Here is a 288,358-nt window from a genome sequence, read left to right as displayed (position 1 = left end):
GATGTTTGGCACAAAAGCATTCCTAGGGCCAGGGGAGATGGTTCAGAGAGCAAAATATTTTCTGTGCAGTTGCTCTCTGACCTCCATACATGTGTGGTAGCATGCACGCAGAGCACGCAGCCCCTCTCCCACATACAGAGCACGCAGCCCCGCTCCCACATACAGAGCACGCAGCCCCGCTCCCACATACAGAGCACGCAGCCCCGCTCCCACATACAGAGCACGCAGCCCCGCTCCCAGGTACATAGCACGCCGCCCTGATCCCACATACAGAGCATGCAGCCTTGCCTGCTCCCACATACAGAGCATGCAGCCACGCTCCCACATACAGTGCACGCAGCCCCGCTCCCACATACAGAGCATGCAGCTCCTCTCCCACATACAGAGCATGCAGCCACGCTCCCACATACAGTGCACGCAGCCCCGCTCCCACATACAGAGCATGCAGCCCCTCTCCCACATACAGAGCATGCAGCCACGCTCCCACATACAGTGCACGCAGCCCCGCTCCCACATACAGAGCATGCTCACTCGCACAATAATAAAAAGGCAGTGGCACTTGAGGAATGACACCCACGGTTGGCCCCTGGGCTCCACATTCTTCTACACACATCAATTCATTGAAGTCACCTCTGGTCAGCTATTTCCCAGTGTCCCTCCTGACAACACAGTCCTTACAGGTCCCCTTCCCCGCGTTACACACTGCACATCTTAAGACCACTGGCAGTCACTTAGCTTGTCAGTGGGCATGAACTCTGCTTCACAGGCTTTTTTAACTTAAAAAAAATTGAAAACATAAGCAAGCAGTGTGAAGGAAGCTCACTGTCTGGAACCTGGAGAGCAGGTTTCTCTTACCCCGCCCCCAGCATGCAATTAGACCCTGAGGAAAATATTTAGCTGGAAAGAAAGATGAGAGCAGGAATAAACAAATTAGAAGACACAAAAAACAGAGGGATCAATAAATAAAACCCAGAGCTGGTTCTTTGTGCGCACGAATAAAAAAGACCAAGCTCTGGCAAATATAATCAAGAAAAGAAAAGAGCCCAAATGAAATCAGAAATGAGGAAGTGATTATAACAATGAATTAAAAAGATTGTAACTTATTGAGGGGGAGCACACATAATTCTATAACAAATTTATTTTAAAATTATCAATTAAACAGATTACAGTCTACAAAATTATAAAGCAACTCACCAGACACAAGAAGTGTGGGTGAGATGGGTACACAGTGAAGATGAGAGGGAACACCCATGAAAGAGCGAGCTTCTCCACTCCTGGGATGGACATTCTCATTCCCAACGTCTCTGGAGAAATCTATCCAAATTTTACAGAACGCTGCATTTCCATGTTACATAAATTATTCTTTAACACAGAGAAAGAATGGTGAAAAAAATCTGCTAATTCATTTTGCAAGGCAAATACAGTTCTGATTTTGAGCTCTGATACAGAACTGTTTTTCTAAAAAAAAAGAAACAGGATCTAATATCGCTTAGGAGTACAGTCCCAGAGACTGAGGTTCAGCAGCCTATTAAGAGAGTAAAACACCATGACCATGGAGGTCTCCAGCAATGCAAGGCAGGGGCAGCACAAGGGCTTCTATTAATACAACACAGCAGGTCAATAGATTCAATAATAGGAACCATACGATCATTCTAGTGTGTGCCAAAAATATGTTTCAATAGATGTCAAAACATTTTTTTTTTAGATAGGAACAGTACGACACTTCTTATCACAGTAAAGATCTATTTAAAATCAAGCTAGCAACTTTAATGGAAAAAGTTAGAGACTTTCCCATTAGGGAGTAGTGTGGGCAGGTGAGCAGGAGCTGCTATTGCTGTTTAATAGCACTGAGGCCTCGGGCTGATGTGATAAGACATGAAAAAGAAAACATAGGAGCATCCGAGAGGTAGGAAGAAAGCTTCCTCACAGAAACTGTGGTTACTCACCTTAAAATCTGACGTTCAGGCTGGAGAGATGGTTCAGAAGTTAAGAAAGCACGTTCTCTTGCAGGGGACCCGAGTTCAGGTCCCAACACCCACATGAGGCCCCTCACAACCACCAGTGTCTCCAGCTCCAGGGGTTCCCATATTCTCTTCTGGCCTCTGAGAGTTTCTGCACACATATGTACGCTCAGACTTACCTCATACACATTAACAAAAAATTGATATTTTCCTCAATGCAACAGTAGTGATAATATTGTAGTTTAATAACTAACATGTCAGGACTGTACGATAAATATTTTTAAATTAGTAACTTTCATAAGTAGATATAAGACAGAAAGCAAATTAAAATCAAGATCCACTTCACAATCAAATATAAACAGCAAAATACAAAGACAGAAGACACATAGAAACAACACAGTTTTTCATGAAAGCAAACAGAATATTGGAATAATGGGGGGAAATGTAACTTTTTCCCAGAAAATGATATAAATAGTATAGTTTTATGTTTTACTCTAAAAGAATTTCTTATAGAATTTGACGAAATACATTTTAAAATAATTTGGAGCAGAATTGGTAAAATAACAAGAGAAAGTCCTGGGAAGCATTGGTGATAACAACAGCATTTAAATAAGTCTGAAAACTAAGAACCAAGGTAAATACACTCCCACAAAAGAATTTAATAAGTAAGATGTGTGTCCCAAGGACTGAAGAGAGATGGCCCAGCAGTTTGCAGAGGACCAGCGTTGGGTTCCCAGTATCCACATAAGGACTAGAAATTCAGCTGTCGTTCCAATCCCAGGAGACTCGGCTCCCTTCTCAGGCCTCCATGGGTACCAGGCACACATGTGATACACAAATACATTCAGACAAAACATTTATACACATACAATAAAATCTTTTTAAAATCTTTCTAAAAATACTGTGTCACAAAAAGGCAAATGAAAGAAACATCCAATAGCAAAGGAAGCAGGGAAGCTAGGGAGTTGGTCTAAGTCTACACCTAAAAACACATTCTAGACTCACAAGTGGCCAATTCCAACACTGCTGTTGTCAAGCCAGCCTAAGTTAATGGTGCGTGTCTGCTTGCTCCTCACCTTGCAATGGGGCTGCAGTCATTTACACACCTACCTTACCAAGCACCCTTCATAGCTGATATATGCTGGGAATATGTTTTGTTACCATTGGTTCATAAAAACTGCTTGAACCTGTGACATGGCAGAATAGAGAAAGGCAGGAATTCCAAGCAGAGATAGAGGAGAAAAGAAGGTGGAGTCAGGGAGATGCCATGTAGCTGCAGAAGGAGACAGATACTCCAGAACTTTACCGGTAGGCCACAGCCATGTGGCAATACATAGAATAATAGCAATGGGTTGATTTAAGATGTAAAAGTTAGTTAATAAGAAGTCTAAGCTAATATCAATATAGTTTCTGTGTGATTATTTCAGGTCTGGGTGTCCGGGAAATGAACAAGCACCCTCTGCCCACACACAGCAACAGAGGACACTGTAAAGTATTAATTGTTTATATCGTCTGCAGCTGCCCAGGTCACCTCAGAGTTCCACACTGCACATCACCAGCCCAGGAAAGGACCAACACTCACAGTGAGAAGCATGGGTATCCAGAGTGAGTCTTACTGTACACAATGTGAAAAGTAGAAAGCCAGACCATTGTAAGTCAGGTGCTGTCTGTCTCTGCTCTATCTGAGGGGTTGTAGTTCAAGAATAAAGGACACAGGAAAAAAAACAAAGGGGAAAAACTTAGAGAGTAGATCATATTAACAAGTTGAATATATGCATATGTGAATGCAGAAAGTAGAAGGAAAAGGAAATAATATTTGGAATGATTTGCTGTAAATGGACTTTTAACTTCCTTTCCCTTCCTCTTCCCTCCTCTTACCCATTTGTCCTTTCCTCCCTGCCTCCTCTTCTCTTCCTGTTCTTTTCTTCTTCCTTTTCCTCCTCCCTTTTTCCTTCTGCCTCATCTTTTTCCTCCCCATCTCTCTTTATATTGCTATTCTTTGGGGGTGCTGTGGTTGAACCCAGGTCTCACGCATGCTTGGCATCTGCAGCCATGCTTTCAATTTTTCTTTGCTTTTATTCTTTTTGGTTTTAAAATTGGTGCATATTCACTGTATACGGTGCTTGGTTTAATAAATAAGACTCCTTTCAATTATATCGTGGGTTTTGACCATAATCACACACACACACACACACACACACACTCACACACACACACTCACACTCACACACACTCTCACACACACACTCTCTCACACACACTCTCACACACACACACTCTCACACACACACACTCTCACACACACACACTCACACACACACACTCACACACACACTCACACACACACACACACACTCTCACACACACACACACTCACACACACACTCACACACACAGTCACACACACACACTCTCACACACACACACTCACACACACTCACACACACACTCTCACACACACACTCACACACACACACACTCACACACACACACTCACACACACACTCACACACACACTCACACACACACACACACAGTCACACACACACACACACTCTCACACACACACACACACACCTTTTTCCTTTCATCTACTGATGGACATGAAGGCTGATTTCATAACTTGGTTATTGGTCATTGGTAGACTCCAATGTTCGTCTATATCTATGTTATGTTGATGTAGAGTTCTTCAGGCATATTCTTGGAAGTGGTTGGCTTGGTCATATGGTCTAGTTTTAGTTTTTTGAGGAACTTCATACTGATTTCCATAGTGGCTGAATTCATTCTCATTCCTAGCAACAGAGTAAAGCTTCGCTCCTCCTGGTGTCTTTACCAGCATTCACCGTTTGTTTTCTTATAAAGCCGTTCTGATGATGGTGAGATGGAATCATGGCGGGGTTTTTACTGTGTACTTCCCTGACTGCCAGTGATGGAACCATGGTGGGGTTTTTACTCTGTATTTCCCTGACTGCTAGGGATGGAATCACAGGGATTTTACTCTGTACTTCCCTGACTGCTAGGGAAGGAACCCTGACTGCTAGGGATATTGGCCATTTTTTGTGTGTGTGTTTGGCCATTTTCATTTTATTTTTGAGAGCTGCTTGATTCATCAGCCCATTTATCAGCTGGGTTGTTGTGGGGGGTGGTATTGTGGTCCGAGCTCTTCATGTATTCTGGATAGCAGTCCTCAGTCAGCTGTGTGTCTAGCAGATATTTTGCCCAATGTGTAGGCTGTTCTGTTGTTCTTTTCCTTTGCTGCACAGAAACTTTAATTTCATGTAACCCCAATGGCCAATTCTCAGGATTATTTCCCGAGCGATTACAGTCTCTTCCAGAAAGTCTTTGCCTGCACTTGTGTTTTGAAGTGTCTTCCTTGAGTTTTCTTTTAATGACTTCAAAGCTTCAGGCCTTTGAACTATTTTGAGTTGGTTTTTATAAAGGGGGAGAGATAAGGATCTAAGTTCATTCTTCTAGGTGAATATCTGCTTCTCTCAGCAGGATTTGTTGAAAAGTCTCCTTCTCCAGTGTATACTCTCGTCATCTTTGTCAGAATCGTGTGACTGCAGCTATGAGGTTTACTTCTGGGCATCTCCTCCATTCTGTAGACCTATGTGTCTATTTTTGAGCCAGTCCCATGCTCCCTTTGATACTACCGTTCTCTAGAACAACACAAAATCCGGTGGTGTCGAGAGACCTTCACCCTTGTTCTCTTTGTTCAGAATTGCTTCACTGTCCAGGGCCTTCTATTAATTTTAAGATTGTGGTTTTAATAATATGATGAATGTGATTAGAATTTTTCTGGGAGCTGCCCTGAGACTGTAGATTGCTTTTAGTAATTCATACACATTCCCTGTATCGCTTGTGGCAATTCATGAGCATGGGAATCTTTTCATCTTCTCAAGCCTTCAGTTTCTTTCTTCAGTGATTTACAATGGTCAGTGTAGAGGCTTCACATCCCTTGGTTAGGCTTATTATGCTATGTTTTTAAGTTGTTTTTTTGAAAGCATTTGTTTTCTTGATTTCTTTCTCAGTATTTCCACTATTGGCATAAAGAAAAGCTACTAATTGTAATTTCATATGTTGATTTTGTATCTTTCTCTCTACTGAAACTGTTTATTAGTACAAAGAGCTTTCTGGGACTCTAAGGTCTCTTACGTGCAGGATCATCTCATCCGCAAATAGGGGTAAGGTGACTTTTCCTTTACTATTTTAGTCCCATTCATTCCATTTTCTTGTCTTATGGGTGTAGTTAAGACTTCAAGGACCAACTGTGCTGAATCAGAGCACAGGGAGTGGACATCCTTCTCTTGCTCCTGATGTTGGTGGTAACTCCCGAGTCTTTCCTGGTTCACATAATGTTAACGCCAGGCTTTGTCATGTATGTGCTTTAGTATGCTGAAGCAAATCCTTTTGCTCCTCTTTAGGGCTTTTGTCATTAAGGGATGTTGGACTTTGTCAAAGATCTTTTCTGTAATAATTAAAATGATCATATAATTGATGGCATCTATTAGTATGATATGTTATATGCATTTATTTGCATGTGTTGAACTATCCTTGCATTCCTGGAAAGCAGTCTACTCGGTCACAAAGAATGGCCTATGAAACTGAACTTGGTTTGTAAATATTTTTATTGATAATTTTTCATCCATGATCATCAGGGAAGTCGGCCTATGATTTTATTTATTTGCTGTGTCTTTACCAGGTTTGGGAAATGGAATAGTACTGGCTTCATAAATATGTTTGGTAGCATTGACAGCGTTCCCTCCTGAGGGCACAGTAGTTCTTAGCAGTGAGTCTACCTGTGTGTGGACTTTGATTTGGCTGAGCGAGTTTTTATTGCTATTTCTATCTTGTTGCTTGTTATAGCTCTACCTGTTAATAGCCTCTTGGTTTGTTTGGTTACTTATTGATAATGTATCCTTTCTGCTGTATGTTCCAATTTATTAGACTCTAAGTTCCCAGTATGTGCTCCTGGGAGCCTCTGGATTCCACTGGTGTCTGTTGGAATGCTTGCCTCTTCATCTCAAATAGCAGTGTCTTCTCTCTCCTTTGATAAGTTTGACTACAGGTTTTCAATCTTGTTTAACTTTGCAAAGAATCATTGATTCTTTAATTGTTCTTTTCATTTACATTTTATTAATTTTTCTCTGGTCTTTATTATTTCTATCTACTGATTGTGGATTTGGCTTGTTCTTATTTTTTTTTAAGAACTTGAGGTGCACTATTAATTTCTTTGAGATTCCACCAATTTTTTTACCTATCTATCTGCCTATCTATCTATCTATCTATCTATCTATCTATCGTGTGGAGTGTGTGTGTGTGTGTGTGTGTGTGTGTGTGTGTGACTGATGTGCAGAGGTTAGAGATTAGCTTTGTGGGATCAGTTCATCCCTTCATTCTTTATGTGGATTCTAGGAATGGAATTCGGGCCACGAGGCTTGCATGGTGACTGCTTTACCCATTGAACCCTCTCAGTGGCTCCCCTATTATTTTCACACTTATTTGCCTGCGGCTCTAGCACACAAGTGAAGGGTGGATGACCAGTTTCTGGAGCCAGTTCTCTCCTTCCGCCACCCAACAGAGGTTGAGAGGAGAGAGCAAAGGTTTGAGTTCAGGTCCACCCCACACTGCGTCAGACCAGATATCCACTACGTGGAACTCTATGATTCTGACTCAGAGTTTAGGCCCTCCCTGAGACAAGTAGGCGGCCAGGGCTCAGAGTACAGTTCCATGGTGCTTTCTCCGAGCTCTCAGAATGGCACATGTGTTTGAGGGACATGGCTTCTTCCCACTGCTCTAGTGGGGTGCCGACACCACTCCTGCCTCTCTATTTTAATGGAAGTATGGTGTAACTGGCCTTGGTCTTCTCTGTATCCTAGCCCTCTGCTCATCCCTCTGCTGCGGCACTCACACTGTGAGTGAGCACAACTCCTCAGGCCAAGTCCTCCAGAACAGCCGCAGATCTCTCTCCCCTGTTCTCTCTCCCCTGTTTCTTCTCTGGTTTTGTTACAGACACTGGCACTTCAACCATCATCCACTTGATAGATGTCGTCCTCCAGCTGTGTCTGGTTTAGTCTTCAGATTGTCTAGCAGTCCTGTGCATGGTGTCCTGCCCTCTTCCTTCTTTCTACAACATTGTTTTCTCTTTTTTCTTTTTCACCCTCATTTTTATGGATCTGGTTGGTTGGTTGGTCTGCCCAGGCTGACATTAAACTCACAGTCCTTTTGCCTCCGCCTCTCAAGTGCTAGGACTGCAGTGTGTACCACCACACCTTTTGTGGATTAACCCTTTTTTTTTGTTTAAACTTTTTGAGAACCTAAGGAAAGTTAAGAAACCCTCCACAGTTACATATGGACATGTATGCCTGCGCGCATGCACACACACACCCACACTCACACTGATACAGATAAACATAGACGTAGACATAGACACATACATAGTACACATAGCTTCTAGGACTAGTAGACTCCCTACGCCTCTCCTTGGACCAAGGTTGTGATGGAGGTGGGTCTTGTATCTTATCTGTTGCTTTCATTGGTTAACTAATAAAGAAACTGCTTGGCCTCTGATAGGACAGAAAATTAGGTAGGCGGAGTAGACAAAACAGAATGCTGGGAGAAAGAAGCCAAGTCAGTCAGTCGCCATGATTCTCCCACCCGACACAGACGCAGGTTAAGATCTTCCCTGGTAAGTCACCTCGTGGGCTACACACATTATCAAAAATGGGTTAAAGCAAGATGTGAGAGTTAGCCAGTAAGAGGCTAAAACTAATGGGTCAAACCGTATTTAAAAGAATACAGTTTCCGTGTAATTATTTTGGGGCATAAGCTAGCCATGCGGAAGCCGGGGCGGCCGGGATGCAGCCCCGCTGCTCCTATTACTACAAGGTTGAAAATATTTCATCCAGAAGAAACAAATAATATCAAAAAAAATACTTCAGAAACCCCCTCCAATGTAGAAGGAGCTGCAGGCTGTGTTCCTGCCTAGCTCCCCGCACGGCTAGCTTTATACCCAAAATAACAACACACAAATTTTAAACGCTGCTTGGCCCATTAGCTCTAGCCTCTTACGGGCTAACTCTCACATCTTGATTTCTATTAATTCTATTAATGAGTGTAGCACCACGAGGTGGTGGCTTACCGGGAAGGATCTTAACCTGCATCCATCTTGGAGAGGAGAGCTATAGTGTCTGCCTCATTGCCTTCTTCCCAGCATTCTGTTCTGTCTATTCCGCCTACCTAATTTTCTGTCCTAACAAAGGGCCAAGGCAGTTTCTTTATTAATTAACCAATGAAAGCAACAGATAGACAGATGACCCTCCTTCATCCTTCCAAGGCCAAATAAATAAATGCACGAAAGGTAAGATGAGAAGATTCTCTGTGGAGGAAACCAGAGTGATCACAATGGCAGACCACCAGCAGGTGCCATCCATGCCCAGCCTTCTTCCTCTCACCAGCAGCTGACTTCAGAAAGCAAACCAAGGCTGATGAAGTTCCAGGAAAGTTGCCACATTGCTTGTCCCCTATTTGAAGTCACTTAAAACACCCAAGGTCTACCCAACAACATCAATACTTTTCAACCTAAAAGGCCTTTTTCTGGAAATTCACACTCATGGAATAAATTTGAAGATCTAAGCTCCTTCAAGACTTTCATGGCTTCACTTCGGGGCAGTGTGGTGCAATAGTGAAATTCTTCGTACCAAGGTTGAGGGAGGGAAACCATCAGGAATGGACAGAACAGAGTGCTCTGCTGACCTTAAAGGAAAAGGAGAATGTGATTGTGGCATGTCAAATCAGGGTGGAACAAATCTGTGTAGTTAATACAAAATGGCTGCGAGATATTTGGTTTTTCTGTATTCTACCCAAAGCATGAAGAAGACATTATGCTAACAAATATTACACTCAAAGCATGGAGAGTTCATTGTACTAACACAGACTCTGAGGAAGAGAAGAATGAGATTTGTGGGTGTGTGGTTCAAATTCGGGGAACCGGTGTTGATACAGGTCCTGCAAAGTGGCTGTGATGAGCTAACTCAGAATTTCCCCTCCTCTCTTTCCCTCTAACACCCTTTTCCCTCTGCAGTTGTCCCCTTCCCCCTCCCTTCCACTCTCTCCTCCCCTCCATTCTCTCCTCCACTCTCCCCTCCCCACCTCCTTCTATCCCCTATATTCTGGTCTCCTTTATTCCTCATTTTTTATTTTTTTGGAGGGACAACATCCTTCTTATATTAACGATCATGACTTGACGATCACTAATCCCATCATGAAGAAGTCAAAATTCCTATCAGTGCTGACCAATGAGGATCTATATTATAGAGTAACATGATGTGAATCAGCTCAGTTGAGGGAGAGAAATTCCTCTCCTGTGGGCCACAGCTCTCATCTAGATCGCAAGCTGCATGCCTCTCTCCTTCCACCATGGAGCTCCAACATCCAGAACAGTACTTGGCATGTGGTCATTACTCAGTAGGTAACACATGGGGCTTGGATGGGTGGAATGAAGAAGGCTCCCCTCAAGAAACAAAGAGACCCAAACTCTGATCTGAGTTCATTTGCAGAACATGAAAAGCAAATCAAAGATTTTGGAAATGCTTAAATGTAGTGATATTCCACTTGTATTTTAATGAGACAAGAGGCAGTGACTGGCTGTTTTGCTTTTCTGACCTTCAGATTGATTTTATTAATTAATATACAAATGAAATATCACTACACCTATACTTGGAGCACAGGACTGAGGCGGTTTCTCCATCTTCCCCAGAGATGTACTAAGGGCGGTACCTAAGCTGAGATGGATAACCAGACATGCTGAGAAGTGTAGTAAGAGGAACGGGCTGCATCCTACCCCCGAAATAACCACACAGAAATTGTGTTAGTTAAATTACTGCCTGGCCCATTATATCAAGTCTCTTCTTGGCCAACTCTCACATCCTGATTTAACCCATTGTAGAATCTATGTAACACCACACGGTCGTGGCTTACTGGGAAAGATTCTAACCAGTGTCGGTCTCAGACAGGAGCTTCATGGCGTCTACCACACTGCCTTCTTCCCAGCATCCTGTTCTCTTTTCCATGCCTGTCTAAGTTCTGCCCTTTCAAAAGGCCAAGGCACTTTCTTTATTCAACCAATATACCAGAAAAAGTTGACTGGACCTTGGGTGTCCTTGCTCTGTAGGATTTTGAATAACACAATGATCAGTATCCACTGGTTCAAGTCATGTAGAGCTCACCCTGGTGCCTGGGATCAGGAGTTGACATTGAGGATGAACTGAGCTGCCCAGGGCCTCACACAGGAGACTGAATGGTCCTGATCCATAGAGAGTGAAATCAGATGAATGACCAGAAAGCATACTCCCATGTAGAAGAAATATAAAGACAAGCTTTCCTATCAATCTCGTGTTTCCCATGAGATGAGAGAATACACAGTATTTTTCAGAGGGTGATTGTGTGAGTTTAAACCATTTTCCTTTAAAATGAAAAGCATGAGTGTTGGATGTGAAATGTAGAAGAGGCTACGAGAAGCAAATTAAAAATTGAACGAAGTGGAATAAATAATTTACATCATCTGTTCTGAAAAAGAAAATCTCCCAGAATTCAGAGAGAAGCATGGAGGGATGAAAGAAAAGCAAACATCAGAGTCAATCTGAAATTGGCAAAAACAAAACCAGTCTGAGGTAGGAAATACATACACAGAACAGCAAGACTAATGGAAATAACTCACGTCAGGACACACCCTAGGAAGGTTTTCAAATATCCTACATATGTTGGATGAGTCTAGAATTATTAAGGTTTCTATTTTAAAATAGGTTCAACCAAAATAAGAATACATGCAAATTATGAGGCTATTGAAAACTATGGAAAACCTGAACAGAAAAACCAGAGGGTGAGGAAGAAGGTAAAAATGACATGAAATAAGATGACAGTTTTACAGAGAGATTCCAATCATCACAACAAATATAAACAGATCAAACTCTTCTCTATGTGGACAGAGATTATCACAAAAGCAAACTTTACTTGGACTAGAATAATAATGTTTAAAATAAAAGAATGGGCAAAAGATATAAGATAATCATTAACATATAAAAGGAATATAGTGGCATTATTAACATAAAATCTTAATTAAAACCAGATATTTCAAGGGGAGAAAAAGGAAAAACCTTTTTTTTGTAGCCCTGGCTGTCCTGGAACTAGTTCTGTAGACCAGGCTGGCCTCAAACTCACAGAGATCTGCCTGCCTCTGCCTCCCGAGTGTTGGGATTAAAGGCATCTGCTATCATTGCCTTGCAGTGACAAATTATTTTCTTACATAAAAATAAAATTCTCATTATAAAGAATAGTAAACATTAGTCACTAAAATATCATGCAGTTATAACACACAAAGCAGTCACCTTGATGAGAGACTTGCGGCCACTATATCTGCCTATTTATTTCATGATGAATAAGTTAAAATGAAAGTCACATCTTCTCATAAATATCTAGGAAACTTGGCAGCACTGATTAACCAACTGTTGTTGTCAAACCAGTCTAACTTAACATCCAATAAAAACATATCAGTTTTATAAGGAAGTAGAAAAACACCAAATTATGAGGAAAAATTTATGCACTGAACCCCAGAAGTGACACTGGTGATGAGTGTAACTCCATTTCATACATCCGAGGAGCTAGAGGGTGGCTGAGCAAATTAAGTGCAGAAAATACAAAAAATGATTTAACACACAGAACATGAAAAACACACAGAATCTGGGATTATCCATGGGTTTCATATATGGAAAGATTAGAGAAATGGAGGTATACACTGAGAAGTTTTCAAAATGAAAGAGAAAAGAAGCTGAAAAACATTAGTTGATGATGTTTGAATCATGGGAAACTTGAATTAAATAGCATATAAGAGTCCAGGGAAAGAAATCATGTTCAAAGAAATATTGACAGCTTTCTAAGTTAGAAGGAAACTTCTACCAAAAGACAAGAAGCAAGTTAGCACTGCAACCACAATATGAAAAGAAAAGAGAGGGCTGGAGAGATGGCTCAGTGGTTAAGAGCATCGCCTGCTCTTCCAAAGGTCCTGAGTTCAATTCCTCACAACTATCTGTAATGAGGTCTGGTGCTCTCTTCTGGCCTGCAGACATATACACAGACAGAATATTGTATACATAATAAATAAATAAATAAATAAATAAATAAATAAATAAATATTTTATTTAAAAAAAAGAGAGCCACACTGAGATGCACCACGACCAAATTACTTACAGATAACCACAAAGAGACATTCTCTACAGCAGCCTGCAAAGACAGACATGTCAAGTACAGAGGAACCAGCTAAGACTGACATCAGAATTCTCGTCACAAACAACCCAAGATGGGCTATATTGCAGAAACACAGGCCTGAAAGAAAAGACCTTTCAGGATCCAATTCTACAGCCAACAACAGCTGAACAACAAAAGGCAAAATAATTTTCAGACACACAATCTTGAAGAATTCATCTAAAGAGCTTAAGAATGACAAATTAAAAATATCCTTCAGGGCCTAGAGGGATGGCTCATCATTTGAGAACCTTTGCTGTTCATAAGAAGACCAGAGTGTGGCTCCCAGCATCCACCTGAGTTACAAGCAGTTGTGAGGGGCTCACAACTGCTTGTAACTCCAGCTCCAGAGGATCTGATGCACTCTCCTGGACACCTCAGGTATCCACACTCACAAATCTCACACTTGTATGTGCACGCATGTGCGTGCTTGCGTGTGCACACGCGCGCACACACAACACACACAGGGACCCTTTAAAATAATTCCTTCAAAGAAACAATAATAATATACAGAGATGTGAATCTACAAAAGGAATGAAGAATCCCGAAAACAATAGCTTCTTAGTAAATCATTCCTTATTGGTTGCATCTCTCCATAGATTATTGATTATCTGAAGCAAACATAATAATGTGAGTTTACAACATATGTAAAAGTAAAATGCATGAGGAAGGAGCAGCTCAGTGCAGGAACTGAAACAGGGGAGAGGACCAGGGCAGAATGAGTCAGACAGAAGAATCATCAAAAAGCAGAGCTCAACAATGAACTTATTCAACCTGAAGAACAGAGAGAAAACAGGCACGGGGTGGAATGACCTCAGAAACACATGCCAAGTAAGACCATCAAAAAGCACCAGTAGGCTGGAGGGATAGATAGTGCAGTGGTTAAGAGCACTTTGGCTTCTCTTCCAGAGGACCCAAATCTCAGCGTCTGTGTGCAGTCTCACAACCTCGGTACCTCCACCTCCAGGGCATCTGATGCCCTCTTCTGGACTCCTCAAGCAGTGCACACACATGGTGCACAGATATACATGCAGGCAAAACATTGATACATATAAAATAAGAAAGAATAAATCTTAAAAATCTATGTTAAAAGTGAGTAAATAGATTTTTAAAGCACAAACTGCCTTGTAAGAACACTGACACGGAGGATTCGGTCACATGGGACTGAACTAACAATCAGTAAGAGACGTAAAGGAAAAATCCCCAATACCTGGAAACAGAACAGCACTTCACCTCTAAATGACCCACGGGACAGAGAGGAAGATCCAAGAGGAAGGAAAACAAACACACAGAACTGAAGAAAGTGGAAACACGGTGTCTCAAAATGTGTGGACACAGCCAGGGAATTGCTGAGGGAAATTTATTACACTGTGCGCATGCATAAACAGATGAACAGTTTCCAGTCAACAATCTGAACTCCCTCGGGAATCTTGAAAAACAAAAGCAGAATAGACACAAAGCAAGAAAGCAAAATAGAGAATAATAAATCTAAGATGGAAAAAAAATCAATGAAAATTTAAAAATAGAAAAAATAAATGAAACAAAGAACTCATTCTTTGCAAAGATCAATAAAGTTAAAAAACTGGCAATACTCACAGATGACAGATTTCCCAGTATCAGCAACAAAGAGAACCTCTACAGACTCTGTGGGTCACAAAAGGACATTAGGTGGGCTGGGGCCTGGGCGGGGCTCATAGTTAAGGGCTTGTTGTGCAAAGAGGAGGATATAAGTTCTCATCCCTAGCACTCATGTAAAAAGCTGGGTATTGCAGTGTGTGCCTGTGATCCTGGTACTGGGGAGGCAGCAACAGGTGGAGCCTAGGAACTCAAGGCAGTAAAAACCATAAGTGTTTCATAAGTGATTGAGCCTTTGATCTCCTCACCTGCACACACTCAGCACACAGACACACGTGCGTGCACGCACATTCACATCCACACACTCAGCACAGACACACGTGCGTGCACGCACATTCACATCCACACACTCAGCACAGACACACATGCGTGCACACACATTCACACCAACACACTCAGCACAGACACACGTGCATGCGTGCACATTCACACCAACACACTCAGCACACAGACACACGTGCGTGCATGCACATTCACATCCACACACTCAGCACAGACACACGTGCGTGCACACACATTCACATCCACACACTCAGCACAGACACACGTGCGTGCACACACATTCACATCCACACACTCAGCACAGACACACGTGCGTGCACACACATTCACATCCACACACTCAGCACAGACACACGTGCGTGCACACACATTCACACCAATACACTCAGCACAGACACACGTGCGTGCACGCACATTCACATCCACACACTCAGCACAGACACACGTGCGTGCACGCACATTCACATCCACACACTCAGCACACAGACACACGTGCGTGCATGCACATTCACACCAACACACTCAGCACAGACACACGTGCGTGCATGCACATTCACACCAACACACTCAGCACACAGACACACGTGCGTGCACGCACATTCACATCCACACACTCAGCACAGACACACGTGCGTGCACACACATTCACACCAACACACTCAGCACACAGACACACGTACGTCCACGCACATTCACATCCACACACTCAGCACAGACACACATGCGTGCACACACATTCACATCCACACACTCAGCACAGACACACGTGCGTGCATGCACATTCACACCAACACACTCAGCACACAGACACACGTGCGTGCATGCACATTCACATCCACACACTCAGCACAGACACATGTGCGTGCATGCACATTCACACCAACACACTCGGCACACAGACACACGTGCGTGCACGCACATTCACATCCACACACTCAGCACAGACACACATGCGTGCACACACATTCACACCAATACACTCAGCACAGACACACTTGCGTGCACGCACATTCACATCCACACACTCAGCACAGACACACGTGCGTGCACGCACATTCACATCCACACACTCAGCACACAGACACACGTGCGTGCATGCACATTCACACCAACACACTCAGCACAGACACACGTGCGTGCATGCACATTCACACCAACACACTCAGCACACAGACACACGTGCGTGCACGCACATTCACACCAACACACTCAGCACAGACACATGTACGTGCATACACATTCACACCCACACCAAGGACACTAGACAAATCCTTCAGACTATTCAAGGGAAACTTCAAAATTTAGATGAGATAGACCACAGCCTCTGAAAAGCATAGACTAATGCAACTGTCCAATATTAGACAGGTAATTGAATATCCCACAATTTGTAAGAAATTAAATTTATAATAAAAATCTGAGAGATTTCTCAGTTGGTAAGGACTGAAGAGAGGCAGTGGCTACTGATTATATTGCTATAGGGGAACATGAAACATTACAGGCAGCCTAAGAATGCATTTTTCTCAAATGTTCTTGGAATAGTTTTAAATTAATGATTTCCACAAACCAAAACAGTAGATCCAAAAGGGGAGGACTCCATTGATGCAATCAAATAAGGAACAGGCTGCAAAATAAATAAAAGTTACTTAGAAAATTAAAAATGCTGTCATAAATAAAAAATAGTATCATACCACAAGGCCTAGAAAATAATTACAAATGGTATCGTGTGCGGACTCAGGAGAGTCCAGGGCACTGTCCTCAGATTAACCCATGAAGTTAGTATTTCTTCTCACATAACAGAAAAGGATCAAAATGACCGAACTATGCTTTCATTTCAAGAAGTTTTAAGGCACAATAAGACGGACTGAACTAGGGATGAAGAGATCCGATGATGAGAAGCGTGAAGCCAGTGACTTGGAGGAGAAATTAAACTGAGCTGATGAATTTTAATTTTTTAAATGTGAACAAGGAAAGAAAATTCTGGCAAAATCAACCAGAAAGAACGAGAAAAGACTGAGGGGTGGGAGTGTGTTAACATCTGGACCCGCGTTCTTGAGCTCGCAAAGACTTCTACAAATTTTCTCCTCCGTGGGAGCAATGAAGGAGCTGGCAAACTGTGGAAGGGATTTTTCCACGACTGAGAAATAAAGCAAAGGCGGCGACCACAGAGAGTGTTTACTCTGTTAAAAGAGCTGAAGTTAGGGTTCGGTTAGGGTTAGTGCTGTGCTTAGGACAAGCTTAGGGTTATGCTTAGGACAGGGTTAGGGTTTGGAGTGTCAGTGTTTGTTAGGGTTGGGGTGGGCGGGGTTTTCACTCTTGTAACCTGATCTCCCTTTCTGCAGTCCTGCAGTAACCCCTGTGTTCCTTATCTCAGTACAAGCAATTACTTGGTTGCCACTAGGGTGAGCCAAACAGAGCAGCAGCCCCCAAAGCTTCGTTGCTGTTGAATTTCTGGTGGTTTATGGGATCTCCCCGATTTAGGATTATAGTTGTCTGATCTTACTCAGTTTTTACCCAATTCCAAAACACAGAGGTGTTTGTTAACTGAAATCGCAGGCAAGTGTTGTAACTTTCTGGCTTCCTTAGATGTCAAAGCCCGGAGGCTCAGGTGGGAGAAGTTGAAGGGAGTTTGCAGAGCTTCAATGTTGCATTCAGTTCCATCTGCCTTCCCCCCACACCTCAACCGCTGGCCCTAAAATTTATATGAAATTCAGAGAACTGAGAATATTCACAACATCTTTGACTGACGGAGTGACGTTGGAGGGCTGTAATTTCTAGGTTCAGATGAGATTACATGGCTGTTGTAACCAGGACAGCACGTTGGTAGTGTAAGGGTAACCATACAGATTTGAAGATTGAGTCTTCAGAAATGACCTCATGTAGTTCCAGGCACCCTATCGCTAACCAGAAAGTTCACAAAAGTGGCTCGGCAACTGATCAGCATTGTTGCTGTGGCAAAAGACCAGAGTCCCAACCCCGGCTTCAGTTCCAAGGGTCCAGAGCCTTCTGCTGGCTTCCAGGAAGACACATATGCAATGGCACACCCTCACACAGATGCACAGGCAAAAGTAATAAGCAGCCTTTTTAACAAAGAAACCGACATGGAGATTCTTTTATAATTTTTTTCTTTTATAATTTTAAAGAAAAATCATGATCTTTAAAAATTACATTTTATTTGTTTATGTGTGTATGTTTGTGTATCTGTGTGTCTTTGGCATATGTGTGCCATATATGGAGATCAGAGGACAATTTGGGGGAGACATTTCTCTTCTTCCATCATTTGGGACCTGGGGATTTAACTCTGGTCATCATGACAGGCAGTAAGTACCTCTATCCACTGAGTCATCTGGCAAGTCCCAAGAAGAAAACTCAATGAGGAAAGAAGACTCTGATGAACAAATGGTGTAGAAAAGCCATTGTCACGTGCAGAAGAATGAGGTTGGATGCCTAATTCACAGCTTAGGCAAAAATTAACTCAAAATGGATTGAAGACAAACACAAATGCTAAACATGGAAAACTATCAGGGAAAAACATAAATGCTCTCCATTAACCAATAGGTACTTAGGTTGAAATAGGGGTGCTGGAGAGAGGACTCAATATTGATAGAACATCGAGCTCTTGCCGCAGCCCATTTGTTCAGTTCTGAGCACCCACGTTGGGGGTTCACAGCTGCCTGTGATCTGGGGCCCTCTTCTGGCGTCCTTGGGCACCTGAACTGAAGTGCACACATCCACACACAAGCATAAACATGAATACATAATAAATTGATCTTGATAATGAATAATAAAATGAAAGAAGTTGAAAGAATACCCATGGGATGGAGAAAATATTTTCAAATCACTCATTTATACGACAATAGTGTATCCAAGAAGTAACAAGATCCCAGAATGTATAAAGATCCCTTAGGATTCACCAATAAAAGTACAAAGAATTCAGCAGGCAAGGGGTAAAAGGAGGAATTCTCCAAGAAATGACCCAAATGGTGAGTGGGGGTGTAACGAGGGGCTCACCATTATCATGGCTTTATAGAAATACAGATCAAATCCATTCCGTTCTTTCAGGAGGATGGCCACACTTAAAATAGTTTATTAAAAGTGTAACATATACTTTTGTTGTATGATAGGGCCTCTCTTGGGTATATTCCCAAGAGTGGTATTGCTGGATCCAGGGGTAGGTTGATCCCGAATTTCCTGAGAAACCGCCACACTGCTTTCCAGAGTGGTTGCACAAGTTTGCATTCCCACCAGCAATGGGTGAGTGTACCCCTGTCTCCACAACCTCTCCAACAAAGGCTATCATTGGTGTTTTTGATTTTAGCCATTCTGACAGGTGTAAGATGGTATCTTAAAGTTGTCTTGATTTGCATTTCCCTGATCGCTAAGGAAGTTGAGCATGACCTTAAGTGTCTTTTGGCCATTTGAAGTTCTTCTGTTCAGAATTCTCTGTTCAGCTCAGTGCCCCATTTTATAATTGGGTTGATTAGCCTTTTACGGTCTAGTTTCTTGAGTTCTTTATATATTTTGGAGATCAGACCTTTGTCAGTTGCGGGGTTGTTCTATCGGGAACTCACAAAGGCTAGCTGGCCTGGGTCTGAAAAAGCATGGGATAAATCCAGACTAGCTGAACATAACAGACAATGAGGAATACTGAGAACTCAAGAACAATGGCAGTGGGTCTTTGATCCTACTGCACGTACTGGCTTTGGGGGAGCCTAGGCAGTTTGGATGCTCACCTTACTAGACCTGGATAGAGGTGGGCGGTCCTTGGACTTCCCACAGGTCAGGGAACCCTGATTGCTCTTCGAGCAGATGAGGGAGGGGGACTTGATTGGGGGAGGGGGAGGGAAATGGGAGGCGGTGGTGGGGAAGAGGCAGAAATCCTTAATAAATAAATTAATTAAAAAAATAAATAAAAATGTAACATAGAAAATTGGTTGCCAGAGAGAATATTATGATGGTACAGCCTCTTTGGAACAGTCAGATCCTCAAAAGATTGGAGCAACAATGTGACCTAGCAATGTCACTCAGAAGATTGGAGCAACAGTGACCTAGCAATGTCACTCAGAAGATTGGAGCAACAGTGACCTAGCAATGTCACTTGGAAGATTGGAGCAACAGTGACCTAGCAATGTCACTCAGAAGATTGGAGCAACAGTGACCTAGCAATGTCACTCAGAAGATTGGAGCAACAGTGACCTAGAAATGTCACTCGGAAGATTGGAGCAACAGTGACCTAGCAATGTCACTCATAGATGTGCACAGAAGAGAATGAAAAATGTAACCTTGCAAAAATAATCAAAGTTCAATGTTAAGTATTTATAACATTTTAAAGTGTAACTAATACATCAAAAGTGACAGGAAAAAAATCAACACACCTGTACATCGATGGAATAGTATTTAATCATGAAAAGGAATGAGCATCATTATGCCTACTTCATGGATAAATCTTGAAAATATTTTTGCTAAATGAAAGAATCCAGACACAAAAGGCCACAAGTGTTATGATCCTGTTTATATAGAACATCTTGAATGATCAATTCTAGAGACAGGAAGTGGATTAGTGGCCGACAGGCTAGGGAAGGAAGGCTGGGGAAAGGCAGCTCCAGGGGCACCAGGTTTCCTCTGGAATTAACCTGTAGTGAGGTCATAGGTCAGTGAATACAGCAAAAAGTAGGGCCCTGTAAACTATCAAAAGATTAATTTTACTGTATGGAAATTGTATCTTAGTTTTCAAATTATTCTACTTGGAATAATAAAAATGCTTTAGCTATAGACCTAGAGGAAATTATCATTTTAAAGTATGTATTACAGAAATCACAGATTGCTAGGCTCAAAAATTGGTGTTTAAGGATCTGGAGAGATGACTCAGAGACTCAGAACACTGGCTGCACTTCAGAAGCCCTGGCTTCAGTTTCCAGCACCGAGGCTGCTCACAACCATCTGCAACTCCAGTTCCAGGGCGTCTGGCATCCCCTTCTGGCCTACCCACACATAGTGCTTAGACATTGCACCTGGCACACACACACACACACACACACACACACTACACGCATGCGCACACAAGAACATGCACACACACGCGCGCGTGCACACACACGCGTGTGCACATACACACACAAGAAATGTATTTTCTTCAGAATTTGAAATTTTTGATAAACTAAGTTCCTTCATGAGACTTAGCTCCCTAAAATGAACTCAAAAAGAGATAGAAACTGAAACACACATAAAAACAATTGTAAGGGCTGGGGAGAAGACCTGAGTTCAAATCCCAGCACTGGGGAGCTGGAAATGGGGGGGGGCGCAAACAAAAGAGTAGAAGTAATTTTCATAGACTAAAACTGTGACTCGATTTGAGATGATTTTTTCTTTTTTTCGAAACAGAGTTTCTCTGTGTAGCTTTGGAGCCTGTCCTGGAACTGGCTCTGTAGACCAGGCTGACCTCGAGCTCACAGAGATCCACCTGCCTCTGAGTCCTGAGTGCTAAGATCAAGGGCGTGTGCCACCATCACCCAGATGAGATGATTTTTTAAGAGAGAATAGGAAGCACTGTGTCTCTGTTGTTTAATTTGGGGATCTTTTCAACTCAAGGCTGATGACATTTATAGACAAACAGGAGAGAAAGCTAATAACCAACTGTGTTTGGGATGCGGATATAAAATTTCTTTTTCCTTTTTTTTTTGAAAAAGGATGATTGAATCCAGCTGCACATTAAGAAAATAATATACTACCACCAAATAGGGCTCATTATGAGAATAAGAGGTCAATTCAATATTTTAACTAACCATGTTAGTATGTCAAAGATGGCAAACAATATTAAACTCTTTCTATGCCAAAAATAATGCTTACAAAATTTGAATTTTTAAATTACATTCAATCAAATTTCACTATTATGAAAAGTATTAAAAGCATAATTAAATTCAGGAAAAGCAACAAGGCCCAACCATCAGTGGATTTTCAAAGGTTAAATAGGTTCCTGAAATAAAAACTAATATATATATGTAATAAAAAATTTAAAATTTATTCCTTTATACTTTTTAGGAAAACAAAGTCATCTCTACCTACACATCATAAAATTTCTTGCAATTCCTAGAGATCATAAATTAAATTATCAGAGTCTTTTAGTGACTTCCAAACCATTTGCTGATTTCTAGAAGTTGTTGGTGCAACTTTAAAAACACAGCCATCACTAATTAAGTGAGCAATAATCTGACACACAGCACATGAAATTCTCCCAACCACTTACCACTAATTAGAACTCAGAGGCTGCCTGGTGCCACGCTTCTCGTAAGATCACAATATTGTTCAAATGCTGAAGTGTCTGCCAGCTTCCACTGAACACACAACGATGAATCCAAACATTTCTAGCCTTTAAGACATTCAGTTTTTACAGTTTCAAACCCATTATCCTTGAAGCCATGCGGAAAGTGAGGACTATAATATTGCACGACCACATGCCCCCTAACGCATTGTGATCAGGGAGGGACAGGCAGTGTGTGAGCTGGTCATCTGCGAAGACTGGGTCTCCCCGGGGCGCGACAAGGATCTGAGATAGTCAGTACACTCTGTTGTGTGTGCAGTGTGGGATCACCTAGCCCATCCTCAAAACATTTTCCACCGCCGAGTGATGGGTGACTATTTAATTACAAAGATCTTTTTATCAAACTTCATTTACCTTTGATCCGCCGGGCGATGGTGGCGCACACCTTTAATCCCAGCACTCGGGAGGCAGAGGCAGGCGGATCTCTGTGAGTTCGAGACCAGCCTGGTCTACAGAGCTAGTTCCAGGACAGGCTCCAAAGCCACAGAGAAACCCTGTCTCGAAAAACCAAAAAAAAAAAAAAAAGAAAAAAGCATTTACCTTTGATCCATTTGGAGAGACAAAGAGTGGTCACAGCATAAGTAAGAATACATTTTAAAACATGGTTCAGTGAGAAAAAAATTAAAGAAAAAAATTTTAAGTTTTTACTTTCTCCATTAAACACCATTTTCTGACTGTTTATGGGTCGGGTGTGTCTTCTCCCTGACGGTTTCTCCCGCTGCCGTTGTCTCTATGAACCGCCTTCCCTTTGGTTCCTGTGTCCCCGCGTTTTCGTCTTCATCACAACAATCCACCTCCCATCGTTAGTAAACCCCACATTGCTGTCACTGTTCATATTTTACTCAGATTAACTTACAGTGGAATCTCTTTCTAAAAACAGCAATTCTCTCCATGTTTGCTCCTATTACACTAGTTTTTGTTTAAATGATTAATTTGAAAATTTCAAACTACTTTTGCAATTCATCATGGCTCAAGTATTATAAGTTCCACTGTTTCAACTTTCAAATCTTTGGCTTTATTATTAATTTTTCCCTGAAATTTTATAATGCATGACAATACATCAAACTCTAATTTAGAAGAGATTCACTTACCTACTATAGACAGGTCAGCCACGGGATTCTCAACTCCAGTGAGTCAGACAGCACCCGATTAAAATGTCCAAGAAGTTTGCTAAAATGTTCTTCTCTCCCCAGCTCTCCACAGGCTTGCACAAAATCTAATAAGTTTTTCATAGAAATATTGTTCATTGGAACCATTTTTCTCATGTGTCAACAATAAATTTTGATAACTTATTTCAGGTGCTTTTCCTTCCTGCCTCACGAGATCAACAAAAGCCATTAAATTATCTTCAAACTCTTGAAGTTCATGTGTTAAATAAATTATTAAAACTATTTTATATGAAATGGTTGAGGCTTCATCAATAATGATTGACATTGCACTGCCTTGATTTATACATCTTCCAAAGAGTTGTTTTCTTCTCTCAGTAGATAGATATTTCTGCAACAAGCAAGGCCATATATTTAGATAGCAATGATAAGCCCATATTAATGGCATTCTTTACTTGAGGTTATTAAATATTTTATATCTGAGGATGTACATTCCTTTCCATGTAGACAGTGTTCTCTAGATGGTTTTCATTTGCTTTATCAATATTTTGACAAACTTTAAGAAATTTTATTACAAATACTTATGTGAAATTGACTTCTAATGTTTCTATGATTTTTCTCATTGATGAGAGAAATTGTTCTTTATTTAAAAATGAAAGTTTTAACAGGCACAATTGTCACTCTTGTAAAAGGTGGAAACATGGCATTTTAAACTTAAAATTATTTTTAAGATTTCTCGATCTTACTTTTTATGGTAATGAGTGTTTTGCCTGCATGTATGTCTGTGTACCACACGCATGCCTGAGGTTAGTAGAGGGTATCAGATCTCCAAAACTAGAGTTACAGCTGGCTGTGAGCCACCACGTGAGTGCTGAGAAGCAAGAGCAGCCAGGGCTCTAACCATTAACCTATCTTCCTAGCCCTCAACCATTTTTATTTTAAAATTGTATACATTATTAGTTTGTGTGTGTATAGAACGACGTTGGAAAGTTGGTTCTGGGGACTGAATTCAGGTCGCCAGGCTTGCACTTTTACCACCTCGGGCTCACCTGAAACTTTTAAATACACAAATTTTGGGCATTCCGATGCTCTGGAGAGCCACCGACATGACAAAGCTGTCATTTTGTATCTATTGATAAGACCACATCGTTTTTATTGCATTCATTTCAATTGCTTGTTCTCCTCTGGGCCATTTCCACCGCTCCTAAAGGTCCCAGGTTCTGGTTCCTGCACAGTATCAGAGACTGTTTCCCCACATTTCAGGGTCAGGAATGTGGCTTCTCTGTTCTCCCACAGCCAGAAAATTCATGTTTATAATACTTAAAAAGAACACAGAGGAACTTATCCCAAACCCTGCTGTATCTTCAATCTGGATTTCATTGCTAATATTTTATTATGAAGTCTTGAATTTATAAACATCAAAAACACTGCACAATTGCTACTTACACAACTAATTATAGCCCACTCATAATAAAACCAAAGCAGGAATGGCTATATTTAGAAGCAGGAGTAATTGCATAATTTAGCCTAAAGCCATAGTTCTCAAACTTTTTGTTCTCACAATCCTTTCCCACTGTTGAAAGTGATTTAAGATACCCATGGAATTCTGGTCTGAGTGGTTTACGGCTATTGATGCTCACCGTATTAGATGTGAAGACAGAACTTGACTTTATTGTTATTTATTTAGTTACAATAACAATAATAAAGTTATTCAAAGTTAGCATAAATAAAATGTTTGTGAAAATAACTATATTTTCCAAAACAGAAGGAAAAACAGTGAGAAGAGTGTCGTTGTATGAATGGCTTTGATCATCTGCTTAATAGGAATCAGCTGGCCCCTCCCATGTGTTTGCATATCCAGCAGGATGGACTCCCTCATGTCCTGCAGCCTTCAGAACGTTCCAGCCCATGGACTGTCTCATGTCATGCAGCCTCCAGAACATCCTAAGCACATGGACTATCTCATGACATGCAACTTCCAAACATTCCAAAAACATCTATGCTAAAACCAGGGGGAATGAGCAAATGAGCTTCAGTGTTACAACTGCAACATTAGTGTCACTTTCCTGACCCCAAGGGAGGCCTGGGATCCCAAGTGCATTACAGCACTTTAGAAGTGCGCTATGACCACTGCTTTAGACACATAGTACACATGTTACCATCTCTGAAATGAGGCGAACCGACAGAACAGACTGCCAAGATGTGATGGAGAAAGAAGCTATTTCAGCAGGTGCTGTTGCATGCTATCACCAGGAATTGGAATTAACCAGTTTACGTTAGAACATATGTCATTAACTGGTTTTGTTGCACTTTGCTGTTTACTAACATCCAAACATGTTTCAAGACTGGTCAGACATGCTGGATAGCATCATTAGAACACTGGTTTTGCTGAGGGCTTTACATATTTAGTGAGGGGCCGTGCAGTCTTCAGGTATATGCTCCCTCAGGAGCGTCAGGAAGAACAAATGAAAAAAAGAAACAAAGTAATCAAGGATGTTAAGTAAGAAAAAGCCTGTTGCTAAACGCCCTGCTGCTGGAGCAGGAGAGATGGCTTAGTGGGGAAGGGTGGGTATTGCTGTTGCAGAGTACCAGAGTTCAGTTGCCAGCACTCAGGAGGGACAGTTCATACCACCTATATCTCAGATGCTGGGGATTAGCACCCTCTTATGGGCTCCACAGGTACCTGCACACGCAGGTACATACACCCATACACAAACAAATACATAATTTTAAAAGCAAATCTTAAAATATGTTGTGACCTGTAACGGCGTAAATGAATGCAGACAAATTGTAAAAATATATACAGCTTTAATGGGGAAATAGACTTACAGAACCACCATTCCTGCGAAGACCAGGAAAGCAGAAGCAGTGACTGGGAGCACCCTCGCCAGATTTATAGGTAAACATTAGCCCGAGGCGAACACGCCCCTTAAGGGGCTGGACTTATCCCTACAGTTACCTAAAACCACATGTATGAGAGGCCCAGAGATGGCTCAGTCAGCCAAGTGTTTGCCACGCAAGCCTGTGGACTTGAGTTTGGATCCCCAGAGCCCATGTAAGATTCTGGTTGTAGTGGTGCCTGTTGGCAACACCAGCAGACAGAAGGTGATGACAGGGGCTGCTGGAGCTGGAAGGAGAGACCTTGTCTCTAAAAATAAGGTGAAGAGCAACCAAGGAAATATCCAGTGTACTCACAAGCATGTACACACACACACACACACACACACACACACACACACGTGCACACGCCATTATATGTTTGGGAATATCAACATCCACATCTATGTCTAATTTTCCTAAATAACAAGGGCAATTTAAATTTAATAAAATATGCATGACACATATGAAGAGCAGAACTTGATTCAAGGGTATAAAAGAAACCATATTATTATCCAAAACGGAGGGTTCAATGGCCCAATGGTCTATATTCAATACTCTTTCTATCAACATAATGTTATTTTTATATTTGATAAAATTAAAGGTATTTGTGTTAAATTTGATTTGAAATATATGCAAGAATAACTAAAATGAAAGGAAGAAAAGAGGGAGAGGAAGGAAGGGAGTCAGAAAGGAAGGAGTAGACAGAGTATTTGGACTGCTTTGATCAATGCTAATGTGTATTAAAGCACGCAGTATGAAAAGAGCGCAGTTCTAAGACAAGAATAAGTAAGCACATAAATAAACCAGAAAAGATACTTTCCCCCAAAGACCCAGTATATGGAACCTCAGATCCTAAAATGAAGAGAGAATTATTCTATAAGCAGTGATACCACTGACTACTATTTTGGGGGGTAGTTAAGATGCCTAAGTTACAGATCAACAAAATAAATCCCAATACCATTAAAGATTTAAGCATCAATCAGATATTTAGAGCAACTGTACACAGAACCATGTAATCGTGAAACAAAAAGGCTCTTCTATGCATCAAAGAATAGAGATTTGATCACACAGCAAGAAAATGACTGCAGAAAAAAAAGTACAAAGTAAGGGGAAAAAAACATCAAATCAATACACTGGACATTCCAGAAGAACGCCAGCCCTACTCACAAGACAACACAGGCAGCCAGGAAGCAAAGAAAGATTCCTGACTTGTTGTAAGGGAAGAACAAAGCTGGGGCGTGGTGTCATAGGGGAGTGCTCTTCCTGCTTGCAGTGAGGCTTTGGCTTCGACCACCAGGACTGTAGAAACAAACAACTCAAGAAACCAGTTTTTTTCTTTTTCAGGTGGTGGCACATGCCTTTACTGCCAGCACTAGGAGGCAGAAACAGGCAGATCACTGTGAGTTCCAGGACAGGCTCCAAAGCTACAGAGATACCCTATGTCAAAAACAAACAAACAAACAAAAAAAACCAACAACAACAACAAACAAACAAAAAACCAGTTTCCATCTACCATATTTTCCAAGTGTAAAAGTAACCTTAGAGTCTATTGGATAAAACGGGGAAAAGGTATAAATTAGAAGTATTTGGGATGGACATGAGGGTGACCAGGTGTATGTACTTAGTGGAATTATTTAAATGTACACAATCCATAGTACAGCAGTTCCATTTCTTAAAAAAATACATTTTAAATGGTGTGTGTGTGTGCGTGTGCACAGTGTACATGTGTGCACATATGTGCAGGTGCCACAGTGTACATGTGGAGAGGTCAGAGGACAATCCTCACAGAAACTGGTTCTCTCCTTCCACCACATAGCACCACATCCACGTAGGCTTCAAGGGTCGGGGCTCGAGTCATCAGACGTGGCAACAAGCCGTCTCATTAGCTCAACTCTTTCAATTTTAAGGAGAAATTCGAGTAGGTTCCTAAAAGGATGAATGCATTCAGGATACTCTTCACAGTTTTCTCCCTCAAAGAAAAAATCCCCCAAACATGTTATCAACAATAAGAATCTATGTTAATGTACACTGTATCATAAGGGAATGGTTTTCTATGCTTCATGATATACAAAGACATCGTATAATAAAGGTTATATGTGGGCGACATTATGTGAATTCACGAGAGCCCGAATAAAAGAAAAACAAAGACTTATTAGGGAACACCTATAATAACAACAAGGTGAGAGCCTCCGCAGTCAATGGATGTAGGGATCCTGTCTCCAACCACCCCGCACAAGGGAGTGAGATAGCCCTCTCTTCTTCTTTATAAGAGATCACATCTACACACAGAAGCCACACCCTAAGGCCAGTACCCCAAAACGATTGGCAGAATGAATTCCCACAATAGTTATATTCATACTGACAAACTATTTAGTTATTCCTAAATATGATATATACCTGTTGACTTCATGATACAATATCATTTCAAGCAGCATACCGAGTAATATTTTGCTGTTTTTAAAAACTTAGTATTCATGCATCTGTATTACTGTGCTGACTACTTTTATATCCATTTATCACAAGTTAGCAGTATCTGAAAGGAGGGAGCCTCAGCTGAGAAAATGCCTCCATAGGATTGGACTGTGAGGCATCTTCATAATTAGTAATTGAGGGGAGGGCCCAGTCCAGCCCACTGTGGTTGGGGCCATCCCTGGGCTGGTGGTTCTGGGTTCTATAAGAAAGCAGGCTGAGCAAGGCATGAGGAGCAAGCCAGTAAGCAGCATCCTCCATGGCCTCTGCATCAGCTCCTGCCTCCGTTTCCTGCCCTGTGTTAGTTCCTGTCCTCACCGTTTTTTGGTGATGGACCTGTGAGTGAAATAAGCCCTTTCCCCCAACTTGCTTTTGGTTGTGGTGTTTCATTGCAATAGTAACCCTAACTAAAATAATTACAGATAACCATGGTTGTGAATTTTGTACTAAAATACTAATAGCTTGAGCATGAGGTTAAATACAGTTTTACTTCTTGCTCTTTTTGTTGTTCTATATTTTTCAACATTAGACATGGATGGCTTTTATATTTTAAATCTTGAATGACCAATTGCCAGTGGAGTTTGGTCCTTAATACTTGAGGGGTGTTGTGGTCTCCTCACAGGTTCCTATACTTGAACCCTTGGCTCCCAGCTGGTGGTGCTGTCTGGGAGGTTTAGGAGGAGCGGCTTTGCTGGAGGAAGTACATCAATGCGGTGGGGAGCTTAGGTCTATTTGCAGTTTGTTTTCTCTGCTTCTTGCTTATGGTAAAGGGTGTGACCTCACAGCATGTGCTCCAGCCTCCTTGTCAGCTGTGTGGGTTGCCTTGTGTCTCTCCTAGACTCCCCCCCCCACCCAGTGATGGACTCTCATCCCTCAAGAACAGCAGTTCTCAACCTGTGGGTCACGACTTCTTTGGTAAACCTCTCCAAAAATATTTGCATTACAATTCATCACAGTAGCAAAATTACAGTTACGAAGCAGTAGCAAAAGTAATTTTATAATTGGGGCTCACCACAGCATGAGGAACCACTGCCCTAGAACCATAAACACAAATAAATCCTTGTTTCTATAAGTTGCCTTGATAATGGTGTTTTATCAAAGCGATAGAAATGTATGCCCCCTTGTGGCACAGTGTGGAGACTGGCCTCAGGACTGATTCAGACTCCCAGGACCAATGCTGTTGAAGGATCAAAAACAAAAACAAAAACAAATGTATGATGAGAAGAGACAGCTAGACACAGGGCATCTGGGAAATAGAGCCCACGTACAGTCCTCTCAGGCTGCAGGGAAAGCCCCTCCTAAGGTCCAGTCACAGGCAGAAGGTGTCCTTCACAGGCCCCTCTGGGAAGACTTTGCCCCACTCACTTGCCCTCTGACCCCAGCACTCCCTATTTCTTTCATTACTGGCCACCATCATCCTTTAGATTAAATCACTCAAACAAGGAGGACAAATATGGCCACGCTGAGCTGACAGGGCAACTTCTCTGTCCCCACCAAGCCAATGCTAAGCGACATGTCACCCCACAGGATGTCATGCTTGTGGATCTGTCTCTCATCAGACCCGCCTTCTAGTTCAGGATCTCATCTGATGTGTACCTGGAACCCTGTATTTACTGACATAGTAAACCTGTTGTGATCCTTCGAAGTTAGCACCACATTTTCAGTGTGCCACCATTCCCCAATACGGTCCATCCATCCATTCCTTCGTCCCCTCAAACAAATGCCGGCACAGACCATCTTAGCCCTAACATGCCCTGCTCTCCTGCTAACCTGCCAGCAGCTGGCAAACACCAATTCAGTGACTAACAAGATGGCCAGAGGGATGGGGTTTGGCCATGGGCTAAGAGGAGGCTGCCATCTTCCTGCTCCCTCTAGTCAGAGCTCTCCCTCCGGTAGAGACAATCCAAGGATTTGCACATCAAACAATGACTCAGCCACTTAAAAATGGTGGGCAACTGACTATTTCTGAGCTTGTTTCTCTGCTTGTAAGCTTGGCACTCAAAGTGACATGGAGTTGCTTTGGCCATCACTTATTGAAATGGTGCATGTGACGTTGATAGAGTTGGGCCAGCCCAGTAAATAGAGCCTTAGCTGCTGTTGACATTTTCCTTGTGACCTTGCCTGAGCCCCACCACTGCCTCCTTTTCTCTTGCACTTGGGTCATGATGAAACCCGAGAACTCCCCTAAAACCAATGAGGGTACCAAGGTCCACAGGAGTTGTAGCTTGCTTAATAGCACCCAGTAATCCTATCGACATGAACCCAAGCCCCAGACCTTTGGCCTCCCACACTGATACCTTTCAATAGAGTCTCCTTCCCCTTTGAAGAACAGAGCCTTTTATAAATTTCGGGGATAAGGAGCTTGTTCCATTCTTCTGCTTTAGCCATGGCTTTGTTGATATAGGGACTGATGGGCCATCAGTAGGCAGTGAAGGTGGGCTGCTCTTCCCTGGGATGTTTTATGCTTGCCAGTTTCACCTTGGCAGTGTGCACCCTTTTTGTGTGGCAATAAAATTGTCCTGGAATCCCCACAGGAAGTGTGCCTGCCCTTTGTGCGGCTTATGAACGCTGAGCACAGTGCGCCCAGGCATTAAAACACTGGCTTGTGAGGACCAGCACGTTCTCAGTCCCTGAGGATGCCAGTCAGTACTTCCTCACCCTGAAGAAGGGCAGCTTTGCCAACGCTCTCAAGGTGATGGTTCCATGACCACATTCTTCTCATAGAAATGCTCCCTGAAAAATGACTAATAAACCCCCCAAAGAGAACTCAAGAAGGAGCTCGTCTCATCTTTAAATTGCAGTTGACACAAAATCCAACTTTTTAAAACTCACCTTTTTCTTAGTGTACAAAAGAATGGGTGTCCAAGACATTTTCATACATGGGTGTCATTGACCTTCACTCACATTTGCTTCCTACCACCCTCCCTTGCCCTGCCCACTGTCTCATCCCAGCTCTGGCTCAAACAACACCCTACATCTCTTTGTATCTCTATCCTGATTGGTGTTTCTTCGCAAGGCTTTCCACACTCACAGCAGGGTGTTCTGAGCTGTCTGAGTCTGTTTCTTGCTTGCCTCTCTCTCTGGAAAGAGAACTCCTGGTGAAGCACTTTGTCACGTTTGCCGGCCGTTGTAAAGACAGACCTAGGACACCACAGGATCTACATTGAAGCCACTGAAAAAATAAACAAACTAACTAAAGATTTTCCCGGGTCACTGGGGCCTGGAAGATGGCTCAGCAGGTAAGGCACTTGCTACCAAGTCTGACACCTGAGTTCAACGTTGCTCTTTAGAACCCGCAGGTGGGAGGGAAGAAGTGACTCCTACAGTTGTCCTCTGGCTCTACACGCACACGCGTACACCTGCATCCATATTCTCGCTCTGGGATAATCCTGTGTCTCAGACACAGATCTATTGACCAGCTGACATAATTTTAGCTTGTTTTTACCAATTAATATGAACCCCACAAAGTGGGGAATTTATAGCAGATTAATTAATTAAATTAAGATAAGGTGATCAGATTGAAACAAACACAGATAACCCACAAAAATACTCTGCCTCCTTCAGAGATGCCACCAAGGCACCCTGCCTCCTCTCTTCTTCACTGGCTCCTTCTGTGACAAACACCAGGATGACTGCTGTATCGAGCCGTTCTGTCCCATAGCTACCTGGTAAGGAAGGCTCAAACTCAGAGGGCTTGAACAAGCATGAGCAGCAGAATACAAAAGATGGAAGAGAGAATCTCAAGCACTGAAGATAGAGGAAATAGACTTATCAGTTAAAGAAAACATTAAATCTAACAAAAGCTTAACCCAAAATATCCAGGAAATATGGGACACCATGAAAAGATCAAATCTTGGAATAATAGGTATAGAAGAAGGAGAAGAAGTTCAACTCAAAGGCACAGAAAATTTATTTAACAAAATCATAGAGGAAAAGTTTCCCTACATAAAGAAAAATATGCCTATGAAGACACAAGAAGCTTACAGAACACCAAAAAGACTGGATCCAAAAAAAAGTCCTTTCACCACATAATAATCACAACACTAAACATACAGAGTAAAGAAAGAATATTAGGAGCTGCAAAAGAAAAAGGCCAAGTAACATATAAAGGTAGACCTATCAGAATTAAACCTGACTTCTCATTGGAGACAATGAGAGCCAGAAGGCCATGAACAAGTGTTATGCAGACATTAAGAGACCACAGATGCCAGCCCAGACTACTATATCCAGCAAACTGTCAATCACCATAGAAAGACAAAACAAGATATTCCATAACAAATCTAGATTTCACCGATACCTAACCACAAACCCAGCCCTACACAAAATACTAGAAGGAAAACTCCAACCCAAGGAAGATGGCTATACCAACAAAAACATAGGAAATTAATGATCTCATAACAGCAAATCCCAAAGAGGAAAAAAAACACACAAATTAACATCACCAACGATGCAAACTAAATTAACAGGAGATAGCAATCACTAGTTGTTAATATCCCTTAACATAAATGGACTCAACTCACCTATAAAAAGGCACGGGCTAAAAGATTAGATACAAAAACAGAATCCATCCTTCTTCTGCAAACAAGAAAAACAATTCAACCTCAAAGTCAGACATCATCTCAGAGTAAAGGGTTGGGAAAAAATATACCAATCAAATGGCCCTAAGAAACAAGCGGATATAGCTGTCCCAATATCTGACAAAATAGACTTCAAGTTAAATCAGTCAAAAGAGACAAAGAAGGACATTTCATATGAGTCACAGGAAAAATCCATCAAGAGGAAATCTCAATACTGAACATCTATGCCCCAAATACAAGGGCACCCTCATATGTAAAGAAACACTTCTAAAGCTTAAATCATACATTAAACCCCACACACTAATAGTGGGAGACTTCAACACTCACCTCTCCCCACTGGACATGTCAATCAGATAAAAAAAAATGAACAGAGAAATAAGAGAACTAACAGATGTTATGACTCAAATGGACTTAACAGGCATCTAAAAGAATATTCAATCCAAACAGAAAAAGAATATACCTTCTTCTTGGCACCTCATGGAACCTTCTCAAAAATTGACCACATACTCAGTAACAAAACAAAATTCAACAAATACAAAAAATTTGGAACAATCCAATGTACCTTATCAGATCACCATGGTATAAAACTAGAAGTCAACAGCAATACCAATTCCAGAAAACTCACAAACACATGGAAATTAAACAATGCTCATCTGAATCATTAATGGGTCAAGGAAGAAATAAAGGGAGAAATTAAAGACTTCCTAAAATTCAATGAAAATGACCACATAACATACCCAAATTTGTGGGAAACAAGAAAGCAGTGTTAAGAAAAAAGTTCATAGCACTAAACCCCTATATAAAGAAGCTGGAAAATTTCCACACTAGTGAATTAACAGAACATTTGAAAACTTTAGAACAAAAAGAAGCAAACTCACCTAAGAGAACTAGACAGCAGGAAATAATCAAAATGAGAGCTGAAATCAACAAAATAGAAACAAAGAAAACAATACAAAGAATCAATGAGACAAAGAGGTGGTTCTTCAAGAAAATCAACAAAATAGACAAACTTTTATCCAAACTAACCAAAAGGCAGAGAGAGATTATCCAATTAATAAAATCAGAAATGAAAAGGGGGACACAACAACAGACATGGAGAAATACAGAGAATCATCAGGTCATAGTTCGAAAACCTGTACTCCACAAAATTGGAAAACTTAAAGAAAATGGACAACTTTCTGGGAAAATATCACTTACCAAAATTAAATCAGGACCAGATATGCAGATTAAACAGATATATAACTGCTGAAGAAATACAAACAGTCATCAAAATCTCCCAACCAAAAAAGCCCAGGACCAAATGGTTTCAGCTCAGAATTCTACAAGATTTTCAAAGACAAACTAATACCAATACTCCTCAAATTATTCCACACAATAGAAACAGAGGGAATATTGCCAAACTCTTTTTATGAGGCTACAATTACTTGATACCCAAACCACAGAAAGAGATCACTATGAAAGAGAATTACAGATCAAACTCACTCATGAACATTGATGCAAAAATACTAAATAAAATACTGGCAAATTGAATCTAACAACACATCAGAACCATCGTCCACCATGATCAAGTTGGCTTCATCCCAGAGATGCAGGGATGGTTCAACATACGAAAATCTGTCAATGTAATCCACCAAATAAACAAGCTAAGAAATAAAAACCATATGATCATCTCATTAGATGCCAAAAAAAGCTTTTGACAAAATGCAATATCTCTTCATGATAAAGGTCTTGGAGAGAGCAGGGATACAAGGAAATACCTAAACATAATTAAGGCAATACACAGCAAGCCAACAGCCAACATCAAACTAAATGGAGAGAAACTCCCAGCGATTCCACTGAAATCAGGAACAAGACAGGTTTCCACTCTCTCCTTACCTATTCAATATAGTTTTTTAGGTCTTAGATAAAGCAATAAGACACCAAAGGAAGATCAAGGGGATACAAATTAAAAAAAAAAAGAAGTCAAACTCTCACCATTTGCTGATGATACGATAGTTTACATAAGTGATCCAAAAAATTCTACTAAGGAACTTTGACAACTCATCAACACTTTCAGCAATGTAGCAGGATAAAAGATAAACTCAAAAAAAGTCAGTAGTCCTCCTGTACAAAAATGATAAAAGGGCTGGGGAAGAAATCAGAGAATCAACACCCTTCACAATAGCCACAAATAGCATAAAATATCTCAGAGTAACTCTAACCAAACAAGTAGAAGACTTGTATGACAAGACCTTTAAATCTTTGAAGAAAGAAATTGAAGAAGACACCAGAAAGTGGAAAGATGCTCTTGGGTAGGCATAATTAACATAGTAAAAAAAGGCAATTTTACCAAAAGCAATTTACAGATTCAACGCAATGCCCATCAAAATCCCAGCAAAATTCTTCAACGACCTTGAAAGAATGGTACTCAACTTCATATAGAAAAGCAAAAAACCCAGGATGGCCAAAGTAATCTTGTACAATAAAAGAACTTCTGGAGGCATCACAATCCCTGACTTCAAACTCTACTTCAGAGATACAGTACTGAAAACAGCCTGGTATTGGCATAAGAACAGACAGGATGACCAATGGAACTGAATAGAAGACCCAGGTATCAATCCACACATCTTCGAACACCTAATATTTGATAAAGAAGAAAAAAAATATCAAATGGAAAAAAGAAAGCATATTTAACTAGTGATGCTAGCATAACTGGATATCAACATGTAGAAGAATAAAAATAGACCCATATCTATGACCATGAACAAAACTCAAGTCCAAATGGATTAAAGACCTCAACATAAAGCCAGCCACACTGAACGTTATAGAAGAGAAAGTGGGAAGTACACTAGAAGGCATTGGCACAGGAGAGCACTTCCTCAATATAACACCAGTAGCACAGACACTGAGAGAAACAATTAATAAATGGGACCTCCTAAAACTGAAAAGCTTCTGTAAAGTAAAGGACATGGTCAACAAGACAAAATGACAACCTACAGAATGGGAAAAAAATCTTCACTATCCTTACATCAGACAGAGGTCTGATCTCTACAATATACAAAGAACTCAAGAAATTGTATACCAAAGAACACATAATCCAATAAAAGAAATGGAGTACAGACCTAAACAGAGAACTCTCAACAGAGGAATCTAAAATGGCTGAAAGACACTTAAAGAAATGTTCAACATCATTAGTCACCAGAGAAATGCAAATCAAACCAACTCTGAGATTTCATCTTACACCTGTAAGAATGGCCAAGATCAAAAACACTAATGACAACTTATGCTGGACAGGTTGTGGGGAAAAGGGAACACTTCTGCATTGCTGGTGGGAATGCAAGCTGGTACAATCCCTTTGGATGTCAGTGTGGCGATTTCTCAGAAAATTAGGAAACAACCTTCCTCAAGACCCAGTAATACCACTTTTGGGTATATATCCAAAGGATGCTCAATTGTGCTACAAGGGCATGTGCTCAACTATGTTCATAACAGCTTTGTTTGTCATAGCCAGAACCTGGAAACAATCTAAATGTCCCTCGACTGAAGAATGAATAAGGAAAATATGGTACATTTCCACAATGGAGTATTACACAGCAGAAAAAAATAATGATATCTTGAATTTTGCAGGAAAATGGATGGAGCTAGAGAACATTATTTTGAGTGAGGTAACACAGATACAGAAAGACAATTATCACATGTACTCACTCATAGGTGGTGTTTAAATACAAAGCAAAGAAAGCCAGCCTACAAAACCATAATCCCAGAGAATTTAGACAACAATGAGGACAATAAGAGAGACGTGCATAGATCTAATCTACATGGGAAGTAGAAAGTAGAAAAAGACAAGATCTCTTGAGTAAATTTGGAGCTGGGTACCTTGAGGGAGGGTTGAAGGGGGGAAGGGAGAGGCAGGGAGGGGAGCAGAGAAAAATGTAGAGCTCAATAAACATAAAAAAATAAACAAAACAGAACAAAGGAAAACAACAAAAGATTAACTTGGAAGAGGTTCATGAGAAAAACACTAGTTTTTTTTTTTCCAATCCACAAACATGTGATGTTTTTTATTAGTACTTGGATTTTCTCTGTAATTTTTATAATTGTCAATGTACACATCTAGCACCTCTTGTTAGATATAAGTGTTTTTTGTATCTTATTGCAAGTGGGCTGGGTTTATTTTACTGCGTATGGAACATTTGATTAGGCCATTCTCAGAAAGTTCATTTGCTTTTGCAATCTACTCATCTCCTGAGACCACATTTCCGAGTGCTTATCAGTTGTAGCTACTCTGTAGGGTTCCTTAGGGAGCCTGGTGTGCAGGGTGTCTGAGGGCATTCATTCCTCCTCTGTGAAGTTGTTTGCCTTTCTTTATTTTCTCATTTTGTTTATTTTGCCCTTTGCCTTGTTTCCCTGTGGAAACAGCACAGAAGGGCAGAGAGCGCATCTCCTTTGTTCCTGATACTAACGCTAAAATGCTCCTTCAAAGTTTTAAGTATTTGATGACTGCCATCAAATATTTTGCAGACACCTTTCTCCTTCTAGCTTTTAGGTGTCTTATCTATACCAAATTAGGTTAGACTCTGTCTGTTTTTTCTCAGAATCTATAGTGATGATTGTGGAGATTTTAATTCTTTTTCTTCAAAACTATGGTAATTTTCACATCAAACCAACCTTGAATTCCTGGGATGAAATTCTCTGGGTCACAGTGTATTGTTAGCTGAATATGTTGTGCCCACTCTGCAGTCTTTGTTGAGGGAAGATTTTGTATCTAGACGCAGTACAGGTAACAGTCTGTCGTTTCTTTATGATGCCTTTGTCCTGATGAGTCTCAGGATAATATTTGCTACATTGAGTAAGTTAGAAAGTAGCCAGGTGTGGTGGTGCACCTGTATTGCAAGTACTCAGGAAGCAGAGGTAGGAGTTCAAGACCAGTCTGAGTTATGTAGTAAGTTTGAAGACAGCCTCCTATATGGTGGCCATGTCTCAAAAGAGAAAAAAAAATTCCTCCTCATATAGTCTGTGATATTATGTTTTTCTTCAATATATGATAAAAACCTGTGAAGTCTTCAAGACTTGAGTTATTTCTTTGTAGAACAATTAGATTTCCTCATTGCATATTACGCTTATTGCATGTGTCTATTCCTGTTTCCAATTTCTTTCTGTGTCATTTTGATCATCTATTTTTCTTTCTTTTCCTTTTTTCCCCTGCTTTTCAAGACAGGGTTTCTCTGTATATTTGGAGCCTGTCCTGGAACTCTCTCTCTGTAGACCAGGCTGGTCTTGAACTCATAGAGATCTGCCTGTGTCTGCCTCCCGAGTTCTGGGACTAAAGACATTCTGCCACCACCACCCGACTATCATCTGTTTTTCTAACACTTGGTTTCTTGAAATTATCTAATGCACTGACACAAAGAATTCAAATGTTCCTTTATAAAGTTTTCAATTATGTAATAAGTGAAATTCAAATAATGAACTTTTTTTTAATTCTTGAGACAATGTTGCTATGTGTAGCATGTCCTGGAACTCTTTAGACCAGGCTGACTTCGAATTTACAGAGATCAGCTTGCCTCTGCCTCCTGAGTGCAGGGATTAAAGGCATGCACTACCACTGACCAGCTAAGGATCAACTTCTTTTAGGACTGTTAAGAGCGTTTACTGCTTTTTCAAAGGTCCTGAGTTCAATTCCCAGCAACCACATGGTGGCTCACAACCATCTATAATGAAGTCTGGTGCCCTCTTCTGGCCTGCAGGCATACATGCAGACAGAATATTGTATACATAATAAACAAAAAATATTTTTTAAAAAAGAGTTGATTCTTTTTTGTAAAACAAAAAGACATATTTTATTTTAATTACATGTATGTAACTCTGTGTGGGTGTGTGTGCTTGTGAATACAGGTGCCTGTGGAGGCCAGTGGTGTCAGATTCCCTGGAGCTGGAATTGCGGGAAGCCATGAAGTTACCTAATATGGGTGCAGACAACCCAAAGCATGTTCTCTGAAAGAAAGAGCAACATGCACTTTTAACAGCTGCACTATTTATCTCTCCAGCCCCAAGACTCAACTTTTGACTATTTTTATTCTGTTCTCTCTCTGTGTAGTAATGTTTATTATTTACTCTGGTGTTTTGATCCTCTCATTTGTCTAGTTCCTGAAGGTCAAATTTTACATTCTGATATAATCAGAAGAACGGTCTTGATGGACATTGAACCCACCTCAGATTTTATCTCTGACACAGGGATACATTTTCCTCTCGGGACACTTTTAGCTGCATTCCATAAATATTGGCATGTTTTCATTTCTAGCAAGTTGAAGATATTTTTTTTAACTACCTTATGGTTTCACCATTAACCAGTTTATCTTTTACATCTTTTTTTTAAATTCCTAATATTTATTCAATTCCAAAATCCCCTTCCTTTGTTGAGTTCTAACTTAACTCTATTGTGTTTGGAGAGCATAGTTTATATTGTTTCAGTCTGTTGGGTTTATTGAGATTTGTTTTAGGGTCTAATATACTGTCCACCTTGTTTTAGGGTCTAATATGCTGTCTACCTTGGGAAATGTTCCAGATGTTCTCAAAAGCGTTTTCCTGCTGTTGTTGGACAGAGAGTTCAGTAGATGCTGCTCACGTCAGTGGACTGGTAATGCTGCATAAATCTCATTGCTAAGCCTTTGGGACATAGAGTATAAAATGATTATTTCTATATTTCCTTAAACATCTGTTTTTGCACTGTAATATAGCTAGCTCTTTTATATACTGTCTGCCTGGCATGTGAACCATCTCACATGTGTTCTTTTGGGAGCATGTAGGTGGTTTGCATGTTTTGGTCCAGTCTGCCCTGGTCCTTTGACTGAGGTGGCAGGTGAGAACCTGTCATTACTGGCAGGGTAGAGATATATTTGCCATTTTGTACTTGTTATGTGTATCTGTCTTTTTCTTCTTCTGTCTTTTTACTTCCTTATTTTGTCCCAAATAAGTATTTCTTTGTAGCAGTTTTGACTCCTATAGATTCCTTAGTTATTTTCTTATCAGCTTCAGTAAGGTCATAATATATGTGGTCATTCGCCCCTGGGAACTTCTAACCAGTATGCACTGAATTCTGAGAAAATAAAACCCCTGTCCTTGCCTAGCTCCATTTGCTCCCTCTCTTATTTGTGCTAATGCATGTATAAAACAACATAAAAATATAATTATGTAAGTATAATATTATCTTATGTAATTTTATGTCTTTTGCAAAAGTGAAGGGAATAAAACAGAAATAGAGAAAGAAACTTTGATATTAAGTCACATATTTATCATTTATGGCAGTTTTCATTTCTTCCTGTAAATTCCGATTACCGTCTGGTTTCAATCCCTTTCTGCCCAAAGAACTTTTTATATCATCTTGTAAGACAAGTCCTTGAGTCATCTCTGCTGTGAGCCCTTTTATCCACTGGCTTATATTTTAATCTGAGACTGTTTTCATTTAGGTTTTGTTTGAAGGATAGTTTTGATTACTGTAGAGTTTTTCTTTTGGCAGGTTTAGTGTTTTTTAACTAGTTCTTTTGAAATGCCCTTTTGGTTTCCATTATCTTATATGAAAAGGAAGAATTGAAGTTAATGTACTTTCTAGATGAGCGGAATCATTTTTCTCTTGCTGCTTTGCGTGTGTGTGTACTTGAGTGGTAGTGGATGTGAGTGTACATCGTGTGTGAAGGCTATATGACAACTTCGGCCGTCATTTCTCAGGACAGTGTCCATCTTCTATTTTATTTTTTTAAACCAGGGTCTCATTGGCCTAAAAATCACCAAGTAGACTAAGCTCACTGGCCCGTGAGAGTCAAAGATTCATGTCTACCTGCTCGATGCTGGAATTATGGAATTACAAACACAAGAACACACTACATTTCCTGGCCTTTTTAAATTAAAAAAAAAAACCTTAAATGTGGGATCTAGGGTCATCATGATTGCAAAGCATGGGGGTTTGAATGAAAATGGCCCCCACAGGGAATGGCACTGTTTGGAGTTGTGGCCTTTTTGGAGGAAGTGTGTCACTGTGGAAGTGTCATGCTCAAGCCATGACAAGGTGACCGTTTACTTCCTGATGCCTGCAGATTAGAACTCTCAGCGCCCTCTCCAGCACCACATCTGCGTGTGTGCTGCCTTGCTTCCCGCCATGACGATAGTGCACAACCCTGAAACAGTCAGCCACCCAAATGTTTTCCTTAATAAGAGTTGCCGTGCTCGTGGTGTCTCTTTACAGGAATAGAAACCCTAACGAGGTATGAGCTGTACTAAGATCTTGGTAACATTGTTTGGTTTTGTCTTCTGAGGCAATAACTTCCTATAGTAGCCTTGGCTGGCCTCTACCTCTGCAGGGCTGGGATTAAAGGTGTGCACTATCATTCCCAGCTTCTCTTGGCACTTCTGAGATGTTCAGTCTTTGTTTTCAACAGTTGAACTATGGAGTGGGCCCTTTTATTTTGAGGCACAAGAATTTCTATTCTTATGTTATTTATTTTCCTTTCCTTTTTTCCTTTCTGTCCTCCAAAATAGGTCATTTGTACTGACCTGTTTCCTCCCTTCTTCCCTCCGCACCTCTCTCTCTCTCTCTCTGTGTGTGTGTGTGTGTGTGTGTGTGTGTGTTGCTTTTATTGTTTGATGAATAAAACTGTTTCAGCTAAAGGCTTAGCAAAGTCAAGCGGGAAATCTGAACAGAAATATATAGAGAAAGTAGGTGAAGTCAAGTAGATGCCAGCCAGGCAGTCGCTGAGGAAAGACAACATGTAGAAAATGAGGTAACGCCATGGTCACGGGGCAATACATAAACTAATAGAAATAGATTATTTTAAGATATAAGAGCTAGCTAGAAATACGCCAAACAGTGCTGTAATTAATATAGTTTCTGTGTGATTATTCGGGTCTGGGTGGCTGGGAAACGAAAGCGCAGTCTGTTTACAGTGGAGAGCTACACTTCAGCATCATGGTCACAATGTTTTTGTTTGTTTGTTTTCTGAGACAGGGTTTCTCTGTGGTTTTGGAGCCTGTCCTGGAACTAGCTCATGTAGACCTTGCTGGCCTTGAACTCACAGAGATCCGCCTACCTGTGCCTCCTGAGTTCTGGGATTAAAGGCGTGAGACGCCACCACCTGGCCCATTTTCACAATTTTTAAGTCTCTTCAATGGTTTCCTATCTAGGTTGTTATTTTTGGGATAATGGGGATGAGATATCACAGAAACCTGCTATATCTATATCTCTCTTTCTCAACTATGAGCCTGCAGCCATCAACGCCACTGCAGAAGAAGTTTCTTTGTCTTTATAGTCAGTCAGCAGGAGCATAGATCGTCAGTTCCACATAGTATCTGGCTACAACACACCAGACATCTACCTGGCTTCCAGCATCAGCTCGTATCACGGACTTCAACATCTTCTCCGGTGGCAGTACAGGTCACAGACACCAATACGGACCCTGGCTGCAGTCCAGCGCACAGATGTCACCATGGCTTCGGGTGGCAGTATAAGCCACAGACATCGTAAGGCTTTCGGTAGTAACACAGGCCATGGCTGTGGCTGGACCAAGGACCCAGACATGGCCCCTGGTGTTAGCAGGCCACAAATATCTCCAGGTCCTCCGGCAGGAGTACGGGACATGCACGTGCGCATCAACACGACCGCCCGATGGCAGCTCAGGCCTCAGACATCGGCATGGTTTGGCGTCTTTCCACCGCATCTGTACCACTCCACTTCTCCATCGTCCCCACTGCAAACTCTCACTGCGCAGTGGCACTGGAAACTGCATCGCATTACTCGGCACACTTTTTTGCCCGCATATCTCTGCATGCAAATGCTCATGGCAGGGGTCTGGCTCAAGGCCTCTGCTCTCTCAAACACCATAAATACCAGGTCATTGTCACGACTTCTTTGATCACAGCTGTACTTCAGGTTTTCACCTTCAGTAACCACGACATGCTCCCAGATCCGGTTTGGCGGCACCAGTTCCTCCTCGAGGTCTAGCAGTTTGTACACGAAGTAGGTATTGGGGTTCACCTACTTGAAGCGCTAGATCTGTGCCTGATGGCTGCCAAGTTGGTCAGGCTGCCCAGCTGGGCCACAGGCTCTTGATCTTGGTGGGGGGATTAAAGGCATGCGCCACCACCGGCTCCACCTTGATTTTTGAGACGGTTTCTTACTGACTCTGGAGATCCTCAATTCCGCTAGACTGGTTGAAAAATAAGCCCCAAGGGTCTGCCTGTGTCCCTCTTTCCAGTGCCAGGTTTGCGGGCACAAGCTACCTACCGTCTTCCAGTACTGGTGTTCAGGTCCACGTGATTAGTCGGCAGATACTTACTGACTCGGCTATCTCCCACATCCCAGTTTTTAAATTTTTTTCTTGCTTTTCTTTTTAAGGATATCTTCCTAAGGGCCAGTCCTGGGCCTGCATTTTAATAGTCAATGATTGTCGGTTACATCGAGCACTTCAAGCAAGAAGGGCTGTCGTCCACTGCTGACATCTGTTAATGGGTAAGAGAACAGACTCGAAACTCAGGGCACTTTAAAGTCTGCCCCAGCATTTCCTCTCCACTAAGCCCTTTCGGTCTGCCCACACGTAGGCAGCCTGGGAAGCCAGCCAGGCTTGTGCGTTTCGGCCTGTGCCATCATCCGGTCTCTGCTCCCTATATGTGCGGCCCAGCCAGACATATGCTTGCCCTAACCGGGACCAGAATCTTAGACTAATAGAGCCGTTAACCTCTATGCACAACCACTGCCTTCCATGTGCTCCATCCATCGCATGTGTGCCTCTCACTGAAACCCAGGAACGTCCTCTGACTCCAGAACCCACAGCCTGCCACACTCTGCAGCACTAGGAGGGTGGCTCAGAAGCAGCCCAGGCGAAGGCACCCCCAAGACACTGCTCTCTGGCTGTTCTTACCCAGCATTCAATAATTTGATTTGTCCATTTGCTTCTGTGACAAAGAAGTCCACGTTAGCTTTGGCCTTTCATGTCCGTGCCCTCCCTAGAGGAAGACTAGCTCCATGTGCAGGCACGCTCCAGTACATCAGGCTAGTCCATCATTTCAAATGCAGGCTATCGTGGTAAGCCCAGATCCTGATTGTTAGCATATGTGTTGGGTTTTTTTCCTACTTTGTAGCTGCCATGTTGATTTATAAGTATTGGTTTATTTAGTACTCAGGACAATACATTTTTCACTTTCCTTATTCTAACTTTGGTGTTCAGGACAGCTTCAGGTGTAAGAGATACTAAGGGTGACACAGAGGAGAGAAACTGGATTCAGAGAGAAAGACATTAGGCAGGACTAAAGGAGTAGTCAGTGAGTCACTTGAACCTGAGCTTGGGTGTTCTGCTTCCCAGCTGATGGTCTGGGTACACCACCTGCCTGATTTCTTCTAGGGGAGAACTGGGGATGAGAGTACTGTTCTCCACCCCCCACCCCCATTCAGCCCTCATCCCGCCCCCCCACCCCAACCCCCCTGCTCCTGCCCCACCCGGCCCCACCCCTCTTACTAGTCCCCTGGAGTTCCCTGCCCCTACAGACTTTGCTGTCATCATAATGTTGCCGTGAAAGGGGATTTGAAGTTTGGTTTACAGCAGTTGTACACAGTCTTTTGTTCTAATTATAGCAGGATTAATCTTTCTTTAATAATTCATATAATTATCTTTAATAATAAATTTCTAGTTAAAAGCGTCCACTTCTTATTGATTTTCCCAGGGGCATCCCTTCAGTTCAGGAGTTTGGTTAAAGCTTTAGCAGATTATTAAGACTTCCATGAGTAGAGATTCTGATTATTTTTTAGAGAAATAAGGATCACTTTCCAATGGAAGATGTCAAAGCATTGATAATGTCCAAATAGATAGATAGATGTGCATGGGAGTGACAAGAATAAAAACCTAAAGGGCTCGGGAAATCCTCCTGCCTCAGTCACATGAGTACAGATTCCCTGGGGCCAGATCTCTTGGTTCTGCCACGGCTTATCTTTGTTGTTTTTGTTTAAATACAAGGAGAGTGTGGTGGACTCTTTCCCTTTGGCCTGTCCTCTTGGTCACGGAGCTTGAGATCTGAAAGTACCGTCCACTGGCTTCCTGGCACTGCAGCTTCTGGTTAGTTTGGCCAACAGAAAGTGCTAGAAAGAAGACTGGAGATTAGGCACATTTAGCTCTGGTTTGGTGTGTGTGCTACCAGAGCAGGGGTACTAGACTCTGCCATTGTCACTACCCAGGCCTTCCTGTGCAAGCACATGCTAGATCAGCAGTTCTCAACCTGTGGGTCAAGACCCTCTAAGCGTTGAGCAACCCTTTCATAGTGCTCACTTAAGACCATCTGCATGTCAGATAATACTGTATGATTCATAACTGTCGTGAAATCATAGTTATGAAGTAGCAACAAAAGTTCAGGCTGTGGGTCACTACAACATGAGGAACTATATTAAGAAGTCGCAGTGTTGGGAAGGTTGAGAACCACTGCTTTAGATGAGTGTTCATGCCTTAGATGTCTTCTGAGTGCTGGAAGCTCACAGAACGCTGATGCAGAAAACTAGCTTTGGTTAGGGGAAAAGTTCTGTGGTGGTTCATATTGTCAATTTGGCACGATCTGGAGACACTTAGGAGACCAACTCTGGCACAGGTTGTGGGGGACTATCTAGATACAATTAATTAAAGTTGGAAGATCCATCTTAACTGTGGGCAGCAGCATTCCCTGATCTGAGGTCCTGGACTAAAACTAAAGGAGAAAATACGCTGAACACCAGTGATTATGGAACTTTCTGGGACCAGTGTGCTCAGACTTTCTCTGTCCCGCCAACCAGCTCCCAAATCACAACGTTATTAATTATGAAAACTCAGCCAATAGCTTAGCTTGTTTTTAACTAACTCTTATAACTTAAATTAACCCATTTCTCCTCATCTATGTGTTGCCGCGTGACTCGCGGCTTTACTCTCTCCTCCTGCATGTCTGTTCCCTGCCTTCTTCTTCCCCGCACCTTGTGAGCCTGGAAATCTTGCCTGGCTACTGGCCATCCAGCTCTTTGTTAAACCAATCACAACAACATATCTTTACATAGTGTGATCGAATCCTCAGTCTCTGCTTCCTGACTGTGGACAGAGTGTGGCCAGGGCTTTAATCTCCCTCTCATACTTGACCATCCACTGAACTGGGAGCCAGGAGCCACCTTTCCTCTTTACGTTGCTTTTGGCAGGTGTTTTGTTACAGCAAGAAGGAAAGAGCTGAGAACAAGAAGTTCTCAGACCTTTGAGGAGGATCTGGCTTGGCTATTGCTTTGCTATGTGACCTTTCCACCCTCTGGATTTCAAGAGCTTCATCTGTATAAAGAAGTGTTTGGTTAAAATCAGAAGCCGTTGTATATCTTTTTCCTATGTGTCTTGAAAGGGAATGTGAAAAATATCCACAATAACACACTTTTAAAAATGTATTGTTCTCTGAATTGAGCCCAGCCTCACCTAGATCTAGAGAGCAAGTTCCAGGACAATCAGGGCTACACAAAGAAACCCTGTCTTGAAAAAAAAAATAAAGAAAGAATAAGAAAATATTGCTATTTTAAATAGTTATAAAAGAATTTAGCATGCAAATTTGTTATTATTAACATTTAAATATAAAATGTTTACATAATTTCTTCAAATATATCCAGTGCAATTTCAATATCCTAGTGAGTTTTGGATGCAATATCATTTGTTTAAAAAAAATAGATGTTGGCAACCAATTAAGCTAACCAGGTTCCTTTACTCTCAGAGGCCTGCTCTGAGGTGGCGATGAAGCCCTCCTTCTTGGTAGTGTAGCAGCCTATTCCCTATATGACTTCCCGAAGGGACCTGGGAGACAATGTTCTGGTATGTATTCATGTCTCTGATCTCAGTGCGGACCCTAGTATAGGGTCCTGACAGGTAGGTAGTGGGGTGCCTTTGGGAAACCCCAGGACACAATGGCCATCGTGTCCATTTACCCTAAGCTGCAGAATGACATGAGATCGAGGCCCTGAATAGAACCAAATTCAAATTCCCCACCTACCAGAAGATCCGTATCTCTAAGAAGTGGGCCTTCTCTAATGCAGATGAACGCGAAGCTATGGTAGCTGTGAAATGGCTTATCTATGATATCTGGTGATCCAGTACATTCCCAGCCACGGTCCCAGGAAGCACTGCACCCCAGGGCCTATCAAGTCATGTTCAGTAAATAAATCTCACATCCACTCTGAGAAAATCCTGGCACCTTCTGGACAGTTGAGCATCTCCTTCCCAGCCACGAAACTCACTGAGGTGGATGATGGACTCAAGCTTTGTATGCTGAAGGAGAAGCGCATGGTCACAGAATTAGCTGCTGATGTGCTAGGTGAAGAATGGGAGGGTTATGTTGTCCAAATCAGGGGTGGGAACAACAGGCAAGGTTTTGCCATGAAGCAAAGGACAGAATGTATCTGCTATTGAGTAAGGGGCATTCTTGTTATAGACCAAGGAGGACTGGAGAGAGGAAGCTCACGTCTGTTCCAAATGCATTTGGAATGCAGATTGGAGTAATTTCAACATGGGTTTTGTAAAAAAAAAAAAAAAGAAGAAAGGAAGGAAGGAAGGAGGAAGAAAGGAAGATGGAAGAAGGAAGAAAGGAAGAAGAGAGAGAGTGTTGGCCCCCACAAGACTCTACAGTGAATACACAGCTGACGGACCAATAGGCAGATCAGCAGGGCGTGTATACACACACGTCCACATGGAGCGACCCGTTTTGCAGAGCTGCAGAAAAACTTCTTGTCTTTTGGAAGTTACTGGCATATCTATGGAAACCTTGTGAAGCCATGATTCTTCCCTTCAAAACGGGATTCATTCCCAGAACACCTCAGCAGTGTAACCTCTGGACCGGCAGTGGAATGGCCTTGCTCCATTCCCCCACACCCCGAGGCCTTGGAGCTATGGCATTCACTCTTTGTTCCAAGAGTCAAATTTACATAGAGTCCATTCCACAAAATTACCCGCTAACAGACCACACAGAAATTTCTATAGAAGACAGGCTCTGAGCAGGAAGGCAGCATGCCCCACCTTTGCTAGCAAACAATTCTGGGCATCCCCAAAGCTGGTTATTACCAAAGAAGTTAGATGAGGAGAATGGGTGAATCCAGGACTCAGGGATGTTTAGTAATTTCATCTAATGGTTTGGGGTGGTCAGGTCCTTTGAATGCTGGCTCTTTCCTGGGTCAAGTCACCTGTTCCAGAGTACAGCTTTGTCAGAGTCTACCTGCCCTTTTTGTGATTTTGATATGCATAATATTATTGTCCTTGCCTATGGAATTTTCCAACTATGTCTGTAAAAACTAGAAACCTCGTGGAGATCAACCCTTACTCTTCTCTTTCATCTTCTTCTTCTTCCTCTTCTTCTTCTTCTTCTTCTTCTTCTTCTTCTTCTTCTTCTTCTTCTTCTTCTTCTTCTCTCCTTGCTACTTCATCTACTTCATTCTCTTACTCCCTTCCTTCTTCTCCTTATTCTTCCCCTTCTTCCTCTTCTCCAGGCCCTTTTACTTCACTTTCCACCCTCACATTAAAAATAAAGAACACACTGAGCTATTTTTTACCCTCAGATCCTCGCCTGCCATATACATCCAATTCTGAGCCCTGAGGGGGTACTGAGGCTGATATCAAGCCCCCCAATAAGAGAGGGGGTATTCCTAGACTGACAGATACAACTGTGCCTTAGTGGCGGAGGCCAAAAGAGAGACCAGAATCCTAGGGCTTTCAATTTCTGTGAAGAAGACGGTGCCTACCAGTGTGTTTCAGATAGTGGTTAAACAAGGGTCAGAAGCCCAGAAGCAAAGCCACCAAGATTCAATATCTTTCTACTCCGTGTGTCCTGCAACACAAACACAGACAAATTGCTCTAAAGATACAACACACTAATAAAAATAAGGAGTAGGCTGCAGACATGCTAAACTTTAATCCAAGAGAATGAAGGAAGCTGAAGAAAACCTCCTGGATCCTTTTGGCATCACAGCTAAATACTGTATTTGTAGATGGAAACTTAAATATTTTATGTTTTCTGGATTCAAAAGGTTTTCATTCATATATATTATCATATATGTATACCATATATATTGAATTCAGTCATTAATATAACTTGGGAACATTATGAATCAAAATTTTGGTAAACAGGAAAAGTCAAATGAAAAGAAGTTCACATCGCAAAAGAAAAAAAAAGGCATGGAAAGTGGTTAAAGAAATCTCTGTGCTCCAACACATTAGGAACCAGATCTCTCGATGCCACAAACTCAGGTGTGTGCATTCCAGGTGAAGCCTGCACAGTGTGAGTTGGAAAGGGCTGGGGAGTTGCACAAGCTCAAGGACCTAAGTGGGGATCCTCACCACCTGTGCATAAAGCCAGGCACAGCGGTTTGCGTGTGACCCAGCACAGGAGGACATGGTGGTAAGAGGATCCCTGGAGCTGGCTGACCAGTCAGGCTAGCCAATCAGTGAGCTCCGGGTTCAAGGAGAGACTGTCTCAAAAAATGAAGGAATACAGTCAATGCCAATCCCTGACTTTTATATGCACCTGCATACATGTGCATGCATGCCATAGTTGTGTCTCTGCCCTTCCCCTGAACACATACAATAATTGTAGTGGACAATCAACCGAGAGAGTCTGAGAAAGATAAGATAATAATCCAAGTCTGTTCTCTGTCTTGGGAGCCCCAGGCAGTCTGAGACTCTAGACACAGATTCTCTTCATTCCCTGTGCTAAGGGAGGTCAACCCATGCAGGGTGGCTTCTCAGAGTCACATCTGAGAGAGCCAATGCTGCCGTCAGGTATGCAGCTGTGTGACTTGGGCAGCTTCCATCACTAAAGTGTGCTGCCTCATTTCCATGATCTGCAAAATGGAGATGCACACAGCTCCACCTCGGGCTCCCTCCTCCTCTTATGCATGGATGAGTGCACACACACACACACACACACACACACACACACACACACTAACAAAAAGCCAACATCAAGGGTGCCTTCCCTTAGGAACTTGTATTTTTTGAGACAGGGACCCTCACTGGACTGGAACTTGCCAAGTATACAAGGCTGGCTGCCTAGCTAGACTCAGGGATCCAACCGTTTTTTACCCTCTCAGACCTGAGATCACAAACGCATGCCTCCAACCTAGCATTTGTACCTGGGTGCTGGGGTCTGAACTTGGGTCCTCATGCTTGCAAGGCAGGCACTTTCCTAACCAAATCATCTCCCCCCTCCCTCCTGGAGATTCGTTCAGGGTTCATTGAGATGACAAATATAGCCAGTACACGATAAACGCTTGAAGAATAGTGTAGAGGATTCTGGAGAGTTCTCCCAACCAATACACTCTGGGAAGGAAGCCAAGATCCCCCTTGCCTCCAGTCACCTCGCCCAGCGCCCCAGTGAAGGCGATGCTGTCACTGAGTCTGTCTTGGTATCCCCGTGACAGAAAGCAGAGTGCTTGCTCGTTGACTCACTTTCGTGTGTTAGTTTTTGTTTGGGGTAAGTTTTTTCATCTACCAGGGCTTTTTTGATTTAAAATGAAATGTTTACAACAGTCAATATTTACCCACAGGTCCTGACCTTTCCTTCTTCAAGAGGGTGACCATTTCTGGTATCTCCCACCAGAAGCAACAGCCATGGATTTGGACATTTGGAGAGTGGTTTTGGCAGGCTTCCTAGGGTTCCCCCTTTTCTCAGAGAGAGGATTATAATACTCCTCTGCAGGCGTGTGAGACCAGAAAATGACTGTCACTGCTTTCCAGGAACAGAAAGAAAACAGACTCATTCATGCCCGCCTGGAAGGACTGTGGTTGCCTGGGGCCAACTTTGAATCAGGCAATCCAATATTTGAGCTTTCTACAGGAGAAACAGAATGAGACATTGATATGCTAAGAAGTCACTGACCGAGTCAGTGCAGCTACTGCTAGCTCTGACGTTGGTTTTACACTAACTTTATTGCTCAGACGCTGGCCCGGTAGCTGGCACTGGCTCCTGCCAGACACTGGCCCGGTAGCTGGCGCTGGCTGCCGCCAGACACTGGCCCGGTAGCTGGCGCTGGCTGCCACCTTTCTGCCACAATGGGGATCTCACTGTTTGAATTCTGCATTATTTGTTTTCTGCAGGCGCAAAGGGAGGCCTGTTTTCTTTCTCTAAAGATGCCTCTTGCACCCACATTTTCCCTATGGTGCCCCCTTCTTCACTGCCCTTCAGAACTGAACTGTAATTTATGGGTTCTTGGGTTGCTTTATCTAAATGACTTATTTTTTATTCAAAATTTCATTTTGTTCTGCAGCAGGCATGAGAGCTTGGTCTGTAAAGTGCTTGTTGTGCCAGTAGTGACATTAGTTCAACAGCACCCATGGAAAGTCCTGCATGTGGTGGCCTGTGCATGCAGTCCTTGAACTGGGGAGACCATGACAGGTGCTTTCAGGGGCTTGTCAGCCAGCCTAGCTAGTCAGGAAGCCATAGAGACCCTGCTTCAAAGAACAAGGTAGATGGTACTTGAGGAGGAAGGACACGAGCTTATCCTTAAATCTCCATATGTACCTGCAGATGTTCTCTCTCTTTCTCCCTCCCTCCCTCCCTCCCTTCCTCCCTCCCTTCTTCTCTTTCTCCTCTGCCTTTTGTAAAGAAGAATGGAAAGTCATAGGCTGTGTGTATTGATGGTCTATTCTTATCTCTTTCTGTATCCATTTCTTGAACCATTTAATCATAATATCCCCCCGCTGGAGTCAGGTCCTACTCTATGACTCTTATGACTTGCTTTGGCCAGTAGAATGCTAGTGATGGAGGAGGGTCATTTGTCTATCTGTTGCTTTCAATGGTAAATTAATAAAGAAAACTGCTTGGCCTGATAGGGCAGAATTTAGATAGGCGGAGTAGACCGAACAGAATGCTGGGAGGAAGGGAAGTGGGGCAGTCGCCATAGCTCTCCTTTCTGAGATGGAAGCAGGTTAGAATCTTTCTGGTAAGCCACCACCTCGTGGTGCTACACAGATTAATAGAAATGGGTTAATCAAGATGTGAGAGTTAGCCAGTAAGAGGCTAGAGCTAATGGGCCAGGCAGTGTTTAAAAGAATACAGTTTCCGTGTAATTATTTCGGGTAAAGCTAGCTGGGTGGCGGGACGCAGCCCGCTGTTCCTTCAACATGCTAGCAAGTGTGAATCTACACAGAAGTTTGATGAGTACATGCACAATGTTCTTCTGCCGCTCTACCATTGTCTAGCCTGCTGGAAGGCAAGAGACATGAGGTTTAGAACCAAGTGTCCCAGTATGTTCCAGAAAACACAGGTCAACTAAGAGTCACTTAAATATATACATATAGCCAAGTTCAGCAAAGACTAGAACCTTTAACCGACCTGTAGACTGATGAATGAAATGTGTCTTCCCTGAAGTCATGGTGTTTGGGTTATTTGTCACCCTGCACTGCCAGGGAATAAACAGTGGGTGGAAAGGATGCAGGAGCAGCACCGCTCTCTGGCAACACTGAACCCACACGGAATACTTCCCAAGGGCTCTGGAAGTGGTGAGACTTGGAAAAAGGAGGAAATTTTGAAAGTAATATTCGAATACTTTTGCCACAAGGTAAGAGAGCTGCGTTAGTGAGATTCAGCATAGGTAAGGTGTGTTAAGGAGTTGGAGTCCTAGGGTGCAGCATCTGGCCCAAAGCCCAGATCCATGTGTGTGCCGCCTGTCCTCGAGCAGAATAGTTTAAGCTCATGATCCTGTGTCCCTTATTTCTAAAACAGGAAGGCAAAAAAAGCACCTACCCCATAAAGCTCTGATAAAGAGCAATGCGCTTTTTAAATCTTAAAAAAATGAAATTGACAAATAAAATGTGTATTTTTAGTGTACAACACAGTGTTTTAAAATATGTATTCATTATGAAATGAATGCTAAGCCAAACGAATTAGCATACACATTACCTCGCATACTTTATCTTTCCTGGTGAGAACACTTAGAATCTATTGTCTTAGTAACTTTCAAGCACACAATGTGTTGTTGCTAACGATGCTCCCTGGGTTGTGCAGCACAGCTCCTGATCTGCCCCCTGCTGGCTGGAAATCCGTGGCCTTTCACACCATCCTCAGCCTCCCATCTGCTTCCTGCCTCTCAGAGTCTACATCATACGGAGATCATAGGACACTGGTCTTTCTATGCCTGGCCTCTTTCCCTTAGCACAGTGTCCTCCAGGTCATCCACATCATCATAGATGGAAGGGTGAATTTTTTTATTATTATAATAAAATAATAATATATAATAAATAAAATAATAATTTATTATTATATTCTGTGATGGATGAACACCGTGTTTTCTGTAGCCATCCACCCCTGAGTAGACACTTAGATCAAATGCACGTCTTGACTCTTCAAGGAGTGTTGCAATCACCGTGGAAATGCAGATGACTCCGACATTTGATCTAACTTCCTTAGGCTATATTCCAAGTAGCAGAATTGCTGGCTCACGTGGTCTCTTTCTGATGACTTGGGAAGTCGCCACACTAATTTCGCAATGGTTATGTACTTACATCGCTATGAACAGATTCTGGATGCGCCTTCCTCACCCTCCCCGTCAGCACTCGCTATTTCCTGACTTTTGGAAAGAGACCTGCATCAGGTGTGAAGTAATGTCTATCTGTGGTTTGGGTTGGCATTTCCCTGGTGATTGTTGATGTCAAACACCATGCATATTTTCTCTAGAAAAAATGTCTGTCCAGGCCCTTTGCCCACGCTTTAATGGGATTCTTTATTTCCTTGCTATTGAGAAACATGATTCTTGTTTATTTTGGGCATTACTCTCTTATATATTGACTTACAAATGTTTTCTTCTATTCTGTAGGTTGTCTCTTCCCCTGTGGCTTCTTTCCTTTGCTGTGGAAATGGTGCTGCTGAAGGTGTCCCTCATGTGTGGATGTTGGAGGTGCCCCTCATGTGTGGCTGCTGAAGGTGTCCCTTATGTGTGGCTGTTGAAGGTGTCTCATGTGTGGATGTTAAAGGTGCCCCTCATGTGTGGATGTTGGAGGTGCCCCTCATGTGTGGATGTTGGAGGTGTCCCTCATGTGTGGCTGTTGTTGAAGGTGCCTCTTATGTGTGGCTGTTGAAGGTGCCCCTCATGTGTGGATGTAGAAGGTGTCCCTCATGTGTGGCTGCTGAAGGTGCCCCTCATGTGTGGCTGCTGAAGGTGCCCCTCATGTGTGGCTGTTGAAGGTGCCCCTCATGTGTGGATGTAGAAGGTTTCCCTCATGTGTGGCTGCTGAAGGTGCCCCTCATGTGTGGCTGTTGAAGGTGTCTCATGTGTGGCTGTTGAAGGTGCCCCTCATGTGTGGCTCTTGGAGGTGTCCCTCATGTGTGGCTGTTGAAGGTGTCCCTCATGTGTGGCTGTTGGCGGTGTCCCTCATGTGTGGATGTTGTTGAAGGTGTCCCTCATGTGTGGATGTTGTTGAAGGTGTCCCTCATGTGTGGATGTTGTTGAAGGTGTCCCTCATGTGTGGATGTTGGAGGTGCCCCTCATGTGTGGCTGCTGAAGGTGTCCCTCATGTGTGGCTGTTGAAGGTGTCCCTCATGTGTGGCTGTTGAAGGTGTCCCTCATGTGTGGCTGTTGGAGGTGTCTCATGTGTGGCTGTTGAAGGTGTCCCTCATGTGTGGCTGTTGAAGGTGTCCCTCATGTGTGGCTGTTGAAGGTGTCCCTCATGTGTGGCTGTTGGAGGTATCCCTCATGTGTGGATGTTACAGGTGCCCCTCATGTGTGGCTGTTGTTGAAGGTGTCCCTCATGTGTGGCTGTTGAAGGTGTCCCTCATGTGTGGATGTTGTTGAAGGTGTCCCTCATGTGTGGCTGTTGGAGGTGTCCCTCATGTGTGGCTGTTGAAGGTGTCCCTAATGTGTGGATGTTGAAGCTGTCTTTCATTTGTGACTGGCTGTCTTACACACACTTTTTCAGCAATACCCAAAATGTCACTGCCCAGAGCACTGTTGTGGAACTTATGCTCTGTATTTTCTCCTAGTTAATTGACAGTTTTATGCCTACATGTTAGTGTTTAGTTCATTTTCAGTTGATTTTTGTGTGTGTCATGAGATAAAGGTCTAATTTCATTCTTCTGCATTTGGATACCCAGATTTCCCAACACTATTTATAGAAGAAACTATCCTTTGCCCCCTGTGTTTTCTTGACATTTTAGCAAAAACCAATTGATCTTAACATTCTTTGAATTGCCCGTTATAAGGCCTGGCTTAGTATTTGTTAAATAAATAAAGTGTGACCTCATTTATGCTCAAGGCTTGGTAACCTCTTGGGGCATCATGGACTATGCTCATCTTTTGGTAGGAAGGGTACACTCACATCATGGGAAGGCTTGTTTGCATTCAAACAGGTATCCATTAACTCTAAAGAACTAAATTCATATTCAGAAATAGTGAGGAGAATATTTTTTCTTTTGAAAATGCACTGCACTGTACGAATGTCCTGCTCCCAGCTACTTCTCCTTGTAAGGCTGGGGGCAATACTGGATGTGGAGTTTAGGAAGGATGGGAGGAAGGATGCTGTCTGATTTTCAGAAAACATTTCCATTCCCAGTTATTGAAACTGAGTTTAGGCATATAGAAAATGGGCTTCACTTCTTAACACGCTCCAGTGAGAATGTCTCTGTGGATGCTTTAGAGTCAGGCTTTTCCTGCACTATCTTTTAAACATATGTGGGTCAATGGCTTTTAGTTTTCCTCTGTAGGGAAGGCAAAGGATGAAGAGGCATGTAAGTGTGTGAGTGTATGTATATGAACAAGTGTGTGTGTGAGTGTGTGCATGTGTGTTCCCATGAGCATGTGTGTGTTTTCACAAGCATGTATGTAAAGGCGTCTATCTTCTCCTGTCTCAGAGATGATATGGTTTGGGTAAGAGCTTATCCTCATCTTCCCACTGACTCCTCTGACTTCCTCTGACTACTCTTTCATCCTCCCTCCCTCCTCTCCCCCCCCCCCCCCCCCCCCCCGCAGTGTTCCCGGGTCATTAGTTAGAGCCTTGAACATTAGAAGATTTCAATTACATAAAACTGAAAGAAAATAAACCGCTTTTACCTACCTAAGTCAGAGTGGTAACATCTTGAGTGGCCAGAGCCTTATAAGGAAGTAACACCAAACCCTCAACAAGATTCTATGTTGCAGAGAAGCTCACAGTCAGTGAACAGCCTGGGAAGACCACACACTTGGATAAGAACGAAAGACTGGTGGAAACTGTCTGCCGGGAGGGTTTTTATAGGGGAGAAGGGGCCGACCCAAGTGATCCTGGCAGCTGAGTTTCCCTTCCACTGTGGGTCATGGCCATCACAGTTGACAAACTGTTTTCTAATGGAATCTTCTCTTCCGTTCTTTATGGATGTGTTACAAACAACTTCTAATTGTAGAGGTTGTTCATTTGTTTGCTTGTTTCTTGGGGTTTTGATTTCTTGGTTTTTCAAGACAGGGTTTCTTTGTGTAACTGCCCCGGCTGTCCTGGAACTCACATTGTAGACCAGACTGGCTTCAAACTCACAAAGACTCACCTACCTCTGCCTCCTAAGTGCTGGGTTTAAAGGCGTGTACAACTACCACCCATCCCCAACTGTAGAGGTTTTAACCATTTCATTAAGTTTCTGTGTTATAAGGTTGGAACTTGGACATGGCATGGGAGAGATTGCTTTGCTCCATGATGTCTGGGGTAGTAGGAGAGATTTAAATGCTTAGAAGGGAGTCTGCATTTGGGTACTGGAATGATCCAGCTGCTCACTGCTTGTATGTCTGGTGCCTGAGCCAGGGCAACCTGCAGATTTGGGACCATGAATTCTTTACCAATAACCCATAAGATGAGCGCTCATCTCTTCTCTCACAGCATCTTCTCTAAAGGCTGTAATTACAGGTGTGCTGCCTAGTTTTATGTCAACACGACACAAGCTAGAGTCATTGAAGAAAAGGGAGTCTCAACAGAGAAAATGCCTCCATAAAATATGGCTGTAGGGCATTTTCTTGACTAGTGACCCATGGAGAGAGATTCAGCCTATTATGAGTGGAGCCACCCCTTGGGTTGGTGGTTCTTGTTTTTATAAGAAAGCAGGCTGAGCAAACCATGAGGAGCAAGTCAGTAAGCAGCACTCTGTGATGGCCTCCAGGTTCCTGCCCTGTTTGAGTTCCTGCCCTGACTTCCTTTGATGATGAACTGTGTTATGGACATGTAAACAAAATGAATCCTGTACTCTCAGGTTTCTTTGGCGATGGGATTTCATCACAGCAACAGCACTCTGGCTAAGACAACAGGTTTCACCAAAGGCTCATCCAGGGAAAAGTCCGCAGCTAAGTGCACTTATACGAATGTTGCAGGTCTCAGGTACTTGTGGGTTGTTGAATTGACGTTAAGGACTGGGCGTGGCTACTGCCAAAGACTATCTTCAGTGCCACAAATAGAAGGTTTTGAGCAGTTGGGTTTCATTCTCGATGCATCATAACTGTAGTAAAAACTATACTATCCTTCATGCCTGGGGCTAGGAAGTCATTTCACTTGGCTTTCTGCTTATCCAAATTTGAGAACAAGAGAATTTGACTTCATTTCTTGAGGAAGAGAGGTACTGTCTTTGGTAGTGTTATGATTGCTGTGATGAAACACCATAACCAAAGCAACGTGGGGAAGAGAGGGTTTATTTGGCCTTTATTCTGCATAATAGTTCATCATCAAAGGAAGACACGGCAGGAACCTGGAGACAGGAGCTGATGCAGAAGCTGTAGAAGGGTGCTGCTTACTGACTTGCTCCCCATGCTTGCTCAGCCTTCCTTCTTATAGACCTAAGGACCACCAGGCAATGGATAGCCCTCCACCCCCACAGTGGGCTGCCCCCCCTGATTAATCACTGTCTTAGTTAGGGTTTTATTGCTGTGAAGAGACACCAGGATCATGACAACTCTTATAAAGGAAAAAATTTAATTGGGAGTAACTTACAGTTCAGAGGTTTAGTCCTTTATCATCGTGGTGGGGAGCATGGTAGTGTGCAGGCAGACATGGTGCTGGAGAGGTAGCCGAGAGTTCTACATCTGAATTAGAGGCAGCAGGAAGAAAGTGTGACACACTTCCTCCAACAGGCCACACCTCCTAATAGTGCCACTTCCTATGGGTCTGTGGCGGCCATTTTTATTCAAACTACCACAATCACTTATTAAGAAAATTCCCTATAGCTGGATCTTATGAAGGCACATTTTTTTTCTATTGAGGGGCCCTCTTTTCAGATGACTCTAGTTTGTGTTGACATAAAACTAGCCATGACAACTGACCCCTTGTCAACTTGACACGCAAACATTATCACTGTTAATTCATAACCTTTCCTTTCTTGTTCATCCCCAAGACCACACATTACCATCAAAATCACAATAAAACATTTACAAGCTTTAAAAGTCTCAATTGTTACAAATTCAAACACTTTAAAATTCAGTCTCTGAAAATCCAGTCTGTCTTAGAACCTAAAGTTTCCTTTAAAATTCATTCTTTCAACTGTGGACACTTGGAAAACCAGACATAAGTTAGACACTCTCCTACTTCAAGAGGGAAGAACCAGAGCACAGTCACGGTCTGAACAAAGCAAAACCAAACTCCCAACAGTGCAAATAACTCAGTGTCCAATGTCCAGGATGCACTCACAATCTTATTGATCTGAGTCCCTTCTCTGGTTCTGCCCTTTGTCTTTAGGCTCAGGCCAGCTCCACTCAGTTCTTTCTTGGTGCCATCCCATGACACTGGCATCTCCAAAACGCTGGGGTCTTCTCCTGAAACTGGGCTGCACTTTCAGCAATAGCCTCTCCTCGATTCTCTTAAGGGACTCAAGCCCTGTCCACAATGTTAAGCCTCAGCTGCTCCCCATAACTCCTCCATGCCTTCAAAACCAGTACCATATGGATGACTCCTAACTACCAAGTGCAGCTGCCAACAGGAGGTACAATCTTGGCTACTTCTGGACCCCAGCTTCTGTGTGCTGATCCCGAGGACACACTTCCCGGAAGACTTCACTCGTTGATGTTGGTCTCTTCTTCATCACAGCTCAGTCTGCAGTCCCAGCTGACCAGGATTTATTGTCCCAGCAAAACAAAGAATTCACTTCAGTGGTTCTGGTATCTTGTTAATCTCAGCTGATTCTTCAGCTCCAGCTGAATAGGACCACAGATTCTTAACACACATGACCTGGTAGAGTCTTTGCTGCCCTCTGAAGCTTCCTAAGTTAGGCTGTCACTGTTTGCATTGCTCTCAACATTCTCATCTCCCGCGCTTCTACAGCACAGCCCACTGAGCTCCTAACACTCAATGCTTTCTCGTCCAAAGTTCCAAAGTCCTTCCATAGTCCTCTGCAAAACAACATGTTCACATCTGTCATGGCAGTACCTCCTTCCTGGTACCAATTTGTCTTAGGCAGGGTTACTATTGCTATGATGAAACACCATGACAAAAGCAAACTGGGGAGTGCCTCAGGGTTTCTATGGCTGTGGTGAAACACCATGACTATAAAACAAGCTGGGGAAGAAGGAATTTATTTGGCTTCAACTTCCACATCACCGTTCATCATTTAAAGAAGTCAGGACAGGGATTTAAACAGGGCAGGAACCTGGAGGCAGGAGCTGAGGCAGAGGCCATGACAAGTGCTAATTACTGGTTTTCTCTCCATGACTTGTTCAGTCTTATAGAACCCAGGACAACCAACCCAGGGATGTCACCTCCCCCATCCATCACTAAGAAAATGTCCTATAGCTAGATTTTATGGAGGCATGTTCTCACCCAAGGCTCCCTCCTTTCAGACGACTTGACCTTGTGTCATGTAGACATAAAACTAGCCAGCACAGATACCAAGGCTGCCAACTTTGGATTCTGCCACACTGTGCTGTTAGACTCTAATCATTCCAGGCTGAAAGTATCATTCACGTTTGTGTGAGGATTGTCATTGGTTGCTTTGGGTTAACGTGATAAATACCACAATAACATAGCAACCTGCAGAGTAAAGGGCTTATTTTGTCTTGTAACTTATGTTCATCATGGAAGAAAACTAAAGCAGGAATTCAAAGGCAGGAACCTGGAGCAGAAACTGAAGCTGAGACCACAGAGGAGTACTGTCTTCCTTCCCCTGGCAAATGAATACAACTATCACACACCAAAATTAACTGGAATCAAAGTCTAAACAACTCTATGAAATTCTATACAGTGAGAAGTGCATTGTAGAGGAAGCTTTGAAACTTCACATTAAATTTTACAATAGATTTTATGCACTTACCCACAGGTAATGAGCATGAGTTACTAAAGAGGACATGAAGTTAATTGCTTTTGTAGGGCTGATTCTCATATATGGTAGATAAGTCACTTTCCTTATGCAGCCTAGATTCAGGCACATAGGTATCAATGTTACTGCCCACGGTGGTCTGGATCCTGTCACATCAACTGGCAAACCCAGAAAACGCCCCATGAATATGCCCAGAGGCCAGTCTGATGGAAACTTCCTTCCAGATTTGTCAAGCTGACAGCGAAACTATAACAGGGGCTGTGAGAGCAGAAGGTCTGGTGGCCTGCTAAGGGTGGCAATACCACCGTGAAAATTAGTGCTCGACCCCAGACAGAACTGTCTAGAATAAACTAGCCTGCTTCGTCAGCCCGGACCTGCACAATGCCCTCTGTCAGGGTCCCGTCTGGACGTGTCCTGGGAGTGCCAGGTGGGGTCCATCAGTGGGATGAGGGCTGCACGGGGAGGAATGCAGCCCAGCAGGAACACACGAAAAGCCACTTGCTCAGCTCCAAGTCACAGACTCCTTAATGAAACTGCTTTCCCAAAGCAAACTCAAAAAATGTTCATTGATTCCCATAATTAAAACTGCAAAAAAGTGGAGTTTCAGACCTGGCTGGGTCCAGGGTTTCTCACCATGTCACCAAGATCCGAATTCTTCCCATCTTTAGGCCCTGCGTGCTTGTGTCAGGTATGATGATAAACTTTGACGGCCAACTCCTCAGGGTTTAGAGTCACCCTAGGTGACAGACCTCTGGGGTGTCTGTGAGGGAAGGAGACGGTGGGAAGACAGGCTCTGAATGTAGACAGTGCCATTCCATGAGATGGGGTGGGTTATTCTTTGGTGCAGAAAGAGGGGAAATGAGCCAAACACTCACATTCATCCCTCTCTGCTGCTTGACTGAGGACACAATGTGACCGGCCAGTTCCCATTTCCTGCTACCATGCTTTCCCAATGTGATAGACCACACCCTCTAACTCCTTTCACCCTCCCGTTGCTTTAGCTACAACAATGAGAAAAGTAAATGGCACCTCAGGTAACTTTCTTCACAAGGTACCCCAAGATCCTGCAACTTTATGTCTCCTTAGCAACTTCAATGGAAAACAAAACTTACCACTCAGGTTCTTGAATCCAAATCTCATTGGCTGTCTGTCACAAGCCCCTTGAACCAGTTTGTGGACAAAGGGGATGGGATGCAGTAATTGGCCAGGCCAAGGTGATGGGGCTCAGTTTAGAGCAACTCTATGAGGACAGAGTCTGAGCGCAGAGAGGGCTTCTCTGTGTGTGAGTCAGATGATTGTTCACTGTGATGGAAGGCAAGGAAGAAAGGAGCGACTCTGGCTCCCTTTCAGGGTGTCCAGTGAACAGTGGACTGGGCCTGTGACTCTGGGCATGGGGTGAGGCAGAGTCTCCTGTTGCAGGATTGTGCACAGAGGCCAGGAAGCAGAACAAAGATCATTCCTGCCTGATGGGTTCCTTCTCTTTTTATCCCACCTGAGTACCACATGTTGTAAGGTGTTGCCCATAGCCAGGGCAGATCATCCAGCTTCATTTGCTGTCCCACACGGAAACATCCCCCGAAATACATGGGGGTGGGATTTTCTAGTGTTCTGAGTCTTTCTCAATTTAGTCAGGTAGACAATCAAAATTTACTTTCACAGTTTGGGAGATAAGCTGAGATATCGTCACCAGAGCAAGGAAAATGAAAACAATCTCTCCAGTTTACGTTCCTGATAAACCAAAGGATGGCAGTCTTCAAGATGGATGAGAAAAACTGGCCTGTAGATTATAACTGTCAGACACAAAACCTTCCTGAATCTGTCATTTACATCTCATGACAGCTCCATGAAAAGAGTGAAATTCATTGCCTTCTTCTTGTTTGGTAGATGCAGAAACTGCAGCTAATTAGTGGAGGAAGAGAGTGTATCAGCTATCTATTGCCATAATAATGCTGTGTAACAAACCACCCCAAACCCAGTCACATACAGCAACAGGTGTTTGTGGTGGAATATTCCTTTTCACAGTGTGAAGATGTGTCACTGTGCCTGGTTTAATAGAAAGCTAAATGGTCAATAGCTAGGCAGGGGGTATAGCAGGGACTTCTGGACAGAGAGAGCTCTGGGAAGATGAAAGACAGAGTCACCAACCAGCCAGATGCAGAGAGAGAGAGAGAGAGAGAGAGAGAGAGAGAGAGAGAGAGAGAAAAGCCATGGGTCACACGGCAGCACACAGATGAATAGAAATGATTTAAGTTATAAGAGCAAGTGTGATAAGCTTAAGCTATAGGCCTGGCTTTCATAATTAATAAGTATCATGTTACTTTTTTCTGAGCTGGAAAAGTCCAATTACAGATTTTCTGCTCCTCATAAGTCTATGGTCTTGAAATGCAATGCAGCTGGTCCTTCCAGGCGCCTTTAGCTCCCTCTGACATGGTGACTAGCCAGAGGCTGACTCGGTGTTCACACATCTGCTGGTGGCTGGGGTGAAGGGGAAGTCCTTCTGTATATGTGTTGCAATTTATATAGTTTTTGTATGCTTCTTTTGGTCTGAGCTGCCAGAAACGAACAAGCAGCCTGCACCAATGCTGTGGTGGCTTCTTTTTACCATTCTCTTACAAAGACTGCCTTGAACACCTTCTCACAGGAAGGTGTAAGTGCAGAGACAGTAACACATCACTGTGTGGTCTCTCATAGAAAGTTTCACCAATACCCCCAGCCCAAAGTATGGTGTCCCAAAGTCCCAGCATGATGTAGCCTCTCCTGGTAAGTCTCCCCAGCACTCCTTGTCCAAAGCAAGTCACAGGGCTAAGCGCAGACTCCAGGACCATCTATTAGATATGACCTCTTTGTGAAAACTGCAAGTCACATGACAGAGAGGGATGGACCCCGGGAGATGTGTGGAATTCGGGCCTTTAACACAGTCAGTCTCCCACAGAACAGAAGAAGGGAGGAACTTAATTTGTTTCTTTAAGTTTGCTAAAGAGAGACGAGTGGATTTTGTTTCTCAGTAGACTCAGGATAAAATTCAGAAGGATTAATCATCTTTTTACCTTATTGAAGCAGCTTTTAAAGACGTTCCTTTTTCAGCTGGTCTAGAAAACATGATGGTTCATCAAAACCTAAAAATAGGATTACCCTGTGAGCCAACAATTTCACATCTGTCTTTATACCCTGGAGAACTGAAAGCAGGCAACTGAACAGACACCACAGACAGTGTCCACAGCAGTGTTGTTCATAGTAGCTAGAGGTGGGGACACCCAAGCATTGCTGTGGATGATGCATAGCCACTGTGTGCTATAGCCACACAGCAGAATGGTATTCACTTTAAACATAATGAAATGCAGGGGAATCTCCATTGGAAGTTCAACTTTCTGAAGACCAATTTGTTGGCTCCTATGATACAACCAGAGAAAACATGCCCATGTCGGAGGTGGCGTATAGAAAGTGATGCCCCAGTACATACAGCCATAGAAAACATGCCCATGTTGGGGGTGGCATATAGAAAGTGATACCCCAGTACATACAGCCATATAAAACATGCCAATGTTGGAGGTGGCATATAGAAAGCGATGCCCCAGTACATACAGCCATAGAAAACATGCCCATGTCAGAGGTGGCGTATAGAAAGTGACACCCCAGTGCATACGAATCTGCCTCATATAGGAACTTTCATACACAGAATCAGCCCCCAGTAATAAGAATCTGCCCCGTATAGGAACTTGAACTTTCACACACAGAACCAGCTTTAAAGAGGAAGAATTGAGAGCAGAGTCTTTATTTTGTCTCCACCTGTTCCATTCAGCAGGAGCCCTTTGTAGAGATGTTAATCTTGAAAAGAAGAATGAAAACACTAAAAAACAAGTAAATAAGGGAAATTCTGGTACATGTAACATCATGGGGCAATCTGAAGACATTGTACTCACAAAATGTGCTAGGTGCAACAAGACAGATGCTGTGTAGTTACTCATGGGGTTACAGTGTCTATCAGTGGTCAAGACAGATGCTGTGTAGTTACTTATGGGGTTACAGTGTCTATCAGTGGTCAAGACAGATACTGTGTAGTTACTCATGGGGTTACAGTGTCTATCAGTGGTCAAGACAGATGCTGTGTAGTTACTTATGGGGTTATAGTGTCTATCAGTGGTCAAGACAGATGCTGTGTAGTTACTTATGGGGTTACAGTGTCTATCAGTGGTCCCCAGAAGACAGATACTGTGTAGTTACTCATGGGGTTACAGTATCTATCAGTGGTCAAGACAGATACTGTGTAGTTACTTATGGGGTTATAGAGAGTTGTGTCTATCAGTGGTCAAGACAGATACTGTGTAGTTACTTATGGGGTTACAGTGTCTATCAGTGGTCAAGACAGATACTGTGTAGTTACTTATGGGGTTACAGTGTCTATCAGTGGTCAAGACAGATACTGTGTAGTTACTCATGGGGTTATAGAGAGTTGTGTCTATCAGTGGTCAAGACAAATACTGTGTAGTTACTTTATGGGGTTATAGAGAGTTGTGTCTATCAGTGGTCCCCAGAAGCTGCTGGGAGGAAATGAGAGCTGATGTTTAATAGGCTCAGAGTTTCTGTTTGGGATGATGAGGAATTCTGGTTGTGATGGTTAGCCAGCAACATGAAAATGCTCAGTCCCATCCTGTGAACTTCATGTTACATGCATGTCATCGTAATTTAGAAATGCAAGCTCCTTCTCTATTTAAGGTTTCAGTAGGGCCACCAATCAAATAGCCAAAGAATTTTCAGTTACTGTCAGTCCATGTGAGGTCTGCACCAGCCAATAGGAAATCAATGAGCTCGACCCCTTCCCTCAAAGATCTCTTCGTTAAGATGGGAACAGACAGGTAAAGCAGTGGAGAGGACAGTACTGGGGAATGGAAGACATCTACCATAAAAGGAGCACGTGATGGCTCGGTGACTGCTGCAGAACTTGGGAATGGGCCTGCTAAAACACAAGCACCCAGGACCCATCTGGCTGGGCAAGCTTGTATAATTCAACATTCCAGCAGACTGAGATGTCCAGCCAAGGGTCCACACAATCCTAACGCTACCCCAACAAAGTTAACTTTGAAGGATTACGTCTTATAGATTACAGTGAAACTTGCAAAATATCACACACACACACACACACACACACACACACACTTGGTAGAAACAAGCAATACAAAATAATACTGACAAAGATGATGACACCCAAATGCAGTAAATTTCGTGACTGACTACAAGTTGAGGCAGACCTAAATCTCTGGGGTAAAAATTTAGAACACAAAAACTTGTCCAGGAAAATTGGACCTGCTGGGATTAATGTCCACAAATGAAAACTCACATCATTAGGAAAAATCGGCAGATTTTGATGCAGACAAGCTCTGATCAATGAATCAATTTTTTTTTTTTGTCAGACAAGCAATGAAAGACTCCATTGTGTTTAAAATAACTTCAAGGTCAGCTTTGACCTGTTCCAAACATCTCAGACATTTTATTTTTTCTTAATCTTTTTATTTTGAAAAACGTCAAAGTTATAAAAATGTGATAATAATATAAAGAAGGGCTGAGGGTGTAGCTCAGAGGAAGAGTTCTTGTCTGGGATATTCAAGTGGCATTGAATATTGGGATATTCCTGGCAACACACATATACACACACCTACCACGTATACACACACCACACACACCATACACACACACTTACACACCTCACATATCACTCACACCATACACACCAAACCACACACACCACACACACTACACACACCACTCATGCAACACACACCATGCAACACACCACATACACACCACACACACCACACACACTACACACACACCACTCATGCAACACACACCATGCAACACACCACATACACACCACACACAACACATACACTACACACACACATCACTCACACACCATATACACACATGCACACACCATACACACATACACCACACACACCACACACTACACACACATCACACACACCACTCACTCCACACACATCACATACACACACACACTGCACACACACATTACACGCACCACTCATGCCACACACACCACATACACACACACACCACACACATCACACACACACACCACACACCTCATACATCACACACATATCACTCATACACACACATGCACACACCATACACACATACACCCCACACACACCACATATACACACCACATATACACACCACAACCTGCACATACACATCACACACACCACTCATGCCACACACACCACATACACCATGCACACACACCACACACATATACACCACAAACATACCTCACATACATCACTCACATACAACACACACACACATGCACACACCATACACACATACACCACACACACACCACTCACACATAGTACAAAGGACTTTTGCATACTACTTACTTACTTAAGTTAATGATTGCATTAACATGCAGTGACATATTATTGCTTTGATATGCAGACATATATGAAAGAAAGAAGCTATATATAGCTATATATAAACAATACATGCACATATATATTTCTTATATATATGTTTTATATATACATACACACAGAGACATAAGTTATTTTCCAGAAACAATTTGAGTCCCTGCTGTCTCTTGTCATTGCTTCAAGTGCTACTTTCTAAGGGTGAGAATGTCATCATACATGACTTCAAAAACTATGATAAATTCAAAAATCGAACACAAAGAAACATTATCCAATATGGACTATCCTTTCATACTAAAATGTCCTTTCTAACATTTTTTTTCACATTCTGGTCCAGGACCCCTAACAAAGAAGAAGTGACCCGGGATCCAGGGTCCCTCCACTTTTAAGGGGCATGATTATAGGGGCTGCAGGATCCTTCAGTCTCCTCCTTGATTGCTCCTGCTGATGTGACATCGCAGCTTCGCCTCTTGGTCTTGGCAACCCTCGTACACTGGAGAGATGCAGGCCAGGTGTGTCGGAGTGTGCGCCTCCATCGGAGCCAGGTGTGTCAGAGTCTGTGACTCCATCAGGGTCAGGTGTGTCAGAGTGTGCATCCCCATGGGAGCCAGGTGTGTCAGAGTGTGCATCCCCATGGGAGCCAGGTGTGTCAGAGTGTGCATCCCCATGGGAGCCAGGTGTGTCAGAGTGTTCGTCTCCATGGGGTCAGGTGTGTCAGAGTGTGCATCCCCATGGGAGCCAGATGTGTCAGAGTGTGCATCCCCATGGGAGCCAGGTGTGTCAGAGTGTGCATCCCCATGGGAGCCAGGTGTGTCAGAGTGTTCGTCTCCATGGGGTCAGGTGTGTCAGAGTGTGCATCCCCATGGGAGCCAGGTGTGTCAGAGTGTGCATCCCCATGGGAGCCAGGTGTGTCAGACTGTGCATCCCCATGGGAGCCAGGTGTGTCAGAGTCTGTGACTCCATCAGGGTCAGGTGTGTCAGAGTGTTCGTCTCCATGGGGTCAGGTGTGTCAGAGTGTGCATCCCCATGGGAGCCAATTTTGTCAGAGTGTGCATCCCCATGGGAGCCAGGTGTGTCAGAGTCTGTGACTCCATCAGGGTCAGGTGTGTCAGAGTGTTCGTCTCCATGGGGTCTGGTGTGTCAGAGTGTGCATCCCCAGGGGAGCCAGGTGTGTCAGAGTGTGCATCCCCATGGGAGCCAGGTGTGTCAGAGTGTGCATCGCCATGGGAGCCAGGTGTGTCAGAGTGTGCATCCCCATGGGAGCCAGGTGTGTCAGAGTGTGTGTCTCTATGGGGTCAGGTGTGTCAGAGTGTGCATCGCCATGGGAGCCAGGTGTGTCAGAGTGTGCATCTCCATGGGAGCCAATTTTGTCAGAGTGTGCATCCCCATGGGAGCCAGGTGTGTCAGAGTGTGCATCCCCACCAGGGTCAGGTGTGTCAGAGTGTGCATCTTCACCAGGGTCAGGTGTGTCAGAGTGTGCGTCTCCATTGGGGCCAGGTATGTCAGACTGTGCATCTCCATGGGAGCCAGGTGTGTCAGAGTGTGCATCCCCATGGGAACCAGGTGTATCAGACTGTGCATCCTCATGGGAGCCAGGTGTGTCAGAGTGTGCGTCTCCATCGGGGTCAGGTGTGTCAGAGTGTGCATCCCCATGGGAACCAGGTGTGTCAGAGTGTGCATCTCCATGGGAGCCAGGTTTGTCAGAGTGTGCATCTCCATGGGAGCCAGGTGTGTCAGAGTGTGCATCTCCATGGGAACCAGGTGTGTCAGAGTATGCATCCCCATGGGAACCAGGTGTATCAGACTGTGCATCCTCATGGGAGCCAGGTGTGTCAGAGTGTGCGTCTCCATTGGGGTCAGGTGTGTCAGAGTGTGCATCCCCATGGGAGCCAGGTGTGTCAGAGTGTGCATCTCCATGGGAGCCAATTTTGTCAGAGTGTGCATCCCCATGGGAGCCAGGTGTGTCAGAGTGTGCATCCCCACCAGGGTCAGGTGTGTCAGAGTGTGCATCTTCACCAGGGTCAGATGTGTCAGAGTGTGCGTCTCCATTGCGGCCAGGTATGTCAGACTGTGCATCTCCCTGGGAGCCAGGTGTGTCAGAGTGTGCATCCCCATGGGAACCAGGTGTATCAGACTGTGCATCCTCATGGGAGCCAGGTGTGTCAGAGTGTGCGTCTCCATCGGGGTCAGGTGTGTCAGAGTGTGCATCCCCATGGGAGCCAGGTGTGTCAGAGTGTGCATCCCCATGGGAGCCAGGTGTGTCAGAGTGTGCATCTCCATGGGAGCCAGGTGTGTCAGAGTGTGCGTCTCCATGGGAGCCAGGTGTGTCAGAGTGTGCATCTCCATGGGAGCCAGGTGTGTCAGAGTGTGCATCCCCATGGGAGCCAGGTGTGTCAGAGTGTGCGTCTCCATCGGGGTCAGATGTGTCAGAGTGTGCATCCCCATGGGAGCCAGGTGTGTCAGAGTGTGCGTCTCCATCGGGGTCAGGTGTGTCAGAGTGTGCATCTCCATGGGAACCAGGTGTGTCAGAGTGTGCATCGCCATGGGAGCCAGGTGTGTCAGAGTGTGCATCTCCACCAGGGTCAGGTGTGTCAGAGTGTGCGTCTCATCGGGGTCAGGTGTGTCAGAGTGTGCATCTCCATGGGAACCAGGTGTGTCAGAGTGTGCATCTTCATCAGAACCAGGTGTGTCAGAGTGTGTGTCTCCATCAGGGCCAGGTGTGTCAGAGTGTGCGTCTCCATGGGAGCCAGGTTTGTCAGAGTGTGCATCTCCATCAGGGCCAGGTGTGTCAGAGTGTGGATCTCCACTGGGGTTTGCTGATCGTTAGTGATTGGAATGGGGTTTGTGACTTTCTTCCCCCTTTTTGCTGTTGTTTGTTTGTTTATTTTTATGTGGCCTTGTGCAGCAATGTTGGATAAAAGGAGAGATGTAGGAATGGGTGACCTCTTGCTTCCTCACCTCCACCTCCCAAATGCTGGGTTATAGAATGTACCACTCTGCCTGGCTTATGAAGTGCTGGAGACCCAATCCAGGCTCCATGCATGCTAGGCAAGCACTCTATTCACTGAGTTACACCCTAGGCCCAGATTATGTATTTCAAATATTTTATTTTTAATTGTGTATGTGTGTGGTGCACATTCATGTGGGTGCCTGCAGAGCCAGCGGAGGTCACTGGGTGTGAATGGTCCAGTGTAAGTGCTGGGAACTGAACTTTGGTCCTTAACCACTGAACCATCTCCCCAGCTCCAGGTTATGTGTTTTGGGCAGGAAGTCCATGGAAGCGTGTCTGTTCTTAGTATGTGCCAGCTGGCCCAGAAGAAAAGTGGTGGACCAGGTTCTGTCACCTTCAGTGCTTTTCCCTCTTTCCTGTGCCCAAGCCTGTCTCCATTCTGAGACATAGAGGCACTAAAATCAGGATGATGGTGGCTCACAAGAGATAACTCCACCCCTCCCATCAAGGACTTGAATTTCCTTATACTTGTTAAAGTATGACTGCTTTAAGCTTTTAAATAACATTGTGTAATAGGCACCTTGATATGGTCATTGAAAAGATGAAAAAATTAAGATACTTACAGTGGTGGATGTTGAAGTCCAGTAAGTACAGGTTTGTATGCAGGTCTACTAAAGAGATCAGAGGTCACCAGGCTGCTGGGCATTCTGTGGGTTCATGGGGTGGCAGATGTCAAGGAACAGGTGTCTGGAATTCCATATGGTGAATACACACATCATGCTTTTGGTGCTGTATACAGGGACAAGCTGCTCACACTTGGCCTCAATTTTGGTTCCTGGCAGGGACCAGCTTGACTTTCCCAGTCTGCAGAGCCCCTGTCCTGAATCTTTATGAATCTTTATTTGATGTGGCATCCCCCCCCCGTATGCTGTGAATATGTTTTATTGCCATTGGTTAATAAAGAATCTGCTTTGGGCCTATGGCAGGGTAGAACATAGCCGGGCAGCAATCTGAACAGAGCTATAGAGAGACTAGGCAGAGTCAGAGAGATACCATGTAGCCACCGAAGGAGATAGAAACCTGGGAACTTTACCAGTAAGTCAGGGGGGTCTTGGTAAAATGCAAGATAATGGAAACAGGTTAATTTAAGATATAAGAACTAGCTACAAGAGCTAGTTCCAGGACAGGCTCCAAAACCACAGAGAAACCCTGTCTCGAAAAAAAAAAAAAGAACTAGCTAGCAATATGCTTAAGTGATTGACCAAGCAGTGTTGTAATAAATATAGTTTTGTGTTATTATTTTGGGTCTGGGTGGCCAGGAAACAAATGAACAGTCTCTGCCTACATTTATTCTCTCTGGTCTAAATGCCTAGGCTCATTTCTCTGGGGCACAGCCAAGGCCTTGGGTACCTGCTTTCCTAGAAACTTCCCTCCCAGGACTGCAAAGATGTCTTCCTTGAGAATAAGTTACCACTTGTTGATCCCAGTGCCTTCTGAACCTCTTTTCCCTTAAAACTGAGGAAGGAGAGGGATGAAAACAAAGAAGAAAGTTCCCACGGGAATGCAAGAGGCTAGAAATACCCTGCTCACTGTGATTACAGTCACAGGAAGGCAGCATAGAAGTAGTAGGGGCTCTGAGAGAGCGTTGGGCAGGAGTCAGTCTGGCTGCTGTTTGCTTTTCAGGGCTCGAGTGTCAGCTTCCCCGTCTTTAAAATGGGGATAAGTACCTCCTCTGCCATCAGAAAAAGTTGCAACTTACTTGAAAACATTTGAAGGGATGCAGGAGACTGGACTGTGAGGCTTTTCCAGGAGCCCTGGCGCCCTTGCTTCTCTCATTGCTCAGACTGCTCATAGAAGCTGTTTGCTAGTCCCTGTCTCCACTCTGCCCAGGTCTCTCAGCCTCCAGCTTTGCTGCACGGGAGTCTTCCTCACCAGGGCACACCCACTAGGCTTTTTAACTAGGCCCCAGATTCTCCAAAACACCTGCCTATGGCGAAGGCGTGACATTTGTCCCCCACCCTTCCCACAGGTCAGCATCCTAACCCGGGCTGCTGAATGTAGACAGGCTCCAGCAGGAGAGCTGTGGAGAGCACCATCCCTGGGCACAGCCCTGGGCTGGAGATGTCAGGGAGTGCCATGGGATGGGTCTGTTTAGTGCTGCATCCTTCTCTGTTTCCATCATGCGGTGTCTTGGGAGGTTCTGTGCACTGAGATGCCTGTCCTCTCCTGGTCATGGATAATCTGCACCCAAGGACACCTGAGCCAGGCCTAGCCAATCACAGCCTCTCTCTTTAGAGTTTGGAGTGGTACCCAAATATACCAGTCATCACCTGTTGGCATAAGCAGACCTGTGGGCCAACATTTTGACTGCAAGCCCAGAGAGACAAGGACTCTCTGTGAGTATGTGTGTATGTGTGTGTGAGAGTGTGTTTTTATGTGTTTATATGACCGTTAGTGTATTTGTGTGTGTATGTGTGTGAATGTACGCGAGTGTGTGTATGTATTGTGTGTATGTGTGTGAGTGTGCGTGAGAGTGTGTGAGTGAATTTGTGTGTGTATGTGTGTGAATGTGCATGAGAGTGTGCGTATGTGTGAGTGTGTGTATGAGATGTAAAGAGATCTGTGTGCCTGTGTGATGGGAGAGATGAGAGGAAACTTCTGGCTGCATTTTGTTTTCACAAGCTAGAGGTGACGGGCCATCGTCTATTATTCATTCCCTGTTGCTAGTCACTGGATCCTTCTGGGAAATTCCGGTAGAGGATATTTTCTCCCCTCAAACGTATGGGTAGACAAGAGTTGTTCAGAGGGTAGTTCCTGGATCCTTAGACCTATGCAAGGGCCTATAAACTCAAACTCATGTTCTGGAGAGACCCTCTATTTGATAAAGATCCTGGGGGAGGATGCTCCACACACAGGCCAGTCAGGTATGACTTCCCTTGGAATCTTTGCTGTGACCCTGGACTGGACTGGGCCCTTCATCTTGCACCTGTCCAGGCACTACAGTGGTTTGGAAAAGGGCACTTTTAGGCAAGCAGCTACTGGGAATGTGATGGAAATGTTAATTATTGGTCCCTTACCTCAACTGGTTGAATTAAAAACTCCAGGGTGAGATCTGCTAATCTGGAGGATGGTTCAGGTTTGAGAAGGGCTGGGGAAAGATTTTCTTTATCTGCCCTGCTAGACACAGGTATACAGTAATTGCTCAGTGACCAATTATTGCATCTTGTTTTCCTGGTTCTCAGAGTAGGGCTTTTCTCTCAATACACATCACACTGTGGGTCCAGGGCATCGTATCAGGCTTAGCTTAGGCAAAGGAGGGGACCTGGCCAGGAGGCAGATGCTCTGAAAACAGTACATAAGATATAGAGTCTGAACCAAAAGCGTCTTCAGATACCAAGGCTCCAGCATCCCAGAGGAAGCAAGCAGGCAGGGGCTACGTGGCGGTAGTAAGCAAGGGCTTTGCCAGGCTCAACCAACTGCCAGCTCTCCTCCATACCTGATCTACACTGGCCTTGGCAGATGCTGCCAGATCTCTGCCAGGAACGTACTTGTTAGGCTTTGGGGAGAAGAATCTTTTTTTTTTTTCTTTTTTTAATCTTAAATGAATCACTGACTTCAAGGTTTCCAGAAGTTACTAGAAGATTCCTTTTAACTTCTTATATGAGTATTTGCCGTTCAGGGAGTGAGAAGTGGGTGTCTTCACCCTGTTTCTTCCACGGAGGGTAGAATTCCCACAGATTCATTTTTCCAGGAGAGCAGTGTCTTTAAAAAATAAGTATCTCCGTGTGTGTGTGTGTGTGTGTGTGTGTGTGTAAGTGGTTCTAAGGGGACGATTCTCGAGCTCTTCCTGTCTAGGGGAGTTTGCTTTTTAAACATGAAAAACCCTACACATGTCTCCTTAAGGTGGAGTCAGGAAAAGCAACCGTTTACAACCCTTAATTTCTACACACGCGTGTGTGTGTGCACACACAAAACACAAAACAAAACAAAACCAAAAAATCAAAATCAAACCAACCAGCCAAACAAAAACATACCCCTATTGTTTTCTCAAGGGAAGGGGGTAAGGAATGTGTTGGTTCCTTTCTCATCTGATAGATGGTGATTCTTCAACTTTTAATTCTAGCACTCACCCGGTTGTGGGAAAGAATCTAGGGCTTTCTCTACATAGGCCAGGCCTTTCTGTTTTATTATTTTAAAATCTATTTTGGGGAGTGGGAGGACAAAAACAAAACACATCAACTCTCTTAAATCTTCCTAAGTCATAAGAGGAAACTCCTAAAGAAAGAAAAAGTTTGTATTTTTGTATTTTAGGATTTTTCAAAAAACCAACCCCTTCACCTTTCAGTTAAAGTAAGGAAGGGACTTTACTCAAAATTTTCTTTTTTTAAATTGGAGGAGGGGCTGACCCTTGTTCAACCTTCAACCTCTCTTTTTACCATAGGTCCAGTTTCTGAGCTTTTTTTTTTTTTTTTAATGATTTTAAGTTTTTTGGCAGAGGAGGGTAAAAGAGTCCTTCACTGCCATTACACAGAAGAGAGGCTCCCCAAATAGTAAATTAAAAATCAGACTTGCTGGGGGAAGGGAGAGTCCCCCCTGGCCCTCAGTTCTCAAATTTATGGGGAGGGGGTAAGGAAAGCCTGGGCTATCCGAATATTCCCAGGAAGCCTCCCAATTGCGCTCTTCGAAACTTTTATTTTAAAATTCAATCTGATTTTGGGGAGTGGGGGTTCTGGGGAGGGGAGAGGCGTTCCCATTAACCCCTTCTGTCCCAACAGAGGCCGCTCCCCAAAACTTTTCGGTGCCCCCACCCCCGCCCCACGCGAGCAGATGCCCCGCGCACGGGGCTGGCGCGGGAAAGTTTGGGGGGCCAGCGGCGGCGCGGGGGCCCGGCGGCTTTGTGTGCGGCGCGGGGCGGCGCGGAGGCCGGCGGCGGAGGCCGAGGAGAGGCTGGGGGCCGGCGGCTGCTCGGAGGCCGGCGGGGGCGGTGCGGGGCGCGGCGCGGCGCGGCGGGCGCGGGCCGGCGGGGCGATCTGCGGTCCCCGCGGCGGTCCCCCCCGGCGCCCCCGGCCCCCGCCCCCCGGCCCGCGCGGGGCGGGCGGAGGAGGGAGCGGCGGCGGCGGAGGCGGCGGCGGCAGTGGTGGCAGCGGCATTGTGCGCGCGGCGCAGCCCGGCCCGGGAGGAGCAGGACGCGCCGGGGCCGCCTCCTCCCGCACGGACCGATGAGCCAGCCGGGCGGCGCGGTGGCTCCGCAGGTAACGCGGGACCGGGGCCGGGGCGGGGGCCGCGGCAGCCCCGCAGCTTGTCGAGCGCGGGCGCCGGCTGGGGGCTCGGGAGCGGGGCCGGGCGGCCGGGGTGCGGGAGCGGCCCCCCTGGGGCGCTGCGGGGCGGGGGCGGCGGCCGGGGCTGACGGGGACCCAGAACCGGGCGCCCTCCGCAGCCCCCTGCTCGGACGGGAGCCCAGAAACAAAGCGGCGAGAGCACGGAGCAGCCATTGCAGTTTGGACAATTCAGATTTTGCGAAAATGCAACCTTCTTCCAGCTCTCCCCCTCCCCCGAAATTTTCAATTTCCCCCTGACCCGCTCTGCTCTCAGGGTCCCTGGCGACTCCCCGCTTCCACCACAGGAGAGCTTTCCTTCCAGGCCCCCATCTTTGCAACAATCTTTTTTTTTAAAGGCCATATTTCCTTCTCTCAATTTTTTTTTTCTAATTTTTCTTCAAACGGTAGTTTTTTTCCCATTAAAACGACGCCACCTAGAGGATACTATTTTGTAAATAATAAAAAAAGAAATTAAAATTGAAAAGAAATATTTTCTATTTCTTATTTTTTTCAAAGTTTCCTCTACAAGGCAGTGGAGGGGGGAAAAGATTCTTTTTTTCTCTCTTTTTTGCAATGAAAATTTTCACTTTGATCATTGAAGGAGCATGGAGAAAATTTTTATTTCTGAAGCCAAATCCAGATAATATGTAAATGAAAATTAAGCTGGAATTTGAATGAATTCAATTCTTGAAGTGGAGAAAGCAGAAATACTCCCTAAAAGCAAAGACAGTTTAGGAACCCAAGTCATTTTAGTTTGAGGGGGGAAAAAAACTACCTGGAATGGGGAAAGGAGGGAGATAGTTCAGTTTGGGAAAAGCAGGGAGAATTGGCTTTTTGAAGCAATTAGAAATTGTGTTTCATTGTATTTGTGCCTTGTTTTGTTCCGTCGACAAAAATGACTGATTTTACCTTTTGTCAGTCTTCAAAGTTTTTCCATTTCCAAGAAAGAAGCATTTAGAAGAGAAAATGATCCTAAAATGTTGGCCTTGGACACACCCAAGAATTGTAGCTTGATTTTTTTTTTTAATTTACATTTTACTGCTTTTAACTCCTAAGAGTCTAAGAAAAACAGAAACTGGAAAAGTTAGAGTGAAATCCTGCCTTTTTTCTGGTTTTTGTTAGTGTGTGTGTGTGTGTGTGTGTGTGTATGTGTGTGTATGTGTGTGTGTTTTGCTTTGATGGAATAATTACAGCTGTTTCCTGATTTTGTTTGCTGCAAGGTCTAAGCATTTCTTGTTTTGTTTTTTTATCTAGAAAATGTCAGGGACCTTTTCTTGAGCAATATTCAGTAGGGAAAAATGTCAATTTATATATTGTACGAACTGAGTAGCCCACAGATTTATCGGAGAAGCCGCCATTAAAATAAGATATGCATAATTAACATTATTATGAAAAACTAACAGTGGATTCACAGAAACCCATTTTTTATGACACGCAAGTGACTCAATTGATGAAGATAAGAATTAAACAAATCCTTGTTAAAGAGAATTTCTCCTTCTTAATCTTGTTCATTTTCCCTACTAGAATATTTTATTATTTTAAAATTTGTATTGGCTTCAGGTTTCTTTGTGATGTGGATTTGGATAGTTTATTAATATTTTGTATTTTTCATATTTTTTATTACCTTCAAAGGAGAAGAAATTCATTAGCCTTGATCATTTAGAGTGTGTGTGTGTGTGTGTGTGTGTGTGTGTTGGGGTAACAACAATAACAAAAAAACACCACAAATTTTACTGACCCAGCAAGAAAAAAAGATGAAAGAGAATGGCAAAGAGATGAAAATTCTGATTTGTATCCATCTTCCCTGGGAAACACACTTTACTGAAGAAATAGGCTAAAACACCAACTCAGCTATTTCTAGCAGCAAAATTTATTATTTTCTTTGAAAGAAAAACTAATGAGAATACACACAAAAGCCAAACCAGAGATGCTTGCCTTTGGAATGTGAAGTAATTTTACAAACAGGATTTTATGTGGAGATTTGGGCCTCAAGATGAATCAATGGAGGTGAAACAAAAAAGAAAAAAATTCAAATGACAAATATTGACTGGATTGAAAACTAAGATCTCTGCTCTGAGGCGGAGGGAATTGTGATAAATTAAATTAGTCTGATCGGATTGCTGAGATTTTGTTTTTTGAAAAAAAAATAGAAGTTCAAAATTTTCAGTCCAAAAGGTGTATGTTGGTAGCAATTCGGGGGATCATGTAGGACCTGAAGTGGGAGCTGGGGAGGGTTACCTGGGGCGGGTTACCTGGGGCGGGGATGGACCGCCCTGGACCCAGGATCAATAGCCAGCGAGTCTTGTTGACCTGGCAACCCTAGTCCAGGCCTGGTCAACCTTGTCTTATGGTGATCAGGCTTCCGAAGGGCTCCTAATTCTGTGACAGGAATAAATGGATTTAACAGTGGAACAGTTTTGACAGTCCCATCACCGCCATTGCATTTTAATTTTTTTTAATTTTAATTTATTTTTTATTTTTGTCACAGAATCCTTCAAGGCTGACTGGCCACATTCTGACATATTTGGAATGAGTTTTTTTTTTTTTTCGCCCCCATTAAGTAGCATAGTTAAAATCATATTATTCCATTGAATTATTTAGGACAGTGTCTTTATGGTCAAGGAATATATAATCTCAGGAGTTCTGGAAGCCTTGTGAGGTCATGGGCTCAAGTTTAGCAGGGCTGGAGGGAGACTGAAGTTGGGACAGTTGGATGGTAAGGGCATCGGAGAAAAAGTCCGGGCTGAAGATAACAGGTTATCTCTAGTGCAAAGGAATGAGAATCTATCTGCTCATCCTTTTGTGCAGCCTGCAGTGGGCCAAGCCACTCAGATTCCTGCAGTCCTCTGATGAACATTTTGTTTTGTGTCCTATAGTTATGGTTTACAGCCAGAACTACAAAGCATTTGCTCTGTAGACCTCCCCCTACAGAACTGGTCATTCTCATCATGTTCCCTGTGAAGGAAATAGCAAAAAAAAAAAAAGAGGGGCAAGCTGGTCCTCGTGGGGGCGGGGTTAGCATTCTTTTGTTTCTCTTGGTTTCACTGAGGTGTGAGCTGACCTGGGCCTCATCTCTCTGCTTCTACTCTCTCAGATGATGCGTGGCCACAAATGTATATAGGAGCTATTTTTATTAGTTCATGACTGTTTATCATGCTCATATAAATTGGCCAAAAGATTTGGCAAGTTGGACTTGTGGGGTGGTGATGTGATGATGGCCTGGGTTATTTTGGTGAAAGATAATTTATACTCCCTCTTACAGTGGAGAGTCTTATTACTTAATGTTTTGCTTTTCTGCCTAAGGAGATTTTTTTTTTCTAATAAGGTTTGAAATTTCAAGGACTAGATTTATAGTTTGACTTGGACCAAGCTAGGAAGAACAGCTTCCTTATACTTTGAGCTGTGCACAAGGCTTGCTTTTGCAGAACGACAAAAGATCAGCTGAGTCTAGAAGACACGCGGCCTGTGGCTTGTGCCATTTGGGAACGGTTGTGAACCGTCCCAAGGTCAGACAGTTTCTTCCCTACCTTTGCCTCAGCCCTTGGTCTGCTGTCTCCACTGACCTCAGAATCCTTCTTCTTCGTGGGTGATGAGAACTTTCTCGTCCATTTGACTGGGTATAGACAGTCTGGCTTTTCATGGGTTTAGGGAATTCTCAGTACTTTCACTCTGTAGACTTTCACGACACTTCGTGTCTCCTTTGCGGTTCCGGGAAGTGGCTTTGTAGGTTACTCAGGGCTAGCTCTCCCAAAGCCTTGATGGTGGCCTTGGACAAATCACTCCTTCCTGTAGAGCTGGGCTTGTGAGGCGAGCACATTAATCCAGTTACACGATGGGGTGCCTTGCTTTGGAGCCTCTCCTGGAACTCACTCTTGTAGACCAGGCTGGCCGTGAACTCACAGAGATCCACCTGCCTCTGCCTCCTGAGTGCTGGGATTAAAGGTGTGTGCTACCATTGCCCAGCTCCTGATTCCGACTCTTAAGGAGTTAGCTGTAACTGCTTGATCATAGTGTAGAGAAAGCTGCTGAGGCCACATCTGGACTCCCATATTCTGGAGACAGAGGTGCGGTGGCCTAAAGGCATGCATAGCTCTGAATGTGGGAGAGTTGTAGAGTCCCTTGGTAAAGCAGTCCGCGTTAGAGAAGGGAAGAAAGAGGAGAACACTGGGACATAACATTGAGCGACTTTTGCAATGTACAGGCAGCATCTCCTGAAACAGACTCACAGGAGAGGATGTCTGCGTGTGACGGGAAGTACATTTCTGCCCTGGGTCCTAGGAAGAGCCCATCCGAAGGTGTTGAACTAGATGGACTCCCTTTAGAGTAGCTGCCCTGGGCCACCTGCTTTGTTCCTGTTTGAATGGCTTTTCAGCCACCTGTGAGTTCTTGGCTGTGGACATCAGGAGGCACATCCCAGCCTGCTGGCCTTGGAGGGACATTTGGGCAGGGGCTGTGTCCTCATGCTGGAGAGGTGATGGGGTGGTGTGGAGCTCTGTCTGCTGGCTCAGTGGCTCTCATGTTGCTTTCATTTCCTACTTCTTGTAAGTTTTCCAGAGAAGTCTTTTTGGAGTAGCCCCTATTGGGGCTATATTTATGCTTTAATCACTCTGGAAGTTTGTGGTTTTTGGTGTGTGTGTGTGTGTGTGTGTGTGTGTGTGTGTGTGAACGACTTCCTGAATTGCTGCCCTCATCATCTCGTTCTTTAAACATGTAGTTTAAAGTCAGAGTAGTGTGGTCTAACAGAAATAGAGTTCAGACCACAAGTTGAAGCCACGTATGTCGTTTCGCATTCTTTAGCAATCTATTAAATACTACAAAGAAACAGGTGACATTGATTTGGTAAAATGTGTTTTTAACCCTGAATTTGAACAGCGCCACTATTTTGAGCCACCATCAATATAGAAAGTAATTAACGTGGCAGCAGTGATTGCGGGAGGGAGCATGATATTGGAAATCTGTGAGCACCCCTTCAGTGGTGACTCCCAGCTCTGACTGGCAGCCTTGCTTCCTGTGTTAAGTACTGATGTGTGGCCAGTGACCATGGTAGACAGCGCAGGGCCAGCCAGACCCACATTCTGTCTGGGTGTTGTTCAGGTTAGCCTCAGAGGGCTAGCAATAGCCTTCAACTCCCGTGGCTTCATTGAAGGGACTTCCTCCCAATTTGAGCATTTCAGCTTCTTGCGGCAAGTCCATCATGCAGCTCGCCTGTGTCAGAGTGGTCCACACCTGTGTGCTCCCAGCTGAAAATGACAGTAGCTGGGAATGTAGTAGGATGTGACAGGCATGTGTGCAGGTGTGTCTGCCCGTGTACGTGTGTGTGTGTGTGTGTGTGTGTGTGTGTGTTTTGAAGCTGAGCCCTGCATGAAGAGGACAGTCATTGGAGTTGGGATTTAAATAAAATGTTGTCTGAAAGAGATATGAAGGGGAGGGGTGTGAGGAGAGGAAGGAGCTAAGGGGGTGTCAAAGAAATTCATTTCTTAAGTGAAAAGGCCATCAGGAAGTTACTTCAAGTCAGGTGCTACCTCAGATGTTCAGAAAGCTTCTGATGAAAACATGGGAAGCTAGGACCAGAGTCTGATATCCAGCCTCACTGTGGAGTCATTTTTTGTTTTGGGGCTACAGCTTCTGCATGTGGAGAAGGGGGTGGATAGTTACCGTGACCTTGAAGGGGACTTCCTGATGAGATGGAGCAGCTGAGGGAGAACACCAGACCATGTGGGCTCCTTAGAGGGCAGCCAGTGTATGCTACTTGACACTTGATCAAGGGACAAGTGGGTCTCCATTTGGGCAGACTGGGTCTCACTGACACTGCTTAAACTAGGTCAGGAAACCTGGAGCTTTTCTTTATTAGGTGATTAGTATTCTCTCTCTCTCTCTCTCTCTCTCTCTCTCTCTCACACACACACACACACACACACACACACACACCTTTTTAGGTGAGGCTTTTTTATCAGTGTTCTCTGCACTCTTGTTCAGGGAAACCGAGTGTTTCCTGGTCTGGTCCTTTCAAAGCCAGTGGCCTAGTCTTTAAAGAGGTGTCTGGAGTTTCTGCCTTCCTCTCTGTGCCAGAGCAGCTGAGACCCTTGGGAAGGATCCTCTTCGGCAGCTGAAGTTAAGTTTCTCTCCTCGTGCTCCCTCAACTCTGTGGATTGGAGCCTGAGCTGGCCATTTACACATCTGTTTTTCCAGCCAGCAGGAGACTTCCTTAAGGCTAGAGATCATGGCTTATTCATCTTGGGGTCTGGCACAAAGCAGAAGCTCAGTAAATATTTGATGACTTAATTTGGCTTTTGGAAGTAGCTCAGCTGGAAATGAGTCCAGTGAGGAGTGGATGACCAATTTGGTTTTGGCTATTTGGTCCAAACTGGTATCCTTGTAGGGAGCAGTGTTCTCTTACGATTGGCTCTGAATCAAAACAGTCAAACAGAACCCTCAGCAGGGTAGGGAGTGAGCTTACTTTGACTTTACGTGCCTTGGAGATTTTAAAAATACTTTTGACCACATTACTGCTCCCCCCATTTGTGTGTATGTGTGTATGTGTGTGTTTGTATGTGTACAGATGTGTGACCTGTGTGTACGTAGAGGCCAGAGGTCTGTGTCAGGTCTCTTTTCCCAGAACTCTCTGCCTTCTTTTTTGAGTTAGCGTTTGTCCTTGAACCTGGAGCTCACAGTTCAGCCCAAGCCCAGGATTCTCCTGCCTCTAATGCACCCTCCCCCGGAGGTTCCAAGTGTAAGCTGCTGTTCCTAGCTTTGACGTGGATTTCTGACTGAACTTGGGACTTCGTGCTTGCACAGGGAGCTTTCTACCCCCTAGGGCAGCTCCCCAGTCCTGTCGTACTTCTCCAGGTTGACATTGCTATTCTTAGTTGTTCTTACTGTATTTATTGACTTTTTTGGAGATAGGGTCTCTCACTAAATGAGGAACTCTTGCATTTGGCTAACTTGGCTGGCCTGGATCTTTCCTGGGTTACAGCCATGTACCATCACATTTGGCTGATTTTTCTTGAAAACAACTTGTGTTCCGGGGGTTGAACTCAGGTCTTCATGTGTACGTAGCAAACACCTTACCAACCCAGCCCCAGGATCCAGTATCTCTTTAGCCTGGGTTGGAAGCCAGCGGGAGTCACCCTCTACCTGGTGGAGATGGGAAGACGGTGAGTGGGAAACAGCCAGCACCTCCTGGAAGTGATTCGCCAGCCGTGCGTGTGTTTGCTTGAGAAGAGAGTCCCAGCTACTTGCCAGGGGGCTGTTTGCTGAACATTGGACACAAGGGCGCTCAGACTCCAACTGGCTGTGTGATTTGATACCCAGCCAGCCTCATCTTGGGTTCAGTTCTGTGTTGCAGATGCCAAACTTCAACTAAAATTAATGAGGGAAAACTGAGATTATTGTTTGTTTGCTTAATTTCTTTCTGTTTTATATGAAACTTTATCATTTTCACAGTTTGTGCCCCAGTTCAGCAAGAGAATGGGAGTCTCAGTTTGAGGTTGACCACGTGTCTTCAAGTTCACTTCCACTTCCGTATTCCATGTGTGTGAATGTGTGTGCGTGTGCATATACAGGCCCATGTTGCTTTTCCGCCTTGTTTCTTGAGAAGCAAGTGGCATTCCAGGCATATACTCCAATGTGTGGAGTTATATGTGGGTTCTGTGGATGTGAGCTCAGGCCCTCGTTTGTGTGCACCAAGCACTTGACCCACTGAGCCATCTCCTCAGTGCGCGCATCTTCCAGTTTCTGAGTTAAGGAGGTGCATCCAAGTGCTTCTTACAAATGAGTTGTCTAGCTCCTGGTAGGGTATGCTGTGACCCAAACTCCTCTGTAGTCCCTTGCTTTGTCTGGGTTTGGCATCCGTGTTTTCCTAGAAACGTCTCTGGAATTCTGACCTCAGATCCCTTCTTGCTGTCTTTGGGCAGGTTGCCATCTTTTTGCTATGACCTTCTCTAAACGGTGCCAACAACCTATGGTGTTTCCTTCTCTGTAGCTAGAGATGAGCTGTCCTCCCCGTTGCAGAACACCAGTGTGATGTTTTAAAGGACTGATTGGATAGACAGAGCTGAAGGGGCAAGGCTTAGTCCCTGCTCTGCTGCACCACTCGATCATTTGGGGATCTTAACCAGAGCTCTTTTATTTCCTTATCTGAAATGTGGGGATGACAGTATTGATGATGGCGATGCTTATGGTTGTGAGATGTGAGGAAAACCTTTGTAATAGACAAGAGGCTTTATCACCATGGTGCTGCTTTCAGCTTCCTAATTCAGGCACGGTAAAAAGGCAACACACATTCTGCTGCTTCCCTTGCATGTCTGTGGCAGACATTACTAATCAATCATGGCCTTCTTCTGTCCCCTTGACTCGATTCAGTGTGCTTCTCAGTCACTTGAGTTTAGCATGAGACATGAGCCAGTTTGTCTTTCCTGACCTAATCATGTTTATCCCACCCCCGACATACAGAGGAATGGAGGCTGGGGAAGGAAGGTGGAGTGACTTGTCCCTAAACTCAGCAAGATTCAAAATCTCAGATTTTTTCACTCCACAATGAGCGCTTTTCCTGCAATCTGCACATACCCTGTGTTAAAGGGAATTAAAGCTAATTTGGTCTTGAGAAATAGCCAGAGAATCCTGACTCCTCCTTTCCTTGTTATAATTAGACACCCTTGGGGCTGTCATCAGAGCTGGGCTGGATGGCCTGCTTCTCAGCCCAGACCAAGAGACTGATCAGATTTCAAAAGGAGGGTGCTGGGGGGCATGGTTATGGTGGAGAGGGTGTCTCTCCCTCACTGATATAGTACAGATCACAGGGGAATGGCTGGCCCTGGAGATCTGGAATGTGGTATGACATTCTTGTTTATATACCGAGACAGAGGATGCCTTATACCTTCTGTGTTTTAATTTCTACATCTGGGAAATGGGCTGGTAAGAATACTTCACAAGAAGGAACTAAGATGACAATCTTGAAATGATTTTTTTTAAAGTTTTTTGAAACAGGGTTTCACTGTGTAGCCCTGCCTATCCTGGAACTCACTCTGTAGACCAGGCTGGCCTCAAATTCACAAGGATCCGCGTGCCTCTGTCTCCCGAGTCTGCTGGGATTAAAGGCGTGGGCTTTGGTGTGCCTCTTAACATCTGAGAGTCCGAGGTACTCAGACGCTGCAAGGGTGTGGAGGAACGCACTTGTGATGACTCTGTTCTGATCTTAACCAGGGAGGGAGGGAGAACGAGGTGAAGATGGTATTGAGTTGACAGAAAATGATATAAATATTTTGGTTGACAAAGCAGAATGGAGCCTCATATGAGCTAGAGAGGATCAGTGGAGGCGGGTGATGCCAGGCTCCTGTGGGCTGTGGACACACAGTAACATCACTGTGAAGGGAATAGGTACCAGCCCTGGGCCTGGACAAGGCCAGGGAGGAGTGAAGCCTGGCAGGTCCTCTGTGGGTAAGAGGCCTGGTGGCCTTTGGCCAGTCCCTGGCTTTCAGCTTATCCTGTCCTAAGTCAGAAACTGTTCTGGCTTCATGTTCTGGATGTTATTATCCGAGACAGCTCTCGCCTGAGGAGCTGGCCACACATCTTTCAGCTCTGAGCCCTGGTGTACAAATCCCCATCTGCCCCAGTGTTTTTCTAGAAAACCAGAGGAGTGAGGGCGGGGATTTTTTGTTGGATACATTTTGTGAGGAATTTGTGTTTGGCTTTATTTTGAGCTCAGAGTTCTGTGAGCCAGCGTGATGTAATCAGGACTCTTGGAATGGCCAGAGAGAAGACATGAAGACATAGTTGGATAGTGGGGATTTTTTTTCTTTGAATTTCATCACTTGGGAGAAATAACGATCAGACTTTAAGTGTGTTTGTGTGGGGTTTCTTCCAGTAGATGCTGGGAAAACAGAGACTGAAAATGATTCAAAACAAAACTGAAACTGATTTGGAATGAGGCCCGGGGAGGGAAACTTCCCTGGGTGCCATTAGTGTTAGGTGGAGTTTGCTGTGTATCTGGCCTCCTTTCTGAGTCTATACCAGGACAGCTCACGATGATGGTCTGAGCTCCTGCCATCTAGTGTATTCTAAAAACCTCCAACTGATGTGTGGCTAGTAGATCCACATCAATTTTAAAGACTTGTGAGAAAAAGTTCAACTGATGTCACTTAAAGCGAGTAACATTGGTGACAGGTTGAGACAATTTTCTACATTGGTTTAATTAAGATATACTCTTAAGGTTAATTCTCCGTTCTCCTTTCAGTTTACTTATTTATATCTGTACTTTTGTGTCTGTGCAAGTGTGTGTGTGTGTGAGGGGGGAGGGAGGGAGACACACACACATAAAGGTCAGATATCAGCTCTAGGTATCTGCAGGCCCTGTCCATCTTGTGATTTGAGAGGAGATCCTTCTTTGCCACGTGCAGCTCACCAGTTAGGCTCGGCAGTGAGCCTGAGGATCTTCTGGATCCATCTTCCAGTGCTGGGATTACAGGCTGATACCCCCACACTTGACTTTTTCTGTGGGTGCTGGGAGGTAAACTCAAGACCTTGTACAGCAAGCACTTTACTGGGTGAGACCCCTCCCTGCCTTCACTTTTTTCCTTTCTTTTCTTTTCTTTCTTTTTTTTTTTTTGAAAAAGTAATGTAGCTGCTAGGATCCTTGAAATGACCCCTGTGGCTCAGATTACATTTCTACTGGCTAGTGTTGACCCAAGTCACCTATTTCCACTCCCTCTCTGCTTGAGAAGTAAAACCCGAGAGAGTGGGAGCGAGCCTTACCTAGGGTTGTCACATAGCAGCTTTCTGAGTGAGCTGGACAGCGTTCAGGACTCCAGTCCTGGTGGAGACTAAAGATGATGTGGGTGGGGATGTAGGGGTATAACTGAGTGGGAAACAGATCAGGCCCTGGGAACTTCGCAGAGCGTTGTGCTTACAGAAAGCAAGAAATTATAGACAGAAGTTTCTGTCCCACCTGGTCCTGCAGCCATTCAGCCCCCAAAGAAACACACCTATACTAATTACAAACTGTTTGATCTGTTAGCTCAGGCTTATTACTAACTAGCTCTTAAAACTTCAGTCAACCCATAATTCTTATCTTACCATGTGACTTGGTACCTTTTCTCAGTAAGGCATTCTTATCTTGCTTCCTCTGTGTCTGGCTGACAACTATGTCTCTGCCTTTTCTCTTCCCAGAATCCTTCTAGTCTGGTCACCCTCCCTATACTTCCTGCCTGAGTACTGGCCAATCATCATTTTTTGTTTTTTTTAAATTATTTTTTTATTGATATTTATCAAGCTCTACATTTTTCTCTGCTCCTTTCCTGCCTCTTACCTCCCCACTTCAACCCTCCCCCAAGGTCCCCATGCTCCCAATTTACTCAGGAGCTCTTGTCTTTTTCTACTTTCTACTTCCCATGTAGATTAGATCTCTTAGTGTCCTAATTGTTGTCTAGGTTTTCTGGGATTGTGCTTTGTAGGCTTGCTTTCTTTGCTTTATGTTTAAAAACCACCTATGAGTGAATACATGTGATAATTGTCTTTCTGTGTCTGGGTTACCTCACTCAAAATAATGTTTTCTAGCTCCATCCATTTTCCTGCGAAATTCAAGATGTTGTTGTATTTTTCTGCTGTGTATACTCTATTGTGGAAATGTACCACATTTTCCTTATTCATTCTTTAGTCAAGGGGCATTTAGGTTGTTTCCAGGTTCTGGCTATGATAAATAAAGCTGCGATGAACTTAGGTGAGCACATGTCCTTGTGGCATGATTGAGCATCCTTTGGATATATACCCAAAAGTGGTATTACTGGGTCTTGAGGAAGGTTGTTTCCTAATTTTTCTGAGAAATCGCCACACTGACATCCAAAGGGGTTGTACCAGTTTACATTCCCACAAGCAATGCAGAGATGTTTCCTTTATTACCCCACAACCTCTCCAGCATAAGTTGTCATCAGTGTTTTTGATCTTGGCCATTCTTATAGGTTAAGATAGAATATCAGAGTTGTTTTGATTTACATTTCCCTGATGACTAATGATGTTGAACATTTCTTTAAGTGTCTTTCAGCCATTTTAGATTCCTCTGTTGAGAGTTCTCTGTTTAGGTCTGTACTCCATTTTTTAAAATTGGATTATCTGTTCTTTTGGTGTCCAATTTCTTGAGTTCTTTGTATATTGTAGAGATCAGACCTCTGTCTGATGTGGGGTTAGTGAAGATCTTTTCCCATTCTGTAGGCTGTTGTTTTGTCTTATTGACTGTGTCCTTTACTTTACAGAAGCTTTTCAGTTTCAGGTGGTTCCATTTATTAATTGTTTCTCTCGGTGTCTATGCTGCTGGGGTTATATTTTGGAGGTGGTTCCCTATGCCAATGCGTTCAAGTGCACTTCCCACTTTCTCTTCTATAAGGTTTAGTGTGGCTGGCTTTATGATGAGGTCTTTGATCCATTTGGACTTGAGTTTTGTGCATGGTGATAGATATGGGTCTATTTTCATTCTTCAACGTGTTGCTATCCAGTTATGCCAGCACCACTTGTTAAATATGCTTTCTTTTTTCCATTTGATATTTTTTGCTTCTTTGTCAAAAATCAGGTGTTCAAAGATGTGTGGATTGATATCTGGGTCTTATGTTCTGTTCCATTGGTCCTCCTGTCTGTTTTCATTCTAATACCAGGCTGTTTTCATTACTGTAGCTCTGTAGTAGAGTTTGAAGTCAGGGATTGTGATGCCTCCAGAAGTTTTTTTTATTGTACAGGATTGTTTTGGCTATCCTGGATTTTTGGCTTTTCCATATGAAGTTGAGTACCATTCTTTTGAGGTCTTTGAAGAATTTTGCTGGGTATTGCGTTGAATCTGTCCAATCATTATTTTATTAAACCAATATGAATGATAAATCTTTACAGTGTACAAGAGCATTATCCCACAGCAAGAAATAGATTGGTAATTTAAAGGGAAGAGTTAATGTCCCATTCTGCTTACCAAGGCTTCTAAACATCTGCCAAGAATTTTGAAGAAAGTAAAAACTATAGAACAGCTGAAACCTGTCTAGAAGATACCTGTTCCCTACCCTCATCTTCACTATTTTCTAGTTTCTCTCTGTGTCAGTTATGGCAAAACATAGTCTTTGAGCTGGAACTGGGGTCTTTGTGTGGGCATGTTCCAAGTGGGCATGGAGACCCAGCTATACTGGGGTGCTCTGGGCTTTGACACCTAGGGGTTGGAACTGGAAGCCATTCTTTCATTGAGTCTGGTTTGTTCCATCACTGCTGGGAAAGCAGGGCTTCTAGGAGACCGAGAGTAAATGGTGCTTCAGTGGGCAAAGCAGGCTGGTGGGAGGCCCTCTAGCCCAGGCCGCTCACCTGGTCCTGAGTCCTGGCGGGGAACGAGAGCCAGAAGCGCAGTAGCTAACTTTCCACGCTGGATTCTGGCTCTGAGTGTTATGTAAGTTGAAGCCAAGTGTTGGAAATTGAGTGGTGGTTTTGTTTCTAATTGGGATCTCTGTCAAAAGTTTGCAGGGCTGCATTCATATTTATCTTACTTTACTTTTGCAAAATGGATTTTTTTTCTCCCTTGAATTATTTTTGCCACTGCACATTGGCTGAGTGTGTTACACGTCCGGCACTGGGCTAAGCAGTTAACATCTGTCATCTCATTTAGTGCGGTCATCCATGTGTCTCTTTAGGGACACACACTCACATGTATGTGTGTGTGCGTGTCTGTGTGGATATGTGTGTAGACTCCCTGGGGTCTGCCTGTCACCATCCCGAAACCCCGGTATTGGGGCTTCAGGTGCCCTGTACCTGTCTTTTCCCTGGGTGATGAGGATTTGAACTTGGGTCTTCATGCTTGTCCAGCAGGAATTTTACCCATTCAGCCACCCCCTGACCCAGCCCCTATTTACTTAGGATTTTCAATGTGAGTCTGTTGCGGTTGGAGATGAAGGGAGGTACCAAGGTCGCACAGGTGGTTTCAGTGGCAGTTCAGTTGGATTCAAGCTCTGGTGGACGCAGAATCCAGGCCCTGTCTGAGCTGTGAGCTCTTGTTCTGTTATACAGCCAGGGAAAGTGCAGTGGCGCACACAGTGTGTGGAGCTGTCGGCCGGGCTGGACTTGAGCTCTGCCCTTCGTCTTGGCTGTGGTGTGGGGAAGCTGGGCTCCCCATTCTGTTCAGGCTCAGGTTTCCCTGGCTTTTATTCCCCAGACCCTCACGAGCCTCGGCGGGCCAGCGGCTGTGTTCTGTGTGCACACAAAGCCTCTAATACGGCGTTTGAAAACAGTCGCAGGTTTATCCTAATTAATTACATTTGACATACTTGGAACCGGGGCCTCCTGGTTGCAGAATGCAAATTTCTACCCAGACAGATGTAAGGTACACTTACAGCCAAGAGCTCTGCTGCGTCCCAGCCAGGCTTGGCAGTGTTGCTCATGCTCCTCATGGGACAGCAACAGACAGTGAGAAGTGGAGTCAAGACTCCACCCGAGGGATGCCAGGAGCCCACAGGCAGTGGGAAGAGAAATAGCCACGGGTTTTAGGTCTCCAGTCTGGGGGAATCGTTGCCCTTCTTTGAGCCTCAGTTTCTTATGCTGTACAATGAGAGCTTTGACTGGATGTTCTCAGAAGGTATGTGCTGCTCAGTTGTTCAGGGAAAGGAAGGCAATTAGAGAAGTAAGGTTTCTTTTTAGAAGAGAAAGCCTGAAGTTTGGACATACAACTATTGAGATGAGGGAGGCAGGAGACTGTAGAACAAACAGTTCTGAAAGGCGGGATACCTGATGGAGGTGCTGCCACTTGCAGGGCTCCGGCTGCAGAGCCACAGCTGCGTCTGTGCTGCCTCTTGTGCACGCACTCACCTCCCAGCCTGTACTGGGTATGATGGCGCCCTTAAACTTAGTGACTTAACACAGCAACGGCCACTCTCCTGGTCTCTGTGGGCTGGTGATTGGGAATGTTCCCAGTGAGTTCTGACTCAGGGTGTCTCTGTGGTCTCATCACACGGTGGCTGGGGCTGAAGTCATCTTAAAGGCTTCTGTGCACATTGTTGCCAGGAGTTGGAAGACTCAGATGACTGATGTGGCTTCATAGATGATGGTCTGAAGGGACAAGGACCCTGTCCCTGTGTAAGAGGGAGAGTAGGTGGGTGGGGTAGCATCTTTTATGACCCCATACTCCTGTAGCACACTTTGCCATGACACTTCATTGATGGAGGTGGCTCCAGAGGTGTGCCCTTGTTAACACTAAGGAGGAACCCAAACATGCCATTCATTTTGTAGGGTGGGAGATAGATTGATGTGGCTATCTTGGGAGAATGCAGGTAGCTGTTCTAGTTACCCACCAATCAGTCTGTCTGTCTCAGTCCATCTCCGGAACCACCCATCTATGCATCCTGTTCTTGCATCCTTTAGAGACCTGTCGTTCTGTCTTGCTATCCACTCGTCTGGTCATCCATCCACCTATCCATCCATCCATCATCCATCCATCCATCCATCCACTCATCTGGTCATGCATTCATCCATCCACTCATCTGGTCATCCATCCATCCATCCATCCATTCATCCATCCATCATCCATCCATCCATCCACTCATCTGGTCATGCATTCATCCATCTATCATCCATCCATCATCCATCCATCTATCCATCCATCCACTCATCTGGTCATCCATCCATCATCCATCCATCCATCTATCCATCCATCCATCCATCCATCCGCTCATTTGGTCATCCATTCATCCATCCATCATCCATCCATCCATCCATCCATCATCCATCCATCCATCTATCCATCCATCCATCCATCCATCCATCCGCTCATCTGGTCATCCATTCATCCATCCATCCATCCATCCATCATCCATCCATCCATCTATCCATCCATCCATCCATCCGCTCATCTGGTCATCCATCCATCCATCCATCATCCATCCATCCATCCATCCATCCACTCATCTGGTCATCCATCCATCTATCCATCATCCATCCATCCATCCATCCGCTCATCTGGTCATCCATTCATCCATCCATCATCCATCCATCATCCATCCATCCATCCATCCACTCATCTGGTCATCCATTCATCCATCCATCATCCATCCATCCATCCGCTCATCTGGTCATCCATTCATCCATCCATCCATCCATCCACTCATCTGGTCATCCATCCATCCTCCATCCATCCATCCATCCATCCACTCATCTGGTCATCCATCCACCCACCCACCCATTCACATCCATTTATCCATCCTGTTCAACACATCTTGAACACCTGATATGAGCCAGGTGCGACTACAGGAACATTCAACAATGAGCTCAAAGGGCAAACAGACAGGATTAATTGAGAACTTCCTCAATATTAGTCTTTTATCCTCAAAGTGTTTCTGCAACATAGTACCATATTTATTTTCATACCGACGAGCCAGTGAATGCAATGGCTAGTTGACCTGCCCAAGCTCAGACCAATTTGCGTCAGGGTCAGATTCAAACCTGGGACTTTCTGATCACACTGTTTCCAGCTCCCTCCACGGATGAGGCAGGCTCCAGTTTGCTCTCCAAGTGTGAAATGTCTTTCCAGAGTTCTTTCCTCATTCCTGGCTTTTTTAGATTTTTCCTAAGTGAAAATAGGTTTATTTTTTCTAACTATAAAAATAACACATTCATTACAAAAACATTCACGCAGTCCTGAAAAGTAGGAAGATTAGTCTTAAAAAAATCACCTGAATTCTGAGATAACCACTGTTCACATTTTGATGAACGTTACTCAAGTCATCTCTACATATTTAAGTATTTGTGATTACAGTTTTGCACAAATGGGATTATATTTTGCATGCTGTTCTATGGCTGGCTTGTGATTGCTATCATCTGTGAATGCAAACATTTTTAACTGGGCTGTACCTCCACCATCAGATGCACCCCAATTCCGTGTCTTTCTGGATTTTGGCGGCCTCTCATTTTCATTGTTATATTTGCACAGTGAGATAAGTCTTCGTACATGTCGCTGCTTCTTTGTGGATCTCCTGACCCCTGCCCTGAGAAGCTGGTGCTAGGCTAGCTATAGACCATCTTGTGTGTGAAGACAGACTTGGCTTCACCGTGTCTCCTCCTCACCCACCAGGGGCTTCTGGTTCCTGGTGTTTATCTGACACATCACTCGACTGTATTGCCAATCATTAAATGTATTTTTTTTAAGATTTTTATATTTATAGGCCCATGTGTGCAGGAGATGGGTGCATTGCTATGGTGTGTGTGTAGTGTCGGGACAGCTTGTGGGAATCAGTTCTCTCCTTCCCCCACTCGGGTCCAGGGGATTCAACTCAGGCCTTCAGGCTTGGCATTGCCAGTCCTCCCTTCAGATTTGTTGTTGCTGATTTTGCTTTGTGAGCTAGGGTTTCCATAAGTAGCTGCGCCAGCTTCACACTCAGAATCCTCCCACCGTAGTTCCCTGAGTGCCTGGATTCTAGGTGCGTGTCACAGGGATGCCCCCCTCTCTCTCTAGCTCTTTGGATTTAGAGCTATAGTTTTGTTATTTATGTTCTAGTTATTATTTTTTAAAACACTTTTTGTTACTTAGCACTGGTGGTGGCTAAATAAAATGTTTAACTTTAAAAAAATTCATATTTTTTAGTCTTAAATTTTGTTTTTTCTCTTTTTTGCATCTGCTTAGACATCTTTGCATTAGGAATTTATAGAGAAACAGCAAGCTGTGGGAGGGCAGGAGAGATCTGCAAATCATTCTTGACACGCAGTCAGTATTCAAGCTGTAGATGACGCGGCGGCCACAGGACTGTAGCCGAGTCTGGTGGCACGAATGTAACCCCAGCACTTGGGTGCAGGCGGAGGATCGGGAAGACCAGCCTGGGCTACATGAAACCCTTTCTGAAAACACTAGAAAATGAAAAAGGATGAGGGGGAGGAGGAAATCCCATAAAAATCAAACCACAAAAGGTGATCAAAAGTCAGCAGCAACAACAAAATAACTCCGCTGCCAACTGGGAAGGGATTCAAGTGGAGACATCCCAACAGAAGAGACAGAGTTGGCCACAAGCATGTGACATGTTGACACACTGCTCAGTGGCACCAGTCTGGGGAGATGCAGTTCAAACCCACTTAAGAGGGAGACATGGCGGGCGGGAGGGAGAGACTGTATGAACAAGTGTCAGCAAGAATCTGGAGAAATTGGAGCCTGACTGTCCATGTAGATGTCGTGAGCTCTCATATAAATGAAACACAGACTCATCTTACAGTGCCTGCAGTGCATCCGTCCACGGTGCACATACAGCCCAAAGCTTTAAGCAGAAGAGAAACTATATGGCGTATCTGCACAACGGAGTATTATTCAGCCTTCAGAGGAAGATCTTACCACACAGCGATGTGATTGAAGCTTGAAGTCAGAAAAGACAGCCATCTGTAGGGTCCACTGATGTGAGTGTTTAGAATCAAACTCAGAAATGCAAAGGAAAGCGTGTGCCATCAGCTGGAGGAAAGGAAGGGGGAGTTGGTTCGTGGGTGCAGAGATTTCCATTTGGAGAACCCCTGAGTTAGTTACACAGAAGTGGGAATAAACTTAACCTTATTGAACTGTCATGTTAAGATGGTTAATATAGTAATGAGACAAGTCAAATATTTACATAACCTGACAAATCCAACAGAATCAGAAAGCAGAGAAATAAAAAGGTGGTCCTAAATATATCCCCCTCCCTCATATTCACCGTGAAAACATCAGGACATTTTCTTCTAGGTATTTATAAGAATATTTCTTATTATCTAAGTCATAATTTATTAGAATTTTGCTTCTATATTGCCTTACTGATTTTCAGGAAGAGGCACTATTTGTAGAAGAGAGCCGATATAATGTATCTAATCATGCTGTATTGTTGGAGCTTTAGGTTAGTTCTCAGTTTTCATTTCCATAAAATTATATCTTCCATATAGCAAACAGATTGATAGCTTAAAATCTTCTCCTTTATTTTCAGAGAGGGATTACTAGGTCAAAGGTGGACCGTTTCCAGACGTCCTGCCTCTTTTATGACTTTTATTGGAGGATGTTTGGGAACCTCTGTTGACTTGGAAAAGAAACAGAATTCTCTTTAAAAATACCTTCTTGCTGGGTGTGGGAGGGCGCGCTTGTAATCCTAGCGTTTGTGAGGCTGAGGCAGAAGTAGTCTGGCCAACACCCTGAGTTCCAGGTTGGCATGTGCTACAACGTGACACCCTGCTTGAAAGAAAGTCTTGATTTTGTTACTAAAAAAAGGATTCAATGAAGAAAACAGTTTATGCACAAAAGGACCAGTATCCCATGTTTCTCCAACTTTCCAAAATGACCCCCCACTTATTTCATGGTTTTTTTTTTTTTGGCAATGTTATTCGTACAAATACTAATTTTTTTCAGTAGGACATTTTAAATCTTGTTTTGTTGTAGTAAGAGAGGCAGGCTGCGTCCCTGGCACCCAGCCGCCCCCACAGCTAGATTTACCGGAAATAATTACACGGAAATGGTATTCTTTTAAACACTGCCTGGCCCCATTAGTTCCAGTCTCTTATTGGCTAGCTCTTACATATTGACCTAACCCATTTCTATTAATCTGTGTAGCCCACGAGCTGATCTTAACCTGTGTCTTCCTGGAGTGGGAGAATCATGGTGACTCCCTGACTCAGCTTCTTTCTCCCAGCATTCTGTTCCATTTACTCCTCCCACCTATGTTTTAACCTAACAGGGCCAAAGCAGTTTATTTATTGCTTAACCAATGAAATCAACAGATTGATATATGACACTCCCACATCACTTCCCCTTTTTCTGTTTAAACAAAAAAAAGGAAGGCTTTAACTTTAACATAGCAAAATTACATATAGCAAAACAGTTATTAAGCAAGAATCACAGTTACAATATTTATATCTACTTTATCTTTTATCATAATAATGGAAAACTATAACTACCTATCCATTCTTCAACTCCATCAAAGACTCCAGAAGGATATAATATTACCTAAGTAAACAAGAACTAAGAAACTTCAAACTCTAGAAATGACAAAGACATCTTGCTGCCTGGACAGTCACTCAAAGTTCTTTTGTACTGTTGGGGCATCCATCTTCAGCCTTCAGGCCCATAGTATCCAGCAGACATTTTCATCAAGCAGGAAATTCCAAAGACAGTTCAGTCACTTTCTGCTGTGTCCTGCAGAATGTCTCGCAGACTCTTTGATGAATCAGGAACCCCGAAAGACCATCTCACCTTTAGGCAAGTTCAGCAGTCCTCTCTCTGTGGGTTCTCTTTGTTCAGTTTATGCAACAGTCCAGGCAAGAACAGTTTCTTGCCCAAATGGCTATCAGACTCCATAAGGATCCTCTTCAATGCCCATCTTCCTCTTGAAGTAGCCGGGGTTGCCAGAAGCAGACATGTCTCATTGTCATGAAAAACCCTAAGTTATTAAAATATTTTAAATGCCATATTCTGCAGCCTTTGAGAGATATGAAGAATGCCTATCTGAAATATATCTCTAAATATCTAGAAAATCTAACATGACTACAAGCTTGACTATTATCGATGATTATCCATTAACAACCTATATTTCTTAATTATACAGTACATTTTTAAATGAACTACACAATCACAATACCTTAATCAAGATCAAGAAATACATATACATATAACAAAATTGACCTTAAAATCCATACCAATGCAAATTATTCATACCTATATTATTTCCCCCTTTAAATGTAAAAGAACATTTATAAACTATATTTTGGGAACATGGGCTCAGTTTTTTCTCTCCAAACTGCTTCCTGCTGAATGGGGGCGCTGTTATTCAGGTCTTTTATGGGATAACCTGTCAGCTAGGTTCATCTCAGTCGGCAGTTGAGCAAAGTAATTTTTTGAGGGTGTTCACAGGAACCTTTCAGGAGGGTGGTTGGAATAGAAGAAATCCATAGGGTCTGGTCCTCTGTGAAAACAAAAGAAGACCTCTCCAAACCATCATATCCTTAGACCCAAATTTTGAAATCGTAATACTCTTATATCCATTTTGGTTTAGCTTGGCAGCCCATGTAATGAAATGTGTCTCTGTACTTAGCTCCTTCACAGTCAAAAATTTTAAAGAAAACACAATGTACATAATCCAGACTCTCTGTGAATTTTCCATTTTTACGTGGCTTATTTTTGTTTATTTCTTTTAATCTCTTAACTAGCTGTACTCTGTCTCTTTAAAGACTTTACCCTTTTTTTTAAACCATTAATTTTATTCTCTATATTTTTTTTTCTCTCTCTTAAGCCTACGTACATTCATCCAACAGTGTGACTCATTTAGTGGTCTGAATATGTCCTATTGTGAATCTGCAATTTTTTAATATCCAGGAGCACTTTTGATTTGTGCCTTTAAATCATTAGGCGCTTAAGAATCTAAGTTGTGACATTCCTAGGTCAAAAACAGGTACTGCCTGCTGGCCCCGCCCAGTCCAACATGGCGGAGCCGCTGGTGCCTCTGATCCTTGCACATTGCACCATTAGCATGGCGGAGCTGCTTGTGCCTCTGAGCTGTGGCATGCAATGTCCCCCTTTTAGGCACACAGCAGTCTAGTTGCCATCAAACAAATCATAGCACTTTGCTCCAAATGCTCCATTTGAAAGCTCTGTCTCCCACAGGGGCCAGACAGAGATCGCAATGGCGGCACAGCCCAGAAAGCGGTGGTTTAAAACTGCAGCTTTTTTCCTGTTGCGACTGCTGAGTCAGGAAATTCTCTCTGCAGCACACCATCCACAAGCAGCAAAAAACTGTGTTAAACTCTCTCTCCTTTTTAAAGCCCTCTCAGGTTTTTAAGTGGATTTAGTCCATCACATCTGGGTCCCACTCTGTTGTAGTAAGAGCGGCGGGCTGCGTCCCCGGCACCCGGCCGCCCACACAGCTAGCTTTACCCAAAATAATTACACGGAAACAGTATTCTTTTAAACACTGCCTGGCCCCATTAGTTTCTGTCTCTTATTGGCTAGCTCTTACATATTGACCTAACCCATTTCTATTAATCTGTGTAGCCCATGAGCTGGCTTACCAGGACTGATCTTAACCTGTGTCTGCCTGGAGTGGGAGAATCATGGTGACTCCCTGACTCAGCTTCTTTCTCCCAGCATTCTGTTCTGTTTACTCCTCCCACCTATGTTTTAACCTATCAGGGCCAAAGCAGTTTCTTTATTGCTTAACCAATGAAATCAACAGATTGATATATGACACTCCCACATCATTGTTTCGTTGACCAGAATTCACTCAATGAGTCTTTTTCCCACGTTTTTGCTGGCATTTCGCCTCCGGATGACGATGCCCTTTTGAGTGTATGCCTTGCCCACCATCCAGTCGGTGTTTGTGCCCATTGTGCTGCTGGTCCTTGAGGGAGCTGAGGTGCTGAGTCAGTGCGGAACTCTGCTTGGAGCCTCCTGTCTTGAGTGGTTGGACGCTCTGTGCCCTTGAGTGGGTGCCAAGGCTGTGGCAGGGAAAATGAACCCTGGGAAATGCAAGTTCTTGGAGGAAGAGACATTGAACTTGGTTTTGTGTTTGCTACACTATTTGTATTAAATGTATACACCAACTTGAGGTCTGTGACTAGAGAGGGAATTGTTACTATGTTGCATTGTTTTTGTCCTGCTAACATGGCTCTTTGTCTTCATTCACATACCTGTATATGAAAGTTTTAGAGTTTTTCATCTAGTTTTTGATTATTTATTATTATATGCTCTCTCTAGACATTTGGTATTTTTGCTTCAATTGTGAATGGGAGAATTTTTTACATACAATGAATGTATCCTACCAAATTTGAATATGTAGTAAGTTTTTTCTTTTTTCTTCCTGTATGGGGCATTGAAACTAGGAGCTTTTCATTTTGTGAAAGTGTTCTATCACAGAGCGATCTCCCTAGTTCTCTTTTATTCTGACCCGTGGTGGGTGACTCATTCTACTGGTCAGACCTTGCCTCTTCTGCCTTAGCTCTCACAGGGATGTGGGATCACAGCCTGTCCCACCACACCCAGCACTCTTGGTTTTGTGTCTTGGTGTAGAGGATGCCTTGTGTTATTTTCTAGTTTCAATGGGTCCCAGATCGTCTCTTACAGTTTTCCCACCACCTCCATCTTATCATATCCATCAACTAGACCTAGAATAATTAGAAAAATAACAAGAGTACAGTCTTATTGTTACTTTGGTGAGAAAAATTATAGTACTTTCTGGTCAAGTGTGACATTTGATTTGGGTTTCAGAAATATGTATCACTAAGTAAGTGTCCTTCTGAGTTGCCAAGAGTTCTTTACTTGTAGAATTTTACCAGTCTAGAGGTGTGGGCTGTGCTATAGGAGCTATTCTCACTTTTCTATATTTGAAAATTTCCCCTTGCAACAGTGTGACTCGCCCCTCCCCCACCGCAGAGCTACTTAGCAATAAGAGGGGAGGGATGATGAATTTTTAACCAGCACCTTTTCATTATGTACCCAGACGGCCGTATGGTTTTTTCTGCCTTTGATCTGCTGATGTGATGAATTATATTAATAGGTTTCTGTGTATTAAACTATCCTGGTAGGAACCCATCTTGTTCAGGGTGGTTCATTCTTTTAATACATTGTGGGTCCACCTTCGGTGTTTCGTGTCTGTTCATTAGCGAGATTGCCCTGTGGTTTCATTTTTGGTATACCGTTTCTGCCATCTTGTTAATCAGTTATGTGCTACTGTCATGAGCTATCAGTCAGAACACTTTCTGTCATTTCCAAAGGTCTGGAGCTGGGGGCTTAAAACAGTTGCGGTCAGGTAACAGCTCCCTGCTCTGTGTTGAAGGGTCCTGAGGCCTTGCCATGTGTGAACAATGGGTTGTTTTGTAAGAGCATAGGGAACGAGAGTTTAAGTGTGCATGCCAAATTTTTATTTCTAGGCCTGGCCTGGGTGATGTACATGGCACAGGAATTGTCTAGCTTTTGAAAGATTAAAATAATAATTTATACGAAAACTCTCTCTTACTGAATTTTGGGAGACATTTCCTAGTGTAATTTTTCCTCCAATGACTTTTTGGGCTCTGTTCCTCTCAAGACAGTTTTGATCATTTATATCTCGTAGGGGCATACTTATTTCATCAGAGTTTGAACTCTATTTGCATAGGACAGAATGTTAGGTTATTTTTGAAAAGCCCTCTGTGAGAGTCAATTTCCTAACTTGATTTTTTAAGTAGCTGTTATGCTTTCTCTCTTATTTATTGTTTGAATGACTTGTATCTAGGGGCCATTTTACTATTTTTGTGCTCACAGCCTAAATTTTTAAAGTTATCTGTCAATTCTCACCACTTGAAATATCTCAAATTTTGTATTACATAAATTCACCTTTCTCTTTCCTCTAGATTTTAAAGTTTTTGAATGCTCAGCTGTTTATTTTTTATTTTAAAATATTTATTATTAATTATCTGTGTGCCTGTGTGTGGGTATGTGCACTTGAGTGCAGTGCCTACAGTCAGTAGAAGGTTCTAGATTCCCCTGAAGCTGATGTTGTAGGTGGTTGTGAGCCATTCATTGTGGGTACTGGGAACTGAACTCAGGTCCTCGGGGAGAGCAGCAGAGCTGAGCCATCTCTCTAGCTACTTCTGTTTTTTTCTAATTTGTAATAAAAATGCTTCTCTTCTTAGCACATTTTCGTGACACCCATAAGCCGTATTTTAAAACTATACTAGCTTTTCTCTTAAGAATTTGATCATTTTGATTTTGATACCATCTTTAGCTTGAAGATTATTTAAAAGTATAATGTTTAAATGTCATAATGATTTTTATTTGTTTTGCTTGTTCTTTTTTGTTTTGTTTTGAGATAGGGTTTCTCTGTGTTTCCTTGGCTGTCTTGGAACTCAGTCTGTAGACCAGAATGGCCTCAAACTCACAGTGTTCATAGGCCTGCCTCTGTCTTTTAGGGTCCTGGAATTAAAGGCATGCACTAACACCGCCTGGCTTGTTTTGCTTGTTCTTTTAAGGCAGGGTCTTACTATGATGCCCAGGCTGGGCTCAGACTCACAGCAGTCCTCCTGCCTCAGCTTCCACCCCACCTGACTTGGCATGATTTTTATGTTTATTTTTATTCTATTTTGAGAAAATTTTGCCTGTAATAACTCTGCTTTTGTAACTTACTGAGTCTTTTGGATTTGTATTAAATCAGTATTAATTTGTGTAAATGTTTTATTTGCTTGCAAAAGAAATAATTCTTATTTGTAGGCTTAATTGCTTACTATATACCCATACACCATCATTCATGATTAATTATATTTTTCAGATTTCCTGTAGGACCTTAATCATACAATTTTTCTTAATTAATTCAAGAAATTAAGAGTCTGTTAATGTTTGCCAGTGATGTTTCTTTTTATTTTTACCTTTTGCTCTTTATACTTTATTATTAGGCGATTTAGCAGGATCATACTTGTCTGTTACACTTTATTGTAGATTCCTTTAACCTGCTAATCTAGGTCTTTCCTTCCTTCCTCCTCCTCCTCCAGTTCTGTTTTTTCTGATTATTTCCTGCTGCATGGTATCATTTAAATTGACATGTGTACAGACTAGCTTTTACCTTCAGTTTTGGTGATTTATATAATGCACTTCTTGCTTGCTCTTGGAGTTTCCTTAATTCTCTTTTACATAATTATTTTACCTTTGAGCTTTCTATGCTCTTGAATGAAAAATCCATTTTTAAAGTTTGTGGGTGTGTGCATCCACATATGACATGTGTGCATATATGTATTTATGTGTGAATGCAGGTGTGAGCATGTGGAGGTCAGAGGTCAGCCTCAGATGTGGGTCTTCCCACACTTGGAGATTTTTTTTTCTGTATGTGCCAGGTTGGTTTCCAGGGATTCTGCTGTCTGCACCTCCCAGCTTTCTGTAGGAACCGATTACAGTGTGCATTCTACCACGTTTAACTTGCTAAAATAGTTTTTTTTCATAAGTTTTCAAAAACTCAAGTGTATATGGAAGTTTCTGTCCCGCCTGGCCCTGAAGCCGCTTTTAAAAAACCACAAAGAGGCTTCATATTAATTACAACCTGTTAGAATTATTGCTCATGCTCATTACTAACCAGCTCTTACGTCTTAAATCAACCCATAATTCTTATCAATGTTTATGCATGTGGCTTGATACCTTTTCTCAGTAAGGAATTCTCATCTTGCTTCTTCTGTGTCTGGCTTGCAACTGTGTCTGTGCCTTTTCTCTTCCCAGAATTCTTCTAGTCTGGTCACCCCATCTATATTTCCTACCTGGCTACTGGCCAATCAGTGTTTTATTAAATAAATAACAAATCTTTACAATGTACAAGAGCATTATCCTGCAGCACTCAAAAGTCTGAGAATCTGTTTCAGAATATGGAATTTTCTGTATGTGATTGTGTGTTTGTAGCTCTAGCACTCAGAAGGTACAGGCAGGAATATCAGTTCAGGGCTACCATTGGCTAAATAGCAAATTTGAGGCTAGCCTAGCCTGAATTGCATTAGACCCTGTCTCAAAAAAAGCAGTATTTGTTATAATAAATAGTAGTGTTTTGTTCCTTCTCATGTGAATGGCTGCTTTGGCTACAGAAACATTTGCGGAGTATCTATTTTGGCCCTTAAACACAGTGTAGCTGGGCTTTCATCTTATAGTAGGTATTGCTTAGTATTTTTGTTTGTTATTTTAGATTTATTTCTTTTATTTTATGCATGGGTATATTGCCTGCATGTTTGTATGTGCACCGTGTGCTTCCTGGGTACTTAGGCAGGTCAGCGGAGATTGTCGAATCCCAGGTTCTGAGTCAGGATTGTTGTGAGCAGCTAGACTGCATCTGGGATTAACAGCTGTGAACTTGTCTAGAAATCTCTTAATTAAACCATTTCAAGTGGAAAGACCCACTTTTAATCTTTTGAGGTGGGAAGATCCACTTTAAATCTGGACCACACCTTCTGGTTAAGGAATCTTTTGCTTTTTGCCTGCTTGCTGTAACTCTTGCTGCTAAGTCCATTAGAGTACTTCTTCAGGATTCCCAGCTGAGACACTGAGCCTCAAAGACTGAACAACTACTAGATTTTTTAACTTTCTGTTTATAGACATTCATTGTTGCACTAGCTGGACCACAGCCTGTAAGTCAATGTAATAAATCCCTATATACACTCCAGGTTCCTGCCCTGACTTATTTAAAATATATATATATATATATATATATATATATATATATGTGTGTGTGTGTGTGTGTGTGTGTGTGTGTGTGTGTGTGTGTATGTATGTATATGTAGTCTGCCATCTATCTGTCTCTATGTATATAAATTCCTGGTATATATGTTTGTGGTAGCTTGAGTGAGGATAGTACCATAGATTCTGTGCTGGCTAGTTTTATGTTAGTTTGGCATAAGCTGGAATCATTGCAGAGGAGAGAGCCTCAGTTGAGAAAATGCTTCCATAAGATTGGGCTGTAGGCAAGCGTTGAGGGCATTTTCTTAATTAGTGATCAGTGTGGGAGGGCTCCTGACTCCAGGTTCTTGCCCTGACTTCCTTCAGTGAAGGACTGCAATATGAAAATATAAGCCAAACAAATCCTTTCCTCCCCAAGTACTACTTTGGTAATTATGTTTCAGCATAGCCATGGTAACCTCAGTTAGGACAGGCTCAAATATTCGAATGCTTGGTTCCCAGTTGGTGGAATGTTTAGGAAGGATTAGGAGGTGTGGTCTTGCTCGAGACAGTGTGACCTTGTTGGAGGAGGTGTGTCACTGGGTGGTGCTTTGAGGTCTCTCCCTGCCTCCTGCCGGCCACCATGCTCCATGCCATGACGATCATGGAGGATCCCTTTGAAGCTGGAAGTGAACCCCCACTTATATGCTTTCTTCTGTAAGCTGCCCTGGTCAGGTGTCTTTTCATAGCAATACAACAGCAGCTAGGGCCCTGCTCCTTTATTCACTTCACGTACCTGCCAGCTTCTCTGCCTGGACACTTCCACTACTAACGGCCTTCAACCTGCTTTCCTCTGTGCTCCGTCTCCTTGCTGCCTTGCACGCATACTTCCTTTGCTGTTGCTTGCAGTTTTATTGTCTGTACAAAGGAGAGTATGTCTAGAATACACTCTTGCTTCCTGCGAGCAGTCCATGTTCTCTGTTCTTCTTCTCTGAGTCTTGAATGGAATGTGTACTTCTTGTTGCTTGTTGATATCTGTTTACCTTCCTCCCCCTTTTCCCATTTTTGTATTGGGTTCACATATTTATTTAGAATAAGGGGAGCTGTGTTTTCGGTTTGGTTTATGCTCTGAAATGATATCAGAGGCTGCTTCCTAGGGTTTTGAGTTGAAAGGAAGGTTCAGTTTGTTGCAGAACAGCAAACTGTGGTCCAGCAGCCTCAGGGGACCTTCCACATCAGACTGCTGGAGTTGCGCTGTGATACATCTAGTGGTTCTGCCCAGATTCACGCCAGTGTCAAGGCAGGATGGGAAACCTTGTTGGAAGTGTCTTAACTGTCACTGCAGCATCTCTGGGAACTCTGTCTTACAGGGCTGTCACACCCTTCTTCTCATCTCTATCTCACCAATCCTGTGCATTCTCGGGGATGCTAGGAGGTAGCCCCTGTGATGCCTTTTGCTTTCTCTCCACCTCCCTAGTATCTAGCAGAAATTCCTTGGCTCGTGTTTGACTCCTCCAGATTTTAGGAGTTCTCTTCCCCCCTAAAGCAGATTTTGTGATAAAATGTGCAAAAATTTCTCATCTTAATCATTTTAAGCGCACAGTTCCGTAGTGATAGCTGCACTCACAATAAACTAGTTAAGCAGGTGAGATTCTCCTCCTTCTCTGTCATTCTCCGTTCTTCATCCATTGGTGATTACCCTTCTGCTTTTTGTCTTTGTGACCCTGACCCTCCAGAGACTCCATGGACATGGAAGGACACAGTATGCGTCTTTCTTAGGCAAGCATGATAGTGTATTATTTTCAAGGGTAATCCGTGAGAGTTCTGTTAAAAAGGCCGAGTATTGTTCTATCGTATGGACGTACCATGCTTGTTCATCCGTTCTGCCGTCAGTGGGCTTGTGCCTTGCTTCCTTGGGGCCTTGATGAACATGAGTACACAGAGAGCTCTTTGACATCTTTTCGGTCCTTTTGGTTTATACCCGGAGACGAGAGTCCAGAGTACATGGTGATTCTGTATTTCAGCCCCAAATGAGTGCACTGTATTTCACTTCAACACCACTTTGAGTGGACTGGGCAGGGATTCCTTCCTCCATTTCAGACTAATAAACTCTGTTGTCGAGGAGCAGAGGAAGCAAGGCAGTCAGAGTCGAGGCTGAGACCCAGGTCCTATCCCCATAGTCATGTGTCGTGATCCTTCCTCACCTCCCTGGTTTCCGAAGGTCCTCATTCTCCTTTGGGGGCCACCCTCATCTCCAGCTAGCTCTCTCTCAGGTCAGAATCACCCCTGCTTCCTGTCTCTGCATCCCTGCTCACCTGTAGCTTTCCCTAGTCCTTAGGTTCCCTTGCCTCTTGAGGCCTCAGTTTCCTCATCTTTGAAATGTGCCTCTCCTCCCAGCAGCAGTTGCTGTGGCCCCGCCTGCTTGGCCGCTGTTTTCCTACATGTGCGGGGAGCCGCTCACGGCCAAGCTAGCATCTGTTTCCCCGTCTGGTCCCAACTTCTTTCTTAATTACCCACTGAATTGGCTCTAACAAAACGCTGACAACTTGAACGAGACATTAGCCGATCCATCAGCATCCAGTGCCACGGTCTAACCAGCTTCTCTAGAACACGATGAGCCACAGAGTCAAGCGTAAGCTCCTGTTTCCTGGGCAGACGCCTTGTTCTGGCCAAGTAGCAGTTGCCAGCTAAGGCAAAGGGTCTTCCTGAGGTCTCCTGCATTCTGGACCAAGGTTAAAAAAACTGAAAAGCTCCCATGGCTGGAACACAAACCTGGAAGGAAGCGTGTTTTTCCTTCCAGCTTTTCCCTTGGCCCCTCATCCAATCTGTTTGGTTCCAAGTGTACCTTGGGGCATGGTACCCTGTGTGCCATAGTTAGGGGGCACTGCCTGGGAGTTCTTGGCCATGCAGTGTGCATTGCCCATCCTTCTGCCCATATACCCCTTAGTTTTTTCAAATGCAGGAAAAGGTCTTCTTACATGCTGTAAAACTCTCATGCTGACTTTTCTCGAGGCTTCCATTTTCTCCCTGTGAGCAGGGGAAGTAGAGTCAGAGGCTGATGACCTGCCGGGAAGGCCACAGGCTCCGTAGTCACCCATCCTTGCCTCTGCTCCTCTTTCTGTCACTCTGAGAACACTGTTGGACCTTTGTAGATTCAAGTGGGTCTCCATCAGTAAACACAGAAAAGATGAGCTGAGCGCCGTGAGGTGTGGGGACAGCATGCCTGCGTGCGCCCTGGCGTGGCAGGGTAGCCTCAGCCTTTGGCTTGTGTGCAGACCTTTCTCACTTGATTGAGTCTCTAATCTCAGTGCTCTGCACCTGCTCCACCCTTTACCTGACTGCAAGCGGCTCGCCCGGTGTGTTTAGACATCTTCTTAGAAGTGAGCACTGCTGTTTGTGTGGTACTTTAAATAAGATATCTTAGTTGGAGTCTCTATTTCTTTAAAGGTCTCCCAGCTCGATTTTTTTTTTGCAGTTCACCAATAGTAACAGAGTGGAGCTAGCATGTCTGACCTGTGCGCCCCTCATCTCTTTTTACCTGTGGCTTTTTTTTTTGTTTTGTTTTTGTTTTTTCGAGACAGGGTTTCCCTGTAGCTTTGGAGCCTATCCTGGAACTAGCTCTTGTAGACCAGGCTGGCCTTTAACTCACAGAGATCCGCCTGCCTCTGCCTCCCGAGAGCTGGGATTAAAGGTGTTGCCACCACCGCCCGGCTTCCCCTGTGGCATTTTTATACAGTGCTCTGCATGTTCTGTTGTGAAGAGCTACATCTGTGGAGCATCTTACAGTCTGACATCTGAGATGAACTTAACTCCGAAGCCTTTGAGTGATTATGGCTTGGGATTTTGGAATATGTTTGGGGATTTGCATATTAGGGAGACTCACCAAGTAAAGTTTACACAGATATCCCCAACTCTGGAACCTTTAACACTTCTGGTCCCAAGCATTCAGAGAAGGGATTCTTAGCCATACCACAGTCCTCTTCTGATGGATTTGCTGAGTTTTCTCAGTTTCTGGCTGCTTTGACTGGAGAACCAGATCTTGCTGGGTATGTTGGTGGAAGGTCCCTTCAGTGTTTGCATTACCTGCCTTCAGCTTCTTGTACCCCAAGCACAGCCACATCTGACACTTTCCCAGACAGCAAGGAGTCTGTTTATGACAGTTATCCAGCTGGAGTTTAGGACTGACTGAAGCAGAGAATGTTTAGAGGAATCAGAACAGCAGAAGCTTTTCTGTGCTTGCTCAGTAAAGTGTCAGCAACACCGGGCCGACAAAATAGTTCGCTCTTGCTTTGACTTGATTTGCGTGCCAAGGATATCTTGGTGCATGCTTCTGTTTGTGTCTGTCTGTCCATCTGTCTCTGTGTGTGTGTGCATTTGCATTTGCACGTGGAGGCCAGAGGTCAGCTTACAGTGTCTTTGTCAACTATCCTATGCTTTATTTTTTGACACATGGCCTCTCCCTGAACCTGATTGCTGATTCAGCTAGAATGCTGGCTGGCCAGGAAGACCCAGGGATCCCCCTGCCTCCACTTCCCCAGCACTGGGATTACAGACACACTCCATTGTTTCAGACTTTATTTACATATTATATTTAAATATTAATATACATGCCATAGATATTAATATTTATATAGCATAACATAATACATTATATGAATCTATTAATATACATTGCATGCATATTACATTTTATTTATCTGTGTATCTCCCCAAATTTTAAATTTTAAACTCAAGATCATATAGACACATTGTCTTTGAAAATGATTCGGATGACACAGAAGTCAACTGGAAAGGGCCCTTACTTGTGCCTCTTCTCCTCTCGAGCCCTGTTGTTTGCAGGGCTAATGGGCCAGCGTCTCTGACGGCAGGTGTGTTTGACTCAGGCTTCCTACTACAATCACTAGCACAGATGTGTTCTGCCCATGCTGGAACAGTGTGGCTTTCCCGTATAGGGTGCTGCAAGGTTGTTCTACGGGACCCCTCTGTATTCATACAAAGGCCGTGGTGGTTCGTGCCATCAGTGCCTTGGTTGCTATTACCAGACAGCCATGCTCTTCTGGCACACGTCAGTTGCTGCCAAACCTGTTGAACTTGGGGCTTCTGTATTTTGCTTTTGTTTTTAATTGATATTTTTGCCAGCTGTAGGGTTCTAGGTTGATGTCTTTCCTTCTAGTACGTTTGAGGTGAGCGTCACTACCCTCTGGCGAAACTGTTTTCTGATGAGAAGGTGGCCACACTCTTCGTCTTTGCTGCTCATTATTCAAAGTCTTGAAACAAATTTCTGATGACTTAGGATTTTTCTCTTTAGCTCCTGTTTTAAGCAGTTTGATGTTTATGTACCTGGGACTGGTTGTTTCTTCGACTTGGGAATCATTGATTTTTCTGGGTCTTCTGGGTTTATAGTTTGCACTAAATTGGAAAACTTTAGGCCATTACTTTTCAAATACCCCATTTCTGAGGGCTCTAATTGCATGTCTCCTAGCGTTTTTAAGTCTGTCCTCCAGCTCATTGATGCCCCGGCTGTTTTTCCCATCTGTTTTTGTTCTGTGATTTATTGTTTGTTCAGAGAGTCTGTTGAAGCATCCCTCGGTTGCCCGTGTCCTCTTCTTTCTTGTTCTGCCTGTCCATAGTTCTACCTGCTGTGTTGTCTTTCTCCCAGGATTGGACTCTCCATCTCCAAAAGTATAAAGTTTTTTAAAAAATTCTTTTGGGTCTCTATAATATGGAGGTGCATTTATGATAGCCATTTAAATATATTTAAAGCCTTTCATTCTTGGACATTTTTGACATTTTTGAATCTCTTCCTGTTGATTGATTTTTCTACTTCTTTTGTGCTTAATAATTTTTGATTGGCAGATTGTGTACATCTGCCTGTTTGCTGCTGTGTGTTTGGGCATCTGTCTTTTGTGCTTTGGTACTGGGGTTGTGTTAGTTTTCCATAGCTGCTCTGGCAGACCAACAAATGGAGTTGCTATAGTAAAGCAACACAGATTTGTTGTCTTGCTCACTTAATGCTGGAAATAACTTCTGAGATATCTGTCAGAGGATTTTGTTGTGTGGATCCTTATTGCATGTACTTATGAAAACGTGGACGATCCAGGCTGTTACCCTCACGGGCTTTCTGCAATAGCCTACTGCCCTGGTCCACACCTGTATGGTGTGCACTGAATACTGTAGGCGTCTGCCACATAGTGGTAGGCATCTGTCCTACTTAGCTAAGGTTGTCAGTTTGCTGCGGCTCAGAGTCACCCAGAAGGGACTCTCCACTGGGTAACTGCTCAGATGAGATGGGCCTGTGGGCATGTCTGTGGGGGATGGTTTTGATAGTTAATGTAGTAGGGTTCAGCTCACCGTGGGCAGCACCTTTCCCTGAGCAGGGTAGTCCTCCCTGACCTGTATCAGCTTGTTGGCATGACCCTGTTAGAGAGCCAGTTATGTGAATTCTTCCATGGTTTCCACTTCAAACACCTGTGTGAGTTCCTGTCTTGACCACTCAGTGAGGAACTGTGGCCCGAAGGGTAACCTCTAAGTTGCTCTTGGTCCGGGTGTTTTATCACAGCACCAGGGAGGAAACTGGAATAGACTCTGTGCATTGAACCCTCACCAGGGAGATAAGCGAAAATGCAGTCTAGAGGATAGAAGTGGCCAACTTGCATGGGGTGTTTACTGTGAGCCAGCTGGAGCCTGGAAGGCGTGCGTGGTGCAGGTAGTGAGTGGCTGGGAAAACCACGGATGTTGCCATGACTGCTGTGGCGTGGATACTCACACAGGTCTAGTCACACCAGAGGCACTAGAAATCTTCCTTTAATAATGAACTAGACTTGGCTTACCATAAACTCTTGTATTTAGTAAATTTTAATTCTTTCAACTTTTTGGCTTGTAGCACAATTTTGATTTAAAAAAAATTCACATTCATGGACTAGAGAGATGTCTGAGTGGATGAAGGATTTGCTTTGCAAGCATAAATAGCAGAGTTCGAATCCCTAATAGCCGTGTAAAAGCTAGAAGTGGTGATACACGCCTCAGCTCTAGCACTGGGGAGGGGCAGAGACGGGTGAATCCCATGGCTTCTCTACCAGCGGGACTTCATCGCGACTATGAATTCAGCCCAAGTGCAAGCTGCGGGTTCAAGAAGAGACCTTGGAAGCTAAGGTGCAGGGCAGGAGGAAAAGGTACCCAGTGCCCCCTCTGGCATCATACGTGCATGTCTGGAGTGAGTGCACCTGCACACATGCATACCTACAGATATACATAGTATATCTACAACTGTACATACCCCGAAACACAGAAACCACAGGTGCATCATATCGCTGAACTAAAATATTTTCTCTTCACCTGTAGTATAGAAACTTTTCCTGTTAATATTTTAGATAGTTTTAAACTTTCTGCTTTTGTTAAAAACAAATGTACAGGACTGGGTATGTAGTGCCATCATAGAACATTGTGTCGCTTGCACAAAACTGTGCATTTGATCCTCAATACTCTCTCTCCCTCTCTCTTTCTCTCTCCTTCCCCCTCCTCACACACACACACACACACACACACCACCACACACACACTCCACACACGCACCCACATTACACACATACACACACACAGACACCATACACACCACACACACAGACACCACACACCACACACCATACACACATATCACACACACCACACACACCATACATACCACCGCTGCACGCACACATACACACACATCACCACCACACACACACTCCACACGCATCCACACCACACACACACCACACACACACACCACACACACACCACACACACACCACATACACCACACACACATAAATACACACACCACACACACACACACCACACACCACATACACACCACACACACATAAATACACACACACCACACACACACCACACACACACCACACACACCACACACACACCACACACACCATACACACACACCACACACACACCACACACACACACCACACACACCATACACACACACCACACACACACCACACACACACACCACACACACACACGCGCGTTAGCCTTGGACCACAGAGTGTCAGGACTGCCGTGACAGTCCTCTACATTTTGTTCCACTGGCAGGTCTTCAGAGGTGATGGATAACCCATAGTCAAGTGTGTGACAGTGGTACCGTCAGTGGCTCCTTCCTGAAAGTCTCCCTTGTAGGGTGTGCTTAATGGTGGTCAGTGTACTGTAGTGAACACAGAAATCAGTAACAGTCATCTTTGCCCTTCTACATAGTCTTCCAATTCATATAGTGGACTCTGTGTTCTAGACAGGACCTCATTTTAGCATCCCGGTTCATGTAGTGTTCTCTGTGTTCTAGACAGGGCCTCATTTTAGAGTCCCAGTTCATATGGTGGACTCTGTGTTCTAGACAGGACCTCATTTTAGAGTCCCAGTTCATATAGTGGACTCTGTGTTCTAGACAGGACCTCATTTTAGCATCCCGGTTCATGTAGTGTTCTCTGTGTTCTAGACAGGACCTCATTTTAGAGTCCCAGTTCATATGGTGGACTCTGTGTTCTAGACAGGACCTCATTTTAGCATCCCGGATCATGTAGTGTTCTCTGTGTTCTAGACAGGGCCTCATTTTAGCGTCCCGGTTCATGTAGTGTTCTTGTGTTCTAGACAGGACCTCATTTTAGTGTCCCGGTTCATGTAGTGTTCTTGTGTTCTAGACAGGACCTCATTTTAGCATCCGGTTCATGTAATGTTCTCTGTGTTCTAGACAAGACTTCATGTTAGAGTTTCTTCAGCCAAAAGGAACACATGTCAGCATTCCTACTACAAATACACAGATGATATCATTAGAAACACGGGGTTCTTGTGTTGACATAGTTTCCAGCCAGGCCCACTCGCACTAGAAGCACTAGAAAGAGAGGCTCTCCCAGCCTCCCAGACTGGAGGAATGGTGCCAGACTGATGCTCCTAGCCCTCCATGTTGGAGGCTGGATATAATAGCCCTTAAGGCTTAAGCACTTGGGTAGTGGGTTGCTGCAGTGATGAGATGGCTGTGTGGTCTGGAGGAAGATACGTGGAATAGGCAAAAACAAGCATGCCTGTTGGTAAATAATATTTTTAGTTTGTGACTTTTGTTTATGCTGCATTTGTTTAACTCTGTGAAGCCTGTCTAAAACACCTGGTGGTCTAATAAAGAGCTGAATTGTTAATAGCAAGGCAGGGGCAATGATAGGCGGGGCTGGCACGCAGAGAGAATAAACAAAAGGAGAAACAAGGAAGAGGAGCAAGCAACAAGGAACAAAAAGAGAAAGAGGAGTGGACATCAGGGCTCAGCCACCCAGCTACACAGCAGCCATGGAGAAAGAACCACAGAAAGGTATACAGCAATAAAGAAAGATAATAGCCCAGAGGCAAAAGGTAGGTGAGGTAATGAAAAGTTGGCATAAAACAAGCCATGCTAAGGCCAGGCATTCATAGCCTCCATGTGTGATTTATTTAGGAGCTTGGCGAAAGGCCCCCTCAAAAGCCAAAAGAATAAAACACCCACAACACAGGCCCAACTTCTCTGGCCTGTGACAGCAGGTGCTGCCTCTGTGCCCTCGGAACCCTGTCATTCATGGCTGCCACATTATAGGGTTCTGGTGCGGAAGAATTGTCTGTATTCTGTCAATCTGGTTTGCTGGATGTGGGGAACTGGGCAGGACAGAACCCCCAACAAGCAGGCCCCTTCATTGTTACAAATGGTGCCCACATGGATAACTGCATGCACAGAAAGCCTGAGAAAGTTTGGGAAAGACTAGAGTAAAGCATTTCGGTTTTCAGCCTTAGCAGGAAAAAAGCTGCGTTGTTTTAAAATGCAGGCTTTCTGGGCCGTCCTGCCAGGAAAAACTCTGACTCTTTCAAGCAGGTGGTCCAGACTATGGAGCTGTGGACACACTGTTGCAGCTTGCTTCCTGGTAAGGACCTTAAAATGCCATAGACTTGTGCCAAAAAACTTCTCTATATTCCTTAGCAAATTAAAGACCCATGTGGTCAGTAGAAGAGAGATATACAGTAAAGAGAGATTCAAAGAGTAAGAAAACCTCTAAATGGTTTACAGTGTGTTTTAACACACTGTAAAAAATATATACAGGCTAAAGGTTAAAGTTCTCAAAAGAAAGAAAGAAAGAAAGAAAGAAAGAAAGAAAGAGAGTAGCAGGTGGTGGTGTAGGCCGGTAGGATTTGCCTGGGAGGCAGAGACAGACGAATCTCTGTGAGTTCAAGGATAGCCTGGTTCACAGAGGGAGTTCCAGGACAAGGATATACAAAGAACCTGTCTCAAAAACCCAAAAGTTAAAAGTAAAATAAAAGAAATAGAGGTTAAAATAAAGCCACGTGAAGATAGAAAATACACAGAGTATTTTGATACTGTATGCTGTTATGCTCTCTTTAAAGTGTTTGAATGCTGAGGAAGGAGCAACAGCTGCTAAAAGATATTTGCTTATAAATGCTGCAGAATTAATCCAAGATAGGGAGTTTGAAAATACCTTGACTTCAAAATTGAAGTCAAAAGGTATGTTACTTTGGAGAAGAGATTTTGCTTTTGTTTCCACAGAAAATGAGAGGCTGTGGATTTATTCAGAGTTAAGAAAAATCAACTTTGATCAAGGAAGACCACCTGAGAAATCTCTGGCAGGAACAGATGGTCCAGATGTCTGAGTTCTTCATCCAGAACAGGTTCAAGACTGCTGCCTGAGATGATCAAGACTCACAGGATATTCCAGTCAGGACTTGATCATAATTCTAAATTTTCTTTAGGTCCCCATAAGATTATCAGCGTCTCCAACCAACCAGAAGTAGCCTGGAAGACTACGCCCACATTCCCAAAAAAATGGACTATGGATATTTTCCTTTTTTTTTTTTAAAAAAAAGAGGGGCAAGTGGTGGGGGAGAATTGTCTGTATTCTGTCAATCATGTTTTAAATAAAGACTGATTGGCCAGGCGGGAAGTATAGGCGGGAAAACCAGACAGGAAGTAGAAATGATGCAATGAGAACAGGAGAATTTTGGGAAGGAGGAAGTTGATTCCTCCCACTTCTGCCCAGACCACCAAAGCAGCAGGATGTGATCTGCCCCACTGAATAAGGTACTGAGACACATGGCTAACATAGATCAGAATAATAGGTTAATATAAGCTACAAGAGCTAATAAGTAGCCTGACCTAATGGGCCAATCAGCTTTATAACTTATAGAAATCTCTGTGTGATTTTCTTTGGGGCTTGCTAGATGTGGGGAACTGGGCAGGACAGAAACCCCAATAAGCAGGCCCCTTCATTGTTACAGAGTTCTACTGGCTTCTCTGCTCTGGCTTTGGTTTGACAGTGGCACTGTGCCCTCCTAGGCTCTGTCTCTTAACTTTCTCACTGCCTTGGGAAGATACTTTTGGCCAACTAATGAGACTTCCTGGCTCTTATTTCTCTTGTTAGAGCTATCTCTAGCCCTGTAGTGCAGCACATGGCTTCAGCCAGGTAAGGACAGTGCTTGGCTGGAGTCAGGTTGTCCCAGCGTGGTCAGAGCAGAGGAATGATGGGAAGGAGTAGCTGTGGCATGTTACTGGAGAAGCCACCACACTATGCTCAGGCTTTTTGTGAGGCTCCTAGGACACTGCATCTTTATTCGTTGGTTGATACCAGAAAACGGGGCCCAGCAGGCTGTCCCCACCAGTTCACTTTCATCAGTAGGAAGAGGACATTTTTAGAGGGTCAGAGAACTCTTGGGGATCACAGGGCCCAGTGTTTCTGCTTCTCTAGAAGGGGCAGCCGTGACATAGGTCAGTGGGTAAAGACCTCAATGCCATGCCCTACAAACCTGAGGTCAGTCTCTTGGAGCCATGAGGTGGGAGGAAAGAAGAACTCCTGCAAGTTGTCTTCTGACCCCCACATGTGCCCTGGCACATGCACACCCCTTGTTCCCACAGTAAACATATAAATACATACAATTTTCAGTTGCTAGTAATGAATTTGCAGACTCTGCATATGATGGAGATTGAGTACTCACACAAGGCTGGGGCCATCTCGGCTGGGTAGTGTGGCTTCCGATGGAATCATTGGTTAGTTTATCCTGTCTTACAAGGCAGCCACTCCTTCAGTAGTGACAGGTGACACTGTTAGAAGTGCAGGTGCAGAGAACAGTGCCTGTCCTCAAGAGGGAAGCTGTGTTTCCACACTGACTTTGTGCTTCCCATGCCTTCAGACGTACAGTGAAAGTTACCCAAAAGATAGCAGGGCACAGTGGCTTTGCGTGTCTCACTGGGAAATGTTGGCACTGAAACCAGACGCCCAAGGGATCTTCAAGTCTTGAATCTTGGGCTTGGAAAAGCCCAGTGATTAATTCATACCCTAAGGTACCCTAACCCACGGAGAACCACTATTGTCATCTGCTACCAGCTTTCACACAGACGTTAGCTTAACGTCCCTTCTGTGAGTGAAATCTTACACAGCAGCCCAGAGGGTTAAATAGGTAAAAATTACTCTCTTAATTGAGGAGGAATGGTCACACTGTGACTTGTGTGGACTCCAGGCACCTTTGCCAGTGGGGGAGTGCTTCCTTCAGTAAAGAAAATACTAAAAATTGAACTTTAATGACTTTTTTTGGTATAAAGATGAAGATACCAAATGTCAAACATTTTCTTTGACTTGAAAATTCAGTTTATTCTGGTTTTTAAAAGAAATGAAAAGTGTGTGTGTGTGTGTGTGTGTGTGTGTGTGCTACTTCTAAAAGTTTCGTGTGCCCCCACTGTGCCTGCTAGGCATCTGGGAATATCTGGTCCTGAGGGAGATAGGTCCCTGTTAACATGGCGGCCCAAAGGCCAGCTGGAGGCTGGAGGAGTGATCTGTCTGATGTTCCCTGGGCCTTGTCTCCTGCTGCCATCTGCTTCCCCGGGAGAGTGTGAAGAACACAGAAGACAGATGAGGTTTGCCCCTTCAGAAACTCTTGTTGAAATTTCATTGCTGTTGTGATGTTGGGAGTTGGGGACCTGAAGATAAGATTGAGTTGTTAAAAGGGATTACTGCCTCTCTCTCAGGGACTGGGTCAGTTCTCACAGGAGTGGGCTGCTCTCCACTCCAGCCTCCTGCATTTCATTTATTCTATAAGCAGTCCTGTACCCATCTGCTTTTCTGCCATAGTGTGACAGCCTTGTCCCCATGAGGCTGTGGACAGACTTCTGGCCTCCAGCACTGTGAGTTAGAATACATCTGCCCTGCATTCTTTTGTGGGGTGGTGTTGGGAATTAAAACCTCTAGCCTCCCATTTCGGGGGCTAGCCTTCTACCATCGAGCCTCCTGTTTGGGGGGCTAGTCTTTTACCAACCAGCTGCACTTCAGATCTCAAACTTCTGCTCTTTGTGACTGGCCCGCTCCCAGGTACTGTGAGCACCAAGCCAGCACTGTTTCTCACTGCTCAGCTTCTAAGATAACAGCTTAGGTCTTGTCCTTCAATCTCTCTTCAACATCTTTCCTGCTAACTGATGGGCTTCGCAGCCTGTCCTTGAATGCCTTCTAGGGACAGAAGGTGCCACCCTGTTTTAGTCCTGAAGTACAGCCCCTGCTGAGCAGTGATGGAGTAAGGGGCTGGAGTCTGAGGTCATCTCTGTTCACTACTGAGCAGTGATGGCGGGGGTCTGAGGTCATCTCTGTTCACTACTGAGCAGTGATGGCGGGGGTCTGAGGTCATCTCTGTTCACTACTGAGCAGTGATGGGGTCTGAGGTCACCTCTGTCCCTGCTGAGCAGTGATGGCTGGGGTCTGAGGTCATCTCTGTCTACTGCTGAGCAGTGATGGGGTCTGAGGTCACCTCTGTCCCTGCTGAGCAGTGATGGCGGGGGTCTGAGGTCACCTCTGTCCACTGCTGAGCAGTGGTGGGGTCTGAGGTCACCTCTGTCCCTGCTGAGCAGTGATGGGGTCTGAGGTCACCTCTGTCCACTGCTGAGCAGTGATGGCGGGGGTCTGAGGTCACCTCTGTCCACTGCTGAGCAGTGATGGCGGGGGTCTGAGGTCACCTCTGTCCCTGCTGAGCAGTGATGGCTGGGGTCTGAGGTCATCTCTGTCCACTGCTGAGCAGTGATGGGGTCTGAGGTCACCTCTGTCCACTGCTGAGCAGTGATGGGGTCTGAGGTCACCTCTGTCCACTGCTGAGCAGTGATGGCTGGAGTCTGAAGTCACCTCTGTTCCTGATGAACAGTGATGAGGTCTGATGTCACCTCTGTCCACTGCTGAGCAGTGATGGGGGCTGAGGTCATCTCTGTCCACTGCTGAGTGATGGCTGGAGTCTGAAGTCATCTCTGTTCCTGATGAACAGTGATGGGGTCTGATGTCACCTCTGTCCACTGCTGAGTAGTGATGGGGTCTGAGGTCACCTCTGTCCACTGCTGAGCAGTGATGGCGGGGGTCTGAGGTCACCTCTGTTCCTGATGAACAGTGATGAGGTCTGATGTCACCTCTGTCCACTGCTGAGCAGTGATGGGGGCTGAGGTCATCTCTGTCCACTGCTGAGCAGTGATGGCTGGAGTCTGAAGTCACCTCTGTTCCTGATGAACAGTGATGGGGTCTGATGTCACCTCTGTCCACTGCTGAGCAGTGATGGGGTCTGAGGTCACCTCTGTCCACTGCTGAGCAGTGATGGCGGGGGTCTGAGGCCACCTCTGTCCACTGCTGAGCAGTGATGGGGTCTGAGGTCACCTCTGTCCCTGCTGAGCAGTGATGGCTGGGGTCTGAAGTCATCTCTGTCCACTGCTGAGCAGTGATGGCGGGGGTCTGAGGTCACCTCTGTCCCTGTTGAGCAGTGATGGCTGGGGTCTGAGGTCATCTCTGTCCACTGCTGAGCAGTGATGGGGGCTGAGATCATCTCTGTCCACTGCTGAGCAGTGATGGGGTCTGAGGTCACCTCTGTCCACTGCTGAGCAGTGATGGCGGGGGTCTGAGGTCACCTCTGTCCACTGCTGAGCAGTGATGGGGTCTGAGGTTCACCTCTGTCCACTGCTGAGCAGTGATGGGGTCTGAGGTTCACCTCTGTCCCTGCTGAGCAGTGATGGGGTCTGAGGTCACCTCTGTCCTTGCTGAGCCGTGATGGGGTCTGAGGTCACCTCTGTCCTTGCTGAGCAGTGATGGGGGCTGAGGTCACCTCTGTCCTTGCTGAGCAGTGATGGCGGGGGTCTGAGGTCACCTCTGTCCTTGCTGAGCAGTGATGGGGGCTGAGGTCACCTCTGTCCCTGCTGAGCAGTGATGGCTGGGGTCTGAGGTCACCTCTGTCCACTGCTCGTGACTAAAGGCACATTACTTGGGAGAGGAGAAGGTGACGATAGTGTCATGTGTCCCCGTTTGTGACATGAGAGGGATGCCTGGGCAATCAAGGGCAGTGGTTCCCACAACCCAGTTTATTCTGGGGTGTGGAGAATTGGTTGGCTTTTGCCTGGAAGGCAAGCCGCATGTATTCCTACCCCACTTGGTCCAGGGGCAGTTGGGACCTCAACGGTAGGCATGGAAGCAGTGTGGGCACCAGGAATGGGAAGATTAGGCTCCAGGGTGTGACTCCCTTCTTGTCCCCACTGGGGGTGCAGCATTTCTTCTAAACCCTGCTGAGAGCACTTGGTCACCCCAGGGTCCAGCAGGCAGTTTCCCAGGGCACCTAGGGTGTCCTGTGCTTGTCACTCACGTTGGGAAGTGTGCTGACATGACTTTCTTCCTGGGGTTTGTTGGCTCAAGGTGAAAGGTGTCACTGCCTCGGAGTCTGAGCCGTTTGGGAATGGTCAGCAGGTTGCAGAATGGACACGCCCCCATGGCTTCCTGCTCTCAAGTCTTCTCTAGGCTCTGATGCTCACACAGTGCTCCAGTCCTGTATCCCACCTAGCTGGTACCCACAGTTCAGTCTGCTGTACAGCCTCCTCCCTCAGGCTGGTTTTCTTTCTTTTCTGCCACACTAAATAGCTCTCCTGGATACTTCTTGATTCCCACCTCCGTACTTTGTGCTTTTGTCTCTCCTGCTCAGCTGTTTATGCCGTGGCTTCCAGGGCTATAGAGAAGGTACAGGGTGACCCCTATTCTGGCTGTTGATAGAGCACTTCCTAACCAGCCAGTTCCTCACCCCAGGCCTGGTGTTTGTTCACCTGGCAGGATCTGCAGCCAGCTTTGGTACTTAGAAGTTCCTGGAAGCAGTGACATTACTGACCTACTAATGCATGCATCTCTGCCAGGTGTGTTCGAGTATGTGGGCTCTGGAGCATGTCCTTGTGGGCACAGGGCTTTGGGCTCCGCTTTTCATCTGGTTTTTTCTTTTTCTTTCCTCCCTTCCTCCCTCCGCCCCTCTTTCTTGCTTTCTTTCTTTTTTCTTTCTAAGAGCTCATTTGATGATAAACTAAGAAAACCCACACTTTCATAGAATGACTCATCAGCACTTTGTTCATCTGCCCATTCCTCCTTCAGTCAATCTGTCCATCCTTTCTACCTGTCTGTCCTCCATACCTCCTGCTTCCTGCCCTCTTCCTCCTCCCAGACTGAGATCTCAGAAGCCCCTTTGTGTTGACTGGGGTTTCTGTCCTGCCCAGTCCTATCGCTATTCAGTCCCAAGGAAATACACCGAGGTCTACATTAATTATAAACTGATTGACCCAATAGCTCTGGCTTCTTATTAATTAATTCTTATAAGTAGTATCAGCCCATAATTCTTGTCTGTATGCCATGCGGCTTGGTACCTTTTTTGGTGAGGCAATCATATATTGCTTCCTCTGTGTCTGACTTCCTTTCTGTCTGGGTGACTGAAACTTCCCTCTTCCCAGAATTCTCATTGCCTGGCCTCTACTTCCTGCCTGGTTGCCCCACCTCTACTTCCTGCCTAGCAACTGTCAATCAGTTTTTATTTAAAATCCAAGTAACAGGGTACAGAGCATGGTCCCACAGCACATGTGCTTCCCAAATTCCTATGGACCTTCCTGCTTCCCAAGCAGTCACTTCACATAGGATCGTTCTGTTACATTTGAAACCATAATAAAGCCAAACGTGTGCCTCTTCATTATAAAGAGGAGTAAGTGCTCCATTATGCATAGGAAGGGTAGACAACAGAAAAGAACGAGGAAGAAAGAGAATGACCTCGAGGTCCCCAGTAGGTTCTGAGTCTGGCTGTTTAAATTTCATCTAAGGGTTGGTTTTCACCAGTAGTCTGATGGGTGTTGAGACTTAGTCCTCTCCTGATTGAAACCCGTTAGAGTTATAAGATTTGTATTTCCCTGTGGTTTTGCTCATAGGTCTCCCCTGAGTATACTACCTGGCCCGGCCTGGCCCTGTCTGGGAACTGTTTTACCATTTCCAGTTTTCCCCTTTTACATATTACTTGAGGAGTAATTTGTGAGTGGGTGGGTTTTCATATTTCTAGTTATAGAAGGAATCTCGGCTCTCACCCAGACCACTTTCTTCCCTAATTCTGGTTTGTTCCGTAGTATTTGGGAGGTTGGTGGTTTCTGATAAGATCCTGTGCTGGGCCCCATCCCAGGGCTTTTGAACATGCAGGCATAACTGGCACTAACAGTCTGCATGTCCAGCAGCCTCCTGCCCATGCTCAAGCACAGTGTGTGCCAGCCTCTCCTAGGAGAGAAGTGAAGGCTGTGGAGGCACCTGGCTCCCATGTTGGGTCTGCAGCTACTGCCTTGCTACCCATCGTGTAGGCCCTGCAGGAGAGTGCAAAATGACTCCAAATCCAGGAATCTCCTCGAAGTTTTAATTAGGGTGGCTTTCCCACAACTTGGCCGATGTGGTTTAGCACTACTAATGCCAGACCCAGATGTGCTGTGTGACCGCCAGGTTAGATGATGGCTGTCCCTTTTGTAGAGAAGTGATGATGGGTGCTGTGATGAACTCTCATACATGAGCAGGAACCACAGCCTTTCTAGCATATCAGGGGTTAACTGGCACAGCCTCCCCGGAGCCAAAGGGGGAACTCGGGAGTAAGTCATGACTGCCTAATTAATTCAATTAAACTACTTTATGAGCTCCACTGGTGTCAGTAAATTGTTAAAGTCTATTAAAAAATTAGTGGAACGTGATGAGGGTTTAGGGACACCTTATCTTTGTCCCCTGTAGTGGGATGTGCTACAGGATGGACAGGTCCCACAAGGTCCTGTCTGGTACCAGCATTGACCTGCTGTGCACACTGAGATCAGTCTTGCCCCCTTGGGGCCTCAGTTTCTCCATCATACAATTAGTGGTGGCATCTGAGCAGTCCTTTATCAATAGTGAATTATAATCATATAATGGGCTCCTAGCACGGTGGTGCTGGAGCGCACAGATTTTCTTAGACTAGAGTTTGTGTTGGTCCTGGGATCCCAGAGTGTGTGAAGCCCCAGGAACCTCTCTCCTATATCCTTCCCCCAGCAAGGTCCTCGATACCTGGAGGGCATGACTCCTGGGGAGCTTGCCTCATGCACTTTTCCTTGAGGAGTGTATGGTACATGAAGACCCACTCTTCACCCCGTGCCGTGGGGTGACTGTGGGTGCTCAGGAGTTGCCTCATAGGCTGCCTGTTAGTCCTGATCATTCGGGTCGCTTGCTGGGGAGCTGGTGACCTCATGTGACCTTTTTGGGAGAAGACTTGTTAAGGAAAATGCCAGTATACACAACCTCTCCAGAGGAAGAGTCTCAGGTGTTCACAGGGGAAAAGGCCAGCATGCACAGTCTCTCCAGAGGAAGAGTCTCAGGTGTACATAGAGGAAAATGCCAGCATACACAACCTCTCCAGAGAAGAGTCTCAGGTGTACATAGAGGAAAATGCCAGCATACACAGCCTCTCCAGAGGAGCAGTCTTGGGTGTGCAGAGGAAAATGCCAGCATACACAGCCTCTCCAGAGGAGCAGTCTTGGGTGTGCAGAGGAAAATGCCAGCATACACAGCCTCTCCAGAGGAGCAGTCTTGGGTGTGCAGAGGAAAATGCCAGCATACACAGCCTCTCCAGAGGAGCAGTCTTGGGTGTGCAGAGGAAAATGCCAGCATACACAGTCTCTCCAGAGGAGAAGTCTTGGGTGTGCAGAGGAAAATGCCAGCATACACAGCCTCTCCAGAGGAGCAGTCTTGGGTGTGCAGAGGAAAATGCCAGCATACACAGTCTCTCCAGAGGAGAAGTCTTGGGTGTGCAGAGGAAAATGCCAGCATACACAGTCTCTCCAGAGGAGAAGTCTTGGGTGTGCAGAGGAAAATGCCAGCATACACAGTCTCTCCAGAGGAAGAGTCTCAGATGTTCACAGGGGAAAAGGCCAGCATACACAGTCTCTCCAGAGGAAGAGTCTTGGGTGTGCAGAGGAAAATGCCAGCATACACAGCCTCTCCAGAGGAAGAGTCTAGGTGTGTACAGAGCCAGTCCATTTTTAAGGCATTGGAAATTTCCAATTGGAATATAAATACTGTATTAAATGATAAAAACAGCTTTTCTCTCTGGGGCTATCCAGAAGCTGAGGAAGGAGGCGAGATAAGAAGAAGTTAAGGCAAAGGTGGAAGCGTGCTGGCCACAGTAGTCCACTCAAATAGTCCAGTTGTTTCAGTGTGGCCTCCATACAGTGTGAACATAGGCCTTGCTGCAGCCGCAGGAGGGGGCAATGCCACTTCCCCGTCTTTCAGCACTTTGCCATGTACTTCCTGGGTGCTCTGGAAACTTGTGACCCTCGCTTTCTAAGAACAGTTTTCCATGTTATTTTCAGAGCTCAGTGAGCATAAAGTCAGGCATTTTCTCCCAGTGAACTGGAGAGGAAATCCTTACTGAACAGAGCTCTCAAGCAGCAGCAGCCTGGACAGCTACTGCCTGTTTATATATTGAGCACTGCCTAGGATCCGGTGCAGAAGCATGATGCTCTAGGCCTGCCCTGAGTTAGTTCCTTGTACTTGGGGGCATCCCTGTACACCAGCTGCCTGTCACCCAGAGCCTTGGCTGCGCTGGTCCCAGGAAGAGGATTCTGCAATCCACAGAGTCTTAGTAACATCTGCTGTCATCAGAGCTGAGCAGGATAGATGAGCCCCTGAAAGTCAGACTGTTGGTTCTGAGGAGCTCTTGGAATGCCAAGAGGGCAGGGAGATGTGTGACCTTGTGGGTTGTTGACAGAGGGGAGAGGAGAGGGCATCCCGGGCTCTGAGGAAGAGGATAGAATTGGCTGAGGCTTTGTATGCAAATGGCATTTGAAGATGTTTAAAAATATCTTCTGAGGGAGGTGGAAAATAGCAGGTGGCCTATGTGAACAGAGTACTGGGGAGCCGTGTGGTGCTGGGCTGGCCGTACACGCTCCTTCATAAGGCAGCCCAGTAAGAAGAGACCGTTATCCCGTATACTGGTGATCCAGTGGTGATGGACTGTTCTCAGGTGTAGGTGTGTGTGTGCGTGCATGTGTGTGTGTGTGTGTGTGTATGTGCGTGCATGTGTGTGTGTTTTAGAGAGAAACACACAAGAAAGCTTTTTTTTTAACAGTGCTTTGAAATATTGATCAATTTGATTCTATTGTTTGACCCAGGGACAATTTTACTAGCAGAAAATATGACTGTATTATATGGCTGCAATAAAAAAAAAAATCACAGCCATGAGTCTATGCTGAGAAAAGGAACCAAGTTTACCTCAATGTAGGCTAGTCTTGTGGATTCTGCCTCCCTAGGGTTAGTGTGCCATCCTTTCCTGGTACCTGGAACTTGATGACCAACTTGGATGCAGACAGTTTGTAGAAGGAAAACCTACAACCTGATTCCAATTGACTTCACATTAGCTTGTCTTGTGAGCAGGCAATGTCCACTGTTGGTGCATTGCAGAGGTGAGGTGTGCTGTGGGGACAGGAACAGGTAATGTCTATTACTGATGCATTGCAGAGGTGAGGTGTGCTGTGGGGACAGGAACAGGCAATGTCCACTGTTGGTGCATTGCAGAGGTGAGATGTGCTGTGGGGACGGGAACAGGCAATGTCTACTACTGATGCATTGCAGAGGTGAGGTGTGCTGTGGGGACGGGAACAGGCAATGTCCACTGTTGGTGCATTGCAGAGGTGAGGTGTGCTGTGGGGACAGGAGGTTTGGGAGCAGAGGCATGGCTGATGTGCAGGCTTCACTATATCTCATCAGCTGTGTACTTAACCACAAAGAACCTGAATTCTGTGGGTGCCCAGCGCCCTGGTGACCATGACAGGGAGATGAGGACTCCTGTTCATCTGATCCCATTGGGAGTGAGAGGACCCAGTCCGGCTGATTGTGTCTCTTCGGCTGCAAGATGAGTGTCTTGCTGTGTGACCTCCATGTAGGACAGCATCTTCTCAGCAAGAAAAGCACCGTATGTCTCAGTTCTCCAGGATAAGCTTGGGACTGGACCTCTAGAAGCAGTGGTCTTCTTACCGGAAGTTTCAGCGGCATTGCAGGCTCTGTGACTTTGGCTTGTGTAAGAAGACAGCGCTTTCTTTGGGGTGGCTGATATCACACCGTGTTCAGAGAGAACAGGGGTAAAGAGAGGGTGGAATGGGGCGGCCAGCTCCCACAGGTGGCCTCCGCTCAGTGTGACCTTGTTTGATCTCTTTGACCTTGCACGACAAGCCCAGGGCCTCAGCAGTGGCTATTCCTCTGCTAGCTTCTGTCCCTCAGCTGGCTTCCTTTCTAGGCTCATTCTGTCCTGTGGAGGGGCCTTTTTAATCAAGCCTTTTTTTCTTTAAAGTTACTCTATGCCCCATCCTTTCTGGCTTTATTTTCTTCTGTGGTTCTGTTCCCATCTAACTGCACATACCCTTTAAAAAGAGATTTATAGGTTTCCTTATCCTCCCTGTCTATGCTTCTCAATGATCACCCTGAGACAGGGTTTAGCATTACTTATTTTAAGCTTTACATTTAAAAAAATATATTTACTGTTTGTGCATGGACAGACATGCACCACAGCAGATGCTGAGACCAGAGGACAGCATACAGGAGCTCCTTCCTCCCATCCTGTGCCAGGGTTCCAGGGATTGAACCTAAGTGGTTAGTCTTGGCAGCAAATCCGTTACCTCCCTCTGCAGCCATCTCGCCAGCCCCAGCTTTTCATTTTAAAATAATTTCAAACTTAAAAAAACTTACAGAAACAATATCAAACATTTCCACACATTTTCACTCAGATTCTCAAATGTTAACACCATGTATAATTATTGTATAGTTTTCAAGTTATACTATGAAATTAATATTGATACAGGAAATTAAATTGCAGGTTGAGTTTTCCTTATCTGAAATTCTTAAGGCCTTAAGTATTCTGGATTTCATACTTTTTCAGATTTTGGAGTATCTGCATAGACTATGCTGGTTGGGCCTCTGTAATCTTAAAAATCAGAAATCAAAAATATGATGAATCCAGCATGTAAGTTCCATGTGTGTGGAGGTCAGATGACAACAGTGGTTGTTGTTCCTCGGACACTGTCCACTTTCGTTGGGGACAGGGTACTACGCTGGCTGACCAGCAAAGCTCTAGGTACACTTGTCTCCATTGCTTACCCCAGCACTGCTGGGATTACACGCATATACCACTGTTCCCTGTTTTTCACATTGTTTCATGCTTACTAAGTGAGCCCTTTGTCACTTGAGCATCACCCCAACTTCCTAAAACTAGTTTAATGGGCAAAGAATTCATTATCTACCATACCATACCATACCATACCATACGTTAATTCTGTTTTTTACTCAGAATTCATCAGTGGTCCCATAAATGGTCTAGCCAAGCATCTAATCCAGGATCCCACTTACATGTAGTTGCTGTGTCTTCTTTGTTTGGGGCCAGATCCTTGACCTTTCTTTGACTTCTGAGCCTCTAGCAATTGTGTGGAGTCATCTATTTCAAGCAGGAGTATCCTAGTTTTGATGCTGCCTTCTCTGTAGATTATGTGGTATAAATGCTGGTGACTTGTTGCTACTGGAGACTTGAACTTTGAGCACCCAGTGAAGGCAGTGTCTGCCTGGTTTTCACTAACACATTCATGGGCTGGTGTTTGGAGACTATGCCAACATTTTGCCACCTTTCCTCCACCAGGAATCTAGCCTGGATTCCTGACTCACAGGGGTGACGTTCTGTTTCCTCCATTCTCCCGAACTCATTAATTAGGGTTCTCCTGTAGGAAGAGCCCCTCCTTCTGAATTTCTTTCACGCGTTCTCTTACTCGCTTATCAAAGTGTATGTGTGGATGCATGTTTTATGTCTTAAATTCCTCACACAGCTGTAGATTTGGGGTATGTTTAGTGTCTCCATCACGTGGCTGTAGATTTGGGGTATGTGTTTGGTGTCTCCATCACATGGCTGTAGATTTGGGGTATGTTTAGTGTCTCCATCACATGGGTGTAGATTTGGGGTATGTTTAGTGTTTTCCTCTCACTGTAATTAGTCTTTCTGTGGCTTAAATTCTTGCACATTTGGCTGGTGGCAGCTCTGTCACAAGGCTTCCCTGTCTTTCAGACAAGCCACCATCTTTCTTTGAGTACTTCTGGGAATTATGGGTTATGGGAGGGCACTCCTGGCTTTCCTTGTACTTCAGCCTTGAGATCAGTCTCTAGTCCAGGACACAGGGAAGAGTTCTGCCTGTATTGTTTGCTGGTGCATTCCTGCTGTACACAGCATCAAGGCAGATGTTAGGCTCCCAGGGAGTCACTGCTGGGCAAACAGATATATGGTGGAATCTGGAAAGAAGCCAGGGGAGGGACCGTCTGTATCCCCTCAGTTGTTGTCAGCCCTATCTATGCTAATGGTCTGACAGGAGCCCAGTCCTTGCCAAAGGCTCTACTGAACCCCAGCCAAGGTAGAAATGGTGCTTTGTGGTTGATGGCAGAACTCCTGGGGTCCCATGGGGTGGGTGGCTTGGGTTGCCTGAAGCCGCTTTTAGTCTCCGGAGACAGGTTTGACTCACTTGAATATTTTATGAGTATTTATGAAAGATTTAAAATGCAGTCACATTTGCTTTAGAAAAATCAGTGATAATCAGATTTTTATTTATGAGTGTGTGTGTGTGTGTGTGTGTGTGTGTGTGTGTGTGTGTACGGAATGTATGAGTGTGCTTATTCCTGAAGAGGAAACTGATTGGTGGGCCTTCTAGTCATCCCTGCTGGCAGACTCTGGTGCCAGTACTGAACTTGGCAACTTGTAGCCATTTCACAGTCAAGAGAGATCTGGCTGGCTCCTGGTCTCCTGTTGCCAGGTCCTCCTCAAGCAGATCTCTGTGAAGTGGAACTTCTCCAGGGCACAGCAGCCACACAAGTACTGCCTTCATTCAGCTGCTCTGTTTGCCTGGTGGGTGACTGTTCTTGCTGATTCTGCACATTGGTCTTGGGAAGTGGGCGAAGGGAGGATAGTTGGCCTGACTCGGTCGAAGGGGAAACTGAGGCCCAGAGAAAGGGAGTGGAGATTCTAGTGATCCTAAAAATATTCTCTGGTCCATAACAGAGCTGGCCCAAAAGAGTCACATTATCCTTCTACCCCTAGGATGATGGATGACAGCTTAGGTTGGGGATGCTACAGCTTTACCTGGCCTGTGCTGGAACAAACTGTGTTGAATATAGTGTACTTAAGTACCTAGGGACCTGTGCTTCTGAATGAGGGTGAAGCGGGGCCATAGGGCACACTCCACAGCTATTCACTGCAGGGTTGCAGCAGGTACAAGAGCACTCAGTTTTCCTGCCTATAAAGTGGACATACACCAGCTGTTTCATAGACAATTGGAGGAGCCATCAAATTAGTTTAAAGAGCCAGGCACAATGCCTGGCCCGTGAGATGGCTATGTCATTGACAGTTGGTGGTAGTCACCATGGACTTATCCTTGGAGATCCAGAGGTCCGGTAGGATGCTGCAGCTCTCCCCAGCCATCCCTTTGTATACCATCCGAGGATGGAAATGCTACCTAGCAGTCCCCATCACAGTGGGCATCATATGGGGAGTTACTAGGAGTTGCGTCCCCTCTGCTGGCACCACAGTGTACACATGACAGCAGCTTTCAGACCTAGCGTTGCTCAGAGCAGGCCTTGGATCACACACTCAGCAGCTTTGCCGATTTTGGTACTTGAATGTATATATTGATTTATTATAATGTGTGGCATCTATCAGTCCAAGGTGGGAACTCTGTCTTGTTTGTGCACCCTGTGCCTTGTTTCTGCTTGGCGACTGTAGGCACATCCCTCCAGCTCTCTGGTCTGCTTCCTCACTGGGTCAGTGTTACATACTTAGGTATTGCTCTGGTCTTCACAGTGAAGGGATACAGAGTGCACAGGAACGGGCCCTGGAGTGGGGTGTTGTGAGTGGGTGAGATTTGTTGTTCTGGTACCTTGGGATTCGTAGGGTGGGAGGATTTCCCAAGGTCAAGATCACAGATGTTTTAGCCCTCTGCCCCATTGGTGGGATCTGTTCTGTCCCCATCCAGTCATCAAAGGGGCTTTTCCCTGGTGTGACCCAGCAGAGAGTCCTGCTGGGTGTTCCAGATCCAAAAGGGATGCTCTGGCTGAGTGGTTCTCAGCCTCCCTAATGCTGCGATCCTTCAATACAGTTCCTCATGTTGTGGGGACCCCAACCATAGTGTTATTTTTGTTACTACTTCACAACTGTAGCTTTGCTACTGTTATGAATCATAATGCAAACTCCTCATGTGTACAGGCCGTCTGATATGTAAGCCATGTGAGAGGGTCGTTCTGTCCACGGGGTCTGCCCCAGCGTGAGAACTCTGCTCTAGAGGCTGGTGGGTCGTGACTCACTTAGCTGGGGTCTGGCTGGCAGGCCCTTGAGGAGAGGAGAGGACATGGGCACTTCTGAAAGGGTGGAGGAGGAGCCCTACTGCTGCTGTCTTGGCAAGAAAGGCCCTCTGAGCTTAGCTTCGTTACATCAAATCCTTCTACAGGCAAATGCCCACCTAGGAGACTCCTTTCAAAGCAGAGGACTCCTTCAGAAAGTAAATATTTACCCCCGACGCTTCCTATAAACCTGGCATTTCTTGTATTTTCTTACTCTGTTGCTTCTGTTACTACTTTTGTTATATCCAAAGCAATATATGTTGACAGTAGAATGTTTAAGTGAGCAAAACAAGAAAAGATTCATTCACTTCCAGACACAGGGACTGTGAATGTTGATGTCTGACGGTTGGAATCTTAGAATAGTGTGTCTATTTAGAATGTGTGCAGCGGTCACATAACTTAAACATTTATCCATGAAACACTTACTGAGTATCTACTGTTGGGGGTAAGTTAAGGACCAACATATGGACATGATTGCTCCAGAGAACAATGTATGTAGTGAAAGGAAGAGAAGACACTGGAACAGGCACAGGACTGTGGGAGGGTCCACCACCCATCATGGAGGCGAGTTCTGAGCTCACTGGGTGCTGATTGCAGTGGTATGGGTGTCACACAGAGCAGAGGGAGGTGGGTGGGCAGCTGTGCTGTAGTGGAAGGATTTGTGGTTGGGGCGCGAAGGCAAGCCTAGGAGGGCCTTTGTTTTGGTGTCTCCATGTGGATGTCACTTACTTCAGTGTCTTCCTTCCTCCCTTCAGTGAGCCTTGCTCCTTGCCTGAGATGGCTTGAAGGTCATGGCATGGCCAGGGTGTGGTCAGGTCACAGCTCTATTTCTGATCTTTCTATTCTGTTGCAGCAATCTACCTTTCTGCTTTAGTCAGCTCTATGCTGTCTTCTTTGCTGCGACTCTAGAGCAAGGTTGGAAAGCATCATGTGGTCCTCCACCTCGGCTGCTCCTTAGCACTGAGCTTGAGTATTCTAGGTCTCTTTCCTCTTCATACACCACTTGCAACCAGTGTTTTACAGCCACGCAGTAACTAGCTGGCTTTTATCAAGATTGAATCCCTCCGTAAACGTGGGAAGATCTGATGTCTTTTCTGTCTTCTTTATTCTGTGTGTCCTGCACATCATGCATCTCCATCCCATCCATTCCCCATCCCCATCCCTTCTTACCCACTCTCTGTCCTTGAACTCCCTCCCAATAAAATAAAATAAAATTTAAGAGAAAAAGGAAAAAGATGGAGAAAAAGTCAGTCTCATCATGGAAGCTGTAGTGTGACAGTGAGTCACACAGTAAACCCTTTTATCCTTATGTCTTTACTTGCAAGTGTTCATTGCAGAGAGTCATTGGTCTGGTTCATAGCCTCTGGTTTCTGATACACTATCGATGCTGGGTCCTCACTGGGACCCTCTTAGTTATCCAGCTCTTGCCCTGTGTGGTGGAAATCCTTCGGCTTTGGGTCTGCAGGACCGGTCCTTTCACGTGCTCCAGCAGATCACAGACGGGGTGGATGTTGTGTTGGGCCAACATGTAACCCTGGTTCTGGGCCTGGGTAGTTGTAGGGTTGGTCTGCCCACCAGTTCTCCCTTGTCCTCACCACCAGGGTGAGCTCTCCAGCATTACCCTGACTAGTTCACCCCTTGCAGTGGTGAGCAAGAGGCAGAGCCAGTTCTCCAGCTTTCCTGTCCTCAGGGTCAGATCTCCCATGCCCACACCTTCAGGGCTAGTTCTGTGAGAGCTTCAGGTGATTAGGGTCAAGGCCAGCTCTCTTGTTCTTATGACGTCAGGCATTGATGAGCAGTGGGAAGGTCATCTCTCCTGCACCCATGCCACCACATGACAAATGTGTAGAACTCTCCCATGCTCACAACTTCAGGGCTTGCTCACCCATGCCTCTGCCAATGGGGTTGGAAGAACTGATATCTTGTTAATATAGAATCTTGGGAAAATACTCCATGAACACGGAATGTCTCTCTAGCTATTAAAGTCTTTGATTTCTTTTATTCCTTTTGTCAGGTTATATTTATGCCGAATATATATTTATGCCGAACTTTTTGGTGCTTATACAGATGCTGTAAGTTTTAGTTTAGGTCACAGTTACTCACTGTTAGTCTTCTACAGGAAAGGATTGAATTGGATATTAATCTTGTGCCCTGCAACCATCCTTGGATTGCTTGCTTGTTGGAGGCTTTTGTTGCTTCTTTATTACTTCCTAGAACAGATGACCATGTCATCTAAACCTACCTGTGTACCTACCTACTCTCCTGTGGTGGTTTGAAAAAAAAAATGGCTCCCAAAGGGAGTAGCACTATTAGAAGGTGGCCTTGTTGGAGTAGGTGTGACACTGTGGAGGCGGGCTTTGGGGTCTCATGTGCACAAGATACTGCCCAGAGTCTCAGTCTACTTCCTATTGCCTGCATATCAACATGTAACAGCCTATTCTCCAGCACCATGTCTGCCTGCATGCCACCATGCTCCCTGCAATGATGATGGTGGACTGAACCTCTGAAACTGTAAGCCACTACCTCAGTGAAATGTATTCCTTTATAAAAGTTGCCGTGAGCCTGGTGTCTCTTGCCAGCAATAGAAACCCTAAGATGCCTTCTTCCTTCCTTATCTCATTAACTAGGACTTCTAGTACGATTTGGTGTGGAAATGGTACTAAAAGCCATTCTTGCCTTATTTCTGGTCTTACGAGAATGGGGAGTGTTTATTTTTCTCCATTAATTATAATGCCAATGGTATGGAATTGTTCTTTTGTAGATATTCTTTATCAAGTTTAGGGAAGTCCTGTTTTCCTAGTTTGTCATTGTAAATGGGTACTGGATCTTGTCATATGAGTGTGTATTGATAAGGGTGTATGATTTCATTCTAGTTTCTTGAGATGATGAATTTCACTAATTGAGTTTAAATGTTGAACTAACCTTGCAATATGATCAAGTTGCCTTGATTACACAGGTGAAATTGTCAAATAATAAATAGAAGATAATCTATTAAAATGTAAAAAGTGCATTTTAATTTTTATTTAGTTCATGGTTTTTGTCTCTTGATAGTCCCACTTTAACTTGTACTGTTTTTATTAACTCTCCAATTGTTTTGGGTTTTCTGGTAGTCTGTTACTGAATTTCTAGTTTAATGTCATTTGATCTAAGGACTCACGGCATTCTGTCTCTTTCAGCTTGTTAAGGCGTATCCTATGGCCCTGAGTATTATCTGTCTCAGTAAATATTCCACATGGACTTGAGAAAAATGAATGTGTTCTATGGTGTTGCTGAATGAAATACTCACAAATGTCGATTAGATGAGGGTGATTGACAGTGCTGTTCAGTCCTAACTGTGTTTGTGCTGATTTTCTGCTCTCTGTCTGTTAGCTGCAGGTGGATAACATTAGTGGTGGATTTGTTCACCTCTCCTTCAAGTGGTTTGGCTTTACATGATGCTGTGTTGCCCAGCTGAGGGCTGAGGTCTTATTTCCATATTGGCTCCTTTATCACTGTGGAATGCTTCTTTTATGTCCAGAAGTTTTCCTTGCTCCGGCTTCTGATTTGTCTGAATAAGTGCCCTGGCACAGGTATCTCTTAATTACTTGTTGATATGCTGTGCCTTTTTCTGTGCGTCTTGACTTTCAAGTCCAATATCCGCCAAGGCCTGTATCTGTGTTTCTTATTTAATGTAGGTTTCTTGTAGACAGTATATAGTTTGATCTTGTTTTTATTTATCTATTCTGATACTCTCTGTCTCTTAATTATGTATTTAGAGCAGCACATTAAAAATGATTGCCATGGCTATCATTGCTTTCATTTGCTGCCGGCATTCGTGGTTTGTTTTCCTTGATTTTTTTTTTTCCGGTGGGGGGAGTGGTGTCTTCCATTCTTTTTTTTTCTTTCTTTGATTCTAATTACACATTTCCTTTTTTTTGTTTTTTTTTTGTTTGTTTGTTTTTTTTTTCGAGACATGGTTTCTCTGTTGATGGAGGAAGGTCATTGGTTAAATAAAAAGAAACTGCTTGGCCCTCATTGGTTAGAAGATAGGTGGGAGGAGTAAACAGAACAGAACACTGGGAGCAAGAGGAACTGAGCTCAGACTCCACAGCTCTCCTCTCGGGAGCAGACGCCCCAGAGAGACGCCATGCTCCCAGCTCCCAGGCAGACGCACGCGATGAAGCTCCGACCCAGGATGGACTAGGCTAGAATCTTCCCGGTAAGCTCACCTAGGGGCGCTACACAGATGATTAGAAATGGGCTAAATTAATATGTGAGAATTAGCCGAGAAGAGGCTAGATAGAAATGGGCCAAGCAGTGATTAAATGAATACAGTTTGTGTGTTGTTATTTCGGGCATAAGCTAGCCGAGCAGGCAGCCGGGGAGCTGGGGACGCAGCCCTGCCGCCCATATTACTACACAGCCGGGGTGCTGGGGACGCAGCCCCGCCGCCCATATTGCTACACAGCCGGGGTGCTGGGGACGCAGCCCCGCCACCCATATTACTACACAGCTGGGGTGCTGGGGACGCAGCCCCGCCGCCCATATTACTACACAGCCGGGGTGCTGGGGACGCAGCCCCGCCACCCATATTACTACACTCTGTGGTTTTGGAGCCTGTCCTGGAACTAGCTCTTGTAGACCAGGCTGGTCTTGAACTCACAGAGATCCGCCTGCCTCTGCCTCCCAAGTGCTGGGATTAAAGGCATGCGCCACCACCGCCTGGCAATTACACATTTTCTTGCCTCCCCCCTTTTACTATTATTAATTCATATTTACTCATGAGTAGACAGTTGACCTCTGTAACTCATCTACTTTCAAGCACCCTGCCACTTCATAAAGAATACCAGAGACCTTTCTTAACATAGTTTCAATACTCTTTGGCTTCTGATAGGTACCCCATAAACACACTGTTATCAAAAAACATTGCCAGCAATGTGTTTAATGCCCCTGGATCATCATAAAGTCAGATAGGTTGGATGAGTTGAATACAAAAGGAACACAGAACCTAGAGATGTAGTTCACTAAGTAGAGTTATTGCTTAGAATGTATGAGGCCACAATTAGAATCCCCAATGAAGTAAAAGTAGGTCTGGTGGCATATACCTGTAACCATGGAAGTGGAGGCAGGAGTATCAGGTGTTCAAGGTCATCTCTGACTACATAGGAGCCTGGGGACAGCCTGGGCTACATGAGACTATCTCCAAAACAAACAACAACAATAATAATAACAACAAAACCAAACCCACAATGCCCAAGAACTGCAATGACTTACAAATATATATATATGTGTGTGTGTGTGTGTGTGTGTGTGTGTGTGTGTGTGTGTGATGTTTTCCAATGGGATGAAGGAAACAAAAGAAGAAAGGAAACTGTAGAAGTATCTGAAGTAACAAATGCCTGAGAAACTTAAAAGTTAATGGCAAACACTAAGCCATAGATCCAGGAAGGTGAGAGAGCACAACCTGCATCTTACTGTGAAGTTGAAAGCTCTGCATGATATCAAGTGATAGAACAGCATTGTCTTAGTTAGGGCTTCTATTGCTGTGAAGAGACACAATGACCACAGCTATAAAAGAAAGATTTTACAGTTCAGAGATTTAGTCCGTTGCCATCATGATGCTACATGGTGGTGTGTAGGCAGATGTGCTGAAGGAGCTAGAGGTCTATATCTTGACCTTCAGTCAGCAGGAAGTGGTTTGAACTAGGTTTAGCTTGAGCATAGGAGGTCTTAAAGCCTGCCTCCACAGTGACACGCTTCTGTTGGAGGAAGCTGCTTGTTAGTTTCTGGCCGCTTAGTCCCGAAATAATCACACAGAAACTGTATCATTTAAATCACTGCTTGGCCCATTAGCTCTAGTTTCTTATTGGCTAACCAATCTCCATTAATCTGTATATTGCCATGTGGCAGTGGCTTACCGGCAAAGTTTTAGCATGTCTGTCTCTGGCGGAGGCTCCATGACTTCTCTCTGATTCTGCCTCCTTTCTCCCAGCATTCAGTTTAGTTTTCCCCACCTAGTTCTATTCCGCTATAGCTCTTCTATAGGCTCAAAGCAATTCCTTTTTTAACCAATGATAGTAACAGCATACAGAGGGGAATCCCACATCATCTCCCCTTTCTTGTTTAAATAAAAAGGAAAGTTTTAACAAAATAAGTATCAAGCAAGAATTACAGTTACAATATTTATATCTACTTTATCTTTTATCATAACTAAGGAAAACTATAATTATAACTCAATTCTTCAACTCCATCAAAGACTCCAGAAGGATAGAATATTACCTAAGTTAATAGGAAGTACACTGTAAGCAACTTCCAAAACTCTAGAATTGATAGAGACATCTTTGCCTGGACATTCATCCAAAGTTCTTCTGTACCATTGGGGCTACAATCTTTAGCCCACAGGCCCATAGTATCCAGCAGACTTTCCCATGAAGCAGGAAATTTCAAAGACAGTTGCACCTATATTAGAAGTTTGTCAGTCACTTTTTTCTGTGCCCTGCAGAATGTCTAGCAGACGCTTTCATGAAGCAGGAACCATGAAGGACTGCGTCATCTTTAGACAGCTTCAGCAGTCATTATTCTGTGGGTCCTGCATGTCCAGTTAAACAGTCCAGGCAAGAGCAGTTTCTTGCTCAAATGGCTACCAAACTTCATAAGGAGCCTCTTTGATGCCCCGTCTTCCCCTTGAAGTAACTGGTGCTGCCAGGAGCAGACGTGTCTCTGTCATGAAAAGTCCTAATTTCTTAAAGCATTTTAAATGCCATATTCTGTAGTCTTTGAAAGGTTTGAAGAATGCCTATCCATCTGAAATACAACTCTGTACATATAAAAAATTTAACTAATATGACAACAAGCTTGGCTATTATAGATGACTATCTATTAACATGCATTTCTTAAATGTACATTACATTTTTAAAGGAGCTATAAACACAATACCTTAATCAAGATTAGAAATACATATACACAGTATAACAAAATAGACCTTAAATTTGTATCAATAGAGCAAGATCCATATCAATGCAAATCTCTATAGCATATCCCCTTTTAAATGTAAATAAGCATTTATAGACAATATTTGGGATCATGGGCATAGTTTTTCTCCAAACTGCTTCCTGCTGTTTATTGGGTGAAGTAATTTTTTTGAGGGGTGTTCAAGGCGACCTATCAGGGGGTCTTGGTCCATCAAACTATATTAGTCTAGAAGCAATCCACAAGTTCTCATCTTCTGTGGAAACAAAAGAAGAACCTCTTTTCCAAAGCAACATATCCTTAGACACAAATTCTGAAGTCAAGATACCTTTACAGCAAATATGTTGGTTACTTAGCCCCTTCACAGTCAAGAAATTCAAAGAAAACACATTAATATACATAATCCAGACTCTCCTTGAATATTCCATCTTTACGTGGCTTATTTTTCTTTACTCTTTTTTAATCTATGACTGTACATACTCTGTCTCTTTAAAAACTTTACTTTTTTAAAAAAAACATTTACTTCCTTTTATAACTGTCTATATTATTTTTCTTCTCTCTCCCAAGCCTACATACATTTATGCAATACTATGACCCATTTAGAGGTCTTTTCCATCTGAATTTGTCTTTATTGTGTATCTGTAATTATTTTCTGACTAGAAGTGCTTCTTAAAATGCTAAGTCCTTCTTATGAACTTAACCTACATTACTAGGGTACACACGGTACTTCCTGCTTGCTCCACACAGACCAACATGGTGGAGCTGCTCGCTACCTCTGAGAGCCATGCACAATGCCCCATTTTTAGGCACACAGAGGGTCTTTGTTGCCACTAAGCAAGCCATAGCACGTTGCTCACAAACCCCATTCAAGTGCTCAGTCTCCTGAAAGAGCCAGAGGTCTTGCTGGCAGCACAGCCCCCAAAGCTGACATTTCAAAATAGCACGGCTTTCTTTTCTGCTACTGCTCAATCAGGAAAACCTCTTAAAGGAGCTGTAGCTCACCACGAGCAAACAGCAAGAAACTGTGTCAAACTCTGTACTTTTGTGTCTAGAATTTGTTTTCAAGCCCTCTCAGCATTTAAATGGATTTTAGTCAACCACGTTGGCACCAATTTGTTGGAGGAAGCTGCTTGTTGGTTCCCAGCCACTTAGCCTCAAAATAATCACACAGAAACTGTATTATTTAAATCACTGCTTGGCCCATTGGTGCTAGCTTCTTATTGGCTAACTCTTACATATTGATTTAACCCATCTCCATAAATCTGTGTATCACCAGTGGCTGTGATTTACTGGCAAAGTTTCAGCATGTCTGTCTCTGGTGGAAGCTCCATGGCTTCTCTCTGACTCCGCCTCCTTTCTCCCAGCATTCAGTTTAGTTTTCCCCACCTAGTTCTGTTCCCCTATAGCTCTGCTATAGGCCCAAAGCAGTTTCTTTATTAACCAATGTTATTCACAGCATACAGAGGGGAATCCCATATCACACTTCCTCCAACAAAGCCACACCTCTTAATAGTGCCACTCCCTTTGAATTTATGGGGGCCAATTACATTCAAACACCACAAGGTAAATGGGCCTACAGAGTGATCTTCTGTGTCTGTCTGTTAGGAGTTGGGTTCCATTTACAGGTGGCTGTCTCTGTTAACAGCTCAATGCCTGGAGTCCTTTTGTTCTGCCGGGATAGCAATTGTGGGTAGTCTAGGATCAGCTTTTGTGGTTCTTGGTCCTTTTGTAACTTCTAGACTTAGGGTAGTAGCAGCTGCCAGTGGGGAGCAGCAGCATATGGCTCCCTCTAGTGTTATAGGCCTCACCCAGGCCTCAGGGGACTAAACCAGCGGCTCTGCTTTGACTGGTGCTCAAAGCCATTATGTGGGCCTATGAAGTTCCTGACCTTTGATATCAGTTTGTTTTGAGGGTTCTCTTGACAGTGGCCAGAGTTGCAGCTCCTAGGCCTAGGGTGTCTAGACCCTTGGCCCTTGGCTGCCACCACCACTATTGTTGCTGATGTCAGAGCTGCTGTACCCCTGCTGCTCCCCTGTTGACCCCTCCCAGCTGCCTCTCTCGCTGTGTTCTGCCCCTGCCCATTGCCTGTGTTGTAGTCAGGCTGTGTTGTCCATCCGTGTCCCCCGCTGGCCCCCCCATCTCTGCTCTTTCTTAGGCTACTCTCAGGTTTTCTGTTACTGTATCCCAGCTTTCCATCTTCTCTGGCTCTCAAAACTGCCAGGCCGTTTTTCAGCCCCACTTCTTGAGGGCCCCCAACCACTCTGCTGTCAGGCTGCTCTGCTGTGGCCCCAGCCACTGCCTCTTTCTCTGTTATCAGCTTAGTGCACACTAGCAAAAAGTTTAACTCAAGATACCTTTATTGGGATCTAATGTAACACTGGAGTGGGCAGTCACAGTTGGAGGGATAGGGTGCAGCATAGAGGAACCCAGCAATCTGCTTATGTGCCCACAAAGGGAAGTTGCAGCAGTCACCACCGACTTCCCTGCAAGTGCAGGATCACCTACATCATCATGCCGTATCCCTGGTGCACTAGTGACAGTAGGCCCTGAACTAGGCCACGGGGGAAGTTACCAAAGCTCTGGCTTTTGTGGGAATGGCTGCAGGGAAGATCCAGGGAAGCTGTTTGAAATGGTCTTGGCGAATTGTGTCTAAGCAGCAGTTGGCTGAAGTGGTGGTGTGGCTTCCTTCACCAAGGTGTCTGTGGAGTGTTCTCAGCAACAGGTGCTGGTGTATGGTCATGCCGTTGGATAGTCCTTCTCCTTCCTTTCTTTGTATTTTGTATGTGTGTTCATGTTTGTGTGCATGCGTACATGTTGTATGTGTAGCCCCTAAGTTGACACGGGATGTGTTTCTTTTTGCTCTTCACTTTACTTTTTGAGGGGGTCTCTTTCACTGAAATTAGAACTCACTGATTGGCTAGGCTGGCTGGCCCATGAGCTCCAGAATTGACTGAATCACTCAGTTCCCCAGTGGTGGGGTAAGAAACAGGCTCCATATGCCTGGCTTATACATGGGTCTTAGGATCCAAGCACTTTACCAACTGAGACATCTTCTTAGCCCCCAACAGTTCTTTTCTTAAGACAGCCAATACCAGACAACAGTCTTACCAGCTGTCATTTAGGGAGCCAGATCACCCATCCCCCAGTATCTTTCTTTACTTACAGGAACATACACACAATAGTACTTACAATAAGAGCTTACTGTTAACACTGATAATTGATTTTAACAGTGCTTTTCACAACCATGGAAGCTGCCCATGCAGCAGAGAGAGGCGGGTCCCCTGGTCAGTCTAACCTGTAGCTGGCACAGGGCAGTGTCCTCTGGGATCCTTGTTTGTGTCTCAGGTCTTGTTTGAGTTTTCTTCGATTCCTTTGATAGTGCCTGCCCTCTGTTAGAGATGAACCAACGGATGAAGGAAGGTGTATGGAAAGTGCTCTAGAACCTTCTGTGTAGTGCTCAGTCCTGAGTGGGCCTGTTCCCCCCCCCCCCCCCAGAAAGCAAACATCACCAATACTTCTTGGACCCTCCCCTGGGGAGACAGCAAGGCTCAGAGAGGTGAACATGGGCTTATTCCTCCCCCTACCCTTGCCCGGGGGCCTGTTGGAGGTACACAGGATTGTTGCTTTTTCTTTCTTTGGGGGAAGCAAACAGGCAGAGGGAGCTGAGGCTTGCAGAAGGTGGGAGCTTGCTCTCGGGCAACTCTCGAGGCAGCCTTGCCCACTGTGTGCAGCTCCAGTGAGTGGTAAGCTGGTTCTGTGCCTGCAATCCCTGTTGAACCTAAGACAAGCTGTTGAGTTTGGGTTTGTTTCAGCTCTTTTCTCCTTCTATGTATGTGTTTTTCCTGATGATATGTATGTGCCGTGTGCATAGCTGGTGTCCAAGGTCAGAAGAGGGTGTTGGAGCCCCTGGAACTAGGTTTGCAGATGGTTCTGAGTACCACGTGGGTGCTGGAAATCAGTAGGTGCTCCGCTGTAAGAGCAACAGGTGCTCTCTTGCCTTTGTTTCTTAGGGTGACTTCCATGCCCTTCATGTGTTCTCTTATAAACCCGAAGCTCCCATCGTCCTGGATTTATCTCTTTGTAGTTCAGGTTGGGTAGTTTCTGTTGGTTCTGGCTATGATTATTTTCTCCAGCTGTGTCAGGTCTACCAAGGAGACCATCACAAAAAGCTCTCTTCATTTCCGAGTCTGTGCATCTGTGGACCACCTTTCTCTTCTCACTTTTCTCCAGTAGCCCCTGTTGCCTGGGCTTTCCACGACTGCCCATAACACTTTCCAGAGATGTTAGTGTTATCTAATGCAGTTCAGAAAATCTGTGTTGTTTCTGAGCCTGGAAGCGGCGAATGCTGTGTGATTTTCTCTTGCCTTTTGGAATGCCGTGGTTTTCGTTGTTGTTTTTTTAAGTTATACGTGATTTATCCAGTAAATTATATGGGCATATGTGAGAACTAGGTCCCAGGCTATGCAGTGTTTGTGGTCACCACACATGGCAGGAACTTCAATTCTGTTTGTTTACATGTGTGTATGTATGTGTGTGTATGCGTGTGTGTGTGGTGTTGTGTCTGTGCGTTCTTCTCACACTCGTGCCTGCAGAGGTCAAAGGGCAACTTGTAGGGATCAGTCCTCTCTTCTACCAGGTGGTTCCAGGTCGAACTCAGATTGTCAGTTTTAGTGGCAAGAGCCTCTAACCTCTGGGGTATCTCTTTAGCCTCTGTGTTTTCTTTTTTCTTTTTCTGTTTTGTCTTTGTTTTTTGCTGTTGTTTGTTTTGTTTCTTGTTTTTTCTGCTTCCTGTCTTTGGGTTTCCCCAGTAACTCTTTCTTGAATAGAACCTGTTTTGAAGCTTGATTTGTGATCAGTTGTTTCCTGGAGTCTTTTTGACATAGTCTTAGGGTGCTAAGGAGAGGAAACAGTCTGCCCTCTTAGGACTTGATCTCAGTTGCTTCATCTATTTATTCATTTTATTATGTGGTTATTTAGTATATATGAATCTGCTTCCTTGGCTGATGCCCTTTGCAAACATGTTTTAGCTTTCTTGTTCTTTGCCTGGGGGAGACAAGCAGGATAGTACTCTACTAGGCTTGAGTTGCTGGGCCTCCTGTCCAGCTCAAATGAGCTTTTTTGCCTGTAGTAAATTGTTACAATCCACTCCTTGCTGAAGCTAGTGAACTTTGCTTAAACCCTAGGAGAGATGCTGTGGGGCTCTGAGAGGAGCAAATCGGTCTTGAGACATGGAGGTCCTCAGGAGCTGGGATCTGCTTTGGGCTTACCTCTAGCCATCACATAGGCAATGTGTGATTGTTCTAGCTGTCTACGGCTCCTGGAAGAGTTTTTGTTAGTTAGCTCTTTGCTGAGATTAGCAAAGACGGTTTGAGCTCACAGTTTAGGGTTTCTGCCTGTGGTCTGTGGCCTTGTTTAGGGGCCTGTGGAGAGGCAGGCATATAGAGGGGAACCCCTGGTATGGAGCACAGTTGCTCACCTTGTGGGAGCTACAAATCAGAGGGGAGCCCCTCCCATGCCTCACCCTTTCCTAGCCTCCTTTCTCAAATCTTTACCTCTTAGAGGCTCTTTACTTTCCAGTAGCCTCAGGTTGGGGGACATCCTTCAGTATGTGGCTCTCGGGAAGGTTAAGGTCCAACCCATAGCCGTACGGCTCTGCATTAGCCTCAGTCCAGGCTGTGAGGCATCAGTCGCTCTGTGCCCAGTGCATATAAGAAGCCCTGTTTTCAGTTTTTCCATTTCTCTTCTAGTGAGCACGGGAAGGATGAAGTTTGAGCCGTTTACATATCAGAGTGTCCCTGGAAATCCCATGTGGTGGTTCTTGACATTCCCTGGTGTCATGTTGACTCTGGAGTACTTGGTGTCTCTAACTAGCCTGGAGACTAGCAGAGCCAAACAAGCCTGTTCATTCTTGGCTCTGGGATTTGCTTATTATTTCTGCCCTTGTGAGGGACCAGTGGTGGATGGACAGACTCTAGGGCTAGATGCCTTGCATCCAGGATTACTCTCCTCTGACTTGGGGTCTTAGTTTTTCCAGCTGAGTAATGGGGACAGGGTCCAAGCCTGCTGGCATTCCTACTGTGATGAGAATGGTAGCCTCCAGATGATCTCCCTGGAGATGAAGAAGTGCTTGGGATGAATAACTAGGTTTGGGATAGGCAGAGGGCCAGAAATGGGGTACAGTGCTGAGACCGGGAGCAGTCAGGAAAAGTCACTCTGGAGCAAACCTTGTGATTAATGGGAAAACGTATTCTAGGAGCAGAGCAATAAGTGAAAAGGCCCTGAGGTTGGAAGGAGCTAGGTGTGTGGGAGGAGCCAGCAGAACACTTCCCCTGTAGGAGGTGGGGAAAATAAGGAAGTAACCGGATAGCAGATCATCTTAGAGGCCACTGAGGAGGGTTTTATTTTTCATTGTTTCTGTTTTTGTTGTTTTGGTAAGGCATTGGTGATTACATCAGGAGCCAGGGACAAGTCTGGAGTAGGCCAGTTGTGTCAGGATTGACCATTAGTACGTGGGTATTTGACCATGGGCCTGTGGCTCACCTGGGAAGTGTGAGGGGAAGAGAATCCAGGAAAGAGGGCTCCTCAAACCAGGAAGGAAGAGTTTGCTAAGGTGAGGATCCTAAGGATCCTATTGGTTTGGCATCAGAGGCTACTGGTGGCCCTGGGTACTGTGATCTCCATGGAGGGCCATGGTAAAAGTGGCACTCAGTGTGAGTAGAATCAGTGCCTGGGTGTTGAGCAAGGGAAGCCAGAGTGTTCAGGCAGCTTCAGGGAGTCCTGTACAGGAGTCCAGTTAGGGAGTGGTTCGTGGACACTTCCTAAGTATTAGGGTGGCAGCCTGTTTTGTGTCCTGCCTGAGCACATTGGGTGACAAGTGAAAAGGATGCTGCAGTAGAACTGAGGGAAGTCGCCTGTGTAGTGGCCTGTGCTGGCATTGATGCCATGTCCACTGTGACAGGGGGAGAGCTGTCTCGTGTAGCGGGGGGAGCTGCTGGGGGCAGTGGCGTCGTAATAGAGTGCTCTCTCTGGACTTTTCTTTCATTTTGTGCAGAAAGCAATCATAGTGGAGAATGGGTTGTATGCAGTTTGGGGAACTAGACCACCTGAAACACTCACGTGGAAGTCCAGACCGTGGGAGAGATTATCCCCGGGATGAATGACCCACTGCAGGCTTGTGGTTTCAACTTTACAGTGTGATAAGCCACCAGCTCGAGGCAGCCAAGAGGTGGGTGTGGGGACTCGCCAGGGGTGACAGCTAAGAGCTGGGCCGAGAATGGTGATGTTGTGATGGGTCTGGCTCTAGCTGCGATGCGCAGCAGGGAGAGGAGGGGACAGGCGTCTGGAGAAGATGTGATTGGATAAGGGGCACAGGTCCTGTGGTGTCCAGGATTGATGGAAGGCCTGAGAGTCTTAGATTATGGCATGATGGTGTCTCTGGCGAGGCCTGAGTCTGGTATTAAATGGTGAAGGTCAAGCTGGTGGGAAGGCTGGGCATAGGAAGACTCAGGAGAAGAAGTTAATGACTGAACCATGATGGCCAGGCATCAGCTTGTTCATGCTGCTAAAATTGAGGCCAGGCATAAAAAGGTGACAGGCTTACACTCCGACATATGATATAACATGTTTGTTGTCACTGTGGTATCTTCAGAGGGCCATCGGGAGGACTGTCCCACAGAAGAGGGCTTCTGTGTCACTGAAGGAGGTTGGTGGGACAATGCCACGGAGGTGACATCAGCAAAGAGGATGCTCCCAAGATCTGCCACTCCTGCATCCTCTTCGAAAGGCACAAACTACAGTTGTCTAATCTCCTGCGCCATTTGTGAGGAAGTGTCAGAGTGTACAGGGGTCCTTGAGCCCAGGGCTCATCTAATGGGAAGCCCCCAGAACTCATTGCTGCCCTCAAGAGAGCAAAGTTGTCCTTAGTGAGGAAAACTGCTTTCAGGGACAGGGTGCTTCCCCAGAGAGGACAGCTGGAAGGGTGAGTGGCCTAGCAGGGCTCTCTGAAAGGGACTCCTTTGGTTATAGTCGTCCTGGCAAGATGGTTGAATGACGTTTCAGGTGCTTGATGGAGGTGCATGTTGCGGGGGTCCTCCCGTTCCTCCAGCCTATAGCTGCTGAGATACCAGCCCATTGGGGTGTGGTCTCTCTCTTTAAAAAAGCTGCCACTTCCCTCTCCTCTCTCTCTTCACTTCCTGCTCCACTGGCGACTAGACTCCCTTCCTGGTTGCACAGAGGGCTGACGGTGATCTGTAAGTTTTTTCCCCTTTAAATAAATACCACCCTATTAATCATAATTCCAAACTGGTGTGGCATTTTTTATGACTTACGCCTTCAGTTGGCGCCCAACGTGGGGCGTTAGGACCTCTCCTTCCCCCGCTCGGCTGCCGGCCACGAGTTTAGCTTGGCGCGAGCCTCCCTTCCTCAGCTGCTGTGGCTGGTAGGCGGCCTTGTGGCCTGTGTCTTCTGCGTGCAGCCAGCAGCTTAATATAAATCATCATGCACTGGCTTTTATTGCTGCAGTTCTTTTTATTTTCTCTTTAGACACCTCAGATTGACTTCCAGTCCCCACTCACCCTATTTTCTGCCTCCCCACGTGGATTTAAACTCCACAGGCCTGCATAGTCTCCGCCCACGTGGTTAGATGGATGCCCAAACGGTACAGAGGAACTTTGGGTGACTGTCCAGGCAGCGAGATGTCTCTGTCATTTCTAGGGTTTGAAAGTTGCTTATTTCTTGTTTGCTTAGGCAATATTGTATCTTTCTGGAGTCTTTGGAGTTGAAGAATAGATAGATAGTTATAGTTTTCCTTAGTTATGATAAAAGAATGTAGATATAAATATTGTAACTGTAATTCTTACTTGATAACTGTTTTGTTATATGTAATTTTGCTATGTTAAAGTTAAAACCTTCCTTTCTTTTTGTTTAAACAGAAAAAGGGGAAATGATGGAGGAAGGTCATTGGTTAAAAAAATAAAGAAACTGCTTGGCTGGCCCTCATAGGTTAGAACACAGGTGGGTGGAGTAAACAGAACAGAATGCTGGGAGGAAGAGGAAGTGAGCTCAGACTCGACAGCTCTCCTCTCGGGAGCAGACGCCTCAGAGAGACGCCATGCTCCCTGCTCCTGGGCAGACACACGATGAAGCTCCTACCCAGGATGGACGTAGGCTAGAATCTTCCCAGTAAGCGCACCTAGCTGTGCTACATAGAATATTAGAAATGGGCTAGTCCAGGTGCGAGAGTTAGCCTAGATGAGGCTAGATAGAAATGGGCCAAGCAGTGTTTAAATGAATACAGTTTGTGTGTTGTTATTTCGGGCATAAGCTAGCAGGCGGCTGGGGTGTTGGGGACGCAGCCCATCTGCTCCTATTACTACAGGTGCATCTTGGTTTCTGCCGAATGGAGGGATGTTGTGAGCTGGTGGCACATGGGTATGTGGGAGGAGTTGGGGGAGGCCTTGGGCAGTTCTGACAGTAATCTGAACATGGCAAGGCATGGTCCATCACGCCATGTGAGCTCATTTGCCGTGGCAACTTCTGAAGGTGCCATGGGGGTCCCGATGCAGAGGAGAGTGAGGATTATACTTAAGCAGGTGACGCGGGAGCCTCCAAACCTTACCCTGCGCAGACACAGGACAGAGCGACTGCTGCTCCAAGGCCTGGTTTTGTAAGAGGTCACAAGACCCCAGGGCTGAGCAGCGGTGACAGGCTGTGGGTGGCCTGACTAGAGCCCTGGTGGCTAGTATGGGTGGTCCAGTTACTGGGTGGGAAGCTGTCTTATGGCCTTGTCCATTGGGTAGGAGTCATGCAGCTTTTCCTGACCACCCCTCCTGCTGGCCTTTGCTCTCACCCTCAGAGTCATGTCGGGCTGCATGTGCTACCCTCTCCTGAATCCTGGGAGTACCCAGTACTGTGCCCAGGGCGTCACTGTGTCAAAGAGGTGTGTATAGGACAGGGTCTGGCAGTCTGGAATTTAGGTTGGGCTCTTCCTGCCTGGTAACCGGAGAAGCTGCAGACACGCGTGTCCTGGAGTTGCTTCTGGATCACTGGGTCTAGGTCTCTCAACAGGCCCCTTTCTTCTTCCCTTCTTCCATGTTTCCTCTAATCCAAGTCAGCCTTAGCTGCTTTGCCAGTAACTGGATGACTTAATATTCAACCTCTCTCAACTAGGTACTCCTTGAGTGTGGACAGCGTCTCTTAACCCTCAGTGATGTCCCCAAGATGGGTACATTGTAGTTGCTCAGAATATTTGTTGAATGAATCACACCCATCCATGTTCACTTGTCTTTCATGCCAAACAAGGGTGTGGTCCAGTGGCTGCCACAGTGTAGATCTGGTTAATTTCTCCTGGTGCCTTTCAGGATTGATGCTTTTATGTCAGGGGAATTGGCCATTGGCTTAGGCACTGACTGGTACCTTGAGTTCTTTTCCAGGGGGCTCTAGAAATGATGTAGCCTAGTGACCCAGAGACTCGGGAGGCAGAGTGGACCTAGGCCACATTCTCATGCTGCCCAGTTAGCCGCATTGTTTTTGGCATCTTTCTCACAATCTGGGCCTCAGCTGGAAAAACAAAACAAACAAACAAAGGAAACAGTGAAAGTTGCCTCAGGATGGCAGTGTGAATTTCAAAGACCATGGTGACACTGAGAGGAGGCAGTGCTGTGTGGAAGGAATGTCGAGAGTTTTCTAGAGGCTGTCTGCTCTGAGAGAAATTGCTAGTTTGTTGTGCGACCATAAAGGACCTGGAACTTCTGCCAAGGTAGCATAGAAGTGTGGGAAGTGGCACCGCTCCTGTGGCGTGGAAGGTGCCCTGGCTGTGGCCAAGGTGCCCTTTGACTTCCTCTTCACACCTGTGTCTTCTGGTCCCTGAGTGTCAGGTGACCCAGAGCATTGGCCAGCTCTTTGTCCCACAGCCCAGACGCTGCGTTCAGAGCAGCCAAGGACAGAGACTGTCACTCTCCTACTGTTTTGTTTTACTTTGTTTTCGGGAGGTGTGTAGAAATACCTCTTCATTCCAGTATTTTCATAATTGTCCAGTATTCAGTACTCATTAGCTATTTAATCCATTTGGAATTTCCTTGCCCGTAGTTTTTCCCGGCATCTCACTCCTACCTCTTCACTTAATGAATTTTATTTGTTTTATGGCACCTGAGTCACTTGATGAAGGTTGCTGGTGAGTGCATGCCACTCTTCCGGCCTTCCCCTCTCGCTCTGGAGGTGACAGACAATCTGGTGCCTCTAACCCCGGGGCAGGATTTATAAAGTGTTATGCATAGATGAAATGGAACTATCCCAATGAGCCTTTAAACTCACTTTTCCTTTTCAAAAACTTATTTTGGTGTCGTGTAGGCATACAGAAAGGTTGTAAGAACTATACAGAGAATACGTGTGTGCTCTTCACTCCCTGTCCCCAGACACTGCTGGACCCTCCTCCCCATCTCATGCCTTCCCGCCTTCTGTGCTCTTTAGAGGACTCTGTTTCTAGATCATTCAAGCCAACATTGCTGCACACTTACAGATGTATTTCCTAAAAGCATAACTACATCACAGTGATCAAATTGGGACATTAATGCAGAAGAATACTGTTAACCTGTAGACCTGATTCACACCTCCCATCTACTCTAGGACCCCTAAAGGGGAGGAAGCCCCAAGTCACTAGGTGGGTTCAGTTTTTCCCATTTGACTTAGAAGTAACCTTGCATCTTTTAGTAGTCCAGGCTGGTCATGAGTCTGTCTGGGCTTTCTTGATAGCTGGATTAAAGATAAGCATGTTTTAGAGAACTCACCAGAAGCAGCTCTGAGGTGTCATAAGACCAGTTGCAAAACTGTTCTCTCCACCAACTTGGAACGGTATCTTCAGCGTTCCTAAATTCTCCAGTGTCTATGGTGCTGGCTTTGCCCTTGTTCCCTTCACTGCACCGGCTGGCTTACCTAGCCATTTTTCCCACCAGTTTGAGGTGCTCAGTACTGTATTAGTGTGAGACCATAGGCTGTTATTAAAAGATGTGCAGAGTCTGCACTAGAAGCCAGTACTTTTCTTCTGTGTGAGACTCGAAAAGGTCTTCCAGGAATCCTACTAGGATTTTTGCCTAGAGTCATTGCAATTTGTGGATCCGTTTTGAAGGAAGGGATGTATTTATGGTGTGCCAGCTTCATTGTACCTTGGAGGTTTCTAGGAGAACTTCACCATCATCTCCTAGGTGACCTATTTGTCTCACTGAGTTTGCTGTGTGCTGTTACATAGCTCAGGTTGATCACATGGTGCTGGGACTTGAACCCAGGGCCTTCCAAATGTTAGGTGAGCCCTCTCCCAGTGACCAACATCCCGTCCCTACTGTTCTAGTTCTCACTGATTATTATTGATACTGACTTGTGAATATGTATCCTGCATCTGGTTACTTTTCCAGCTGGTCCTCTTAGGTTTTTGATGAATAGACGTGCCTGTAAATAAGGCTGCTTTACTGCTTCCTTTTCCGTATCTACAGTTCCTGTCCTTTCCACCCAGTCTTTCTATAGTGGCCAGGATCTCCAGCCCACTGCTGAGGAACATTCTCAGCTTTAACTGGAATAGTGCCCCTGTTTTACTATTATTTGTATGAAGTTTCTGAGCGGTATCTATTAAAAAGCTGTAAAGAAAATTCCTAGTGAAATAAATCTTTTTTGGAATGCTGTTGCTTTTGCAGTTGGGTTCCATATTTTATTTGCTAACATTTATTTGAGGAAGTTTGAATCTGTATGATTTATGTAAAATTTAGTCACAATTTTTTGCTAACATTTATTTAGAAGAAGTTTGGATTTGTATGATTTGCATAAAATTTAGACATTTTTTTTCTCTCTCTCAAATTTTTCTTGCCCAATTATAGTAGAAAATTTGGTGTTGTAGCAAGAATTTGAATGCCCTACCCACCCAACAATTCAGAAAACAGTGTTTTTTGGTTTTTATTTTTCTAAGAATTTAATATAATTTGCCCATGGAATTATTTGTATAGTCCCAATAATGTTATTATTCCTATTTTTCTCTCAGATTATTGGCCTGTCCAAGGTTGTTGTTTCCTTTTGAGTCAGTTTTGTATAATTTTCATTTATTTAGAAAATTCTTATTCCATGTACATTTAAAAATACATCCATATAAAACCATCCTTCTTGTCTCCTCTTCTTATTAATATTTTGAATTTGTTTGTATTTCCTTGACCAGGCAGGTGCTGTTTGATTAGTGATTTCAAAACCCTTGTCCTGGGTTTGATTCTCAAGTCTTCTAATTTTCTTTTCTTTAACTTCTTATTTTTCATTCATTTCCTTTTTTGATTATTTTCCTTCTCATTTGTTCCATTTTTTAATGACTGGGCATTGCTGTGTGGGACCCTCATTGTTCCTTTTTAAAGAGTCTGCACTAGTTAATTTCTTTCAGAAATACTCCCTTAAATGACCTTCAGGTTACAGTTCTAAGTGTTAAATTTTTGTGGTTTTCTTTTTGTTTAATTTTTTAGTCTTACTGCTTTGTGGTCGGGGAATATGGCCTATGTAACTTCTAATTTTTAAAAAAATTGAGGTTTTCTTTGTGGCTTCTCACATCATCAACTTGTTGTTCCATGGATATTTTTAAGATGTATATTATGTTAGAAATGTGTGTGAAATATATCAAACTGGTTAACTGTGTTTTTTAAAGTTGTTTATTGTCTCATTTGTGTGTGGGTTTTGTTTTACTCATGATCTGCCCGTTTCCGGGGCGTGTGCTCAGGCTCCGGACTTGATGGACTCTCCCTCACTTCTCCATGGAGTCCCAGTAGTTTTCTTTATACATTTTTATGCAGATACAAAACATCCTTATTGCATCTTTTGGTACATTTAAGATTTTGTTCAACTGGTGGAGCACGCCTTTAATCCCAGCACTCAAAGACAGAGGCAGGCGGATTTCTGTGAGTTTGAGGCCAGTCTGGTCTACATAGCGGGTCAACCAGGACCACAGAGAAACCTTGTATTGAAAAACAAAACAAACAAACAAAAAATACTAAAGACTCCTTTATATGCTGTTGTCGGGGTTTTTGTCCTCCCACCAGTTCCCGCAATTGTTAAGTCCCAAAGAAATAACAGAGGTCTACATTGATCATAAACTGATTGGCCCATTAGCTCAGGCTTCTTATTAACTCTTATAACTTATATAGCACATTATTCTTATCTATGTTAGCCACATGGCTCGGTACCTTTTTCAGTAGTGGGGGTTACATCCTGCTTCTTCTATGTCTGGGCAGGACTGCAGAGGAATGGGCTTCCTCCTTCCCAGAATTCTCCTTTTCTCATTGCTCTGCCTCTACTTCCTGTCTGATTGTCCCGTCTATACTTCCTGCCTGGCTACTGGCCAATCAGTGTTTAAATTGACAGAATGTAGACAATTGTCCCGCACCAATATGCTGCCCAGCCTTCTTCACTGTCTCCCCAACACCCCAGGCCTTGTTTTGCTTACCTTTTTGTGTCGACCTGCCTGTATCACACAGTTTGTGATGCCCAGTTTTTAATGGGAATTTACATACCGTCTGTATGAAATACAATTTTTAATTTTTCAACTTCTCCCATTTTGACCCCACCCCCTTGTTAGGTTGCCAACATTTTCCTTTCTTTTTAGTTCTATGCTATTTCCATTTTTTTCTGCCCTCCTCCACTGTTCTGTCCAAATCCCTGTTCTTTATGATTTGGAAGTCATGGTTCTATTTCTTATGTCTTATGCGTAAATCTATAACAGAGGCATTTAAACTTGTGAGCAAGAATAAATTAGCCTTGCTAACACCCCACCCCAACCCTTGCACAGAATGTGACCCTTCCTGGTCCACGTAGAGTTGCCTTTCCATGCACTTCTAACTAACCGCCCCCCCCCCCCCCTCTCTCTCTCTCTCTCTCTCTCTCTCTCTCTCTCTCTCGTTTCAGTTTCAAGACAGTGTTTCTGTGTATCTCGGGCTGTCCTGGAACTCAGTATGTAAATCAGACTGGCTGTAAACTCATAGAGATTCTCCTGCCTCTGCCTCCCTGAGAGCTGGGATTAAAGGTGTGAGCCACCACGGCCTTTAATCTCTTACTGGTTAATGGAATTTGAAATTTTCATTTTCAGCTTTTGAAAGGAAGGGAGAGAAACCCGTCTGTATCATTTTGGGAGATCAGAAAGCCCCGTGAGTCCTCTGTCACCACTTAGACTTAGCTCAGTCTGGCCAATTTATGTATGGTCTTCCTTTTGCAGTGGCGTCTTTTCCTTCATGTTTGCAGTGTAGACGAGATCGTGCAGGTCTTGAAGGACCTTGTTTTCCCTCAGCCTTGTGTGTTGGATTAGGAAGTGTTCTCCAGGCTTCTATCCAGTGCACCCTTGATCTTATGCAGCTGGCCTGGGTCGTGTCTTTCTGTAGGTTTCTCCTTCATGGAGGGAGGCCCCACTGTCTTCAGGTTGGGAATCTTACAGAAGTCTCAAGGTGTCTTGTTTTATCTCTCTCCCTCTTTGCTACTTTGTCTTTGGCTCTGGAAACTCTGGCCTTTTCTGGTCCCGTTCTCTGCTGCTGTGGAGACTCCTGTGAGGTAGAGTGGTCATCAGTCCCCTGCAGCCAGCGTGCCTGGGACACTTGGTACTTCTGGCAGTGCACTAGGACTGGCTTTCCTCATCTGGAGGAGACCAGCGGGGCAAGGCTGCGGCTGGCGTAGGAAGCAATCTTCCTGGCAGGTGGAAGAGATGGAGGTAGGATTTGAGTCAGAGTTGGAGACTGGGCAGGCAGAGCTTCAGAGCCTCACTTTCCCACTGATGGAACTTGTAGATTTTTGCCTTTGTTTTATTATTTAAAATTTTCTTGTTAAAGAATGGCTTAGTGGGAGATAATTTTGCATGCATCAGTCTTAACACTCCTCACCCACCCCCTCCTCTTTATCCCCCCCCCCCTTCTATTTTGTTTTCCTGGTTAATGCTACTTTGCTGAATTCGGAAATCTGGCCATTGCAAGAGGTTTTACTTTGACACAGCATGCTTTAGACTTTACCAGAACCTACTTTGGTACAGCAAATAAGAAGCAGCCGGTGTTTGTGCATGTTTGGCACCTGGTGTGCCATCTTCTGTGTGTGTGACCACTTGTCAGCTGAACAGACATCACCCCCCGAGCGTCAGAGGCCCTGCCTACAGTAGGTGCTTAGAGAAGGGCAGAGGGGGCCCTCAGCAGCCTGCTGTTCCTGTCTCCCCTCACCGGGCAGGGCGCCCTTGCATTTACAGTTTCATGGAAGATTTTATTTGTGGTTGATGACAGCGGGAGTTCTTTCAGGAAAACCAGAAGAACTGGTTTAGAACCTTTGTGAAACTCCATTTTTAATAGCAGCAAGGCAGGGCTCAGGCCACTTCAAGAAGGACAATCAAGAATTCTTGTTTGCACAACAGAAAGAGGAGATAACTTGACTTCAAAGTTACCTCAGACTCTGTATAGTCTTCAGTGTAATGTGTTTGGAAAGATGCTCAGGGCTGGTTTCACCAAGTAGACAGGAACATCGCTAGGAAGAGAGTCTGTCCAGGGGAGAGCGTGGTAGCCAAATGTCTTCTCTCTGCTCAGCAGGCTGTTTTGAGCATTTATGTTCTGTTTCATGGCCCAGGCACGAGAATGGGGAGCATGGAGGAGCTGGTAGCAGTGGAGGGCTGGGGAGACTGGTCCTCAGAGGAAGACGTCCTCATTAGCCGCTGGTAGTTTGGGGCATCGCCTCCTTCCAATAGATAGGGAACCCCTTATCCGATTGCAAGACTTCCAAGCACTTCTTGACCCCTTATGATTAGTGCCAGAGAAAACCAAGAATGCAGAGAGACTCAGGTCCCTGGACTGCACGGCCCACCCAGTGTTTCCCTAGTCAATAGTGCGCCAGAGGGTTTGGCGTTCAGTTTTGAAAATGAAGTGTTGGGGACTAACTAGTACCTGCCATGCTGTCTTCATCAGGGCTCAAGCAGGACAGGTGGAAGGCCTAGCAGGCATCTTATACCTGAAGTCCCAGTAGAGGCTAAGATGTCAGTGTCCCTTGAGTCCTAGCCCTGCCTGGGAGACCTGTGCATTCTGTTTCTAAGATCTAAAAAGAAAACTCAGGCGGGGCCTGCTTACATTTTTTTCATTTTCTTCTAGCGTTTTTTAAATTGGTAACTCTGACTGACAAGTGTGTTGGGAGCGAGTGGAGATGGGGGGGGGGGTGGCCTTCTAATGCCCCTTGCTCAGCCTCCACAGTTGGAACCCCTGGAATTTCTCCCTTTTCTTCCCCTTAGTTTTGTTGAAGAGTACCAAGAGGATCAGAGATATAGGCCCAGGACTAAACCAATCCAGGAGGAGGGCCTGCTCCTACCCACCCCCCTGCACTAGGTAGCTACATTTTTATTTAAAAAGCCTTTGTTCTTAAACACAGATCACACAGCTGCATAGCAGAAATACAAAGCAAGCTGTGCCTGTCACTTTAAATTTTCTAGTGGCCGGATTGAAAAAGGGAAAATGACACAGGTGAAATTAATTTGAATAACGTATTTCATGTAACCTAGTATCTCCACGGGGTGATCTGCCCAACGTGTAATCATAATAAAAATTCTTAACAAAGGTAATATACATTTCTTATCTTGTAGAGCGTCTCCAAAATCAGTGCATGTTTTCCAAGGACTGTGCACCTCAGTTTGGGCATGAATCCCGTCACGACAGCATAAGCCACATGGGACCGTGGTGACCTTGCTGGACACTGTGGCTATAATAGGTGCATATGGAAAATGTTGTACAGATGGGGAAAAACACAAACAGCCCAGTGAACGACATGTGTTCCTCTACTTCCTGCCTGTTTGAGCTTTAGTCAGATCCTCTTGGAATGAAATTCCCCAGCTCTCACCTCCTGGTCCCAACCCTGGCTTGCTCTGAGTTTCTCTTCTGGCTTCTGAATTCTCCTCTGACGCTTTATTCCGGGACTGGGTTCTTCCCTCCCAGTACCTAGCCCATGCCAAGGTTATCTCGGATCTGGGTTCTTCCCTCCCAGTACATAGCCCATGCCAAGGTTATCTTGGGACTGGGTTCTTCCCTCCCAGTGCCTAGCTCATGCCAAGGTTATCTTTCAGGCTAAGTTTCTATTTTTCAGGGTGGCATTTGTTTGCTCCATCTCCAGTACCTGTGTCGGATGCTGCTGCGAGGCGGAGGGGCTTTCACTCAGCACCCACTGCAGTGATAATTAGCTCTCCAGTCCCTCTTTAACCCGTGGGCTGTGCATTGCAGCAGCAAAAGGCCCTGACTTCTTTGTTCTCTTGATTTCTCCGCAGCAGCTAGCAAGGTGGCCACAGAAAATTAATGATCAATAAGTAGGAAATGAATGACGATGGCAGGCTGGATCAATCTTGTGGAATAACCTAGGCCCAGGGGACCCCACCCCACCCCCAGCCAGAGGCCCCAGACCCCTTCAGCAAGGAGCTCAGCCCTTCCAGCCAGCACTAGCCTTCCTAGGTCATTTTCAACAGAATCACCCTCTTCCTCTCCCTCTCTTGACTGGCTTTCAGTTGCCTCTAAATTATATTTTTGGTGGCTGTTAATAAAAATATAGGGCTGGGGAAAAAAAAGACTTCTCCTAATAGAATTTTATTAAATGGCACTAGTTTAAAAATGTCTCGTAAAAAGTTAATTAATTTGGGATTTGGGGATGAAAGGCGTGATATAAATGTCAGTTATTATTATTACAATTTCAGCCTTACGCTTATGCTCTGGATCCAGACGCTGATCTGGAGTCCCTCCGAATCCCTTGGCCTAAGTATCCCCACTGACATGGCGGAGGCAGATTGGAGCTCTGAGGTCCTGTGGGGATGGAGAGGACCTCACTAGGTTATGTGGTCCTGCCTGTCCATTTGGAATGAGACAAGGTCTTGAGAGCTGGCACCTTTGCCAGGCCACAGCCGTTCTACCTGGGAGGGTCTTGGTTCTCCAGGGAGCCTCCAGCTGCACTGGCCTGCAATATCAAGGTCACAGAATTCTGGGATGTCCTAGCTGTGTGTGAGCCAAGAGAGTTTGGCTCTACTCTGGTTTACATAGAGGGAAACTGAGTTGGAAGGGGAGGCGGTGGCTCCTCTCACCCAAGGTCATATAGCAAGTTAATTAATTTACAAAGAAAAAATGCAGCCAATGCAATTAGTGAAATGGGAGAAGCCATTGAAGAAGGGTTCGGACAATGTAGTGGTGATGAGTCCAGAGTTTGTTTGCCCATGAAATAGAGCCCTGGGACTTTCTGTGAGTTCTCAGAGGCAGACAGCTCTTCCAGACACCTCACTTTACTCCCTAATGGCACACATGGTATCAGAGGGAGGAAGGCAGCCCTTCCTTGTGTGTAATTACCAGAGCGAGGTGGGGGGCGTACCACTGTGTTAATTGAGTGACTCCATACTCGTTCCTGTCTTTTTGAAAGAGATCATGTCAGCATCCTCTAAGAAGTAGGACTGAGGAGATGGAGACCATAAATTTCTGTGCATCTCACAGCCTCACTGAGGTCTAGCCTCAGACCTCACACACTGGTTGGTCATCTGAGACCCTCCGTGGTTGCTCACTCTCTTCTGCAAGGATCTCGCGAGAGTCTGCTCACTCAGAGATGGACTACCGTCTCCTCCCTGTTGGGGATGGCTTCAGAAAGCTGTGCCCCTGGAGCTTCTGCCTGACTTGTCTCTGCTCCTTAAGTCTTTCTATTCTGAGAGTTGACATCTCCTGTGCCCTTGCTGAGTGAGCTTTGTTACTCACCAGTCATCAGAGTCACAGAGTGTTCAGTCAGGGCAGAGGCTCGGGGAACAAGGAGGCAAGCTTGATCAACTCTGGCCTGGGCTTTTCAGTCAAATTTTCACTACCAGTGGTTAGTATTATCTAGGGAAATTTGAATTCAGTCGTAACTGTACTTGAACCTGACCTCTCCTGGAACAAGATACTCCGTCTCAGTCTCCCCTCAGTGGCACTGGGGACACGGACAGCTACTCTGGAGTGTTACTGAAAGCACCAAGAGGAAGGACGTGTCTGCAGTACTTAGTGTTGGTTGCAACAAAATTAGTGGGGGGTCTAGTCATGTCAATACCACAGTATCCTCGTGACTCATCTATGTCCCCAAAACTCAGCACGGGAATGCCCACAATCCCTGCTCAGACCTTCACGTAGTCGCATGTCCCTGATCCGTGAGCTGGAGCGGGGACCCTGGCCTCTGCCTGCGCTAGGTTTCCTATGTCTCCCAAAGCCGACAGACATGACACAAGGAAAAGCCTCAGGTTCTTATTGTGTCTAGAAAAAAAGGGAGGTCCAGGATGGACGTGTCTCTGGTGGGCATCTTGGCTCTCTTGACCAAATAGGGTTCTCCTCAGCAGCACAGCCTCTCTCCCTCCAAGGTATCAGTGAGTCTGTCTGCCCTGGGTCGGACATACTGTGTACCCTCCTAAACAGAATTGTGCAATGCTGGCTGCCGTGTCCTGTGTGTCTCAGCACATCCCACTGCCACTATGGCCCCTGAATGCTTCAGGTCAGAAACCCCAGCATGCTGCCTTCTCCTGGCAGCCAGGCTGTTTGGGATGCAGTAGTGCTGTTGGTAGACACAAGACAGTTAGAAGACCTGCCCTGCCCAAGGCCTTTTGAGTGGTGGGTCTCGGCCTGGAAATCCATGTCCTTACCTTTCTGTTGTAAGGAGGCCGCTTGTTTGTTTCCCGGCTGCCCCACAGCTCAGATCCGAAATAACGACATAGAAACTGTATTATTTAAAACACAGCTTGGCCCATTTGCTCTAGCTTCTTATTGGCTAACACATATCTTAATCTAACCCATTTCTAATAATCTGTGTATTATTAGAAAGCCACGTGGCTGTGGCTTACTAGGTAAAGTTCTGTCATCTGTCTCTGGCGGGTCTACATGGCTTCTCCTTACTCTTGCTTCTTTCTCCCAATATTCAGTTCAGTTTTCCCTGCCTACCTCTATTCCCTGAGCATGCCCAAGACAGTTACTTTAATAACCAATGGTATTCACAACATACAGAAGGGAATCCCATATCATCTTTCCTGTGGACTGTATTAGGGCCCTAACGGGTCTCCAAGGACTTAGACCTCACTGCTTCATAGCAGAGGAAATGTGTAGCCTTGGGAATTAGAAGGTTCAGGAAGGATTCTGGGAAATCATATCCTCTGACCGGGTAGTGAGAGAATTCAACCATCATGCGTTGTTTTATCAGAGTACCTGGTAGTTCTTGTTAAGGGCTGTAGCTATACCATCCATCTCTGTCAGGCAATCTGTGATCTCATGGCATTCACGGAAACCCGGACAGCTCTGCCCTCACTGATGTAAGGTACACCCAAGGTCAGGGCGATCACTGCCTTGACTGGGAAGTGTCTTGCTTCTTGGCATTTGGAAACTTGGCAGCCATGACTCCTTGTCTTTGCCTTTCTCCCAGGAGTGAAACAGGGGCCTCCTGTCGGTCTTCTCAGCCTGGTGGTGACAGGAGTGACACCAGAATCCTAGCTTCCTGGTTTCCAGTCCTGGAATAGCTGGGGCCACCACAGTAGTGAGCTTGCCGGGCTTTGACCTTCCCGTTGGAACTTCACTCCTTTCACGGGGAGGTAGCTGTGCGTTGCTAGGATGCTTCCTGCACGGGAGAAAATAACTAGAAAAGGAACTTGTTCTCCTTGTAGCCACCGTATCGAGGGCCAGCTTCCCTATGCAAGTGTGTAACTCAGGATCGTGGATGGAGTGGCCCTAAAGAGGAAGTGAGCCTTGCTTTCCCCAAGACTGCCTTCCTGTCTGTGGCCTGGGGATAGCACAGATCTTAGCCTTGAGAGACACCCAGTTCATTCACCTAGCAGGCTTCTCCGCATCCGGCAGCGGCTGTCCAACTTGAATGACTCGGTTGCCAAGGTGCTTACCGCCTCATGTTGGGACTCTTCCCAGAGTAGATGCTCCTCTTTATCCCGTCCCAGGGCTGCCTCCTCCTGGCTTCTGTTTTCAGGGGATGTTCATGGTCCCCTAGTGTCATGAAGGGGCCAGTGTGTGCAGACAGGAAAATACTGCCCTCAGGTGTGGGATTGTGCCACTGCCAATAATAGTCGAATGGCTCCAAAAGCAAGGGCTTTTCTAGGATTGCTTCCTGATTAACTAGGTCAACATTTCCAAAATCAGTTTCCAGCAAGGTTGAGCCATCTGGTTAATGTCGTTCCCTACCTAGCCAGGCCAGGGAGTTGATGTGGAGACAGTTCCTGGGCTTTAGCTGGGGAGACCTTGTCTCTACCAGAGAAAAAAGTCACATTACACCTTTCTTCCGTGATTACCCCGACTTTTTTATTTTATTGCCCCCCTTCAAATCTTCCATTAAACCCCTGTAGATCCTGCTTCAAACAGGCAATTAGACTAACAACGTAATTATATCCTTCCATGCTAATTGTAACTGGTTTAGGGGGAAAACAAAGAGAAAGAGGCTTTGAAATTTCTGGAAACTGAAAGCTATGGTAGTAACTCCAGGTACTTGTGTCTGGTTGCTGGGGGCTGGTGTCTGCGGCTCTTAGTGTCACGTGGTCTAGTCTGCTGCTAGGACCATCCTCCTGAGGGTGCCCGTGCCTCTGCCCTGCCCTTCCATAGTTTCCTACTTCTCCTGCCCTGCCTTAGCTGACCATGCCTCTTGTCTCTGGTTGATTGAACTGTATCCACTGACAGAAAAGGAAGACAAGGATCTGGAGGCCAAAGGATCTGTCTTGCTTGTGCTGTGTTCCTTGGAAGGTTGTGGGAACTCAGGGAGATTGGACAGAACAGGCCGAGGTACTAGGGTTTGAACAGACTAGGGTTGTATGACATATATGCCACTCATTTTTAGAATTTGTCTGAGTGTGTCCTCTTGGGGCCAGGCTATGGTTTGGTGAATGGTTCCTCTAGGCTGCTTTCAGCCTGGGGAGAGTCAGATAAGCGACTGAACAGCGGGGCCTTTGGGAAGAGTGACATCTGCTCCACTCTGCTTCTGTGGCAGACCACAGGGCCACAGGGCTGGGCTGCCCTGGTGTGAAGGCCATCCAGGGCCAGACTGTGAAGATGGGAGAGGAGAAGACAGCCTGATTGGGGGGGGGGCAGATGTAGGAACACAGGTGTGATGGAAATCAGTTATGAACATGGCTGCAAGAGAACAGGTGTCCCGAAGGAATAGGGGTGTGGTTTCACCTTGGCAGAAATGAGAGTCCAGGGTGCAGTGCTTCAGGTGAGGGAGGTTGACAGGGCCAGCCTTGTGCCTCCCAGGAAGGAGGGAGGGGGCAGTGCTTAAGCAGAGATGGGGAAGTCTGAAGGGACTCCTCGGAGAAGCATGGAAGAGATGGACGAGCACTTTCTGAGATGGAACTGGACCAGCTGTGTGGCTTCGTGGCATCACTTTCCTCACCAGATTTGAAGGAGGGTCTTGTAGTGCTTCTGGCTCAGCACCTTATGGAGCAGGAATCAGGTCAGCATTTCTGGCTGGGAATCCTGTTCCAACCAAGCACAAACCTTTTCTTCAATATGCATACTCTGTTCAGTACCCACTTCCAGATGAGTGAAGCTCCGTGGTTCTGTGGCTGTGACCCTCCCAGATGTGCTGTGTTTCTCCAGATGAGTGAAGCTCCGTGGTTCTGTGGTTGTGCCCCTCCCAGATGTGCTGTGCTTTTCCATCTGTACCTTTTGTCCTTTTGGTCTCAGCCCATAGAAGAACGTGTGTGTGTGTGATCTTCCTTGTTTCAGAAATACCTTCCCAATTGGGTGACAAATATGGCCGTGTTTCCCCTAGGACAGATGTCACTTCATGGTGATTCTGAGGACTGGGGTGGAGAGATCTTGTCATGCTTTAGATATAAAGCTGCTTGGAACTCTTTCATTGTGTGCCTTCATACCTGGTGGCACCCTGTTTGGGCTACCTTGGTGCCAGGTGTTTCATTCCTAGGCTTGCCAACAGCTCTGTAGAACTGACATTTCATTAAAATTCCATTAGTTATATTATTCTTTTTTCAAACCAATGAGCAATTTATAGATTCATTAACTTTTTACAACACGTGTGAAACCATGAAGAAGGGAATAAAGGAAATTAAATATTTGGTCCACAGAGTTTCACTCAAAGATGGTGGCCCTTAAATACTAAGTGTAAAGGGTGGATGATGAAGGCCAGTCTGAGAAGCATAGGAAGGTCTGGGATCTTGTAGACATGTCTACAACTAAATGAATCTTGTTCACACACAAACACACACACACACACACACACACACACACACACACACCACGTTTTACACACCCACACCCAAACACCCACACCCATTTTCCCATCACCGTGCTAGGGATCCACTTAGCCTTTAATCCAAACCTGTTGAGCATTTTCCTCTTGACACAAAGTAGCTGCTGTGCTGTGCTGTGCTGTGCTGTGCTGTGCTGTGCTGCTGTCCTGTGCTGTCCTGTGCGCTGTCCTGTGCGCTGTCTTGTGCTGTCCTGTGCGCTGTCCTGTGCTGTCCTGTGCGCTGTCCTGTGCTGTCCTGTGCTGTCCTGTGCGCTGTCCTGTGCTGTCCTGTGCTGTCCTGTGCGCTGTCCTGTGTGCGCTGTCCTGTGCTGTCCTGTGTGCTGTCCTGTGCTGTCCTGTGTGCGCTGTCCTGTGTGCTGTCCTGTGTGCTGTCCTGTGCGCTGTCCTGTGCTGTCCTGTGTGCGCTGTCCTGTGTGCGCTGTCCTGTGCTGTCCTGTGTGCTGTCCTGTGTGCTGTCCTGTGTGCTGTCCTGTGTGCTGTCCTGTGCTGTCCTGTGTGCGCTGTCCTGTGCTGTCCTGTGTGCTGTCCTGTGCTGTCCTGTGCTGTCCTGTGCGCTGTCCTGTGCGCTGTCCTGTGCGCTGTCCTGTGCGCTGTCCTGTGCGCTGTCCTGTGTGCTGTCCTGTGCGCTGTCCTGTGTGCGCTGTCCTGTGTGCGCTGTCCTGTGCTGTCCTGTGTGCTGTCCTGTGTGCTGTCCTGTGTGCTGTCCTGTGCGCTGTCCTGTGTGCGCTGTCCTGTGCTGTCCTGTGTGCTGTCCTGTGCTGTCCTGTGCTGTCCTGTGCGCTGTCCTGTGCGCTGTCCTGTGCGCTGTCCTGTGCTGTCCTGTGTGCTGTCCTGTGCTGTCCTGTGCGCTGTCCTGTGCGCTGTCCTGTGCGCTGTCCTGTGCTGTCCTGTGTGCTGTCCTGTGCTGTCCTGTGCGCTGTCCTGTGCGCTGTCCTGCGCTGTCCTGTGCGCTGTCCTGTGTGCTGTCCTGTGCTGTCCTGTGTGCTGTCCTGTGTGCTGTCCTGTGTGCTGTCCTGTGTGCTTTCCTGTGCGCTGTCCTGTGCGGCTGTCCTGTGCGCTGTCCTGTGTGCTGTCCTGTGTGCTGTCCTGTGCGCTGTCCTGTGCGGCTGTCCTGTGCGCTGTCCTGTGTGCTGTCCTGTGCGCTGTCCTGTGCTGTCCTGTGCGCTGTCCTGTGCAGCTGTCCTGTGCTGTGCGGCTGTCCTGTGTGCTGTCCTGTGTGCGCTGTCCTGTGCGCTGTCCTGTGCGGCTGTCCTGTGTGCTGTCCTGTGTGCGCTGTCCTGTGCGCTGTCCTGCGCGGCTGTCCTGTGCGGCTGGCCCATGAAAGTGCACCACTCCTGGCAGTGACTCTGCATGTGTTTCCTTGTTTTGAATCTGTGTTGTCTTGTGGCTCTTGCTTTCTTTCCCTTAGGGGAAGGTGGGATGACTTGATGCTTGAGTATGTGGGCTTCAGGGCCAGACAAGCTGTGCTTCAAACATTGACTGTTTTGCACACGGGACAGAGTGGCATAGCCCTGTGACTTTACTAATCTAACTCTCTCTGTGTGAAATTATAGTAGTGCTGGAATCTCTAGGAAGTCCCGGAGAATGACAGGATATTTTGTTTATTGTGTTTGAACTTCTGGTCTTCCTGCCTTGACCCCTCTGAGTGCTAGGATTGCAGACACTGTATCTGGCCCTATGGTGTGCTGAGGATTGAAATGCCAGACAAGCGAGCATTCTACCAACTAAACTACATCACTAGTTCATGAATACCCATTACCACACAACCCTGGTAACGATGAAATGAAATGTGGCCTAATCGCATTCTTATTCCAGCCTGGACTGTGTGATTGAACCACAGGATTGGACCACGTTGTCCTCCACGGCTGTGCTCACTCCAGCTCTGTTCCACCAACAGCAGAACCTGTCAACTTTCGACACTCCAGTTTATCCAACTGTAAAGTGAATAAGCGGCTCCTGATGATCGTAGTATGAATAATAAAAACCCAGAGACAGAAATTGGAATTCAACCTGAAAACCAGAAAAGCAAAGCAGCTAAGCCACTAGAGAAGTCTTACCTCTAAGACTGGTCGACCACAAGTTAAACTGACTAAGCCTCTTTCTCCTTCATTTTATATTCCCTCTAGTTCTGGGTTTAATGGTGTGTAACTACCTAGTACTGAGACTAAAAGTGTGGGTCACCACCATGTGGATTTGTTTCTGCACTGATTTGTGTAGCCCAGAGTGGCCTTGAACTCACAGAGATCCATCTGCTTCTGTCTCCCATTTCCTGTGTTTAAAGGTGTGTGTCATCATTACCTGACCTCTAATGGCTTTAGCTTTGCCTCTGATCTTCAGGTAAGATCTATTTATTAAAATACACATAATATACCACTATAAATGTTGAAGCTGCTAGATGGGATCATGTGATGGGCCTTTTTGGGTTTTGGGCACTTCAGGGGCTCTTCTCACCTAGCAGTGTCCCGCTGCTGTGGCTGCCACCGCTTGTTTATGAAGACAAGCAGTATGTGTATCACATTCTAGAGCCACTTAGCTTGGAGATTTGCTGCCCCGTGTGACCTGGAGAGATGGCTCAGAAGCCAAGAATGCTTGCTGCTCTTCTAGAGGACTCGAGTTCAGGTGCCTACGATTCAGCCTCTGACCTCTAAGGACACTGTCATGTAGCACTCACAGATGTGTAGAGGTCAGAGGTTAATTTCTGAGCCTTGTTGGTCCCAGAGTTGAACTCTCGCACCTCTACTGACCAAGCCATCTTGTTGGCCCAAGACCAGGTTTTTGTAAAGTTATAAGTGGCCAGTCTGGGATAGGGTGAGACTCCAGTCACTCTGCTCAAGTGACAGCCCTTGTAGATGTGTAGCCTACTTGTTTATCGGGTGTTGACATTAAAGGGACTAAACAGGGAGGGGGGAACAGTCATTCCGTTTTATACCCTGTGGGGCGGTTGCTTTGGGGATTTTGTGCATATGCCTGGTGCATTTGTCCTGGTTCACTTTATATAAAGTTTTTTTTTGTATAGTTTTAACTGAGCCCTTGTCGCTTCAGTTTAGCATGTATGTTTCCCCATAACTCTTTACCAGTTCCAGGCATCTGTCTTGAGTTATTTGGAAGTGGGGATCTGCTGATGTTCTCATTGGCTGTCCCCAAGTTCCTGTATAAATAGGACAATGGGCATCTTTGTGCGTGAAGCATTTTCCTTCTGTACAATATTTACAGGTGCAGTTCCTCAGAGTGAGATGCTGGAGTCAGAGGATTTGGGAATTGGTAAGGCTGTGATGGATGGTGGTGATGTTGTGACACCTGAGACTCGGAGCTGCTCCAGAGTCTTGGTGAGGATGAAGACAAAGGTCTAAATCTCAGTGGGGTAGGTAGTTTCTGACTTTAGAGTCTGCACCAAGCCATGAGTGGGTTTCTGGAATGCTCGTTTGTCCATGCTGGACTGGAAGCTCATACCTGGTCGTGCTCACAGAGCCCCATTACAGTCTAACTGAGGAGGAGATAAGGCTGTGGAGGCTTGCAGCCTGCACTCAAACACATAGGACCTCGTGCACTGTTACTCTTCCCAGGCGTTGTTTTCCGTGCATGCATCATGCTAACTGACTCAAAGACCATGCATCCACGGCATAACATTTACACTGAGTACATCCACTGGTGGAACTGATAGTGTGCAGGAAGGGGAGCTGCAAGCCTAGCTTTGGAGAATGCAGTTGTGCTTGGTATAGGGAGGTTAGTAATGGGTAGACTTCTGAGAATCTTGCTGTCTTCAAATGTTTCCTTTAATTGTTAAGTCCTAAGCTTAAATTAAACATGGACATTTCCCATGGTCTACTGTTTGCTTCTGCATTTGTTTACTGTGGCTATCGTGATAGCTTGACTTGTGGAGGCAAGTTCACTGGTGGTGAATACAGCAGTGTGGATGGTGACAGTGAAGACCATGGAGTAGTTACTTGCATAGAGCTTGATCTGTGCTGACCTTTTATCTAAGAGCCTTATATTTACAAACTCCTATTCATTGAATGATTTTATCCATTAACCCAATTTATGAAAGAGAAATAAGATATGGGACCTTGGAAAGGTAAGTAACTTGGTGTTTATCTTAGAAGATGAGAATTTAAACCTCTGCGCTACTCCTAACCATATGACTTTCAGTAAAGTGACCCCCAGCCTGCTCATTCTTTCTGACGTGGAAATCCTGACTCCAGTCAGGTGAACTGGATGAAGTCGTGGGTGTAGCAGTCCCCCATCATGAAGCAGATGGATCACAGAACTGATGGGACATGTCCTCCTCCTTCACCCAGATCCAGGCTTCCCAGAACCCGAGTCATCCTCCCCTTCTAGGATGCTGTGTAGACACACTCATCTTTGGACACCTGGGAATACAGAGGCCTGGCCCCTGCTGGGGAAGATGGGTGGAAGATGCTGAGAAGACAGGTCCTAAAAAGATGACCGAGTATCCCAGCTGCTTGATCAATACTGATTGAATGGCTCAGGCCGTAAGTGCTGTAACAAAACAGGGAGTTGGAACTGAACCTTAAAGGCAGTCTTCTGTTCCTAAACCAAACCTTTCCCCACAGCCAGCACAGAGACCCCCAGGGTTGCAGCTGCTCCCAGCTGTGGTACGAATGCTGTTGTCTTTAGCAAACTTATATAGTAACAAAAAGCTGCAGTGCTCTGGAGTGGCCTTGAAGGTGGAAGAGTTTGGAAACTGAGGACCCTCAGTCCCTCAGGGTGATTGGTCTGGTCAAGGGATGCTTCCTTGATGCTTGAATCTCCTGGGTGGTGGGTTTGGACAGCTAGACTTCCATGCTAGGATCTCAGAAAATTCTGGAAGTAAAAGTGTCAATGAAGGTCATGCAGGCATACCCCCTGAGGTGTCAGGGGTGGGTATGGATAGATTTCACACACTTTCCAACCACAGTCTTGAGATCCCAGAGGGTCTTTGATGAGCTCTAAAAATCACCTCTTTCCTCGTTGTGGTGTTACAGGACTACATTTCCCAGGTGCCTTTGCTGTCTGGCTTTCAACTCCTTCAGCCCAAAGGATATTCAGCAGGGAAATTGGTATAGAAGGAGAAGCCTAGGGTTTTTCTCTTCTCTCTGTCTGCTTCATGACATGTTTTCTGTGTGGCTGCAGCGCTCCCCTTGTGGTCCTTTTCTGTTGGGTACCTCTTGTTGTAGTTCTGCTTATGTCAAACAGCTCTAACTTTTGGCAAACTGAGTTCTTCCACTCCCTAGGCCCTGACTGCCAGCAGCAGGTCCCTGGATGCCACTCTGGTTAAAGGGCCCACAGTCCCTTTAGGGTCTGAGCTCAGCTCTCCATGTTAAATGGTCTACATTTCAAAGACCCTCAGTGGCTTTTGTCCCTCCTTTGTTTTCTAATTGCTTGTTTGTTTGTTCCTTCTTTTGTTTGTTTGTTTTGGCCTGGGACCAGTTGGACCCAAAGAGCACCCTGACCGGCTCTCCAGCACTGCACTGTCTGATGGAACCCGATGGGAAAAGTCACAGCTGCCCGAATGAATTCAGAGCTGCAGGTTTTTTTTTTGTTTTGTTTTGTTTTTGTTTTTTGGGTTTTTTTGCATTTGAGAAGAAAACAAAATTATAGAATAATTTTAAAATAGCCTGGCTGCCCAGATTTCCCAGCAGGCGCCCACTGGGATGTGTAGAATTGCCATCTTCTTTGCTTTGTAAGGCTTCTCATTTTGTTGGGAAGTGGGTGACTCCTTCCTTTCCAACTAAGAGACAACTATTTTGATTTTGAAAAAAATCATGCAGTTGTTCCTCCTCCTTCCCGTTTCCTTGGACTGTTGATCTTGTGATGTATTTATAGAGCTTGTGGTTGGCTGGCCAGGAGTTATTTTGCAAGAGGAATTCATAAGACTTCAACTTGGAGCATGTGTTCTAGACTTTTTTCTTTATTAAAAAAAATCTTAGAGCAGCTACTTTGCCCTTTATAATTATTATTCTTACACAACACACACCTCTCTCTCTCTTCCTCTCTCTCTCTCTCTCTCTCTCTCTCTCACACACACACACACACACACATACACATTTTCTGTATGGATTTGTTTCTGCTCCCCCCTCATGTATGTGTGTATATATACATATATATATATATATACATAAATACACATACATACATACATATATAATATATATGTATATACATTCCCCCCAATTTAAAAGCCCCAAACTTTATCGTATTGGAATATTTTGCATTGTGGTGACCTGGGAAAGGGTGTTTGGGGGTCAGGAGAGTCCATCTGTACACAGAAAGTCTTCGGTTAGCTGAGAGGTGTGAGCAAGTTACCATCCTCAGCTTAGTTCATTGCAGACACTGGTAATGGATCATAGCACTCTCTAGAGGCACTCTAATGCGGTCCCAGAATCCTCTGAGCACATTGTCCTAGGCAGCCACTACTAATTGATTAAAATTGGCACTGAAATAAAACCTGCTTGCCATTCTTGGACTAGATGATTCCCTAGACCCCAGTTAGTACCATGGTTTTCTCAGTATTGGCAGTACAATTCATTTATGTTTTCAACCAGTGTACTGGTCCCACAAAGCCCCACCCACATGTAGCACAGCTGGGGTTCTGGATGCTGTGGAGCTACAGAGAAGCAGAACACAGCTAGACACCCTCAGGAAGCCGTCAGTGCAGAGCAGCTGGGAGCAAGATGGTGGTCCTTGGTGGCTAGGGTCCTTAGTCCTGTAGGACCAAGTTGTCCCTGTGATCAGTGTGGACTTCCTGGTTAGAATAGACTAGAACAGCAAGACAGCAGCAGAGTGGAGACACTTCAGAACTGGGAGCAGGGGTAATGCCCTCAAAAACGCATTCTGTCAAAATTCTCAGTACTTGACGAAACTGAGGTTTGGAGAAAAAAAGAGACTGAAAACTTATTTTATCTCGTGTTTACTCATGTATATATTTTTTAGTTACTTCTGAGCTTTTAGACAGGGTCTTCTATAGCCTAAGAAGGCTTTGACCTCTTGATCCTCCATCAGAGTCTCCTGACTGCTGGGTTATGATCGTGCCTCATCACTCTGGGCAGTAAATGGTGGTTTTCTGATGTCCATTCCTGAGAAACCATTTTAGTAAGAGGTCATTGTTTGTGCAGGTCTCCGTGTGTGCCAACCACTGTTTAGAGCTTCGTCTCACGGATTCAGCCCTCGGTGATCTTGTGAAGTGATGCTGTAACCCCTCTGATAAATACGTACCCTGATTTGTGAGTTAATGTGTCACTCAGGTATGGAGCCAGGGTTTGAAACCCAGCCGTCAGCCCCCATAGTCCATTCTGAGAATCAGTATACAGAATCTGTCTTGCTGGAGTAATCGGGATGTTTTTAAAGCACTAATTTTATATCTTAGCATCTGTGTCATCAGAATGACGATCTTTGGGTCTTTGGGTCATGGAACATTTTAGCGCTGACTAAAAATGTCCTGGCAGCCTTGTAAAAGGGTTGATTTTTAAACTCATTTGACATTGGAGGAAAAGGCAGCCCAGAGACAGAGTGTGACTGGAACAAGGTTACAAAGCGTAATTGTCCTGGCAGAATTTGAATTCAAGGCTACCTGGTTTTACATGTCGGTGTCAGAGGGTTTGAGAACCTCCCGATCTGGCACTCCGCTAGGCAAAAGGGAAAACTGGCTCCTCCCTGACAAGATCATCTGGGCAGTTTACAGTCTGTTCTTGAGCTTTGTAGGGTGGCCCCTTCCAGACTCACTCACCTGCCCTTCTTGGTCATCTCATTCAGACTTCACAGCCCTTCCTGCACTTATAAGAGACTTTTTTTCCTCTCCAGGAAACAAACAAACAAAAATGTTTTCTTTTTTGTATGTGCCCCTCCCCCACTTCCTGCTGATCTGAAGTGAATAGCTATCACGCTATTTAATAAGTAATCTGAGGCTTGGCATGGTAAAAGTGTGCCAGGACTTGGTTTATAGCTGATCTGGTTTTAACTCGCTCCAGGCGGTTTTCCCTGGAGTTTTCTGTAAAATAATAAACCTGGAGAGAGAATTTTTGTGGAATTCGGTCTCATGGCTCATTCTTCTGTAAACTGAGGGGTTAGCCATGTGACCGCAAAGAGATGCTTTTTTCCCTTCCTTTTTCTTTCTCTTTTACGAAAACAAACAGCTGCTCTGCTGCACGCAGAGGAACGTGTCCCCTCCAGATGACAGGGAAAGTCGTTCTCCAAGGTCACCGTGCCAGGCCTGGCAGTCAGGCTGCCGTGGAAGTGGGACTGTCCAGGGCCAGGGTCTCTGTGTCCAGCCCACCGCGAGGCTTTGCCTGGCTATCAGAAGTGTCTCCACCTTGGAGAGTGGCAGAGGACACTCTCCAGGTGTCCTGAGCTGCTCCTGTCACTTATCTTCCCTAGGGTTCTCCCTGCTTTTAACAGTGCTGCCACCGCCGTGGATGGGAGACCTCATCTGGACATGTGACTGCTCAACCTGTTTCATCCTTACCATAGCAGGGCATGGAGCCTGCCCTTCTCTTTTGAGTGCATTGGTGATGTCATTGTCACCCTGGCTCTCTCCTCAGCTGTTCTTGTATAACTGTCCCGGGGCCCTGCCCATCATAGTTGGTGCACAGAAATGTCTGCATGAATGAATAAAGACCACGTTTGCTCTCTGTCTGCCCACGGCCTTGCATCTGAGTTCTGGTCCTTTCTTCCCCAAATCCCCTATGTCCCTTGTCATTCCTCAGGCTCGGAATCCAGGGCAGTCAATGTTCAGCTGGGACACACATTTGAAACCCAAATACATCATTGAGTGAGGTCTGAGAAGCATGTCCTAACTGGGGAGATTATACTGCATTCAGTTTGGGGGAACAGAGTCCCCTATAACTTGCAAAGCTTTGGCTCTGCATTGACACAGTCAGTCTGTTTGCATAAGGACCCTAAGCTTGAGGGGTGTCTGGGGTGAGGCAGGAAGACACTTCCTACTTCCAGAGAGTGAGGAGACTTGTGTGAGCCCAGCCAGCTGCTCACCGCTGTATGGCCCTCAAACATTTCTGTGGCCCCGATGGCTGCTGGGTGAACTGCTCTCAGAAGGGTGTGGTTAGTAGTGTTGTCTCCTCCTCAGGATCTCCAGGACTGTCCACACGGTGCACCCTCTCTCTCTCTATGAACCATGGGTTGTTGACATTGGATACCAGAAAGCTCTCCTTGTTTCCCTTGGTGTTCCTGTTCCACGGTTTTAACGATTTTTTCCTTGCATCTTTCTCTCTACCCACCCACATCCATTTCTTGAGTGAGTCCTGCCCTGTGTTCTCTTTCCTACCCCCTCTGCTGCTACACACCAGCCACAGTCACTCACTGTACCCCAACTGTAGCTCACCAGCTTCCTGCTCAGGGCCTGTTCTCAACACAGCAGCCATGACAGTCTTTCTGAAATATAAGTCAAATTGTGTCTCTTTGCCAAAATCTTTTTGTGGCTCCCTAGGGTTAAACACACACACACACACACACACCCGCCTGTGGACTTTGCAGTGGCCATTCACCCTGGCCCAGATACCTCACGGCACAGTCTTTGCCTCCTCCTAGTGTTCTCTCAGTTATGTCTATCCTGACCACTGTTAATTCTGATCACAACACACCACTTGACCATGTGTCCAACATTCCTGCCATCTCTACCATTGCCTGCCCTGCATAGAACCCATTAGAAATGATACATTTTACTGATTTCATCTAACGGTACCACCTACCACTTGACTGCGGTGCTGTGACGGCAGGGATCGCTTGTGGAGGGTATAGTGATGTAGAGACTTATTACTAATTATGAAAGCTTGGCCCTTAGCTTAGGCTTGTTCCTAACTAGCTCTTACAACTTAAATTAACCCGTTTCTATTAGTCTGTGTTCAGCCACGTGACTTTTTACCTCCTCCATCCTATATGTCTGACTTCCTTAGTGTCCTGCTAGCATCTCCTGTGCATCTAGACTCTTCTCCAGTTCCTGCCTCTCCCTGGAAGTCCTGCCTACTCTCTCCTGCCTCACTATTGGCCTTCCAGCTCTTTATTAAGCCAATAAGAAGGCGCCTTTCACGCGGCGTGATCAAATAGCTGCAAGAGGAAGGCACTCTGTAGTGATGAGCGGTGACTTCTTATTTCAGTCCTCCCTCATTACGTGATTAATTTGGAGGCCGTGCTGGCTATTGGAAAGGAAAAGGATGCGCCGATGTGGCTCCAGTTCCTTAACTGGTCTCCATCAATAGCAAGGAACATAGGATTGTTCCCTGGGCAGGTCCTGGTTCTGACAGCTGCTTCTTGCTAGTAGGGCTTCACCCTTCCTACAGAGTAAGGCTTCATTCTTCCTACAGAGCTGAGTATACTAGTTGACATAGAAACAGAATTTTATTTTAATTTAAAATTTTGAATTAATATATATACTAAATGTGAACACACACACATATAAATATATTTTATGGACACTTAAGAATGTGACTTTCATGTGAATTGGTAGGATGGAGTATGCAGAGACATTTCCTTTGCATGTTTCCAGTTCCTGTGGATACAACAGTCGAGTGTTCTGACCACTGTGGGCTTGTTCAGAACTCAGCATCGTACTTGACACACAGTAGGTTTCCAGCTTGTAATCCCAGCACTGAGGCAGGGAAGGAGGATCCCAGGGCTTGTTGACTAGCCATTCTTGCTGAATCTGTGAGAGACCTCTCAACAAGCACGGTAGGAAAGTAATGGAAGCAAAGCTCATGTTGCCCTCTTGCCCCCATATATGGGAGCACACACACGCGTGCGCGTGTGTGTGTGCGGCGCCTGTGTGTGAGTGTGTGTGCACGCGCGCGTGTGTGTGTGAGTGTGTGTGTGTGCGCGCGCGTGTGTGTGCGCGCGTGTGTGTGCGTGTGTGAGTGTGTGCGCGCGTGTGTGTGCGTGTGTGTGAGTGTGTGTGCGTGTGCGCGTGTGTGTGTGCGCGTGTGAGTGTGTGCGCGCGCGTGTGTGAGTGTGTGTGCGCGTGTGTGCGCGCGTGTGCGTGTGTGCGTGCGCGTGTGTGTGCGTGTGTGCGCGCGTGTGTGTGAGTGTGTGTGAGTGTGTGTGCGCGCGCGCGCGCGGTCAAACACTTTTCATCATGCTGCATACCCAATGTGATTTGTTCACCAGGGCAACCTTACAATCAGAATTTTCTGGGCAGTGATCTCTATAAACAAATCCAACAGTATTTGCTGAGTCTTTTCCCTGAACTGGTTCCTAGAGACATGGCCATGAAATACAATTAATAAAAAACTCAGAGACAGATTTTGGGGTTCAACCTGAAGGTCAGAAAAGCAAAGCATTCAGCCACTGCCTCTTACCTTGACCTCAGTCCGAAAGTGGTGATCCTGACTGGAGGAACCTCGGAATGAGACTGAGGTCAGTCTCCGCCTGTCTCATGATCCTTTCTAGTCCTGGGATTAAGGGTGTGCACCATTGCTGCTCCTCCCGTCTTATGATCCTTTCTAGTCCTGGGATTAAGGGTGTGCACCATTGCTGTCTCCGCACGTCTTAAGACGATCCTTTCTAGTCCTGGGATTAAGGGTGTGCACCATTGCTGCTCCTCCCGTTTTATGATCCTTTCTAGTCCTGGGATTAAGGGTGTGCACCATTGCTGCTCCTCCCATTTTACGATCCTTTCTAGTCCTGGGATTAAGGGTGTGCACCATTGCTGCTCCTCCCATTTTACGATCCTTTCTAGTCCTGGGATTAAGGGTGTGCACCATTGCTGCTCCTCCCGTTTTACGATCCTTTCTAGTCCTGGGATTAAGGGTGTGCACCATTGCTGCTCCTCCCATTTTACGATCCTTTCTAGTCCTGGGATTAAGGGTGTGCACCATTGCTGCTCCTCCCGTTTTACAATCCTTTCTAGTCCTGGGATTAAGGGTGTGCACCATTGCTGTCTCCACCCGTCTTATAATCCTTTCTAGTCCTGGGTTTAAGGGTGTGCACCATTGCTGCTCCTCCCGTCTTATGATCCTTTCTAGTCCTGGGATTAAGGGTGTGCACCATTACTGCCTGGTTCCTATGGCAAGCTACTGTGGCTACTGGGATTAAAGGTGTGTGTCGTTGCTGCCTGGTCTGTGAGGCTGGCCAGTGTGTCTGTTTTACTTTTCTGATCCTCAGGCAAGCTTTATTTATTAAAATACAAATGCAGTGCCACTCCATGGCTGTGGGGGGATGTAGTCTCTCCTGGGAGGAGTGGCACACAGTCTGGGGTACATCAGGCACTCCTGTGGAGTTGGTGAAGATTCTGATGGTAGTGTCTTAACATTGCTGGGGGAATAATGCATAGGGACAAATTAAATCTTGCTGGGGGAGGGGAGCCAGTCAGACATCCAGAGAGGTTTTCAAATTGCTATGGGGGACGGCAAAGTCAAGAACCTGATTATACCAGTACAAAACTGCACCGTGCCGGGGCCTGTCCTGGTGCCATCTTGGAAATGCCCACTCTCAGATGGTGGCCCCTCCATCTTCATGGAGGTGGAGATCACGTTTGTGGTACCACCTTAGCCTCTGGCTCCATTTTTCCATCACAGAAAGGCATTTCATTCTTGAGATCAGGCAGCAGGACCCAAGGAGCTGTTTTCCTCCATTGTGCAGGCATGACAAATCATTAATTTTTGATTGATTTGCTTAGAATTATGGGCGCCCCAGCATTCTTTCCGCCACTGAACAGCTGTATAACAAATGAATATATCACAGTGCACAAAAGATTAGAGATCTAAGAGAAGCAATTACATTGGCCACCCTCCCCTCCCCCACCCTCTCCCAGCCAGGGAAAGGAGGAAATTTTTACCAGAAATTCCTCAAGTGGCTTTACAAAAAAAAAAAAAAAAAAAAAAAAAAAAAAAAAAAAAGAAAGAAAGAAAGAAAAAAGAAAAGAAAAAAAGAAAACAAAACAAAACAAAAAACCTTTTCATAATTGAATTAAATCTTTATTTCTTTCTTTGTCTTTTAAAGCTGATTTCCAAACACACACCATTTCTTTATATGCTTGGTTGGGTTCTGTCCATCCAGGAAGAATCTTTAAGAATGAAATCTTAACTTGTGAATTAAAACCAAAATGGAAAAGGAAAAAAAAGGAAGAGAGGAGAGTGCTCATATTCTACCCCTCTTTTTTACATTTTTTTGTTGTTGTTGCTCCTATGCCTTTAAGATTTTGAAACTGTACCCATGCACTAAATATGACCTCCATAACTTTTAAATTAAGAATTTATGCTGGCTTGAAATTTATGAAATATTTCAGCATGAAAGAAAGCCTTTTTCCCTCAGGAAAATTGAGCAATAAATCACAGCGCTGTGGATTTACTGCCCTAGAGCCAGCCAGAGATAGGATTTTTTTTTTTTGCTTCATTCTGAAAAAAAAAATGTAATCATATAAGACAGCTTAGCTGCTGTCCTCCCACTCTCTAGAATTTTTAATTTCAGCTGTTTCTGCTTGGATTTATTTCCAATATTCCTGCTCGGCTTTTCAATTTCCTCAGTTATTAAATTTTAATTCAGTGCATTAGCATTTAAATTAAAAAAGGGTTTATTTTATCGAAATCGTTGGCCAGCCCCCATCCCCGTAGCACACGAATTGCCTGTTTCTGCCATTCGCACAAAATGTGAAATGCAGCTAATGTCTTACAACTTACATTTGCACAAATTTAGAAATAAAATTTCTGGGTTTGGAATAATATTTTCTTTCCAAGAAAACCCTTAATAAGAGAATGGAAAAGAACATCTCAACGTGCATTGGGGAGGAAAGAAGAGGGAGGAAGGAAACCAAAAATAGCCTTGCCCAGGTGCTAGAGAGAATCTGGGATATAAGAAATGGGTGGAGCTGGGAAAGAGAGTGGGGTATCAGAGCGTGGCTGGAGGGCTAACATCTTACTCCCAGCCAGCAGGAATGAAAAGGAGGTGCCCATGGACCCATACATACCTAAATGGTCATAGAGGTTGGGTTCACCCAACATGGAGTGGCAGAGATGGCAGGGACGGGAGGGATCTGATTTTAGCCCTCTGTGCCCACCCCCACTTTGTGGAGAGCTTCAGGGCTAGAGGAAGTTTGCCTGAGGTTCAAAATAAGACCCAGACAGAACCCGAGCGAGAAGCTACACCCTTTTGGAGCATGTAGGCTCTTAGTGAAGGATGACATGTGACCTTAGCAGTCATATTATCTGAGCTGTTGCAATTTGGGCCCTCCCTAGACTTCTTGCTAAACTGTAATTGATGTCATTTGGGCCATTGGAGACAACCTTGGGGTTATGGTGGTCTGGTAGAACCTATTGAGATGCCATCTTGAGCAAGGGATTCTGGGAAGTCCAGCCTGACTCTCCAGCTTTTTCAGACCATTCTTTCCCGATCCTTCTTGGCTTCTGTAACTACTTCTGAGGCTGCTAATGGCTATTATTGTGGAATCCACACGAACTACTTTAACATATGTGACCTTATTTACCTCACACCAGTCACAAAAGCTGTGCTTGCCCTGTACTGTTGCGATAGTGACATACTGCCTTGGAATCTCCCTACTGTATGCATTGCCCAGTCATTCTCCATCCTGACCCGGAATTCCCACATGGGAATGAACATTTCCGTCGAGATAATCCTTCCTCTAGCAGCTGGTACCTGGTGCTCCCACCCCACTCTCCGCAAAAGGACTTGTTTCAACAATAGTTTGAATAGTTGGGAACATTCTGCCTTTGTCAATCATTTTTACAAAACAAGTAGGCGTGACCTCCAGCTCTGTGAAGCCAAGAATCAGAGACACAGGTGAAGACTGTCAGGTGTGTCCCCAGCAGAGCATCCACCCTTCCTTCTGCTGCACACTCACTGGCTGCACCTAGCCAACCTGGCATACAATTGTGATGGAAAGGGCTGGAGAGATGGCTCAGCATTTAAGAGCTCTTGCTGCTCTGGGTGCCCAGCGCCCACACATGGCAGCTCACAGCTACCTATAACTCCAGCTCCACTTGGTCCTACACCTTCTAGCCTCCACAGCAACCTATGGAGTTGTGCTGCCTATAAACTCACAGACACACACACACATAAGCAGAAATAATACATCTTTTAAAAACTGTGACAGAGAAGACATTAAAAATATATAAAAAAAATGTTACAAATCTACACCCTGAGTTTAGTCTGAAAGGTGAGAGATTATTTGGAATTATACAAGTTTTTAAAACTCTCAGAGTCAGACGTCTCCTGCTTTGTAGGAGATTCCTGACACAAGAGCAGCCTTGCATCTGGTTTGAGAAATTTGGGATGCAGAGAAGTGGCCGTAGTTGATCCTGTTCCTTTGATTCCATGAAATGACCGGCCTTCCCACCGGTTTCTTCTGACATCACAGGTTGTCGTTCTTTCCAAACCACACATACGGTGGCACCTCTTCCCTCTGTGGCAATTGGGAGCTCCAGGGTCACCTTGCTCTTCCCAAACAAAGCCCTAGAACAAAGGATTCTAGGGCTGAGAAAGGTGGCTTTGGAGTGACCTTGGTCTGTACCCACAGCTGTGAGACTTTGTATAAAGAGAGTCTTCTGAGTGAGGACCCACAGTGAGCATTCCATGGCCTACACTGGCACTAAGCTGGGAAGTAGACAAGGGGAGCCCACAGGGACACTCACAGGGACCAAGCAGACGCTGGATCTGAGAGGAGGAAGGAATGGGGACTGTGGAGAAGCAGAAATGTCACCACTGCTCGCCCATTACGGTGTATAACTGAATGTCACAACCTGGTGTTGGGTTTGGTTTGTTTTCAAGAGAAACTGAAAACATGGCCTTTTGGGATGAAACTTACTTTTTTTTTTTTTTAACATGTCAGTGGTCAGTTCAACTCAAACCCAGCCTCATGGTTTCACCAGTTTTTAATTTCTTAAGTACACATCAAAAGGTGGCCGTTTTACTTTAGATCCTCAGCCCTTTGTCCACAGCTCTGATATTTAGATAGTTTGGAAACAGAAAGATCATGACCATTGGGCAGTAGAACTTGACCTGAGGGCCACAGGAGTGGCGGGAGGCGGGGGGGGGGGGGGGCTTATTTATCTTGTCATCACTCAGGAATCCATGCAGAGTGACTGTGTGCGTGTTTCATCAGGGAAATAGTGGGGTGCTAGGTTACCAGAGTGCCACTGACCCTGCTAGGGGTGTTAGAAAATGTGGGACCTGAAGTGGGGGCCTCTCTCAGTTTGGCTGGATTCTGGATAATGGGCACATACTCCTGAGCTTTGTACACGGTCTAGAATTACTGTGGCTGCTGGTATTTTGAGATAGCAAGAAGGGCATTGCCTGCATCCTGTGGGGGAGGAGGATCCTGGCACTGTTCACAATCCTGTAGCCTCCTTTGGTCTCAGTGCCAGAGTCCTCCTGAGCCCTGGCTAAGAGTCGTGACCCCAGGCCGTTGTCAATTGGTCCTCGTGAGACGACTGGAAACAGCTCCCAGGGCCATGGTCTTTCCATCTGCACCAGAATTTTCTGATTTGTGGAAATTTCATTTGGTCAGCTTTATCTCCCCATCCCCCTTACCCCCAAATAAAATGATTAAGAGCTGGCCCTCTCTTGCTTTCCTCTGCTCATAGGGTTGGGGGACAGAATATTCAACATAATGGGATTTCCCCCTCCAGTTGGCAGGGATAAATCTGCAGCCACTGTTTTATTGGAAATCCCAGCTGAAAATAAAAGCAGAGCAATTCAATCTCAGATTTAACTAGTTACTTACTTCTCATGGAGTCCCCAGGGTGTGCAGTTACTGGCTTTGTGTTGGCATTGGTGGCCTGTGTTAGCAGTGGGAGCCTGTGTTGGCAGTAGGTGCTCCTGGATTTAAAGGGCCAAGCAGATGGGAATGGGCGAGCGTCCTGACTCCCTCCTGCCCTAAGGACAGGTTCTCTTGCCTGGAGGGATGGAGCAGCCATTTGGGCCCGGACTATCCATCTGACGGCGAGTGTTCTGTGGGCATCAGGCAGGGTAGTAGTGGTAGTCAGACTGTCTTCTGCCTTGGCTGATGAAGGTGTTCTGGGTTTCTTTTGCAGGCTGACGGAGCCAGTGCAGCTGGAAGGAAAAGCACTGTTAGCAGGTACATCCCTCACCACACCCTTTCCTGCCCTTGGTCTTGGCCACTGGGAAGATCAGAAGCTTCCACACATCCTCAAGGATATGAGCTGGTGGGCAGTGCTGTACCCTCTGTGGGCATCTGTGACAGCGACTCATTGGAGAACTTAGTGAGGGACTGCTAAAGTTGGGATGAGCACAAGTAGGGATCTCACTCAGCAGATAAGTGGCAGTTTTAGGGTACTAGTCCAACTTAGTGTGACATTCCTGGACCCACGCACTTGGGCCCGGACTTTTGTTCTGAACCCATCACTCCAAAGCAAGGCAATGGACACTTTCTGGACAAGAGGTCCATCCTCACCCTTGAAGTTGGTAGGAGATGGGAGGAGATGGCCAGAGAAGAGCTGGGTCGCATTGCTGGAGAAGGGAGAAAGATGTAAGGACACATCCATAGGCTTGATGTAGCTGACGCTTGGTGTGTTTAGAGAAGAGCTGGGTCGCATTGCTGGAGAAGGGAGAAAGATGTAAGGACACATCCACAGGCTTGATGTAGCTGACGCTTGATGCGTTTAGCGCTAGTGCTGCCGAGCCTGGTGGACAGCTCAGGTGACCATGTGACCAAAGGACAGAGAAGAGGGTTGGCTTCCTGACACATATAGTCAAGGGCCTCATGGAAAAATTTGCCTTTGGGCCCCAAACACCAGTTCTTTACAATGTTGATGGACTTGTTTTTGTGGGAAGACTAAAGAGGAGGGGAAGGGATGATAATGTCACGTTTCTTAAACCTTTTATTGAGATTCACGTACTTGGTGAATGTTCCTTGGAACACCCTTTGGGAATCTTTGGGAAGTGCATCCTTTGGGTTGAAGGGCGATGTGTTCAGCCTTGTTTCAGCAGCCTTGTGTATGGTGAACAGAGAGGGTTTGTCGTGACACCAAGCGGGAGGTCCTTAACACACGTAACCTCGTACGCTCAGGTACTTATTTACACAATGCGTTACACGGTACGAGAGATGGATAAGTGGGGGGATACAGGAGCAGAGCATGTGGGCTGGACTGGAAGAGAGACTGTTCCTATGACAAACTATCCTGACAGAAACAGCTTGGAGGAGAATGGGTTTGTTTTCTCTCACAAGCCAGGATGCAGTGGATAGCGATGAAGCCAGTGTAGCAGTCTCCTGAAACGGCAGATCCACGGGGCTAGTCAGGAAGGAGCAGGTGTGTGGTCCAGCGTGACAGTTCCTCGCTGAGACTCTCATCTCAGGTGATCTTGGGTGTGTCAGTTGACAGCTGAACTCAGGCTGGTTGGTCAGGCCAGGCCCGTGAGCGCTGTGGCAGCATCTCTGGTGAAGCTTGTGGCCAGCAGTGCTCTGGATGCAACTTCTCCTGCAACCTGGTGGTGGACTCTGTGTATCTGCGTCAGCAGCCCCCAAAACAGTGGCTCCCTTAAGCTCAGAGCTGGACGGGCCTGCGATTCGTCTAGAATCTCATTGTACATGAATGGACGCTGAGGCCATGGCCAGGAGCTCTCCTGCTTGGGGTCATCAGAAGAATGAGTGGCTGGGCCAGACCTGGAACTTGTCAGAAATGTTGACCTCCCCTCTTCTACACTCAAGTGGGGGTGTAGCCAGCTGGTCCCCACTTCTTCCATGTCTGCCTTGCACCTGCTGAGGTAGGCCTTGTGCTGTGTGCTCAGATGGATCATTGATCCAGCCGGCTTGTGTGGCTTGTGTGTGCCAGACAATGTTCAAAGTGTTGTGTCCAAAGCCGTGCAGGGACATGAAGCTGCATCCACAGTCACTCAGATGGGAATGTGGTTCTTGCGTTTATCATCTGATGCAGGGAATTCTCCTGCTGCGGAAAACGGATCTGGGTCATTGTAGCCAGAGCACATAGATGGGTTTTCCCATAGCGCTGGTAGTAGTGATTGTGCACTGACTCCAACCTCATGACCACAGTCAATGAAGAAGAGTGTAGAGGTGGATTATTGGTTCCTACTCAAGGAAGGGTAGAAGAAGGGTTGTGTGTGTTATCTTTTCCTCACCAGCCTGGGCTCTCCATCACATACTTTTAGGGAGTGAATGCCTTGTGAGGTACATATTTGTATTTTTCTGCGTTTTTGCTGAAGTATAGGAATTAATGTGCCCAAGGATGCTCAGCTGGAAAGGTGCAGGAGGGCCACGCTGCCTGCCAGGTCTGACTTCTCTGGTATCTTTGCCCACTCTGCTCTCCTGCCACTCCAGATCTCAGTTAGGAGTTCAGTGGCCAGCTAGGGGTTCTGGAGGAGAGGGTTTGCAGTCTAGTGGGTAGCTGGGCCTGGTGGTATAGGCTTGTGACCCTGACTGCTTGGAAGGTTGACAGGAGGATTATAAGTTCAAAGCCTACCTGTGTTACAGAACGTGTTCAAGACTAGCCTGAGTAACTTAGGGAGGACCCCATTCAAAATTTAAAAAAAAAATGTAAAGAAGAGGCATTAGAAAAAGAAAAGGCTCCTGGGTATGTGTGTGGTTCTGTGAGTGAGACCAGCAGTAGCCAGGGCTCCTGGGTGTGTGTGTGGTTCTGTGAGTGAGACCAGCAGTAGCGAGGGCTCCTGGGTGTGTGTGGTTCTGTGAGTGAGACCAGCAGTAGCCAGGGCTCCTGGGTGTGTGTGTGGTTCTGTGAGTGAGACCAGCGGTGCCCAGAGCTCCTGGGTGTGTGTGTGGTTCTGTGAGTGAGACCAGCAGTAGCCAGTTCTCCTGGGTGAGTGTGTGGTTCTGTGAGTGAGACCAGTGGTGCCCAGAGCCGTGCTTCTCAACCTTCCTCCTGCTGCTGCCGCTCATGCGGTTCCTTGTGTTGTGCTGACCCCAACCATAAATTTGTTTTCATTGCTACTTCATAACTGTAATTTTGCTACTGTTATGAATCATAGTGGAAATATCTGTGTTTTCTGGGGGTCTTCAGTGACCCATGTGAAAGGGTTGTTAGACTCCAAAGGGGTCATGACCCACAGTTTGAGAACTGTTGTTCTAAGTAACCACACAGTGTGGCTGGTGAGTGAGTAGCTTAGTGTCCCCAGGAGTGACTGACATATTAAAGCACCAAGAGAACCTAAGCTAATGCCTCTAGAGAGTGTGGTCCTGGGCAGGTAGGGTACAGTGGACGCTGGAACATTAGAGCTTACTGAGCCAGTTTCAGATGGAAAGATGAAGGTTTCAGACCCCTCCCCCCCAGTAAAGACTGAGACTAGAGAGCCATGGGCTTCAGAAATGACCTTGAAGAGTGGACAGCGCCCTCTGTAGGCACATGCTCCCAGTCAGCCATGGCGCCCTGTTATCCCTGTGCCCTCTTTTGGGCCTAGAACAAAAGAATAACAAAAAATAATAACATAAGATTACATTTTGTTATTTCTCCCGGGGGCCTCTGGCTAACCCCCAAAACCAACAGCATGGCCGGCTAAGGAGTTAGAGTTAAATTGAGGGGGACACAGAGAGGCAGTGTTTCCGGTGTTAAGGAGCACACGAATGTGGTTTGCTGTACTTCCTGGTAACCCAGGCTGGGCTGCTTTTACAAGCCCAGGGGAGGGGTCTGGTGCTTGGGTGGATGCTGAGCTGATGCTCAGGTTGCTCCCCACATCCCTCCACAACAGCCAAATGCTGCTGTTCCAAGGGGCAGAGGGCCGTAAGTGGGAAGTCTAGAGGAAACACAGGCTTCATGGTTAAGCAGATATAGACACTTCTAGATGTCTTGGAAGACTGTGCCCATTTGGCCTGGGGAAAGGTCCTAAAGAGCTAGTGAGCCCCCCCTCCCAGCCAGATTTAAGAGAAGGTCAGCAGGTTTGCACAGGATCCTGAAGATGGGAAAGCCAGGTCTCATTCATTCTTTCCATAAGATACTCCTAATTGCCTAGGTTCTGATGATACTGCAGTGGGCTCAACAGACTCCAGGCCCTGCCCTCGAGGAGTTGGGGTTCTACTGGAGCAAATACGTAAAGTACCTGTTTGTGGGATCTAATGAGTGTCTTGGCAGAGAGGAGAGGGTGGCAGGGGGATTGTGAGAGTCTATTCTTCAACTTGGATACTCAGTCACTAAAGTCCTGGGGAGGTGAAGGGGGCTAAACCTAGCGGTTCTTTGAGGGAAGCACGTACCAGTCAGAACTTCAGATGCCAGGCCCTGGGGCTGGGAGCCCTGGAGCTGAGGGCCCTGGGGCTGGGGGCCCTGGAGCTGAGGGCCCTGGGGCTGGGGGCCCTGGCTGGGGCATGTCCTTTGCATTGGAGCAAAATCAAAGAGACTTCCTAGTCCCCAGAGGCCATTGCCAAGACTTTGGCACTTGCTGTTCTCCACATCGAGAGCCACTAGGGATTTCAGCAGAGATGAAGCTATGTTTGATTTGAAAAGGGTCATTGTGCCTTTAAGAGGACAGGAGTTGGGGGCAAGATGTTAGAAGAGATACTGCCGGGGGTTCAGACCCACAGGACTGTAGAAGGTAAGCACATGAGGGACTGCTGCATTTTGAGCTCCAAGGACACTGACTGGGAGAGGCCTACATCTGAAAATGCACAGCCTTCTCCTGTTTGGTTCTCGGTAGCCCCGGACTGGGCATTCATATCCACATGGCGCCCCTCTCCCCGACCTTGTACCCCCTGCTTAGTTGGTTAATTGTACATCTTCTCTGCCTTCCCTCTAGCCAAGCTGAGGGCCAAGCAGCTCACACAGAGTCTGTTTGGGTTCATCTCCTGGTGTTGCCACTGCCTCCTTGTTAGCTGGTCTCCTGCATTTTGGTTTCCTCATCCGGACAGTGGAGGTTGGATCAGTTCCACGCCTCAGTGTGGTGCTAATGTGCATGCACTCAGCACAATGCTGAGACATAGCAGCTCATCTGTGGACACCTGCTTCGCTTGCCACCGTGCTGGCCGGGTATAGGGGAGGGTAAGGATGGAGGTTGGTTGTTGAGGGACCCTTGGGATCTGGCCACCATACCTTGACATCACACATGCCCTCTTTGTTCCTCCAAACACCTTCTAAGGCAGTGCTTAGCATCCTTTAGATGAAGCTGAAGATGCCCAAGGTCACCGCTTAGTTTAATGACTTTGGGCTTAGCTGAGTCTTACCCTTAAAGTCAAGGCCTTTCACCATTAGACTATGTAGTACTGGCCTCATGTGTGAGCCTGCATAACCATTCTTTAGGGAGTAAATCTTGTGTAGCATCCTGGTTTTCAGCAGTAGAATAAAGGCTGGCCCATACAAACCCCTTTCATTAGCGCCAGCTTTCCATAGTCACCTAGAGCCAGTGGATGGTACGGTGTAGAAGGAAGAGACTCTTTGAGAATTGGCTCACTTCAGTCAGGAAGCTTCTTCCTCTGGCTCGAGGCTTATGCTCTGAGTGACAGAGCTTGGATGTGATATCCCGAAATGGCCCTTCTCCCTCTGCCGGACTCTAGGCTAAGTGTGGGTCCTAGACCCTCTCACACTGAAGGTTGTCTGTGCCCTTGCTCCATGGGACCTGTTGCTTTTCTGGTAGGCATGGTTCACTTTTTGCTTAACTAGTTCCTGTTAAAGCTAGATTGTAAGTAGAACAGATTCTGGAAAGTTCATATGCAACTCTCGCTGCCCGGCGGAGACAGCCAAAGAAGTGAACAGCCTCACTCGCAAGTGCTGGGGTCCACAGTTCATCCTCACCAAAGGGCGTTTGAGTTTAGGGTGGCCTTGCAAAGACCTGAGCTAGGTCTCCTGGGACTTTTGCATGACTCTCTACTCTGAGTCCTGCTGTGTGTACCCCATGAGCAGTAGGGCTTCTTCCTGACAGCCTGACTCTGCTGACGGGGGAGGAAACACCTCACTCAGCTGAAACTTGCTCACACACTATTCAAAGCATGTTGGTAAAGAAGGTCCTCCCACTCCATAGCTGCCTTCTGGTTCCTCCAGTCTGTTTCTCATAATATCCGCCTCATCTTTGCTGCTGCCTAGAGAGCAACCATGCCCACAACTCCTTTTGTTTTCATTGGGGCTGAAAATTCCCGTTCCCTTCATGTAGAAAGCGTCCGACTGGGCTGATGGGCTGAAAGTGGCCATCCTTTTCATGGTCTGAGCAAACGCCACCTTTTGTCTCCTTGTAGAGACTAGAGAAAGTAACTACTTGTTGGGTCCCTGATATGGACAAATGTCTGTGTGGGATAAGGGAGGTCCAGGACTCCCACCCACCCCAAGGATGCTGAGCCCTGTGATGCTCAAATCCCATCTGAAAATGTGTGATATTTGCCTGTAATCTTTGCACATCCTTCCATATGCTTTGAATTGCCTCTGGGTTATTCATAACTAGTACAGTATAAATGCCCTGTGATGGGCTGCTGGACTGCACAGCCTAGGGAGTTATAAGAAAGATACACCTCTGTCCATGCTACACACACACACACACACACACACACACACACACACACACACACGGCAGAGTCTGTTGTTGGTCCGAGGGCTACTTACTTGAGCTGGGTGCCCCCTGGAGAGCGCTGGGTACAACAGACGCTATGTATCACCCACTAGTTTTAAGGTCTGACTGGGGATCAAGGGTTGCTCACCAGAGAGAAGGACTACAGAACGTCTGCTAGCATGGGACCAGAGGAGGAAGAGCAATCATCCTATGAGGAACTTCTCCTTCTGTCAATCTTAGGGGCCAGGGAGGGAGGAAAGGGGGAGCTGTTAACCTATAGGCTAGTCAGGAAATAAGATCTGGTTCTGAGACCTGTGTGAAGACTGCCCATGTCTGTATGTGCCCTGAACAGGGCTGTGTGGGACCTTGGACACAGACCCCTCCATGACTTTTACTCCCAGCTACCTGTGTGGAGGTTGTGTGGGCGCTGGTGGCTGGAGCTGCGGTGTCAGTATGTTGAGAGTATGGAACAGGGCACACGTAGGACAGTTCAGAATTACGGTACTGCCAGGCCCACTGGCAAAGGAAATCCATGTGTCTGTTTAAAATGCTACCAACGCTAATCCCTTGTGATGGTCAGTTCTGGGCCAACCTCCCATGTGCCCCAGTGCCCATGATGTGAGCTTCCAGGTTTAAGCAGAACACCTTACCAGATGAATCTCGGCATGTGGGATTTGATGGGGTTGCCTGAGACTCTTTTTTCCTGCTTTAGTTTTCAATTAACCAGGGAATTTTCTCTTAATATTTAAATCTTAACATTGTCTCTCTGAACAGCAATATTAGTCAGTGTTGTGGCTGACTGACACTGTGCATTGAAGAAAATTAAGTGCCTAAGAATTATCTCAAAGTAATGATGTATTTATGCATTGTGGGTTATTTTGAGTTTCTAGAATGTTAAGAGTTGTTTAATAGGTTAATAGTTTCAATCTATTAATTTAATCTTTTCTTCTTGACTATTTATTAAAATATATCAGTGATACACGACAGGAATGGAAGCACAGACAATTTGGAGGGTTGTTGAGGGACAGATATGGAGCAAGGATTGGAGACTTGGGCAGAATAGTAAGCACAGGTTCCAGGCCAGTCCCCTGTCTCTCCAGCCTGAGCTCTCACTCCAGAGTCCTTGGCTCCCTTCCAGTCAGAAGTCTGTCATTTGGCTGTATGTCCAAAGGACATACATTGTAGCAAGCAGCTACCTGAGCAGTGTTAGGAAGAATTAGAGGTTGACAGTGGGCACCAAGCCCTGGTAATTTTCTCTATGGAGGAGAGGACCCGCTCACTCTTCACTGTCTTGGTCCTGGATTGGTACTTCCGATTTCTTGGAGTCCCTGATGCTAGTTCCACATCTGTTAATTCAGTCAACAGCTGTTTTACTATTCTCTTTTCTTTTGAGAAGTGAAAACTGAACCTGTCCAAATAGTTAAAAGCCTCAGCTTTGGAGTCAGACAGATGCTGGCAGAATCTTCTTTCTGTCATTAGGGAGCTCAGAGACCCTGCAAAAGTCCCATTGGTATTACTGTCCTGGCCTTCTCACCGGAACTGCCTGCTTGGTTAGGGGCCATGCAGGAATGGTGGGAGCAACTGTGCAGCATAAAGTGCCCTGCCTGGATACTGCATCCTGAAGCACTGCCTCCTGCCACTCCCAGCTGTGTGCCGTTCTCACCAGAGCATCACCAGCTGTCCTCTGCCGTGTGCCCTGACGTGCCGATGTCTGGTCTTTTCCTGCGTGTGTCATTCTCTCAGCAGACCTTGGCTGCTCCCCACCAGGGCCCAGGCACAGAAGTGAGTAGAGCTGTGGCCTCTGGATATCTTTCAGAGTTGCATGGAAACCGTAGGTGCAGGTGAGGGCCTGGAGCAGGATGCATTAGAATGGAGTAAGCATGCAGACTCCAGGGCCTAATCCTCACTCAGGAGTGTTTACCATGGTGTCTTAGGGTTTCTAGTGCTGTGAAGAGACACTACGACCATGACCACTCTATAAGGAAAACATTTAATTGAGGGGATTTGCTTGCGGTTTCAGAGGTTTAATCCATTATCATCATGGTGGAGGGCATGGCTGCTGGGAGTGCGGGCAAACACGGTGCTGGGAAAGTAGCTGTGAGTTCCACATCCTACAGGCAACAGGAAGTTGGCTGTGACATTGGGTGGCGTCCTGAGCTTAGGAAACCTCGAAGCACACCCCTACAATGACACACTTCCTCCAACAAGGCCATAGCTACTCCAGCAAACCACCGCGCATAGTAACCCCACAGTCGGAAGGGTGTGCGTCTATTACAGGTATGCACAGTCACATTTTAGACCATAGGAGAACGATGCTTCATCTGGAAAAGCAAAGGTAAGCTGACGTTAAAGGAACAAGGGTCATTCATTCACAAAACTGGCCTCTTGGACCATCCCCTGCCATAACACAAAGAGGGCAGCATGCCAGAGACACCCCTCCATGTTCTAAACGTTCCAGAAGCAAAGCTCATCAGTAGTAATAGGGATGGGTTGTCCATGGAAAGGGCTTGGCCTTGTCAGAGGCCGTGGGCGCTGCCATTGGCCACCCAAGTGAGCAGGCTCAAGCTGGTGTCTTCAGTGTGCCGCTCTGAGGACAGTGGACCAGTGAGACCAAGTCCTGTCTTCTTGTAGCTCGTATTCTAGCTGGAGAAACAAAGAGATCATGGAAAATGTTGGCTGGGAAAATACTCATGAGAAAAAAAAAATGAGTTTTGAGCCCAGAAGTGATAAAAACCTGGACTGTATGTGGCAGCATCATTCTGTGTGGCTGTCAAACAGAGATCGCAGGGCAGAGGAGAGGAGAGAACCTGGCATGTGGATGTTAGTGCCGGTGGGAGTGTGGCTCCAAGTGGAGGTGTGGCTGGGGTTGTAGGGGGAGTTTTGGGGCACACTTTGCAGATGGGATTTGCTGGTGAGCATGTTGGTTGGGAGGAGACTGGAGTCGAGGCGTGAGGCGCTGGAGGGAGGCATCTCAGCCATTAGTCAGGATGAGGAGGAGGAGGAATGCAGTCACAGAAGGAGGAGGAGGAGTGCAGTCACAGGATGAGGAGGAGGAGGACTGCAGTCACAGGAGGAGGAGGAGGACTGCAGTCACAGGATGAGGAGGAGGAGGACTGCAGTCACAGGAGGAGGAGGACTGCAGTCACAGGATAAGGAGGAGGAGGACTGCAGTCACAGGATGAGGAGGAGGAGGACTGCAGTCACAGGATGAGGAGGAGGAGGAGGACTGCAGTCACAGGAGGAGGAGGAGGCGGACTGCAGTCACAGGAGGAGGAGGACTGCAGTCACAGGATGAGGAGGAGGCGGACTGCAGTCACAGGAGGAGGAGGACTGCAGTCACAGGATGAGGAGGAGGAGGACTGTAGTCACAGGAGGAGGAGGAGGAGGACTGCAGTCACAGGATGAGGAGGAGGACTGCAGTCACAGGAGGAGGAGGAGGAGGACTGCAGTCACAGGATGAGGAGGAGGAGGACTTCAGTCACAGGATGAGGAGGAGAAGGACTGCAGTCACAGGAGGAGGAGGAGGAGGAGGAGGACTGCAGTCACAGGAGGAGGAGGACTGCAGTCACAGGAGGAGGAGGACTGCAGTCACAGGAGGAGGAGGACTGCAGTCACAGGAGGAGGAGGACTGCAGTCACAGGAGGAGGAGGAGGAGGACTGCAGTCACAGGAGGAGGAGGAGGAGGACTGCAGTCACAGGATGAGGAGGAGGAGGACTGCAGTCACAGGATGAGGAGGAGGACTGCAGTCACAGGAGGAGGAGGAGGAGGACTGCAGTCACAGGATGAGGAGGAGGCAGACTGCAGTCACAGGAGGAGGAGGACTGCAGTCACAGGAGGAGGAGGAGGACTGTAGTCACAGGAGGAGGAGGAGGAGGAGGACTGCAGTCACAGGATGAGGAGGAGGAGGACTGCAGTCACAGGAGGAGGAGGAGGAGGACTGCAGTCACAGGATGAGGAGGAGGAGGACTGCAGTCACAGGATGAGGAGGAGAAGGACTGCAGTCACAGGATGAGGAGGAGGAGGACTGCAGTCACAGGAGGAGGAGGAGGACTTCAGTCACAGGAGGAGGAGGAGGACTGCAGTCACAGGATGAGGAGGAGGAGGACTGCAGTCACAGGCTGAGGAGGACTGCAGTCACAGGATGAGGAGGAGGAGGACTTCAGTCACAGGATGAGGAGGAGGAGGACTGCAGTCACAGGAGGAGGAGGACTGCAGTCACAGGATGAGGAGGAGGAGGACTGCAGTCACAGGATGAGGAGGAGGAGGACTGCAGTCACAGGATGAGGAGGAGGAGGACTGCAGTCACAGGAGGAGGAGGAGGCGGACTGCAGTCACAGGAGGAGGAGGACTGCAGTCACAGGATGAGGAGGAGGTGGACTGCAGTCACAGGAGGAGGAGGACTGCAGTCACAGGATGAGGAGGAGGAGGACTGTAGTCACAGGAGGAGGAGGAGGAGGACTGCAGTCACAGGATGAGGAGGAGGACTGCAGTCACAGGAGGAGGAGGAGGAGGACTGCAGTCACAGGATGAGGAGGAGGAGGACTTCAGTCACAGGATGAGGAGGAGAAGGACTGCAGTCACAGGAGGAGGAGGAGGAGGAGGACTGCAGTCACAGGAGGAGGAGGATTGCAGTCACAGGAGGAGGAGGACTGCAGTCACAGGAGGAGGAGGACTGCAGTCACAGGAGGAGGAGGACTGCAGTCACAGGAGGAGGAGGAGGAGGACTGCAGTCACAGGATGAGGAGGAGGAGGACTGCAGTCACAGGATGAGGAGGAGGACTGCAGTCACAGGAGGAGGAGGAGGAGGACTTCAGTCACAGGAGGAGGAGGACTGCAGTCACAGGATGAGGAGGAGGCAGACTGCAGTCACAGGAGGAGGAGGACTGCAGTCACAGGAGGAGGAGGAGGACTGCAGTCACAGGAGGAGGAGGAGGAGGACTGCAGTCACAGGATGAGGAGGAGGAGGACTGCAGTCACAGGATGAGGAGGAGGAGGACTTCAGTCACAGGATGAGGAGGAGAAGGACTGCAGTCACAGGATGAGGAGGAGGAGGACTGCAGTCACAGGAGGAGGAGGAGGACTTCAGTCACAGGAGGAGGACTGCAGTCACAGGATGAGGAGGAGGAGGACTGCAGTCACAGGCTGAGGAGGACTGCAGTCACAGGATGAGGAGGAGGAGGACTGCAGTCACAGGCTGAGGAGGACTGCAGTCACAGGAGGAGGAGGAGGACTGCAGTCACAGGATGAGGAGGAGGAGGACTGCAGTCACAGGAGGAGGACTGCAGTCACAGGACGAGGAGGAGGAGGACTGCAGTCACAGGAGGAGGAGGAGGACTGCAGTCACAGGAGGAGGACTGCAGTCACATGATGAGGAGGACTGCAGTCACAGGATGAGGGGGAGGAGGACTGCAGTCACAGGATGAGGAGGACTGAAGTCACAGGATTGTCACACATCGGTGTCATGGCAAGAGCATGGCGTGTGCGGCACCAGCGACTCTCAGCCTACAGTCTGTTACTTTTGAGACAGTTTTAGGTACATGGTAGTAGTTGAGTAGATATTTACTTAAGTCAGACTGTGGAGCAGTCCCAAGCTGGAGGAATCAGCCTGAGTCTTATGATCATATAGTTCATGTTTAAGTATGAAAGAGGGAGATAGATATGGTCACGTGTGTGAGTGGAGGCTGAGGTAGGTTCATGAGTTTAAGGCCAGCTTGGGCTACATAGTAAAATTTTGTCTGAAGTAAGCAAACAAAAGTCTGAGTATACATGAGCTCACTAACAGGGTCCATGTAGATAGGTGCAGAGGGACTGCACCGCTGCTCCTTCGGGGTGTGCTAGCTTACAAAGGTGTGGGTGGTGCGGGTTCACAAAATACACAAGAGTAGCCAGAAACTGGGAGGGCCGCAGGGGAGTTCAGTGCAACGGTGGGAAGTGCTGGGAGCAGGAGAATGCACCATCAGCGGCTGGAGAGAAAGCTCAGTGGGAAGAGAGTGGCACGGGGCAGTTGGTCACGGGGCCTCAGAAATGCAGCTCCGGGTAACAGTGGAGACAACAGCTCTGTAGACTGAGGAAGCATTGCCAAGATGGGGTCTTTGGTAACCCACCCCCAGGAAGCAATCTGGCTCAGGTCACCAGCAGGAGGGCAGTTTGTGGGGAACGGTGGACTTGATCCGAGGTCGGCCTCCGCAGGGTCATATGGCCCCTGAAGGCATGCAGTGTGTGTTTGAGTTCATTTCCCATGCCCACACGTGTACGTTGTGGAGAGAACAGTTACACACAGCTTGAGTCATAGTGAAGTTTTGATTCTGGAGGGGGAAAGCAAGGCACTGTTTGCATGCTTCAAGGGCGGTTGTCGCCCCTCACGGTTGACGCTGATTTAAATGGATGAGCAATAGGGTGAATGGCTCCTTTGGAAGAAATAGGCTGAGTCTGGGGTGCAGGTGAACACACTGCTTCCCGTCTTACAGTGAGAGACACACACCTGAGCATCAGGGTTCACCTCTGTGTGTGCTCTATACATTCAGATAGAGAAGCTGAATTCCAGAAGCCTGACATGGCGTCATTATGCTCATGGCCCCAGCCACTCAGCTTGAGGCTCAAGGATCAGCTGAGCTCAGAAGTGTGAGACTGGCTTAGGCAGCATAGTGAGACCCCCGTCTCCAAAGGTTTGCCAAATTGCCCCAAGGGAGTGAGCAGCATTGGGGTTCAACTCCAGGGAGCTGAAATCTCCATTCCCTGAGACTGTGGAACTCATAAGGTAGTGTTTATGGTGGAATGGTAAAGAAATTGTGCCTGAGAACGAGATTGTCTGGCTCAGGCCCCTCGGGTCACTAGGACCTGTCCTCCAGCATTCCCAGAAACTGCATGCCTTTGGCCTTGGATCCCCTTGATGGCGTCATCTTAGGCTGTGGGGTTTGTGTTAACTGGAGAAAAGTAGAAGCAAGAATTGTTTTTACCCTAAGTTCATTATCATTAAAAGTTGTATGACTTTGGGCATGTCCTTCGTTCACTGGCTGTGTGCTAAGCCTTGTGCTGGACTGGCTCTCCTCTGTGCTATGGGCTCCCTACCTGGCAGCAGGACTTGGAAACTCAGGTGGGTGGGTGGGTATCTGCGCTTGAACTTCCAGGTAAGGGTCCAGGGAAGCAGATTGTTTCTGGGGCTTTGCTCAGAGCCTTTGGGCACAGGAGACTGGCTACAATGCCTAGGACAATAAGCCAGAAACAAGACGAGTAAGAACTGGGGAGAAGGGTGGATCATAGACTTCACTGCTTAGCGCCATTGCTTCGGAATTCCCTCTCTCCAGTGTTTGTTTCCTGTGGCCTACCAAACAAGTTACAGTAGCCTTCCCTGCTCACACTCTCACTTCCTGCGCTTTCAGAGCGATATCCAAAAATATTAAATAAATTCCAGATAGTTTGTTCCCCATGGTGCTGTGAAATCCCGTGCAGTCCTGGTACCCACATTGTATATGCTGCCCGCTCCTTCTCACTAGTGAGCATCTCCGTGTGCATCTCCTCTGTCTCAGCTGGTGTGTAAGTGGCCCCAGTGACACTTAATAATGTTTCCAAAGCACAGAAGTCATAACGCAAAGGAGACCCGAGTACAGGCTTAGTGGAAGACAGGTGCCTTTGTGCTATGAGGTAAAACTGTGGGGAATATAAAAAAAAGTGTCAACATAGTCCAAGCTTCAAGCATATAGTAGGGAAATATGTCCCTTAAAGAGACAAAGGGCCTGTTGCACGTCAGGCTGGGTAGCTTAGAGCAACAGAGGTTTATTCCTTTAAAATCTTGAGCCCAAGTCAGAAATGGGTGGCCCAGCAGGTTAACACTCAACGCTAGAGGCCTTAGGACGATAATGTTTCCTCCTGCTTCCTGCAAGTGTCATTGTTCCTTGATTTATGGCCACATCTACCTGGATGTCAGGTAGCTTCCTCCAGTTCTCTGGGGCCTTATCTGTGCTCTTAGCAACATTAGCTGCTGGCTATAGGATGAGTTCAGTTCCAACATACTACGTCTGCAAACATCTGGGGGTTTTGTTTGTTTTAAAGAAGCTCACATGGGGCCGCGGAGATGGCTCAGTGGATAAAGTGCTTACCATACAGCAACAGCACAAGGACCAGGGTTCACATCTCAGGTGCTCACACAAAGTCACATGGGTGTGGTGGCATGCCTGTAACCGCAGCACCACTGGAGAGGTAGAAACGAATCCTCAGAGCCAACTGGCGAGCCAGACGATTAATGGTTCCATGAGCTCTGGGTTCAGCGAGAGACCCTGAAGGGAAGGGAAAGCGGAGAGTGAGCTAGAAGAATGAATGTGAGCTTCTTGCTAGCAACCCTGGTGCATGCATACACTCATACGAACACACATGCACACATACACATTCAGAAGTGTGTTCATAGATTCTGGGGTTAGGATGTAGATGTGTCTTTTGGGTAAGCTCCAGTCACCCCCACTACAAAGCAGAAACTTGAATATCTGTACGTCAGGCAACAATACAAAGCTGTGGCTATTAAAAATTGAGGAAACGGGGAGTTAGAATCCTACTCAAGGCTGTCCTCTCCATCCCATCCTCTTGGGTGCCTGTGAGCCTCTGCAGCAGGACACCTAAGCCCTGGAGGAACGCACTTGAAGACACATTGGCCAAGAGATGGGCAGGAGCTTTTAGCGCCTGCTTGGACAGGGGACTCGTTTGGTCCGACCTCTCTCCAGGCATCCGCACTTGCAGTAAGCAATGACCAGGGATGGCAGGTACTTACTGAGAAATACTCTTCTAGTGCCCGTCTTTGGATTTTATGTTGAAGTGTGACTAGGTTAAATATAAAATTCACAGCATATCTTGAGCAACTATTTTGTAGTTATCTATATATAAATCTATTTTACAGCGACACAAATAGAATAGATTATGGAGTGTCAGCATGGAGATAGATTCGGAGTGCTTTTCCACTAATATACCTAATGATTCGTGCTGAGAATATTCAAGGGCTCCACTGTACATTTAAATGGATATAATTAAAATAATGAGCTCTATTTTAAAAATGATATATGAAAAAAAATTTTAAGAAGTTGGAAGGAGCTGCACCACTAATTCAAAGTGATCTAAGTACTTGTGATGCCGTTGTTATTAGGACACCTAATTAAATGCGGAGCAGTGAGGAAAAGAGCGGTGTGGGCCTGTAAATCTCAGTGCAGGAGTCAGGGAAGAGATGGGAGCTGCCTGTGTCCTTAGCACCAGGAGCCGTGCCAGAGAGTGATTCCTGTGACCCCATCCAGGGGGCTGTGGGGTGCTGTGGGTCTACCTGTCCTTGGGAGGACGTCGTTTGCCATTCCTCACTCTGGAACCCTCGTGTCCCTACTGGAGGTTCCAGGGGTCAGCAGATGTGGCCTTAAGTCCTCAGTTGGCGCCTTGCCCTGTGTCTCCCTGTAGTATATTTCCACCCAGGCCTGATACAGGTGGGTATGGCTACCTTAAGCATGAATCCATCTGCTGTCCCAGAAGTCCCAATGCCTGTTTATCCAGAAGGTACATCTTGGTCATTAAGCAAGTACAGCATTTATGGAGCAACTACTGTATGCCTGCCATATGCTGGAGATGCAGTGTTGCAGTACAGCATTTATGGAGCATCTACTGTATGCTTGCTGTATGCTGGAGATACGGTGTTACAGAGAGCATTTATGGAGCATCTACTGTGTGCCTGCTGTATGCTGGAAATATAATGGTATACCAGCAGCTCCTAGGGGTGTACATAGGTGAGACATTAATGGACAAGACATTTTCAGATAGAAGCCGGGGCTGTGAAGATAATAGAACAGGGCGGTGACAGAGAGGCTGGACAGTGAAGTCAGAAAGGGGCAGCTGCGCCAAATGCTGTGAGAGCCATCTGTGGGAAAGAAAAGTGACTTCTACGGGAATGTGGCGTGGCCGTACCAGGAAGGCTTCATGGTGGTGAGAGTGACATCATAAGCCAATGTCGTCATAGTGATAACGACAATTTGAAATTTGTATGGGCATCCACTTCAGGCCAGTGCCCCAGTTGGACTCCTTACAGATGTCCCCACGCATCCTTGTGTCCAGCAAGGATTCTCACATAAGAGACGAGGAAACGAAGGCTCAGGGAGGGCTTTTTGACCAGCATTGCAGTGTTGGGAAAGCAGATTAGAGTTACACAGTCTGTGTGATCCACAGCTCCTCTTCTCCCCACAGGGTGGCCTGCAGCTAGTGAGGAAATGGGGTGGGTAGGGGGCTGAAACAAGAAGATGAGGCGAGCTGGGGAGGGGGTGGTGGTGTTCCTTTTTGTCCTATTCTGAGTTTAGCAAACCATGGAGAGATCAGGCCTTGGCTAGGACTTCGACAGCTCCCTTTGTACCTGGAGGTGGTCATGGCCGCCTCCAGCAGTCAGTGTGTTCATCTCTGCCGCACGAACAGGTCTGGTTCTCAGTCCTGGTTCTCAGCAGTGGTGGAGTTGAGGTTTAGAGACTCCCTTGGATTGGATTCCCCACCATCCACGCGCTAACATATGTCCCGTGTTCTGTTGCTGAAATGAAACACTTGGGGCTGAGTAGTTCATAGAGAACAGAAGTTCAAGAGCCAGCATGAGTTCAGCCCTGGTGCAGTCTCCTGGCAGACAGCTTCACCATGATGTAGTAACAGGCCCAAGTACCTGATGCGTGTTTTCTGTGTGACGTGGCAAGCCTGTTGTTGTGTTTGCCGATGGGAGAGCTACGCTTCAGGGTGCGACGGTGAGCAGGGAAGTAGCAGCTGCCCCTCCCTGTTCTTCGTGGATGGTGGAAGCTGCTGCCTGGGTGGTTAATCAGGCAGAGTATTTCTTCAGGCTAGGGACTGGAGGCCAAGTCAGGGGTCCGGTGGCTTAGGCTTCAGGGAGGGTTCACTACCAAGCTTGCAGACAACCAGTTTGTCCTCCATTGGAGGGAATAACTTTCATAAACTTATTTATCTTGGAGTTGGAGGAGGCCACATTATAAAGTGTGTGGAGGTCACTTCTCTCCCTCCACCGTGTAAGTCACAGAGATGAAACTCAGGTCATCGGACTTGAAACTCAGGTCATCGGACTTGATGACAAACGTCTTTACTGACTAAGCCTTCCTGCTGGTCCAAGAATGCTTTTATGAAGCTCCTAACGTCCTCACGAGGCTCCACCATGGGGCTCTTGTGTAACCCTAATTACTTCCCAGTCACTCCAGCTCCAGAAATGGCCACACTTGAGGTTTGGATATTAACGTGTGAATTTGGGGGTGGGTGGCACAGTTTGGTCCAGAGTAGCTCCCTAGTTACCTTTCTCTGTGCCTCTCTAGTATTCAGGCCCTCAAGGCTTCTGTCTTTGCTCAGCATCCACCTTTTGCCCCTCTGGGAACAGCTGCAGCTGGAGAGTCAACTTGTGCAATGAAACCACTGCAACTTAACTCTTGTAGCTGCTGAGACCCAGAGAGCCTGGCGCCTACAGGTCCGCACAGCACGATCAAGGTGGATCCGGGACCAAGTCGCAGGCCCTGCCTCCCAGGTCGCCATGTCTTCACAGTGCTCCAGTTTGCTTGTCGTGTGGCCAGGCCTGAACATGCCTTGTGTCTAGGTTTCTCTGTGCAGAAGAAAGGACCAGGCGTAGGAAGGCAGTATCCCTAGACCTGGAATGAGATTTGATTTTCATCCTGTGCCTACCTTGCCTTACTCTCCTCTCAAATGGAAGTCGTGAGGCTAGTTCTCTTACTGAAAGGATGTGGGAGTCCACGGAAAATAATGTGGAAAGAGTGACACGGGTGTGGGTACCAGAGCCTTGGCTGTGTGTGTTCGCCCGCAGCTGCCTTTAAGGCCTAGGCAAGTCATGGCTCTGTTCCAGCTACAGAATGCACTCAGCTTCCCGGCCAGTTCCATCTGACCTCAGTTCCCTGAGGATGCTCTCAAATGTTTGGAGAGAAGTCCTGTGCTCTCCGACACCCTCACCACGAGAGCCTCTTGGGGCTGGTGTTTTCCCAGCTAAAGTGGGAGTAGAGAAGAGCTTGGATGTGATCTGAGGTCCTGCTGCCAAGGAACAGAAACAGCGTGAGATGCTTGGCATGCTGGTTACGCTGCTCAGAGTGCTGTTGGCAGGCACTGGCCCAGCTTGGCCTGGTACTTGTTAGAAATAAAGTCTCAGGCACTGGCCCAGGCTGCCTGAACCAGACCCCGCATTTATGAGAACCCATAGCTTGTACAAATGACAGGAGGTCACGTGGGTAGTCCCAGAAGTCTGTAGACCTCCACTTATACAGACATAAAATGGAGCTGGTGGGGAGACCAAGGAGCCTCCATTTACATTCAGTACAGAGCCGTGTTGTAAGACTGTCTGGTGCTAAGGGCTGGTGGGGCTCCTGTTGCAGATTCCCTCTGAACGGCCTCTCTTTTTTCCCAGGGAGCGCTTGAAGCGCAGTCAGAAGAACGCCAAGGTGGAGGGCCCGGAGCCAGTGCCTGCTGAGACCTCGGTGAGTGCCGAGCAGGGGACGATGACGGAGGTGAAGGTGAAAACAGAACTACCAGACGACTACATCCAGGAGGTCATCTGGCAGGGCGAGGCCAAGGAGGAGAAGAAGGCAGCTGGCAAGGACGGAGCTGGTGATGTGCCTGCTGAGATCTGTGTGGTGATCGGTGGTGTCCGCAACCAGCAGACCCTTGGTGAGTGCCTGCGTGAGGACCAGGATGAGGGCAGAAGTGTGTGCCCAGAAACAGGCTGGCATCTCTGAGAGAGAACTTCTGTGTCTTGCTGAGAGTTGCCTTTGCCTATTGAGTTCTAGCCTGGAGAGGTCATTTTCTGATGTGACAAGACCCCATGCTTCTGTAAAGCCTTTGTTGAGGTCCGATACTTAGAATGTCTGCTGGCCCCCATCATACCTCGAGGCCCCCAAGCTCCTGGTGGGGACAAGTATAAGCCCTTACTGCTTGCTTGGTATCCTGAATGCATGTCCTGTCTGCCTTGTCCCTGGCTTGACAGGGAACTAAGGGGCAAGTACTGGCCCTGGTCAACTTTTGATCGGTTACAGGTAAGTGTCTTCCCACACTTGGAAGAGTCTGGTAATAGCCTGCTCTAAGGCAGTAATGATTGAAGTACTCAGATAGTCACAAGGCCTGACTGGCTGACTTAGCGTATGTAGAGAGAGCCTGCAGGACACGAGATGGGGCAGAGGGCAGTTGTTCTACACCACAATGCTTGACAGCCTCTTGAGAGTCACCTCAAGAGGGACCCCAGCTCAACCCTGCCAGATCTCTGCACAGATCCTATGCCCAACATGTGAACATATTGGTGTGAATTCTTTTGGCTTTCAACATTGGCTCCCAGATTGATTTTTCAGATCTGCCAAACAAAACATATTGTTGGTTTAACAACTTTCTATGAACCACAGCTTTGAATCCCAGGGATAGTGAGACAAGGCCCTGCTCCCTAGTCTGGCCCCACACGTCTATCTCCTTCCTCCATGGTTGCCATGCGCAGAGTGTTCACAGGCATGCTCCACCATCGCCATCTACCCTTCTCTGACTCCTAGGCCCCTGTGTCTTCCTGGCTCACTTACTGTCTGCAGCCTGCAGGTCCTCATGTCCCTGTTTCCAGTGCCCTTTCTCCTTAGCTGCTCACCTCAGCCTCCTGCTCTTTCCCCTGTTCTCCCACGTCACCGTGTGCATCACCACAGTATCCGGTGACCAGCCACACTTTTGTGTCTCTCTGCCTGACATACCCTGCTCAGCTGGCTACAAGGAAACCTTAGCGAATAAAGCCTAGATACTATGTTGTCCTTCTCAAACCTTGAGACCGACTCCTACCATCTCCAGAAAGGTGGCCCCAGCACTGGGGTCCTCCATTGTGCCTATGTTTTGGCCTCTGATCATCCCAGACCTCTCATTACAATGTTCATCCTGTCTGCTCTTCCTGCGTCCCCTTCTAGGTTTACCTCCACTCATTTCCTAAGCCCAGCTTGTCGTTCAAGGCCAGTTCCAGGGCCACCTCCCTCCTTCCCTGATCTGTGGTCCGAGGAGTCTACATGAGCTGTGCCTGTCCCCTGTCAGGTTAACCGTTTTCACAGATGGCCCGATGACAGAGGATAGCAAGCTCTAGGTGAACTCAAGCAGGCCACTGTCTGCTAGAGCTGGAAGGAAGAGGTACAGAGTTCATGTACAGCTGTCAGGCCAGCTGTGAGGAACCTAGAAGGTACCCACATCCCAAGGATAGCATGAAGGACAATTGGGCATGAGAAGATACTTGGTGGGGAGCCTTGCCTGACCTCTGCCCCTCAGCATTTACTCCCCAAAGCCGAGGACTAAACTTCCTCCAGCATCTGTGAATGGAGGAGAGGGTGCATGCTTATTCTCACTGACGAGGATATGTTAATACTCTTTTAGCCCAGCAGCCACTGCTGCTCTTCCCAGGGTGTCCTGTGAAGAGTAACTGTGTGCAGATCCAGTCAGGGAGGCCTCTGGCAGGCAGCCAGAAAAAAGTAGACAGCCTTCGCTGAGCCAATGGCCCACACAGTGCCCTCGGGCCTCCTGCTAGCTAGAGGTACGCGTTTCCCACTCAGCTGCTGCTCAGCAATCAGGTCTTTGCATCACTGTCTCAGTGTCCTTTGCACTGAGATGAGGATGCACCGTGCCAACCTCATGGATGTGGGATGTGGTGGGCAGAACAGTGGGAACTCACTTCTGTGGTGTCTGTGATGGGGAGCACTCTCATCTCTGTGGTGCCTGTGATGGGGAGCACTCATCTCTGTGGTGCCTGTGATGAAGAGCACTCATCTCTGTGGAGCCTGTGATGGGGAGCACTCTCACCTTGGTGGAGCCTGTGATGGGGAGCACTCATCTCTGTGGTGCCTGTGATAAGGAGCACTCGTCTCTGTGGAGCCTGTGATAAGGAGCATTCATCTCTGTGGAGCCTGTGATGGGGAGCACTTGTCTCTGTGGAGCCTGTGATGGGGAGCCCACCTAGGACCTCTGACTCATGTAATGAGAGCTCTGTATACCGCAGTGCCCACCATACAGATGGCTCATGTGAGGACATGGTAGGATATGTGCTAAGTACCTGGTGCTGTGCCCAATGATGCATGGAAAAGCTCTCAGTAGTATAGTCTGAGTGTTGGTAATTGTGGTTGGAATTCTCTTTGAGCCACCAACCAGCTCCCAAATAATGACATGGAGACTTCTTACTAATTATGAAAGCTGGGCCTTTAGCTTAAGCTTTGTCCCACTAGCTCTTACAACTTAATTTAATTTGTTTCTGTCCATCTACATTTGCCTCATGACTTTTTATCTTTCTTTCATTCTGTATGTCTGACTCCCTCCAAGTCTCGTTCGTGTCTCTGTGCACCTTGATTATCTCCTCCTCCTTCCTCTCTTTGTGCCCAGAATTCCCGCCTATACCTCCTGGTCAATCACAGCAATACATTTTTACACAGTGTACAAATTCCCACCTTTTGCCTAAATAGAAAGGAAAAGTTTTAACTCTAACATAGTAAAACTATATACAATAAAAACAATTACCAGATAAGAATTATATTTACAATATCTAGTCCATTTGTATTTGGTGAATTCAGAGAAAATACTCCATTATTTATCCTATCTTGGTGAGTCCAAAGTTTTGCACCCAATTTATCTTCTGTCATAGCTAAGGAAAACTGTAACTATAACTACCTGTGTCCAGCTCCATCAAAGACCCCAGAAGGATATAATATTACCTGAGTAAACAGGAGGTGCCGTGTAAGGGATTTCTAAAACTAGAAATGACAGAGACATATGATGGCCTAGACAGTCACCCAACATTCCTCTTCAACATTGGGGCATCCATCTACCGCCTAGAGGCATAGAAGATCTGACAGACTTTTCTATGCAGCAGGAATTTTGGAAATATTTGGCAGTCTTTTTCCTTTGTGTCCTGTTTGTCCGGTTTGTACAGTATACTGTTAGCAGTTGAGGCAAGGGCAGTCTCTTGCCCAGATGGCCAGCTTTGTCACAATGAAAGCAAGCTCCATATGGAGGTTCTTCTACACCCACAATCCTTTCAAGACGTAGATTGGAGCTGCTAGGAGAAGATGTGTCTCACTGTCATGAAAAGACTTAGGTAGGTCTCTGAAGCATTTGAAGGTTACCTATCTAAAATATCTCTGTTTGACCTTGAAAACATAGCTAACATGACTACAAGTTTCATTGTTAAAGGTCACTAACTACTAACCTGCATTTTAAAAAAATTATCCTAACCAGTTTGTAATAATAGCTTTCAAGAACTAGAACTTTACATTACATTTTAAAATGAACTGCATAGGTACAGTACCTTAAACAAGAGTAGGAACACACACACACACACACACACACACACACACACATATATATATATATATGGTAGAACAAAATTAACCTGAAATTTGTATCAATGTACAATAGTCCATATCAATGTAAAATATTTGAGATGAATAGTTGCCTTTCTAGCCTATATTCCTATCCCCACTAAATGATGACAAATATCTATAACCCACCAAATTTACCAGAAACCACCAGTCACTGTATTCTCTAGACTGCTTCCTAGAGGTGACGACATCTCCAGGGGACTCTGAGAAAGTTGAGACATTGGTCGAGTCCTGAGAAACCTACCTAGCTGTAACATTGTCAGTCCCCGAACTGTTCACATGCAGAAGTCTCAGCATATATGCCAGCTGTCTTGTAGATTTTCCTGGTTATTTCTTTATGTCTGTAGCCAGATTTTCAGGAGGTCTTTCCCGATCAAATCTGATCTCTACTAACCTTGAAGGAATCCTCCCAGTGCAATACATTTTCTGGAATTACATTTTAAAGTTCAGACATCCTTAATGTGTGTAGGCCCGGTAACTCAGCAGTCCCTTTTACCATCCAGTACCACTCAGCAGCTGCCATTCTCTCATCCGCATTCAAAAAATCCAAGTCAACACAGCACCAGGATGGAGACACCCAGTGTATTCCCCATCTTCATGTGACTGTTTTCTTCTCTTTCTCAAGAACCTACACTCATTTTGCAACACACTGTAACTTGTTTAGAGGTTGTTTGTCGGTCTGAACCTGCTTTGCTGTACACCTATAGCATTCTGGACTGTGTGAGTGGCAGCTAGGTCCCCACCGTGCCACTCTGGCAGTTGGTTCCACCCTAGCCTCAGGTTTGTAAGAGCTGAGCTTTAAGCTCACAGGCCTGACCAAGAGCTGTGTTTAATGGAGAGCTGCATGTAACCACCCAGGTCCAGGAAGATGGTGCCCGCACCATGCAGACATTCTTACTTGGCTTGTTCCTTCACAGTGCTCACTGTGTGTTATGAGCACAGGGCTACTAGGAAGCCATGTCAGGTTTTCCCCAGCTCTCTCAGGCCCTACATAGAAATACATGCCCACAGTGGGCATCAAATGTAGCGTGCTTTCTTGGACCACTGTTGACAGATGTTTCTGTCCCTCACAGTCCTACAGTCATTCAGTCCCAAAGAAACACACAGAGGCCTACATTAATTATAAACTGGTTGGCCTATTAACTCGGGCTTCTTATTAACTAATTCTTACATTAATCCATAATTCTTGTCTATGTTAGCCATGTGGCTTGGTACCTTTTATCAGTGAGGCATTCTCATCTTGCTTCCTCTTGGTCTGAGTGACGACTGCAGACTGAGCCCTTCCTCTTTCCAGAATTTTTCTATTCTGGTCACCCCACCTATACTTCCTGTCTGGTCACCCCCGCCCCATACTTCCAGTCTGGCTACTGGCCAATCAGTGTTTTATTAAACCAATACAGGGTACAAGACCATTGTCCCACAGTAGACCACAACCCCCAAATCATGACATGGTGACTTTTTATTAATTGTGAGTGCTCAGCCTTAGCTTATAGGCTTGTTTCTAGCTAGCTTTTTAGAAAGAAAAAACTTAGCCCATTTCTGTTCATCTGTGTGCTGCCCTGAGGCTGTTTACGTAATCTACATACTCTCTATGATGTTTTCCTGATTCCTCCATGGCTGGCTGACCGGCTGACTGGCTCCCCTTTTCCCTCTGTCTGCCAGCCTCACATGTCCCTCCTCTGCCTAGCTATCAACTGTTCAGCTTTTTATTACACCAATCGCAGCAATCCATCTGCACATAGTGTACAGATATCCCACAGCAGGTGATGTGATGTACCCTTTCAGTGCTTGCTTTTCTCCCTAGTCTAAGGACTAAGTCAGCGTGGTATGGACTGTGCAGGGATAAGAAAGAAAACTATCACCAGACATTCCCTTCTAGCTTGGGCTCCCCAAAACTCAAGTCTTGGATAACTTGGGTAATTTGCTCATGACCTTTTCTTAGCACACACCCCAAAGATGACCTCAAAGCAAGCCACTATTTGGAAAGCTGTGCCACAAAAGACCATGTGGCCCCTCTCCTCTCCCCAAGGCAGGTTTTCCTCCTTGTGTGCTTTGTGCAGAAGGCTGGGCTCAGAGAAAGCTATCCTGATCTTGTCACCAACCAAGAAAGTCATGGAAAGAACCCAGTGATTGTCTATGCTATGGGGGGAAACAAACTAATCTCTTGCTGGCAGTGATTTTCCCTGAAGCCCCAGCCCCATCAAGTGTTGAGGGTCTTGAAGAGTTGACTGTCGGAGTCTGTGCTGGGGTTATGTGTGGAGTGGGACTGTGCACGCTGCCATGTGAGCTGACCCAGTCATTTTTAGGGAGGCGAGTCTTGTGGAAAGCAGCAGAGTCTATAGCCACACAGCACAGTGGTAGCATGTTGCTCCTGTTTCAGAGAGCCGACTCCCGAGAGTGTCTGCCTTGCCCCTGCTTGTGAGCATAAGCGAGAGGGTGACGGGGAGTTCTAATGTGTATGCCTCCTGTGCCTGTTGTCTGAGTGTGCTGAGTTCATGCTCTTGACACACTTGGCGTTGAGCATGTGCTTTGCTCGTCCAGCACATTCAGAAACAGGCTCTGTGACTGAATATAATAGTGTCCCTGTCCAGTCACACAACTCTGGGCATTGGGGGCCCAAATGATTTTTCCTCCCTTGGAGGAACCAGAGTCACGGCCTATGGATGGCATTGTCTGGGAGAATCCTGCTGCAGGTGTTGGTACCCAGAAGGCTGGCTATTGCCTGGAGGGGGCCTGTGCTGAGAAGGGCATGTCCTACTCTTAGCATGTCAGTGCAGGTATAGCTGGCATGGGATTTGTGGGCCAGACCCAAGGTACATTTTTTAGCAAGAGCAGAGATGGTATTGAGGCTGACAGTGTTGTTATATAAAACCAGAAGTGGCCGGGCGGTGGTGGCACACGCCTTTAATCCCAGCACTTGGGAGGCAGAGGCAGGCGGATCTCTGTGAGTTCGAGACCAGCCTGGTCTACAATAGCTAGTTCCAGGACAGGCTCCAAAACCACAGAGAAACCCTGTCTCGAAAAACCATAAAAAAAAAAAAACAGAAGTGAATGGATGAGTTCACGGATGCCTTGCTCCTCTGACAAGCTATAGACACAGCTCTGCCCTGTAGCCTGGGGAGGGGCTAGAACACGATGTTTCAGCTCCTTTATGAAGGATGACATACACTAAGGACCCCTGTACACTGTCCCATCGGTAGGCTTCCTGTTCACAGTGACAGAGCTAGTGAACAGTCTTGCCTCCTTTGGACTCTGATTCTTGTGAAGTCTGAACCAACCAGGTCGTTTCCAGGTGTTAACCAGCATGGGGAAGCCAAGGACTGTGAGTTCTGGAGAAGCAACAAGAGCCTGTAGGGGATGGGAAGCAGGGTGACGAAGGCTACATACCCACCACCTACAGTATTTCAGGACACTAAACATACACATGCCAGGAGGCCTAGCCAGTGTGGAGTAGCCACCAGGAAGTCATTTGTGACAGAAATTGTTTGGTAACCAAATATAACCTGTGAGGGAATGGGTTTCTGGTCCTGGAGGTGGGCAGACAGAGAGGAAGGATGGCAGCCAGCAGCTATGAGGAAGGAATTAAGGGCCAAATGGAAACTAGATTCTTCAGGGAGGTTTCCTAGGCAGTGAATAGGTGTGTCCAAGGAGGAAGTACAGTTTACACACACACACACACACACACACACACAGAGAGAGAGAGAGAGAGAGAGAGAGAGAGAGAGAGAGAGAGAGAGAGAGAGAGAAACAGCCATCCTGGCATCTGGCATCCTGGGAAGGAGAGTGGAGGAGGAAGAGGGAACTCCCCAGTCAGTAGGAAGCCACAGGGCTGTGGCTCTGAATGGAGTGACGAGTTCCACGGCTACTCAGACATAGCCACGTGGGCTTCGGTCCTTGACAAGTCTAGGAGGCGAAGGTGCCAGGTTCTACTTGGTAGTGCCAGCTGATAGTGAGTTTCCTATTTCAATAGGCTGTTGGCAGGTCTTGGTACCTGAGCCTGCCAGAACCAACACTTAGTTTTTTGCTACAGCGACAAGGGAAGGAGGAGTCCTGGCTGTCCTCCAGGCCCAGTTTTCTCTGCTATTGACTCTGCATCTGGGGCAAACTGGGAAGGGGTCTAGGTGGAGAATCCCTATTGGAAAGTCAGAGACCTGGGGTCTTCCCTGCTGTGCTTGGAATGCTCAGTGGGTTACAGCTGCAGGGCTCTCAGGACAAGAGGGAAGCCATAGTTCTGAGAGTATCTTTAAAGGTGGACTAGCACACAAGATAGGTCCCGGCGTCAGCTGATGCCTCCAGGATGGCCGCAGTGACGAGAGGAACCCCGAGACCAGTGCATCTGACATCTATTCAGTGCCTACTAAAATACTGTCTCTCATTTGTCACCAGTTGCAAAGATTATAATTCCTGGAATATTGTATTGCTTTTTAAAGGTGGAATTGTGGAAGTAATCACAATGGCACTGCTGTTTAGGGCCCACTGTTGTCGCTGCAGAAAGCATGTGAACAGGCTCCTCTTCAGCAGACAGAAATTTTATGTCTTCGTTTTTTCTCCTTGAACTCCTGTGTCTAGCCCACCCCCCCCCCACAGGGTTTCATCCTAATGTAATACATTTTCTATGCTTGAAAGTCCTTTATTGATCACTGTTTCACAGTCATCTGCACAACACGAGCTACATAAATTGAAATAGAAATTTCTGGAGGAAAAAAATTTCCTGAGATCATAAAGCTCTCCATTTTAAAAACGTTTTAATTTTTCTCTCAGATTGAGTTGTGATTAGTATGCAAATTGTCAAAAACAAATTTAGATAAATAGTAAGTGTAAAAATAAAAAGTTATCAAAAGTACACTTCTCAATAAAATGGATAAGGCTTTCTTTCTCTCTCAATTGGCTCATGTATTTGTGAATTAATATTTCTTAGTGCTAGAATGAGACAGGACTTGGCCTTCACTTCATGCTGATCTTCCATGTTTGTAGGGAAGGTGCTCGGAGGGCTGGGTCATGTGAACAGGGAGCTGGAGACCCTGGGGTCTGCTTCATGGTGTCTCCTAATTCTTTGAACTCTTTCCAAGATGTATGCCAAAAACCACAACCACATGAGGGGTCTGCCTTCAGACAGTGTTTTTAATGGCCTCTTCATTTACAGCTCTCTCTCTCTCTCTCTCTCTCTCTCTCTCTCTCTCTGTGTGTGTGTGTGTGTGTGTGTGTGTGTGTGTGTGTGTGTGTGTGTAAGAATATGAGTGTGGAAGCCAGGAGTCACACTTAGGGTGTCTTTCTTACTCTCTGTCTTTATGTTTTTGAGACTGGGTCTCTTGCCGAATCTGGACCCTTCTGTCTTAGCCATGTCCAGCAGTAAGGTCACAGCTGTGCAGGCAGCTGTACAGTGCCACACCTGGCATTTGTGTAAGTGCTGGGGTTCCAAACTCAGGTCCTCATGCGTGTCCAGCGGGCACTTCACCAACTGAGCCATTTCTGCAGTCCCTCTGTCTTCATTCAGAGTGGAAGTGGAGAATTGGAAGTCCCTGGATGAAGAGCGGGATCTGTCCCCACGCTTTAGATCCAGTCGCTTCTTTGTGCTCAGGACTTCAGTGTTATCCCGCTCCAGGGAAGCTCTGGCCCTGTGAAAGTGTACGGTACCCTTGGTGGTTGGGAGAAGCTGGAGAAGAGAACAACAGAGGAGACAGTGCACAGCGCTTCCACCTGTCTGATTCATTGGGCTTATGGGGAGAGTGCTTTGACGTTGGCAGCAGGGAAACATTTTCCTAAAGTCACTGTCCTCCAGTGCCCCTTTTAGAAGACCCTGCTCCAGAGGGCGTTCAGCTTGAGGCTAAGACCTTGAGAGCCGTAGGAAGCCTGCTTGTCATAACTTCCCACATCCACACCCTGTCTTCATCAAGTTCTGGAACCAGCTGCTATAGTTTCTGGGAACTGAGGGGGATAGATGTCCATGAGCCTTATGTCTGGGATCATCCATTCCTCCCCTTTGCATGTCTATCATTTTATATTTTGTTGAAGGGAATGGGGCCCCTGTTCCATCCTGCCCGGCTAGCTTACACCCGAAATAATTACACAGAAACTGTATTAATTAAATTACTGCCTGGCCCTTTATCTCTAGCCTCTTATTGGCTAACTCTCACATCTTGATTCAACCCATTTTCTATTAATCTGTATGTCACCATGAGGTCGTGGCTTACTGGGAAAGATTCAGCATGTCTGACCTGGCAGCTCTATGGCGGCGCGCTCTCTCTCTCTCTCTCTCTCTCTCTCTCTCTCTCTCTCTCTCTCTCTGCTTCCTTCCTCCCAGAATTCAGTTCTCTCTTCCTACCTACCTATGTTCTGCGGCAGTAGGCAGCAGAAATGTTGTAGGTCCCAAATGGTGGTAGCGGGCCATGTGGTGGCAGGCAGCGGGCCCTGGGAGCAGCCAGTCCCAGGCAGAAATAGCTGCCGGTCCCAGAGCAGTGGCCCAAGCGGTGGTGGTGGCGGGCCATGTGGCAGCAGGCAGTGGGCCCCAGGCAGAGTCAGCTGCTGGTTCCCGAGCAATGGCTGGTCCCAGGCAGGGAGACACATGGCAGGCGGGCAGAAGACAGAAACATGGATAGACACGACATGCAGGTTGAATGTTTATTCAGGGGGTTATGGAGGAGGAAGGGTGAAGGGGGGGACAGAGAGAGAGGGAGAGAGAGAGAGAGAGAGAGAGAGAGAAGAGGAGAAAGAGACAGAGAAGGGGGGAAGAGAGAAGTGGGGAGAGAGGCAGAAGCAAAGCTGCCTCTCTAAGAGGAAGATGGAAAAGAGAGCGAGCTCAGGCTGGAAGCTGAAGATCAGCCTGCCTCAGCGGATGGGGAGGGGAATGGGTGTGGCTTGTCTCTTAAAGGGACCAAAACCATAACATTCCCAGGTCTTCCTTATAATAAAAAGCAGGCACGTCAAGGAAGCAGAAAAGGACGGGCCCAAGATGGCGGTGGGCAGGTCAGAGGTAATGGGAGTGGGCAAGGCTTGTCCCTTAAAGCGACAGGAAAGCACAACACCCATAGTATCCAGCAGACATTTCCACGAAGCAGGAAATTTTTAAGATAGTTCAGACACTTTCTTCTGTGTCCTGCATAATGTCTCGCAGACTCTTTTATGAAACAGGAAGCCAGCCATGTTACAGAATGATGCCCACGTGGATACTGCATCCACAGAAAGCTTGGGAAAGAGTAGAGTAAAGCATGTTTTCTTGGTAGCAGCAATTTCTCGGGTCTGCTCTGCTTGCTAGAGGTAAGCAAAGGCTCGCATCTAAGAGAGGCTTCCTGGCTCAGCTTTAGCTGCAAAACTCTACAGCTCTTTTAAAAGGTCCTGCTAAACACTTAACACTAAACACTTAAATGGTGTTGATGAAAAGCCGAACGCATGCTTTTTGGTTTTCAGCTGTAGCAGGAAAAAAGCTGCATCATTTTAAAATGCCGGCTTTCTGGGCTGTCCTGCGATGGCAAACTCTGACTCTTTCAGGCAGTCGGTCTGACTATAGAGCATTTGGGTGTGGCTTGTGAGTGCACTGCTGCAGCCTGCCTGCTGGCAGAGACCTTGAAATTGAGTTGTGGCAATAAATGTGGCTACAGCCAGTACCTCCGCCATGAGGCTGGAATCGCAGAAAGCTAAGGAATGGGCTGGATCTAGCTGTCAAAGCCACCACTTTAATCCTACCCATATTGCTTGGTAAATTAAAGACTCATGTGGTCAGAAAAAGAGAGATATACAGTAAAGAGAGAATCAAAGGCAAAGAAAACCTTTAAATGGTTTACAGTGTTTACAGTGTGTTAAATATATATGCAGGCTTAAAAAAAGGTTAAAGTCCTTAAAATATAAAAAGAAAGAGAGTAGCTGTGTGTGGTGGTACACACCTTTAATCCCAACACTTGGTAGGCAGAGATAGACGACCTCTGTGAGTTCAAGGTGTGGTGGCACACGCCTTTAATTCCAATGTCTGGGAGGCAGAGGCAGACAGATCTCTGTGAGTTTAAGGTGTGCTAGGGCACACCTTTAACCCCAGAACTTGGGAGGCAGAGACAGGCAGATCTCTGTGAGTCCAAGGACAGCCTAGTCTACAGAGGGAGTTTCAGCCAAAGATATACAGAGAACCTGTCTCAAAAAGTAAAAGTAAAAGAAATAGATGTTAAAATAAAGCCACGTAAAGATTAAAAACACACAGATAATCTTGATACTGTATATTACTATGCTCTCTTTGAATTGTTTGAATGCTGAGGAAGGAGCAACAGTTGCTAAAAGATATTTGCTTATAAATGTTGTTGAGTTAATTCAAGATAGGTATTTTGAAAATACCTTGACTTCAAAATTGAAGTTAAAAGATATGTTACATTGGAGAAGAGGTTTTTCTTTTGTTTCCACAGGAAATGAGAGGCTGTGAATTCATTCTGAGTTAAGAAAAATCAGGTTTGATCAAGGAAGGCCACCTGAGAAATCTCCAGTAGGAACAGATAGCCCAGATGTCAGAGTTCTACATCCAGAACAGGTTCAAGACCGCTACCTGAAATGATCAAGACTCACAGGATACTCCAGTCAGGACTTGATTATAATTCTAAATTTTCTTTAGGTTCCCCCCATAAGATTGTCAGCATCCCCAAACAGCAGGAAATCACCTGAATAACTACGCCCACATTCCCAACAAATGGACTATGGATATTTTACTTTATTTAAAAAAAGAGGGGGAGCCGGGTGGTGGTGGAGCACGCCTTTAATCCCAGCACTCGGGAGGCAGAGGCAGGCGGATCTCTGTGAGTTCGAGACCAGCCTGGTCTACAAGAGCTAGTTCCAGGACAGGCTCCAAAACCACAGAGAAACCCTGTCTCGAAAAACCAAAAAAAAAAAAAAAAGGGGGGGGGGAATGGTGGGGGACAATTCTGTATTCTGTCAATTACGTTTTAAATAAATTCTGATTGGCTGGTAGCCAGACGGGAATTAGAGGCGGGGAAAGGAGAACCGGGGTATTCTGGGAAGAAGGAAGCTCTCCTGCTAGTCCTGTCTCAACCACCTATGAAGCAAGATGTGAGCTGCCCTGCTGAAAAAGGTACCGAGCCATGTGGCTAACATAAATAAGAACAGTGGGTTAATATAAGTTATAAGAGCTAATACAAAACCTGAGCTAATGGGCCAATCAGTTTATAACTTATGGAGACCTCTGTGTGATTTTCTTTGGGGTTAAACAGCTGCAGGAACCAGGCAGGACAGAAACCCCAACAAAGCAGGCCCTTCATGTTACAATTTTTCTCGGTGTCCAAGCTTCCCTGGGGATGGCAGCTGAGTGTTCACACTTGGAGTCAGGGGTCCTACCCACACGTCTGTCCTCAGAATACTGCCTCCTTTCCTGGTCCCCTTATACATCCCTCTTCCCCAGGACTCCAGACAAAAGCCTCTGCCAGAAATGCAGCACAGTGCTAGGTGGGGGCTGCCAACAAGGATCTGTTTGTGACCTGGGAGCCATCTTGCAGCAAAAGCAAGAGCAGGGGCAGGGAAAGACGGAACTGGGCAGGCAAGAGCAAGAGAATCCCTCCCAGATCTGAGAGTCCTGTAAGTGGTGTCAGATCTGGTGAGGACCATAGAATGTGTGGCCTCACCGCTGAGGAGTACATAGCTTGCTTGGCATCCAGAAAGAGGCCTTGCTTTGCTGGTGCAGGGCTAGCTCAGGAATCCCGGAAACTGGCTTTGAGCCTTTATCCTCACCAGCCCCAGAGTCCCAGGGCTGGGCACCTCCAGGACCAGTGATGCAGAGGACTGGAAAGGTGGTGGGAAGGGAAGCAAGGGAACTGCTCATAGGCACTACCCTGAGGATATCCCCTGTGAAGCTGATGGGGTGACACCCAGTTTGGTGGAGCTGAGCAACCTTGGGTCAGAATGTGTCACACACGGGGGTCCTCCTTTCCCTCTGTTGAAAAATGGAGATAATAGCTGTCCCTCTCCCTTGGAGCTTTGAAGATGTGTTGAACTGATGGGAGAAGTCTCCCGACCTGGCATCTTGTACCCCTGTAGCCTGGATAGATTCCTGAGTGTGTGTGTCTCCATCTCTCCTCCCCCACCTGTGCAGGGTCAAAGGCCAGCCCCATTCCAAGATGTCCCAGGTGACAGCCACAGCAGTATTTCCCAAGGGAGCCAACAAAACAGGATGCATGCAGGACGGAGTCACGGGGGAAGAGGCACTGGTGGGAGTTGTTCTGAGCGGATTGTACCAGAGGCATTTCTCCAGTGCCCCAGCATCAGAAAGGGTCAGAGGTGGCCATGAGCAGTGGACAAAGCTCATAGTGGGCATGCCATGTGTCTCCTTTAAGGATCATTTTCCTGGAAATGTTTTATTTGGTTATGTCCATGTGCAAATGAGAATTCCAAGAAAACAAAGCCTCAAAGGGGGTTGGCTTATCAGTTGCTTCTGCTCTCCAAGCTGCCCTGGAGAACACATGAATGACCATGGTCAGTACTGGTGTTTGGCTTATTTTTTATATGTGTGTGCACATACATGTTTGGAAGGGTACACAAACTAGTGTGTGTGCATACACACATGCACATGCGTAGAGGCCACAGGGCAACCTCAGTTGCTCAGGTACCACATCCCTCCTTTTGTTTGGATCCAATCAGGGTCTCTCGGTGACCCAGAACTCAGCAATTGTGATAAGCTGGCTGTCCAGCCAGCACCAGAGATCTGTCTGTCCTGACCGGTGTGTCTATGCAGCACTCCTGAGTGTGGACCACAGTCTTTACGTGGTTTGTGGGGACCACATCCAGACCCTGTGTTTGTAAGGCTAGTGCTCCGCCAGCTGAACTGTCTCCCCAGCCCTGCTTGTTTGTTTTGAGAAAGGTCTGGCTCTTTAGCTCAGGCTAACCTAAGATTCACTAGGTAGTGTAGCAAGCTAACCCTGAACCTGCCATCCTCCCAGCTCAGCTTCCTGGGATCTGGGATTATAGGCATTGCCACCTCACCCAGTGCTGGCAGAAGTGCTCAAGTGAAGCCGTTGCCACATGGTCCTACCTATTCTTACTAACATCAGCTAGGGAGACCGAGGCCTTGCGAGCCTAGCTGCTGGCCACCCCTTTCCCAGCTGGCCTTGACCCTAAACTCAAGCATAAGGCATTCTCCAACGTTAAGAGCTCTTTCTGATTTCTTATGTAATTCAGATGGAAAAGCTCCAGAAGGCAACCCCCACGGTAGATCTATTCGGAGCCGGTATTCAGGGACCTGGATTTTTGATCAAGCTTTGAGATGTGCATGTGGTACGTGATGACTAATGGGTGTGGCCTGATTGGGTCAGCATGGAGAGTGGGCACAGTTGGCCATGGCTGCCAGCTGCATCCCCTGAGCAAACTCTGCTGGGATCTCAGGGCCTAAATGGCCACCCCACCTCCCCATCCGGCCATTTTGAGTAAATCTTGAGTCTACCCTCAGGGCTCACAGGACACCTGGAAATCTGGTGGTCTAGACTCTCTGGACCATTTCAGCAAGACTTCCATGAGTCACTGACAGTCACAGGAGAAGAAGGGTCCCACAGCTATCTGTGTTAGGTACCTCAGTCCTTCCCGGCAGGGCTTCCCAGCCTGCTGCAGCTTTGTATCCACCAGCACAGGGCATGTGTTGAGCACTTTCTCTGTTGGCTGTGAGCCTTCTCCTCCTGTGCATTCTAGAACTTTGATTCTGAAGAAAACACTTGAAATGCTGGTGGTAGCGGCAGTTCTCGCTTCCTGAGTGCCTGCTGTACCAGGCCATATACTAAGGACAGAGTTACACCGCTTCTCCTGGCTGTTGTTTCGCAGAGAGGAATCCTGGGGCTTTTCCTGACTCTTCTCAGGGAGTTCAGGTTTAGACCTGGGTTGGTTGCCCTGACTGCTCAGTGAGGCCACTACTCTCGTGGGCTTCTCATTTCTCTGTCCATTTAACACCTTCTGCCCACAGGAAACTTAGAGCCCTGAGACTGAGGCCAGCGTGTGGAGCTCATCTATACCCTGCCAGAGCTAGCGAGGTGGTCAGAGGCCTCACACAAGCAGCATGAATCCCCAGCTTTCCACAGACAGAAGATGGCTTGCCTTAAAGCCCCTGGTTAGAAACAGTATTGACTCTGTAGACACCCTCCTCACTCCAGCTGGGCCAGGGTCCCACCTCGAGCCTCCAGGTCCTCCTCTGGCTGTCACGACACCATCACCAAGTTATCCCCAGGCCTGCTGACCTATCTGCCCCCCATTAGATGGAGCGCAGGGACCACATCTATTTCACTGCTGAGCCTCAGTGCCTGGCCATCGCAAATGATCAATAAGTCCTTGGTTGGTGGAAAGAAACTGGCAGAAACTGTTAGAGTGGGTGGAGGTGCCAAGAAGAAAGTCCAGAAGTTATCGGTTGGTGATTGATGTGCACAGTAGCAAGCCACCATAAAGTACCGCGTGCTTGCTGTGTGCAGGCTACAGGGCTGAATGCAAAGAAATAGGTGTGCTCTATTGCTGTGATTGTGTCTTTCCCAGTATGGCAGGGGTGATGTATATGCAAAGCCCTAAAAGGCAAACTGCTCGGTGCTGTGTGGCATTAGGATGGCAGTGGCCCTGAAGTACTCACATAACACAGACAGCAACCACTGCCTCTTAGAGCAGTGCTTCTTACCTTTCTAGTGCTGCAGTGTAGTAAATAGGGGCGGCGGGGCTGCGTCCCCAGCAACCCAGCTGCCTGGCTAGCTTATGCCCGAAATAACAACACACAAACTGTATTCATTTAATCACTGCTTGGCCCATTTCTCTCTAGCCTCTTCTAGGCTAATTCTCACATATTAATTTAGCCCATTTCTAATCATCTGTGTAGCGCCCCTAGGTGCACTTACTGGGAAGATTCTAGCCTATGTCCATCCTGGGTCGGAGCTTCATCGCGTGCGTCTGCCTGGGAGCTGGGAGCATGGCGTCTCTCCCCGCCGCCCGTATTACTACAGATGGCGCCCAGACGTGTGGACAACTGAATCCACTGAAAGCCTGAGAAAGCTTGGGAAAGAGAAGAGCATGTTTTTTTGGTAGCTGCAATTTAATAGAGGCTTCCTGACTCAGCTTTAGCTGCAAAATCCTGCAGCTCATTAAGAGGTCCTGCCACGAAACACTTAAATGGTGTTGACGAAAAGCTGAACACATGCTTTTCGGTTTTCAGCCGTAGCAGGAAAAAAGCTGTGCCGTTTAAAAATGCCAGCTTTCTGGGCTGTCCTGCCAGGGCAAACTCTGACTCTTTTACGCAGGCGGTTCGTGCGGTTTGCAAGCACAGGCTGCTGAAGCTCGCTTGCTGGCAGGAACCTTGAAATGCCATAGAGTTGTGGCAGTAAACAGGGCTACAGCCAGTACCTCAGCCATGAGGCTGGAAAGCTAAGGAATGGGCTACATCTAGCCAGCAAAGCTACGCCTTTAATCCTACTGATATTGCTTGGTAAATTAAAGACTCATGTAGTCAGAAAAAGAGAGATATACAGTAAAGAGAGATTCAAAGACAAAGAAAATTTGTAAATGGTTTAAAGTGTGTTAAAAATATATGCAGACTAAAAGTTGAAGTTCTTAAAGTAAAAAACAAAAAAAGGAAGAGAGTTGTTGTGTGTGGTAGTACACACCTTAATCCCAACACTTGGGAGGCAGAGGGAGATTGACCTCTGTGACTTCAAGGTGTGGTAGCACATGCCTTTAATCCCAGTGCCTAGAAGGCAGAGACAAACAGATCTCTGTGAGTTCAAGGTGTAGTAGTGTACACCTTTAATCCCGAATGCCTGGGAGGCAGAGACAGGCGGATCTCTGAGAGTTCAAAGACAGCCTGGTCTACAGAGTTATTCCAGGTCAAAGATACAGAGAACCTGTCTAAAAAGCAAAAAGTTAAAAGTAAAAATAAACAAATAGAGGTTAAAATAAAGCTGCACAAAGATGGAAAATACACAGAGAATTTTGATACTGTATGCTATTATGCTCCCTTTAAATTGTTTAAATGCTGAGGAAGGAGCAACAGATGCTAAAAGATATTTATTTATAAATGCTGCTGAACTAATCCAACATAGATATTTTGATGCCTTGACTTTGAAATTTGGATCTAAGGACATGATGCTTTGGAAAGGAGTTTCTTATTTTGTTTTCACAGAGGATGAGATGCTGTTCATTTCTTCTATTCTGATTTGGTATGATGGACCACGCCCTCCTGAAGGGTTGGTGTGAACACCTTCAGAAAATTGCTTTGCTCAACTGCCAATTGAGATGAAACTAGCACACAGGTTATACAATGAAAGACCTAATTAACGACGCCCCCATTCAGCAGGAAGCAGTTTGGAGAGAAATAACTGTACCCATATTTCCAAAAAATGTTTATAAATGTTCTTTTACATTTAAAGGGGGATATGATATAGATATGAATAATTTGCATTAGTATAGATTTTGCTTTATTGATAGCGATTTAAGGTCAATTTTGTTATATGTATAAGTGTTTCTGATTTTGATTAAGGTATTGTGATTGTGTAGTTCATTTAAATATGTAGTGTGTATAGGTTGTTAATGGATAATCATCGATAATAATAAAGCTTGTAGTCATGTTAGTTAGATTTTCTAGATATATAGAGATATATTTTAGATAGACATTCTTCATGTCTTTCAAAGATTACAGAATAGGACATTTAATGTTTTAATAACTTAGGACTTTTCATGACAATGAGACACTCTGCTCCTGGCAGCACCAATCTACTTCAAGAGGAAGATGGGCATCGAAGAGGCTCGTTATGGAGTTTGATAGCCATTTGGGCAAGAAACTGCTCTTGCCTGGACTATTGCATAAACTGGACACAGAGAACCCACAGAGAGAGGACTACTGAACTTGCCTAAGGTGAGATGATCTTTCGGGGTTCCTGATTCATGAAAGAGTCTGTGAGACATTCTGCAGGACACAATAGATAGTGACTGAACTGACTTTGAATTTTCCTGCTTTATGGAAATGTCTGCTGGATACCATGGGCCTGAAGGCTGAAGATGGATGCCCCAACAGTACAGAGGAACTTTGGGTGACTGTCCAGGCAGCGAGATGTCTCTGTCATTTCTAGAGTTTTAAAAGTTGCTTTTTTCTTGTTTGCTTACGTAGTATTGTATCTTTCTGGAGTCTTTGATGGAGTGAAGAATAGTTAGTTATAGTTATAGTTTTCCTTAGTTATGATAAAGATTATTGTAACTTTTACTTGATAACTGTTTCGTTATATGTAATTTTGCTATGTTAAAGTTAAAGCCTTCCTTTTTTTTTTTTTGTTTAAACAGAAAAAGGGGAAATGATAGAGGAAGGTCATTGGCTAATAAAGGAACTGCCTTGGCCCATTTTATTGGTTAGAACATAGGTAGGTGAAGTGAACAGAACAGAATGCTGGGAGGAAGAGGAAGTGAGCTCAGACTTGACAGCTCTCCTCTCGTGGGCAGACGCCTCAGAGAGATGCCATGCTCCGCTCTCCCAGGCAGACACACGCGATGAAGCAAGCCGCCAGGTTAGACATGCTGAACCTTTCCCGGTAAGACCGGTGCTCACAGATTATTAGAGATGGGTTGATCGGGATGTGAGAATTAGCCTGTAAGGGCTAGAGCTAAAGGGCCAAGCAGTGTCTAAAAGAATACAGTTTGTGTGTTGTTATTTTGGGGCATAAGCTAGCAGAGCAGGCGGCCGGGGTGCTGGGAACGCAGCCCCGCCGCTCCTATTTCAACACTGCAGCCCCTTAATTCCTCATGTTGTGATGACCCCAACTATAAAATTTTTGTTGCTACTTCATAACTGCAATTTTACGACTTTTATGAGTCATAATGTAAATATCTGTGTTTTCCAGTGGTCTTAGGTGACCCCTAAGAGGGGGTCATTTGACTCCCCAAAGGGGTCTCAACCCACAGGTTCAGAACCGCTGACTGCCCTAGTACTTCTCCTGTGCCCATGGCTCGTGTGCTGTCTGTGCGCCTTACTCTCACGGTGAGAGGCAGGAGCCACAGTCCTGTTGGAACGGGAGGAATCCAAGCCACAGACGGGAAAGGGAGTTCTGGTGGAGGGGTGGGCTTGGCTATGGATTCTCCCAGGGTGTCCGACTGATGAGTCTCAACTTCTCAGCACAGAAGAGGGAGTGGCCGTTAGCAATTGCGGTCACTCTCATGCACCTGCAGGGAACATGGTTCTTCTGTATTCAGTCTTCCTGTTGACGCCCTTGCCTTCTCCAGAGAAGAAACTTAGGCACAGCCCGTGCACGGCAGAGCTGAGCTCCTTCTCTGGACCTGCACTGAAGGAGTGGTGTGTCCCACCTTGGCTGCTGGGTGCGAGATGTTCCTGAAAAGGCACATGCCTAGGCCCCCAGCCCCAGCAGCTTGAGTGTGACCTCTTCAACATGCTTCCTGATGTTGCTGTTCTAGAAGGTGGAAGCTGTGCCCAGGTAGCCCCAGGTTTGCAAGAGGGCTCTGCCCATCGGAGATGGGCAGGCTCTTTACCTGGGGTTCCTACCAGGTTAGGTCCTGTTGGCTGTGTCCAGTCGCTTCCATGGATTTTGTCCCAGGCTCTACATGGTGGGTCATTTTTGGGTTCCTCTGAGGATCAACCATTTTAGTTCTCTGTACCTGGGAAAAGGCCCAAGCAGCAGAAGTCAGTCTCAGTCTCTCTCTCTCTCTCTCTCTCTCTCTCTCTCTCTCTCTCTCTCTCTGTGTGTGTGTGTGTGTGTGTGTGTGTGTGGTGTTCTCTGTGTCTGAGTACCATGGCTCCTCAGCAGATATGTTTGGTGAGCTTGTCTCTCGTGGGACTGGACACTAGCTAGGGGGAGTGAAGAACCAGAGGGAAGTGTGCAGACCACAGCCTACTGTGTCTGGAGAAATTACCAAGGTCAGATGCTGGTAGGTGCATAATGGGGACCTAAAGCCCTGTGACCTGGTGTGAGGCCTGTAGTCTTCCTCTCTGTCCCGCGCTGGGAACAGATCAGCCTGGAATTAAGGAGCGACATCTTCATGGTATGGTAGCCCATCACAGAGCACCCTAGGGCCCTCTCTTTTCTCTCAATGTGTGAGTGCAGGATCTGGAAGCAGGGGAACAGAGGTGGTTGCAGGTAGGTGTGAAGCTGAGCTCCGTGAACCCCAACTCAATGCCTTCTCTGTTGGTCCTCATTGCTCCTTTGTCTGCCAAGGGACCCTCCCTGCCCAGTGACATTTGGTCCTGGGCCTCATGGTGGCAAGGTGGTTTACCGGCCCTCCCCGCTCTTTTCCAGGTTCCTATGAATGCGGCATCTGCGGCAAGAAGTACAAGTACTACAACTGCTTCCAGACCCACGTGCGGGCGCACCGAGGTGAGGCCCCATGTGCTGATGGCCCTAGAAATCAACTATAGGAGGGGGGCATGGAGGAAGGGAGAAGCCTTCTGGAGATGGGAGAAATAGTGTGTGTGTGTGGGGGGGGGTGGGATCAAGCTCTAGTCAGCCTTGAGGGCTCTGGGGATGCTCAGTATGAGTGTCACCTGCCCCTCCCCCATAGGCCATGTGCTCACTTCATCTCATGTGTTCCTCTTGACAACTCAAGAGAGGAGCCAGCAGCTGAAATTCTTGGGACAAAGGAGCTGGTACGTGCCCCTCCTGAGCCAGGTGGCTGGGAAGAGATGCCCAGGTTCAGGCCAAGGTGACCCTGTCCCTTATAGGATCCAGGCGTGGACAGCACTTCTGGACTCCCTCCAGCTGTCCCACTCAGTCTCTCCCTCAGCACGGCGCTGCCCCGCCGTCACCTCTGCCAATTGGCTACCTCCTTTCTCTCTCTTTATCCTGCAGATACCGAAGCCACCTCAGGGGAGGGCGCCTCCCAGAGCAGTGAGTACTTTTCCTACCTCCCGGGTGGGTGGGGTCCAAACACTGGGCCTGGAAAGGAGCTGTTCCTCCCTCCCAGAACAGCCTTTAGTAGCCTTTGAGAAACAGGTTGCCAGGCCTTGGGGCCAGAGGGGCCTTACGAAGTCAGAGCAGGCCTCCTCAAAGTGGGTTCCATAGCTTGCACATTCTGAGGAGGGTTCTCTTGAAAAAGGGTTCTCTGGCCAAGTAACCTTGGGAAACCTTGAGTTGTGTTCACGTGGGCATAGCTGACATCTTTGCTATGGATGTCTATGCCACCTTGAATATCTCCAAGAGGAACCAACCTTCCCTGTGCTTTGGACCCTGTTCATGGGCCTGGGGTTCTTAGCCTGTGCTGGGAAAGTTTTCTTGGAGGACCCTCAGCCTTGGGCACAGTTGGTTCCAGATGCTGGGCCCTGTGATACTTTCTCACAAGTCCTGCTTGCCCTCCCTCCAACTCAAACCCCATGGGATGATACACTCTGCCCTCCCACCATCCCTCCCACCCCTGTGCACAACATGAGCCTCAAAAGTTCTACCCTTGGTGATTTTCTCATGGGGCATGTGTCTAGGCCGCCCATCTCCATCAGAAGATATGAACTAGGTTGTTCTTAGTGCGTTCTTCCTGGCAGCTCTAATGCAGAGGCCCCCAGATGCCTAGCCTTGGGAGTGGCTAAGTAAGTACACTCACATAAAGGGCCGCATACAGAAATGAGGGATGAGTGAGGTCTAGCCACCCATGCCGTGTGCACAGAGCTCTCGAGGGAATCATCTCCTACCACTGTCAGAAAGCATAGGCATAGGGAAAGGGGTGCTGATGGAAGTCAGGAGATTAGGCACCCTTGAAAGGGTCTGCCTTCTGCTTCTCGAGCCAAGGGTTCCGTTCCTCAGGACTTTGTGGGTGGAACATGATCAAGCTGCTTGCTTAATACCCCAACACTTTGTTCTGTAGGGGTCAAGAAGTGTTTGCTATAGAGGAGCAGATGGTGAGGAGGCTGTGCCAGGGTCGTGGCATCTCTATCGTCAGCCCTTCACTTGTAGTGGCGACTCCAAGGGGATACCGTGAGGCTACATTCTACCAGTAAAGTTGGCGGTGGGGTCTGGCCTGGTGACCCAGTATGTCCCCTTGTTGCTTGTGTCTGTTGCACCACTGCACTTAAAGATAACAAATGTCACTCAAAAACAAAAGAGGTTAGGGTTGAGCTGAAGGAGGGCCCTACTTGAGGCTAAGCCCCGAGAATGTCCTTCTTGAGCTACCCACTCTGGGAAGGTAAGCAAAGTTGAAATGGTCTGCTGTGTTCAGCTAGCTGGGAGGCACAGCAGCTGCCTCTCCCCGGCCCAGCCCTGACTGCTTCACTAGGTGCCCCCTTCTTCTCTCGACCCCGTGGTCAGCCTGTGGTCGGCCACACATTTAACCACCTTCCCTACTTATCCTTTCTTCCTTGGCCTCCCTGGGCGCCTTCATTTTTCCAGGCCATTTTTCCCATGGCCAGGATGCTGTCATCTTGGTTTTATGTCCCACCCTTGGTCCAGTCAGCAGCAGTGCTCTGTGTCTAGTGAGCTGCTGGATCAGCCTTGACACAGAGCTGTAGAACATTGAGACTGGAAGGTTCCTGTGGAAAATGCCAACTCCACCCTGCCGCTTTGCACACGAAGACCCCGAGTCCCAGGTGTGGAAGTCATGTAGTTTGTTAGCTGTACGGTTGGGCCTGGATAACATTTAGCAGGGAGATAATCCCGTCACACACAGACAGAGAGACACACCTGCCCATGCATCCATCTTTCAGTGTCAGATCAAAGACCAGTCAGTCCCTGCAGTACACTCCCCGAGCTCCATCTCCGTCTCCTAGGTCTTTGGGAAACCCTGCCATGTGACATTTACCCTGTTAGTTGGGGTGGTAACCATTGTGTTCTGTCTTAGGATTTCTATTGCTGTGATGAACATCATGACCAAAAGCAGCCTGGGGAGGAAAGTGTTTACTTGCCTTACACTTCCTCATCACTGTTCATCACTAAAGGAAGTCAGGACAGGAACTGAAACGGCAGGAACCTGAACATGGAGGCAGGAGCTGATGCAGAGGCCATGGAGGGGAGCTGCTCAGTGGTTTGCTTCTCATGACTTGCTCAGCCTGCTTTCTTATAGAACCCAGAACCACCAGCCCAAGGACAGTGTCTCTTAAAATGGGTTGGGCCCTTTGCTATCAATCACTAATTAAGAAAATGCCCTACAGCTGGATCTTTTTTCTTTCTTCATTACAAGGAGCTGCTATTCCCATCTCACAGAGGCATTAGGGAGTGTGTCCCAATTCAGTCACATTTTTATCAATAGTAGAGTGGAGTTTGGGCTTAGGTGTCTCACTCCAGAATCTACCTCCCATTGCAGGCCCACGGTGGCATTCCTGAGATGCCGGGCTCTCTTGTGAGAACTGTTTCGTTGGCAGACGCTTTTGGGAATAACACTCTTCCTTTTAAACTCCTCCATTAAAGTTCCGGAACATGAGGAGACCATGCAGATTCAGAAGGGCAGATGGGGGTGATTTTCAGTCTCAGAAAGCTGAGTGGGGGGCATCTGTGTTTTATTGGAGCTGGGAAATGTGGCCTGTGGGAAGAGGAATGGGCCTGGTGACAGGAGAGGCAGTGGGCAGAGATACATGAGAGCCAAGTGAGCAGCATCCTCAGAGGGCAGACAGCTCTGGACAACAGGACGAAACCTCATCTGGGTTAGCCCCAGTAGCTTTCCCTGCTGGCATCCAGAGAAGATGGTGGAACTGCGGGAGAAGCTGAGGGTTATGGGCTAGGTGGTCCGGAGTGAAAGGAAGGAGTCTCTCTGAGCTGCCTGGCTTGCCATAGGAAAGGGGGTGATGCTGAAGTAGAAGCCGAAGAAAGGACCCGGAACCACCTGATCTGTGCCCCCTACTTCAAAATTTAGATAGGGAAAATGAGGGGGCAGAGACCACACCTCTCACCCCGCCTCCCAGCTCTCCTTTGAAAGACCCTGGTACTCACACCCTGTGAATGTCTACTACTTCCCAAACCGTGGCTCCTTAGTGACAGTTCATCTCTGCAGCCCTGGTGTCTGCTACGACACCTTTAGGGGCCACCAGTTCCAGGGATGAGCTGGGCAGAAGTGGGAAGAAGGGTGACTGATGTCCTCCATCCCGAGTCCAGCTGAGAAGGGAGTGGAAACCTTCTCCCCCTTTCTTCCACAGATGGAACAGCCTTGGCATGGAGTATTTTTTTTACTCCAGTACTGGGTGCTGAGGAGCAGGGAATGGGGCCAGAACAAAGTGCCCCAGCATGGTTTATCTCAGCAAGGAAAGGCTGTGAACCCTGACTCGGCTCTGGCTAGAAGTTCGGTGAATATTGGTCCCTAGCTCTTTCTTCTCTCTGTGCAGCCCTGAGTAAACTGCCTTACCTCTGAGTCCTGGGGACCCAGGGACCCTCCACAGAGCAACCAGAGGGACACATTTCACCAGGTCTGAGCCAGTCCAAATGCAGGAGAGTGTGCCCTGGAGGGAGAGGTATGGGTCTGGGTGCTACTAGCCTCGCTGTGGGAGGCCCAGGAAACAGGCAAACTTGGACCAATGTTAATGACTCAAAGCAGCCCACCCTACTTTCTCCCTGTTTCTATGGCTGGGAATTTCTATGGTGTGGCTTTTCGGGGTCCTCTGGCATAGAGATTCCCACAGGACCTCAGGCAGATTTGATCAGAGCTGTGGCCTCATCCCGGGGCTCAACTGGTAGGGCTTTCTTTTAGGTTTGCTAGAGAAAGTGTGGCTTGCAGGGCTCTGGACCTCTTGACACTGTGGCTCCGAGGGCCAAACTCAGGTACCTGCCCCCTGCATCTGCCCATGACCTATCTAAGAACATAGCAACCAACCACAGGCTGAACAGGGTCAGGTGGCGTGTGCAAGGCCAGTTCCCTGGTTGCCTGCCACCTAGCGTCCAGAGTGACAGCTCGTCACTTTGGCCACATTCTCCTAATTAGAAAGACCCTGAGAGGAGTCACACAGGGTGCGGTCATGAGCTGCGAGGGCCATCAACATATCTGTGAAGCCAGTCCACCTTACTCTAGGACTTGGGGCAGACCATGTCTCTCTAGTTTGCTCATTTATGAGAGACTGCTTCTCCCCTCTATTGAAGACTGGTTGAGATAACACCCGGGAAGGGCCTGGTCCAGCACCTTGCTCACGGTTATATCTGGCCTTCACCCGGGGAACTGTGGCAGTGCTCTTCTGTGATGGGAGATGAGACTCATCTAGAATCAGGGCCTGGAGTGCCTAGGTCTCACAGGGAGGGTTGAGGAGTTGGGTTTGGAGTCAGAGCTCCCAGGTGTCACGATTCTCCACAAAGGGCTCCTGTTGTCTCAATTCAGGCCTTGTAGTCCCAGCGTGTGTTCTAAGATGCCCTGGAGTAGAAAATGATGCAGGTCTAGAGGGGGACCTTGCTGAGCATGGAGGAGGAGCTGCTCAGAGGTCCAGGGAGTGAGCAGAACAACTACTCCGACTGTTCAGAGAAGCTGTACAGTCCCTGGACCCAGATGGCTCAGGATCAGCTGGTTGGTCCCATCTTGGTTCCAGAGTCTGGTGTATTGACCAGCAGCCTTACCCCAGGTGACCAGTGTCTTTCCACTAAACTCAGAGTCTTTCTGTTTCCCCACCAGACAATTTCAGGTACACGTGTGACATCTGTGGGAAGAAATACAAATACTACAGCTGCTTCCAGGAGCACCGAGACCTTCACGCCGTGGATGGTGAGTCAGGCCCCTCACTCTTGGGAGTCTGTCCCCACACAGTGCCAGAGTCCTGAAGAGAGGGATCTCTGTCGCAAGATTCTGGGGAGGGATTGTCCCTATGTTTCCACATTCTCTGTGGCTGATTCAAATGAAACTGCTAGAGCTTTTAGAGGTCAACACGAGTGGAATGTTGAAAGTTTCTCTCATGTCATTTTAATTTTATTTTGGGTCTTTGCACGATGTAGTAACATTAAACCAATTTGTTGAGATGAATGTCCTCCAAGCATCTTAGATCATAGAGGTGAAAGTTCAAGACATTCATCTAAACATCTAAACTCCTAGGAAGAGTGTTGTGGGTCCACAAAGGACTTGAGGTTTGCTGTCTGGCCCTCCACCTCAGCCACTGAACAGTGATATAACACCAGGTTGCCTCTGCCATGACCTCCCCTCACCTCCCTTTTCCCTCTTATCCCCTTGAATTTCCTCTGCTGACACATACATGCTGGGGCTTTCTGAGCAGCAAGTGTCTGGGGTGGGCCCCTGCTCCTAGTGAGGAAGAGGAATGGGCCAGGATGAAGATGTGCCCTACCATGGCCCTGCCTTCCTGTGTTTTCTCAAGGGCCAGGTCAGGCCTCCCCATGACGCTAGGCATGACCCAAAGAGGTAACTGTGGCCGGGGACTAACAGGGCTTCTGTTTGCTCTTTTCCTCCTGCGGCTGTCGCCTCCCGCCTGGGTACAGTGTTCAGTGTGGAAGGGGCTCCCGAGAATCGGGCAGGTAAGTCTTTGTGGCTGTCCATTTTCTCTGTCTCCAGCTGGGTTCCTGTGTCCTGGGTGACCAGCATGCTAAGGTCATGTGTTCTCCCACAGACCCCTTTGACCAAGGTGTTGTGGCCTCGGATGAGGTGAAAGAGGAGCCTCCGGAGCCTTTCCAGAAAATTGGACCAAGTATGCGGGACCCTGGGGCCAAGGGCTGGTGGGGCTGGGTGAGGGAGGTGGCCTGAGCCACTCTGCTAGAAAGGCTGTAGCTCCAGCCTTGCAACTGTGTACCTGCTTGTTGGCTGGGCTAGGCAGTCTCAGGAGATTCGCCTTCAAGGAGCTGTAGACAGGGTGGGGTCAAGAGCAGGGTAGTGAAGGCACCCAGTCCACAGCCTTATTTCGGTCAGCTTGTTTATGGTTTCCCCCAGTCTGTTAGCCGCTTGTACTTCAGCCTCCCATAGTGGTGAGGGAAGTGCTCCCTGCAGACTTGGTCGATGTTAATGAGATCGCAGACTGCGTATGCTGTAGCACTGTGTCTGGAACATACTAGGTGCTCAGAGGGCGGTGACTGGTGTCATTCGAGGGGCATGTCAGTGAACAAAGTGAAGTGGGGCAACCACCTGTAGACAGAGACCCTAAGGGCAGGAACCACGGTGAACTTGTGTGTCTTCGGCAGACTTATCTTGGATGGCCCTGCACTTGGGTAATTCAGTTCACCCTTTGGATGACCCTGTGGTAAAGGAGCCTGAGATAGGATGATGAACAGACATGAGCATAAGATGGATAGGCACAGCACAGAGTAAGATGAGAAAGGATTTGGGGGAAACAAAACACAAGAGCAGAATGAAAAGTTTCATGTCCGTAATGACAGAATTGATGTGCACAAAACTGGCACCATGAAGGACAGCGGTTAACAGAAGACGGTCAGAGATGTGAGAACAGGCAGCCAGCCCCAGGGGGCTGATGGTGTGACCGTGTGCCAGATAAAGAATATAAATATCTGACAGAAGAAACTTGCTGAGTGGGTGTGTGTCTGAAAGGCTGTCTGGAGTGCAGACAGAGTCAGCGTAAGGAGAGCCTACCATCAGTAGGTCTTAGTGGCTCTGAAAGTGTAGGCAGGAAGAGGAAAACTGATATAGCCACATGTGTAAACAAGTTGTATCTAACTCCGAGTTCCAAGACTTGGTGAGACTTCTCTGCAACATTGTTTATCCGAAGAAAGTGGGTGTGCTTGGAAGGAAAGACTCTGGAAGAATTTTACACCAGAGCACATTGGAATTGGCGTGCAAATAAAAATGAGGGGATTCAGAAAAAAAAAAAAACAACTTTTTTTTTGAAGGAATATATTCAGGGAACTGATTGATAGAGCATGTGTAGGCACTTGGGAGGCTATAGGGCAAGAGGACTGTGAACTCTGAACAAGTAAGTTTAAATCATTGTAAATCTAATTATGGAAGTTGTGTGTGTGTTAACAATTAATCTAAATGCAGAGGTGAGTTACCAAAAAGGACCAGGATTAGCTCAGCTGGTAGGTTAGGTACTTGCCTAACATGCACAAACCGTCCTGGGTGTGATCTTCAGTACCCCTGAACCAAACATGGGAGTGCATGCCACAGCTGCAGAGTGAGTTCAGGACCAGCCTGAGCTATGTGAGACCCCCCCTTCCCCCAAATAATAAAAACTGCAAGAAAAAGAGAGACGTGGATTGATGAGTAAAGGATGAGTAGAAGGTCCCAGCGTTGTGCACAGCAAAGGGCTGGCTTGTCCGACTCTGCTCAGAGTGGGGTCCCATACCAGCTGGATCTGCCGCTCCTTGAAGTTCATCTGAAATGTGAATTCTTTGACTCTAGGCCAAACTTATGGCATCAGAATCTCTAGAGAAGAACCTGGTGGTTGATCTATCCTGTGAGACTTTGTGGGGATTTTTATATGTACTAACGTCTCAGAAAGGTCTGGAGAGAGGCCTAGTGATTAAAGGATGCCCTCCCAGAGGACCCAAGTCCGACGCCCACCACCCACATCCAGCAGTTCATGGCTCCCGGGGCCTGGTACCCTCCTCCGGCTCCCATGGGCACCCGTGCGCATGTGGCACACACAGAGACATGTAAATACAAATATATTTTTTCCATTTAATAAGCACCTGGTTAGGCACTCTTTTTCAGCAGTAAAAGGCTTTAAAATGCCATTTCTACCCCATTAACAATTAAAGAAATGTATGTTTTCTAAAATAAGGAATATTGAAAAATAATGGAGCACAGGTGAAAGTGTAAAGCAAAGAGCTCATATCCCAAACAACCAGAGCCCAAAGGATAAAACAGAGTGTGGAGCATGAAAGAGCTCATATCCCAAACAACCAGAGCCCAAAAGGATAAAACAGAGTGTGGAGCATGAAAAAGAGAAAATATAGAGACTTTTGCATATATAAGGAAATATCCTAGGATAGGACCCGAGTCTAAATACAGAATTTACTTACCTTTCATATATGTATAGATAATCTCTAAGTAATTTCATTAAATATTTTTAATGACATTATATGTGACATAAAGATTCGAAGCATGGGGTTTCCTTCTTGTGGCATCTTTAGGAGCATTTCAGGGTTGGGGATTAGGGATGTTCACCCTGTACAACCGAATCGATCATCGCAATAAAAGCAAGTGGTATAATCTCTCCAGTGAGAAAACAGGAGCTGTCAGTTCATTTGAAATAATCCCAGCACTAATGCACTACGAACATTGTGCCTAGTTCAGTCCTGTTCTCTCTTTTTGCTTCAGCGTGTCTTGGGGACTTCTCCCTACTTCCGTAAAGAGATTAACGTACCCGTCATGGCTGTTTGAGACGCTGTCTGTTTCCTCGAGTGTGCATACCATGGGTGCAGTTTGAAAGTTGAGAGACGCTGTGAGCGTTCTGTTTCCCTTTCTACACAGCTCCTTGAAGACAGGGACATGACAGTTCCTACTCAGCCTCCACTGTGGTGCCATCTCTGTTTAGTGTGAATGCAGGGCCGTCAGAGCATGTCATTAGACACATGCAAACGAGAAGAGATCACAGCCTGACAGATCGCTGGGAACTTCATAATATTAAAACCAGATGAACTAATAAATAGTTTAATTGAATGTTCGAGCAGTGCTTCTTAAACTTTCCCATGCATTAGAATATTCTTGTTAAAACATAGATTTATGGGCCACACCCATAGAAGTTTTCTCTCAGCTGATCTTATACTGGGTTTCTATCAGGCTCCTGTGGTCCAGGAACCACTTAGGAGCAGTGTCTCAGGATGACTTAGGACTCCGTGTGTAGATGAGAATCACTTTGAATCTGATCTTTTCCCTCTGGGACTGCAAGTGTTACCACCACGTTCAGTTTACACAGAACTGGGAAGGGAACCTAGGACATCCTGCTTGCTAGGTTCAAGCTATAGGTCAAGTTTGACCTATAGCTCCATTCCTAGCCCTCTAGTAAAGATTCTGAGCCATAGCTTTCATACACCAAGCAATAATGTGCCTAAATATCAAAGTAAATCAGGAAAGCAATGGAATGGGAGGGTTTAGCACAGCCTTTAGTCTTTGCTGGAGCAAGCAGACACGGTTATATAATATTGGAATAATATAATTAATGCCGTTGATTTAATAACCTTAACAGGAACTAAAATGCATACATTTTGGCATTCCTGAGTCAGCTCCTAAAATTGTTTACCTACCCTAAATCCTAAAGCTTCCAGCAAAGTAGACTGAGAAGCCCTTGGAGATAGAGCTGCCCGCGATACATGTGACATAATGTTGATATCACAGATCTACAGAATGTAGTGGTTTTAAAGGAAATTCACAAAAGGAAAGCAATAGTTCATTATACAAGAAAGTCGATTTCCTTAGAAATCAAGGAAATGGAAAATAAAACCTGTAACATAAGTGAATGGTTTCTCCCAGGTCAGATACGCAAACTAGAGAGGTGGTAGGGGTGCGGTGTGTGACTGGGGGAAGGCACTGTGGCCCCTTCCCCACCTCAGTATCCCTAGAATCACAGGCGGCTCCTGAGCAAAAAGATGTGGATTACAGCATTATTTTAAGTGTGTGTGTGTGTGTGTGTGTGTGTGTGTGAGAGAGAGAGAGAGAGAGAGAGAGAGAGAGAGAGAGAGAGAGAGAGACTTGAAACAATCTGAATGTCCCTTGGTGGAGGGCAACTGGCTCAGCAAATTCCCAAGTCCCATGGGAGCCATACAGCTGATAAAGCCAGTCCTGGAGATCAATACTTATTGATTGGGCAAGATGTCCACAAAGTATTGTCGATTGAATACACCAGGTTACAAAGAGGATATCGATCAGGGCTGGCTAATTCAAGGCCATAAGAGCCAGACAGATGGTAGCAGCAGAGAGATGCCCTAGAGGAGGGTGATGGGGGTGTGGGGGCAGGGCGAGGTCGCTGGTGATGCCCTGGGGGAAGATGTTCCCCATGGTGTAGGGATCATGCAAGATTGCACTTGCTCCTTTTAAAAACTTCGAGCTTGTATTTATTCCTATTTTAGCACTGTCCCAAAAGAACGATTTTACATCAGACGTCTTTAAAGGAGAATTTAGGCAGAACCTCGAGAGATATAAAATTAAGTCTAGTGATGGACCGGCAAGATGGCTCAAGGGCTACAGTGTTCACCTCATAAGCCTAAACCTGGACTCGATCACAGAACCCATGTTCTCTGACCTCTATGTGTCCTCTGTAGCACGCATGCACCCCATGTACGTTAGACACATGCAATAATAAATACGTAAGTAAATAAATAGATATTTAGGCCCAGTGAGAACTAAGAAGTGTGACCCTAGCACCTGGGGACAAAGTCCTGGAGATAAGAGACTATGGCTGTGACCCTTGCAGTGGGCAGGCAGATGGCTTTGCGGGGCAGCTGGGGTTCCCTGAGCACCAGGGCTGCCACTCAGAGTTGACCCCGCAGCAATCCTCTAGGGTGGCCCTTCTGTCACCTTCTTTTTACAGGTAGAAGAATGGAGGCATGACGTAGTTAGAGGCGGGAGAGTTGGCTCAGTTAAAGTGCTTGCATGCAGGTGTGAGAACCTGAGTTCAGATCCCTAGGACTCGTGTTGAAAGCCAGGGGCAGCAGTGTGCACCTGTCATCCCAGACTGGGAAGGCAAAAAAGGGTGGATTCCTGGAGCACAGTGGCCAGCCAGCTCCCCCAAGTCAGTGAGCTCCGAGTCCAGCAAGAGGCCTTGTCTCAAAACAGTAAACAGCTTTGGAAAAAAAAATATCCAAAGTTGATACCAGGTCTCCACACGTATATACGATAACCCATGCACACATGTGTACCTGCAACTGCCCTGCCTCCCTGCACCCCACCACACATAGAGCTCTAACTGTCAGAGGTTACAAAAGAGGCCACACTGGGATTTGAACCAGGCAGTGCAACTTTACAGTCCCAGCTGAGTCTGGCTCATGGTCCAAGAATGAAGAGGAGTTGGAGGCTAAGAGATGCTGATGTTTTGTTGCGGGAGGGGCAAGCACCTGTTCTCATACTTCCTTCTCCTCTGCAGAAACCGGCAATTACACGTGTGAGTTCTGTGGAAAGCAGTACAAGTACTACACGCCCTACCAGGAGCACGTGGCCTTACATGCCCCCATCAGTGAGTCCTTTCTCCAGCCGGGGGATGGGGAGGGCTCTGGAGGGGCAGGGGTTAGCCACTGACCAAGAATCTGGAGCTTTTTCCGGGAAGGAGCCAGCAAGGTGAGCTTGGGTCTGGACTCTCAGGTGTCTGGGTCTAGCCTGAGCCATGAGGGAGACTATGAGGTAGGAGAGCCTAGAAAGCCTGCTTGGCGTCAGAACCAATCAGGTGGAGCTCTCTCACGGTAGCTCAGAGGACTGCCTCTCATACTGGGCATCAGAAGTGGAGATTGCTTATCCAAGCACTGCAGTGGGTCCTCTTCTCCAAACACCTGCACGTGTGAACTTCCTGGCTTTGCGTCCATCTCCATAGAGTCTGCCTTAGGATGTAGGACCACGGTCCAGCCTCCCTGATGGGAGGGCACCTGAGCAAGGCAGCCCTTATGCTGTGATGGTAGAAAACTAAGAAGGCAGAAGACGTGCTAATGTGTGAGGCTGAAAACCTGAAAACCAGCCTCAGGCATCGCTGGCTTCCTGGTGACCGTGACCCATAATCCCTTACTCCTCTGCTAAGATGGAAAGGGATTCCATCGGGTACTGCTGGTTCTCCACACTCTGGATGCCTGTCAGCCTACCTGGTGACTCCCGGGTGCCTTTCTGCAGATGGGAGTCAGATGGAGCCATCCCTAAGTGTGTGAGCCAGAGGGCCTCAGCCTCTACCCTTTCCTGTACAGGTGGACATAGACGTTGTGAGGCGGGACACACATGGCCTCTGGGATACTCGGATGGGGTGTTTAGGAGCCTCTGCTAATTTCCCTGTGTGGGCATCTCACTGCAGAACTGGGAAAAGTTGGGATACGGGATGAAAGACAACCTGTGGAGGTCACAGCATCTAAACCATTTCTCGGGGGATGATCCCAGACCTTCAGTAGCAGCATAGGCAGGTGGGTCCCCTGAGGGCATCTGAGTAGGGAGAGAGATGTCTAGGGCTTGAACAGGGTATCAGAAGCTTCCCCCGGAACTCCTCCCTGCTGGCGGAGCCGTACAGCTGGGACATACTCCTCACTGGATGGCCTCAGTCGTCTTTGCACTGGGTTGTGGTTCTTGGTCTGGCTCACTGTCCGGCTGTTGTGTGACCCTTTGCCTGGTGAGCTTCATCTGGAGTCTGGACTGACACCTGCAGGAGGTGGTGACTTCAGGTAGTGTCTGCTGTGGCCCTTATGTCCACTGTGTAGCCAGACCATCTACTGTGGGTGCCGCTCTGTCCCTTTGATCTCTGCTCCTAATGCTGGTGCCCAGGCATTGGGCTGTTTGTGGGTAGCTGCTGCCGAGTGCCAAAGAGGATGCTACCCAGAATGTACTTAGAGAGGCATGACCTAACAAGGCCTAAGGCAGATGAGGTTGTATTTATTCCACTTCCTTTTCCTCCCAGAGCGTGTGATAAGGAGTGGATCCTGAACCCCACCAGGCAGCTGCAAGCTTACCTCCACCCTGAATCCCTTGACATGAGAGGAAGGGGCACCCCACATGCACCCTAACTTCGTCTCTGACAACCAGGCACTTTCCTCCCTGTATTGCCTCCTGGTTTCATTTTTTTTTCCTCTCCATTTAAGACTTTTCTTTCTGCATCTGTGTGTTGGATATGTTCCTCTGGTACTAATTGATGTCGTCTAGGATTTTAGAAACACCCGTTTAAATTACGGCATGAGATTTCGTCTAGTTTCAGCAAAGGGTAACTTCTACAAGGCTGGGCAGGAGATGGTGTCTTGATGACTTCAGGATTAGGTCTGTGTAGGGGTGGTAGGAGTTGGGTGAGGAGGTGTGATTGCGTGGTGGCCATGGTTGGACATGCGTCCCTGGTTCTGATGAGAATCCAAAAGGCGGACAGCGGAAGTTGTCCTGAGTCGCATGTGTGCACTTGTGTCTGCTTGTGATTTCAGTCACAAAGCATTTTTAAGACCCACGTGTGTCATACTATCAGCTCCGTTTTTACTGATGATGGATCCCCCACTGTGCTGAATCTGAGTCTGTTTGATCACTTGCCTGCTCACTTGGGTCAGTTCCAGCGTTAGGCTGACATGAGTAGAATTCCTGTGAAGGTTTGTGTGCTGCCTTCTGTGGCCCTAAATACCAAGGAGTGGAGATACCAGGGAATAGGTTTGTTTCTTTTTTATTAGAACTGACAAGCCATTTTCCAAAATGCCCATAGCATCTCAGCCTCCCCTGGGAAGGTTTGGGGCGTCTCACTCCCTCCCCCCCTCCTCTCCCCATTGTGTGTCCCTTTTATGTTGGCTGTAGATACTCTTATTTGAGTTGCTATGCATCCTTCATCACATGGATAGTTTCTCCCAGTCTTTGGCAGACTTGGTGGTTTCCATGCAGCATCCACTGATGAGCAGGTAATTTTCTTTCATGAAACATTGATGGGGGAGAGTCATCTGTCTATTTGTTATTTTCATTGGTTAACAAAGAAACTGCCTTGGCCCATTTGATAGGCCAGCCCTTAGGTGGGTGGAGTAGACAGAACAGAATGCTGGGAGGAAGTGAGGCAGATGCCATGCCTCTCTTCTCTGGGGCAGACACGATGAAGCTCCAGGCCAAGATGGACGTACACTAAAATCTTCCTGGTAAGACACTACCTCGTGGTGCTACACAGATTATTAGAAATGGCTTAAGCAAGATGTAAGAGTTAGCCAGTAAGAGGCTAGAGATAATGGGCCAGGCAGTGTTTAAAAGAATACAGTTTCTGTGTTGTTATTTTGGGGCGTAAGCTAGCCAGGCGGCCGGGAGCCGGATGGCAGGAACACAGTCCGCAGCTCCTCACTACAAATGGGGGCTGTAGAGATGGCTCAGTGATTAAGAGCATTGCCTGCTCTTCCAAAGGTCCTGAGTTCAATTCCCAGCAACCACATGGTGGCTCACAACCATCTGTAATGAGTTCTGGCAATTGAAGGTGTAAGTCACAAACAATCCCACACCAGTTTGAAATTATGATTAATAGAATGGTTATTTATTTAAGGGGAGAAAACTTACAGACCACTGTCCCAGACAACAGCCCTCTGCGCAATCAGGAAAGGAGCCTAGTCGCTGGAAGCAGAGCCAGAAGCCAGAGCACCAGCTGAGGGAAGTGGCCACTTTTTTTAAAAGATAAATAAACCACGCCCCAGTGGGCTGGTATTTCAACAGCTATTGGCTGAAGTAGCAGAAGGCGCTCCTGCAGCACAATGGGCTCATACTTCAGCGACTATTGGCTGAAGGAGTAGAAGGTCCTCCTGCAGCAAAACATAGTTTATCATTCTTTTTACAGTGCTTTCTGAATCCTTCCTCAGGGGTATCCTTGCCTACCTCATAATGGTGAGGGTCTCTTCCTTGCTGGCAGCAATGTTTCAGATCATTTTAACATCCACATTTGGGGCTGCAGTTGAGTTGCATTAGCCCCTGACTGAGGTGAGGTAGGAGGCTGGTCCTATTCTGTGTAGACTCCGGGTTGTCAGACAGCCTTTGTTGAACTTACCTTTTCTTGTTCGGTGGTTTGGTACCCTTGCTGGAACCAGCTGAATGTCCAAGGGAGTTTTTTCTTTTCCATGGATTCATTGTTCACTTTTCCCATGCACCAGGGCTCTTTTTTATTACCCCTCTTCAGGAGGTCTTAAAGCACCTCTTCTCAGGTCTTCCGCTTTATCCTTCCATTGTAAAGAATATAGGCTCATCTAGGAACTTTATTTTTTCACACAAATGTTAGAGGCTTGCCAGTTTCTACCGAAATAATAATGATGAGAAGGGGGAAGACAAGCGGGACAGAAAGAAAAAGTCAGTTAAGTTTTGAGGGGGTTACATTGAGTCTGTGAAGCAGTTTGAGGAGCACAGGCATTGCAGTGATGCTGGGGCTTCAGGGCCCATTACGGCAATGGTGTTGGGTCTCTCAGGCAATCCTGGCCACAGTGTAGCCCTCCAAGGGTCTGGGGCTTCTTTAGTTCTCAGCCTGCGTGTGCTCTTCGGTCTTAAAACCTGTTTCATTAGGGTCTTGTGTCTTGTGATGCTGCTGTAGTTCTTACACTTGGATTTCCTAGTTGTTCCTGCTGCTTCAAGGGAGTAGTAGAATTTTGCATTCTGGATTTTATCCTGCAAGTTCACTGAATTTGCTTGTTAGTCCTTGTCGGTTCCTTCTTTTGTAGATTTCTTGCTCATGGTAAAATGATCTGCTAATAGAAGCAACTCCCTTCCTGGTCTGTCTTCCTTTTGCAATCTGAGGGGTTGTACTCTTCACAGTCTTGTTTTAGGGTGTGTTGTATGGTGTTGAATGGAAGAAATGAATGGGCACACCTGCCTGTGCCCCCTCACAGGGTTCAGTTGCTGACAGCTAAGTGTCCTCATTTTCATCACCGCCGTTGTCCCCGCTGCAGCAGGCTCCTGTAGCCACCCTCGCCAGCTCAGGCTGCCTTCCCCTCAGTTCACTGGAAGTTGGGTCTGCAAATTAGGGTCGTGTGGCATTTTCCTTCTGTTGAGACGAATGTGGATTCTTAACTTTTTTTGTTTTGTTTTTGTTTTGTTGTGTTGTGTCTGTTTTTTGCTAGTGTAGTAAATGGGATGTCTTTTAATGAATCATTGTGCCTATATTTTATTAAGGTTAAGAAATGGTTGTGATATGGGCTGAAGGAACTTGCAGTATTGGGATGTCTCTTCTTTGGCAAAATTTCTGATTTAAAACAATGTATATTTAATGTACATTACTCAGATTACATATACACATTTGTGTACATGGAAGCACACTCTGAAGATACCATTACAGTGAGGTTAACATATAGTTTATGTACACAACTTTGATCTACACATTTACACACATAGATGCACACAGAAGAGCCATCCCAGCGAGGTCTTTGCGGAGGGATTTTGAAGTGCAGAGAGTCAAGGGAGTTTGGTCAGTTGCTTTGCTTTCCAGAGCGTGTTTTCTACTCACTTCTGTGTAAAATTTCTCAGGATTTTCCCTGACATTTAACCAGACTCTCCCAAGGGCAGGGAACTACAATCCTAAATTAGGAATGTGCCCGTGATCAACCAGTGGGGTGTGACTAGGGGTTCTTCATCAAGAAAGTAAATATTTTCGGTGAGTCTCTAAAGCACTAAATAACCTTGGTGAAATGTGGCAATCCCACTGCAAAGTTCCCACCATTTGTAATGTAAAAGTGGTAAGCCTTTGTTTGGTCCATGGATGTACCAAAATCCAGATGATGAATGCTAATCCGCCATCACCTGTGCCCTTTTGTGATCACTCATGTGCTGTTCCCATCCCCCACCAGTCCGCTTATGTTCTGCGGATGAGTTTTCATTTCCAGCTTATGTGGACTGCGACAGAATGTGCTCCATCACTGAGGTAACCTGCCCCTCAGTAGTTCACTCTGAATGCAGTCACGTGTCCCTTAAGGCCAGGCACAAGACGAGAAGCACATCATGAGGGTGTTTGTTGTGCACATCAGAAAGTGCCACTTACACAAACCAGTAGCTGTGGCTTTTCTGTAATCCCCATATCCTGGGCACTGAACGACAAGTGACAAGTAATACCCCACGGTCTGGATAGACATTACCCAGCCCCTTGTCTGGTTCTTTCCTTGGGTGAACTTTTGGATCTCATGCAGACGAGCTGCCATCTTTGTGGGATGGCGGCATCATCTGGTAGGTGTATGCTTAAGGACAGCTAGTTGTTTAGGCTGGTGGACGGCTCAGGGATAGAGTGCTGGGTGTGCACGCATGAGGAGCTGAGCGGTGGCAGCGCCTGCCTGTGATCCCTTACTGACCAACCGTTCTTGTGAAAACAGTGAGCTCTGGATTCAGTGACAGACTCTATCTCAGAAATATGTGGTGAGCTAATAAATCTGTCTGAGGCTGACCTCTGGCCTCCACATATGCACACAGAGGTGAGTGTGCTCACAACACACATGCATAGCCAACAATTAGCCGTTGTTTTCCAAGGTTAAAGCCACTTTAACTCCAGCCAATACCATGTTCTTGCTGTGACATTCTTGTGTTTATTATGTGTCAGAACAGAATTGTTTCACAGAAGCAGTTTCAAAGAAAATTCCTTTCTCTTCCATTTTCTGAAGAATTTATATAGAGTTGGAATTGCTTTTTATAAATATTTTTATAGAAATTCAACACTTACTTTGCCAAACCTGGCATTTTCTTTATAGGAAACATCATTTAGTAAATATATTCCCTTTCCATATATTAGTAAATTAATTATTTAAAATTTTTAATTAATTTTTAATTTGATTCTATTATGGTCAAATACATATTGTGATTTCCAATCTTTGTAATTTATTGAGTTTTGTTTTATTATCTACCGTCTAAATGGCCTCTCTTTGCTATATGTTCCTTGTTGACTTGACCAAAATTATTGATTATTAATTAATCATAGGTAAGTTTGTTATATGTTTTGTAGTGTCAGTTAAGTTAGGTTAGTTGACAATTTTCAAGCCTCTGTAACCTTTCCTGCCATTAAAAAAGAAATTGGTTTATCTTATCAGGTACTGAAAATCAAAGCCCTTAAAATCCTCACCTTCCAATCTGGGTTTTTCCATTCTCTCTTTAGGATGTATTCATTTTTGGCTAGTTTGTTTGAATGTATCCTGTTAGATGCACACACTGTGTCAAATCTGTTTCCTCCCCCTTAGAATATTTAAAGTTTTTGTTTTAAGCTTCAAATGAAAATGGAATGTACAAGCCAGGCATGATGGTGCATGACTTTGATCCCGGCTCTCAGGAGGCAAAGGCACAAGGTTCTCTGTGTCAGACCATCCAGGGCTACATAGAGAAACCTTATCTTGAAAAGAAAAAAGAATATACAATTCTTTAGTACCAAAAGTACAATAAATGAACTATTTCCTTTTGATTGAAAAGTTTAATCCATTTACATTTAATATAGCTTATTGATATGACTGGATTTCATTTAGCACTATATATTTTTCTGTTTATTTATATCATTCATTTTCACTCTTACTTTTTTGCATGCTGCAGTACTAATCAAGTGTTTTTAAGTTTATTCCATTAATATTCTACTATTAGTTCTTTTTCACTTTGTGGTTTATAGTATACATCTTTGGTGTATTAGAGTCTATATGAATTTAGGTCCTAACCACTGAGTCATCTTTCCAACCTTCTGACCTTTCTAAGTACTAACCCGTGATACTAGTTCTTAGTAATCTGATTTTTGTTCAGATTCATCTGCTTTGACCAAGAGATTTTTATTTTTCTTCCCTGATTTCTTTTTCCTCTCCTTGGACGTGCGTTAGATTTCTGATGGTGCTGACAGTCAATCTGTGTTTACTTTTTCAGCATTATTATCCCCCTGTTCTTCACTTTCCCCTGCTTTCAAAGTCATTAATGTTTTCTTCTACAATATCTAATCTCTGAAAATTCTTTTTTATAGCTTTCCTTGTTCTCAGCCAGGGTATTCTTTAAACCTTTGGGTACATTTATAATAGTCACTTTAAGGCCTTTGTCTCATAATTCCATCATCATATTTATTTCTTTGTTTCTTCTCATTGGTTTTCCTTTTGATTTTTAACTACATTTTCCTGGTTCCCCTCAAAAGTAATTGCTTTGTGTTGCTCATTGTAGATGGTATGTTGGTATGTTCTGGACTTGACTGGGCTGTGTTTTCTTCCTTGGTTTTGTTCTGGTAGGCAACTAATTTCCTTACAGATCAACTTAATGCTTCAGAGTCTTGTTTTTAAGCTAGGTTAGAGCAACAGGAGTAGCTCTTACTCAGCAGTGCAGTAGCTCTTCCAGACCATGGCCTTTCTGTGACTCTGCTGACATCACCAGGCCTTCTGCTCTCTGGCAGGTGGGGCCCCAAAGACTGCCCAATCTTGTGTGACTTTTGTGTGATCTCTGAGTCCTCATTCACGTCACACACACACACACCTCCCTCTCTCACACCCACATTAAGGCACACACTTGTCTGTTTTCCCTGTGCAGAGACTCAGCCTACACAAATGATTTGGAATTCATCTGAAGCCTTTGAGGAAGCCCCTGCACATTTCTCAGTTCTTCCTTGGTTCAAATGTCTGTTCTTTGCTAATCTGCCCTGCAGTGTCCAGCCTCATCAGAAACCCTGGCCTTGATCTCTGTCCTTCTGGTTCATGTTCAGTGAGTGGGCATGCCTGCCGGGCCCTGCTCTGTTCTCTGAGCTTAACTGTCTGCAGTGGAGGTTTTGGAATGAGCTGGGACTCACCGAGTCTCATCCTGGCATCACACCACCTCCTGGTGAGGTCTGCTGGCTGTAGTGTGTTTCTAGCTTCCTCAGAAACTCCAGTCCTGTTCCAGTCAATGCATTGTGGCCAAAAGTCCTCTCTGGGGCAAAATCCCATGGAGGTTCTCCCTGCCCCCACCTTCAGTGATGGTTCCTTCACTTCACCTCTGCTTCCTAGAGTCTAGAAACAGCCCATGCCTCTCTAGTCTCTTACTTTTCTTTAATTTTTTTTTTCCTGCTTTGGTTAATTTTTCAGCTTCCTACAGGATACAGTTTGCACCCTCTCGTTGTTTAGGTGTGTTATGTATAAAAATATCTTGTGTTTCTTATAGTAGAAAGTAGCCAGTCTGCCTGAGTGCTCATTCCTAGTACAAGGCCAGGTAGCAGCCTGATGGTGTTCTCTGTGAGGTCAGCATATGGAGTAGACTGTTGGGTGATGTGAGTTGAGAACCTGCTGGGATCCTTCCATGCTGAGGATGACCCTGACCTCTGTGACCCCGTCTGCTCTAGGCTTTGAGGCAGGGGTAGGATAAGGAGAGCCTCTTGTTGAGCTTCCTGACTTCAGCATCCCGAGTTTCCCTCTTCTGGCCGTTCAGTACTTTCATTCATGGATGGCATGACTCTTCTTGATGACCCCTGTGGTTTGTTCAGGCAGTGTATGAAGACAGAGGGACAAACTGGACCACTCAGGCTTTGAGAGAGCAGTCATCAAAGGTCACAGCAAATGCCATTGATGACAGTCACTGCCTGGGAAGGAGGAGGAGATGAGATGGTCGGTCAGGGCTCCCTAGGCAGGAGCTGCTCAGGTGCGGCACATAGAGCCAGGCAGGGCCGCTATAAAACAATCCCCAGAAGTGGTTCTGCTGCTACAGAGACAGGTCTGTCAGGAAAACACGTGACCAGGCAGCTCATGGACTCTCCCTGTCCTCGTACCCAGCGCTCGGGATGTGTGGGCGAGTGTCTCATGGTGCATGGAGGGGATATATAATATAGGCCTTCTTGAACTCCTGACTGGCTTCAGGTTCTGTCTTACATTCCCTGAATAAACAGGAGCAGCAGAAGCAGTTTCCATATGGGGACTAGTTACTTTAGGGTATCTCCCTGGCTTCTGGATGTCTCTTTAATCCCTAAGGTAGGAAGGGGAAACTATGTGCCCTATATAGTACAGAGCCTGGGGCTGCTGAGGCCAGAAACCATGGAGCTAGGCTTCCACCGGGAACTGGCATCTTCAGCCTCAGCATAGGCCTGAGCGAGAGCCCCAAGCCGTGGCTCCTAAACTGTTCCTCCCGAGGGAGACAGTGAAGCAGTCAGAGGTGGCCGGGGCAGCAGCATCTGGTTATTCTGTGGTAACAGAGGGGAACTATCAGATAAGCCATCCTTCCTGTTTCACTCAAGTGGGAAAGAAAGAGCAGGAAGGGAAAGAAGGAAAATATGGAGGTGCCCTTTGCCATGAGAGCTCCCTGGGCTTTCCTCAGACGGAGGCCCCCAGGATCTCCTCAGCTAGGCTGGAGCTGTTAGAGCCGCGACTGAATGGCTCCCCTCCCCCTGGCACAGTCAGCCCTGCCACAGGCAAGCATCTCTGTGCTTGCTCCGCGTCAAGGAGAGCCATGGTTTGCATGGGGCCCAGATTCCTTGGACCCTGACTTCTGCATCAGTGCTGGAACGGCTGGAAGTCGGGGGCTCAAGGGCCTTCATCTCAGCCTGTGATGCGGTAGCTTGAGTCTGTGCCCAGGATGGGCACTGTCCTGAGAGCAGGCCCCACCTAACAAGGCCCCACCACCCTCACAGAGCCCAAAAGACAAATTGGCTGAGAACACTGACCCCAGGGCCTGTGCACAGGACTCTAGGACCCCCCTCTCCTCTCTGCCATCAGGGGATATAGCTGTAGACATTACACAGTCTCAGGAAACAGGCCTTGTCTGCTGCTCTTCTGAGTGGGTCAGGTTAGGGACAGGTTCAGAGCACCCAAGGCTACCTGAGAATCCATCCATTCTCCGAACCTAGCTCTGTAGAGGGTCCAGTCAGAGTTCCCACACCTCACAGGGGACAAGCATACCTCTTTTGGCAGTGACAGGTCCCGAACCTCCTAAGATAGCAGTTCCCAGACCCTGTCCCTTCCCTACTCCAGCATGGAACCCAGAACATACTGCCTGTCTGGTTTTCATCGCCACTGATCGGCCAGACTCCCCGTTGGAGGAAAAGGGCCGGGAAAATGTACAAAATGTACTCGTGCCTGGGGAATAGTCCAGATGCCCTTTATCTAAGGATGCGGGCATGCAGAAATTGCACAGAGGTGATGGTGATTAACAGGTAGCTCTGAGCATGAACTGAAGGTCAGGCTTTAGGGAAGATTCCGATTTTCAAAGGTTCTCGGGCCATGTAGGAGCTTGAGCCCTTGCTCTCTGTAGAATGAGGGCGGATTCGTCATAGATAGGTCAGAGTGGGCATTCCGGGGTAGCTTGCGAGTCCAGTCACCTGAGAGCAGGCTCTGGAGACCCTCGAGGACTAAGAACATCATCCTCTCAGGTACCGCCCCCGGGTGGGAGCCTCCAGAAGATCCAGACACGGGTTCTGAGTGTTCCCATCCAGAGGTCACCTCATCTCCACGCTTCGTGGCAGCGAAGACCCAGACGAACCAGTCAGGGAAGAAAGCTCCAGCCTCTGTGGTCCGATGCACCACCCTCTTACACCGTACCCCTCCAGCTACCCAAACTCAAGCGTTTCGAACTCCAAACTCGGGATCTCCAGCAAGCAAGGCAACTGCAGGTATGTCTGGCTGCCATTACCCATGCCTCCCTGACTCCCTGCCTACCGAACAACACTGGAGGTTCCATCATTCCTTGGTAAAGATTGGGACCCATGGCCTCTGGCTACCGGTGACCCTGGCAGACCAAGTTCTGGACCTCAATTGGAGAGTCAAACAACAAAATTCGCAAACATCTCAAAAGTAATTTGTTACATTTTTCCCAAATCATAGCCTGAAGGGGTCTATTTTATTTGGCCTTTATGAAGTTTAAAAGTTCTTATTAAAGATAAATTGAAAGTGTTTGACCACGAGAAGAGTCTCTGCAGAGCCCTGGGTGCTGACTGTGCTGAGACACCTGCCCAGGCTCCTAGGCCATGGTCCTGCAGGGCAGTGGTTGATGCCTCCTTCCCAGTTCCACCATCCCTACCACTGGCTGCCACCTCCCTACCGCAGTGGCCCCATGGCAGGTATCACTTACCATGGTAATCGTGCCGTTGTCTGTGACCATGCAACCCCACTCTCTGTCTGGACCCCTTGGCGTGAGCTTGCCTTTTCACCTTCCGGAAAACGCTCTCAAGCCGCTTCAGTACAGATATGCTCTCCACCAAGTAGGGCGGCCGACAGGAGCTCTGTCACCCTGGCTCCCCACTCCCTAGAGTTCCCCCCATGAAACCCTCCCGGAGATAGAGGTCCAACAGGAAACCAGAGGATGCCAGCCAGCTCCAGAATTTTCCAGCCCTATACAAAAGGAACCCTGTCTCCAGAAGGTGACTGAGCAGCAAAATCCCCAGAGATTCTATCCTCCAGAATATAAGACCTACTGAGTCCTAGGTACCAGCTGCCAGGCACCCTGGGTCTCAGACTTGCATGAGGAAAGCCTTGGGCCACATACCCGGATGATGGTGCTGTGCTTTGGGGGGGCTATGGGCCTTTTGGTTGCCTTCAGGAGGCCAAAGCTATCCGTTAAACACACAGAGTGATTGCACGGAGAGGGCAGATAAGTGAGCCCTGGCATCATTTGGTGACTGGTGACCTGGCTGGAAATTAGCACTGCTTGTCTTTCTTCTGGTTAACAAGCTAATTTGGGCCAAGCTGTGGTCTTGTGTTTAATGTGCTTGTGTCTCCCAAAAGGAGGGGAGTCAGCCAACCTTGAAGTGTGGAATTTTTTAACTACCATGTTGTGACAATTGTGTTTTTGACTACAGTCGAGAGGACCAAAAGTTCAAGTCCTACTTGGGCTACAGAGTGGGTTCAAGGCCAGGCTGGGCAACTTGGTTAGACCCTGTCTTAAAGTAAGAGGAGGGTTGGGGATCTAGCTCAGGGGTAGAGTGACTGTGGGGGGCCTTGGGGTCAGCCCTCAGCATTAAAAGCCCTGGAGAGACTGGCTGTCGTGAGCCCTTCATCAGATGGCACGGTCATGCCTTCTGCCTTTGCTTGAGCTTTGTAGCTGAGTCTTTAAAGCCCCTCGGCTTGCACTGAGAATTGTTCAGGGACTTCGTGGCATTTGGCACTCATTGAATGTCGCTATCTTCAGGCAAATGTCCAGCAAGCCATGGGCACACCAGCCTTTATGAGACTTGGAAGCCCTGTGGTGGATCTTACCTAGGTTAACCAGCTGGTCAAGTGCAAGGGCAGCAGGTTGGGAGCAAGAGGTGGCAGGGGCTATTAAATGGAGCAAAGTGGAGACAGCCATTGCCATTATCCTAGAGAATATGGCTGTTGGTGTGAATATTATACCTGAAATACCTCACACTGCTTTCCAACCAGATGCCCTGGCACCAGGAAAGTCAAGCAATGGGGACTCAGTACGGGAGCTGGTGACCTGAGTTGCACTAAGTCATACCCGAGTGCTAGTCCGAACAAGGATCTGCCTACCTGCCTGCCCTCCTGTGAACACAGGCTTCTGTAGAGAAGGGGATCCCTTTTTTCCTGGAAGGGAAGCGCCTGCCTCCAGTCAAGCCTCACATTCTATCTTAGTGGACAGGAGCCTGCTAACTGCAGTTTGTTTGTCTGTCTGTTCAATGGGCAGTACCGCACAGCCGCGTGGCTTTGCGAGGATTAAAGACCATGATGGTAAAACTCGAACCCAGTGCCGGGCATATAGTGGGTGCTCAAGCGTGAGAGCTCCTCCCCTCTGTAGCTGGAGAATGAATGGGCTATTTGGAGACAACCCATGCTGTTATACATGCTGGACACAGAAGGAGCGTGGTCCTGACACCAGCAGCCTCTACAGGCTATGGGAGGCCTGGAAGAGACAGCGAAACAACTGAGCAGGCCTGTAGTGCTGCCTCTGGCTGCCTTTTGCACCCATCACCCAGTGCACCCAGCACACCCAGCACTTTCCTGGGAAGGATGGACCGGTGAATGGTGTTCCTCCAGGGGGTTTCCCAGAAACAGCACTTGGAAGGAAATTACAGAACCCAGTCTTTAGAATCCCAGTATTTTTCAGGATACATTAATTGAAGCTCAGTGAGTCACCTTCTGGTTAGTTTCTCTGAGCCTGTGGTAACCTCATCCAAGCTGTTTAAAGGGTTTGGGCTGATTGAGTATCTCAAGTTGAGTTTCCTGAGACCTGCATCTCCTGGATCAGCCATGCCCTCTAGTGCCTGGAGCACCTTGGAAAGGCTGGGTTGTCTTATGCAGGTGGGGATGTAACTATAGAGCTCTGCTTGCCGGAGCCCGTCTCTGCATTATGGGGTTTCCAGAGAGAGAGAGCCTGGGTGATGGGGAGCCCTCAGACATGGCTCACGGGGAACAGGGAGTTCCAACCTCCTCACCTGGTCTCTGGCCTTTTCCTTTCTGCTTGTTGTGTGTCTGTCCCAAGACATCCTTTATGCTTTGGGATACTTGCTGGGCCAGAGCTACCTCCAGACAATGGGCTGTCGTCCTTCATCCTCTTCTGTGGGGGCTGTAGCAGCAGAATCTGCCAGGGTAACAAAGCTCATTTAAATGATTTGGCCTTACACATACGATCCTGACCTGTTTGCTGTCTTCTCATTGGTCCTTAGGCAGGCCACTTCTTCCCCCTCTGTCCCTGTACCTCCCAGACACTACCCAGAGATGCTCTTGGGAACCAGGGGGCTCAGGGTTCTTGTTCTCCCAGCTCCTCTGGGAGCCCTCTGCCCACTCTGACCTGACAGACAAGCTGATCCCTCCCTGTCGTTCTCATCCCCCACCCCCTCCCCCAGCAGAAAGCACCTTCAGTCGGCGGGTAGAAGGCAAAGCACAGAACCACTTTGAAGAGACCAACAGCAGCTCACAGAATTCTAGCGGTGAGTGTGCCTGTCACAGGATATCACGTGTGACCTGAGAAGGGCAGCACTATGGGGTCTTCTGGTGCATGGTGGGAGGGGAGCTGAGCAGGGGAATCAGAGATGATGGAGCCTGTGGAGAGCAGAAAGCCTTTGTGTCCATGGATGCTCTTCTGCGGCTGTCTCTTGTCCACGGAGAGAGGAACTTCCTTAATCCCAAACTCAGGCATCAATTCAGCCAGCCCACATGGATAGCCCTAAGAAAATCAATTGCTAAGTTAAAAGTAACGCCGTGACATGTTTCTTTTCAGGAGATGCAAAAGGGGTTCAGTAGAAAGATGGCTTACAGGAGCCAGAGGTCCCGGGTTCCGGACCCATGCTGGGCCACAGAACAGATAGATGCTCTTCTAGCCCCTGCAGAGCTATGGCTTTGCATGAGCGCTCCTGATAGTGTTTGCTGCCACCTAGTGGCTACCTCGTTCTGGATTCTAGTGGTACCTCAGAGCCTGCAGAAGAGAGAGCTTTGGACTCCAGGGTTTACCCTTGGCTGGAATGTGGCTGAGTGAGTGCCCCCGTGCCAAGACTGCCTGATGTACACGGGCAATGGCATGCATCTTCGCCACCATGGACTTCTGCAAGGAGCACAGACATTAGGTGGAGGCTTCTGCCTAGTAATAAAAGCAACCTCTCTGGATCCATTGCCTCCAGGGAGTGCTACCGATGAGCCCTGATTCCTCCTTGGCCGTGAGTGCTTGAGGAGCAGAAACTGTCCAGAGCACACAGGCAGAGAGGAGGGTGCATTGCTCTGAGGCTTGTCTGCTTTTTTTCCCTTTGGTGTAAACCAAGCAATCAGCACAAGTTCCAATGCAGAAGTGTCACTGTGACCCTTCGAGCCCCTCTAAGGGGTTAGTCTAGGAGAGATGTCATGACCTGTGCAAGGTCACAGAGGATCGAGTGGCAGCCTGGAATTAGAACCTGGTTTTCCTGGCATGACTTGGACTCAGCCAAGCCCTGTTGCACCCCTCACACCTCTCCTGACACCAAGGCTGATGTTTGTTTGGGAACAGCACTGCCGTAGGCGACGGCTGCTGCTGCTGTTGCTGCTGGCAGCCACTGTTTATTGAGCACTTACGACGTGGCTGGCATGTGTTCAGAGCTTTGTGTGTTGCATCTGCTTCACCCATACCACAATCCTGTGGGCATGGTGTTCCCTTTACCCCCACTTTCTGGATGAGGAAACTGAGGCTCGGGATAACTCCATTGTAGCCCCAGGTTCCCCAGACTGGAGGTAGAGCCAGGACCCCCTACTCTGCCTGCGCTTCACTTTTGGAGGCTTGTGCCAGCCTCCCCTCTGGCAATGCCAGCAAATACCATCCAGGGCTACGCAGGTACCAAGAACTCCCATCCTACTGTCAGGAGCTGGCGACAGTTTTCAACATTGTCACCAAGTGTGTGGCCACTTACAGGCATCGTACCTACACCCTATAGCCTCACTGTCAGAGCGCCCTAGAGAAATGGCCCTACCTCCCTTCTCACAGGTTGCCTGCCTACCCAGAGTGCCCCCTGGCTCAGCCCCAGGACTGAAGAAAACTTTAGCTAAATTGTTTCTCTTTTGCAGAAACTGTAAGTCCCTTGATTTCCAATCCTTTCCCTCTCCTGCAGAGTAAGTGATGCTCCTGCTGGGGGGCTGGAGAGGACAAGGCAGGTCAGGGAATGAACACTCCTGCCTCACAGAGATGTAGACGGGCCTTGGGCTGCCCTCCAGGGAACCAGCAATAGTCTGTGGAGGCTGCAGAGGGCCCAGGAGGGTGGAGGGGTGTGCACAGGTTGTCAGAATCCTGAGCACACAGAAAGGAGAACAGGTTTACCCACTCCTGGATGACCAGAAGCCTCAGGACTTCTCTTCCAAGCCATCCTCCTCTCTCTTGCCCTCCACGTCTACCTATTAGTGTTTTGTTTCCTTCTTCCTCCCTCTTTGCCAGGTACTGGTGTGAGTCCTGAATACGCAGAGCTGATGGTGCAGGTGCAGCTTGTCCCCCTCAGCCCAGCCTCCTCTTCCTCTCCAGTCCTACCCCGCTGCTGCACTTCCTCCATCTCTTTCTCTCTTACCCTCCCATTGTGAGTTTCCGTGTTCATCCGTGCATCTGCTCACTCCTTCTGTCCATAGCAGTGACATGGGCAGGGGGCTGAGCTGTGGATGGCAAAAGGCACAGTGTGTTTCCTGAGAGCTCCCGGTGCCTGGCTGTTGGCATGAAGTAAGCACTTGATAAGGAGCAGGCCCGTTGCTCGAGCAGCCTGTCTCTGCCAGTCTTCCCTTCTCTGCGTTTCTGCCTCCCCACAGCGTTTCTCTCTCCAGGCTAGTGACAGGCCAGTGGACAAGCTGGGCTCTGGGCCCCAAGTATGCATCTGGGTCCCCCACCTTCAAAGCTGCCTTGCAGCCCAGTATCAGGGTACCTGGGTATGAGCCACCTGTCACATGTCACCTGTCTTCCCCAGAACCCTACACATGTGGTGCCTGCGGTATCCAGTTCCAGTTCTATAGCAACCTGCTGGAGCACATGCAGTCCCATGCAGGTAAGGCCAAGGGGACCCAAATGTACAAACAGAAGTGACGAGCAGAGCCTGCTCAGAGAACACACCCCTCCCCATCTCACCCATAACCCAGCACACACATAATGCTGCCACTTCCTGGGCACCCACCCTCTGAGCTCCCAGCCACTGCCTAGTCCAAGCTCTGGGATCTCAGCTCCAGCTCAGGATGGGTTGGAGGTGGGGGTGGAAGAAGGGCTCCCGAGAGGTTGCGGGCCAGGAAACGAGACCTGGAAATGGGCGTTGTCAACAGGAGCAGAGGCTGGGGTAGAGAAGCCAGCAGTTGCTCAGGTCTTCCTGTGACAGACCATTCTGCCTCTCCAAAGCCCCAGTGCTCAATGGAGCTCTTGGAGGAGTTAGCTGGAGGTGTTGAGGCTGTTGCAGGCTTCTAGGCCTGAGACACTGACTGTTCCACCTCGCAGGTTCAGGCTTTTGCTGTCAACCCTCTGAGCCTGTCTTCGCTCTTGCAATGCACAGCACAGGCGTTCCGCTTCCCAGCCTGCACGTGCAGACTTCAGTTACAGTGGCACCAGCTTCTGGTCCAATCTGTGCTTAGTCAGAGGATGTGTCAGTAGGGAGAGTCCCTAGTCCCCAGCATTTCCACAAACAGTCACTCTGTCCCCACACAGCCATTGCACAAAGCCTGGCTGGGGACCTCCCATGTGGGTAGTCAGGGGTCCAGGTCCCTTCCCTCTCATGGCCCTATATTCCTCTGGATATTCAGGGTACTCAGGGGCTTTCTTCTCTGTAGGTGTGGGGAGAGGCAAGGGGATACACACATGACACAATTCTTTCATGCTTAGTTTCTGTGGGTGGGAAGTTAGGAATATGACCAGCCTGAATCTGTGCAGAAGGGTGCCCAGAGCCTCTGTCCAGGAACAAGCCAATGCTTGCAAAAGGAACCATCTGGGCAAAGAGGCAGCTATCACCTGTCCCTCAGACAGTTCTCGGGGCAGTAGAAACAACATGTGAAGTGAGTGGTAGTGTGCACCTACATTCTCTGCCCACCTGAGACAGGAGAATCACAAACTCAAGGCCATGTTGGGTAATATGGTAAAACCTTGTTTCAAAAAAAAGAAATAAAAAGAAATATTATATAAAATGTAGGTGATCCATGATGGGGGGCCGAGTAGTTGGCACTGTTGGTACTGCCAGTTGCAATTGTTTGTGTCCCTGAGGTTTACAATGCCTCCAGATTGGGCCTGACTAGCACACACTTTACAGAGTGTCTTAGTCACTGTTCTGTTGCTTTAAACAGACACCATGACCATGGCAGCTCTTATAAAAGAAAGCTGGGGTAGCTGACAGTTCAGAGGTTTAGTCCATTATCATCATGGTGGGAACATGGCTGCACTCAGGCAGACATGGCGCTAGAGAAGTAGCTGAGAGTTCTTTATCTGGATCCATAGGTACCAGGAAGAGAGACATACTGGCCCTAACTTTGGCATTTGAAACTCCAAAGCCACCCCCAGTGACACATTTCCTCCCATGAGGCCCCGTCCCAACAAGGTCACACTTCCTAACCCTTCTCAGATAGTGCCATTCCCTGATGACCAACAATTCAAGTATGTAGCCCTGTGGGGAACATTCTTATTCAGACCACCACATTCCACTCCCTGGCCCCCATAGGCTTGGAGCCATACCCTAAGGCAGACATGCATTTAACCCAACTTCAGAAGTCCCCATAGCCTATCACAGTCTCAACAGTGAGCATCCAAAGTTGTAAGATTCATGACAGTCTCTTAATTATAAACCTCTCTAAAACCAAAATCAAAAAGCAGATTGCATGCTTCCAACATACAATGGCACAGATCTACATCACCATTCCAAAAGTGGGAAAGGGAGCGTGGGGCAGAAACACCACACCAAAGCAAGACTAAAGGTCAGCTGGGTAAACTCCACATTCCTTATCTTCATGTCTGATGTCATAGTGCCCTTCAGATCTCCAACTCCTTCTACCTTTGCTGACTGTAGCACATTTGTTCCACACCCCGTCTGCAGCTCTTTATGGCTGAATCTCATGGCTCTGGCATCTCCACCATCTTGTATTTTTTCCTTCCTCAGCTTGCTCCTTTTCATACTAGATCTGCATAAAACTGACCATGAATAACCATGTGACACATTTATTGAAAATTTCTTTTGCCAGTACCAGTAATCCAAAACTCTTCAATTTGGATTCAAGCAGATTTTTCAGACAAGGACAAAAAGTAGCCACATTCTTTGCTAAAGTATCACAGAAATGATCGCTAGGCCCTTTCTTAATATTCTTCCCCCTCTGAAACTTCCTGAGCCGAGACCCCAGTTCAGCCCATCCTCAGCACCGTTTTCCATGCTCCTACTAATATAGTCCATCAAGCCCCACTTAAAGCAGTCACCTGATTCCTAATCCAGTGTCCCAAAATCAACATTCCACCCCCAAGCAGTACGATCGGGCCTGTCACAGCAACACCCCACTGCCTGCTACCAGCTTCTGTTCTAGTTTCTGTTGCTGTGAAGAAACACCATGACTGCAGCAACTCTTATAAAACACTTCACTGAGGCCTTGCTTATAGTTTCAGAGGTTCAGTCCATTGTCCTCATGGCAGGGAGCGTGGTGGCACACAGGCAGACCTGGTGCTGGAGAAGGAGCTGAGAACTCCGCACACAGATCCACAGGTAGCAGGAAGAGGGAGAGAGTCACTAGGCCTGATTTTGACTTTGGAAACCTCAAAGCCCAGCCCCAGTGACTTACACAAGGGCACAGCTACCCCAAAAGGCCACGCCTCCTAATCCCTCTCAAGCAGTGCCACCCCCTGATGACTAAGCATTCAGTATATAAGCCTGTGGGTTCCATTCTTATTCAGACCGCCACACAAAGTTGTACTCCACCAGCTAATGTGATGCTACTCCAGCCTGCGTTCACTCGTTTCAAGGTGTGTGCTCCACATGAGGCACTAATTCATATTGCTTGGGGACCTCCCCCCACTCAGAAATCACTCCAGATGCAACCAAGCTATGAGTGGTGCTCAGGACTCTGGGGCTCTAGTTCTGCTCCCTAGGTCCTGTGAGACCTCAGACAGGAAGCTGTCCCAGTCTCCAAAGCAAAGGCACACAGACTCCTGTTGCCTGGTGTTTTTGCCCCACTTGGAAGTGTTTCCCATCTCCCAGTGACTCCATGGTAAGCCAGGAATGGTTCGAAGCATTTAGGATGCTTTGCACTCCAGGGAAACTTACAGCACTGGAGTGGTGGTAGCTGAGGTCCTGTTCTTTAGATACCAAGCCTGGTTCCTGAGCCTCACAGCCCAGCCTCCCACAGTTAACTCATATTCCTTCACATCCCTTCCATCTGCCTCTCTCTGTCTCTCTGTCTCTGTCTCTCTCTCTCTGTCTCTCTCTCTCTCTCTCTCTCTGTGTGTGTGTGTGTGTGTGTGTGTGTGTGTGTGTGGTCTCCTGGGCTGTCCCCTGTTTCTACCAACTGGGGAAGCTGTAATTAGGCGTGAGTCTATATGTGGATGCTTCTCCATCACTCCTGCAGTTGGAAAACAAAACCATTATGATGCAAGTATGCCTGAGCCAGGAAGTGGCCCCCCTATTCTTCAGCATCTTGGCTTGCTCGGAGTTACTGAAGAGCTGCTTTGTGCTGGTCCAGCGCAGCCAGAGAATGCCGTCCAGTGCAAAGCCAGACGGAATCCCAGCCAGACTAAATCAGGATTAAAGGATTGGCTTCATGGAGGGAAATTAAGTGTTGTGAGCTGCGCAGTTCCCAGCACCACTGATAAGGGGGATCAGCCTCCAGTACACCAATCTCATTAGAGCTGCTGGATGGCACGGGCTAATTCACACGAGTAAACTTAAGTGCTGGAGGGAACCTGTCTTCCCTGCTGGCACTGCAGTCGTGATGCCAACTGTGGTTAGTGATGCCTGCCAGTGTCGGGTATGTGCTGACTGTGGTACATGGAGCTCTACAAGTTTGACTTCCTATCCCCTTTATAACGGTCCAGAAAACACAACTGCTGGCCCAGCACATAAGAACTGTCTAACATCATTTCACTGATACTTGCTGGCAGGTCTTGGTCTGAGAGTTTTAGACATGTTCACCATTTAATTCCCAAATGCCACCTTAATGCCGTTTCACAGAAAGGGACACTGAAGAGCTGGAGAAATGGCTGTCAGTGCAGTGCTTGCCTTGTAAGAATGAGAATCTGTTGGATTCTCCAAACCCACATAGAACAGCCAGGCATGGCAATACACACTTGTAACCCTAAGCTGGAAAGTCAGAGACCGGTGAAAGGAACGTTGCGACTCCCTGGCCAGCCAGCTTGGCCCATCCAGGAAAGCATGTAAGGTACGTGTTAGTGTTAGACCCTGTCTTCAAAGAAGGTGTGGGGAAGAGCAGGCAAGGTTGTCCTGCAGCCTTCAGTCATAGCACACACCCATGCACCTGCACGTATGCATCCAGACACCAAGAAAAATAATCTGAAGCCAAAGTGGTTAAATCTACTTGCCGAGGTTATAAAATCAGTGCTATGGATCAGTATACTCTCTGGGGGTAAGCTCCTTCCAGATTACATGGCTAACATCCACACTGAAGCTGCTGTCTGTCCCGGTGCGGTCAGTGGACTTGACCCCTCAGGGAGCCCTTGCAGACCTCACCAGGACAGTGAGAGCACAGCTAAGAGGCACCAGGATGCTCTCCAGAGAATAAATGAAGTCTGTGTTGTGGGTTGAGGAAGCGGCCACCTCTGATTTCTGATGCCTTGAGCCACTTCCCGCCTCTGATTTCTAATGCCTTGAGCCACTTCCCAGCTTTGGGGTTCGTTTCCACTGGGAGAACTTCTCAAGCCTTTCCTCCCAAAGTGAGGGTTACAGGGGTGATGTATTCAGACTGTGGTACATTCTGAGACAGCCTGGCAGGTACCTATTACTCCATCACCTGTTGGAGGAACAGGTTGAGTATCGCTCTTCTGAAATGCCTGGAAGCAGAAGGATTTCAGACTTCACCAACTTCAGTCTGTTGTATGTGAATATATGCTGAATGTGTTCACATTACTCTCATTCTCTACCCTCTCCCAACTTCCTCCACTCCTGTCTACTCACCACCCCAAACCAAAGCACTTCCTCCCATTCACATCTGTTTTGTTTTGTGACTCTCGGAATTTAACTACAGCTAGCTGTGTGACCATGGTGGTTCTGTGTGACCGTGGGTGGTTCTGTGTGACCATGGTGGTTCTGTGTGACCGTGGGTGGTTCTGTGTGACCATGGTGGTTCTGTGTGACCGTGGGTGGTTCTGTGTGACCATAGTGGTTCTGTGTGACCGTGGGTGGTTCTGTGTGACTTGATGGTTCTGTGTCAACTTGACACAAACTAGAGGCATCAAAGGAAGGAGCCTCAGTTGAGGAAATGCCTCCATGAGATCGAGCTGTAAGGCATTTTCTCATTTAGTAATCTGTGGAGGAGGGCCCAGCCCATGGTGGGTGGTACCATCCCAGGCTACTGGTCCTGGGTTCTATAAGAAGGTGGGCTGAGCAAGCCATGAGAAGCAAGTCAGTAGGCAACATTCCTCCATGGCCTCTCCATCAGCTCATGCCTCCTGGATCCTGCCCCATGTGAGTTCCTGTCCCGATTGCCTTCCGTGGTGAACCACAATGCTGAAGTGTTGGGCTTTTCCTCCCTAACCTGTCCTCTGGTCACAGTGCTTTGTCACAGCAGTAGAAACTCTAAGACAGTGGGTTTAGAACTATCTGTTGGTGAGCTTAGCAGTAGGTTCACAACTAAAGATGGTTGCTCCCTCATCTTCCAGAGTCTGTGATAGCCCTTCCCATATCCATGGCTGCTTGTTGTCAGGGCGAGGCTGATGCAGGTCCAGTGCAGGTTACTACAGCTGCTGGGGGTTCGTGACTAATGGTTGTGTCATGACTAGGTCACATTTTTCAGTCCTTTTTCCTGTCTTGCAGCTCTTTCATTCTTCCTGACCCCTTGACCCCTTTTCCTTGGTGTTCCCGGAGCCTTAGGAAGGGTAGTATACTTTTTTTTTTTTTTTAAGTTTTTTCGAGACAGGGTTTCTCTGTAGCTTTGGAGCCTGTCCTGGAACTAGCTCTGTAGACCAGGCTGGCCTCGAATTCACAGAGATCTGCCTGCCTCTGCCTCAAGTGCTGGGATTAAAGGCATGTGCCACTTTCTTTTTTTTTTTTTTTTTAGGGATGGGCACTCAGACATCACTTACTCTCAGTACCTTGGGCAGTCCTGAGTCTCTGCAGTTACCTCTATTCACCGAAAAGAGGCTTATCTCAGGCTAAGAGTAACTTTGTCTATTTGTGTAAAAGAGGTGCTTAGTCATTTTAGTCAAAGAACAGTTCTGAGTTAACCCCTTGGGCCTATGACTTTGCCGACTATGGATCGTTGACCTGGCTTTCAATACTAAGCATGAATTACTTCCTGTGGAGTGATTGAATTGAATTGAATCATAAGGTTGATTATCTGAGTTGTGCTGTTAGTACTCAGGTGGGCACATCTTCTCTAGAAGGTTGGTTTTGTAGTTCGTAAGATTCACAGCTAGGGAAGTCTTTTGATGCCTTTTGTACTAGGGTTGCCTACATGCATCACAACATCTGGCTCTTTGGAAGTGAGCCAGAAAGGAGGAAGTTTCCCAGCTGAGCTCCAGAGGCTCTCTGTTTTCCAAGTGATGTATGTAGGGTCTGCAGCATAGGCACTTACACTCCAGTTTTGATTGGCAGCCAAGAGGACTACAGGAGCCTGAGTTGTTTGGGGGCCTGACCAACTCTTTTGGAGGTACCCAACATCTGGCAGCTGGAATTTTGTATGGTAACTCACTGCCTGTAGGAGAAGCATTATCAAGTCATGACGGATGTCTCTCATCAATCTGCCTTTTATATTTTTATATAAAAATTGCATTACAAAATAGTAAAAATTTTAGGGCTTTTTTTTTTTTTGTATATCCCATGTTTTGGCTAACCCTCGCCCTCTCTATCCCCATCCACCACTCCCCATCCCACTTCTGCCCCCAGGGTTGCTCTACTTTCCTTTTCCTGTGCTCTGGCGCCCTCCCCCCTGTTTTGTTTTGTTTTTGAAGACAGTTTCTCTGTGTAGCCTTGGCTCTCCTAGAACTCATTCTGAAAGCCAGGCTGGCACCAAACTCCCGGAGATTTGTCTGCCTCTGCCTTTCAAGCGCTGGGATTAAAGGTGTGTGCCATCATTTCCTGGCTTTATAACACTCCACATTACTCCCCCCCACTCTCCTACCCACCCCTGCTCCCACCCACATCCTGAAATCCTCTTTCTCATCTCCAGGCTTTCAGGCTAAAGCTGGAGTGTAAGCTGGAATTTGCATTTAAAAGAGACAGTGTGGTATTTCTCCCCTGCTGGGTTATCTCATTCAGTATATTTTTTCTTTCCAGTTCCAGTCATCTACCTGAAAATGTCATAATTTAATTTTTTATAGTTAAATGAAATTCCATTGTGTATTTGTGCCACATTTTCATTAGCCATTCATCAGCTGATGAACATTTAGACTGCTTTCATTTCCTGGCTGTTGTGAATCCAACAGCATTGAGCATGGGTGTGCAAGTGTCTCTACAGTGTAATGTAAGATCTTTGGGGCGTATGCCCATGGGAAATAGAGCTGGGTCATCTGATAGCTTAATTTCTAGTTCTTTATTAGTGTATTTTTTTTATTTATTTGAGAAACCCTATTTCTAACATGTCTGCCCTAGTTTACAGTGAAACTAGATCTCTATCTCTCATCTCACACAAAACTCAACAACCTTAGCATGAGAGTTAATACCCCGGAACCTGCGGGAAGGAAGTGGGGAGTGCACCTCAATAGTGGAGACCCCAGAACCTGCGGGGAAGGAAATGAGGAGCGCACCTCAATAGCTGGAGACCCCGGAACCTTCAGGGAAGGAAGTGGGGAGTGCACCTCAATAGCTGGAGACCCCAGAACCTGCAGGGAAGGAAATGGGGAGCGCACCTCAATAGTGGAGACCCCAGAACCTGCGGGGAAGGAAGTGAGGAACGTACCTCAATAGCTGAACTTTCTGAGCAGTACTCACAGCTCAGGGACTAGACCAACGGTGAATCAATGCAATTTCCTGAAACTAAAATGTTTCTGTACAGCAAAGGAATCTATTAGAATAAAGAGACAGCCTACAAAATCGAAGAAAAAATTCTATCTGTATATTGGGCAGAGGATTAGTGTCTAGAAAGAGCTCAATAAATGAACATGAAGAAAGCAAGCAATTCAATTAGAAGGGAGTTGTGGAATTAAGCAGAGAGTTTTCAAAAGAAGAAATACAGATGGCAAATGAACACTTTTGAAAGTGTATAGCATCCTCAGTGCAGGGAAATGCAGATTAAAACTGCTTAAGATTTTATCTCCTGAGACTGGGGAGCTGGCTCAGTCATTTAAAGCACTGGCTGCTCTTGCAGAGGACCCAGGTTCAATTCCCCACTCCCACATGACAGCTTTCAACTGTCTGTAACTCCAGTCCGAGAGGATCTAGCACCCTCTTCTAATCTCAACAGAGACATGCATACAGGCAAAACATAAATACACATAATGTATTTTTTAATGCTGAATTAGAAATCCCATCTCCAGTCAGAATGGCTACAATCAAACAATGGCAATAGTAGTCTCGTAAAATGAGTTGTGGGGTGGTCTTACTACCCATGTTTTCTAGGAGGATTTGTATAGAATTTATATTATTACTTAAGTTTTTCATAAAAATCAACCAGTGAACTTTTAAGGGTTCTTTATGGGAATTACTTAACTATGAGTTGTTTCTTTAATGGGCACAAAATTTCAAATTATTCATTTCTTCTGGGATGAGCTTTGTTTCTTTTGAGGTGTTTGTCTTGCCTAATTTGTTGAATTAATTAGCCTAAAGTTTATAGTTACTTTTAGTCCTTTTGGCATCTGTGGGCTCTGTAGTGATGACTTCTTTTCTTTCTTTGTCCTGATGGTCTGTAGACTCTGGTCAGAGCTTTATCAAGTAGACTGATCTTTACAAAGAGTTGGTGTTTGTTTTTATTGGTTTTGCTCTTTTATGTTTGTCCATTTTCTATTTCATTCATTTGTGTTTCTGCTGAGTTATTTCTTCTCCTTACTTTTGGCTCAAGTTGTTTATTGTTAGACCTCTTTTTAAAAATATTTGTTTTATGTGTATATGTCTGGATGAGTGAATGCCACATGTATGTGAGATGCCTGTGGAGGCCAGCAGAGGTCACTAGAGCCCTTGGAGCTGGAATTACAGTGTAGCTATAGAACACAGCCTTCTGGGAGATGAGTAGGTACTCCTAACCCCTCAGTCATCTCTGCAGCCTGTTGTCTGCTCAATCCATGTATGTTCTTCCCCCAACCCTTTTATGCTCAGTAACAGTTGCTAAGAGAAATAAGTCAGATCTCTAGTGGTAATTCGTCTATTTGTGTCAATTCAGTTTTCTCTTTTGTATTTAAAGCTACGTGTGTTTTTAAACTCATATTCTAGGTAAATTGGCCAGTTCATTGTCATACAGATTCTCTTGTTACCCCAGCAACATTTGGTCTGGTCTGATTATCTAGTATACCTTGAAGAAGCAGGAGATGGTGAGACACTTTGGAGTACTTGGGGTGCACACACTTCAGGGCTGTATTTTGTGACTGTGGTGGGCCCATGTTCTAAGAGTCATCTGTGTCCTGGCCTCTTCCCTGTCATCTCCGTAGTCCTTTCTGAAGTTCTGTGGTGGCCATACCATTGTCCTCAGTTTCCAGAGTGTGCAGGTGAGGCTTTGAGAGCATAGACCGTTTCTGAGACGCCTGAACTGAGCTCCCTGGGGTCATGTTGCTTTCACTCTGGCCCCCTTAGCCTTCAGAGTAACGCATTGTCCCATTGTACCTGCAGCGGACAGTGAGAACAACATGGCCTCCAGCCAGTCCCGATCTCCACCCGCTGCGGTGGAGGAGAAGTGGAAGCCTCAGGCCCAGAGGAACAGTGCCAACCACAGTAGGTCCCAGTGCATGTTTGTGTCTAAATCACTACGTAATGCCAGAATCACAACTAGAACCCCACATTTTCAGTTTTCATAAGCTCTTCTCTTGATGCTGTCCCTAAAACACATTACTCAAGAAAGACTCCTATGTAATTCCTGTTGAGGAAAAGGTTGTGTTCAAAGGTTTAGGTGCTTGGCACCTGTGGCAAGTGTGTTGCACACATACCACTATACACAGTTCTCATGCCCATGGCATTATTACTCAGTCATAGAACTTTATCCCTATGGTGCCGTCAGTTGTTAAAAGCAGACCACACCAATTTGTATGCAAGTCTAAATCTAAATCATCTTCATACTAGCCCTTTAGAGTATTACTGCTGCCAAGTTAAACTTTGAATATCAAAAGTAATCCTTCTTTTGTTGCGTCCCCTGCCAGCCACAACTGGTGGTTTGACACCCAACAGTGTAATCCCTGAGAAGGAGCGGCAGAACATTGCAGAACGGCTACTGCGGGTCATGTGCGCTGACCTGGGTGCGCTGAGCGTGGTCAGTGGGAAGGAGTTCCTCAAGTTGGCCCAGACCCTGGTAGACAGTGGCGCCCGCTATGGAGCCTTCTCAGTCACCGAGATCCTGGGCAACTTCAACACTCTAGCACTGAAGCACCTGCCACGCATGTACAACCAGGTGAAGGTGAAGGTGACATGCGCCCTGGGCAGCAATGCCTGCCTGGGCATTGGTGTCACATGCCACTCCCAAAGTGTGGGCCCTGACTCCTGCTACATCCTTACGGCCTACCAGGCTGAGGGCAACCACATCAAGAGTTATGTGCTAGGCGTGAAGGGTGCGGACATTCGTGACAGCGGTGACTTGGTGCATCATTGGGTACAGAACGTGCTGTCAGAGTTTGTGATGTCAGAGATCCGTACTGTGTATGTGACGGATTGCCGGGTGAGCACATCTGCCTTCTCCAAGGCTGGCATGTGCCTTCGCTGCTCAGCCTGTGCCTTGAACTCAGTGGTGCAGAGTGTGCTGAGCAAGCGGACACTGCAGGCCCGCAGCATGCATGAGGTCATCGAGCTGCTCAATGTGTGTGAGGACTTAGCAGGCTCCACGGGCCTGGCCAAGGAGACCTTTGGCTCTCTGGAGGAGACATCACCCCCACCCTGCTGGAACTCAGTAACAGACTCGCTGCTTCTGGTCCACGAGCGCTATGAGCAGATCTGTGAGTTCTATAGCCGTGCCAAGAAGATGAACCTCATCCAGAGCCTCAACAAGCACTTGTTGAGCAACCTGGCCGCCATCCTGACACCTGTGAAGCAGGCAGTCATCGAGCTCAGCAATGAGAGCCAGCCCACCCTGCAGCTGGTGCTGCCCACCTATGTCCGGCTGGAGAAGCTCTTCACAGCCAAAGCCAATGACGCGGGCACCGTCAGCAAGCTCTGCCATCTCTTCCTAGAAGCTCTCAAGGAGAACTTCAAGGTGCACCCAGCCCACAAGGTGGCCATGATCCTGGATCCCCAGCAGAAACTGCGGCCAGTGCCACCCTACCAGCACGAGGAGATCATCAGCAAGGTGTGTGAGCTCATCCATGAGGTGAAGGAGTCCTGGGCCGAGGAGGCCGACTTTGAGCCTGCCGCCAAGAAGGTACGCTCAGCTGCGGGCGAACACCCCACAACTCAGGAGGATGACCGGCTGGGCAAGAACGAAGTATATGACTACCTTCAGGAACCTCTCTTCCAGGCCACTCCTGATCTCTTCCAGTACTGGTCATGTGTGACCCAAAAGCACACGAAACTCGCCAAGCTCGCATTCTGGCTCCTGGCTGTTCCTGCTGTGGGGGCTCGAAGCGGGTGTGTAAATATGTGTGAGCAAGCACTTCTGATTAAAAGGAGGCGGCTGCTTAGTCCAGAAGACATGAACAAGCTCATGTTTTTGAAATCTAACATGCTTTAAGACTCGACTTTGGGGAAAACAAACAAAAGACAAAAGATGAAAAGAAAAACATGAAAACACACACACAATACTGTCACAAAGAAATTTAAGTTCTAAACACTGTGGAACCTCATTGTAAATGCCCCTGGAAACTTAAGTGCTTTTTTTTAGTGTATGTGTGTGTGTGTGTGTGTGTGCACATGTGTCCACACCCACACACGTGACATTGCATGGGTAAAGGGTGTGGGGAGCTCATGCTTCAGTGCACAGGCAGAGCACGCACACTCACACACACACACACACACACACACACAAACCTGGTGTGTGTGCACATGCCTGTTCTCAGGCGTGTGTGCATTGAGCTGGGTGTGTCAGGAAAGCCGAGAGACTGGGAAAGCGGATGGTTTCACTTTCCTCGGGCAGGGGCTCAGAGGACTCCATTCAGGTGTGCAGAGTGGGAGAAGCTGAGATTGTGAAATATTCAGGCAGCTGAGTGGCTTGAAGTCCCCTCCCCATCTCCAGCCCTTCCTTTGCGTTCCTCCGACCCCTGAACCCGTGGCCCCTCCTCTGCCGCAGCTGCTCATCAGATGGACAGTTTCTGCACTGGACTTCATTCCTTGTTTCACCTTCAGGGCATTAAGCTGCTGTACCTGTGACCTCCCCCTGGGATGTCTGGGGCAGCTGCCTTAGATATACACTATCTATCTCCCCAAGTCAGGAAAGGAGACTTGAAAAATAGAAAACTGGTGTTTTACTTTTTAATATAAGAGAGAGGAAAAAAAGACATTTTTTTCCAGAGATGTATAGCTGACTCTACACGCAAGGTTTCTTGTTTTTGTTTTTGTTTTTTTCCTCCAATGCAATTTTTTATCTCTCTGGGGATTCAGTTTCTTTTCACTTTTGATTTAGACTGCTGGGAGGCACTGAATGTTGTAGCTTACGTTCTGCAGTTTTGTTTTGTTTGGTTTACTTGCCCTTTTTTTGATGACAAGTCACACTGTAAACGAAGCTCGTCTCAGAGGCGGTGTTCAGGACGCACATGGCAGCGGTCAAGCATATGGCTGTGCATCTGGGGTAGGGAGTTGAGAGGAGTTGTGGTTCCTTGGCTGTGGCTTTGGTGGAAGCCATAGTGGGCAGTGTGTGGCTTTAGGGGTCCTGAATGTCAGCAGGAGGCCACTGCCTGGTTTCTGCCTGTGGTAGTGTGCGTGTCCACCTCTTGAATGTTCACCTCCATATGACTCACCACATCCTAACCTCCAGCTCTTCAGGGACCGTCATATACTCCACGTCTGTGTCTGCCAGACCCACAGTCTCTCTCCCTCTCTCCCCTGGGAGTCTGTAGCCTTCAGAGGTCTCCACAGGCACCGCAGACCTGCAGTCAGGGCATTGGTGTGGCACAGTACGTTGCTGGTTGAACACTTGGCATCCTGTGGGCATGAGCTTGACTGAACGCTGTGAAAGGGGTTGTTAGCCCTTGCTGCTGATTCCCCCTGGCTGGGAACTCGTGTTCTACATAGTCCAGATGCCAAGAGGGGACAGATGAGCACAACCTCCCCATAAATAAAGAACTTGGTGTCCCTGGTCCTCCGGCGACCACAGCTGTGGGATGGGCTTGCATGCACATCAGGCTGAGAACAGCCACCCCTGTTGGTTATTTGCAAAAGCACCTCTACCACTTGGGGCTTGGACTGGCCCCCTCTTCCCAGTCCTAAAGCATTACTCAACTGAAAGATACCTCGACTTCAAAAGCACTGTACCCAGAGTGTCTCCAGATCCCCAACAAGAGGGGTGAAGATGGTTTAAAAACTCAAAGGCTTCTTGTTACGTTCCAGGTTCCAAAACACTGTCCTTGAGGAGTAAGCCTGCACTCTTTGCCTCAGCAGACTGCCCAAGCTCTCCTGCCGATTCTCAGATTCACAATAGAGCAGAGAAGACTGTCCAGTTCACTCCAGCTTTGTTCTCAGGAACCTCCACACAGTCTACTCCACGGCAAGTTCTGGGCGATTCCATCACAATGTCTTCAATTTGGGTCTTAGCATCAGAGGAACCTCTGTTCACAGTGGAGAAATCCAGACAGGAACTGAATGTCACTCCCTGAAGAATGTAGCAATGTCTTCAGACTTGGGACATTCCAGAAGGTGGGCTCTGGTTGGCTAATGGTGTACACCTCCAATCTCCCTCAGCTGTTGGGAAAGGGGCCACAACCTGACACTTGTAGGCACACTGGAAGCTGGGGTGCTCAGTGCAGTCAGTGAGAGCCGAAGCTGGGCTGAGCTGCTGTTGCTGGCTCACATCAGCCAAGCCCGCATGTGCTGGGCTGAGCTGCTGTTGCTGGCTCACATCAGCCAAGCCCGCATGTGCTGGGCTGAGCTGCTGTTGCTGGCTCACATCAGCCAAGCCCTCATGTGCTGGGCTGAGCTGCTGTTGCTGGCTCACATCAGCCAAGCCTGCGTGTGCATTTCAAGCATTCTTTTTGAAGCATGGAACATTTGCCCTCCAGAAAGAATATTGGTGTTAAACTCCAGGCATCTGGTCAAAGGCCGTCACTTCCTGTCCAGTTCCTTCGCACCTGGACTCTATCCCTGGACTTTGATCGCCTCCGTAGGTCCAATGCGAGCCCCAATCAATCCTCAGAACCTGTCTCCCAGGCCGCCTCATCCTCACAGATTATAAAGTGGAAGGCTGTCAATCATTTCTCTCTAGTTTCAACCGGAAAGACTGTGCCTATCACACGGTGCACATCCTGCAACCAACAGCTCATAAATCCCAAAGATCTCCCGGGTTCATCCACAGGCCCCCGCAGCAGCAATAGCCACCTTACCAAATTCTAGTTCAGCCAAAGCACTAAGATAGGCTCTTCCAGTTCATCTCCAATTGCCTGGGCTGGCCCTGACCTTCAGAAAGGTCTTTGTCATCTGCCTCCTCGTTCTGTGACCACTAAAGTTCTACACCATAGGCTTTGGGGGACTGGGAGGCCAGGAAGCTAGGCCATTTCTATCTCTGTTCTCATAGCTTACCTTGAGCTGTGTGATTCCCTGGCCAAAAATTGTCTTTGCTTTGACATCTGTGAACCCAAACATGGAAGTAGAGAAGATGAACATCCATTAGCAATGTTCTCTGCAAAGTTGAGGTCACTCATGAAGCCCAAGCCAGGGACTGTGACTTGTTTGCCTGGTGGCTCACCGCTCAAGAGGTCTCAGGTCTGTGAGGGGCGATTGTACATGGAAGCCCTTGTTCTTAGCGTGGCTGTGTTCCCAGGACCCAAGTCTACCTGCCAGGCCTCCCTTGCATGGCATATTCAGCAACCAGAACAAGACGGGTGCTTTCCGAGCACAGCTGTCTGCATTTCATCCCTAGGGATTGCCTGCACAGACGTCTTGTGCTGCAGCACCAATGACGTCACCATCCCACTTGAGGACTTCGCGTTTGGCATGGTGGGGCAGGCTTGCTCTTGGCCGGGGAAAGGTGCCTGTTTCCTGGTGGGAAGGGCAACCGGTGAGAGTGATGAGAGCCCAGCTTGAGGTTTTAGGACGGTCCTGACCCCTGCTGTGCAGGCTGGCCAAGAGTCTTCATTTCACTTTGACAGATATATCTCCTGCACTTTGAAGAAATGGAAGAATTCTACATGGCATGTTTTCCACTGTGAAGCTGAAGCTCTGCCATTGGAGCCCACTTTTGAGCAAAGTCCCCTATTTTCCTGGCCACAGGCTAGACTGCCCAAGAAGGGCAACACCTGAGGAGAGTCTGGGCACTGTCTGTACTCACTCTGAGGACACAGGGTCACCAGGAAGGATCAAAGCTGGTGTGTAGGTGAAAAAAGACCCTGTGGGATGCCACCCCAGCCCTTATGCCATGCTTCAAGAGAAGCGCACAGGGCACTCCTTACCGCATAAGCTGTGCCAAGCCCCCAGCTTCCTGGCCTTGGCAGTGGTGTGACACTATTGTGTCTGGAATATATCTAGAGGAAGGCTTCTGGGGGCAGAACCAAGAGACTAAGGTCAGGCTATACCCTGGAGACAGTGCACAGGGGCTCCTGTCCCCAGGGCAGTGGGAGAGCTGGCAAGAAGGTTGGTCCTCCCCTTCACTGTGGCTAACGTTTGCTAGGCCAGTTATGGTGAACCAATGATACAGTGTTTCCTCTTGCGTTTCCCTCCTGTCTCCCCTTTACAGGGTCTCCGGGGGGATTTATGGCTGTGGTTGTTTTTCTTCCTATCTCATTTAGGCCTGAGGGTGGCAGTCTAGAGAGCCCAGGCTTTGACCAAGGGAACCTGTGGTCTCTGAGGTTTCACATGGAAGAGGGTGGTACCTTCAAAATTCTATTTCCATATGGGAAATTGACTAGGCTTGGAGTTGGCATTAGCATCATGGCCCACCATGGAAAGGTCCTACCCACCCAGGCTTCCCATTGGGAAACCTTGACTCTTTGAACCAAAGTTCCTCAAAGGGGCACAGCCCAGCCTTGTCCTTGGGAGCCTGAATTTGCATACCAGCTGGAAGGAAGAATCCTCCCAAAGGCTCTCCTAGGACCCTAGGACCCTTCTCCCACCCAGTCAGGGTGGGTGGTTTCCCCAACAGGGCTCATGCTTGTGGCCAGATGTGGGCTGGGTCTGGCCAGCCAGGAAAGAGCAAGAGCCGTGTGGCAGGGCCTTCTGGGCCCCCAGCATCAGGAAACCATTTTGTACAACAACCCCGAGCAGAGATATTTTTAAGAGGCATGAGTTATTTTCAGTTGTCTCCTGATCCTGTCTTTTTCCTTTCCCCCACAACTTCACGTGGGTGATCCGTTCACATCAGGTAAATCTTGAGAACGCCTTGGTGCCCCCATCCCTCCTGCCCCCCAACTCAGTGACCACGTGTGTGCGTCCCCATCCTGTCTCAGTAGTAATGACGTTCTAGGCAATACCATAGACACATCCGTGTCTCGCTTTGAGTGCAAGAAACTCAAGTCATCTTTAAAAAAATTTAAAACACAAAAAAATTACAAAAAAAAGCAAACACACACAAAAAAATATCTTTTTTAGGTCAGAGTTTTCTACAGGTATTAATGAATATTTTTCTTAATCCTTATAAGTTTTATGTGTTTAATATTTCTTAATACCAGTAGCATTAATTTATACTTTTGTAGCAACATAATATTTTTATAAACGGCCAGTGCTTGGCTCAAGTCTTCACGGGGGTTTGTGCAGGGCTATCTTAGGGACCCTGTGTACCATGTACTGTATTTAAAAGTTACCTAGTGTCGCACTTGCTGTGTTAATTAACAAAGATGTCGTTGGTGGTCTCCTGTCCCATGGCGTGGGTCCCGCAGTCCTTCAAGGAGCCACATTGCATGGGGTTGAGTTGCCAGTTCTGGTGATACATAAACTCCCAAGTCAAACTTGTGGGTTTATTTAGGGTTTTCTGTGCGTCCTTTTGGGGTGTTTTGCTTTTGGTTTGGATACTGTTTCTCCATTTTGCAGCCAAATAGGTTTCATGCTGTTTAAAAATTTTACTGATGTTAAATGGAGGAAAGGAACAGAAAAATTTTAAAAAGAGAGATTTTTACAAAGTAATAAAATTTAAAACTGAGCTGTTTCAATGTTGCTGTTTTTACCTGTCTGTTCTCATTCAAAATGGAGTGTTCCCATGGAGAAGTGGAAGGTTCCACTGGGTTCCTTAAGTCACCAAAAGCCCCAGCCCAAGATTCAGTTTCTCCCCCGACCCCCAAACCATTTCCCAGTTGGTTGATGCCAAGGCAGAAAGACATCCTTTCGGTGACTGGAGGACCAGTCGCTGGGCGCGTTCACAGTTCATGTCATCAGTGTTGTATTTATGGTTTTACAATAAAACGGCCTCTAGGAACTCTGGTGTGTGGTCTTTTTCTTACGGTTGGAGTTGGGCCATGCTATCACAGATCACAAGGCTGCTGAGGTCATACTTGCCCACGCCTTATCTAAGGGTCATTGGTTGTCACAGCATAGACCTGGCTCAGCCAGTGTTTGATGGATTTGGAGAAGGTATCAAAGGAGACCAGGACCTGCTGTGAGAGGTTTGTTTCAGAATAAGGGATGGATTTAATCAGTCCTGCTGGTTTAGGATGTAAGGCACACATCAAAGTAGGCCTGGCTCCAGAGCTGTCCGCGAGGTACCTTCAGTACAGTGCCCAGAGTCTCCCATGCAATGTGTGTGTGTAAAGAGCTCTCATGTGTACCATGTGAGTCTTCCCTAGGGAAGACTAGCCCAGTCTTGATAGCATTGGGACTGTGAACAGAGTTGGCTCCCACAACTGATTCTGATGTCACAGACAAGACGACATTCATGCTTTTCTTCTGTAGATTCAAAGTTGAGGGGGAGAAGATCCCTCCAGAAAACAAACCGAGGCCTGTCTAGAGGGGAGGGTAGAACACCCCAAGGGAGCCCAGCGCGGGTGAGTAGGGCACAGACCCTTCCCACCTCAGGTCCCACCCATGTCCCTGACAAGCGGTAGGTTGTCTCACTCTAAGAAGCTGAGCCACTTGGATCTTCCGGCAAAAATTCCTGTCAAATTCTGTGCAGGTGTCATTTCTATTCTTGGCTCCTTCCGAGAGGGCACCAGCCCAGCCCTGCAGGCAAGCCCCCATGGAAGCTTCTACAAGGGAACAATGGCATCTGTGTGCCAGCAGTTGATGGAGAAGTCTCTCCACAGCCGAAGTTATCAGAAAGATGGCAGCATCCACAGAGCTTTCTGAGTTCCTTTGACCTTGAAGGTCAAATAAGGTCAGGCCATGGCCTGTGGGCCTCACCACTGAAGGGCCAGCCTCTGGGCTGTATGATCATTTAAGAAGGTGTTTATTAAGTGGCTGTGTCTGTACTGTAGCAAGCAAATCTGACTAGTAGCCACTAAAAAGCCTGTGGCAGGACCGAATGTGCTGTGTTCCCTTTCAGGGTAGGGGCCTCCGGGAAGGGAATGAATCTTGGTCCCTTTTGTGATGAGTGGTGTGGATTCCTGGGACTGGGTTACAGGCAGGCCTCACCCCATTGCACTAGAAGGATAACTGTGTTGTTGGGGCACACTGTCGTTTAAAGCTGTGGCAAGCCCCAGGCCCCTGGTGTGTCTTCCCATAAGCACTGAGCAGCCCATCCAGCGTGTGGTAGCCCATACCTCTGATCCCAGCTGGATAGGTAGAGCCAGACAATCATGGGCGTGAGGCCAGCCTGGGCTACACAGAAGGATCTTATCTCAAAGCCTCCAAGATCTGAGCAGATTTTCATTAGGGCACTTTTTAATAGGGAATTCAGAATTATGCAAAAATCTGACCATGAACCTGACCTTCCACCACTGGTGGGACCCGGCCAGCATATGAAACCTGTACTTTCTGTCAAAGATGTGTCCCCCAGACAGCCCATGATACTCCAATTCAGAGTGGTACCTCCAACTCCCATTGGCATCTTTCTCTGGTATATGAGGATGGATTATATGGTGATAGTGTTTATTAGCCCCATGGGGAACCTTACTGAAAACTTCTTTCTGCACAGTTGCCTGTCTCCCCTGAGGCTTCTTCTAACTTTCAAACCAGAGCTGTGACCACTGTCCCTTCAGAAAAATCTCTTCTCTTGGAAACTAGGAACTCCAAGTTCCAGACCTTGAAGGACAAGGTAGTGTCTATCTGTGTCTTGAGACTATAGAGTGTTCTAGACTCTCGTCCTCCTTGCCTGACAGAACATGTCAGGTCAGCAGAGGGCTGGGTGAGGACCCTGGGAGAAGGTGGAGAGCCAGCAGGTGCTGCAGCTCCAGGAGATTGGGGATTTATATGGGCCAAGCTGACAGCTGGAGGGAACCACTACAAAGGATTTGGGTGTGACAAGGATGAGGACAACCTCAGGCACCTGAACATTCTAGGACACCACTATTTCTTTGTCCTTGGGTCTTCTAGAAACACGTGCCAGAGTTCCTGGGCTTTCTTCTTCTTTTTTCTGTTTGTTGAGATGAAACAAAATAACCCCACTCTGCCCTACTGCAGAATTAGGGACTATTGTGTTTGAAGTGGTAAACAGCCAGGATCTTGTACTACAGGAAGTTGTCACATTGCAAGCCATACACCTTCCTCTCCTGGAAAGGCTGAGTTACTCCTTCCCCTGCAGTCCCCTTATTCCAACCACAATGACAGTGAGATGAAAACACATGGAATACCAGGAGGTGACGGCATGTTTTATTTGGGTCCAGAAATCTTGGGCTAGCCCACGCTGGGACAAACAGTGGCTCTCCTCTCTGGTTGGCAGATGCCACCTTCAACTGCGCATTAGCTCCTCGTACCCTGCAGATACAGAGAAGCTCAGGCTGGCTCCTTGGGTTGGGATGAAACCTTACTTGCCAGACGACTTCTCTCCTGTGGCTGTTGCCTGGAACAGCCTGACCTTCTGACTTGCTGTAGGTACTGTTCCAGGGGAACACGCAGGGCCCGAGGGTTCTAAGTGGCCACCATGCCCTGGTCGTCCTTCTAAGAGCAGCCCCTGCCAGCTGAGCACTAACTCTCCAGTGGGTGCTGTGACGTTGGGGAGGTGGGCCCTTTGTCTTTTTTTTTTTTTTTTATGAGAGTGTAAGTCTGGCTTCTAATTTCCCTGTGGCCAGGCCTGGTGGCACAGGTTTATAATCCCAGTGACAGGAAGATGGGGGCAACAAGATGATAAATCGAGGCCTTCCTGGGCTACAGGGAAATTTTAAGGCAAACAGAGCAACTGGCTGAGACTCTTCCTCAAAACAAAAGCTTAAAAATAGAAAGCTCAGTACTTAGCATGTGACAGGGCTTAGGTTCAACACTACGCAAGGAAGGGCGTGCCCTTCGGTTCTGGTGGTTAGCCCGAAGGATTTGAAAGTCAGCACCATCAAGCTCCTCAGCTGCCCTGCACGCCTCCTGCTGATGCCTAGCTGTCATCTTCTCTGGTCCAGCTAGGACCAGCTAGGTCATGTTTCTGGATGTGGCCCATTTCCCACGGGAGGACTGAGGCTCTAAGAGTGGACCAGGCTGCTGTAGTTGAACTCTCCATCGCCTACCTCACCAGGACTGCCGTGCCTGCCCCTCCCAGGGCCTCACCGTCACCCGGAACTCCGCAGTACTCCTTGCACTCCTTCTCGGAGTAGAACTTGTTGCCGTTGCCTTTGCAGCCCCCGTAGGTGAACTGGACACACTTCCCTTGTGCTGCATCGAATGCCCAGAGCTCTGTATTGGCTCGGCAGGGGCCTTGGACTATGGGGAGATTGCAGGCCGCTGTGGAGGAGAAAGGGACAGGGAGTGTCAGTCACTCTTGCCACTGCTGATGGGATGCACAGGACTACTAAGACAGGGATAGAGGAGCCTGAACCTTTAGAGCGCATGGTCCTTTTACAGACGGGAAGCTGGATGTGTCTCCAGGAGAGGGGTCATGTCTGACTTAGGCCACCTCTGTCTAGTTGTGGAATGATGAGAATTGGGGGCACAGAGGGTGCTCACCTATGGTCCGGCACGTCTGCAGACACTCCTTCTCAGAGATGAAGTTGTTGCCGTTGCCCAGGCAGCCCCCATATTGGAAGGTCTCGCAGGCCATGGAAGCACCATTGTAGTAATACCTCTCTATCATCCCTAGGCAGGGACCTTCTGAGTAGCGGAGTTGACAGGAATCTGGGGAGGAGCAGAAGAGCAGCACTTGCTGAGCACTAGCTGTGTATCCATGTATGACTTATGCATCACCCGTGCTAACAGCACTTGTGTGTACCCATGTATGACTTATGCATCACCTGTGCTAACAGCACTTGTGTGTACCTATGTATGACTTATGCATCACCCGTGCTAATAGCACTTGTGTGTACCCATGTATGACTTATGCATCACCTGTGCTAACAGCACTTGTGTGTACCTATGTATGACTTATGCATCACCTGTGCTAACAGCACTTGTGTGTACCCATGTATGACTTATGCATCACCTGTGCTAACAGCACTTGTGTGTACCCATGTATGACTTATGCATCACCTGTGCTAACAGCACTTGTGTGTTCCTATGTATGACTTATGCATCACCTGTGCTAACAGCACTTGTGTGTACCTATGTATGATTTGATATGCATCACCTGTGCTAACAGCACTTGCTTTGTGTCTATGTATGGCCTGATATACACCATCCATGCTGAAAGAACTGTCAACTCATCCACTGGATGAGAAGCAAGTCTTCACTCTTAATGGGTGAAACCCAGAATGAATACCCAAACCCAAACCAAAAGACTCATAACCCAGAATGTGATGTTTACCAGTGACCCAAAGACCTATCTTCCCAGAGAATCTAGCTGGTTCCCCCTCTCCCCAACATCCACCTTGACCACGTCTCTAAGGTGCCACCCATGCCTTTGCTCTCCTGTGATCCATAAAACCCTTCTTGGTGCCTGGACCCAGCCTGAATTTCCTTGGCCCCGGGAGGTGTCTTTCCTCACCTCACCTCTCTTCTTAGGGTCACTGGCCCTTTGATGATGCTCTCCATTGGACCTATCTTTTGCTCCCTTGGAAGTCTCCCCCACTAAAGCACAAAGAGCCAAGAAGACCCCAAGTCTGTATGCCCACCACAAGACCTAGGATGGGGCAGACTTGGCATCTGCCGAGCAAGTTAAATGAACTGTCATCCATACAAAGCATCCTCATGTCCTTCTGCATTACTTACTCAAGAGCCCTAACTCAAGAGCCTAGCTCAGGAGAGGAGTATCCCATTATATAGCAGGAACACCAAGGCTTGGTGAGCATACAGACAGGCAGAAATACACTCCTCCTGGCAGAGCTGAGCTCCCCTGTACCTGGGACCATATCTACTGCTCCTCTCAAGCCCAAGGGTACAGAACTTCATCTGCCGTATCCGGGCCAACCATCAACTCTAGCACAGAGATGGGTCTCATAGTGCTGAGGCAGCAAGGGTGAGGCAGCCACTGGCTATCTCTTTTACATCACGGCTGAAGCAGGTGAACAGATGGGAGTCCTTACCTTCTTTCTTGAGAACCTCAGTTACCAGTGGCCCAGCCCCTGATCCCTCATTTTCTTGGGGCAGCACTGCCCTCCGGACTCTCTAGAGAGAGGAGAAAATAGCTTTTTAGAGATCTCAGTGTGTTGCCCCTGAACCAGCGGAGTTGTGTAAACAGACTAAAGTGTCTAATGAAATGTTAGCGCCAGTATCAATCTAAATTCCAGAAGGGGCTTCCCAGGGTGCCATGCTCAAGAGGGTGTCTGCTGTGGAGGCTCCTGAGGCAGAGTCCAAGGCCAATCTCAAAAGGGATGGGTAGGGAGACTACTGGTCACTAGGCAGCCTTTCTGCTCACATGAGTGGTCTAAGACTTGAACGGGCAGAACTATCGTGGTCTTAGATTGTTTCTTCTTTTGAAAGGCAACTGAGAACTTGGGGGCCCTGTTCTCTTCCAGATCCACTTTAACCTGGTGGCATACAGGCCTTCCATAGTGGTAAAAGACGAACAGAAAAGAGACAAGCTAGATAACAGCTGCTCAGAGGGACTGGATTAAATTGAAAGATGATTTTCACTTAACAAGGATGAGAGCAAGAAACATGAAAAAAAGATTAGGTCACCAGTAAAATTCACGGTGATCTCCACTAATGTAAGAGCTGCCATCGGTGATGGAAACCTTCAGACTCAGAAAAGATGTTGGGTTTAACCTCATAGTTGAGCTAATAAAGTGCTATTTAGATATTGCAGGAAATAAATCCACATCCTAGGTGTTATGGAAGGAAGACAAATAGGGTAGAAATTATAGAAAAAAAACTTTTCTGAGTTGAAGGAAGATTTGGGTTGCCCAATCATGAGGGGAAAGAGAATCATTAAAATTTAAAACAAACAATAACAACAAAAGACTCCAAAACTAAAAAGACTTATAGACATTTCAGAAAAGAAGGACAAGGAGGCTGGTGGCCCTTGAGGTAAATGACAGGATTTAAACACAGACACTCAAGGCAAAACATGAAGGCCATGGAGAAGCTTGCAAAGCAGTAATTCTCCCTCACCCAAACTGTTGACCATGATAGACTCACAGAAGCACAGTCTCAGCTGGGCAAGTGTGCTGGCTAGTTTTTATGTCAACTTGACACAAGCTAGAGTCATCTGAGAGGAAAGAACTGGGGCTGAAAATGCCTCCATAAAATCGGGTTGTAGGTAAGCTGAGAGAGCATTTTCTTAACTAGAAGTTGATACGAGAAGGCCCACCCCACTGTGGCTCGCACTCCCGAGCTTCTGTAAGAAGCAGGCTGAGCTAGCTATAAAGAGCAAGCCAATAAGCAGCACCCTCCATGGCCTCTGCATCATGTTTTGCCTCTAGGTTCCTGCCCTGTTTAGTTCCTTCTTGACTTCCTTCCGTGATGAACAGTGCTGTGGAAGCAAAATAAACCCCTCCCTGAGTTGCTTTTGGTGATGGTGCTTCATCACAGCAATAGAAACTTTAAGACATCAAGGAACCAGAAATATGGCTCATGTGGTTTGCCTGGGGGGGGGGGGTATATGTTTGTTATAGAAACATTTCCACCAAAGAAAAGGAAATTTAAATGCCAGAAGTAACATGTAATTGTAAGGAGGCTGTGGTATCTTCCATGGATGATTCAGCATAGTTATGGCTGGGGGATGGAACAAGACAGGGCAGAAGTTCCTCCATCTTGTATTCTTGCTGAGATCGCTTCAGGTTTAACTAGAATCTGGCCTCCTTGATGGAAAATCCTATAAAAAATTACCCAACTCTTGTAGGAACCAAAAGCTGGGATGTTTTAGCTAACTTAGTGTTGGTCAAAACTGCTTTCTCCAAACAACTGATTTCTGAGAAGTCATCCCCCCGGCAGCTGCAGAGTGAGATGTGAGGACATTGTTTCCACCCTTTAAAAACCTGTGCTCTGGACATTCGAGGCCACACCCATGTCCTAATGGGTGTGGTCCCATCAGGCTGGAATAAAGAGTTTCAATTGTCTATGCACTGTGTGTAGGTGGTCCTTTCTGGTGAGATTTCTGTAACACGTGGAGGATCTTTGTCACCAAGCTGGGTCACCTGGGCAAGGACATGAAGGTCAAATCCCTGGAGGTGATCTCCCTGTTCTTTCTGCCCTTACTGGAGATAGATTATTTAATTTTTCTTGGGGACATCCCTTAAGGATGAGTGCAGAAGCAGACTTGGGCTGGCCGTTGGACCAGGTTCAGTGTTTCTGTCACCACTGGGGACTTACATGGCCATATTGGTCTAGATGTTTAGTGCTCCAAAGAGGTGGCCACTATCATCCAAGAAACCAAGATCTTGTTCAAGCCTTCTACTGTCCCAGTGTGAGAGGCTACTGGGGAAAAATACTGCCCCACATAAGGCAACAGGCTACTGGGGCTCTGCTCTTGTGTGCCTCGCCCTGCTCCCCACTCCCAGAGACACTGGCATTGTCTCTACTCCTGTGTCCAAGAAACTGATGTTGCTGGCTACTTCTTCAACCCCAGCCGGCTGATGGTCTTGACAGTGCAGAGGCCCTGGGGCATGGCTGCTGAGGAAGGGTGGAAGAAATACTTACCAAAGGTGACGTGGTCACCTGCTCCAGATCCCCAGGGACACATTCCCCTAGGCAAGGACACAAAAGAAGAGTGCACAAGAGGCCCAGGTTAGGAGGGCAGACCCAGGAGATCCTAGGCCCAGATTTCTGTTTGGTACAGGTGAGCATTCTGTCCTGTGCTTTAGAGCGCTTGGCGGAGGGCCCTCCTCACATCACTCAAAGCCACTGATGGGACAGTCTACAGCTTGGGTCATCTGAGCTTCATTCCGTCAGTATCCTCAGGAGGTCAGCAACAGTGGCATCTACAGGGCACTTCCAAGGTACCATGCTGCAGTTGCAAACAGCTTTATCTCACTGACCCCCCACAGCACTGTGACCCCATTGACAGATGAGGAGAGTAACACTCTAGGAAGGCTAGCCAGAAGCCACACCTCTGTGCTTGAACCGCTAAACTCGAATGTGGGTATCTGACTGTGGAGTCTGTGCCCTCAGCACCGAAGCTCTGCCACTTCCTCAGCCATGTCTGTGGACACCCTCACGGAGACTTGTGCCCCTGGGACAGGAATGGACTTGGTCAAATGCTGCCTCTGCTAGTGCACGCTCTGAGGCTTGGAGCAAACCCAGGAGTCTCTGTGTCCTTGTTTGCCTCTGGGTGCTACAGGAAAGTTGCAGGGGGCAGTGATGGGGAACTTCAGCCAATCACATGTTGCTTAAGGTGTATCCCCCTGGGGCCACACAAAGCCAATAAAAACATCCAGGTGCATTTGCTCTGCCTTTGTGGTCCTGTGCTCCTGAATCGCTGGAACCCTGGGTTTATAAGTTCTCTTTCTTCTGTTTATTAAAGCTGAATATATTTTATTAAACTGGTCTGGTTAATTACCGATCGACCACGCCCATCAGGGCAGGACAGATGAGAGGCCCAAAATTCACAGTGGGGCAAGATGCCACTTACCTCTGTCAGCCATGAAAACGATGGAGTTCTCAGGGATGCCCACGCTCAGGGCCACCTCCCTGAACTCCTGCAGAAGGCTGTCCCTCAGCTGTGGCTCCCGGCCTGCGAATGGAAAGCAGGGGAGATACCAAGAGCCAAGGCACCTGGCTGGCCAGGTGGGGTGACCGTGTCCAGTGAAAGGTGTGGAAAGGGTTAAGCCATTAATTCTCCTTGATACACTGTTGAAAGATAGCCCCCGAAAGAGAGATTGGTCCATCATAGGTCCTGCGTCCTTGTTCAGGGCTCTTCCTACTGGCTCTGTCTGGGCCCTGGCAGCTTTGGAGTCACTTCCTTCCTGCCCCGTTGTATTTCATGAGGGCACCTGTGTTTGTCTATGTGGGCAGCTGTGCAGGCAGAGCTAGGGGTTGAAGAAGGAAATCCACTCCGTTGCTCTCCCACTTACTCATTGGGTCAGGGTCTCTCTGTTAAACTCAGAACTCACAGACGCTGCTGGTCTCACTTTCCAGTTTGTGTGGGGGTCCCCTGTAGACTGGAATTAACTGCCCACCTGCTACTTATTTTTAGTTCTATGAATGCCAGTTTGGCTTCATGGGATTTAACCACTGATCTGTCCCCCCGACCCCAGGAGTCCCTTTTAGAGATGAAATGAGAAATCTACCTCACCAGGGAGGCTGAGCTTTTCTTCCTCAAGGTCAGGACCCCTGTGCCTCCCTAACCAGAGTTCTCTCACCAAGAAAAAGCAAACTTCCCTCCCCAGCTCCAACAGGTTCCTTGTTAAGGCCTTTACCATAGAGTTTGGCAGTGATGGTGGGCCCATGGTGGCGGCTGAACTTTTTGGTCAGGAAAATGGCATACTCATCATAGTTGGTGTGTACCACATAGGATTCCATCGTTATGTTCCATTCTGTGTGGGAGATGCAGGCAGACCAAAGGAGTCAGTGGTCAGGTTCTTCACCCAGGAGGCTCATCACCTGTCCTCCACTCAGGATGGCTGCATCCACCCCACAGCCACGTGGCCCTCCAGGGACATCCACCCCACAACCATAGCCTTCCAGGGACATCCACCCCACAGCCATGGCCCTCCAGGGACACCCACCCCACAGCCATGGCCCTCCAGGGACATCCACCCCACAGCCATGGCCTTCCAGGGACATCCACCCCACAGCCATGGCCTTCCAGGGACATCCACCCCACAGCCATGGCCTTCCAGGGACATCCACCCCACAGCCATGGCCTTCCAGGGACATCCATCCCACAGCTGTGGCCTTCCAGGGACATCCACCCCACAGCCGTGGCCTTCCAGGTACATCCACTCCACAGCCATGGCCCTATCCACCCCACAGCCATGGCCTTCCAGGGACATCCACCCCACAGCCATGGCCTTCCAGGGACATCCACCCCACAGCCGTGGCCCCACACTCACTGGGTTTGTGGTGGAGGAACTTTCCCTTGATGTCTGTCTTCTCGTATGTTCCCGAGATCTCCTCGCAGACACCTCTCCTGATAATGACCAAGCCAAAATGTCCTCTTTACATTTACCTTACTTCATGGTCACCTAGCCCTTGGAAATCCCCCTTTTGTACATGACCAAGAAAAGAGATACATTTGTGCTTCCTGGCGGGGCGATACATTTCCTGGCGGGGCGATACATTTCCTGGCAGGATGATACATTTCCTGGCGGGGCGAGCAGTAAAGGCACTGCTGTCATTGCTGCACATTACCCTGGTGGCGGCGACAAACCAACGCTCAGCATCCGTTCATTGCCTAATGTCTCGAATGGGATGAGACATAGTCCCTTATGGCCACCGCAGGGATCACTCAGCACTCCTCATGGAACATGTAGAAGTCTAGTTATTGCTGATTCATAATCACCCCGTCCTGTGAACAGCCCTGTGCCTCATTCTGGGGACACAAAGGAGAGCCAGACCGCCCTGTCCTTCTATGGGGTTTGCAGTAATGCGAGCCACGAAGTCCAGCCAGGGCCAGATGCAACCAGTGTATTCATAGCAGTATGTAGAAACACAGTACTCAAGAGGCCATGTGATGTGGCCTAAAGCAGGGAATCGTGTAAAGGCCTAGAGCCTGAATAGTGAAGGGCCCTGGGAACAGGAAAATACGCTACACAGAGCAGGAAAAGGCAAGAGCCGACAGGCCCTGAGGCTGCGCCAAGCTTTTGCTCTCAATACTGAGGACATTAGAGAGCCATGGAAGGTTCTCTTCAGCAGGGTTGGCTTTTTGAAAAGGCCTTTTGGGTTGTTGGGTAAAAACTGCATCAAAGGGAAAGACTGAGGTTGAAGGTGGAAAGGAAAGTAGATGGGTTTTAGGAGACGGGAAGGAAGGGAGGAAGAAGGGAGGGAGGGAGGGAGGGAGGGAGGGAGGGAAGGAGGGAGGGAGGGGGAAGGAAGGGAGGGAGGGAGGAATGAGGGAGGGAAGAAAGGAAGGGAGGGAAAGGAGGAAGGAGGGAGGGAGGGGAGGGAGAAGGGAGGGAAGGGAGGAAGGAGGGAGGAAGGAAGGGAGGGAGGGAAAGGAGGAAGGAGGGAGGGAGGGGAGGGAGAAGGGAGGGAGGGGAGGAAGAAAGGGAGGGAGAAAGAAGGGAAGGGAGGAAGGAGGGAGGAAGGAGGGAGGAAGGAAGGGAGGGAGGGAAAGGAGGAAGGAGGGAGGGAGGGGAGGGAGAAGGGAAGGAGGGGAGGAAGAAAGGGAGGGAGAAAGAAGGGAAGGGAGGAAGGAGGGAGGAAGGAAGGGAGGGAAGGAGGGAGACAGGGAGGGAGGGAGGGAGGGAGGGAAGGAGGGAAGGAGGGAGGAGGCTTGAGCTGCAGTGGCAGCACTGGAGAGAAGATAGGCCGGAGAGGCCTGGAGATGCGGCAGATCTTCATGATGGCTCTGCGGTAGCAGGAAGTGAGTAGTCTAGGGACTCCACCCTAGGCCTGCTACGCTCTCCAGCTAGGTCCTTGGAAGAGTTGTTTCTTTCTCCAGCTGCAGAATCCCCAAGGAGAGGCAGGTGGCACAGCAAAGCCTAGCGCTGGGACATGATCCTTGAGAGGCTTTGGAGTGAGGACAGCAGTGACACCTGAGGCCTAACTGTGGTGTCCAGGACAAGGTGGGGGTACTGGAGAGCCTGGTCGCTCCTGTGCCCCCACTTACCGCCATCGGGTGCTGGTCATGCTGATCTCTGCTTCTGTGGCCCCTCCCTGCAGCACCAGTGTGCTTACGCTCATCTTGTTTTTGATCCTCCTCAGCCATGGGCAGGTGGAGCCCACTGCCAGGTTGAACCATTTTCCATAGATCTAGGAGGAACCACAAGCTAGGATCTGGATTTACCCAAGGCGTTTGAGAAGACATGTCCACGTTCCCCTTCTCTCCTCCAAGGGCCAGCCCTTTAAGGGACAGCTTTTCCGGTGAATGCTGGAGTTCCAGGTACAGCAGTTATGGCAGAGGTATGCAATGTCCCCTTCCTTACACAAGGACTACTTGACAGATTTAAAGTGCCTATGATACCCCCTGTAGGCAAGTGGGGTCCAGACGCATGCTCTGAGGTCAGCAGCCGCCACTGCTCAGCAGTGTGAGGCTTGGGTTTGATACTTTCCATAGCAGAGGGTCTGCCACTTAGTGAGCCTGGGGAAGTGTCGTGGAGACACTACAAACCTGACAAGGCCTCTTGACCCCGTTCAAATGGTGCTGACTTTCCAGCACACCTGGTCTTTGTCCTGAGGTGTAGAAAATCACCCGGAGAGTTCTGAGAGCCCCACAAATAGACCATGGAGACAGGGTCTTCCGCTACTATCACTTTAGGGTTCAGGACAAAGCTGGGGCTGCTGGCTCTACAACACACACACACCCAAATACTGGCACAAACGCACAGTGCCCAGCCTGCCACAGGCCAGGGTGCCCTTAGTCTCATACTTCCCAATTGCCCCAACCCCATCAATCCATGTCCTGCTTCTCCTTCTTCCATGATATCACAGGCCTGTCCCCAAAGCTCACAGGCCCATGCCCATCCTATGCCGCCTGCCCCATGTGGATTCCGCCCTCTGGAAACCCAAGGGACAGGGCAGAGTGGGAAGACATTAGGCTCAGATGGGGCCCGACAGAATGGCACTGAGGGAGCTGTAGTTTCAGAGAATCCCAGAATAACCTACCCCAGCTCCCCGCCCCCCCCCCCCAGGGATTGAGATATTGTGCACAGGACGGGAAGACGACCACCCGCAGACAGACAGGTCTTGGCCATCAAGGCCCAGTGGCATAGATATGCCACCACTGTGTCTATCTCAGTCAGAGAAGCCAACCTTACCCGGGACTCGCTGAAATTCTCCTGAACCTGGATGTCTGACACAGGGTCAGCCCTTGAAGCCACGCAGGTGATCAACAGCAGGAACAGGATCCCGAGACCCTGCATGGCTCTGGGGTATGTAGCCTTTGATGTCTCACAGCTTGGTGTGGAAGCAAAGGACACTTCCCTGCCAGCAGTAGCTGCAGACTGAAGCTGGGGAAGGGGTCAGAGGCAGGCGGTGACCTCGGTGTTTGCTCTGCTCAGCCAAGGCCAATCAGGGTCCTGGGCCAGTTCTAACCGATCCCTGCAGCCCGGCCCAGGTCTAACTCTGTGGACAGAAAGTCATGGCTCCTGACTCAGAAGGGACATTGACCACAATAAAGTTCAGACCCTAGAAAGGTTTCCTTGTAGGTTTAACTAACTCTCCCCAGGGAGCACAGGGGACGGGGACGGGGACGGGGAGCCAGGCAATGGCTGTTTCCTCTAGTCTCTTCCCCTCGACCTCATGCCAGTAAGCTACTAGGTACAGGTGGCCTGGTCTGGCCAGTTTCTCACATGACAAAACGGAGGCCTGGGGAAGGGGGCTGCAGCGCAAGACCAGGTCCCTGCATCCTTCTCCGTAAGGTTTTTGTTTGTTTGTTTGTTTTTTGTTTTGTCTCCAGCTTTTCATATCTTTTAAGATAAATTTAACAAGGAGGGAAGTGGTCCCTTCATGGAGCCACAATGATTTCTCACAGTGAGAGTATCAGTATCCAGTTGAACCCCACCTCCACCTCAGAAGCCTACAACCACCTTTCACCGACGTGTGTCATGAGTATCCCAGGAGTGACAGGAATGACTCAGGGTCGCACCGTGAGAAAGGGAGCATCTGGAGATCAAGGGCAGAGATTCTGAAGCCAGGCAGCTTCTTGTGATCGTCCTGCTGTGTGAGCTTGGAAAAGTTGCTGAGCCTCTCAGGGCTCATTTCCTCACCCATAAGCAGGGGGAGCATCAGTACCTGGATTGGGGTGAGGGTTGAGGGGTTAAAGTCCGTGGGCAAGAGACTGAAATGTCTGTATAGGGTAACTCACAACCTCTGCAAAATGTATGTCCATCCGGAACCACAGAGCAGGATCCCACTTTTAGGTGAGATTGGCTAAGGCAAGTTTGAACGGGACGACACATTTCTTTCATTTAGTTCCTAATGATTTGAGTCTTTTGCACCAGCAGCCCAAGGTGAATAACACGGTAACCTTTCAATGTAAAACAGCAACCACAGAATTTTTCTAGAGACAGGGATTTATACAGCTCAGGATGGCCTTGAACTCCATTCATAGGCAGAACTGCTCTTGGATATCTGGTTCTCCTGCCTCCACCTTATGAGTGTCAGGATCACAGGCATGCACTACCATGCTTGGTTTATGCTGTGGTGGGGGTTAAAGCCAGGCCTTGGTGCATGCTGGGAAAGGACTTTACCATCTGAGCTCTGTCCTTAGTCTCTTGATTTACATATTCTGAAAGGAGTTTTTTAAAATCCTCATCCGTTTGTCTCCAGAGCTCAAACTTCTGTCCATGATACTATGACTCCTCCCCACATGCTTCTCTCTCCTCCGGGGGTTCCAACCTTCCTGCTCCTCCTGTGGCTGATTCCTGCGTGCGGCAAGCAGCCCCTGTTACAGCTGACCCCTGAGAGAGTCAGAGGGTCCTTTCCATAGCCAGTGTCTGAGCAAATGGTGCACTTTGTCCTTTTGTGAGACCCGACAGACCCAGTCCCCTTTTGCTGGTATCCAGAGCACATATGTTCTATTTATAAATGAGAGGGTTTCCAATGCACCATAACAGACAACCTGTCCATGGATTTTTTTTTCCTTTTTGCTCTGGTTGCTAGAAAGCACAAAGCCTCCATATATGGTTAAACACAGCAACTGTCTTAGCTTAACTTTCAGGCATAATTACCTTCTTTTGTGTTCCTGATTCTCAGACTTTTTAAAAAAAAATATTGGGCTAAGAAAGAAATCAAAGAAACATCACCCTTTACAATAACCACAAATAACATAAAATATCTTGGAGCAACTCTAATAAACAAGTGGAAGACTTGTATGAGAAGAACTTTAAATCTTTGAAGAAAGAAACTGAAGAAGACACCAGAAAGTGGAAAGATCTCCCATGCTCTTGGGTAGGTAGGATTAACATAGCAAAAATGGCAATCTTACCTAAAACAATCTACCAATTCAATGCAATGCCTATCAAAATCCCAGCAATATTATTCACAGACCTTGAAAGAACAATACTCAATTTCATATGGAAAAGCAAAAAATCCCAGGATAGCCAAAACAATCCTGTACAATAAAGAAACTTCTAGAGGCATCACAGTCCCTGACTTCTAACTCTACTACAGAGCTACAGTACTGAAAACAATCTGGTATTGGCATAAAAACAGACAGGAGGACCAATGGGACCAAATCAAAGACCCAGGTATCAACCACATACCTACGAACACCTGATTTTTGACAAAGAAGCAAAAGATATCAAATTAAAAAAAAAAAGAAAGCATATTCAACAAATGGTGCTGCCATAACTGGATATTAACATGTAGAAAAATTAAAATTAAAATAAAAACAAATCTGAAATCCCATCTTATACCTGTTAGAATGGCCAAGATCCAAAACAATAATGACAACTTATGCTGGAGAGGTTGTGGGGTAAAGGGAACACTCCTGCATGGCTGGTGAGAATGCAAGCTGGTACAGCCCCTTTGAATATCACTTTGGCGATTTCTCAGAAAATTAGAAAACAACCTACCTCAAGACCCTGCAATACCACTTTTGGGTATATACCCAAAGGATGCTCAATCGTGCCACAAGGACATGTGCTCAACTATGTTCATAGCAGATTTGTTTGTCATAGCCAGAACCTGGAAACAACCTAAGTGCTCCTCAGCTGAAGAATAAATAAGGAAAATGTGATCCATTTACACAATGGAGTATTACACAGCAGAAAATAATAATGACATCTTGAAATTTGTAGGCAAATGGATGGATCTAGAAAACATCATATTGAGTAACCCAGACCCAGAAGGACAAATATCATATGTACTCACTCATAAGTGACCTTTAGACATAAAGCAAAGAAAACCAGCCTACAATTCACAATCCCAGAGAACCTAGACAACAATGAGGACCCTAAGAGAGACATACTTAGATCTAATCTACATGGGAAGTAGAAAAAGACAAAATCTCCTGAGTAAATTGGAACATTGGGACCATGGAAGAGGGCTGAAGGGGAGGGGGGAGAAAAGGAGGGGAGCAGAGAAAAATGTAGAGCTCAATAAAAACAATTAAAACTGGTTATTTGCATGTGGAAATCGTATTGCAGGAGTGTGCATGCTACAGCGCATGTGCTGTAGCAGAGGCCCACGTGGAGGCCAGAGGATGACCTGCAGGAGGCAGTTCTTGCCTTAAGCCATGCGGGCTCCAGGGATGGGACCTGGGGCCTCCAGGTTGACACAAACCCTTGCCCACCAAGCCATCTGGGCAGCCCAGTTTCTCAGTCTTTCATGCGTGGCTAGTGGTGGGCACATGGAGGTGAACTGAGAAGGAGAACGGAGAAGCAGACAAAGTCAAGAGAAGGCATCTTGACTCCTTGTCCTCTGGGAGCTTGGGGACAGCTCTCCCTCTTCCTAACCTGTAAACGAGAAAGCTGAGTCACTTGGAGGACAAAAAAGGCAGATGTGGGCCACCAAGTGGGTGCTGGGAATTGAACCTGGGGCCTCTGGGAGAGCAGTCTGGTGCTCTTAACTGCTGAACACTCTCCCCATCCCCCAATGTGACCTTTCTGACCTTCCTGGCAGACTGCAAAGTCTAAAGTGCTCAGCTCTGATCTCAGACTCTTTGGGACCAGCCTGTATGTACAGAACCTGCTGTGGTGAGGGAGGGTGGCCCGGGAAGTTAATGCCCATGGGTGTAAGTGGGGGGCGGGGTGCCCAGGGGATGGCCGGGGGTGGTGATCTCTCCTCTCACTCCAGATATTTGTGCTCCTGAGATTATTAACCAGAACAAACAGGGGACACTCGGTCAAGGCCATCTGGACTTTGAACCTCCTTTAAACATTAACAGGGGCTACAGGGACAGGAGACAGGCCGGCCTAGGACCTCATCCCCTCTGCTCCTTTGTTTCTCAGAGTAGAGTGTGGACACTAAGGGCCCTGCCCTCCCTTGGGGCCCAGAGTTCACAGGAATCATCAGTATTCTGGGACAATTTGAAGGTGGAGAGGATGTTGCGTCCCCAGGAACCTCGAGGGTACCCAGCACAGTCCACATTAGATGAACACACTGGGAAGGGACTTGGTCAAGGTCACTCAGCTTATGGCCCTAATGGGGCTCCCAACAGCCGACACCCCCATTCTCACATCTTTCTAGCTTGTCACTAGGGACGGAATAGGGATCCTGACTGGGTTTGAGAAGGAGGCAGGCAAATGAGGAAATGACCTAAGGCAGGGTATAGTGGTGGGGAACAGAGGCTCGAGGAGGGGGACTCAGACCTGAGCGCACAGGGAGGTCCCAGAAGGGAAGTCATTTCACCAGATTTCATCAGTGGGGACAAAGTCGCAAACATGGCAGAAGAGAAAAACGGAGAGAGAAATGCATTTGGGGTACAATTACCAAATAAATAAATGCCAGGACAGGGGAGGTGGCTCAGACGGTAACGGTGCTAAGTGCCAAGACTAATGACTTCACCCACATGATGGAAGGAGAGGACTGGCTGCGGCAAGGTGTTCTCTTCTTCCTACACACATGTGCACACATGTTCAGGCTTATCAAATAATACATGTGAAAATATTTCAACTAAAATTAAGAACATACCTACGATGAGAACTTGGAGGATAGAGGGGAGTGACTGGGCCTGTGGAACTGGCAGGATTGCCAGGCCTGGGGCTTGTTCCTTTCCCTGGGGGCACGGGGTTGCTTATGTTCAGAAGGTGAACTCTATCTGTATCTCCATGTCTGGGGTCAGGAGAGATCAATAAGGGGACAGGGAAGGAGTTAGGGGACCATAACTGTTCAGGAGGCTTCCAGAAAGAGAAAGGACTGGACACTAGAAGCTATAACTGGACCAATGGGGACCTCAGGATAGGCGCAATCCAGTGGGTGTGGGCAGGCTTGGTGTGGAAGGGTATGGCAGGGTGTAGGCCCTGCCCGCTGTCCTGTCACAGGCTATTCCTTCAGAGCCACCAGAGGGAAGTGGGGGAGGGGCGCTATGGTAGTGGACAGAGGAGGTCCTCAGTGCCCAGCTGAGCTCCACACTCTGCTTTTCACTCCCCACTCTGTGCCCAAGAGCAAATTCAGGCTGGTGTTTTATCTCCATAAGTAAAGAGCTTTCCTAGTATGTGTGAGGCCCTGGGTTTGAATCCCAGCAACTACATAAACTGGGCATAGTGGCACATATTATAATTCCATCACTTGAGAGGTCGAGGGAAGAGGATCAGGAGTTCAAGGTCATTCTCATCTACATATAAAATTCAAGGCCAGAACTGGGCTACCTGAGACTATCAAAGGAAATAAAGGAGTTGGGGTACCACCTGGAAACTTGAGTATCGGTCCCCAGTATCAGCCCCAGTCCTGTCCCTCCATGGTGTCAGTTGTTTCAGCCAGACACCGGAACAGGAGAGTGCTCACTCAGCTGACTCAGCAGACACCTGTGAACACATCCCCACAGTGGATGGGCTTGAGGCAGCCTCTTTATTCTGGGCACAGGGCACTGAGCCCGCTCAGCTTTGGCCTCCATACCTGGTTGGAATTGTGCTGGGATGCCTCCTGTCCACCAGGGGGCAGAAGAGAACTTGCAGAAAGTAAAGACAAGGAGGGCCTCAGAGGCCTGCAGCAAAGGCATGTAAAAGAACAAAACAACATTAGAGCCTGTCTTCCTTCCAGCCTGTTGTTATCCCCGTGTGAGCCTTCATCTTGACCTGGCGATCCCTGTGCCTTTTAGAAAGCCGAAGGGTTGAGAGAGGCCTTTAAACAAAACTGAAGTCTTTGGGACATTCTGCTGGGGAACAGGAATTGGGCACACAGGCTGCCACGCACCTAGGAGACCTGAATGTCCTGCAGGTTGTCTCTCTTAAGTCTCTATTTAGGCTCTGACTATGCTGAAAGCCCTGTTTTGCTGGTAGGAAAACTGGCTGAGAAATCAGGTGTTGAAGGCCACCTGCAGCTAAGCTATCATTACCCCCAGATCTCCCTGATGCCCCTAAGGCTCTCTGCTGACATCCCTAGCCCTAGACCCCGGCACTGTCCAGGAACACCAGGGACCCCTGCTATCTGTCTTTTTCGCCTGTTGGGACTCTGCTGTCTGTCCTGAGTGACTTGGGCTGAGCTGGAGTTCAAAGTTCATATAAAGATGAATGACAAAAGCCCATCCTGCTCTTGATCCCAGAGAGAGCTAGGCTTAGTGGATGGACCTGAGATGCCCTCAGTTGGGACTGCAGAGAGTGGTGGCTTAGTCTGGAGAGAGGGCCTAGAGAGTGGGGCACTGTTGGGCTGGGAGGGTGGCTCAGTACAGTGCTTGCCATGCGAGCATGAGAATTCGAGTTCTAGCCTCAGAATGCACATAGGAAAGTCAGTGTGTGTGTGTGTGTGTGTATGTGTGTGTGTGTGTGCGCACACACACACATGTGTGCATGCTTATGTGTATGCATGTGTCGGTACTGAGGGGCAGTGTTCACAGGCAGATTCCAAGATCTCACAGGCCGCCTGCTTAGCTGAATCAGCAAGTTCTGGGCCAGGTAAAAGACCTGTCTCAAAACCCAAGGCAGATGGCACTTGAGAGTAGTACTTGAGGTTGACGTCTGGCCTCTACAAGCAAATGGGAGTGTGCATACATACACACACGTATTTGCACACATATGAGCATGTACACACATGCATGCACACACCTGCACACATGAGCATGTATGCACACACTTACACGAAACTGGAGCACTGTGGAATTCATAGTGTCCTAGAGATCCAACTGTCTGGCACCAGGAAGAAGGCCTCCAGAAGTAATTTGTAAAGTCTTTGAGGATGCCCAGGAAGGACAGGCTGTCTCTGTCTTGCATTCTGCAAACTGGACTCATCTGCCCATAGAAGTGAGACTTGAGCACCCTCCTATCCCAGCTGACCACGTGACTGCACCCAAACATCTGTGAATGGATGGAAGTTTTCATCCCTGCAGCCATGAGGAAAGTGGGGGTCTCTAAAAAAATGCTACTGGCCTTTTCTAGAGAAAGACAGGTGAAAATTCCCAACTATTTCTCGGACAATGGAGACTGCCCCTGGCTCTCCTCTGACTGGCCCTAGTTGTCCCTGGAGAATCGGTGTCCAGGGCACTCAGTGAAGGAAGAAACCAGCATAGATGGCAACACCGTCTGTAACAGCAGGAGCTTAACCCAGTTCTCTCTGGGCAGGCACAAGAATGACAGGGCCCTGCTGGAGCTGGGAACACTTGCTGGTGATGATCTAGTGATAAAAGCTAGGGCCAGGCTTTTGGCCTCAGCCTGTAGGCATCCACATTTAATCTTTATCATCCCTATGAGTGCTTGGGTCCCTTTAGGATAAACTAATTTTATCCTCACTTCACAGAAGAAATCGAGGTGCAGAGAGGTTAATTCTTCATCCAGGCTCCTGTAGCTAGTAAGCTGGGCAGATGGAGGCTGAGAAAGAGCAAAGTCTGCAGAGACTTCGGAGTCTGGGGAGCATCCAGGTTTGCCTTGTCCAAGGCCTGCCCATTGGGCAGCAGTTAGACCTCTCAGTTCCAGGTAGAGCCATGTGGGGCCTGCTTCACTGAGACGTCTGAGAGAGCCGGGCGGTGGGGGTGCACGCCTTTAATCCCAGCACTTGGGAGGCAGAGGCAGGCGGATCTTTGTGAGTTCGAGACCAGCCTGGTCTACAAGAGCTAGTTCCAGGACAGGCTCCAAAACCACAGAGAAACCCTGTCTCGAAAAACCAAAAATAAAAAAATAAAAATACCATTGTATTTCTATATTTTGTGTGCACGTCTGTATCTGTCTGTGGGTACCCAAGAGCCATGCATGTGGGGGTCAGAGGTCAGCATTCAGAAGCTGATTCTCTCCCTAACATGTAGGTCCCAGGGACTGAACTCAGATCATCAGGCTTGGAGGGAGAAGCCATTACCTGCTGAGCCATGTCGCCAATGACCCAACTGAGGACTCGCTGTCTGTGGGGTGGCAGCACTTCCTCCTTGGGGGCAAACTTCCTCCTGACACGGTTGGGCACTCTCAGCTCACCCTGATTGGCCTTTCCTCTGGGGTCCAGCTGGACTGCTCTCACAATGGCCTTTGTCTCAGTAGCCATTTCTATCACACATACATCCTGCCTCTCCTTCCTTCCACATTGCTTCCAGGAGCTGCTGAGGAGTAAAGGCGCCAGTGCATTGCGAGGCTTGTGAGCAGTGCTTGGCACACATAGACGTACTGGTTCTCAGGATTCCGCACAGGAATTGTCAGTTGGCTTCTCTTTTCCCCATTGTTTTGTCAGATGATCCTCAGGAGCAGGGTACTAGTGCAGCTTCAGGCTAGTGTTGCTAGTAGAGGGTCTGTCTGAGTGAGAGTTCAAGGCCACAGCCCAACTCAACTGTCAAAGTTCATTCTAGAGCCAGCATCAGGGACAACTAGGGCCACACAAGGCTCATGTAGAAGGTCTCTGGATTAGAGTCCTGCCCCCTGGCCATGGCACTCACCTGTCTGGAGTTCCAATGACCACTGCTCCTGATTACCAACAGGGCCACACCTATTTGCCTACTCTGCCCACCATGATTGTCTGGAAAACTAAGGTAGATGCATCATGGACAATTATCTATCCAGAAATGGACAAACTATTCCCTAATGGGCTGAAACTCCCACAAGAGCGCTAAAACAGAACACGAGTTTGGGCAGATGTGTCATGAGACCAAAAGAGAAACACTTGCTGAGCAAACAGAGCCACTGGGGCACTCGGAATTGGTGGTCAGCTCCCTTGGCTGCCACTCTTGGCGGTCTATCTGGGGTTCTTCCCTGATGAGACTTCATTGTCTCCGTAAGGTGATATGACTGAACCCAGGGTGAGCGCTCATCCCCTGAGCTATAAGCCTGGCCCCCTCTCACTGTTTTTTATTTTTATTGATTGATTTTCAAATTTGTGTGCACGCATGTGTGCGTGCGTGTGCAAATGAACATCTCACAGCAGTCTGAACAGTGTCTTCAACAGTATCTTCCTGGTGCTTGTACCATCTGTGCTACAGCTATCATCTGTGGCTTCTGTACACACCTCACTCTGCACTGGCTAAAGACAGGGCCACAAGAGCAATTCAACCAGAAGGTGTTTTAGATCTCCAGGTCTTTTCAGATGTGCCAACATTCTAGAAACTCGTAGATGGCCTCAGAGCTCTAGTGAATGTCTCCTCCCCACCAGATCCATCCCAACTTCAATATTGTGTTTAAAAATTCCATAGAGATCCAAAAGTGGAATTCTGGGAAGTTTGTAGTGCCTACGACTTCCAAGAGCCTCCCTCAATTCCAGCGTTCTGAGGTGCTAGCAGACTTCTGACATCCTTTTAAACACTTGGGGCCAAAGCCCTGTTCCCAAATTCCAGCAATCTGCATTAGGCATGGGGCTTTTAGGATTCCAGATTAATCCTTTGATGTATGCAGGTCTCAATAAGGGCCTAGTGGATGTTAAGTCTCACCTAGGAATAGAATCATGTGGAATCCCCCAAAGCCTGGAGATCCTAGAGAAGTAGCCATCGTGGGAGGAGGCAGAGGGAATGGTAACATAGCTCTAGACAGCCATGGGCAGTGGAGGTTAGCCGAGTACCGTGTGTCTTGGAGAGGACCTGGGGCTTTTGTTGAGTTAAGGGCAGAAGCTGGACTAGGAACGTGGCTGGCTAAAGAGGGTCCACCAAATGCTAATGAGGCAGCTGGGGCCAGGGGCGCCCCTTGGTGGTCCCCATCCACCCTCCATCTCCCGGTGTGGCTGGGGAAGGCTCTCACACTCACTGCCAGGGCAGAGGACCTCCCAACAAGCAGGGCTGTATACCAGGAAGTGAGATAAGGGGCCAAGGAAGAGTGGGAAACTGCAGCGCCACCCATACCAACACGGTACTGTAAAGTGTCAGGAAAGGGGACCCTGTGCTGCCAACTGGGATCCCCTCTTCCTTCAGGTCTCTGCAAAAGCAGCACCTCCACAAGACTCTTTTGGAACCCTGTATTGAGAACCGCACCCCTGCCCAGGCAGAGCTCCTTGGCACAGCCTGTGTCCTGTAAGAGCAACACACATGCCAGGTAGGTTCCCATAAGTTTCTGTTGAGCAGTTGGTGTGGATGCGTCTATGTGTATGTGTGTCCACAAGCATATGGAAGCCAGAGGTCAACAGGAATGGTTTCTCAGGCACCGCCTACCTTTTGTTTATGAGACAGAGCCTCTTGGCCTGCCTCATTGATTAGGCTAGACTGAGTGATCCCCGAGGATCTCCCTATCTGTACCTCTGCAGTAATGGGATTGCAAGCATGTGCCACTACACCTGTATTGTGTGTGTGTGTGTGTGTGTGTGTGTGTGTGTATGCATGCACACACTTGCTTGTGTCTGTCCACCTGTCTGTTTTCAGTCTCCTGGAGAAGGTCAGGACACTTGGAGATGGTTCTCTTTCCACATGTGGGTCCTGTGGATTGAACTCGAGCCCACAGGCACGGCAGCCAGTGCCTTTGCTTGCTGAGCCATCTCACCAGCCGCACACCATGATGTTTGTGTGTGTGCTACGGACTGGTGCTTATCAACTGAGCCATCTCCAGGGTCAGGGCTATTAATTCTATCAAACTGTCAAGTGACTAGAACTTTTGCTTTGACCAAACTCTTGGCAAAAGAAGCCTCTTGTGACATCATTTCCAAACGCCAGAGAATTTCATCTCCATAAGAGTCAAGTAAAGGAACACCACAGTTGTGCCCATTTTGGACACAAGGTAACCTGGGCTCAGAGCAACTAAGTTGCCCAGGACCCCTTGTGGAGAAGCAGCTAGTGATTAGAACCTGTGTGGAGAGCCTGCTCTGGCCTCTACTTTGACCCCTGACCTTTGAGGGACATTATGGTCTCTGCTGAAATCCCCCAGATGTCCAGTAACAAAAGCACGCTTCTGTTCCTTGGGGGCTGCATCCTGGGCTGAATTAGTTATTCCCAGCTTCCAGAAACTTCTCTACTCAGACTCAGGAGTCGGGGAGACTCAGAAAAGCCTAAGACACACCGCATTCAGAAGGGCCTTATCTTTTTGCCCCTGTTCCTGAAGGAAGCATGCTTTGGAGAATGCCGGGTGAGCAAGCCTGGGGTCTTCCTGGTCTTGTATCGGGGAGTATGGTGGAGAACTGGTCCTTGTATCCACAGTTGGGCCACCCTATTTAGAGACAGGAGGTCTCCAGGACAGTCCAGCAGCCCTCCAACAGGCCCAGGCTCCCAGATGATCCTAACTGGCTCGGCCGGCTATTTCCCCACGGCTCCCACAGGCCTATGGCCGAGGCTTGCCTGCGTGGAGCCCTGGCTAGTCCCATAGCTCAGCTCTCAGAGGAGTCCCTACCGGATGCCCCAGTTACGTACCTCAAACCAAGGTGTCTATTCCGTTCTCTGCCAATCTCTGCCAAGGTGCTGCTTTACCTTACGTGGGGTCAATATGACCAAGACACACACCTAAGTATGGGGACTTCTCGACAGCCTTCTGTAGCTCCCCTATGCCCAAACTCTGGATGTGGCTATAGCATCCTGAAGTCTTTGGGTTTTGCTGTCAGCCCTACAGCCTCTTCCAGTCCTCATGGAAGTGACACTTCCTAGATGGCCACCCAGAGCACAAGACCAACTGGATTACAGCTGATTTCTTGCTTTATTCAGATGCCTACACCCACTGCCAGTGTCTTCTGAACCCAGCCTCAGGTTCAAGGTCTGGGAGGGGGCAGGGGAGGTCTTACTAACTTTGAATTCCCCAGATCTACCCAGCAACATGTCTTTCTCCTTCACAAACACAGAGATGCAGGCCTGGTGGGAAGAGCCAGTCTGGCAGTCTTTAACGAGGAGAGAGGCCCTGGCTAGGGCCCTGCATGATCTCACTGGGCTGTGACTGACTCTGGCCGAGGTTCAGGGAGTTGATGATCTGGTGTGTGACGGCCTCTGGCCTCTGAGTCAGGTTCGGGATCCCAGATCCTCCTAAGGAGCAATGAAACTCAAATCCTGTTTGCCCCGGTCACCTGCCAAGCTACTGAGAGCCATGTTCTTCTGTGGAAGCCTCAAACACTTTCTCCAAGTCCCAGGCTTCAGCAGAGGTCACGACTAAGGAAGAGGACCCTGCCAGGAGACTCAAAGGCTGGGACCAGGAAGGCCTTCAAAATCACTCCTAATCATTTCCCAGTCAGTTCAAGATGGGAACCCCATGGCCCATAAAGTACTCAACCCCCACTTTTTTACCTCTTAGCATGGGTGACAAGTTTGAGGACCCAGTGGGCATGGGTGGTGCAGAGGGTACCACCTCCTCCCCTATCAGCATCTCTGCCAGGACTTGTGTCTGTGTCCAGTCACTATGGCTCCTGGATGGATGTGGAGGAAGAATGAACCTAGTGTCTCCAGGCCTCCCACTCCCACTCCAGTACCCCAAGTTTGACCCACCTCTCTCGTGGGGGCTTGGAAGAGCCGGGGCTTGGTGGAGGTGCTGAGGGTGGGGGCCATGCAGAAAGAGATATGTGACCTGGGGC

The 288,358-nt window shown here is 46.8% G+C and overlaps 3 protein-coding genes and 1 non-coding gene across 5 annotated transcripts in view; 2 read left to right on the top strand and 2 right to left on the bottom strand.

Moving 5' to 3' along the window:
- The first annotated feature begins 47,203 nt into the window (after nt 1-47,203).
- On the top strand, nt 47,204-47,335 carry LOC121433897. The gene has a single exon (XR_005972372.1). It is a non-coding gene; the product is annotated as a small nucleolar RNA SNORA70 (small nucleolar RNA).
- A 27,957-nt stretch (nt 47,336-75,292) lies between these two features.
- On the top strand, nt 75,293-257,051 carry Znf618 (zinc finger protein 618). 2 transcript variants are annotated; one of them, XM_041632513.1, is made up of 15 exons: nt 75,293-75,396; nt 176,469-176,512; nt 195,291-195,550; nt 210,415-210,510; nt 216,489-216,566; nt 217,038-217,076; nt 221,755-221,844; nt 222,567-222,602; nt 222,695-222,772; nt 228,116-228,205; nt 238,958-239,197; nt 242,366-242,449; nt 244,925-245,002; nt 254,894-254,995; nt 255,418-257,051. In XM_041632513.1, exons 1-15 carry the CDS (start codon nt 75,364-75,366, stop codon nt 256,932-256,934), a joined length of 2,865 nt encoding a protein of 954 aa, XP_041488447.1. In that variant the 5' UTR covers nt 75,293-75,363; the 3' UTR covers nt 256,935-257,051. The 2 variants fall into 2 exon arrangements, with proteins under 2 accessions (XP_041488447.1, XP_041488448.1); XM_041632514.1 differs by lacking the exons at nt 75,293-75,396; nt 176,469-176,512 and having other exon boundaries at nt 195,382-195,550; nt 242,369-242,449.
- An 8,008-nt stretch (nt 257,052-265,059) lies between these two features.
- LOC121433844 (alpha-1-microglobulin/bikunin precursor) lies at nt 265,060-275,846 on the bottom strand. The gene is made up of 10 exons (XM_041632495.1): nt 275,644-275,846; nt 274,497-274,639; nt 272,779-272,855; nt 272,143-272,259; nt 271,356-271,457; nt 270,425-270,471; nt 267,871-267,952; nt 266,360-266,527; nt 265,964-266,137; nt 265,060-265,186 (listed from the first exon to the last, which is right to left on the bottom strand). The coding sequence occupies exons 1-10, from the start codon at nt 275,746-275,748 to the stop codon at nt 265,161-265,163; spliced, it is 1,041 nt and encodes a 346-aa protein (XP_041488429.1). The 5' UTR covers nt 275,749-275,846; the 3' UTR covers nt 265,060-265,160.
- Nucleotides 275,847-287,489: 11,643 nt separating this feature from the next.
- Kif12 (kinesin family member 12) overlaps nt 287,490-288,358 on the bottom strand; it is a 6,917-nt gene continuing 6,048 nt past the window's right edge. Inside the window, exons 17-19 of the mRNA XM_041632526.1 lie at nt 288,273-288,358; nt 288,075-288,193; nt 287,490-287,816 (exon numbers count right to left, since the gene is read on the bottom strand). The exon at nt 288,273-288,358 is cut by the window's right edge and continues 18 nt beyond it. Coding sequence (XP_041488460.1) covers nt 287,677-287,816; nt 288,075-288,193; nt 288,273-288,358 — 345 coding nt within the window. The 3' untranslated portion in view covers nt 287,490-287,676. The remainder of the gene's footprint in view (nt 287,817-288,074; nt 288,194-288,272) is intronic.

The sequence above is a fragment of the Microtus oregoni genome, unplaced genomic scaffold (assembly GCF_018167655.1).
Source record: "Microtus oregoni isolate MIOR12 unplaced genomic scaffold, Mior012 000041F_ref0000270, whole genome shotgun sequence".
Taxonomy (NCBI): Eukaryota; Metazoa; Chordata; class Mammalia; order Rodentia; family Cricetidae; genus Microtus; species Microtus oregoni.
The sequence above is the reverse complement of the archived record's forward strand: the minus strand, read 5'-3'. Positions and strand labels throughout refer to the sequence as shown.

Excerpts from the sequence above, each read along its gene's own strand:
- Znf618 (XM_041632513.1), top strand. The coding sequence starts at position 75,364 with ATGAGCCAGCCGGGCGGCGCGGTGGCTCCGCAG. Across the intron at positions 216,567-217,037 it reads CCACGTGCGGGCGCACCGAG|ATACCGAAGCCACCTCAGGG; the intron begins GTGAGGCCCCAT and ends TTTATCCTGCAG. Across the intron at positions 245,003-254,893 it reads GCACATGCAGTCCCATGCAG|CGGACAGTGAGAACAACATG; the intron begins GTAAGGCCAAGG and ends TTGTACCTGCAG.
- LOC121433844 (XM_041632495.1), bottom strand. The coding sequence starts at position 275,748 with ATGCAGGGTCTCGGGATCCTGTTCCTGCTGTTGATCACCTGCGTGGCT. Across the intron at positions 274,640-275,643 it reads AGAATTTCAGCGAGTCCCGG|ATCTATGGAAAATGGTTCAA; the intron begins GTAAGGTTGGCT and ends GGTTCCTCCTAG. Across the intron at positions 265,187-265,963 it reads CTGCGGAGTTCCGGGTGACG|GGTACGAGGAGCTAATGCGC; the intron begins GTGAGGCCCTGG and ends CTGTATCTGCAG.